The sequence below is a fragment of the Strix uralensis genome, chromosome 26 (assembly GCF_047716275.1).
Source record: "Strix uralensis isolate ZFMK-TIS-50842 chromosome 26, bStrUra1, whole genome shotgun sequence".
NCBI lineage: Eukaryota > Metazoa > Chordata > Aves > Strigiformes > Strigidae > Strix > Strix uralensis.
In genome coordinates this window covers 4,032,505-4,276,297 of record NC_133997.1, presented here as the reverse complement: position 1 = coordinate 4,276,297, position 243,793 = coordinate 4,032,505, and the positions used below count along the sequence as shown (strand labels likewise).

Genomic DNA, 243,793 nt, shown 5'->3' with positions numbered 1-243,793 from the left:
GATAGCTGTAATTAGCCTATTTTTCCCAATCTTCATTTAGCAGCTAACAAAATCAAATGGAAAATATTTTAATTTAAAAGGCCTTCTCAGCATAGGGTTACTAGAAGAGACTTAATTACTCATTGATAACTATGAGGTGGAGAAATCACTTCTTTTGTCCCAGTAGTAATAAAAAGCAAGGCTGTTAGCCGAAAAATAATACCCAGCTGGTTTAACCCTGGAATTTAAGTTTCAGTCCACGTAAAAAACGGGGAGCTCTCACCTTCACTTTAGTGAGGCTTAACTTGCAAACCAGCATCTAAACCTCCAGAGAAAGGTCTCTTTTCTCTTTTCTGGGCTCGGGGGAGGCTGAGCACCGTTGAGGAGAGAATGGGGTCCTGGTGTACCCCAGTTTTCCTGCCCAGCAGATCCCTCCATCTGCTCGGTGGTCAGAGGCTGCTTCAGGGACATCTGAGAGGGTTTCAACTCCAGGGCTTGGAGCTGAGCTGCTCTCTTCCAAGCAGCCTTATAAAGGAAAAAGGGAGAGAATTGGCAGGTTTTAAGAGGCAGGACTCTAGATGTGGGTTTAGCAGTAAACGGCCATGGAGAGGAGTAGGTTTTAATTCAGCTGCCCAGGGTCTAATTAAGTCCTTCTCCTGTTTGTATTTGAAATATTTGTGCCATCAGAGCCTCCTTAAAGCTCTGACAGTGCCTTGGTGCAAGCGGCAGGTGGGTGTGCTGATGACAGCGTGACAAGCCCTCTTGCTGCCTTGCGTGGGACCTCCGGCCTCTGAGCAAGGAAAAACTGCAGAAGTGCTCAGTTTCCTTAAGGTTAAATAAAATAACCCATTCCCTGATCCCTGCTGGTGTTGTGAGAACAGGGCACAACTCACATTCAACATATTAGGGTTTGGGGGCATTGCTTTTTTTTTAAAGAAACCCCTCCTGCTACCATCCCTGTGGATTAGGTTGCTCATTTACTGGGCTTGAAAACATTTTCCTGTTCGCAAGCTAAACAGATGAGACTCTAAGATTCCTCTCTTTCTTGTTCATTTAGGGGTGAAAAATTGCCAGCAAGAATTCAATTAGCATCATATCTGCTTAGCCTGGACTGCGCTGAGGGCCTTCCTATACCCATACTTTCAGTGCATCGTCTTCACAATAGCAGCATCTGCTTTATTATGAGTTGCCTAATTGATTCTGACATGCCCAGTTATTATATGTTAACAATGTCCTCTAGGGTGAATAGTTAGAGTGAAAGGGAGGGGCAATCACAAAGCTGTTTTTCTTCTGTTTCTTGGACCTCCTTTCAGAATTAAAAGCTGTGGCATTGCCTTATTCACAGAAAGGTCCCTAACTTCAGGACCTAACTTGCTTGGAAATGCTGGTGGTGAATTTTCCTCTGGAAGTTTGTTTTTGCTTTTTTTCCCCCCGTTAGAAAATGCATGTTCAACACTGTCAGGAAGAGTTCTAAATTGTGTGGAAGGATCTGATGCGTTATATGAAAATGAAAGTTGCCTTTATCGTTTTTCTTGATGGTGTATGAGACAATCTTGGCCAGGCTGGCAGCAAAAGGCAGTACCTTCCACTAGCTCAGCAGATGCAGCTGGAAAACCTGGACATCTTTTGAAGCCCACAAACCTCTTCTCAAAGAGCTCCATACAGAATTCAAAGCCATCACTGCTTTGGTGGGGATATGAGGTCAGCAGTAACATGTTGCTATTCTGTGGGAATTGTAAAAATATCCTCACTTTTCCTTCTGAGAAAATAGGAGGGTGTTGCTGCATGCTGAGGAATGAAACTTCTGTTTAGGTAGAGCATCTAAAAATCATGGTGATTATGGGAGCTGGAATCGGAGAGGAATTCAGCAGCCAGGCTGTCAGCCCTGTCCCTTTCCAGGTGGGAAGCACAGGGCACGTTCGGGGCAGGGAGATGACTACGGGGGCTCTTGAGCTGGCTGCCAGTCCTACTTAGTACAAAGCCATTTGCATGGCTGGACTATTGTTTGGGCAGTTTTATTATCCCAGTCTTTGCCAGTCTTATCACCTGGCTTGATTTAGACTCACACTCTCATTTCTGTCTTCATTTCGAACCGCTGCAGAGACACCCTTGTTCTTGGTGGCGTTTGTGGCTCTGAGAGTTCGTGTTGGGCTCGGCTGGGGGATACAGGTACATCCACATTGCCCGTTGCCGTTTCAGGCCACGTCTGTCCATGCTCTGTGTTATTTCACATTAGTGAAAAGCTCACTCTAGAGGCAGCACATGGTACCCTTCTTATTTCTGCTGCTGCAGAAGAGAAAGAAATCTTCCTGCACCTCATGACACCTCCTGGTAGCTACTTCTCCTGCATGATGCTGTAAGGGCCTCTACACTTTGTAAGCATCGCCCAGGAAAAACCACAGTGTCAGATTAGGAAAGGGCTCAACGTGATGCAATGGCAAAATGGTTCTTCGGGGAAACACAATGTGTGTTTCTAATGGAAGCTGGTTGTTCATGGAAGCCCTGTTCCTTACTGATTTATCTCCATATCTCCTATCATGGCAACAGCCTCGCTCCTCTCCCATGTCCTTCATGACCCTGCAATACCCCCTGGTCAGGGGAACCTGATGCCTTAGGAAAGCAGATTAAAACAGCAGAGCCCAGTGTGGATCCAGCCGGGTTCTGTCTCCTCTGTTTTCTTCCATGGCCCCGCAAAGCGGGGGACACAGGAAGCTTTATATGAGCCTTTGTCATTTGGCTAGGAGAAGTAACAGAGACTCCGGAGTCTCTCTAAATGCACTTAGATGTCTTTTGTAGATCTTTTGCTGTGGTTTTCAGGCAATACCTATTATTTTGTGTCAAATCTCCTGCAGTTAGTAGCCATTAAAAAGTGTTAAATCGTGAGGCTGATGTTGAAAAGTACAGAGCACCCATGATATATGTATGTGTGTTTCATATATACGGGACTGAGCACAGAGTCACCAAAGTATGCCACTCTAAATCCTGTTAGTTAGAGTCAGACCTCTCCATCCTTTGGAGAACCCAGACCGAAGAGGCTTGTGCAGGGTCACTTGCTCCAAAGTCTACGCCAGAAATGATAACGAAGCCCAAGGTTTGTGAAACTGCCTTGCTTGAGCACCTCCACCCTCCGTGTCCCCTGGGGATGTGACAACTGTCCACCCTCATGGCCCAAGACCCGGGTGGGACAATGACAGCAAGCTGGCACCGGCCTCTCCAGCCGGCTCAGTGGTAGGTGGGATCCATTACAGGCATGTTTTAATGGGTGCTAACTTTCCCCCGCAGCTTAAGGTGAAAAGAAAAAGCAATGGAAATGGGCTTCACTGCAGCCCTGCAAGATGCGTTAGAAGCAGCCGAGGTGGGTGAGTCTTGTGGGTTTTTCTCCCTTGAGCTGGAGCTGTGTTTGAGTCCCCTGCTCGTTACAGGCAGCGCCAAGTGATGCTGCATATTGACTGGGCCGTTCACCGAGCTGCCACGGGAAGTGTCTTGAATTTTGTCAGAGTAACTTATTAGGGAGCATTAATAAAACTTGTTACCCTAATTGAAACAAATGCTTAAATAAAAATCAAGGCTTCAGACATTAATGGATGTGCGTGTGGGAGAGGGAACAGCGCACAAGTAACCAGGCTTCCTGTCCTTTTAGGATTGGATAGCAATAACCTTACAACGATGACAGCTAAATTAGAGAAGATGGCTTTCCATAATTTCTCCAAACAATCACTTAATGGGAGCAGTATAATTCCACGAAATAGGTGAATGGAGTACTGATCCATTTTATGGAACCATCAATAAACTAAACCTTGCCTGCTTTTAAGATTAAGCTGAAAAAAAAAAAAAAAAAAAAAAGCCTACAGCCAGGGAACGGAGAAAGAAAGAGTATTTATCTTTACACATAAAATTTGTGTGCTAGTAAAGTGCAGGCAGTGACAGGAATTTCAATTATTTAATCAAAAAGAAAATGAAAGTGGCTTTAAGTGTTGTGATTTGAGCCAGTGAAATCTAATGTGGGCTCACATTGAATATGAGGAAAATGGGAAGAAAATTAAAGCTGCTCCTACTTAAATCATGTGGTTACAAATGGTAAATTAGTTTCTCGATGTTTTCATTTAAGTGTTTAAGTGGAAGGTTTTATTCTTAATGTAGTGTTGTGACACAGAATAAAAACCTTATCTGTCTCTATAGCTTTTTTTCTTCCCCCCTCTGTGCTGCTGCCTTAGAAGGCAAAAGGGGAAAAAGCTGCAGCAATATTAGACTGCTTTTGTTAAAATTGGGAGGCAATATGCTTTCACCACAAGCTCATTAAGGTAATAGATGAATAATGTCTATTAAAAATGCACTAGGCTAAATGAATTTAATGTGTGTTGGGAGGGAAATTGCATTTGCCAGAAGACACAAACTGGAAAATTCTCCTTTTTGTACTTATTTTGAGACTCAAGTACTATCTCAGTTGGACAGAAATGCACAGACAAGCAGACACACAGGCGTGCACACACATGTTTCTTATTTGGGACCCTGTTGGAAAGATGCATTATAATGCCTATAATGCATATAATATTCTAAAATACCCCCTTAGCTTTGAGGACGTTTTGTATGATATGTTGTTTCTCATAATTGTGCTGCTGTTTTCCTGCATTCAAGCTTATGGCTCTTGACCTGTTGGACTTCTAGGTTTAATTTTCCCTGTGTAATAACAAATGGCAAACTAATTTGCAAAGACGGCTGTAGGCTGTTGAATGCCAAGTCTTGATCCCCCTGAAGTCAAAAGAAAACAAAAGCAGATTTTGGCAGAGAACAAATACTTTCTTTGCATTGGTGAACCTGTTGCTTACATCGCATCGATTGTTTCTAACATTAGCTTTGAAGAGCAGATAACATATTTATGAACTAGGAAACCCCATAGCTCATTATTAAAAATACTAAAATACTAGCTGAGTGGAAGCTAAATCAAGACCAAAGAAACCAAATTTGTGCGTCCCGTAAGTAAGAAATCATAGCACGTTTCTAGGTCTGTGCAGTTTCCCATCATGTTTCTCCTGTTCTAAAAAAATACGACAAACTCCGCATGTAATGATGTTTCTTCAAATTGGGGAAGTCTTCAAAAACTTGTAACATATAAATCTTTTTATTATCCAGAATGTGTTTAGTCCATATGCAAAGTTCTCTAGCATGCATACAAGCTGCAAAACTGATCCCATAGCCCAGTTACGTTTGGCAGAAAGCTACCATCTGCCCTCGAAGCACCTACAGACTTTAATGGATAATTAAAGACAATCCTGTAGTGCTGTCCTACTGCCTGAATAAGCCCTGGCCATACATCCTATAGACTTTAAGGAATAATTAAAGATGATCCTATAGCACCACCCTATTGCCTGAATAGGCCCTGGCCGTGCATCCCCTGTTTGGGGGAGCGAGGGGCCAGTGACCACGAGCCTGAGTGGTTCCTCCAGCCTCGCAGCTCGGACTCCCACTGCCAGAATGAAGTTACTGCTTCCATTCAGCCACTTACCTGTGAAACACGTTGGGAAAGTGTGTGTTCGAGACTGTGGTTTGCCCAACTAATTTCATGGAAATTGGCTGCTCTGTTAAAACCTTACCAGGCTAAGAGGAAAGAAGAGAGTTAAAGAGGGATGTATGAGCCTCATTTTTTTTTTTAGCAGGAAATCATATTAAAATAAAATATCAGAAAGAGTGAGAAATAGCTGGATTGAATCAAATATATTAACTAAATAAATTGAGTTTATTTCCTGAAGCATGGAAAAGTCATGCAAATACTATCTTACTAATTTATTATGAGGCATCCACCCGCATCATTATTTGTTTCAGATGACCTACAGCATTTTAATATTTCCATTTAAAAATAATATTGACAAATGTGAGAAAGCGTTTTTAACGTTAGACAATATTATATTGCCATTTGAATACCTCATCCTTGGAAATGTAGAAAAAAACATTTCAAAATGTAATTCCCAGTTTTAAAGCATTATTTGAAGATGCATTTGTGAGATGCTGGCTCGATTCTATCTTTTTCCCCCAGACCTGTCATCCACTTGTGGAGTGCTTAAAATAAAGTGCACAGATACAGAGTAAGCTGAAACAGTCAAGAAGCAATATAATACAAAAATGTTTCCAGTAAAGCGTGTTACTCAGATCTTTCTAAAGTACATTTCTCCCTTTATTCTGAAGGCCACAGCACAGACAACTCTGACTAATGCAAGTAATGGAACCAATCTCTTCCTTTGATCATCAAAAAGGTTATCTTTTTTGTAAACTAGGTCCAACTAGTTTTGCAATCTGTTTGGAGCAAACATGAAAGAAAAAGGTTTAATTATCTTTCAATAAAGAATGATTCCTTTTCTTTTAACAAAATGATTGGCTAAGACAGCATCTGTTTGTGACCATCACTGTGCATATGACACACGTGGTGTGAGAGATGTAAGACGTGACACTTGTGTACATCTTCTAGCTCAGTTATCATATATAACTCAGAAGTTATATAACAATTTGTGTATTTAAACAAGGAGGAAAAAATAAGCCAGCACGTTGAGGCTTGCCCTGAGTGACTTATCAAATCTACTCTCCAGTAGAGCTTGACCTTTTAACTGACGGCTGAATCATATTTACAAAAGCTTAGTGTAGAGTTTGTAAATAATCACGGATTTTCAATGGAGCTAGTCAAAATATAAATATGGAAGAATGGAGAGGCATGCTAGAGATCTAGAGCTAAGAGAAAGCTGATCACCCTATTTATAAACACTTATTGCCTATGTATATGTTGTGATGTGTCAAACATAATTGGTAGAGTTGGAAAACTGATATACTTATTCCACAGGCTGCTTAGGTTGGATGTTTTTTCTGAGTTTGATACAGGAGTTACTGGATGAAACTCTGGCTTGTGTGATGCAGGAGGTCAGACTGCGTGGTCATAACAGCTTCCTCTGACCTTGGAGTGCATAATTTGTGTGCTTTTTATTTTTAAGGCTTCAAAGTGAGACACCTAAAGTTGGAAAGTAAGTGGAATTGAAAAGAAGCAAAGTATTTGCATCATTTAGATTTATATTCTCCGTTATTTTTTATATATTACTCCTGATTTATGGCAGCCTGAGATAAGGCTCAGGGATTATATATTCGAAGTATTCCTCTAAGTAGAAAAGGCATATGAGGAACCTGGTGCTACAGAAAGAATATGACAAATAATCAGAGGAAAAACACAAAGAGCAATAGGCAAACAATGGGAGTAAAATAAAGGTTGAATGGATAAGAAAGGGAAAAGGAGGATTATCCTACCCTGAAGGTTAAAAGCAAGGACGTACAAGGTTCATATGTCATGAAATTAGGGAAACAGGGGAGGTTCTAAGTCATTAGTGCAAAAAAAATGAATCAAAACATAGAGTTGTGTAGATTGTCACACAGCTGGAATGAAAGAAAATGAATAAGCATTTATGTGCTAAAGGCGACGGTAAAGCAGTGACTATGGCAGCAAGAATGGATTTTTTGAGAGCAAAGGATTAGCTGAGATCCCGAAGTACAGATGGTCTTGGGTGAAATAATCACCTTCGCCTCGAGGGAGTAAGCAATGCCCGTGGGTTGGTCACACGATGAGGAGGAATTGATATGTAACCAAGTGAGGAGAAGACTAATTGAAAGCAGGTCCCAGAGAAACTTCTAAGCCTCCCTCCCAATTTCTGACTCATTCCAAAAAAAAAAAAAAAAAGAAAAAGAGAGAAAGAAAGAAAGAAGGAATAATCTTACTGTGTTTTGAAGGAGTAAAGATAACTCTGCTGAAGTTGAATACAAATATTAGATAATTAAAAAGATCCTAGGTCTTAGTTAATTAGAGTCACTACTTTAGGGGAAGGGTTTAGACCAAACCTGTCAATCACAATATTTTCATCTTCCTTATGCCAATATCCTGCCTTCAGAAAATGTTCAGCATTATCAGATAATGATGGAAATTTTCAGTATGGAAACAAGTTTCTGGATTTAGGAATGAATTTCCTGACCCCGTGCCTAGACAGTTGGGCTTGTAAGCCATGTAAGGAAGCTATATTCTCACCTTTTACTCTCTGAAACAATTTTTGCCCATCATTGATGCCATAATCCTTCTTTCACAAAAATTCTTGCAGTTATTGGTAGTGCTACAAGCCTCAAAAGTACCTTCCTGTCTCAGTCACTTCTTAATGTGGCCCCCTTGCATCAGCAACACTTCCATCCTCCCCTGTGCTTTTTACCTAGAACCATAGACCTGAAATTACTGTGATGTTTGTGGGTAAATTCAGTGATTCTGTCAGAAAAATACAGACCCAGTTTTTAACCTGAGTGTTTTGAAGTAAAATTAACAGGCTGATTACTTCTTTGTTCCTCATTATGTTTTCATCTTGGCTACAAAAGCAGGAGCGTGCCAGTCCATGGGCTGCAGGATGCCATAGTTTCGAGGTGAAAAAATCCGAGGGGTGGCCATATGAGCCTTGGAAGACCTGGCTGGATCATCTCCTGGTGCTGCCCTCAACCCTGTTAGGAGGTAAAAACTCTTCTCTGACATTTTCTTACCCCTCCCACCCTCTCTCAGCCCTGTCGTTTGCACTCTCCGTCCTGAGACAACCTGCCAGGCCCTGCTCTTTTAGGCAGCACTTGACCTCAAAGCCCATCCATGGAGCCCTCCTCCGGCTTGCGCTGGTGTCAAGGCATACTAGAGGGTTGCCAACATTAAAATATTATCTGTGGCAATACTGAAATGCCAGTAAAAGCTGCAAGCGCAGACCTAACTTAGTACTGAAGGGGCTTCCCACCGCTGCCTTTATGTCATGTCAATTAAGCTGAATTTATAAAATCTCTCATCACGAACTCAGCAGCCCTGCTCTAGGGAGCCGGAATTTTCCCCGGTGAGTTTGCAGGGTGGTAGGAGGCCGGATTGGGCACCGGGTGAGACAGGTCTTGGAGACCTGCAGAGAAATGGTAGATGTAGGCAAAGGCAGATGGGCTGTCGAAGGGGAAAGCGGCTGCAGTGGAGGGTGGGAGTGTTTTTCCCTCTCGCCCGCAGCACCCAGTGAGCCTCCGGGCAGAGGCACCCCACTTCTTCGGGGTGGGGAGCGGTTTTGCCTGAAGCATCACGCATGGAACATTCTCCATTAAGCCATGCTTTGTGTTCAAAAGACCTCTCTCTATGTTACTTGTGTGGCTACTCAACCTGAGCTCTTCAGACCTCTTTCCTGCTGCCTGGCTCCCATTTTGATCATATCAAGGCTGTCTGTTTTTAATTTAACCCTTCCTTTTTGAGTGGATTTGTCTTGAAAGGCATGAAAAGGCTAGGCTCCCAAGCTACCTTACCTCTTCAAGAGCCACGGGAAGGTAAGTGCATGTATTTTTAAACCGCACCAAATTTGTCTCTAATGCAACACACTGCAGTAAAGCTACTAACATCAATGTAGCCGCACCGACCTTTTAAATGACCCCCTGGGTTTTAAGTCAAATAAATTTCTGTTTTCCTGGGCAAAATTTCCCCATAATACCTTCAGATGATCTTAAGTGTGCAAGTAATGACAACTGGTGTTTACATAAGCAAAGCACACGTGTATTATGTGTGTTATTAAATCATGAAAGGGGTTTGTGTGTCTCTACATACATGGGGGGTGGGGGGGATATGCGTCCATCGTTACCAGCAAAGTTTATAAAGTTCTTTTGAGCCTGTAGAAATAATTCTGTTGAAGAAATGACAAACAAACTCTACAGTAGTATGGCTACCTGGGTTCACAGGCCTCTGGAGGAGGTCTGAATCGTTTGGGGGTTGCAGGCTGAGATGTTACGCTGTCCCAGAAGGTGTTCAGGAAGAGCACAGTGACAAGGGGCAATTCTGGTCCCCCCCCATGGGAAGGGAAACTCACAGTGAGTAAAACCTGCTGCTTCTCCTTGCCTCACACTGACCCCCGTCCCTCTCATTTTCTCTCCTAGATGTGTCCCTCAGCCCAGCAAGATCTCAGCTTCTGCCCAGGTTTGGGGTCGTTTCTGCCAAATCTGTGGGATTTGGGATCCCCCAAGCTGTGGGACCACCTCAACAGGGGACCCTGCTTCACTGAGAGGAGACCACAGAGGGTCTCTTTGGAGGCCTGACTCACCCATGAGTTTGGCAGCAAAGGGAATCTTGTCTGTATGTAAAAATACATGGGAATATCCACCGGTGTGCATGTGTCTGGCCACCCAGAAAAAAGGGCTGATCCATGATCTGGGGGCTGGGCCGAGGGCAGGGCCGAGCATGCACCTGGGGCTGGGAGCGTTTGGGGGTACCGGGGTGAGATCCATACTGCTGGGTCCCATCACCGTGGGGACCTGCAGAAGAGGGCCAAAAGGGGAAGAATGGGTAAGAGGCTTGTAGGGCAAAGAGGCCACCCTGCCAACAACACCTGCCGACAGCAGAAAGCACCCGGCACCTCCTTCCTGTCACAAAAAGGCATGAAATGTTAAATTTTAAAAATCCCTGGGTGTGAGGACTGCAGCGTAGAGAACCCCCCTTCCTGGGGGTTACCTTATTTTCAGGGGACTTCTCCACAGACAGGGAGTTATCCCCTCTAATTCTTGCCCTTGAATTAGCACCTGGGAGAGGCTGCCGTGCCTCGAGTGCCGCTGCCCGGTTTGGGGCCGCGTTTTGCTGCTGCTGCTGCAAGGTGACACCAGAACAGTGGCCCTATCCCCCCCTCCCTGGCTGTACCCAAAATAAAGAGGGACTCTGAAAAGCAGCCCCTCTCGATGTGGCTGTCAGGCAGGCAAGCTCTTGCCCGAGTCCTGAACCTGTGACCCAATCTGGCTGAAGTAATGTGGCTTTAATCTTTCAGATCTGCTTTAAATATATATATATATATATATACACCCCCCCCAGTGATGAGTGAAGCCCCAGCCCTCCCGGAGAAGCAATCTCAGCTGATGAAATGGCCAGTCAAGCGGCTTACACGCCCCTGGCTGCGCTCCCTCCATTAACAAGTTGGGCATTAGACCCGTTTCATCACTGTTAATTCATTTACTTGCTCATTTGCTCCTCAGAGAAAGTTATTAATCTGTTGTATTTTTAAACCCCAGTCCAAAATCCCGGGCTGATGCCAAAACGGGCGTTTCAGGAGGGGACGCTGCAACGGATTTATTTTAATTTTTTTTTTTAAATTATTATTTATTTATTTATTTATTTCCTGGAGAAATAGAGGGAGTTTTGCCGGCAGTACCGGCAGAAGCAGCTCCGCGGTGGGAGGAGCGCAGCCTCCGCGGGGCAGCGCGGAGCTTTCCGCGGGGTCCAGCGAGCGTTTCCCCCAGCCCTGCCCCTCCAGAAGCGCTCCTGCCGCGGTGCACCCACATCCCTACCGTGCCCGCACGGATGTATATCTGTGTGTATATATATATATACAGACATATGTCTCTTAAGCGCGTGATGAGCGCAGCGGTGCCTGCCCGCGCGTGGGCACTGCGCGTGTAAAACGAGGCGTGTGCGTGGCTGCAACACGCACTGCCTGTATATATGGAGAAAAAACGCTCCTGTGGGTTTTTTCCCGGCGAGACGGGGAGCTCTCTGGTGTCCCCCCGCCGAGTTTTGGCCAAGGGGAACTGATGAAGCAGCCGCACCCGTATTTTAAAAGCTGCCACGCGTTATAACCGGTTATTCTTACAAGCCGGGTGCCTGCCCCTGCCCTCGCCCACCCGTGACTGTGGCGGGGAATAGGCGGCACGGCTGGAAAACTCGGCTGCTCCGAGTTCCAGATTCATTAAAACCGGACGATTGCCATTTCTATTCTTTTAAAGGTTTTTTTTTTCCTCGTCTATTTACCATTTACCAGCTCATCCATATGGAAGACATGGCTTACACTTCCCTGAGAACTGTACTTTTAGGACTAATTGATTCTGGTAATTAATTTGTTCTACCTGCTGGATCAGATGGAAATGCTGTCCGTGTGCCCAAGGATTAGCACTTGCCTTTCTAACATCTTTCTTAATTATCTAATAGCATGGGTTGTGCGAATTCTGGCTCTATTAGAACACTTTTACTATTAACGGTAGTGATTGGAATTGTGATGACAACTCGATTTCAACAAATTAGAGCTTAAAATCAGGAGATGAAGGAGAAGTGCCTTCTTTTAATTTCCCTGAGTTTAACATCAATAATTGGAGCAATTTTCTGAGATGCGAACCGAAATTATCTCGGCTATGATGTGGTATATCACCCTCATTTTAGCAAATTGACTCCGGGGAAATGAATGTTACAGATTAGGGGGGAAAAAAAAATAAACAGAGGGAAGACCAAAAAAAAAAAAAAAAAAGAAGTATTAACACAACACTGAGCAAACCCCCAACGGGCTAAAAACCTCAGCGGGAAGGCACAAGCTGCGTGCGGGGGACAAGTTAGGAGCGGAGCGTGGGACAGGTCGGGAAAACGCCACTAATTTTTTTTTTCCACCAAGTTTTTGCTTTTTTTTTAAAAAAAAAAAAAAAAAAGAAAAGGATAAAACACTCCTATTTGGGAAAACGCCCCAACCCCACTGCCAGGACCGGGGTTGAGGGCGACGGCGCTGCGCGGGGGAGGCTGTGCGGCTCCGCGCCCCCTCCGCGCCCCCTCCGCGCCCCCGCGGCGGTGGTTTGGGTGGCCCGGCGGGCCCGTCCCCCCCGCGCCCGCCCGATCGCTATTGGCTCGCCGGAGAACCCCCTTCCCACCGCGCCTCAAAGGCGCGCATCTCCCCGCGCAGCCCAAACCCACCCGCCTCGCATCCCCCCGGCTCTTTCAGTTTATTTCTGGCTGGGGGAATATATATATACACATTTAAAAAATTATTATTATTTATTTTTGCTCCGGATTTTTTTTTTTTTTTTTAAATCGCTATTTATTTATTCGCATTATTTTTATTTCTCATCTTCGGGCCCGGGAGGTGCAGCCGGCCACCCTCTCTCCTCCGGCTCCTCAGCCCCGCTCTCTCCCTTCCCCGCTGCCCGAGGCGGGGGGGCCACCACCGAAATGAACCTCAACTTCACCTCTGCCGTGCACCCCGTCTCCGCGCCCAGGCCCACCTCTTTCTTCATCGAGGACATCCTGCTGCACAAGCCCAAGCCCTTGCGGGAGGTGCCCCCCGAGCACTTCCCCGGCTCCTTGGCCTCCCGCGTCCCCCTCTTGGACTATGGGTACCCCCTGATGCCAACCCCGACCCTCCTGGCGCCCCACCCGCATCCCGCCCTGCACAAGCCGGAGCATCACCACCACCCCTATTTTCTCACCACCTCGGGTAAGTGCGGCCCCCTCCCAGGGGCGACCCGCGGAGTTTTGTGGCCAGGTGACATTGAGGTGGGGACTCGGGGGGGGGCACAAGAGACGGGACGTGCTCCAGCAGTGACAGACAAGTCCCTCTGGGGCGGCCGGGGTCAGCTTTCTGCATCCTTCACCGAAATCCTGGCTGCGTCCCCCCCGGAGCCCCCCTCGCACGGGGCAGCCGCGGCTTCGGGGAGCCCCCGCCGGCCGCAGCCCCCGGCTCGGCCGCAGCTTCGGGGACCCCCGGGCAGCGCCGGCTTCGTTGTCGGGGAAAGGAGCCCACCGCCCTGCAGCTTGTCGTTCACTCCATTGCCTTTATTTATTTTTTTAAAAAAATTACTTTTATTTTTGCACAGATAACATCTCTTTTTCCTCGCGTTGTCCCCCCAGGCGGTGACCGGGCTTCGCTTTCCCCCCTCCAGCAGCAGTGCTGGGATCCCCGCTCAGCCCTTCCCGGCTTCAGGAAGGAAACCCTCCTCCAAAGTTTCTCACCGGGCAGCCCAAATTGTGTCGCAGGGTGGCCGCGGAGGATCGCTCTCCCCTCAGCCCTTTCCAAGGCTCCTCTGCTTTTTTTTCGCGTTCATTTCGTTTTGGTTTAATTGCCGGGAGGGTGGAGGTTTCGCCGCCAGCCTCATCCCTCCCGCCGCAGCGGGAAGGCTGCGAGCACGGCCCGGGCTGCCTTCGCCTTTGCTGGGGGGGGGTTAACAGAGGAGAAGCGCTTTGCCAAGCCCCAGAGCAACCAGACCCCCCCAAACCCAAACCAATAAAACGCCCTCAAAAACGAAATAAACGAAAATAATAAAAAATAAACATAAAAGAGGCAAGGGGGAGAGCCCAGAGCCCTCCGGGGGGCCGCGGGGGGAGGAAGCCCCCGGGCAGCTCCGGTGCCGGCTCCCTGCCCCACCGCAGGTCTCGGCCGTGTGTCCCCCCCCAGGAGTGCCGGTGCCAGCCCTCTTCCAGCACCACGCTCCCGCCGAGCTGCCCGGGAAGCACTGCCGCCGCCGCAAAGCTCGCACCGTTTTCTCCGACTCGCAACTCTCCGGCCTGGAGAAGAGGTTTGAGATCCAGCGGTACCTCTCCACGCCCGAACGGGTGGAGCTGGCCACGGCCCTCAGCCTCTCCGAGACCCAGGTACCCTCCGGGAAGGGCTCCGACACCCATCCCCACCCCTCATCCCACACAGCATCCCCACCTTCGCTTTTTAATTTTTTTTTTCTTCTTTTATTTTTTTTTTTTTTTCCCTCTCTCCTCCTGCTTTCCCCAGGTGAAAACCTGGTTCCAGAACCGACGGATGAAACACAAAAAACAGCTGCGGAAAACCCAGGACGACCCCAAACACCCGGGCGGTGAGGAGAGCCGGGAGCAGAGCTCCCCCGAGCCCGAGTTACCCGAGGGGGCCGGCGCCGAGCCCCGCAAGGGCCCCCCCGGCCCCTTCCTGCTGCAGGACCCCGAGGACGAGGTGGACATCCTGGAGGAGGGGGACATCTGCCCCGGCCCCCACCGCCTCTAGGAGGGACAGGGGGCCGGCCCGGGCTCTCCTGCCTCTCTTGGGGGGGCTTTGCCCCAGCCCCGCTCCCCCAAATGGCCCCTACCTCCCCCGCCTTGAGTCATGCCGGAGCCCGGAGGGAAGGAGGTCACGTTTTTGGAAGGGGGTGTTGAGGCGGGGGGAGCCCCCTCCCCGGCGGGCGGGAGGGCCCGGGGCCCCGCGGTACCGTCGGCTTCTCCCCAGCATCACCCCAAACCTGAGCTTTGCCTGATGGGGGGAGAGAGAGAGGAAAAAAAAAAAAAATAAGGCAAGTTTCCTTTAAGTTTCCCCTTCCCTTCGAAATATCGGACTTTTCTCCGTTCCCCAAAATTTCTTCGATTTTAAAATAAATGTATACCCGTGCCAGCATGTTGTCGTTACTGAGAGCGGCAGACGGGGCGTGACCCCCCCAAAACCTCGCCCCGACCCCCCTAAAACCTCGCCAGCTGGGCTGGTGCTCGCCCTCTCCCTCCGTAGTGCGGTAGGTCGGGTTGGATCCCGGGTAGAGCTTCCAGGACACCCATATACTCAAAAATAATAATAAAAAATTATAGAAAAGCCCTCCAAAGAAACAGGTAAGACCAAAATCAGCGTTTATTTAAATCCGATATAGGGAGGGGAAGGGAAGGGGGGAGCATCACGAATAACTCGATGCTGCCAGGGCTGCTCGGAGCAAACACAATCCCGGCGAGCAAAAGGGATTTTCTACAGTTTGGAGAATCACCTGCACGGGCAGCTTGATTTCTTCACGGTTTCCAGGTGTGAATCACCTTCCGGATACTTTTCTTTTCCTCTCAAAGAGCCCCAGAGCTGGTCCCACGTTTGGCTCCTGTTCCCCCCGCGCCTGCATCTGCACCCCCGCCTCTCTGAGCTCCGTGTTGCAGAGCAGTCACCGCCCGCGCTCGCTTTGCGTTTATCTTCCTGCCAGGGAAATGGTTTTAATTTCCAGGTAAATGAAGATTTTAAAATTTTTAATTTTTTTTTTTTTTTTTTTTTCTCTCTGGGCTGGCAAATGAGCTGGGAGCGTGGTGGAGGCTCCGCATCTCCAGGGGAGAGCCGGAGCTTTGCTCCGTAAAAACCTGGAGGAGAGGCTGTGCTTGCTCAGATGTTGTCCGTGCAACCCTCGCTGCACCAGCAACCTGGTGGTATGTCAGTGTTTTGTTAGGTTATTGAATTTTTTTGTTGTTTTGTTTTCCTTTCTTTCTTTCTTTATTTATTTAACGGCAAGTTAATTTGGTTTACTGGCGTCATTAGCACTTTCAGGGCATTTTGGATTATGGGACATGTGGTTTTGTGAAGGAAAATGTGTCCCTGTTTAATATATAAAATATAGATGATTGAAATGTGTATGTCTGCTTCCTTTTGGTGGGTTTCCCTTTATGTTTTTTACACACAAAATAATAAAGATCACACAGAGAGGGGGGGAAATACCCAATACCCAACCATCTGTGCAGAAAATGGCTAGTTGTCTTTTGCATGGTGTTTATAAGTAGGTCCAGGGCAATCATTTTCATCAACAAGTTTTGCTAAAATGCCACCCAGCTCCCTAAAAATTGTAATTCAGGAGGTAAACCCAAGCGATTTCCTCCTAAAGCCTCGGTGTGACTGGAAGCACCGTGGAGAGCCAAGCGCAGGGGACAGCGGGTCCTTTCCCATCGCCACGTCGCTGGCTGGAAACGCTTCTCCTGCCTCCCTGGCTCTTCCCTGCCTACGGCTGGGGAGGTGTTGAGGGAAGGGACGTGATGGAAACCGGTCTGGAAGACCTTTTAATTCGATGCCGTCGTTTGTTTGCATCCGTACTCAGTCACCCACCAAGTATTTTGTTCGTTTTGCGCTGTGCTAATGATTGTCAGCCTCCCCCTGAGTGCACGTTTCAATAGGAACTATTAAAAGTGATATAAAAGAGAAGCTCTACCGTGATATTTATGTGATAATTTCTTTCTGGCCATGTCTACCGCTGCTGTTCCCAGGGCCGGGCACCGTGCACCGCAGCGTGCAGTGCGGTACGGACGCTCATCTCGGAGCCGGCCTGGCCAATCGCACTCTGCTGTGGGGGCCAGTGACTTCACACCAGTCACTTGCCTTTGGTAATAGGGTTGGACAGTGAAGTAGTTAGAGAAACACAAGAGAAATCCCTTTAGTTTAGTGAGAGAGAATGTTAGGAGCAAGTATAAAGATGTAATCATTAAAAAAAAATGCAACAGAATGAAAAGGGATATTAAAAATCCTGTTTCTTTACATTTCTGTGTGATTACTCGTGCAGAGAATTATTATTATTACTAAAGACAAAGGTATGTAAAAATACTCTGAGCTGGAAAGAACACAAAGCAAAAAGGCAGGAGAAAATAAAGTAGAAGATTAAGATGCACAAGTGACAGATGTTTTGGGGCACAGACATGCAAAAGCAACTTTTTCTTCCTCTGTGCGTTTACACGTCCCTTTTGCAGGGCATCCCGTGGGTGTCAGGAAAGTGGTGGCGTCAGGCAGCGGGCGCTGCCAGGCTCTGCCCTCCCAGCACAGGGTGAGGAGCGCCATCGGATGCTGTGTCATCAAGTACCACGTTCCCTGGGCACCAAACACCCCAAATGTTAGTGCTCGTCTCCGTCACAGCAGCGGGGGCATTTGCACACCCATGGGCTGGCGATATTTATAGTCTGGTGGAGGGAAGGATCCTGGGGTTTGTGTGCAGGCACTGGGAGCGTGTCCAGGAACAGGCTCTGCAGCACAGGACCTTTGCTGTGCCACAACCCAGGCAGCGCTGCCGATGACAGCGAGGGAGGTCAGGGCGGCTACAACCTGCCAGTATCCCCCCCTGCAGTCCCCTGGGCAGGGCCGTGTTCGTGGGGCCCCTTCAGCAGTGAGGTGCCACAGTTTTTCTGGGGCACAGGGGTGTGACAGAGCTTTTTCCCCTCTTCTGCCACCGGCATTATCGTGCTTAGGATGTGCCAGGTCTGTGAGGAAGGGTCAGAATATGGAGCAAATAACACTCAAGGCTCTGCTGCCTCTCCCCTGTCACTGTAAGGATTTTCTTCTTCACAAAGTATTTATGCTGATCGATGAAATAAAATCCACAAACACCCACCTATCTTCACCCCTCTGCAGTTCTAGGCACCTTGGCTAACATTTAAAATGACAATCACGTTTAAAACCGAAGCCATGGATCGCTAGCGACCTCAGTGACAAATACAGGCAGAATGTGACCCAGCCAACCCCAGGGAAGTCCCCACCCCAGCCCGGACACTGCAGAGCTGTGCACTGAGCCTTGCGACTAACAGGAGGCGGCTTTGGGAACTTATCCCAGAAAATTTGGTGCAAACAAGGGCAAAACCCCCAGAGATTGAGACGGAGAAAGCGAATAGTCGCTACCTGAGACATCCTCTCCCTCCCCAGCCAGCTCCCTCCAGGCTGGGAAGCAATGCCTGCTGGCTGGTGTCAAGAGGCTGTGGTTTCCAGACCATCTGGGCAAGGTTTTGGGAAGAGGTTAGCATGTGTTTGGAGAGTGGAGAGGGCCCCGGGAAGAAGGAAGGGCTGCAAAGGCATTTTGTTTGTTTATTTCAGAGATTTTTCTCTCAGAACAAATGAAGTGAGTTTTTATTCCTGGGTCTTAACTTATTCGGTGACTCATCCTTTGCTGCTCTCCTCAAGCAGCTCGAGGAGTAGGGGAGAGATTGTTTAGAGATGGCTCCTTTTTTTTAAAAAATGTTTATGTGTTTGGGAAATGCTGGGATGGAAATGGCTTGCGGGAAATAATTGCTGGAAATAGGAAATCTTGGTGGATTTCCTATTTTTCAAGAAATCCACTGAAGTATTGATTTTCATTAAAATTCTTCCATGACTTTTTTTTTAAAACTAAGCTGTTTCCTGTTAATTTATTTTAACACCTAGGTGGTTAATATTTGTTGTTTTCATTAAAGAAAATCAAAAAATGGTCTATAACATCCTTCCATGAACCTTTGCTTTCTGTTTTGATTTCAAGCATTTTCCTGTCGCCCTTAACATTTTTAACTTTTATGGGACTGGAAAGCTGTTCCAACCCAAGCTTTTCACTTCTATGGCCATAAAAGCTTTATCGCTTCTATGTAAAATTCTTTCTACAACTTCCTCTCAGTGTTTCTCTCTGCTGGCTGATGGACTTGGGGCAATTTTTCCCATTGGTTTTCTGAAGCAAAGTTTCTGCAGGCGTGGGCCGTGCTGGGGAGCAGAGGAGGGGTAGGTGAACGTAGAGAGGATGCTGACTACAGCAGCGTGAACTCCCGAGTGTTGGAGCCTCCTGAACTGGTGACTTTGTTCTTCCTCTCTGCTAGTCACAATAACAAAGAGCATCACCTGAATTAACTGTAAACTCCTGCTCGGATGGTCTTACTCAGCTTAAAAATTCTTCTCCTAAAGTAAAGTACTTTTCCTAAAGACTCAATATTTTCCGGTGTTGTGTATCTTGCTGGCTTTGCAGTGACTGCTGGAACAAACTCTTAAGTGCTCCGAAGACACACAGAAAACTACCCCTGTGGTATTACCTGCAGCTGCCCACTCTGCCCTCACGATTATGCAAAGCTCTTGCTGAGCTGCTGGATGCTTCTTTAGCATCTGCTCTATCCCGTTTTTGGCTCGGTATCACTCCTGTTCAAAGCAGGCTCTTTCTGTGAGGCAGGCTGCTTTAACTCACCCTTTGCCAGCTGTCACCAGTGGGGATTCACCGCCGTTACCTATCGCTGTGATTTTGTGCACCTAGAGCTCGGTCTCACACCACGCAGGCAGTCACCGGAGTTGGCCCTTTCTTCACATGCCTGCTTATTCTCACACAGAGAGCACTAAGGTTTGGGAAACATGAATAGTAATAATAATAAAAAGACATATTCTTTGTGCTATTTTCTGTAGAATTAATCCCTAATGAGAGGTGATAATTATCCAATGCTTGGCTTGTGGGCTGTTTGGACATTACAGCTTGTTCATGCCTATCTGAAGTACTCAATGCCTGCAGGAGTTAGACATCATCTAGTTTACAATCCTCATCTTTGACAGTTTGTCTTTAGATGATGGAACGCGGCTTTTTGGCTCTCTTATTTCACGTTTTTAACTGATAAAACAGGATGTTTTTGTCAGCTGGCAGCCTATCAGCCAGCTTCTGCGAGCCGCCGTCGGTTATCTTTGAACAGAACGTGATGGCGATGCTACTGCAGCAGCATTGCTCCTAACTGACCCCGGGTCTCCGACTGCTTCCTGAATCTAAAATATTAAGAAATGGTGGCACTAGAGAGGGCCCACCAAGTAAACGTTGAGAAGGTTTATTGGGAGGTGTAGGCAAACACGTCTCTGCCCCTGTGAAGGCAGCCTGTGCTCACGGTGAGCGACACTGCGCTCTGCGGTAGCCGTGGGACCATGGCAGGCAGGTTCTACTCCAGCTCAATCTCTCCCTGAATACTTAATGCAAAATTCAAGGCCTATTTCTTATTTAAATTCCTTGTCTTCCTAATCTGAAAGACATTAAGTTTTGGCCTTTGCTTTTAAGCAGATGGGTGCTCATCATTTACTTGTATGGTCCCTTTTTGTGCCACCATATCTGTTAGGAGCAGGAAAAATTTGCATTAGTATTGAGGTAGATCAAAAGATTTTCCTTCCACATATGCTGCAAATAATGTCTTTTTCTGGGAGGAAAAAAAAAAAAACCAAACAGTCCTTTCCAAATGGTTTGTGAGATGATAATGATGAGTGTTTTTAAAGAAGACCCTTCCCCGCCTCCCCCCAGATGCAGCACCATGTAAGTATAGATGGCTTCTAGCTTAGCATGGGTTTAGCGTTTAAATGTTTCCTAAAAGTTCATTGTTTTATTAAAAAAAACCCAAATGAAGCACAGCACCTACCCAGAAAGCTCACCCTAATTTATGGGAGCTCTAAAAGGTAGTAGGATGACAGACAGGGAGGAAGGTGATCAATTAAGACATTAAGCATTTTGCACCACATGGACGCATCTGCATGTCAGCCAAATAATAAGGCCATCAGCTCATTTTCAGGGGGCTGTTGCCTACTTCAACTCAATCCTCAGATCAAAGAGAAAATGTCTGCTTGCATTTTCTAATCAGAAAAGGGATGCTAATTTAGGTTCCTTAATGTGTGGTGGTAAGAGACTTCTTCAATTAACTGAATTCTATAGCTCAGAAAATAAAAAAGGGGGATACAAAGGGAGTCAGGCTGGAAAGGCAGAAGTTCTCATTAAATCAAAGGTCCAATATTCATTACCTCCAGCATCTGGGGCTAAACACTAAACATGGAGATCATCAAAGGGAGTTTAATGGGTTAAATTGAGAATATAATCTAATTAAAATATTAGATACGAGTAAATAGCTCTTTGATATTCATCTGAAGGTTTCATTAAAACAGGTACTTGAGGTTTGTATTAAGGGGGGATTATCACTTTTGAGCAGAAACAACAAGTTGAGGTTCTCTAATCAGAAATGCTTCAAAGTGTTACCGTTTGGTTTAAAAATAAAAGTAGAAAAGCAGCAACTGGCAGAGCATGGAAACGTTTACCCAGCCTAGCTTGATGGATCATACCACAGGCACACATTCTACCGAGGGGGCAAATGCAGTTCCCAAAGGCGAGGAGAAAGGAGGCCGAGGCAGAACACGGTCCTGTTCCAGAAGTTGCAGTGGACATTTGAAGATGATGTTCCACCAAGTTTCCTCTAAAGATTATGTACGTCATCAGCTTCCGCCTCGAGGTGGAACAGTCTAATTCAGCATGTGTGGTGGGAAGCAACTGCCTGCGTGGAGAGCTTCCTACCTCAGGTGGGGGGGTCAGGAAGGCTTTAAAGAAAGGAACAAGTCCTTTTTAACGTGATGGAGAGATGCAGTACAGTGGTCAGTTTTCCCCATGTTAGGTTGGGAGTCCCGATCCTGCGGGGTGTATTTCAGCAACGAACCCACTTCCAGGAGGACTGAGGCACCCTGAGGACTGTAGGATCTAGGTCAAACTCAGCCAAACTCCACAAAATGGAAGGTACGGGGCTTTTCCAGCAATCTATGTCATACCTCCAACGCCTTGACTTCACTGTACACCTACTGGAAAACTCTCTTTCCTGTGAGACATCCAGCCAAAGAAATGTTAGCTCAGAAATGTGTTAAGTCTTACCCATTTCTCTCTCTAACTTTAAGAAAAGGTGCATCTAGAAGAAGAGAAAGCCATTTCGAAGATACTCTCGCTTTTATTCCCCACCTTACCTTTCCATTGATAGCTTCCTTCAAGGAGACTCAAACCCTTTTTTTTTTGCCCAAAGACTAATTCTCTCTCTCCTCCCATACAAAAGGGGACCTAATAAATTTGATAAAGCAATAACACATAATCACAAGGTGGTGGTTGTTTTTTTCTTTTAACAAGCCTATTTTCTAGAAGATCTTAGTGTGTTTTCTTCAAAATTCCCTTGCTGTGTGTTCTAATCACATCTCAAATGTTGACTTAATTCATAATTTACTAAGCTAAAGAAACGGAACCATCATAACAAACCCATCTGTTTGTTGTTATTTTTTTAGATTTAATCTGTTAAAAGCTGTCCCCTCTCAAACATGTAGCTCTCAATTATCCTGTTACTCAATATTTTTTTCCAACTGCTTCTGGCTAATAACAGATTGTCTGCATGATCAGCCAGTACTTGTTTTGAATTTTTGCGTCCCAGATGAAGCTTCAAAATTGTGGTCTTGATGTGACAACTATTCACTAACAGATAACAGAGTAACGTTTGAATAATTAGTATTGTATCATTACCAACTGCTATGTTTGGTGCACATTTTTGTTCTCATTCTTACCAGTAATGGATTATTTTTGGCTTTATTTCTGGACAGTCTGCCAAAGTCTCCTCTGGACTTCCAAAAAGAGAAACAATGCTGGTATTAAGATCATCAAATGAAACTGATGTTTATTTTTAATGTTTTGTAGATATGCCCATGTTTGACATGTCTAAAAATGATCCAGCTGCAATAAGCCAACAGCTGATTAGTCTGAAAGATGCAGCTGCTAGATCAGTTGATTTCAAAGAAAAATAACAACCGGGGTGACCATATTTAAAATGCTACATATGCAACTGTTCACATTTTTGAAAATTAGGTATATTAGAACTGCTTCTAAAATTTAACAATGATTAAACTTAAGCCACTTTATATTTCAATGGAATGGTAAATCAGTATATAATAGTCATAGCTCATAATTAAATAGTTCACACATTTTTGCCTTGAAGACATCCCTATTAATTTCAAACTACTTAAAAGATATGAAGGCTTCTGAAAGCAGCTACAACTTGTTTCTCCTTCTCATGTCTATTTTGCAAAGTTTCCAAGGACGTAATTGGAGGTAAACTGTCTCCATTTAAAGTCTGTGGCAAAACTCTTTCCTCTTTCACCTCTTCATCTGATTGTCTTGCTGTGAAAGCCTTTGGTCTAGGAATCTTCTTAGCATATTCCAGCGCCTAAGAACATGAAAGTTGGGGTAACTGATTAAGAGAAAACCTGACCGATATTTCCAAGAAAATGTAGGTGTTTCTACGTTGAGTCAAATTAACAGTTGTCCTAATTCTTGATCTTGTTTCTGACAGTGTTCAATACTAGATGCTTCAGTGGTGACTGCACGAAACCTCTGCAGTGGGCAAAATAACCCACCTCAAGGAGATGTGCTTTCTGACACTTACCACCGGAGGTCACCTTAAATACTGAAGCAGTGTTTTTTCTTTAAAAAAGGAACATGAGTCTATTAAGTTTATAAACATTTGTTTTTTAGTCTCATTAAGCTCTTGTCATCAGTCCTATTTAATAGCAGGGAGTTCCACAGGTTAATATGACAAGGATGGAAACTGAGTGCTCCTACGACAAATTCTAAGGAATTGACGTATTGAAAGGCCTAAAATGTTAAAACAAGTTTTGAAATGAAGTCTAGGTAATTCTTTTAAATTCTCTGCAGCCTGTTTTAACATAATCCCTTGCCAAATTCCTTTTTGGTTAATTTTAAAGGTAACACAGTTCTGAACAAGAAAAGGTTTCTGAACAAATGAGGATGGTATTCACACATGCACGTTTCCTTTTATCACGCGCTTTTCCAAGTACGTATTTCTGTAGCAGTACGTAGGTAAACTCGCATGCGTGAATGTGAGGTGTAGGTAAAGACTACATTGTGACTGAGAGCACGCTGGTTTAACCTGGGACATTTTTTGGTGCCTGAGTTTCAGTCGCATGTATTTGGAAACACCTGTTATGCTTCAAGTGGAAGTTGCATTATCTCCCATTCTTCGCGAAAAGAGTGTCTGGGAAGTCTTCTGAAGGAATCCACAGCCCTTTTGACATCCAAAGAATGTAGTTTCATCTCTTTGTGGTTTATGTGAAGTTTGGAAATAAATGCAAGTAACTGAGGAATTCAACTGATATTAAACTCCAAAACTTTTTTTCCTGAAGTATGCAGTTCTCATTTATAACCTTGGAGAAATAGCTGTTAGCATGCTTTCAGCACCAGGCAGGCGAGCTCCTGCAGAACTGATTGGATAAAATATATGCTATTTCCAGAGCTTTATTACTTCCTGCAACAGGGAAAAGGTGCTCCCTTTGTTTGTTTATGTATGCCACTGTCATGTCGTGAGTTGTTGCTCATTTGGGCTATTTTTGAAGGCCGGTGAAGGCTAAAGTGATGTTGTATGGGCTTGAAAAATAAGACCAATTACTGTAGCTATGCAACTGAATTGAAAAGAGTTTGTGAGTGAGACTGACAGGCAGGTGGATAATAGACTAACAAGAGGATATCTGTGGTCCATTAGAAGAGTGCTCTCTGCAGTAGTGTGGCCTCTACCGCTGATGGGAAGCAGAGCATGTGCTGCCCTGGGTAACGTTCCTAGGGGGGCCTCACTCTCCTTTATCCCCACCCTTTTTCCCAGGAAAACATCGCTAGCTGTTTAAGCCAAGTTGAGTGCTGGTAGCTTGGATGGAGCACTGCTCCGTCTCCACTTGGTACACTCTCATGAAGAGCAAGGCAGCTGCATGGACTGAAAACTGCTGTTGGCAAAGAAATCAGCAACGACAGCCATAACAGAATAGATGCACAGATGAGCACTTGCCAGGATCCCATGAGAGTAGAAGTCCTTAGAGTTGTTAAAAGGAAAATCAAAATGGAGACACTGTTTTAGCCTACTGTGAGTTAAATGTAGGCTTTTCTTTTTCTTTGTGCAAAGTCCAGAATCATTCCCTGCATGTATCTTAAAGGGACTCTGTTCTTACCTTCTGTCTTGACACCGAAGATATGACCTGGGGTTTTGTAGGTAACCTCTGAACCGAAGCAATGTTTTTCATATTGTGTTCCTTAATTTGCTTTGCATATTCCTTTTGTTGCTTTAACTTCTCTTTCTGACAAAAGGAAAAAAGCATATGGTTAATTAAATGTCTCAGTGGATCCATCAATGAAACACTTTTTCCATCGGAGTCTCCATTTACACCTCTGTTGCTGTTTAACCTGGCTATGCTATTGATCATTCCTCAGCAGAACACAACAGGAAATCCTGATAAATGGCACAGCGTTTTTAGTCACCCTTCATTTTTAAGAGCTTTTTCTTGGACTGTATTGAGGATGGAGATCAACAGAATTGTGGCTTTATTCTGAATATTTCAATATATCTGTTCAGTTCTAAAATGGCTGTGCTAATTTCTGTCAGCTTTTGCAATGACTTTTAAAAGCTTTGTACTTACTTTTAAGGCCCTAAATGACCCGCTTCATTTATTTAACTGATATTCTCTGTCTTTATGTTTCTAGCAATTCATGATGCTCCAATTCAGCAGTATGCTCTACGTTGCCCCTGTTAGCAGCCAATGCAACGTTACCCCAGTGGCATTCCAGGTTCCAGATGTGTTATGATGGGGCTAAAAATGCACAGAGTCCTGGGCTCTGCACCGGTCTGCCCATTCCAATTTCAGATCTCTAATCTGTTTCATTTATGTCAAGGAGGAAGAAAATACAGCAGCTTCTCAATGACTCCAAAGGGATGATAATTTTGTAATTTTTTCCCTCCTGCTGTCCTACAGCGTTTCTATAAAGAATTCCATATGAAGCACCTGCTGTCAGATTAACTGGGTCTCAAAGCATGCAGGATGGGCTTTGCAGCACCTTCGATATACAGCTGTTACCAGACCCTCATTATCAGCAGAGAACAGGTCAAACAATATCAATTGTTCAGATACTTGTTCTGAACAATGAGTCTCCATTTCCAGAGGGGAATGTGCATCCAGCTATTTTCTTCTTGTGTTTACACAACTTCTTTTACTTCCACTTTGAAGGTTAGGCAAACCTTCTACACTGGCAACTCAGTCACATGAGTGTATAATTTACTGATGTGCAATTAGCCCTGTCGAATTCCACGAACTCTACTCCCTGTTTCTGGAATTACAACATTAGAGGGATAAAATTATCCACAATACAGTTGTCTGTCTTTCTATTTGAATCTCCCCTTAGGAACTCAAGCTAGACCTAGAGTCAGGGACATAAAGCATCAGACAAACATAAGTTGCTTCTCAGCAGTGATTTCTTTGCCATTCTCCTCTGCCTAAGTTCACTTTGCACAGCTGAAAAGCAGATCATATAACAGGGACCTCTTACCTTCTCTTTGATTGCTTCATAGTCAGGTCCAAGGCCTCCAAGCTTCACATTCAGATTTATATAGGCTTTGGAGCTACGTGGCTGAAAACCAAACAGCAGTGACAGATTTTCCTTTATATGATTTCACAGAGAACATAATTAAAGCAAGTCTTGTAGCGGACACTCAAGGTAAGAGCAGGATTCAACTTGCAGTGTCAGTCTTGCTTCTGGCATGTCTCATTTTAAAGATTGTGAGTGACCAAAAAGATTGAGTTTGCATAAATCAAATTGCACTGTATTTCCTTGGAATCTAGGTGGGTAATTGCCAATTGTCCAAATCACAAAGCAATACTTTCTGTCAAAAATGATCTTTTGTGAGCTTTATTTTTAAACAGCTTAAAGTGACCCATTTGACTGTTGTTAGAATGAAACTCTAAAGAAACTGTTATAAGAGAAGCAGATAAAAGTACCTGATTTTGGTGGTAAAAAAAAAATAGGCAAATGTTATTAGTAATAGTTATCCTTCTTTGTTCTCAAGACTGCAATGGAAAATTCTTCACAGACAGTTGAAAAATACATACCTTGCAGCACAGCAAAAGCTTTACAAGTGCATAGGGAAGGCAGAAGATGAATGATGGGGGATGCCATTTCAATACTTCATGACATTACTACAAAGACCCCAATACTTCCTGAACCTTTTTAATCTCTTTCAAGAACACTAGATTAATTTTTACAAGTGGACTACGTATTAAAAACTTGTCAGTGGAAACTCATTATGATCAGCTCTGCAGTAATTTCAATCACAGTGTAATGCAGAAACACCAAGAAATTTCTATATGCAAATAAAATGTGCATTTCTTCAAAGGGCATGTTCAAGTTAATTGCAGAGAAACTAATTCTAAGCACTGAATTTTCAATTTTATGTTTCTTTCTGTCAGTTATCCCCATTCTTTTGTGATATACTTACACCTAACTTTTAAGGTACTGTGAAGAGTTAATCATTTAGCTGTCTGCAACAAAATCAGGGATTTCTCACTTCATGTGATGAGTATGACTGCATTTGTTTATTAGGAAAAGCTGGGTTTTTCTGAGAGACATAAACCATCTTATTGTCTGTGGCACTCCTCACATATGAAGCGTGAGAGAGCTGCTGAAAATACAGGACAGAAACAACGGTTTGAACTCAGGGGAACAGAAAGGGAAGGAAATCTGTCCTTCAGTTACTATCATAATCCAGCTAACTCTTCTTAGAGGCATTCAAGCAGCAATACACAAACTGCCTCCCAGATCAAACACATGAGTAATTATTCCAGCTTAGTTTGTCTGCCCTGAGATTTGGAGCTAACTTCTTAAACATTTAATTTGTCATGGACACACAGAGATATGTCTATGCTGTTCCACTGCCTCTGTGTTAACTGGTTGCAGATTAAAACCGGACACACAGAAAAGACAAAAAGAAACAAGTTTTAATAAGGACCAAAATGGGATCATCAGGAGACTTGTAATAATGTTTATGCTATTAGCTTCACAAATCCTCTAAGTTTGTTGTTGTTCAGTTTTATTCCCTTGGAAACGAAGAGATTTGAGTTGGATAGCAAATGAGCATGACCAGGATAATGGTTTAGCTCAGATCTGAGGCCTGGCTACCTGCTGCTTTATACAAATAGCTTTATTCTAAATCATTTTATCGCTGGATAACTTAAAGGACAAACACTGCTCCGTGTGTTCTTAGAGCTAATCAAGACTGCCAGTGACATAGTGGTGAACCACCATGCTCTTTAGACTAAAATGATTTTAGTGTCTGTTTCCACCTTTGTTCCTTGGTTTTTAATGCTCTGGGCAAGTCAGTGTGTCAGTGTGCTCTCTGTAACAATGAAATATTTCTTAGTCCCCATTCCATTTTTTTTTTTTTTTTGGTGAAGATATCTGAATTACTAAGAAAAGAAATATTGAGCAGGTGGGAAATAGAAATGTAAACCCATCCAGTCTGCATCTATTTGCTTACCTTTTTTCTGACTTTAGGCTTTTTTTGCTTTCCCATTTGCATGAGATAGCTTTCTGAGTTGCTTCGGCTTATTTTCACTTGATTACCTTCACCACTCTCTGGATCTACCTCTGAAGCACTTTCTACCTGAGGCATTATAGGTGGGAGAAGGCTGAACAAGTCCCTGTCAGCGAAGTGAGCTTCTGTCAAACGAGTGATCTCTTGGTGATGTCGCTCCATCATTTGTGTAAATTGGAAGGTTGCACAAGGGGCTGTCGGTGAACTGTGAACAGAAGATTGAGAGGGCCTCAAAAAATAAAGAGGGGGAAAAACAAGACACTTTATTTGTATGTAGCAGATAGCTCAACAAGCAATCTGTACATGCAATGCTCCTTGCTCACAGAGTATACTGGGAACATGAAGATGGAAAGACGGGTATTTCTCAATAACTGACTTTGCACCCAAGTGTATGGAAATTGTTTAAAATAAATGGCAAAAATTATAGATGGGGAAACTTTCAGCCTGAGGCAAAGCTAGCTTAAGACAATGAAAACTGCCTTTGAACAGCTTTGGATCAGGCCTGCAGAATACTGAAAGAACTAACTTTCTATGTGAAAGAAAACCTTCATTTTTATCAAGGCAGGTGAAATTCTACATAACTAAGGATTTTCATGCTCTTCCCCATGCGTAGCAAGCCAGAACTGGCACTGGAATGACTCTGGGTACTCACCCTGCAAGGCAAGTTTTGATATAACTCTATGCAGCTAGCAGTAGACTTAGTTTCTTTGCTATCTATTTTTTTGCTAACAGACCAATGTCAGTGATTTCTTTTCTAAACCAAGCACTCCTCTCTGCCCTGTGTCCTGCAGAACATTATCCAAATGATAAGAAACAATTTAAGAATTTAAGCACACCAGGACTACTCTCTTGAGCTAAACTGACATACTCTAAATCTGGAATTTAAGATTTTTCACTTTCCAATTACAGCATCAGGTGTTGCCTATTTTGAGGAAAGACATGGCTTTCCTTCTAGGGAATATACAAATCCATTCTCAGTCCATTTAATCTTTGTCAGCGCTAAAATCCTCCATTTCATCCTCCTGTCTCTCTAGGGTTCTTTTGTTAGCAACACTTGCAATCACTACATAGCATATGCACTCAGAATAACTACTTAATGGTAGGTATTAAATCCATATATAGAGCAGAATGTTTTGGCGAAAGCTTTAGCACTGGGGAATCCTGACTCCTGGTGCCAAGATGATGATTTGTTAGCTCGACCTCTGCTGTAACGATTAATGTTCTGGCATACTGTGCCACTGGTGGAAAGCATAAACTGCTGCCAAACTGGGACCAGGCCAGTGTTTTCCCATTTAAACGGAATGAGCAGCCCTGTAAAATACCTCCTTCATTCTGAAATTCCATATATAAAGCACATCTCACAATGAACAGCAGCATGTAATCTTGGTTGTCCTTTACCAAAGCGCAGCTTTCAGTCTTAAGTGAACAGCAGGAAATTTAAACAGTCTGCCAAATTACCTCAAATACTTGTAATACAAAGAGAGTAACTAAGTTTGCCAAGAGGAATTCCAGTTGGCTTGAAGTTCTGGTTCTGAAGTCTTGGTTTTTCATCTGTGATGATAACCTGATCTTTTTTACCACATCAAAGACTATCCCACTGCATTGGTTTGAAAGGCCAACATAAAACAGATCTATAGACTTACGTGTATGGAGAAGGTCAGTGCAACTTTTTCTACTTGTAACATTTTCCATTTTATGGTAACCCCTTGATGTTCACAGGGATTTTAGGGGACAAGTAAAGCAACAGTAGTTAAGTTCTAGCTCAGAATCCTCGTGAACCATCAAACATGACCATGGATTAGTTGCGCTTTCACATTATTATCAACCAAATAATGTCTTAAATAGATTAGATTCTTTGAGCTCTCAGTTTCTTGGGATTTGGGATCTATTTTGGTTTTAAATCATTCAGTATATAAAGCACCATACGCATTAACTTTTGGTGATTATCTACTGATATATATCTAAGGATTTCTTGTCAGTAATTGGTACTTTAAAAGTAATGACATTACAGCTTTAAATATTCAAACTTCAATGCTTTTACGTATATATTTCAATTTCCACGTTCTATCAAAAAGGAACCTTGAGCTGCTGTGCTTTCAGGTACCATTTGTCTTCAGGCTCCATCTTCACAGTCTGGAATGGTAGGACACTCTGAACTGGTTCCTCATCAACAGTTTTAGGATCTGTAACCTAAAAATCAAGAATGTTTATGGCCACAGCCCAACCAGATGAAAGGATTTAGAAGTCCTGGGGAAAGAATGAGAAATAATTTGCCTCCTTTTAAAGCTAAAATGCTAACGTTAGGCATTATATAATAGATACCGAGAAAACAAACGGCAAAAAGAGAAAATGAAAAAGGAAGCACAAAAACCAATTAACAGTGCTGTGGTAGTAGGGAGTATTCCTTCTACTTTAAGAAGAAGAGAGGAATATAAAATTGCAGGAAGTATGCAGCACAGAAACCTACTTGTAACTCTCAAATGTCTACGCTTCTCCATTTATATGAGAGCCAGTGGATGTACCTAATAACAGGAAAACAACTAGACAATCATCATTGTCCAAGCAATCAGCCAGTGTACCAAGATACTGATGGATGACACACACCATCGCAAGGTCTTGAACAACAGAGTATGCAGAAAAACATGGCAAAACATAGTAAAGTTGGTAGAAAAGTACAAGGAGTAGCTGCAGAAATAAAACATCTAATACACATAGCCTGGCAACAATATCAAACAATTTGTGCAAAACAGCAAGCCCACAAACAAGAACAACATGTTCATGTGGCCACAGTCATGGTAGCGCTACGGCTGGAAATCAAATTTGAGCAATTTTTCGAGGGTGGCTGCAGGCACTACAGATTCTGAAGCCAAGCAATACCCTCGTAAACATAGCAATAATGAACATTTTTCTTGAAAGCATCAAACTTTTTTTCCCAATCTATAAAACTTCAGGAAAAACAAAGGGTTTTTTATTTCTTATTTATACTTGTGTTGTCCCAAACCATCTTGCAAAGTACTTTAGCAGGTGTGACCTCAGCTAAGCGTGCAGTTAGGCAGTCTCACCTCAAAGAAACTACAGCTAACTATGTGCTGGACTCGTGCTTGTGGTAGAAGTACCTATGCACCGCTGCGGAGTGACACTGGCTAACGCAGGAGAACTTGCACTGAGAAGATATTTGTGACCAAGAGAATTATTAATTGACAATCATAACGGTGAAATCAGCGTGAAGGAAGTGTTAAATCCTTCCAGGGAGCTGAGCCTCTCATCTTTGGGGGTGAGAGATTAGGACAACTAGGAAAAGGCAGGTAGGGTTTATTGCTGAGTTTTCAGGTGATCTCATTGCTCCAAATGGCAATGCAGATTCTATTAGCTGTGATGGAAAAAGTTGACAAATTAAAAGTTACCACACAGGTTTCCTGAACCGTGGATAGATACAGCTTTGCAGTCAGTAAGATGTTTTTGGTGGAACCAACTGCCTCACTGCATTGATAGTTTACTGGGCAGGTAAAGCATACTTCTACATTATCTCTTTGAAAGAGGAACAGGACACAACCTCTGCCAGCATTTTTTGTGAACTATTCTATTAATACCAATCAAATTGAGAAAATGATCAAATGAAATTGCATTTTGAGAATCATAAGCTGTGTAATGCCTATTCTGTTAAATTGAGGCCCATAATTGCTTCTCTACTGAAAAGATACAACAAAGACAGCAATCATGGCATGTCATTATCCCAGACTAGAAAACCGGCCTTTGCAGTGAGGACTTCAAAGGCTTGTGGTTCTCGAATTGCATTTGGCTGCTATTGTTGAAGCGCAGGCAATCTTGATTAGGTGTTTACACTGAGGTAAGGCGCAGTGCACAGAGAGTCTGAGTGCCTTGGTCTAGAGCCATTAAAAAATTGTACATTATGTTCCTTGCTTTGAAGTAAGGGGCTTGTAGGTAGGAAAGCAACTCATATTGAGTACAGCTGAGCTAGATTGGGCCACTACTTCTCTCTTTCTTTCTCTCTCTCTCTCTCAAAGTAACTCATCATCAGGTTCTTAAAGAATCAGGCAACACTGCAAAGAACTTGATGCTTTATAAAAAGCTGTATCAATTAGTAAATACACAGATCAACGCACATTTATGGTATGTTTTGGTACATACAGCCTGCTGTCTGTATGTGCGGAGGTAACAGCTGTAAATCTTGCAAGAATGAGGCTGCAAATATTTTACCTAATGTTATGTCAGTTGAAAAGAGCAGTGTGCAAAGTAGTCACTTCAATGTAAATACTGTTTCATTACCACAGTACCTGACAGCCAACAGTGATCATATCAATAGAACTAGCTTCAACATCCTGCAAAGCTCAGAACAACCCAGTTTAGGAAAAAACAGTATTCAGCACATGTTTGATCGCTCCAGCGGAAGACATGTGGCTTGTTTGATTCTTCTCATACTTTGTGTTTTTGCACTTTTGATACAGTTTTCCAGGTGAGGTGACCAACGTTGCCTCGTGGGCCAGCTCTGGTCAACAAGATGCTCCCGTCAGGCCTTCTTTCACCCCCTCCAACAAGACACAGCAACGGCTGTATCGCTTCAGGACAAGAGCGGCAAGTACTTCCTATGCCTATCGGCAGCAAATACAAAGGTAGCTGACAGTAGGTGGTGATGCTGTTGCAGCTGTATCAACTTGTCAAGGGAAGAAGCACATGCTGCCTGGCTCCTGCTATGTCACAGCTCTGCTGTCCCCATGGCTACTTCAGAAAGGCAATCTTAGAACACAGCCTGGATTTTAAGAGATTTTTTTTTTTCTATTACATAGGTTTGAATAGTGTCTACACACTGAAGTTCTGATCCCTGGCTCCAATACTCGCATATGAAACATTTTCAGAATTCCCCAAATAGTAAACATAATCATATCAACACAGCTTTAATTAGCGTCAATCTACACTAATTATTTTTACCATCAACCAGATTATAACTGAAAAAAACAAGTGCTCTTAATAGCTCTGCTAGCAAAAATCTTGTCCACCATTACACTCATTGTAACGTAGTCAGCAGATGCCCTCTAATGTTGTGTCAACTGTTCATTAGCTTGGAAAATGTGTCACGTGAAGCAGAAAGTCTCTGTAGTTTTGCAAGTTAGGAATTTTCTATGCTACAACTCGTGGGGTGATTCAATGACTCCCACCCTCCCATTATGCATAATAAGTAGCAAGTAAAACCAACAAACTCATGTATAATCGTTCATTAGGAACTGTAATTACATTTCCACTTAATCTTTAAGATAAGTTGTCTGACATTTTGCAGCCAATCATAACAAAGCTAGGCCCTTCAAGTACTGTACATGACTGGTATCTGCTGACTGATTTCAAATATAAGGTTTGGTCTGGCTGAGAAAGCAAGCAGGGGGAAAGGGTTGTCTGACCACCCAAATCTAACACATATTTCTTGAATACCCCTACATGTGTGGCCCTAAATGACAGGGCTAATGCAGGGCCCTTGAAAGCAGCGTGACCACAATGTGTTTTCTGGTTCTTAAACTCAATTGTAAATTCACTTTTTTGTTATGAACAACATGAGTGGAAAAACACAGCTTTTTAAGCCAAATGGTGACATCAGGGTTTCCTACTGCAGGTAAAAAACTGTGTTCTGCTATTAGAAGTAATTTGCATTTGCTGCATTGAGCAAAACTTGGAATATGCTACTAGCAGAGATAATCGTTACCAAATTCATGTTGGCCAAGCAGAGAAGAATCAGTCACTGGGGTGGTGAGTAACTGAGGACTTGTCAATTATTCCATAAATGGTGAACAAGATTCTCACTGGAAACCGTAAGTTATCACCTGCATGATAGATTGTAAATCTACTTACCTCCTCTGCAAACCTGATCATGCAGCTGTTCCATTTTAACACTAGACAGTCCTCAGTTTATACCAATTAGAAAACATGTAAAAGTTACCTACCTGCTCTTGAAGAACTCCCTCTTGCTTTTTACTGTGTAACTGAAGATAGGAATTTATCTTCTCTGACCGTAATCCTAAAGTACGTTTATTTTTTTCCACAAAGTTTTTTTTTGCTTTTTGTGGTCGATCTTGAATCTGAGGACAAAAAGCACTGCTGTGTGTACTGGGACTGTCTTTGAAATGACAGCCATCTGCAGATTCCTTCCCTTTGGTATGTAGCCTAAAAGGTTCATTGCTGACCACAGCATTTGGTTCATGAAGGTTTAGTAATTCTGTACCAAACTCTGAGCATGAGTCTCGTGACTTTGCCTCCTGTTGACTCTTTTCTTCGGGGGAGCCATTGGAATGGAGGTAAAATGAATCTTGCGAGAAGTCCACGCTGCTTCCTCCAGCCCCTTGACACGCTTTTTCTGCCTCAGAAAATTCTGCTACCTCTTTTGTGTTCTTCCAATTAGGATTGTATCTTAGGCTGAAATACTTGTCCACAGACTGTTCTTTCCTATTTAAAAAAGAAACACAAGATTATTTATGTATAAATTATATAAATCCTGTATTATTTCAGTGTGCAATTTGAGCCAACCAATATGGTCAACTGAAATATTTCGGTGCGTACAGTATGGCCATCTGTGGCACTGGGATCAGAACAGTTTTATCAAACATTTTTTTAGTAGAAAATTTAGGCAGGACCTCCTCTTCATTTTAAATTTTCATTATCACGGAATGATAAATTGGCCTAACATTAAGGTCACAGTAGAATACAACCCTTTTCCTAAATTTAGCATAGAATCATAAGTAGTAGTAGAATCAACTAAAAGATGAAAAGATATGTTGTACTGCTTCTGCTGTCTCCTTTAAAATGATGTAGCCTACAAAAGACAGTATGTGTTGCTCATTCTTCAAAGACTCTGCTGTTGTGAAATAAAAGTGTTATTCCTGGTAAAATCACTCTCTCAAATGTCAGTTTGAGACTGTCTAAGCAAGAACTGCCTACAGCTCTGTATTTTTATTCTCTCTTCTCATTCTTATGATACATCACGATGTTTCAATAAAAAAACTCTCCATAAAAGACTTAAAGTAACTTCTCATTAAAAAAAACAGGCTGTAACTGAGATAAGTGTAGAAAGACATAAATCAGAAAGGTTTGTGGGTCTGGCTTTTTTTTTTAAAAAAAACCCCAAATGTCCAAACTGTTGTTCTGAACTACATTTGTAGTTTATGATTTATGGTCTGATCCAACAGGAGGAAAACCAACTGCAGGGGCCAACTACATACAAATTGTCTTCCAGGAGACGTGTGGGCAGTGGCAGGAGTAAGGAGTGTGGGGAAAAAAAAGCTTCTAACACTGTTTTTTCTTAACAGGACCTGCAGTATAGTCCTGGTTTCTTGGGCACTGACAAATGGTGAGCCTTTCAGAGCGACATTTGTAGGCACTGAAACCTGATTGACTCTTCAGCCCCTATTAAAAGAAATGTACTGATCTGCTGGATTCTCCAAACTGTGGCATAGTTAATCATACTAACATTTCCGTAAATCATTTATTCATCCTTTCTAAATTAGTTACATGCCTCTGCCTATCTTTCGAGTGGCTCCTAATAATAAAATAATCTGTTTCTCTCATTGCAGGTAAGCATTGGTGCTGTGGTACCCTGTATACTAGAGATTAGATGATTTACACTGGTGAAAACATTATTATTCCTAGTTGTCATACACTGCAGGTAAACAGAAATAGGTGACCATACTTTGAAATGAGTACAGAAATATGTGATATAATTGCAGTGATTCAAATGACAGAGTATAATGCTAAAGAGTTCTATTGTGCTGAAATGTGTGCACAGCAGCTCAATTGTATTGTGCAGGCCAGGTCACCGCATGGGAACAAAATGAGTGTGAAGAGCTCCTTCATCTCTAATCATCTGCAGACAAAAAGTGCACCTTTTATTCCTCCCCCCAACTTGATATAAAGGTTAGATGGACTCTGTACTCATCAACAAAAGTGTTGTATGTAGACAACAGATGCAGCGTTTCCTCTTCAAATTCCGAGGTTAGTAATGGATGTAGAGAGGGGGTTTCATATGTATATGCTGTGATATTTGCTCCAGTTAATGGACTGTATTTGAGTACTTACTAGCCTAAGTTCAAACAAAATAAAATTAAATTTCCATTTAATGAAGAGCCTCACATTCAACATAGTATTCAGTCAAAAAAATTACTAAAAATTAGAGCATGTTTCTAGTACAATTAACATCATTTGCACTCACAATAAAATATTCAATAACTGGCCGTTTTGCCTGTTGAGGAGGTGAATAAAAGCATGCTATTAATCATTTAGCCTTCATTTGTTTGCCATTTTATTTTAAGTAGTCAATTAAATTGAAACTGCACATCATTATTACTTCAGGTTTAATTTAATCCCTTTAAACTTGAGAATTATTCCCAATTTATAGTGTTAAACCTTGTATGCATATGACAGCAAAATGAATTTTATTTTATGTACCAAGTCAATGCTTTCTAAAGCATGTTTAAAGGTGACAGTAACCCTGGAAAATTTAATTTTAGATTTATACAGCTATAAGGACAAAACTGCATTTATTCAACCCACCAATTTTTGCCCTTTAAGTTTTCTTACAGGAAGTGGCCTGGTTTGCTCAGCACAGATCTTTCGGTAAGGAAGGAGAAAAGGATGTGTTGGTACTGGTTCTTGTTTTCTCCCTGGTCCTTTTTCACAGCCCAGCTCCAGAAACCCTGTAGCCCACGATCTCAGAGCTGCTGCAGCATCGGAAGGTCTGACAGTTACACGGCAATGGTTGCCTGTTTGAGATGGTAGCCAGCACATACTCCTAAGTATTGTAGTGCCCAGTCCACAGCCTGTTACAGTCATTGGACTCCTTCTGCAGTTCTGGATCAAGTAGACAGGAATAAGAGGGGATCTACATTTAATAGGCCTTTACCAGAAGAAACTGTAGCTAAATGCTTCCCCGTTAGCTTACCCAGTGATGTTTCAGGGTAGGGGTTAGCACATATCTGCTCATCACTTCCTACCTTCTTGCCTGCCTGTTTCAGAGGCAACTAAATAGGCATGTAGCATCCACCTCTGTATGCAGTGTCCAGAGCCAGTATGTGGGGAGCTCATACACGTCTGCGAGGGATGTTTTCTTTTCCATCTCACCCCTCTACACCGGTGTTTCAGCCAACATAATAAACAGTTGAGGCCATGTTGGAGAAATGGGTATAATAATTATGATAATTATAAACAGCACATCGTTGTGTGTAACTCAGTCTGTAGGTGCTCTTAATAGCACTTTGGTAACATACACTGGTCTTGAAGATGTCATGGATATTCTAAGGAACGTAAGGTTTTAAAGTGTCAGAACTATTCTACTCATCTACTAAAATCCTACGCCTTACCTTCCGTTGCCATCATTCTTTAGTATTCCATTTGTGTATCGACTGGTGTCATACTCAGCTCCTTGTTCTTCTAAACTCATCTCCTCCAAGCTATCTTCTTCTAAGCTGTCATTCTCCAACTCTTCAGAATACAGTCCTACCAGCTCTTCACTTTCACGAATCCGCTGCTGGAGCTCTAACTGATACTGTCTCTCCTGAACAAGACTTTCAGTGTCAGACTCCTGGGAGTCGTGCAGACGTGAGGCAAAGCCCCCTTTGCTTACAGACGGCCTTTTCCAGTTCGCAGGGTGGAAATCTGATTGCACAAGTACGTTCTGAGGAACATGTGTTTTACTCATGTTGCAAGTGTGTGGAGAAGAAACTGAAATACACTTTGTATCTGAAGAATTCGTTCCGTGTTTTGCACTGATGGTATACACCAGCCCTGTATGTGGAAAACATGAGAGTAAATAAAGGTTGTTCACTCTATAATAATATTTGTTAAAATCTGGAATTGCGGGTAGTATCTTTGGCTTAGAATTTGACCTTCTATAGTTAAAACAATTCTTTATTCTCATCTGTTACCCTGATTTTCCTTTAGGGAGTTAATATCAAGGTCTCTATGCAGCAAATGCACTACTTATTGCTATGAAATCTACCTTAAACTATTAGTGGTAACAAAGCTAATCACATATGAACAGCTTATGAAAATGAAGCTAAGACAAAGCAATGACATTTTATCTGTTAACTTTTGAGGGGTAAAAGAAATTTTATATGTTCTTTTTATTCGACTTTATGCCATTTTGACATGTAAGCTATCAGCAAGAAAGTGTGACAGGAGAACACAGGGATAAGAACTGAACACTTCTTACATTAGGAAGAGAGTTTCTTTTCATTTGACTGCATTTTAATGTTCAGATGTCATTTGCACCACCAGATATTTATGAAGTGGCTGGAAGGAAAAGGCAGTGTTTTGTGAAGAAATGTAGTCTGTTATAGCGTAACTATCACAATTATTGAAGTAATTAGTTGCAGTGCATAGTGTGCCCAATCTGTTTAAAGGTACGTAGCGAGTTTCACTTTAGTACGTGGGCGCCTGTTAAGATACAGAAACCCAAAATATCATTTCCATTTTTTCAGGGTTAGCCCAGCTTGCCACACACGGGTTTACCCTCCAGGGAGGCCTTTTACACCCGGGCGGGCCCCTGGATCACCGCTTCCCCCCGCCGATCGCTGATGGGGGGCGGCGCACACCCCGCCGCCGGGAGAGGAAAGGCTGGCACCGGCCAGGGAGCTTTCGCTGGAAACTGCCTCTCCGTGAGCGGCCCCCGCTCAGCTCCGCAGCGGCTCCGCCGAGGGAGCCGAGGCCTTGCCGGTAACCGCCGCTCCAGGAGCCTGTCCCCGGCCTTCAGCCCCCCCGGGAACAGCCAGGCCAGGCGTGCCCAGAGGCCCCCAATCCCCTCACCCCAGACCCCCTCACCCCAAATCCCCTCGCCCTCACCCCAAATCCCCTCGCCCTCACCCCAAACCCCCTCGCCCTCACCCCAAACCCCCTCACTGGGCCGCCGCGCTGCCCCAAGGCCTCGGCCGCAGCCCCGCCCCCGCGTTGCCATGGCTGCGCGGCCGGACGCGGCACCTACCAAGAGCGATGGCGGCGGGGGGGGGAGGGCCTGTCCCCCCCCTGCGGGGAGCGTGGTAGCGCCCGGGCCAGGGGCCGCGGGGCGAAGCCACTTTCCGCTTAAAATTAAAATTATTCCTCGCAGCCACTTCACGGGCTTTCATTTAATTCGGTGTTCAGAAAGGGTCTTCAGCATTTTTCTTACTTCTAGTGAGAACTGATAACCTCTAATGAGAAAAAGAAAGACAGCTTTCCCTTGTAATGTACATTTCCTTTATTTTCGGAATTCAGTTTTATCTTTCTGCCACAGAAAAAGGTCCCCGGTGATGGCGGGATGCAAAGCCTTGGCGATCCTCCTAGCTTGCCTGCTGGCAGGCGAGTGACATTGTCCCTGGGTTTGGAGAGTCCCAACATCCCCTTCACCTCTGCCGACCCCTTGTTTGACTCCCATCTCCCCAGTGACACCCCTGGGACCTTCGGAGATGGGGGAGACTGTAGCACCCAAATGTTTTTGGTTTCAGAGCCCCTTGCTCTGATGTTATCGTTGTACGGGTGAGGCAGAAGTCCTAGCAAGGGGGGACAATTTTATTTATTTTTTAACACTTTGGACATTAGGATGCCTTCCTGATTGGTTAAATACAGCTGGATGTCCAGGTTTGGGGTCAGAATGAGATAATCCATGGTCCCAGTTTTTCCTGGGTTTCCTGCTCAGTCCCATCCTTACAGAGGAGGTGGCTGAAGCGTTACAGGAATATCTTCATATCCTGCGGTCCTCGGTGCTAACCGCCTGTTCCTTTGCCAGGACCCTAATTGCTGATAGGACCTGAGATGGGATTGATGAGCTCTATTTTTGGCAGTGATTAATTAAATCCTTTGAGGATTACAGGTAAATCACTGTGTTCATCGCTGATCGGTTTCTAGGAGCGTGGCTCCCATCTACCCGTCCCACCGTTTAAAGAAAAGCATTTCCAACTGGCTTTTGGATTGAGGGTGACTGTTTGTACTTCTGCTCCTGGAAAGCATATTGATATCTGAATGCTGTACTACAAGTACCAGGAAAGAGTGGTCTTACTGCACGTTGTACAGATTTGCCGTTGCTATACATCTGTTTCCTTTCCACATCCAAACAGTTTCTCACTCATTGCAATGTTTTTGTCTCTTGGATTCTTCTGTGTTGTTTCCACACATCCTTCTGTTACATACTGCACGTTGGGTTTCTGATTGACAACTGAAAGATAAACACACATTTATTACTGATTTTGTAAAGGAGGGGCTGTGTACCTGCTCGAAATAGGTGTTGAATTAGAGTGTTATAGAATAATAAAAGACAACATGCATTCCTAGAAGCTGTAAGGGCATCCATCACAGCAAAGACTGAGATGCATGATGGGATCTAATGCAGGTTACACAATATTCAAGGCACTAATTTGTACTAGAAGTGGTTTAAATATTTCATATTTCAAAATATTTGAAAAAGAAGTCAAATTTTGAAAATATTTTGACAGTAATTATGAGCCCCCTTCTCTTTTAATACCATTTAGGTGCCGCAATAAACTCATGCTGAAAGATGTTGGCAAAGTTCCCTCAGTCTTGCCGTGTGGGCTTATTCACCTGCCCAGAGCTGACTTTGTTTAGACAAAAGTCCAAGTGTGGAGCAAAAATACTGCAGCTGAGGGGGCTGACAGACCTGCCTCATCTGTAGTCCCTGGCTGAGAACAGGACTGGTGAAGCACTGATGTTTTGTTGGTGGTGAAATCAGATAAGAGCCATTCAGGACAATTTAACAATAGTAGTGTTCACGGTACGTACCACGCATATTGTTTTTAATAATGTTTCAGTAGGTTATATTTAGAAACTAGATAAACCCATTGTGATTATCCAGTCTAACCTATCAAATAAAAAGCAATGGTTTTAATTTTGTATCGCTTCTGCATCACTCTTGCTGAAGCTGTAATATCTGTGGTGAACCTCCGGGTATGAAAGGTTTGGGTTTAGAATATTCAGGTTTAAAACATGCAATTTGCAAATATCCCTGTATAGTAAGATCGACTGCAATCTGCTCTGGCTGTGGTCAGTAGCAATGCTCTAACAGGAATTAGTTTATGTTGCTTAAAGCTTTTTTTACCGTGTCCGTTCTTCTCATGGCCCAGACTGTCTTCATTAGATTTGGATTTATAACTCTCCAGTGTCTGCTCTGAAACATCATTTTCTGTGCAGAAAACAAATGTAATTAAAATGATGAGATCTTTCCATGACTGTTCCTCATCCTTTGCCTTGAGCATAAAAATCCTGAGAGACTAGTTACAAAATGGGGGTTTGGTCATCCTGACCATCTAAGAGAGATGCTCAAGGCAACAATTTTGTTGGCTTTTGTGGCACCTCCTGTCAGCTGAAGCGTGGCCCAAGGCCACCAGTTACAGGGATTCTTCAGCAGTTGTTTGCAACAAGTCACAGTCACTGTCTATGGGACATTTAATTGAGGCTGGAGGAGCTGTGTCTTGTCTCTGCTTAAGAGGGTCCTCAGCTCTCCAGCCCCTCTGAATAAAGCACCGTCAGCAGTTGCTTGGCCAGGGCCGTCACCCACCTCTTTTCCACACTCCATGAGCTTTTTTCAGCTTCCTCATAAAAAGCAGGACAATGACGAGCAGCATGAAGATCAGAGCAGCCACCAAGATTGGCAGCAAGAGATTATTTTCTTTCTTTCTGATGCCTTCAGATTTCCGATCTTGCTCTGTAAAAGAGGCAGGTGCATGTCTGTGTTGTTAAATAGCTTCCTCTAAATCTCTGGTAATTAAGACAAGAATGATATATCCTGGACCAGGCCAGATGAACATGGTGGGAGAGTGGAAGTCACCTCACTGGGCCTAATTTTAGGATGTGAGGTCAAATTTTTTCTTCTTGTATGAACAACAAAAACTGATTGAAATCAGTGGACTTGTGTTCCAGCACAACAAACAGTAAAATTTAGCTTTTTTCTAGATGATAAAAATGGTTGTGTTTCTGTGGTCTCTCCCCAAGATCACAAGCCAGCATTACCCTAGGGTACTGACAGAAGGTTTGGAGGTGGATACGTGGTCAGAAAGAACCAGCTTGGTGTAAGAAAGCTCGTTTCATGTTTGGAAGCTGTCATTACAGCGTTCGTACCGAAGGTGATGATGGAAATCACAGTTACATTTTCACTTGGTAGTGGGACTTCTGTCCTGGAAAGTTCCTCTTCTGTGACATTGCCACTGAATGCTGTTTCAGTCCCTGGAAGAATGGAAAGGAGAACAGTATTGCTCTGAAGGGCAAAGGGATGCTTAAGAAATGTGTATTTTCCCAGCAGCTTATAAGTGCAGGGCACCTGGTACTGCAGCAGAAAGGGACTTCTGGAGCCCTTGATTTAAAGTTCTGTGCTCACTTCCTTAACGCTGTAATTCGTTTTAATCTGAAGACCACCTAGGCTTTACGGACAGAAAATCCTCAGAGTTTCTTACACATTGTTGAACTCAACATTTCCCATTCAGAGCCAAATTAAAACAAAGCTGAGCTTTGGTTCTTTGCTCATTTTAGCCTTTCCCTGTCCATCCGTTTGCTTCTTTTCCTTGCAAAATCATGAATGAGCATGTATCCTTCTCCTTAAAGCAGATATTTTTTTGGCATTCATATCCCTGATTACTCTTTTACTGTCTTCATAGCTCACAGTGGTGCAATAACCCAGTGTGAGAACCCCCGTCCTTTGCCACTGCCACCCTGATGCCACTGATGATGTAAGGTCGTACCGTTGGGGACACGATAACTCGACGAACCAGCCAGTTCTCCCTCTCCTGCTGCAGCTGGCGTTGCTTCGGACCCTGAGCAAACAGAGAGGTGAGCTCTGACTTTTCTTACGCACACAGACAATATATCCTTGTATCATTAACTTTGATTTATAAAACTGAAATGATCATGCGTGCTGTGTCTACCAAAACTTTACATTCATAAGAGATTTTCTTCCTTAGCAAGTGCACATAGTGAAAGGCCTGTTAAAAGATTCAGGCTCCCTTTCCATGTATGTTTATCAATGTATGTATGAATTATTTATCGGGATGTAGCCATTCTGTGACATTTGTAATCACCAATGTAGCACTTTTAAACAAATATAAACAACAGAGTTCATGTATTTCTAAAACAGCCAATTGTTTCTGTCTTATAAGGAGCGGATGAGGGAACTGGGGTTGTTTAGTTTGGAGAAGAGGAGGCTGAGGGGAGACCTCATCGCCCTCTACAACTACCTGACAGGAGGGTGCAGAGAGCTGGGGATGAGCCTCTTTAACCAAGTAATGAGCGATAGGACAAGAGGGAATGGCCTCAAGTTGCGCCAGGGAAGGTTTAGACTAGGTATTAGGAAGCATTTCTTTCCAGAAGGGGTTGTTGGGCATTGGAATGGGCTGCCCAGGGAGGTGGTGGAGTCCCCATCCCTGGAGGTGTTTAAGAGTAGGGTCGACATAGCCCTTAGGGATATGGTGTAGTTTGGATCTGTCAGTGCTGGGTTAACGGTTGGACTAGATGATCTTCAAGGTCCTTTCCAACCGAGATGATTCTGTGATTCTGTGTTTTTCCACTGCAGGGCCTGTCACACTAAGCAGGTGCGTGCACCCACCTTGGTGAGTTTTGGCCAACTGATCTGGGCAGTGAAGCTCTTAATTCTGCTGGAAACAACTCCTCAGTTCAGTAACTGCAGCCTGCTGTGTGCAGATAACCGTTGTTGCACAGTGCCATCTAGTGCAACTGGCCAGAGAAATCCCAGCCTGGGCTCACACCGTGCTGCGCCAGCGGCTGCTGTTGCTAATGCTGATGTTCTTCTGCATCTTACGTGAGGGACTGCGTCTGCTTTCATGGCTGTAAAACTCCCCGCACAAGCAAGAAATGCTTTTTATGTAACATGCTTGTTTGTAACATGGAATGTAATGCTGTTCTCTGTAACATTTCTGTCCTGGTTTGGTAAATTCATGTAACTAAGACCAAACTTACAAGTAGATGTGACATCTGGTTGGAGGTTTTGCTGGGTTGGTGTTGACGCTGAGCTGGTAACTACTGTATCCTCTGGTACTGCGGAAGGAACAGCTGGTTGTTTGGATTCTAAAGGAACCCCCCCTGAACACAAGACAAAAATCAGAAAACACATTTTGCCATTGAACTGATCTTTGAAAAACAAACCTGCCCTGTATGCTCCGTGCTCCGGGCTGTTTGGCTGCTGATCAGTGGTTAGACTTACAGTCCTACCCTCGCACCTGCAGCTTACCTGTCCTCTGGATATATTTAACACTATGAAATGAGGAAAAACCAGAAAGTGAAACCCTTACCAGTATGCTGTGGGTAGCTTGGAGCGGAGGCCGTGTCGCTGTTCAGATCTGATGCTGCTGTGGTCACTGGGGAAAAAACCAAAGCGGTTCTGAAGGCTGTGCAAAATGTCCCTCAGTGCTGATGGCAACTGGTGATAGATGCTGTGTTTACCTGACCTGTGCATTAATTAAAAAGAGGCCAAGCAGTTAATGCCTACCTGCAGGTTGCTCGCTCTCAGAGACACGTGTATCCACCTCCAGCGCAGCTGGTGCAGGATTTGGTTTTGTCACTGAAAAAACCCAACAACAGTAGAACTTTCAGAGCGCTTTATAAGCATTTGCTGAATCAAGCAATCTAAGGAAGAATGAAGTAAGAATAATTAGATCCAGCCTAAAGATGGGTAAATAGGCGGAAGGCAAGCTCTATTCTGAGAATTATTAAACAAGTAGCTTCAGCGTTAATTTACAATATTTACACCCTGCTAGCGTTCCGGATGGATGTGTCTAATATGCAGAAGACGTGGGAAGCTCACAGCTTTTTGAGAATATAATTTCTAAGTTGTCTTTAAAGCTTTAGGACAAACATCACCTGAATTCTAGCAGCAGCACTGGAGAACTGACCTGCCTGGGCTGCTGTGGTTTAATGTTTAATGAATTTTAAGGTAGTTAAGAAGCAGGAAAAAGCCCAGAAATCTTAGTTTGGAGTTCTTCTGTTGCCCCAGGTAACCGTCTCATTTAAAGATAGATTTGGGCAGTAGACTAAGGGCTTCAGCTTTGCCTACGTATCTGCATAACTTTCACCGCTTCAGAGTGGTAAAATGAGATAGCCTCTGCTGAAAGAGCCTTCAGTACCTGTCCTAGGGAGGTCCTCAAACTGGAAAGATGCCATCAGCTTCTGTCCTCCTAGTGTTTGGTGGTGAATGATGCAGCTGGCTGTTGAACTGGGCCCATAGGCGAGGACTGTCAGCGTGCTGGTTGTGGTCCATTTCTTCCCATCAGCTTCTAACTTGTGCTTAGTGTCACCTATACACCCATTGGAAGAAAACATTTAAGTGCTTTCTAGTCAAGAGCAATTTAATGAAAAACCTTCCTGGCGCAATCTGCATTACCTCGCTGTGCTAAAGCAGCCCCTGATTACTGTGCACAAGTGGTTCATTGTGTAAATGGATTACCTGGGAGCCCAAAGGCAGCAAGGTCATGTTTTCTTCCTTGGCAGCTGTGTAAGTGCAGACCTCGCTGCCCCTCCTGAGCTCAACCCAAAGCCTCTGCTCGTTCATGACTGACTGGGGAAATTCCTGCTGCAGGGGCAGCAAAATGTCCAAACACCCACCAGCACTTTTGGTCCTTCCTGAACAGAATAAATTGCTTTGCTGTGTGGCACAGGCAAGCCTGGCCGGCAGTGGGGAGCCTCAGGGCAAGGACCTGCTGTTTCGCAGCACGACTGAGGTCTAGAAAAGTTCTGATTCTGCTATGTGATATCCAAGGGCATTGCATTTGTGTCTTAACAGCTGTGGATTTGTCACCCCAAACATAAAAAAGTTGTGCAGTATTTGTGCATATTGATAAATATGCAAAATAAATATTGATGTGCAATATTTATGTTTGCAATAAACCAACATTTGTGTAACTATGAAATCCTGTACAAGTCCTCCATCATCCCTACGATGCGGGTTTGACTCTCCCCCTTTTGCAGCTGAGGAAAGTTAAACACAAAGATTAATTGCCTTGCCATAATGAATTAAGAGTGAGCCATGTAACTTGTCTGATGTCCTCTAGGTAGTACTGACTTCTACTCATTTATACAATATGGAAAAATAAAGATGTATTTCATGTGACACAAGGAGACATGTTTGAATAGCTCTGGTGGAGAGGGAGGTTTTTTTCAAGTGTTTACCTTAAATACCCATAATAGCACAATAATTTCTACTGTCTGTTTATAATGTAGAGCTTCTCTGGAAACAAACTGATGCCTTCTCTTGATCTGTTACCCTTGGTAACACCTTTATTTCTTAAATTAAGGAAATTCCTTGTTTCAAAATTAGCCTTTACAGATAACTTGCTGTATCACATAGACCAGTATTTCTCAACCCTCTTTTCCATACCCAGCAGGGTCATGTAAGAGCTCAAAAGAATTTCAAAGTGGTTTTGCTAGGAAGGAAATAATCTTTGTCAGCAACAGCTCAGTAATTACAGCTGGTTTGCCCCTGCTGAGCCCTGGTGGAACTGAGGTGCTACCAGTAATTAAGATGTATTAGCTATTTTCTGATTAGTATAAATATTTGCTGTAAGTGATTAAAGCTGAGAATGGAAAGGGGGGAGTGGAGTGGTGCTTGAAGACAGTCACCTTCAAAAAAAAAAGAAAGGCACATGCAGAAAGTTTGAGAAACAGTGAATTAGGATAGTGAATTTTTTCCTTTTGAAGGCTCTAGTTCCCGTCTGCCACAAGCTGGCTACTTGGTGAAATCAGCACCTCTTTATGCAAATAGTCCTTCCTCTGAAAACCAGCTGAAACCCACTAATTGGGCCCAGCTCAGCCCCTGTGGTGCTTAACTGGTCCCAGGAGCCTGGGGGCTGGAGGGTCAGGTGGTCCCCACTAGTCTGGCTGGCTGGGGAAGTGCTATGAGGGCAACCGGGAGAGAAAGGTAAGTGTAGAGATTTGCTAAAATAAGTGGAGAAATGCATGGTGTATTGTGATATGTATTGTGGGAGGTGTTTAGTGTCTGAGTTGTGTGTTGTTACAAATCATATAATTTACCAGGCCAGAACGGAGGTTGTTTCAAGTTTAAGGAAAGCCCTGGATTTAGAACAACACTGGGAAAAATGTATATAAAAAACTCAGAGGTGACATATTGCTTCCCTGAGCTCTGAATCACTTCACAGCTGGTATCCCCCAAACCCTTCCAGTCACACAGAGCCCTGCTTTTCCCAAACGCCTGCAGGATTTTCGGATCTGCTTTTCCAAGACCCACACGCTGCTCCAGAGCACCTTTCCCCCTGCAATTGCAGAGAACTCTCTGCCCTGGCTTTCGTGTGCCTTGCTTAGCAGCTATGCTGCTTCCCCCGAGTGCAATTTCTTTAAGCGTAGGGCTTTATGCAGTTGCATTAATGCCTGTGTATCTGGCAGCCTGGATTTATTTTTTTTTTTTTAGTCTTGCTTTCTAGCTATATTCAGGCCAGCACACTTCTTTTAGTGCTCTTAGTTAAAAAAACCATTTTGGGGCTGAGTGGGGAGGAAGATTACAGGCTAAACTTTGAATATGTTGTTTGATGATGCGAACTACAATTAAGAGCTTGTTAATACGTGAAAAGAAATACATTTGCATCTGTGGGTATTTTCCTCACACTTTGCTACAGATGCGCGTTTCCTCTCGGCTGTGCTACAGCTAGTAAGGTAGTTAATATTAGACGTGGCCTTCAGAGCAGCTATTTATATAGCACACAGGTTAAGTTGAGCTGTGTGGTGGCTCCGTTCCTCCTCACGTGTGTCCACGAGATGGGTGCAGACCTCTTCTCTCTGGGGAAACTGTGGCAGGGTGGTGTGGGCTGTGTTTCCTGAGCTCTCTTCTTACTCCTGCTGGTGAGCTGCCTGGCTCAGAACAGATGGATGAGAGAGAAAGGCTGCTTTGGGGCAGGGGGGGGGGGGGTGTGAGCTGCTCAGCAAAGCTGAGGAACATCTGTTTACTGGTTATAATGTGGAAATAGTTATAATGGATTTGAGAACTGACTTTATACTGGGGCTTTGAAAACTGCGCCTCCAGAGTTTTGGTTTCATTTTATTTCAGCGGAATTTCACACCAGACTCTTAAGGGATTTTGGTGCCAAGTGTTTTTCTGCACTGAATGTGAGCAAAGCAGATGAGCTCTCTGCCTTGCGCAGACACTGGAATTTAGTGCTGACTTTTCTCCAGACCTGCACCACGGGGGCCAAGTTGTACTAAAGGAGTGGAGGATGAGTGGTAGTCCCAGCTGACGTGTTGCAGAAAGTGTTTCACCCTCTAGTGTTTTTAAACATGCCCAAGGCTGTTAAGAAATTGTTAGTAATCAATCCTCAGTCCTTTAACACTTACCAGGAAGCTCTATCCCGTTGTCCAACAGCCAGGTAATCTGGGGCTGTGGTTTACATCCTTGGGTATAGCAGGACAGTGTAATTCTTCTTTCTGTGTCTTGGGATACTTCCAGTACTGGATTAGAAGGAGCAGCTGCAGCAATAAGATTTAGAATCAGTTATAGTACATCCTTCTACTTGGTTTTATGAATGGCGGCAAACACAGCATTATCTGGGGGGACTGAGCTAAGATTATGCTGTGTTAAGCACCGTACAATTGCATGCAAAAATGCAGGTCTGGAGTTGAGGAGCTGGCTCTGCTGTTCTGCTCCTCTGGAACAAAGCAGGCGAAGGAACTTACCCAAAACCTTAAGAGCCGTCGTCTTGCTTTTGAAGGGGGTGCTGTAGTAGAAGCATTTATACATGCCTTCATCGTGCACTGTTACGTTAGACAGTTGGATGGATAATTCATCCTTTGAATAATGGATAAGTTTGTACCTCTGATCTCTTAGAGCTGTAAGGAAAATAAAACCCAGCATGCTATGTGTGTTGGTACATAAGAGTAAGACAGATAATCAAAGCAGTAATGAACGAGGATGGTTTTCTTTATTGGATTTTTTTTAATTCATCAACACTTGACATAAGGGAGCAGTTCTAGCACGAAGCATTCCTAGTGGGTGCTGCGCTAGTACAGAGGCAGCAGTAAACTGAGGAAGTGGGGGCAGGGTGTGTGTGTGTGTGCTGTCAGCAGGGAAGGATTACATGGGTTTTTTCTCACTTTTATTTTCAGGGGGTCTTATTCCTGTGTTCCCAGGTATTATAGCAATTTGGGTTCTTTAAGTGTCTAGGAGGATAAATATAAGCAAACCTTGGTGTGTGAGGACATGATATGTGGTCGGAAAAGTAGTATGAGTATAGAGCATAGATGCATGAACTGATGATCTTTCCCTTCCCCATTCCCCAAGCCTTTATTTGGCCTTGAAAAAAATCACTTCCCCTCTTTGGGTGTATTTTGTGATATATAAATGAAAGAGATGTGACCATAGTGTTATTAACTGGCTGTTTTGCTTCTCCTATCCTTGTCTAATTACCTTGATTTTAATGAGACCATCTCCTAGGATGTCTGTACTCTGCTGTATAGTTCCCTTTCTCTCTCTTGACTTTCTAGTCTCTGCTTCATTCCTCCCGCTGGATGACCCGTGGGAGTCCTCAGGGTCAGGCCAGCAAGTCACATGGACTCTTCCCACAACCGCAGCACAGAAAGTGTAACATTCTGCCCTTAAATTGAACTGAAACTGGGGATGTGTACCAGTCATTAGGGAGAAAAAGATCTCAAAAACTATATTTTTTTTTTTTTTTTGGATGAGGTCTTGTAACAATACAGAGTTGGGAGAAAATCACAGCAGCACTATAAATTATGGAAGTGATTAAATATTAAAGGATTTTGAAATCACCATGATGTAAGGCTTGCAGCTAACTTCTCATGTTTTTAGCTACAATGAGACTGGAGGGAACTGACTGACGAAGTGGTTTTTTGGAGAAGGAATATGACAGATTCACAGTGCTGATTCAGAATAAAAAATGAAAATGTCCGTATGCAGCGTCAAGTTTGGTTTCTCTCTAAATGAGGACTGTTTTCTTTTGTATTGCAAAAGGGAAATATTCAGTGTGTCTGACTTATCAAGGACCCAAATGCTTTGCAAGCTCTAGTCCTCGTGGATGTTATATCGTGTCTTACTGAAGGATAATCATGGGAAGTTGAAACTATGGGCTGAATCCTCAGGTGACTTAAGACAGATACTGTTTTCACTCGGGTTAGAGTCTGCTTCTGTAGATACCAGTGGATATGTTCTTTCCCTAACCTTATTAAATTGCTGTGTCCACTCAGCAAAACTTTAAGCATCAAAAGGGCTAGAGCCATTAAAAGATGGAGGTGTTTAAAACTGGATACGGGCAGATTAAACCGTCTCAGTCCAAAACTGTTTGCATAGAAAGGGAGTGTTTGTGGCTGTAGCCAGGGCCAGAGCAAAGAGAACTTGCATAAATGAAGGAATTCTTGCTACTCTCACCTACCTCTATGGTGTAAAATACTGAGAACATACATATATATGTTAAAAATAGAGATAACTGACGGAGAGGTGATTTCCTCCTAGGTCTTGTGGTTCTTGGGTGCAGGATCAGACTAAGACTGCCACAGGGGGGAGGAACCCCTGCCATAGCCTGCTGTGGTTTTTGGAAGCCTGGATGTCAAAGCAGCATGGGGTGGGTTGCAATAGCCCTTTTTCCCACATTGATTAACTGTCAGTGGTTCAGCACCGAGTCTTTTTGGATCCCGTTTGAATCTAATGGCTCATATTCATTATACCGAGAGTACTGAACTTGGGATCCTGGATTCCGCAGGAAACAGTTCCTGATACATACATGTTTGAGTCATTTAAAATTGCTAATGAACACTCATCCCACTTGCTCTTGTAATTGAGTAAATAGGAGCAACAGTTACTCATGACATTTTCCGTTTAGAAATATTTGCAGTACTTGTGGGATATATTGGTAGGCTGGTTTGATGCGGGTGGCAAGACCCAGTGTCTGGGATTCCCAGAACAACCGAAGAGGACCCTCAGCTCCTGGGCAGTTTCAATGGGATTTGGATAAATCCCAGTCATTATCATTAAAACCTAAAGGCTTTAACAAGCAGGGATGCTGACTAGGTACTCTACAAATAGGGAAGACCGAGACAGTCCTCATCTTGCAGAGCTGTCAAATTGGGACCAAGAGGAGAGAGGATAGAGAGACATGAGGTGTAGGGAGTGGAAGAGAACACAATAATTGTGACTTTGGCTTTGTCAGCACATATTAGAAATCACTGCTTGTTTTCTTGTTTTCTAAAAATTTCCTCTTGATGCACTACACTGAATTCCCTGATGAGCAGAAGAGTACCCAAGGCTTTCAGGCACATCCACTCCTATCTGTCTTGTACAGCAAGAGTGGGGTTTTTGTGCTAATCTCTTGGTGCTGGTGGTAACTACAGTTCATTGCTAAAAGCTCTGGGGCCAGACCACTCTTGTGGGGGTTTCCATTTCATCAGCTTCCTGCCAGAAAGGGGCTGGATGTAAAACCATCTCGAGTGGTTGGGTAGGAGGTGAGTCAGACTGGCCATGGGTGGGAGCAGGGAAAGGCCAGTTCTGAGTGACCCTCCAGCCCCACGTGGAAAGTGGGACACTCAGTTTTCACACTTACCCCGCTGGCTGTTGAGAAAAATGGCAAAACCCTGAGGGTTTAACCACTGCCGGGCAGAACTGTTGTCACCACTGAGGGTGCAGCGGAGTTTTAGGTCCTCTCCTTCCTTTAGAGTTACAGTTTCACTGCCAGCTTCTGAAAAATCCCCTGCCAGAGATGAGGGGGGAAAAAACAAGTATTAAAATGTGACATAAAGCGACAATGTTTCGCACAATGTGTCAACTTTCCTTTTTTCAAGGGTGTAAAGTTTTTTCTACATTAGACTTGCCAATATGATTGTACTGATAAAAATAAATCACAGTCTTTAGGTCATTGCAGTCCCCCTTGTACCAACATTTTGTGATCTTCACCTGCTAGCACAACCCGATTTAGTTATTAATCCTTATTCCACATGAGTCAGTGAAGAATTGCTAGCAGACCCATTTAATGCACGTTCTCCCTGTGTGTTAACACAAACATTAATTTTCATTATTCCACGTTACATTCTGAAGCTGTTGAACCTGATCTGCAAGCGTGTGCGACTGAGCAGTGAATGGTCAGCACCTCTGAAAAATGAGGCTTTTTTATTCAGAAATTGTAATGCTGCAACTGCTTTGAACTGGCTTTGAAACTTCTTTTGAAGATAGGATCCACAAACCTGGCCTGGCACAGGTTACTAAAATGAAATTTCATCCTCTTTCCTCCCCGTTCATTTTACAGACAGGCAGTAAAGTGTGTTTTTCTCTCCAGACATTCTAAGATATATAATACACTTTGTGAAAATATTTGATGACCTGGAATGAATTGTGTTCTCCAGAAAAAAGCATACCCTGGAGAAATTACTAAGAGCAGTGCCTGGGTCAGAGTTAAGTAAATAGGCAGTAAGAGGGTTTTATTTTTGATTCCTGTTTTGCGTGTTTTGATTTTATTTTCCAGGTAGCTCTCTGCTGCAAGTTCCTACTGCATACATGAACACTGCCGTTTCGGGAACAGAGTATTTCTGGGCTTCAGGAAAACTTTGAATTTTCTTAAAAACATTTAAAAATGTACCAGAAATGAAGCTATCGTAGGGCGCTCTTGCTGGACCTGATCTTTTACCACTAAAATCAGAGGAAGGGCTTGTCTCCCTGTAGTTTCCCATGGGGGTCTGCTTTCATGCCTCACCCTTGAGTTGAGCAAACCTGACATTTCCCACGCCAGAGGTGGCCTGGAAAAATGGTCAGTGATGTAGCCTGGGACTTCACAAATAGCAAACACACCACAGATCTTTTATCGTTCTTCACTAGCTAATCTTTGGAGGCTATAAGCTTGTAGAAGAGATTTCCTTGTAATAGCTCAATATTTTAATTTCCAAATTTGTGTGATGTATGCTGCTTTAACTGAGGAGAAACTGTGCAGTGTGGATCTACTGTCTGTCCTTACTGCCAGGAGACACCACAGGCCAGGTTCAACTGAATCGCTGTACGCCAGTGAAGCCTTATGGAATTTAGAGCGCCCGTAACTGCTTTACCATCACATATGGCACATCAGTGCCTTTGGCTTATATTTCCTCTTGATTCCACCTCCATTTCCTAGGGCTAGTGTCTCAGCTGGTTTCTCAGGGCTTGTGCCACATGGGGGTCATTTGCAGAGGAGCAGTAGAAAAGGAGAACCTCCTTGCATGGGTTTCACTTGTGAAGACCTGTGGCAGGAGGTGCATGTTCTTAAGGTAGAAGAGAGGGCTTTGTGGTTTTCCACGGGGCCCTTCTGCATTTTTTCATAGTGACAGTTTCCTGTCTAACAGCAGTATGGGGTCTATAAAGTCACACCTTTTGAGGTGAGAGCAGCAAGACTGAACAAGAAAAGGTGGGAGTGAAAGCAGCCCCCGGAACAGAGCATATATGTAATTTCCATGAGAGACCATAGCTTCATTCCGTCTGTAACTCAGAGGTCAAATTTCCTTCCTTGTATAGGAGGCAGTTTGATGTGGCTGTGGTCTTCAAGCCACTGTAGCCCACCACAGGACAGTCACTGGGGTGTGGGAGATGTTCCCATGCCAGCTCTAGAGGACAGTGGTTCTTGTACTGTGTGGATCCCTGGTGCCCCAGCTACCTGGGAAAATGAGCCTGGCATCAAGGACAGTGATACAGTCACCTTCTTGGCAAGAAAGGGCAACAATTTCTTGCTAGAAATTGCAGGATGCAACTGAGCAGAATGATTCATGCCTCTGGTTGCTATTATTTCGGCCCTCAGAAAGTGCACAGAGATCTTGTTGTGGTGATATGCACTCAGTGTATCATTTCAGAGTTATCTTTAAAAATGTAGCCTATAGAGACATCCTGTTTAATGAGTTATTTTTGACCTGTGGGCTGTTGACCCGCGAGTGCGAGTCTGAATTAATTCTGATGGCCAAGAGCAGCCGGTAGTTGTCAGCAGGTACAAATTCATCATGCAGGGGTCCGTGGCCATATCGGGGGAAGAGGGGTTGTACAATCAGGGTGGAAGCTGCTGATTTGGAGCAAGTCTAAAGGGCACTGCAGGTGCCAGTTCAGCTAGGATATAACTGGTAGCTCCTTAAGGCCTGGCTGCTGTTATTCAATGCTAATAAAATATGCTAAGCATATTACAGAATGTTTTGTCGCTATTTAGACACTGAGATTTCACGTGGCCTCTGTTAACGATACCTTGGTGCGTGAGAGTATTAGCAAAGTGTCAGCGATAGCACTGCTATGGTTTCAGGTCCAGCATTTAAGAAAGGAGAGGGACTATTGCTTCGGCCAGCACCAGGCTGTTCTTCCCGCAAAGGTCGGGAGTGAAGCCTGCAAGAATCCTGAGCTGTAGATAGCTGTCTTGCTGCTTTCACAGAATCATCTGTGTTGGAAGGGACCTTGAAGATCATCCAGTTCAACTGTTAACCCAGCACTGACAGATCCCAACTACACCAGATCCCTCAGTGCTATGTCAACAACCTCCAGGGATGGGGACTCCACCACCTCCCTGGGCAGCCCAACAGAATCACAGAATCATCTAGGTTGGAAAGGACCTTGAAGATCATCTAGTCCAACCGAACTTTCCTTATTTGACATGGTCAGATATGAATCTCTCGCACTGTCCTGTGTATGAAAGGCAGGAGAATAGCAAAGCAGGTATAAGCTACATCCTCTAGTAGGAGTAAGAAGATTGAGCGTTTAAAGCGCTTTTCATTTTCAAAGTGCTCTGCAAGTGCTTTCTAAATTGCTCTGACTTCTGATTTAACCTCTTTTTACACAATACATGAACAAAGGCATACACAGATATCCAAGCCATGGAAAGTAAGCAGTGATTCACTGTCCAAATTTAAGGGAGAATCTTTTGATTTCCCAGTGCTTTGCCATCTCAAGCATGCTGCTAGGAGGTGAATGGGTTTTATCAATAATGGGTTTGGGAATCAGCTGGAATTCGGCACCAGCGTGCTTTGGAAATTGGGTGACAATGCAGCATTGTCAAGAGGAAAACAATAGCAAAGCTGCCTTGCATGTGGTGTGCTGGAGCTCTGGAAATAGACTTCTCCAGGCTGGACTACTTGCAAAGAGGAGATCATGTAAGAAAACGCGTATCACTTACCTTGCATCAGGAACAGAGCCGCGACGTGTAGCACCCAGGTGAAAGTCATGTTGCGGCGCGGGCGCCGGCGGTCTCTGACTTCCTCCTTCTGCCGGGGCTGCTACGCAGCAGGTCCCTTTTCAGCACGGGGGCAGCAGATTTACCATGACTTCATCACCATTCTCTGCCTCCTTTCCTCTTCTCTGCTGTTCCACTCTCCTCTCCCCCGTCTCACGTTTCCTATGTGTTGGTGACTGCTGAGAAGTCGGTGACCTCACAGGTCTGTAAAATTGTGGTGGTGACCTTGGCTAAATGCCAGGTACCCACCAAGTCGCTCTATCACTTCCCCCCCTTTCCCTTTTTTTTCTCAATAGGGCAAAGAAGGGAAAGAAAATAAGATAGGAAAACAAAACAACCCTTGTGGGTAAAACAACAGCAGTTTTAATATAAGCAAAGCGAAGCAAAGGTCCGCGCGCGGAAGCAAAAAAAAAAGAAAACAGATTTATTCTCTACTTCCCATGAACAGGCGATGTCGGGCCTTCTCAGAAAGCAGGGCTCCCATACGCGGAGGGGTTGCCTCGGAGGACCAAGGGTGACCCCATCCCCTTCCTCCTTTCTCCCAGCTTTATACTGAGCAGACGTCATATGGTCTGGAATATCCCTTTGGTCAGTTTGGGTCAGCTGTCCTGGTTGTGTCCCCTCCCAAGATCTTGCCCACCCCGTCCCACTGTGGGGGGGGGAAATGTCAGAAAGAGCCTTGGTGCTGTGTAAGAACTACTCAGCAGTAGCCACAACACCAGTGTGCTGTCAACACCCTGCCAGCTCCCAGCATAAAACACAGCACCATGGGGGCTGCTACAGGGGAAAACCAATTCTGGCTCAGCCAGACCCGGTACAAAAATGAAACTGGTGGGCAACAGGACTGAGGGTGCTTCACCTTGCACCCCCTCCAGCTCTGTCTCACTCAGGGGGAGAGATGTACGCAGGGGGAAGAAGGTCAAGAGAAACGTGGGCCTGGGATAACCCTGCCGGGGACCCCCTGCAGTGATCCTACATGTGCACAGTGTGCAGGTTGTAATTCCCCGAGATGGGGAGGCACCAGGAAGGTGGAGACCACTGTAGTGCAGTAATTGGCAAAGGTTGCTTGAAAACCCAGCTGGGTGGTTTAAATCCCTGGAAACGAAAGTCTTGCATCACTCTGCATCTTGTACTGCCACGTGCACGGGAGGTTTGCCCTGCTCCGCTTGCAGGGATCCTGGCAAAACCAGTAACGAGAGGAAGGTAATTTGCTGTGTGTGGTCTGTGGCTCTCCGGGGAATGAAGAGCATTGGCGAGGGGGTTGTGACAGGTTCGCTGAGCACGGAAGCGTGGGGCAGAGGATGACTGCATCAAGGAGGTCCCAGAGGACCAGTGGCAGAATTTGGGTTTCCCGTGTCCCCTTGCAGGTCTGATTATTTCAGGACCAATCTGGGGCATAGCAAAACTTTTTGTGTCTCTGGGGTGCACAGCGTCCAGTAAGATCACAAGGTTTATCCAAGCCTGTTGTAGGCAGAGCCTCTTTTCATGATGTAGCCACGTGTACTGGTTTCCAAAATGCTTTGGCTGATTCTACTGGCACTTCTCTGCAACTGCCCAACACTTGGTGCAAATGATAACACACTCAGAATGAGCTGACTTTTTAATAAGATAAGAAATACAGTTTAAAAACTGTGTGTATTTGCAGGACATGGGTTTGAGTGAACTGGATAAAATGGTTAATTATAAATACCTTATGCAATTTTAATTGATTAGAACCTGTTTCCATTAAACTTTCAGGTGCATGTAAGTGCATCATTCTATCAGTGTATATTTGATTGATAAAAGCTATGGCTTTTATGTTAATCATAATATAATCAGTTTTACTGGAGCTGTAGGCCACAAAGTTTAGTGTAGATAGTTGGTTTGAAAGGGAAGAGCCTCACTGGCTGATAAAACTACTGCTGGATTGAAAAATCCAGACCAGGAAAGAAGATATGTGTTGTCAAGGCAAGCATTGCTTTGGTTTAAAGTTGTGCTTCCAGTTCCACACATCTAAACCTGACAGTAAAATAACTCTGGGGAAAAAAGCCATCACGCAGTAGAGGCACTGAAGCGACCTGCCTCCAACCCAGAGGAAAAACTCCATCCCTGGGCAGTAGATGGAAAACCAGACCCGAGATGGTTTTGTGCCATCTGCTGTCAAATAAATGAACTTCATCTTCAGAGGAGGGAAGGAATATGAAGCTCAAATCCCCCTTTCTCCTTAATGCTTCTGAGGCTTACAGCCCATCCAGGTGGGCATCCCGAAGCGGGATGTGGTGAGGGCAGCACTGCAACCCAAACTGAGAAACAGCCCTGACTCCCTTCTTGTTTCAAGGTCCCAGTACAGCTCTTCTCTAGATTTATGCCCTGTATAGGCATTTCTCCTACCTACATCTGGCTGGAGCCATGGAACATATTGCTCAGGTGCACCCCAGCAGCTCACGGGCCCCTCTGAAGGGGCACTTCATCGAGGGTCTGTGTCAGAATGCTCACTCCAGCAAAGTCCAACACACTTGAGAGGAAGATTTAAATAGGAAGGGCAAGGTGTGGGTGCGTGGCATCTTTATTAAATCATCTATGAGACGTTTTTGTCCAATTTCCAAGAAATCCATTTAATATTGTAAGCAAATTAAAATGCAGTGGTTGTTTTAACAGTTGTTAGCACTTGAAACTGAGATTAAAAACAACCAACCCCCCCACCCCCCCCAAAATAAAAAAATACAGATGTCACAGGTAATTACAGCTATTTTTGGCAATACAATTATTGGTTTTTTTAAACAGCAAACATTTTTCTCAAATAAATACAATCTGCTCACACTAAAAAACATAATAAACAGAATGATACAACAGGTTTAAAATGAAAAAAAAAAAAAGTATCCACTGATAACATCAAGTTTTAAGAGATGTCCACAGAGAGAAACTTCAGAAAATACATTTTAATGGCAAGTAATAAAGGAACTGGCTGTGTGTTTTCAGTTATGTAGCATGTATGGTTCATGAATATTCCCCAGGGAAAACGTTTTTGAGGAAGTGGTGAGAAGTAGCGATTTGGAGTGTATGCAACCAATCACGCTTACCGCTTAATTATTTTTTTTGTCGTTCATTCATTCACCTTTTTAAGCATGTCTGTTATCACCATCATTTCACGTGTATTTTTTTAAGTTCAAATAATTTCCTCTGTGCTTAGGCTCCTTTTTAAAAACAAACCAAAACAAACCACAAACCAAACCTATTAAGTCTCCCTTTCTAAACAATAGTTTTCATGGAATTTCAATACATTTTAAGTCGTGAAGCGTCGCAAACTAATTTCCAGCTCTGGGTTTAGGTGAAGGTTAGTTGACTACAGCCTAACTCAATTATCTAGAGTCCCTCTTTCTGCAATGAACATGACTATAATCAGACACTAAATCTTACCCTACTTCTGCATGCATTTCCTAAATCAGGACTGGAAGGGCTGAACCCCGCACAGATATGAGTCCTCCAAATTCCTCCTTCAGTCAGTGGTAGGTGGCGGGGAGCAGCTTCATCCCAAGCTTGAGGAAATCATGAGGAATCTTCCTCTTTGTTTCCCTGGGCTCTGGACCAGGCCTTTGTAAGGACCCACAGGACCCAGAGGGAGAGTTTACAACCCCTCACATCCAGTGCAGTACGCAGGAGCTGAGCAGAGGGGCTGAGTTTGTCACAGTGCTGTACACAACCCCCTCCCCATCCTCTGACTGTTTTTCCCCAGAGCTGCAGTACCTGTGTCCCTGAGATATTGCTGCTCTGGGGGGTCAGGGCTGCACATACAAAATCATACGCTGGGAAATGGCGTTCTAGCATCCCTTCTACTCTCTTTTGTAGAATTACCACTGGCATTGCCTTCATTGAAGATAATTCTTGTAAGTAACCACTTATTTGGTGATGTAAATGATCCCTTTCATAATAACGTTGACATTAGAAGCTAACACCAGAGGAGAGAAGGAGGCTCCTACCATCAGCTGACTTCTTTCTGAAACCGTTCAGACTGAGTGAAAAGGGAAATATTTTTTTTTCTGGAGTCACGGTCTGGATCCTCAGTTCGCATAAGCAAGCAGAGCTCTGTTGATCTGAGTACACAGTGTCCCTTTACTCGCAGAGAACCTGGCTCCGTGCTCAGCGCTTTGAAGGGTTTGGCTGTAGCTGCCACTGCACTAAATGTAAGGGAAACGCATGAAACTTTAGATCTGGTACCTGCATTAAACTAGCAAGGTATCCCCAGGCAGAGCGAGATATAAAGTCTAGCGATAAGGACAAACTCTTGATCAAACCTGAGCTTTTCCAAATACCCTGGTTTTGACCTTCTGGTGCTGAGTGTCATCCTGTCAGCTGCTGCTCTGCTAGAATTTGATTCTGCACTTTGATTCTTGTATTTTTCTAGCCCAGTCCTGAAGTTGCAGTTTATGAAAACACTGGACTAGCAATTTATTCTTGGCAGATTTCCAGCTGTATTCCTTAATTGGGAAGAGAGGGAAAAATCTAGGAACTGCTATTTGTCTCCTATCCCCTAATTAAACTGTTGGGATCTGATGCAGCTCACAGTGAAGGCCAGGAAAACACTTGCATGCACTTTAGGTAGATCAAGTCTAATGTTCTTCTGGGACAAAACACTGAGGTGATGTTAAATACACATTAATGAGCAGCAATGGAGGGAAAGTGAAGCAGCAATTGTTTTGTATTCTTAACATCTCAATTACAAATTTAAAAGGAACATTTTTTCTTTCCCCCCCCGCCAATAAGCCTTATCAACATGAGACTACTTAACACAAACCCCCTATGAGAAATCAGAATGCTAGAAAAAAGATAAGATTTTTCTTTCTGACAGAGATTCTTGACACCTGAAAAATCTGAGATAAGACTACAATTGTCAAAATACTTTCCCAGCCATCCAAAAATATATATATTTTTTAAGAAGCGAGTATTTTAACATCTACCTTCTCAATGAGGACACTCTTTTCTATATTACTTACTATATGCAAAGATCAGCTAGTACAATATTCAAACTGTGCATTCAGGTTTTGTTCCCTCTCTGTTTCATGCTTCTGTCTAAATAAACTCCTTGTCAAGTCACTGAACTGCAGCAGGACCTGAGCAGCCTCCACTGGTTTGTATAGGCAATATGTGTTGCCTCAAATTACACCTTGCTGGCCCGTAGCGTGAAGCAAAAAGTAGCCTGGAGAATTGCACGTGCATCACTAACCAAGTTAGTTTTGGTGTGATTGTCATCTATTTAGATTTAAACTCTTTGCAAATTTGCAGTGAGTAAGCGTGGAGGAAAACAAGCCTGAAATGCGCTTCAGAACGTCTGTACGCAGCCAAAAATAGTTTAAATTACAGTTAAAAACTAAAGTGACAGCAGTATAACTGCACGGGGGCAGTTTCTTCTGTCATCTCATAAGTTATCTCCCTGACTTTTCAGTATACATCCCTGGTATAATAATGCACTTACGAATGGCCTACTGTGTATTACATAGTCATAAATGTATAAATAACGGACTATTGTTATGGTTTGTGACAACGTATCTATTGCACAGGACAAGCTCTCTGCTGACTCAAAATATGTACAGAATCTGGTGTACTCTCCCTCACAAGCTCAGTAAAACCCAGACCCAAAGCTGAGCTAAACCCCCTTAAGATTCGTTATATCGCAACTGCTGAGTGTTTTGCCTCATTTAGGAAGAAGGGATTGCGGTTTATCTCTCCGTATTTGTTCTGACTGCTGAAGTGCAGCTCAGCCATATCCTACTGCAGGTGAGACCAGGCCTGCCGAAGGCTTAATAGGTTAAAAGAAACCAACACAAAACAAACTTTGGTCTTGTTATCAATAACAAGTCTTTGTCAAAGTTGTCCAGTATCAACTTCTGTGCGTAGTGAGGACACTAACGCTTTCTGCAGAGGAAAAGCTGGGCAGAAGAGGGGTACCTAGGATGCCAGAATTTCTTTCCTGGTACTTCTGAACTTGCCTTTGACGCTATTTATGGGAATACTCAGACTTAGGGCCCAAACCAAGAAAGAAGTCTGCTTAAATCCTTTTTAAGCACATTTTTAAGTACCTTCTGGAAGTGAGCCTACACTGACAAGACCCATACAAATGTCTGCAGGAGCTTTTAGACCCAAGGCTGATGACTTAAAGTAATATTAATCTGAAAGAAACCTGCTCTGAAGCCAGTTTATACTATAAACTACCCACTGTGGTGCATCTTGTACTCTCCTGTGAAGCAGCTGGTGCTGGCGTCTTTCAGGCTGTCGCACTAAGAGGTCGCTGCTTGTGATTTCAAAGATTGTAGCTACAGATGGAAAACCTTCTCTTCCCCTTCTCCCAAAATCATCCTAAGCCTTCCCCCACCAGATAAATATCATCGTAATAGGCCAAAGCATGCTGCTCCTACATTTAAGTGTACTGGTTTTTCAGCTCTGCTTTGTCTTTATGGCAGATGGCACTTAGGAATTAAGGAAAAGGAAGCAAAGCATGCAGCCGAGGCTAAATTTCAGTGTCTTTTTGATTTGATTACCTCCTGAAGAGAGCTGCTTACTGCAGAATCTCACCAAGGCTGACAGAAAAGCTCACAAGGGACAGAAAGCCACCACTGAGTAAATGACTGGCACAAAATCTCAGTATAAAAGGGAAACTCTTTTTCCAAGGTCTTCTGAAGGGAATTTAAACAACACAAATACTTTAGGCTGGGTCTGTGCACATGGGTGGTTTTCAATAACCTAAATAAAGGAAAAAAAACAAAACCAAAACCAAACCAAACCCCAACTTTCTAAATCTGTCAGGTTTGGTTGGAAAAGGCTTATTTCATCTCCACTTAAAAGAAACTGCTCCCAGTCTTTGTTCCCAAAGGTGCTGTCTTTTGATGTGCAAACTTCATCTGTAACTGATGTGAAACTCAGTTTTCTTCTGGCATGGATCAGCATCAATCAATCTTTGCATCCACGGTATGCCCAACACGACACCTAACCCAGTGCTCAAATAGAGGAGAGGAATAATCTGATGCTGCCTGCAGAGGCATTGCTGGACTCTCATTTCCAGCTGGTGGCGATAGGCTTTATGGAAGGTGCTGAGAATTTGGGGGTAGTGAGTGAGGGGGTTGTCAACACGTGGTCCTGAACAAGTCTGCTAATGCTTTGCAATGACAGTAGTGAAAAAAACCCCAGCATCCTGAATTGCTCAACTTTTACACAGTGCTAGTTGTTTCTAACGCGGTACAGAAGGCAGTGAAAGCTACTGGTGTTATCAGAGCTCTGTTCAAGGTGGGAAAATCTACCCGAGCTACTGACTAAACAGAGACTCCCTGCTGTGCAAGAGCTTCAATCTGTATCTTAATATTTTTCCCTCGGATCGCTCCCTTTTGTATTTGCCTAGTTGTATATAAGAATTTTTGCATGACTGTGGCTGTGAGAGATATGCTAGAACAGCTGTTTTGTGATCCACTGAACATATCATGACTATTTTTCCACTGCCAATAAACACAAGAAAGAAGAGACATTCTCCAACGCTTAGAAAGGCCATGGGTTTTCCTTGCTCGTGTAGCTTTGCTCATTCTTGTAGTAAGGTTTCTCTCCAGTTAAAGCCTCCAGTTGGTCCGTGTGTGAGAGGGAGGATGGGGGGGTCCGTAAGCTGCCAAACACCTGTATCTCCCAGTTCTTCGCATGAACAAAACCCCAGGTATGGAATCTGTGTGGAAAGAGATGGAAAGAAAGGCAATGAGCAGGGATTTTGCTGTGGAAGGAAGGAGCTCCCCTAAAAGGACTGGAATCCTGCTGCACTACTGCAGCATTTCACTCTCTTCTCTCTCTTTCCCTCTCCACAAAGTCCATTTTCAGAAGATGACTGTAGGGCCGGAGTGTGACAGCCAGACTTTGTGCAGCACTGTACAGGCAAAACACTGGGAGAGGTAGACAATACCCTTGGAATGTAGTTTAAATATGGGCCAGTTCAAACCAAAGATGTCCCGCTGGTTGACAAGGTCCCAAATCCTGAAAGCCAGCACAGCCATGGAGGAGAAATACGGATGCTGCTCTGGCTCAGGTGTCCTCAGATCAAGTATCAGCGATGAACATCCCAGAGAGTCTGCAGGGTTGGCAGGGGACAGTGCCATCTCCCTAGCCAGGGCGGGAGTGAAGCAATGAAGGCAAAGACCCCATTTATAATTATCAGCCCTTTTCCGTGACCATGCAAAGGTCTTTAGGGTGAAACGAGAAGGGGAAGTGCTGCAGGGCAGCAGTGCCCTGTTAACTGTGGTTAGGGTGTTTTCAGCACTGGAGGGCACTGTGGGAGTCTCTGTACAGCCCCGCTATCTACAAGCATAAAGCAGAGTCGCTGCAAGCCCATTTGTAGGTGGGCATCTGATCCCGTGCTATCTGTTACAGAAGTGACACGTTAAGATAAGCCTCTTAAACCAATCTGCTTTACTCTCCTGACTTCTGAAATGGATGAGGCTCAGTAACGGACAGGACGATCGGATGAGAGGAACAAAGTGTCCTCTGCCTGATTAAGCAGATTGCAGATTTCTTTTTGTAAAGCCAGCGAGCTTTACTCCTTGCTGGTAATTACCTTTCGGACCATCTGTACAAAGTCCTTGGAGTTCTGCGGCGAGAGCCCTTGGAGCTGGCAGGTACAAGCCTCCAGGGAGGACGCGTGTGCCACTATCAGGATGTTATTTCCTGGAATAAAGTGAGAAATGCAGGCTGAGGAGGGAGATGAAGCCAGCTTTAGGGACTGCTGCCCAAGATCAAGCAGACCATTTAAAATGTTCAAAACAGGTTCGGTTTATCGTATAACAACGCATGAAACGATGCGTATACAGGGGAAAAAGCACGGTTTAGTAACAGAGCATTTCTCAATTTTCAGGATAATGGTTAACTCAGAGCTACTTCGTTTTAAAAGGGCTTTCTGAAGAAAACAAGAATTCCAGTGAGATTTCAGCTGTCTTGTGAAGCAAATGCTTTTCTTCTACCCCAAAATTAATTCTGATTAAAACAAGCACTTTAATTTCAGTTGCTGGTTTTCGATTTAGATTCCCATTTCCAAGATCCTTTACAGCCAACGCCACACTGTGCTATTGAGGTTTGTGTGCAAACTATTAAAATGAAAGCTTAGAATGCAGATTCAGATCAATGAAATGAAATTAGCAAAATCACCAGAACTTAGAAACATCCTCTTCCTATACTGTGAATGAAAAATAAAAGCTAGAGATTTTTTTTTTTTTCTTCAGTATTGTGTTTGGAGAAATGTTCTACAGTCTTTATGGGCAATATGTTTCAAAACAGTAGCTCAGATAGGGGATGGAAGATGCCCCATCTGATGCTGGTTACAGACGGCAGAGTGCAAAGGCCTTATTTATTCCCTTGAGAAACAGATAGCTTGCACTGGGTAGAGATCCCTAAAATACTTCTGCTACTTAAGTTTATGGACCTTTCGCATAAGCTGAGAATATCTGAACTCAGTTCTGACGCATACAGGAGTTTCCAAAGTCTCTGGGAGAGGGGATGAGAGAATCAGGTATGGGGATTCATCTCCCTGAAGAGGGGAAAGACTGGTTACGAGTATTGGCATTCACATCCTGGAGAGCCTGTCTTGTTTTTCACACCCTCTGTAGCACTCACCTTTCCCTTTACATTCACTGATGATTTCTTTTGTTACTTGGTAGCTTCTACTTATGTATGTATCATAAGATTCGGAAACCACTAACTTGCTGACAGGAATATGAGGTCTGTGAGCAGAAAAACAAGTACGGTAAATTGTAAGAAGCAATAAAGTTATAAGTGCAAGTTATGATTCATCTGAAAGTATCTGTTTCTTTAACTCTTCTAATTCCCCAAATCCCCAGAAGTGCATCTCACGTCAGGACTGCTATGATGATTTTTAAACTTCATGACTGAGATGTTTACTGTTCTGGCATTAAGATATTTCAGTTAGCTGGGAAAATTGATCATTGCTTCCTCTAACGTGGACCGGTTAGTGGCGGCAGCATACGATGTGCTGATGATACTTGTGTTACTTTTGCAACGGCATGCAGCAATAACAACGCTACCTGGCATTTATTTAGGCACGTGTCCTCTGAGCAGCAGATTTCAGGGCTCACCCACCCGCATAAAGTCAGTGAGTGGCAGGAGAGCAAAATCTGTACCCAGCAGGAGCAGGTGAGCAGGCAGGGACGGCCAGACAAGGACGGTGTCGATGCCGCCGGCTCTGCTGGCAGCTCTGCGGTCACAGCAGCGGGACGAGCCACTGTCCAAGCAGTCTCTGCCACCTGAGGTCTGTGCTGAGCTACCACGGCTTCCAGCTTAGGGCTGGGCTGGCAACATCTGTGTCTGCCTGCAGAGACCGGGCAGGTACAGGGAGAAATGTGGAGGAGGCTGATGCTGGCTCTCCTCACTGCTCAGGCTTCGATGGTGAAAGGCAGAGGCAAACTGCTGCTCTGGCCATCTGTAAAGCTGCATTGCTGGGAAATGCCTGGAATTAGCTGGCTGGAGCAGGTTGATGTGCGCAGAGGAGCAAGGGATAGGAAGCAGAAGGCTGTATATTCATGCTGTGGTGCAAGGAAAAGTCGTAACTTTTCCCCCCATTCAGTGATCTGATATATCTACAGGAATTGCCCTTGTGAGAGGAGACAGAGCACCAGGAGGGCTGTCTCCCAGTCCCCCACCTAACCAGCTGAGCACACAAGAGCCGGCTCTTTTCTTGTGCTGAGAATATTCGTTATGGTCTTCTCAGAAGGCACATGTTTTCCAAAGCAGAGACTCTCCTGTGGTCCAGCTGCTCTGCCGAGTGTTAGCCATGTGATACCATTTCAGGGATAAACACGGTGTAAGGACTCCTATTTAGATATTCTAAGAGTGTTGGAATTTTAGCTGCAGACCAAAAGGATGCAACACAAGTCATTTATGGTATGATTAGGTATGAAAAAAATCAGTGATTTTTCTTTATGTTTTCCTTTTTTTTTTTTTTTCATGTTTCAACTGCTTATTCCACTTGAGGGTTCTAAAACACACGGGTGCACTGAGACACCAGGAAACACCAGTGTTTCTGCTGATACCATCAACCACAAAAGCCCAGCCACAAAATATTCATCACCAAGCCCATGTAGGTGGAACTCCTGTGTACATATACTATGTGTGTCTTATAAATGTTTTGTTTTTATCTGAGATTGCTCAGCCAGCGATCAGGCACACACTAAGATAGAAAGGGCTGGTCTCCGCAAGAAGTCATAGTGATACAGGTATTTCAGCAGTGAGGTGCAGTGGAGGACCGGAACTGTGTGAACTTTCTGGACTTTCCCTCTTTGTGGGAGCTCTTTGAGTCTGGCTTGTATAAATGAATCATAAATTTGAGAATAAGAAGCCTGAACAGACCATCTTGCCTATTCTTTGCCACATTGACTATTTCTGCTGGGTTTTATTTAGCCTTTCTTTCTGCAGCTTACAGTAAAAAGCATTTTGGGCTGAGGGCACCACGGCTGCGATGCTGCACTGGGGAGTCAGAAGAGGTTTGAGTTTCCCTCCAGACTCAGGCTGCAGGTCGCTCCCAGCAGCCCTGCGGTGTTTCTCGGCAATGATGCTGAGGTGCAGCCGTGTGGCTGGATACAAGGAAAGCAGCAGAGGCTGGCAGGGCATGAATTCAGGAGATGGAGCCTAACCAGGCACCAGGACTGATCCGCGCGGCCGCAGGGGTGGCTGGCAAAAATGCCGAGCTCTGTGAAGGTCAGCTCTGCACTTTTGGAGCGGGTCTGTCAGGGCCCTTGAAAGCAGAGAGAATTATCTTTGCGTTTCCCTTTTCTGCAGAGTGAGAGGAAAGATCAGTGGTGCTTATCCATTTGCCATTCAAATGTTTTTTAACCAGACGTTTACTCTATTTGCTTTCACCAGCTGTTTTTCGGTTGAATACCATGAAAACCTGAGTCAGAAACCTGCAATTTTTTCCACCAAAAACTTTTCAGATGTAATTGCTGAGAAGTGAGCAATGCTTAGGGTTTAGCTCTTTGATAGAAAACCTCTGAATTTTGATGTTCTAGGAGACCCTGAATTCCTGACAGATGTAAACATGTTCCCCAGGGTGATGCAAAATTTACAATTAAGATCCATCACCATGCTAATCATAACGGAGACAGACAAGCTTTTTCCTCTGGGGAAGGAAAAGGCTGGGCGTGAGTGAACCCAGGATCTGATTCAATTTATGAACGTGATGGTCAGGGAACTAAGCCAACAGAACTAGTTCTGTCAGCTGAGCCCAAACTCCTAAGTTTTAGGAAAAAGGGTTAAAACAAAAATACTTTGAGGGTTTCCTGGACACCTGAAAGATGCCCAGGACGGAAGGACTACTGGAAAGAGAACCTCCACGATCAGCAATACAGCTGGACCTGTCAGTGATCTGGGAAATTTGGTTTATAAGAAGCCATTCTCAGGCCTCAAGCCTGCTCCAAGTTTATTCTGGGAGCCTCAGCAGCTCTTCCAGTCATTGCCTAAATTTAAAAACTCAGCAGAGTGTTACTTTTCAAAAACAAAGCCCAAAAGCAATCCAAGACCCTCTCAGCCCCCTTTCTGCTACCTGTAGGTTGTATCAACGCTTAGAGTAGCTGCAGCTAAATCCACGGGGGGTATCCAGGCGGGTAGTGTGTTCCCAGAGACCCACTTGGTCCATTCAAACAAGCCCGGCTCTATTCGAATTTTCAGGTTGTTCTCTTGTTGCATACCTTGAGAAGGGAGAAAGGAGACCAGGTGTCAGTGAAAGTACCTGGGGAGAAAGGCAGCAAGACTTCGCAGCTTTAATTCTTCTGTTTGATTGTAATTTTTTTTTTTTTTCTCTCTAAATAGTCAGTTGATTAATAGTTGGTATGAAAGATGAAGTATTTAATATATGTACTTGGCATATGATATGCCAGGGAACGTAAACCTCTGGCTGGCAGCTACGTGCAATATATTGAACCTAGGCATGACTGCATTTTGGAGGTGTTTCTTGACTGTTTCCAATGCCAGGGCATCTCGTGCTCTATCACTATTTCCCTTCCCAGTTTCTGCAGTCAATTATTCTTACTGAGGGTAGCAAGTTTCTTGGTGGCAGCACTTGCTGTGGGAGCAGGCAGCAATGAGCAGCTGCAGGCACGTGAGCAGGCAGGGACGCAGGGCTGCCGAGCTGGATGTGTCCACCCATCCCGACTGCACATCTGGCTTCTGCAGGGGGGGAATAAACCTACCCCTGGCCAGCAGCTGGTGTCAGGGCCAGTGCCAGGGCTGCCGCTTGCCTAAGCGCTTGTCACACCACGCAATTAGGAAAGGGCTGCTTATGGGCTGCGTTGTGCTAACGGGGAGGATACTCCCATGGAAATAACCCTCACCCTGAATTACCATTTCCTTGGGTCTCCCATGCCAGGCTCCCTTTTATCTGGTTGGCAGCGTTTTCCCCAGAAAGCGAGGAGAATGCAGCCCTTCCTGCTCGTTGGGTTCTTACCTTTCAGAATATTGTGTGCTGTCTGTACACACCGTAGGGATGGGGAGCTGTAGATGTAGTCTACAATGGTGTTTGTTTCTAGCAAGGCTTCACCTGCAAGCAAATTTCAACACCCGTGAATAAAACCAGACAAATGGCGTTGTAACAGCAACAGCAGCGTGCAGGGTATCTGCCACCCAGCAAGGAGCTAAAGCAGCTTCCCAGCTGCACTGCTTCTGTTTTGGGAAATATGTGTACCCATCGTATTTTACTTCAGCGGTGTGTCGGGCACTGTGGTGTGCACAGCTGTGGAACTGGGATACATTTCCCTGTGTGTGTTGCTCCACGTGCATTTAGGTACTTAACCAGCATGCAAAGAAATTGCAGCGGCTTTTGCTCAGTTTCTGCTTCCCTTAGATTTAGCCAAAAAGCAAACAGTGTGCTGAGAAAAATTGTAGAGCACTTGAATTTAATTTAATTTCATTTATAAGCTGTAAATCAGAATGATTCAACCTAACTCAAACCCAACTTAATTCAATTGGCTCGATTCTTCGCTAGTATAAATTACCATTTCATTACACAGGTGGAAGATCACTGAAAATGAGATAAGAATCAACTCCACTATTAGGGTTATTAATATTCTTGCAATGCCAAAGGAAACCAAATGAGAACAGGAATCTGCTCAGCATTGCACAGACTTGTAGTAAGAAAGAGTTATATTTTTGTTGTATTTGAAGAGGGAGGACAAAGAAGTGGGAGCAAGAAGGGGTTATTAACTTGACTTCGTATGTTTAATGACGGCTGTAATCGTGTCAAACCCATCTATAAATCTCTGGGGAGAAGTGGGGTAATTTAGAAGGAGCGGCACATCTAACAGCCCTCCGTCACGGGGAAGCTGCTCGTTTGCTTTAGTCATCGGAGGAATTACGGCGCCGGCGATCGTCAAGGTCGCGTCTGCGGCGCTGCGGCGGGGAGCGGTTGCCTGCAGATGGCCGGCACGCTGCGGCCGCGCTGGCGGCTCCACGGCGTCGGGGTCACGTCTGCAGTTGTGTCCTCAGACCCGTTTAATGACACCACCAAAGTGTGCTGTGATTGCTCCCAGATTCGCCTTCTGTTACGGGCGTATTGCAAACCCCGATGCCATGTGGCCGGGAGTCTGAGCATCCTGCTGTTGCACAGTGATTTATTTTTGTTTAAAAAGCAAGTTTAATTTTAGCTGCCCTAGTTCGAATGTGACCAACACAAAGTACTCTAAAGGATTTGAATTTGGGAAAATGCGAAGTACTGCTTTCTGAAGCGCGTGTCTTTAAGGGGCTGGGCTCCCCTAATCACAATGCTTAATATGTGCTCTTTGACCACCAAATAATTTTCTGTCTATACACAAACCAACAGGCTCAGAAGTTGGGGGACAAGGATGGGGGAGTGGGAGAACACTGGAAATAATCTGGACTGTGTTTTTGCCACATAAACATAAAGCCAGCCAGGTTGATAGAAGTATATTGGTGTGGCAAACTGCAGGTCAAAATTTAAGATTGTCAAAGTCAAGGAAAAAGTGTATTTTGCATGGGGGGGTGACTGTCCCACTGCTGCGTTTCTCACCAACGCTGGTATTAACAGCGTCTTCCAGCGTGGCACATTCACAGGGCAGTAGCGAACGCTCTGCAGTCGCGCTGCTGATGGCTCTGATTTCATACCCCGTCCTAGATTTTTGTGCTTTGCCTTTTCTCCAGCTGCAGCAGCTGAAGGAGACAAGGTTTCCTTTGAAAGAGAGGCCTTGCTGGGCAAGGTGAAGGGACTTTGCAAAGGTCATTGAAACGTCTAAATCCCGTTAGTTCGGGACACCCGCTTCATTTTTTTCCTGCCTTGCACTTTCTTTCTCTGGCTGAGGTGTGTGGGAGGGAGATAGCAAAGCTTCCTGGGCAAGCTCTTGTCTGCTGAGGACAACTTACCAACAAGCTTTGCCTGCGTACAGCCCAGCACGGTGATTGGGGCGTCTTTTTCATAATCCCTGAAACCGCCACTTCTTTGAGGTAAGCTGTGAGGCATATTCAGGTTACTACGCATATACCTTCCTGTGAGGGAGAGGTTAGAAGCAGTTGCTGGAATTATTTGAGCAGAGAAAGGCAAAGAGCACCACGCCTGTCTCTACCCTCTTTCACCACAACGTCTGCACCTCGCAGGCATTGCCTAGGCCTGGCTGTTGAGCAGTTCTTCCCATGTAAAACTATCAGGAATCTGATAAAACGAAGTCAAGCAGCTGTATCAGTTCAAAATCAGCAGAGAACACTGCTAACTTCTTAAAAGTTATCTTTAGGACAGATTTCCCCAAAGGAACATAATTTCTACCCCCAGAACAAAAGAAACCTCAAATGTTACACTTTTACAGGAGGCTAAAATGTCAGAGTTCTTCAAAGGTAATTTAGAAAGAAGGTAGTTGTAAAGTCATCCTTTTTTCCAGTGATTTTGACTACAAGATATTGGCAATTTTTGAACAGAAAAAGGACTTTTTAGACAAATTTCTGAGCAGCTCTAATGCCAACAGAGCCTGAAGTTATAGTCTGTTAACTATAGTCTGAAACTCAAGCGTATTACTGGGTTGCAAACTCCAGCTTATGCCCCAAAAGGCACTCTGAACTGTACCTGGTAGTGGTGGTATTTTCATTTAGGACAGAGAGCCAACCGTGCAAAACATTTTCCTGATGGTAGATGTTTGCATTGGACCCTGACTGCTAACATCATGACTTCATTTCCAAAATGAAAATGTTCTTTGGCAATGTTACTTTAATGCAATCTTTCCTGCAATAGTTTCCCAAATATTAGTAAATGTAGTATTTACTCCCTGGCTCGTGTTTCTGCTTTGGACTGCAGCCCTGCCATGGCAGAGCTCTGCACTGAGGTGCTCTGCCACTCGTAACTGCTCAAAGCAAGACTTTGTGTTAGGAAATCACAGCTCCCATCTAAGCTTTGCCCCAGGCAGTTGCCACTCTCCTTCCTTCATCTAAACCTAAAGCCTGAGACACCCACAGGAGCTGACTCACCTTTGGCATCAAAGCACTGTGACAACCAGTATTTCCCAAAAACGACATCCATCCTTTCCCCATGTCTGCAGACAAACAGGCAGCGTTTCTGAGGCCCTGGCTGGCTGGTTATTCTCAGGGGCTGGAAGAAAAATTACAGGATGTCTGACCTTCATCAGAGTGCAAAGGTTTTTCTGAGATCCAGTTTACTAATGGGAGTCAGGACCCGGCGCCTCTTGCTTTACCTTTGTGCAAATGTGGGTACAGGAAAACTCTTCTGAAGTTGGTGAATTTATACTGGTACAACACAGCTAAAGTGAGCAGAGGATGGGGCCCTGCTGCCCCATGCTAAGAGCAAGTTTGGGGACCGCAGTGTCTTCCGTGCCTGCGGTTAATCGTGTCCTTCAAAAGCTTTAACCTGTAACTTCTGATGTAGGCAGTGAAAGGAGACCAGAGGATAAGTTGTTGGGGAAAACCCAGTTGCTGGAAACTTGCCACTAAAACCATGTGTGATTTACATGTGTGTGTGGGTCCCTACCTGCACGTTCTGGCAGATGATAGTGAGGGGCCCTGCATCCCCAGGTCCTTGGTCTTCCTGCTGTCTTCTTTCCAGAGCTCCGTCAGTGAAGGCTTGAAGGGACGGGGAAGACGTAGTATTCAGAATTGAGTAGGACCTGCCAAAAATAGGAAGATGTTGGCTTTGGGAATGCTTTGGGCTTCATGTGCTTAGGCTGCAGTAAGGACATTTCTGTAGTCCTCAGGAACTGATGATAATTACTGTTGTCATGTTATTACATTATTATTTGTATTTTAGTGCTGTGAGAGAGAACCTTGCTAGGTACACACATGAAGAGACAAATCCCATCTCAGCAGGCTTTCTGTTTCCTTAGAAACAGTTTCACAGAACAACAGTTCCCAAACTTTGGTCTGCGAGGCTCTGTCAGCCCTCAAATATTCCCATGGAAAATGCCAAGACCTTCCTCACAGCCACAGGGTGCTCACTAACATCATCTGGGGACCAGCTGCACATTACTTACCACGGTCTTGTGGATCAAGGTTTGGAAACTAATGGGTACAGGGAGTTTTCACTCACCTTTGTAGCAGAAGCTATGGCTTCAGTAGAAAGCTGTAGCACAACCCTGCCTCTCATGCGGGGCAGTTTTCAGGGTTCCTGTGCAGAGAGTAGCTTGTATCCTCTGGTAGGGGTGTGACACGCTCAGTCTGGGTTGTTTCTACATTTTTCAGTCCTGTCTATTCCGTTTTCCATCTATAGTGGGAATTAATTCTAACCAGTGCTTCTTGTTAAGTGTAGTCAACGGGATATAATAGATCCCTTTCTCTCTCAAGGGGCTTATCTAATGATGGTTCCTCTGAATAAAGCTCTCATGTCCGGACGTTCAAGGACTTTGACCAAGACCCTTGGGAGTAAACTCTGACAGGCAATTACAGAAGCTGCAGTGACCCTCTGCTGATTCATTTACATTGTATGGGTTACATTTGCTTAGTCATTAAAAAAACCCGTTGTCAGATAATGTATATGGTCATTTACTTTGACAGAAATAGTTGCCATTGCTTGCACTTTTCAGTGCCTTAAATATGTCAGAAGTTGCTTCCTGACAAACACCTAGTTAGGATAAAATCTCAGAGGGGTTTCATAGCTGTTAAATTACACCAAGTGCCTCTACCAACTGAACAAAAGTAGGTCATCTGCATTTTTGTAAAGAACTCATCTTCTGCAAGATCATATGATTTGCACCAGTTTAAAGAAGAAAAAAAAATACCACACTGTTGGTCCTGATGTTGGTCCCTTATCTGGTGGATTTAAGGTGCAAGGATGAGACTGAGGTACTGGCTTATTCAGTCAGGTGAAGATGCCAGGCAGAGAAGCACTGGCAGGCAAGGGGAGCGGGAGGTGGGATCCAGCCGTACTGGGGACAGCACTGCTGATCCCATCCCACAGCGTGAGGCAGCAGATAACCTCTCCAGCCTCCTGCTCTTACTCTGTCAGACCTGACCTTCTAGGTTCACAGATTCTTCTAACTGTATTTATTTTATTCAAGCTGAGTTCCCAACAAGGGCTGGGCTTGCTCTAGAAACCGTTCCTCTCGTTGCCCAAATGAGCATCAGAGGTCAGGGCAAGCAAATACCTCTGAGTTAGGCCCAGTATGACTCCGAGGTGCGAGAGGGGCGGTGGATCTTGAAGAGGAGTTAGATGAAGGCAGGAGAGCTTTGTGGATAAGCTGAGGGAAATACTACTGGGTGCTGTGGTGAGAAATCATGTCTAACCCTCCTCCTCAGAATACTGCAGGCAGAAGTACGCTCGGACCACATTTCCAGCTGGCAGGATAAGGCCAACTCTGATCCAAAAGCTGCCTGAGTGCGTTAGTGTGTGCCAAGCCCAGGGTGGCTAAGCCCTGAGGGAGCACGAATGGACATTTATCACTGTATTAAGTAGTTAGCTTGGAGTGCAGGTGCAGCTAGCATAGATACATCCTCACTGACCCAAAAACTTGAGTATCTCAATAGGAGAAGAATCGAAATTTCTTAGCTAGGACCCATCTCTATTGCTGTACAAAGTGGATCTTGAGCCTGAACTCTCTGTCTTCACTTCTGTGTTGCAGCTTCCAGACCCTCATCTTGTCTCAGCCCCTTCCTGCTTTGCCCATGTGACAGTCTTTTAAGGACGCTGGCCTGGAGAATACTAAGGATTTGTTTGGTTACTCCTCTTCCCCTTAACCCCAGGAGCTGCTGCACAATTTCTGAGACCATCTTTCTCTCTAAGCCCTTATTAAAAGGCCATGAATGCTTTCCTATCTATTTATAGATGCTAGGATTCGCTGCAAATGATGATGAAGCAAAGGCATACTACCTTGCTGTGTCTGGAGGACAGCCACCAGCCTGTCTTCAGCAGTATCTCCTTGATGTTGCTGGAAAACAGAAACCGCTGAAGCTATTTCAGCTTAGTCATCTTCTAAGCATAGGTCATTGTTTGGAAGCTTTTCCCAAAGCTTGTGGTTCCTCTGCTTGGCAAACACAGACTGAAGGCAGACAACAACATCTACTGTCTTCTGGATGATGCCTTGCCTTCACTGCTCTGTCAGTGATACTGCTGTGTCCCTGGAGGCAATGTCCTCCCAGTCAGGAAAGGCCCCTTGAAGAATGGAGGTGCTGCAGCAGAGGATGGAGAAAGGGTCTCTGCCATGGCACAACAGTGCTGGTCCTCAGCTCTGTGTAGGAAAAGACTCCTCTGCTGCATCACTCATCATTACCTAGAGGAGAGCGATCCCTGGGGAAAATGAACCAGCCATTGTTGTAGAACGGGAGGAAGACAGAGTGGAAAAAACCCAACTGAGGCCCAAATATAGCTTGAAAAATTAGGGCTGTTTTTCCTCCCCCTGGTACTTGTGCCAAGTCTGATTTCTCAGGCTTATTAAAGGGGCAAAGAATAGCTTTGGCATCTCACGAGGAGCTGAAATAGACTGTGGTGTAATATCTACAGCACTTCTATCCATTTTGGGGCAGAGGAGGTGACTATTTCTGGCTTTGCTGGTAATGGAAAGGCAGTGCAGGGAACCATCACAAGTTTAAGCTTTTGGGTAGCGCTGGGTCCACAGATACAAAGACAGCACACTTACTTCTGCCTTATGCCTTTACATGCATATGTGGAGAGCCCCATGGTCTCAAATGCTTGGGTTTTGTGGCTTCTATGGGGCAAGTAAATTCCTGTACCTTTGCTGGGCTTCCCACTTCCTCTGGGCTCTGTGTGCTGAGGGTGGAGAGTTTCTTCTGTTGACTTGGTAGCCCACTAATTTTCAGGCATGAAAGGCAACTTAGAAAACACCCTACAACCAGTTTGCTGAGGAGCTTTTAAGGTGGATATGCATATATATATATATATATGTATATGGCACACATATCTTTAATACTGCATCTGTAGTTTGGATTCACCCCAAGTAGTTTCAGCTGACCAGTAGCTTCTGCTGCTTCCAGGAGAGGACTTCCACCTTGATATCATACAGGGGGAGAAGTATTTTGGTTTTAACATACCTGTGGCCAGGTCCTCTCCTAGGCTCAATCAGAACAGATCTGACATCGATACAAACACAACCAGTTCCTCCCCTACGGCGAGTCCAGTGCTTGGTTCAGAGAGGTTATTTTTCACCCACATACCCTTACTGAGGAGATGGCAAGAATGGGTTAAACAGACTTAGGATCTGGGTTGAATTGTGTGGGATGCTGAAGCGATTTATCTTCAATTACTTTCCAGTCTTCAGCACTGATCAGAGATTGAATGTTTCTCCTCACTGTTACCAGCAGGTCCAGTCCTTGGCATGAGAAGAAATCATGCAGGGATGTGCCACAGCCAGCAAAGAAATATAGTTTATGTGTATGGAAAATCCCTGGGGTTTGCAGAATAGAAGTGATACCATTCCTATTTTTAGTAGACAGGGAAAGGATTCAGACCTGGAGTCTCTCAAGACACAACCTGGTTTCCTGGGCAGTATTTCTGCCTCGAAGGCAAAGCCTTTCCTCCCCTATTAAACAGATCACCAAGCTTGTCATCTTCATGTGGCAGCCTGCTGGTCTGCAGCCGAGGTACAGACCATTCTACAGGGCAGGGACGTCTTTCTGTCGTATGTTTGTACAGTGGAAGGTCTGTGTGCTGGGCAGAGCTCTCGAGGCACTGTTTGGATATTAGCCATAAAAACCATGTCCTGCAAAGGCCACAAGTTTCGGCACCTGCCTCACTTGGGCAGTGCAACAGGGAAACCTTTTTCGGGTGAAATGTGCAGGAACTAGCAATCTAATTTTGCTGTATTAAAATTTTCGATCAGACATCCCAGAATAGCATTTTGCCTGTCATATCTCTTGCGTGGTATAGCCAGGGTGCTGCAGCCCAGAGTGAGCTGTATTTTCGTGATGATCTCAATAATGCATGATTTTTCACTTGAAGAATGCAGTCTCTGGTGACTAGGAGGGAAAGCTCCATGACTCTTCTTTCTTTCTTTTTCATCCTCTGCAGGGATGAAACGGGACATGGCTGTGTACACAGAGGCAGCACAAGCCAGCCCCCGGGATCACGACATTGCTCACCACCAGCAACCTTGGTCCCAACACCCGGAGCTGGGTCCTGTCTCCTGCAGTCCCGGTGAGTACTGCCATGCTTACTTTCATGCCTACAAAATGAAGGTATCTGTGTGCTGTTCTCTTACCCCAAGGATCCTACTGTGAATACCATGGCCTAGACAGCAGCGGGGCTTAGGTTGTCCTTAGCTTGCTATTGTTTTGACCACATGACATTCTGTAACCTAATATTCCCTGCGGGAAGCCGTTGTGTAAAATGAGGCTGTTTCCGGGTATGTAATAATGTTTTTGATAAATGCTCCATATTGCATGCTCCAATTAATGATTTATAGTCTTTAGCAGTAATCGGGGAAGGGGCATTTCCTTCCTTTGCTTGTCTGGAGGCAGAGGTGCTGGAGTTACAAAACATTTGGCTTTCCTTTGAGTTGCTGCTGCAAGAGCAATTCTTTCCCATGCTGTTCCCTAGGCCTCAAAACTCTTCCAGGCGCTGTAAGAAAAAAAAGCAGAATCCACTAGAGCAGGCTGCTGCAGTGTATGTGGACCTGAGACCATTTTGGCTGGCAAATTTTAGGGGAAGAAAGGATGGTCTTGCAGCATTGCAGATTGGAGGGTCTGGATTAAGTCCTGTCTTCATACAAACACTCTGATTGACTTTGCTCAGGAGTCTTGGTTTTCATTTCTTTAAGCCCTGGTTAGTGGAGGTCTTTTCTTTCCTCGTAATGAAAGACGAGTTGGAGTTTTACAACGACAGACCCAGTATAGACAGGTTTGTTTGGCAAACATATGGACGGAAGCCCTTTATTAGTGGTGTTCATTTCTCAGAGGGCAGGCAAGAAAAAAAATGACAAGAGGAGCAAATGAGTGATCTATGCTTGTCCCTGCCTGACAGCCTTCTGGGTTGGGGAGGACTTGGGGCCAAACCAGGGCTGGTTTACAGAAGGGCAGTGGTCGGTGGCAGTCACATCTGGGAGCCAGCCTGCAAGCTGTGATTGCCCCGTGCCTGCTCGCCGTCTGTCGTTCACCACATTGCATGTGTTAAGCCTGAAAAGTCACAGGCAAAAGAAAAAGGCTGCTTGCCCTTTTTGCTCTTTTGGTTTCCTGCATTTTGCTCGATTTGAGGAGTTGTTGGATCAGTTTTTATTAAAGTGCTGAGTTAGTTCCCCTGGCTGTCCTGTGCTGACACGGGTTACAGAATGCCTTCCCTTTCTGCTCAGAGACCCTCTCCACAGGTCATGTTTGCCCACTGAAATCTGAAATACAAACTGTGCTTTGTTCTGTATCTCCATCCCTTCCCTTTGTAACTAACCTGCTCGCTGGTGTGACCGTAACCAAACTTCTTGTACCTGCACGGTCCTTGGCCGAGGAGCAGCAGGCAGGAACGTGCCTCTCCTTGATGTCTTGTGCTCTTACATACAAACTATTCCCTACGCTCCAGGCTTGTCAAAGGTGGTTTTGGTGCTTAGAGATGCAGGCAGCCTTGCAGGAGTGCCCAGAGCCACCCCTCAAGCACTACTTTTTTATTGCTGTTTAACTAATTCCTATCAAAATCAAGAGGCATAAGGCATAACCTTAATCAAAAGGGGAGGTCTGCATTCTCACTAAAGCCAATGGCAGGCAGGCAACTAATCGCTTCTGAAAATCTTGCTGAGAAATATTGCTGATCCCAAGTCCTTTTCCCCAGGGAATTATACACAGAAGATCCCGCTTCCCAAACTAATGCTCAAATGTAAACCTTCCTGATCCTAGTCCCACCACAGAGGTATCTACACAGCAGTGGCTCGACAGTGGCCATCTGCTCCGGCTCCGTTAACCAGCAGCACGGATCCTATGAGTAATAGTTGCTTTAACATCTTAGCTAAATAAATCACATCGTCCTCTAATCCCATGCACAGGGAGAGCATCTGCTCCTCCTTTGCTTATAAGACGAGGATTTGTGTGCCAGTACGTTTTCCCCAAGCAACCTGCTCAGCAGCCCTGGGAGATTCTTCACTTACCCAGGTGAAATCACAGCTGCTGAGCCCCCTTTTTACAGTGATGGAAACTGGACTGAGCAGCTTTACCTACCCATGAAACACCCAGGTCCCACATTCATCCGCCTTCGTGATGTAATTTTCAGGCAGTAGCCCAGAACAGCCAGTTGCAAGGGAAATGCCATAAATCCAGCCCTCACTTGTACTGGTTTGTTCCACTGGGGACATGAAAATAAAATCCCCTGGGACCAGCTCCAGTTCATCATCATTCTGGGGGGTGTAAGGATAGATCACTTGCAGAGTCTGGGGGAGAAACAGAAGCACAAATGAATGAAAGGATTGTTAATGGAAGGGAACCTTTAGCAGGGAGGGGCAGGAGCACTCCTATACTGGACCTTTAATCTTAGCAAGGTGTGACCAGCTCTCCTTGCAATGCATCACTTTGTGCTTTATCCAGGAAGGCTTTACCTTCAGGGAATCCCTGCCACCTCCCCCTCTTTGCTGTTGGAAAGCTTTTCCAGTTATTTACTCCTTCCCTCTTTGATTCCAGTCGTGTCTTTGATAACCAGGATGCAAGGGGGGGTGATTTTTTTTTTTTAGCGTGAGCAAAAACATGACCGTGTGCTTAAATCTAATCACCCTGTTAAAAATGGAACCGAATTCTTATTGAGATGTGGAATTTACACAGCTGTGGCAGTCCGTGACCATTTTTGGTTTACCCACTTGTGCTTGAGCTGAAAGAGCAGTTCTTGTTGCTGTTGCTTTTGAAGACAAGGGGGGCTAACAGGTTTGATTCTGTGCTCTCAAAACTGTTCATGTGAATGCACAGGAGAAAGCAGAGGTGGGGAGAAATACCGCGACGTGGCTGCATTGTTTTCTTTGTATTTCCTGACATGAAGAGGATTAAGTTAAAAGGTGGGGGAAGGATCAGTGAGTGTAATTCTGTAATCTTGCCTTCACTGGAGCATGAGGAATCCACACGTATTAAATGTCTATGAGTAACTTTCCTTAGAAATGGCTACAGCAGTTCCCTATTGAAAAGGACAACAAATGTGTTATTGTCCCTGGCCAAACCGAACTTCTCCAATGGCATCACGCAAAGAAAAACCATAATCTGCTGAGCAGCTCCGATCTCTTGATGGTGTCAGCCTGTTTGCTCGCTAATCCTCCTTAGGCTATTTGTGGTATCTTCAAAGGATACTAGTCACTGTCACCTGATACCACAAGGCCAAAACTTTCACACATGGCTGCCTGAAGTTAGACATGCAAAGATGTGTGCTGGTTTTCATCAGCAGCTCCCTCTGCAATAAGTGATAGTGTTGACTACTTGCAGCCTCTAAAGGACAAGACGACTCTTTGGGTAGGAAAGGAGGCTGTCAGGGATGGGAAGCATGGCCCGGGTGGGGTCAGAGCATCCTGTATGAGAGACTTCAGCTCTCCAGAAGATTTGGCACCTGTTTACTCTGTGGTGTATCATGTGCTGCACTAAAATAACTTTTTCCCACTCTGCCACAGGTTTTGTGTGTCTGATTCTGGACAATGCACTTTGGTGGGGTTAATCACCCCAACCCTAGGAGTCTAGTTAGCTGCCGAAGCCTGAGCAGGCACCTTCTGGAGGTTCCCTCCTCCAGAAGTTGATTCATCTTGTTCTGAGCTAGACATCTTAGGTAGGTCAGATGACTCACTTTCTGGAGGTGCCTGTTTCTCCACACTGAGCCTCGGTGCAAAGACTGGCTCAGACTTAGAGGTCTAAACTGGGGATATTTACAGGGAGGTGAGGTCAATCTCACGTGTGGTTTCTCTATGCCCAAGATCCCAATCTACAAAATGGAAGTGATATTCTTTTTTTGTATATTGTGTTGGAAAACAACATTATTAAGAAAACTATGTTAAGACACTTATATACTGCAGTTATAGAATCCATATGAGTAATTGAAGTATACAGGCCATGAGGGTAAATGTTTCTTAGATGATGAAACTAAATGCTGTGATTAATAATAATGTCAAGTTTGTACAGAAGAAAAGAATAGAGGTCAGGTTAAGATACTGGTCTGGTTCTTAAGAGATCGGACCAGCTTAGGTTGAGCTAACATGAGAGTCACTGTTAGAATTAATTAATCCAGCTGGACAGTGTTCCCACAAGAAGCAAGAAATGAGGTGGGTGAAACAGCAAGTCTAGGCAGTATAAGTAAAAAGCCAAAAAAAGGCAAGATGGTCTGTTGGCTAAGATGACTGGTGAGATGTGGGAGATCTATGTTCTGGGTATCCTTGTGGGACTTGAGGCAAATTCCTTAATGCCTGTACAGTCTGTGCTGCGTATCCATACAGCTCTCGGGACGGGACACGGGTGTCCTCATTCAGCCTGCAGCTTGTGAGCACTCGAGCTGTAAATGCAGCTAAAACAGCCTGCAACTCTGCTAGGTCTTTTTTTTTTGTTTGGTTTTTTTTTGACTGAAACAAGCTCCAAAAATTTACCTCGTGATTAACGAAGCGTATGTCTCGGGAGAATATCGCAGCGACCCAGTCGCAGCCCAGCTTGACGTCGATGTTCTGCGCTAACTTCTCCAGCGTGGGCAGGTGGCTGGTCTGGAAGTGATAGGCCAGCGTCACGTGGAGCTGCTTCTTGTGGGGCTCCACGTGAACATCTGCAATGAGAAGATGTCAGTTAACAACAAGAGACTGTCGAGATTAGCAGCTTTTTGAAGGTCTAAGAGTGTCTATCGCTTCTGAACAGGAGCTGGGAGCCAAACTTTTCAAGATAGCTCAAGTGGAACAAATTGTAGGCCAGTTTCTGAAAAGGCTTTGGAGAAGTCAAACGTGAGTTTCCTATATATGTTGCACCTTGGATCAAATTATTAGAGATTCGTGGTCTGATTCAGTCCTGAGTCACACCAGGGTGGCAAACAAGGCAACCAACTGCCAAAGCTCATTTGCATTCAGAGAACAACGGGTTTCTGAATGGTGTGATAACAATTATTGTAATTTTGAACCCAGTAGGCCTTCTGCCAAAAAAGACACTTTTCCAGGAAGGGCTGGACTTTCTTTCATTAGCAGATGAGGATCTCTCCAAATAAGCAAGTAAAAATCTTAATTTTTACTCTCCCTCCTTTGTTCTCTCTCCTACATCAGCAATTACAAATCCAGGGAATTTATAGGTTCATGTGAGTTGATTAAATCTTTTCCCTGCGCATTAGTTGGATTACCAGTTTGCCCCCTGAGAGTGAGGTATTCCAATATGTGGAAACAGACAATAATATGATAATGAATCAAAATGACTCTGCAGAAAAAGAATCTTTATTAGGAAAAGATTCCAGGAAGCAGAAAGGTGAAAGTATGTGAAATATTGGACTCTTCCACTAGACGTGGAAATCATAGGATACATTGTTTGCATGTAATTTATTCTTGCTTATTCAACCGAAAATTGCAATTAAATTTGACTGATTATTCAGTCAAAATTGCAGCTATTCAGAGACTTGGCTCTAAGTGCCAGCCAGGGGTAGCTCTGCAAGCTCATCCATCTTTTTTTTTTTGATCAGCAAGAAAAAATATGCTCTGTATCTCTGAAAAAGCCCCAGAGACGTTAATGTGATAACCTGACCAAGCTGTGGACTGCAATGCAGCAATTGGCTTCCCCTAAGAACGAACCAGTTAGGTCTGAATTGCAGCAGTTCCAGGGGCAGAAGCTTGCTGGGAGCCACTGACGCTTCCTTCTTCTGGGCTGGTGTTTTTGGAGCATGAACTGCCCCTTCTGACTGTGTCGGTTTGGAGGGTATGTCTATGCTGTGCAGGGGAACACTTGTACCATTCTCACACGGCTCCGGCAGTCCTTGGACCCACCTAAGGTTGCCGTGCCTGTCGCTGCCTTCCAAAATGTGCATTTGTAAAGATAACAGCCGTTTCCTCCCTGTTCTAAAGGGAAGAAAGATTCTAGGTCACTGTCAGGTGAAAGCAATGCATTTCAGAGGTGTTATGAACCTACGACACATCCGTATCTCTTCCTCTGAACCTGGGGCAGAGACGTGCAGCGGTGCTGCATGGTGTTATGGGGTGCCTGTCTAGCAAGGAAACACCCCAGGGACTCAGAAGTTGCCGTATCTTGATGCGCTTAAACTCCAGGATAAGCCTGTGATAAGGAAGGACTAAACCAGTTGTGCTGTGACTAGTCCAGGCTGAGCACTACAGCGACAGAGGGTGGGAGGATTAGTCAGGGAGCTATCACAGGGCTCCGATGCTGTTCTGACTTCCAAGTTTGGAGTTAACCAGAGGGCACCTGGAGAGCCCCTTCAGCAGCAGAAACTGTCAGAGCACGGGGTGCTGTGGTTATCTCCCAGCTCCTGATGGGTTCTCCCCTCCAGAAGCAGCAGAGGACCAGGCAATGGCATCAGATGTGTTGGTACTGAGATTTGAAAAGGTACACTTCTAGGTTGCCAGGGCACTTGGGATCTTCTCACTGAGTCCTGTTTGCATCTCAGAAATGCAGCGAAAAGCACAGCCTTTATATGGCTGAAGAAAGTTTTGTGGTGGTGGCTCGAGGTAGCGAGTGGAGCAGGAAATGCTCAGGCTTGCAGACAAAGCGTCTATCTAAAAGGTTAAGGAACCACCAAATGTCAACTTCCCTTTCAGGAGATAACACTTGAGACTAAGCGTGAGGTGATCTTTCAACTGAAAAAGCACTGAAACCCAAAGCACCCGCTGGGGTGTTCCTCTTGGGCTCTTAGCCTTCAGGTCACTTTTAAAAATCAGGTATTGGCTTCCTGAGCTTCATTTCTTCATGCCATCAAAACTTTGGTTTCTGAAGATGCCCAAGCCTTGACCAAGCCACAAGCTCTACGTAGCTGCCAGCATAGTCACTCACCTGCTTTAGAAGCAGCCTCTGCAGCGAAGTCTGCAGCAAACTTCTTGAGCACCTCAGCACTTTCTTCCTTGACAAAAAGCCCAATGAAGTTTGAGGACGTGTAGAGCTCCAAAGGCAGAGGGGCAGGGAATTTGCATTTCCACCGCATCACAGTGGCCTGCAGAGCTTCAGTGAGAGCATCGACCTTGCTGTCCTCACACTGCCAAAGGAAACGGGACAAGCGTTTCTCAGCTGGATAATCATTCCTTACGCCTCTGCTTAGCTCTCTAGTGCGCTCAGGAGAGAAAGGAAAGGCTTGGGTGGGTGGGCATGAATGGTCTACCCTTGCTACAATGCAGTGAGAAAAAGCACAGGGTCATAGAAAATGTTATGTTTAGAAATCATCTGCCCCTCCCTTGTCCTCAAAGCAGGATCAGCTATCCCCATGTAACCTTCCTAACCTCACCACCCCCCCACGTCTGTTAACGATCACCCGAGATTATGAGAATTTGGTCTGCTGCTGCTGAAAACAACTTGCTCAAAAACCAGTCACCTCCTCAACAACCCCCGAGCACAAACCCTTCTGCAGCGATTGAACAAAGTGTGTAATGTCTCCAGTTGGAGCCTGGTGAGGGCTGCTCACGAGTGCATGCATAAAGGCAACGGACAGAGGAGCTCTGGTTTACCATGAAGAACTGGCAAAGGGTGATATGTGGGAAAATGTTGTGAGCTTTGTTCTTCCCACAGATCTGCTTTGACTGCTGCCAGAACTCAGACAGCTTCTGAGCCAGGGGGCCGGTGGGGCGCAGGTAGAGGACGTACTCCCGAGGCAGGGTGTCATCGAGGAAGGGGTCACCCACGTGGGAGAACAGCCTGAGAGGGAGAAAGCACTGTTAGATTGACAGATAAAGACATCTATTTTTTCAGCAAAATCAGCTTTCCCTGCCCGCTCTCCCTTTATGGAAAAAATCAGCTCTGGCAGGTCAGGCGGAGAGGTGCACTATCTCACTTGCAGCCCATTACCACTACTAAGTAATACCGAAAATTGGGTTTTAGTTTCAGACTGAGGCTCTGAAGATCTAACCCAGGTCACTGTTTCTGCCTTTCTGACTTTTGGTGTACAAAACACAGGGAGGAGAGCACCAGAAATTGCTCAACCTCTTTGAAAAGGCATCTCTCAGTTTTCTGTTTAGGGTGGAGAGAGTAGTGGTTCCTTTCTCTCACCTTTTTTTTGCTATTACTCGAGATCACAGACTCTCTCAGACAAGGCTTGTTTCTGGACTTATTTACACCACTTAAATAATGGCTCAATAATGCTGCTAGTGCTTTTCAGATAAAACATTTTACATGTTTTATACGAAACGTAGTGTTTTTCAGTTTAAAAACTCCACATTCTAATGGCTAAAATCTTAGATGGTAAATTCACTTTTACTCTTTTTAACATTTATTACTTCATACCAACCAGTCGCATGCTGCTTGAACACTTCTTCCACCTGTCGATGCCAGTGCTTTTTGTCTGAAGAGAGAACAAAATAAAAAGAGTATTTCAGTGATGCTGGATTATATGGTTATAGTCATGTCTGCTGCTTGAACCTGGGCCCTTGCTGGGGAAGGGCTGTAACGGTGTGTTTAGAAACCTGCAGAATATGATTTTCAGACTGATTTCCTCAGCCCTGAGGCTTTCTTTAGGTCGTGCCGCCTGTCAAGTCGCTGTACGCAGTTCGAGGGGCAAAGCTGTGCGACATATTTAAAGTGTGAGATACGGACCTCTGGGTTTTCCCTGCTTGGCCCGGTGTATTTCTGGATAGTGAAGCACCGGCTGTTGGCATTTAATGACCTCTTATACTGGTCATCTGCTCAGCATGAAAATCAGAAGGGTTGGGTCTGGAAGTGCAGACATTGCAATGGCACTGAGGACAAGAAAAATTCATCTGCCACGAGGGGGCACAAACCAGAATTTTTTCCAGGTTACAATAACCTGCCAAGATTTGCTAGCTGCCTTCAGTCCTCGCTACATTGAAAGTGCTCTTCTGCTTATTTCCCTTCAGAATGCCTATAAATCCCTTTTGTCTCCAGCTAGGAAGACCCAAGTCTTCTGTTCAGCAAGTTTTCTGGTTGCAGAAGCAGCCAGCACAGTGCTGTATAACATGTAGACATGTAATAGTGTTTTCCAAATGCTTGACATCAGCACTGAAATGCAGCTGTGGATCAGCTCAGCTTTGTAACACTAGAGATTGCCAAAATGAGAAATTCAATCCAAATGGCATAAATATTTAGCAAAAATGATGAAAGGAGGAGGCAGAAAAGGATAGAAATGCTAGGGTCATGGGGCAGAAGTCAGGCCCTGGTGTCAGAAGGCAAATTCTCCATTAATAGGTGATTTTAGAGCTTTCTATTTAAGGGAAGAAGGGAAGTATTGCTTTCAAACAAGTACTACAGGTCTCGTAGGAAAGAGGCCAAAATGAAGGGGATGCTGGTTTAATCTAATTAACCAGCACACACTCGTGAAACACGGTGTGGGTGGAGGAAGGTCTGAAGAGCAAGAAGCCTTCACAGAAGGCAAGAGTGGGGTCTCCAGGCAGCTGTCTCCCGAAGCCAGGGAAGGGAGATGGGCAGTGCCAGAAAAGGATCCGCATCCTACAGAGCCACCACGCTGCACTGGTAGACAGAGGTGTGTTTCCCAGTGTTAGAGAACAGGGAATGCGTTCAGGCACCAGTGCAGCTCCCACCAAAGCTAAAGCCCCGCTGGCTGCTGTTCGCTGTGTGAAGCATGAGCAGGGGTACAGCCCAGGGGCTGACAAAGGTGACAGCTAGTTGTGTTCTCCTGTTGTTAATTTGGCCGAAGCAGCTGCCTCCCTTTTGCTCTGTGGGTTATGTGCCATGTCTCAGCTGATTGCTGTTAGCGACAGAAAATGTGACCGAGGACAGGAAAACTTCTAGTTCACGCCGGCCAGCCCCAAGCCATAACCTAATCTTACTAAATATGGTATGTTACAGCTTGATAATAGAGTGAAAGACTTGCTGATATCTTTAAGCTAGAGGGAATGTGTCTGACCAAAGGGACAGATCCATGTACTACGCACCCTGTGTTATCTGCTGTGAGAAGATGCTGCTGGTTGGTTATAGGAAGCGGGTCCAAGCGAGGGAAAGGGCTCATGACTCTGGGGTGCAACCCCTAGCTGTAGGATTAGGGCAGCTGGGACCCTCCAGCATTTCTTGTTTCTGCCCATAGAGCTGTGTAGGGTATTTACTGCACTTCTGTCGCTCTTTCTGTCTGCAGTGATGCCTTTCAAAAGCACTCTGATAACCATGCGGGAATATGCAATGTTACCCACCAGCTCGTAGACATGTGTTGTTGACTCAGCTGTGTTTCAGCTCTGCCCTTGGCTTCCCCACCCCTTAAATATACATATTTGTGTTAATTTTGAGAGTAAGAGGAAGGCAGAAAGATAATGCTGCAAAAAAGGGCTGTGTTGCAAATGTGTGATTATGAAAATACTTCCTCCTGAAGCATTTTGCTGCCCTTATCTGCCAGCATTCATCTGAGATCAGCAGAGTGCTGGTCCAAGCACCTGCCTTCTGGAAGGATGTATCTTGTGTGGTCAACATCGTAGTTTGGTCTGTTCTATCTTGCTGACCTTTCCCTAGTCTGGCTCAGATGCACTATGCAAAACGGCTACTGTTTTGCTTTGAAAAGTAGCTCAGATGAGCAAAGAGCTCTCCCCTTGCACAGGCTGGGAACCTTTCAGGGAGGCTGCTCCTTGAGCAGAGCGATGGCCGGCCGCGGATTTCCCCTACCCTGGTTTCATTGTCCCTTTCTGTTGTGTTGTCTTTGCTTAGTTCACCTCCCCTGTTGCCTGGGTTGTTTATGCTCTTGAAAACACGACTAAAATGTGACTCTCCTAACCATACATCTTGCCCCTGAAGTATGCCTGTCTGTGTTGCATCCGAGGCAGTGAATTAAAAACGCCCTCCCAGTCAAGCTCTGGCTTTGAAATGAGCAGTTTCTCCCGTTGCAAAGCGAGGGCAGGCAAGCTGGCTCTACTCATTATTTACTCTCTCCAGACCCCAGAGCAGATCTCCGGAGGAGTCATGCACAATCTAGCAGGACAGACGGTTCTGCCACCCACCCTTGTTGACTCGTTTGCTTAATGAATTGATGTTTCCTTGGAACAAATCGCACAATAGAGCTCTGCTGGAATTGACTGCAGCTCCTTCTCCGCTGCCTTTGTGCTCCTGGGACCCCAACGGGCATTAGAAAACATTAGGCTGGGCCCCACACGTTTGTTCATGTGTGATATCAAAAGGTGCCTATCTCTTCCAGGGGGACAATAAACTCCCTTCTCAATTTAATTTTCAGTGCGAGGAAATACTGCATAAAGCAAACAAAAGCCAAAGTATATTTTTATCATGGGACCTGAAGCTGCTTTTTTTTTAATTTAGTGCTGGGAATGGTGATGATGACTGATAGCCTCTGGTTAGTCACAAAACAGGGCATGCACTGCATCCCTCCCAACCACTCCTCTGCAGCCACCAGCCAGAACTTGGGGAAGTCCCATCCTCTGGGTGCTCCAGCTCCCAGGCCCTGTCAAGATCAACTTTTTAAAAGTTGAATACTCAAAACTAATCACAGCTATGTTTGGCCACTTTCAAAAGTGGCCTGATTTTCACAACTGCTGAGTGCAGTGGGAGCTGGAAGACATGTTCTGCTCCTGAGAAAATCAGGTCACTTAATTAGGTGACTAGCTATGATTTAGGTGCTCAGATTTACTCATGCTGGGTAGTAAGTGTTGGCTGTAGTATTGTAGCTAGTAGTAAGAAGTGGTTTTGTGACACAGATGCACCAGAAAAGAAAAAAAAAGTCGATAAACAATATATTTTTGAGAATCTAGCAAACCAGCATTACACAGTAACCATTTCTGGTCATGCAAAAATTGCAGCTGAAATTCAGATAGGAGGTGAAAAGCTTTGTGCAGCATTACCAGTCCCTCAAGCCATCCAATTCCTCTATCTCTTCACTTCTGCTGCCTCTGAGATGAAGTACAGGGAAATCATTTAACAGTGCACAGCAACACGTAATAGCAATTTTGAACAGACAGCAGGGGAGATGCTATGTCCAACTGCAGGTCTGGAAATGGAGGGTTTAGGGAAGGGGAAAGAAGATCTTAATAGCATTGTCTTCCAAAAGCACTGCAGCTATTTTAGCCACCGCAAAGAATCAGATGTTTTTGATTCTTCAACCTCAGAGGCCTCCCCGTGACAGTCTTCAATGTCAGGTCACAAGGAAAGTCTTTCTCTGCTCAATCACTGGTTAAACAGTATCAAAATATTGATAGGAAGTGTCCCAGCTAAACAGTTGACCCCTTAGCCTGAAACATTACAGCAGAACCGGTGTTGGTGCCCTGGCATACATATTAATGTGTAAATGGTGCCCATTTTAACCCCAGCCCACTTAATGGGAGAGCACACAGCTCTGCGTGCTACAGAACTTAACTCATTATTGTTGAAGGATTTTTGACTTCCTGCAATTTCAGGGTAGGGAAAAAAGGCAACAGGGGAATGTCAATTCAGCGAGGAAATATATATCAATAAACATAAAGTATAATGGCAAAATCCCATTTACTTCAGAGGAAATGACTGTAATGGGGAATGATGCATTAACCGTAAAGAGAACCTTCAGTCTCAGAAGCACCACACAGAAATCCTTTCTCCCTAAGTGCTCAGGTTTCTTAATCTAGTCCAGTTTAAAAAAGGAGGGTGTGTATGGCTGCCAGCGGCGCCGTAGCGCGTGGGGTAATAAACTACCACGCAGGAAAATTAATGCAAAGAGCACAAGAGCAAGGGACGGGGGTGAGCTGTTTTGAGATTGTTCTTTATCTGCACCTGCGCTGTTTTATCACTAAAATGGTATGCAAACCTCAGGGTGTTGTCGCCCACGGCCGAGAGGAGCCGTGCTGGGGCGGGGAAGACGAGCGTGGCCGTGCAGGGTCCCCAGCCTGTCGTGGCCCCGCTGGGCTGCGGCGGCTGAGATGTTCGAGCCCTCGGAGCTGGCCCTTTGGGCACGTAGAGTGGAGACCGCTGCAGGCAGCCTCCTCTGCTCCTCACACGTTCAAATACACAACGGCTGAGTCACGCAGCTGGTCTGGACCCTGGGGTCCAGAGAGCCTGTTTGCTCTCCAGAAGCAATATCTAATTCATAGAAAGTTGGCCCCTCTGGCTGCCACTTAGGAATGAATTTCCCCGTTTCCGTTGGCTCTCCCTTTGCTATAATAAGCAGAGATTCAAACCCTGCCGTCGGCAGAGCTGACCTCCCTCTGCTTGTAAGAGGGAGCTCTCTCTGCTGCGTGTTGCTTCTCACAGAGGCGGTAGAAAATGCTAGCAGCAGCCTCCACCTCAGATCCACCTACAAGTTGTCTGCCTACGGAGGCACCAAGGGATTTGTGAATGAGCAATGGAAGGATGGAGACAGCCTGTAAAAGAAAGGGAATGACTAAATCTTCCCTTTCATTATGTGCCTCAAGCCTAGACAAACTTCTTATCCGTGAACAAAACCCCTCGGAGAGATGAATTCATCATTTCAAGTAGCCCTGAATCTTTGGCCCATAAAATATTTAGCTTTGTAAATAAAGATTTTTTGGAAACTGCATTAAACATGATGGAAGTACTTGGCTCTCCTCATCACTAGGTTCAGTTCGAAGGACTGCCTGACACGATAAGAAAGGAATTATGGAACACAATTTATGCCAAATGAGTTTGAAAGATGAATGCTGTCAAATCTAACGTTTTTCTTAGGATTATAAAATAGGCATCTTTAGTTTTGCTTGTATGTGTGTTTAAAATACGTATTTATGTCAACATATATTCAAATAGGTATATGTATCTATTTAAAGCTTGCCTTTTTTCAGTCAGCATTGGTTTATGGTAAAAGAATAGAAAACAAAGTGCTGTCTGGCTCCAGGGAATGACAAAAAATAGGCCTTTTCTAGATGTGGCTGCAGCTGCTGTTTGGAGCGTGCCTGTCAGGCCAGGTACAGGTCAGAAGCCCAACAGTTAACTCCCCCCTTAGCTTACACGTCAACTTCAGTCCTGGTGCAGGAGGTCCTGAACTCAACCCCTGCTGCACAGCAATATGTACATGGAAGTAGTTCAAATTCTTTGCAAACAGTAAAATTCCCACCTTTGTGCCCATCAAATGACCTTTACAGATTCCTTAATTTTTGCAGTTTTCATCAGTTGTTTATACCATTAACAGTACAATAGGGGAAACGTTTCTATTTTAGGCTTTCAATAAACAATTGCATGCTGAAGAACAGTTTTGCCAGCAAAATTTCTGTCCATCTAATGACTTGATTATTTGATGTAGGGAAAGAAATGCAAATTCCAAATAACTGACTGCGTATCTCATGAATTGCTTAGTTGTTCTGCACACAAAAATGGCCACAGTGAGGTGGTCTTTCCAAATGGTTTTCGATGTGGGTTATTCAAATGTGTTCCTCTGAATTCTCAATATGCAGAATTCAGTTGGTCACCAAAAATCATATGATATCGTTTCTGTTCTTATTTGGGTGACCTTACTTCTATAAATAGGGACAGGACAGGAAGATATCACTAGGGATCAAGTTCCTGTTTAGGGTTGGGGGTTGGGTAGGTTCCTTTTCTGCAGTTTGATAAGAAGAAAAACCCAAAACCTGGGTGTTCTTGCAAGACAGAAATGACTCTAACATAAGCGCATGGCAGAAGAATTACTTTTTCTTCCCTTTGAGTTTTGGCTCAATCCTTCAAGCATTACCTTTCCTTATCCTCTGTTACGTTCTGCGTGTGATGGTGGCCATGAAGTCCTCTTCACGTTTAACTGAGTGACTCTAATTGCAGCCACATCCTCCATAAAATCTGAGTTCATTGCTATACACTGAGCTCCCCTTAGGAACACGCCGTTCGGTACAACATCCCCAATTTAGGTCAGCGAATGCTATAAGCAGATCACAGCTATGTAAAGACCCAGGTCTTGCCTGAAATACAGGAACTTTCCGAGGAGTACAGGGAACTGCCTGACTGCACAGTGGCTACAGAGACTGCAAGATTTCAAACTGTGCTATATCCTGTAGGTCACATAAATATTTATAGAAGGTGCCTGACAGCATGGTAGTTCTCTCCCTCCTCCTTCCCGAGGGGTGCCTGCTTATTCCCAGCTATTGAACACCAAGCTCTGGCAATAGGAAAGAGAGAGAAATGGGAAACGCCATCAGAAATAAGTTTGGGCAATGTGCTGCTATGTATTTCTAGTTTCCATAATTTAAAATGTTCATTTTTTTCAGACGACAGTCCAGCTGGCAAACTGCAGTCTGGCCACATGATGATGATGATTATTTTTAAGTGCAAAGAGTGAGGGCCTGGGTGTGTGTGTGTCTGTTTTATGTGTTTATTTTTTTAAGTTATGTAAGATTTTGAAGGCGGATTTTTTTTTTCCCCCTTTTTTAGCACATGTGCACTAAGTCATTCCCCTAATCCTCTGCTTAGCCGGCTTGTTAAAGCAAAAGAAGAGGAAAGTACAGACTCATAAAAAGTGTCCCGGATAAAGGCAGGAATGTAGCAGCCATTTAACATTTTTAAAGAGATACACAGTTTAAAAAGGAAACAGGATATTATTTTCTTTAGAACAATAACAGTACAGTTTTTTATGAGGCATGGGCTTAGGTGTCAAAGTCTTGAGCCTGCAGTTGCAGCCATTCCACCAGGTCTCTGTGTGATGGAGGAGGAACGAGGCGCAGGTATTTTGGTTGATTTACATTGCTCACACACCATCAAAACTCCTCTGTCCTTTTATTCTCCCCTCCAGCTTCAGGTGCAAAAACTTGTCATTAGTTTTGCTTACCATTGTGATATTGTTTTTAGTTTTTGTTTTGGATTACATTTGTCGTCTGGCTTCCTCATTCATTTCCTTAAGCCTTCTCCTTATGTGTGAATCTAGAAATGTACTGCTGCTCAAACAAAGAGCAGCAGTCTCTGAAAATAACAGGAGTCCTGAAGCTGGATATTTAGGAAGATGATGTCTAACAATTCCCTAATAGAACCATAAGAGTTGGCAGCACCTCAGATGGCTGATTCAGAAAGGTTCAAAGTTTTGATGCAGAGCAACCGCTAGAAGAGGGTGACAGGGTTAAGGAAGACAGGTAATAATCGCTGCTGTTAGAGGGTTGGCAGAATTCTGAATATTAGAAAAACAGTCCAATATAGATAATACAAATAAATTCAAATAAAAGGTGGTTATAACTGGAGCACATTCAGCAGAGGCTTGTCCCCTTCAAATGCCTAATTTTAATACAAGCCAGAATGCTGCAGAATGACCAAGATTTCATTATTCAAATAGCGCAGTGCAGGAGAGCGGGAGCTTTCATCCCAACACTATTAATACATTTTTAGCTAACCAGGAAGACAATGTCTTTGCAAGGAGCCAAGTTAGAGGTTTAAGTATGCTCAAATGTACCATCTGGAGTTTCAGTGATAGCCAGAAAGGGAAGCAGTTGTCATGCTGATTGGAAATAAATAAGTTCCCGTGCAGCGTTCAAGACAAACATGATGCTTTTTTCTTTCCAGTTGCTTTTCTTCCTATATAAAAATGAACTGGAATGGAACAGAGATTTGCCATATCTCTATTTTCTGTATCAAGGTCCTCTTATCACTAGGGCCTCTCTTCCCATCACCGGTGGGTTTTAGGCGGAGTGTGGACCTGCCACATGGCTTGCCAGAGCGGGAAGCCAACTCATGGCGCGTTGGTGCCCGGTGAGCGCAGCTCGACACGTGAACCACAGTTGTCTCGCTGCCACTCCATGAGCACCTGCCTCTCCATCTGCCACCTCGCCTCTCGCTCCGGGTGGCACAGCTCGACTTTGGTGACCGCCGTTTCACCGAGCGCCCGCAGTGCCCAGCACAGCTCCAGCTGTGGCACCACGACCTGCTGCCAAAAAAACTTAGCAATGGCCACAGCGATGGAGCACGTCCCAAATGCCTTAATTTGGAGAGGGCAAGATGGGAGGTGGAGAGACAGTGAGCAACCTGATGTCGCGCGGGTCATGGAAGAGGGGATGGGTTTGGTACAGATGCTCTGATGTGCCGTGCTCTGCCTGGCTTGGGGCTCCCTGGAGAGACATGCACTTGCTTTTCTGCCCCCAGTTCCTAAAGGCAGCCCCATTTTACTCCTTTGTATGTAGAATTTTTTAGTATCATGTAGATCTTTAGGAAGAAGAAGAAAAAAAAAAAGCCACAACTAGCACTTTAAAGTGCCGGTGTTAACATTTTCCAGCTTCTTGGGGTTTCAAAACAGGAAGTTTGGGGGCGGTGCAGTTGCACAATTTGCCAGAAAGCTGCTGTTCTGTGAAGTCGGTGACACTGGGCTCTACCCGGAACTTGAGCCCTGCAGGCCACCAAGGCCCTCATTTTCTGGGACTAATTCTCAGTGCGATGCAAGGAGGTGTTGATGTGCTGCTCCTATTAGTAGGAGCCTTGTGGTTTTAGCTCCTCTTGACTGCCAGTGGAGAGTTGACTTGTTCTCCAGAGACAGAGTAAACCCCAGAGCTAAGGGGAAGTCTTCCCGGCCCGACAGAGAGGAAGCGGGTAGAGATAACACAGACCAACGTCAACATGGTATAGCTAAAGACTGAAAACAAAGCATTGAGTTACTCTGTTTGGGTCTTGTGATGAAACTTGTGATGCAAACTTCCTTCTAGGTTAGAGTCCAGGTCTTTGCATCATGCGCATCCTCAGAGGGAGAGTTTGAATGTTTGTCTGAACTTGCTCTGACATGACAGCAATGAGATTTGGACTAACCATTCCCTTATCTGCAAACAACAAGCAGCCCCAAAGTCTTGTTCAAAGAGAGTGAAGCATCAAGTTGGGGCCTGCATAGCCAAATCCATTCACTGTTTCAATCCCTGTTCATCTAGTAGAGGGGAAGGAATATATGACAATTAAATCCCACTGTGGGCTCCACAGTAAAGCTTCATGGGCCCATCTGGAATTTAATATTGAAGTTGGTCAATGCATGAGATGGAATAACTTTCTACCAAGTGGAAAGACGATGGTTAGTATCAAAGCAATGATATTTTGTGGTTAGTCTGAATATCTGTTTGCCAGAGATGGAAGAGTTAAGACACCATGTCCTGAGCTGGACTCGGCAAGCTCAATTTGGTATTCTTTGCACTAGTCAGTTTTTGCATTATTTCCTGCATTTGGAAAAGCCTAGCTGTGTTCATTCTGAGACCTGATTTTCTTCTCAATTAGTTATTTTCTCTTCTTTGTGGGCAATGCTGTCTATCATGAGGAAACTTACACGTTTTATGTACTAATGGACTCACAACTTTGCTGAAAAGGCAAACCCCAGAGACAGAAAATGGGAAGTAGATGCCTAGCGAGAAGCTAACTACAATCTCACACCTAAAATAGACTCACGCAAAGCAACAAGAAGGAAGTCTAAGAAATTAAGGAAGGTGGAAGGAAGAAGGGTGGGGTGCTGAGATAGTTGGGTGAAAGGCAAAAAGAGATACTCAAAATAGACTCCTGCTCTAGACAGCTCTGTTCAGGAAATTTTTTAAGCCTTGCCATTTTCAATAATACAAATATTTCAAATAAGTATTCCTCGCTTACTGTTTCTTGCCATCTAGATAGGACCATGTTATGTCAATGTTCGTATGGGAGACCTGGGCAAGAACCTCAAAGTGCTGTAGGAAATGGGGGAAAGGAGGGTTAATGCAGCAGATGATGAGGCACACTTGCCACTGACTCAAGGCTAAAACACCCCCCCCCGAATAGTCTTGGGGTTGGGAGTGCCATGGTACTAGAAGCTCCATCTTGGGGTGAGAAATCGCACACAGGTCTCAGCCTCTTGCCTCAGAGATTTTGAACTGTGTGGTTAAACCAGTAAGCTAAAGCTAATGTCAAAGTTTCCATTAGGGGAAAAAAAAAAAAAAAAGTTAGTTCACGAGCTCTGGTCTGAATTTCAATTTGGGTAACTGTATTCGGATGTCTTCAGATCGCTTTGTAGGTTGTGGTGAGCTCTCTAAAGTAATCCTGCAGGCCAGAACATCAGGAAAACTGCAGTCAAATGAAGCTGTAACAAAAACTTTGGCGGAGATTTTTAAGTTAGCTCAGCTTTGGCTTGCTGCTTCTACTTCTTGTTGTCAGGGCAGGAAATTTAGACAAATGTAGATGCTTTTGAGAGTCCTGTACACTGAAATAAGGTGAGATACCCAAATCTGAATGAAGTATTGCTGCATTAATATCTGTCCTTTACCTGTCTCAAGTGGCAGAAGCCATAAAAATGCACAGTACAATTATTTTGCTATTATAACATTAATAACAATGAGAAGTCTTAAACTCTTGACCAGACTTTAAACTCTAATACCAGATTATATATTGAAAATGTCCTTGTAGTGTCCAGTTAAGTATTCCAGAATTTGTACATGAGGTCTAGCCAAGAGTCTCCAACGGGTTTAAATACTAACTATGGAAGGGTTAAAAAAAAGCCACATTAAAAATATATATGTTTGAAGTCTAAAAGGGAACAGGAAATGAAGAATTGTGATAAACTGAGAAACAATGAGATAAATAAGGATCTAAGAATGTAATGAGAAAACTTAACCACAGACTGGGAATATTTCCCTGCATACTTTCCTGATAATTTCTTATGGCCTGACAGTTCTAACTGTTCAGTCTTCATTCCTGTATCTGATCATATTCTTGCAGAATATGTAAGTGAATTATAAAAAAAGAAAACAGGAAGACCTTAATGAGACCTGGATTTAGTAATTATCCCTGTACCAAAGAGTACTTATGCATATATTTAACTTCAAGCATGTCCTTACAGACTTCAGCGAGGCACAAGAACACGCCAACTGCTCTCCTGCAAAGCATGTGCTGAAAGGTTATTGCGGATCAAGGCTTCGGGTCTATTCTTTCTTCTAACAGAGTTTCTAAGGATTTTAAAACAAGTGTTCGCCATGAGAAAAGTCACTTTTTTTCTGTTCGCTGAAAACCTGGGGATATGATGCTAGCACGTAACAGATGGATGTGTATTTGCTGGAGCAGGACTGTACTTAACACCCCCACCCCCTCACAGAAAAACCCCCGAGCAGCGAATCTGACCCAAGGTCTGTCACAACCTTCAGCACAGCACGGCACCCGCACAGCCCCGCTCTGTCCCCTTGCCATGGGATTCTCCTTGACCCAGTTCATAGCCTTCAATTAAGGGCTTCCAAATCTAGCGGGTGTCGTGATGCACTGGTTACGCTAGCGCTTAGTTCTCATGTTTTTGGAGGAGTAACTTCACCTTTCTGTGCTCCAAGATGTCTGTTTAACATTGTAAAATGCTCTCTGCAGTTGCAGCACTCTTCAGTGCCTGGGACAGTGGGGCTCAGAGACCTCAGTAGGGCACAACCACAGTATAGATCATGAAACATCAGCTCAGCGGGTCTCCCCCCTAATCATCTCAGTCTCTTCTGAGCCATCTAAGTAAACGCAAGCAGCATTAGGTCTTAAAACCTGCTCAGCACATGGTTTCATCTGACCGCAAGGGATGGGAATTCCCAAGGGCTAAGCTGAAACCTGCAAACTTTACAGCACTGACTCCTATTCCGTGTTTTGCACATCAAGAATCAATGTGAAGCAGGTCCCGCAGTCTAGTTATATCTCCTTCCTTCTCTTCTCAGCATTATCATTTAATTTCTGACACCCAAGAAGTCAGGTACTGGGAACAGTGGCCTAGGAGTAGGTGAGGAGATAGTCCTGCTCCTTCCGCCCGAACAAAGCTCGTTGTGTATGTGTACGAGGACTGAGATGTAACCTGACCTGTCCTCTGCCTCCTCTATTCATCTGCTTGGCCAATATGTCTACTGATGTTTTGTGATTGCTCGGGTACCTAAATGGTGGGAGATTCCCCTTTAGTTAAGAGTTTTGACCATAACGATCTCAGATGCGATGTGTTGTCTGAGTATGAAGTGTTTTTTCTCATGATTTTTCCTTTGCCAGCCACCAAAGACAGCTAGCACTTTGCCGTAGCACTTCACCAGAAGCATCTCCTGTGTGGAGGCACACCTCATGCCATTGCCAGGGTTGTGTAGGAGGCCAAGTCTTGGATGCTTGCCTTGAAGACCCTGTTATCCAGATTGATCTTTTCAGGCAGGTATTGTTAGACAGACAGACACACATACACACTAGCATCACCTCATTTCCACAGCGTAGCTCTCCCCCGCGCTGGAGTATAAGTACTGGTGTGGGGGTGTATTTCTAAAATTACTCACGATGCAAATCTTACAACTGATCCCCATCTTATCTATTTTGTGTGTGTGTATCTGATATTTCGAAAGCATGCGAAGTAGTGCGATTTTTTTTTTTCTTAAACGCAGAAGGAATGGTGGTAATATCGCAGCCTTTCTTTCCATCCTGCTGATGAGGCAGGCTGTCCTGTGCTGTATGTCACCGATCACTTCAGCTCTTGCTAGCCAGGCAGCTGTCACTAACAGCAGCATCAGCAAGTGTGGCACGTCAGTGGTGGTACCCAGGAAGAGCACCTTGCACCACTGGTACTGCCAAATAATAGCTGTGCTTGCAGCAAGACCCCCTCTCTCTGCCCTGTCAGAGTGGGCTCTTGGGAGAGGAAATAAGACAGAGCTATAAATTAAATGAATGACAGGTGCTTAGTGTACATAAGGATCAGTTATAAAATCCCCTTGGTTTTTAAAGAGTACTTTGTTATGCAGGCTCCTGTGATTATGGTAGAGCATCTATACTGACATGAGCTTCCTTCTTGGTAAATATTTAAGAGCTGCCTTGTTGAAAAGTAGGCAAGAAAGGAGAATACTAGATATCAGTTTAGAATAATTCTTTGCGGTAAATTTCAGAGGCTAATAGCAAGGCATGTATGATAAATCGTGTGTGTAAGTGTGCTGTGAGAGGTGGGAGATCCCTTCTGGAGTCCAGAATCCCATTATTCCAAGAGACAAACTCATTTCATTGGGTTTCACGGGAAAAGAAAGCCACAGCCCTGCTTTTATCCCTGCCCAACATTGCCTTCTGAACGCAAACGTGTTCAGGGTGTCACTGCCCATCTGAGCTGCTGCCCTACCAACTGCAGCCCAAGTCAGCTGCAGGCTTGCCATCACCAGGCTTAGAGAGCCTCAGATTAGGGCAAAAAGAGAAAATACAGAATTTTAAGTTGAAGGAGTTGAACAAATGGAACCCGCTTCTCAAAAACATTGAAAAGAAAGGCATTGTGAATTCTTGCATTTTCTTCTAGTTTTTAAAATTTGAGGGTGTCCTGGGAACACGTTTCAAGCTTTTCTCTGTAGTTAGGCCTTTCTTTAGGCTGGTTCTCAAAGGAGCTGAGGCTTATAGGACTGTGTTGCATCCATGTGTGTGTCTGCAAGTCTCTCCAACTTCCTACAATAACTTCTGAACCTACTAGTAGATTTAAACCCAGCGTGACAGAGGCGTAGAGCTATCAAGGATATTTCATGTCTTACAGCTTCTGTAAAAATAGATTCTTGGATAGCCATAAGTAACCCTAGGAGTGCACCAGCTGGAAAAGATTGTGAGGTGAGCTTACTTGTTAGTAGACATCAGAGGATCCTCACAGAAGCAAGCCCGAAGAAATGCTGCAGTCATAAGAAAAGCATCAACTATCAGAAAGACATGTGCACAAAACGAGGCTTTGTGAGTTCTGGCATTCCCGGGGCTGGTTGTTCAAAGACAGTGAAGGTTCAAAGGCAGCTACCGCATGCTCTACACATTTTTCTGCCGTAGATTCATCGGGGTAGGCAGAGCTTTTGTGCAGACAGTGAAAGCCCGAGTAAGATCAGGACTGTACAAGGGTTCAGATCTGAAAGTGCCTAAACTACACCAACACAAGCGCTTTTATACAGCCACAGTTGCAGATATATTGGGAACGTTTTGCAGAAATTACTATCCTGGGAAAGCCAAAAGAGCAGAATATGTGTTTCAACAAAACATATGTGTCTGGGGGATCCCACAGCTACAGGAGCTGAGGCTTCAAGAAAGTCAACAAATATTGGGGGATAAGGGCCTCCCAGCTGCAGATCTGCAGGCTCCTCTGCTCCCAGTGCTGGCGGCTGCTGGTTCACGTGCGTACGGGCATGTGAGATAACGTAACCTTTCCTCAGTCCTTCCCCGTTCTCTCAACAGACCTGCTTCTGCTAGCCTCCCGCTGCTCCTACCTCCCTCAACAATTTCACAAAACACCCTTGGGAAGCACAGATAAGGAGGTTCCATGAAATGTGAATTAGTGTGTGCATGCAGGGGTCTTCTATGTCCCCCTGTGTCCCTTTCACCTGTGGCAATACATGATGTCAGGCTGCAGCTGAAAACAGACCCTTCTTGGTGCATTCCTCTTTGCCCTTTTGCAGTTTAACATCTAATGCTTTATCTCTGCAAAGCACGCTGGCAGACACGTTTCTATATAGGGCGCAAATAAATGGCATGGGGTGAGGCTGAAGTGTGAGTATCAGGGCAAATCCTGCTGGTAGGAGACAGACCTCAGTACCATGATCTGCTGCTCAACGCTTACTCTTTCCTGCATTAAGGTTTTGGGATGTTTACTGATGCTAAGCCCAGTTCTGCATGGATTCCTCTGTGGACAGACTAAAGTGCATAGAAATTACTCCATCCTGCAAGACAGATAAACATGCAGTGTGCTAAACTGCATCGAGACCACAAGGCTTTTGGAAGAGCTCAGCATTAGCCTAATTTTGCTCCCAGTGGTATTGCATGAGGCAGAATTAGGCTAGAGCTGAGCTTCTGAAAGCTGTACCCTATCTTCCTCTTGCTGCAAGTTGTCTAAAAATAAGGAGTCCAATTAAATCAACAGCAGCACAAAGTATGAGGGAATGTATAATTAATTAAAAAAATCAAAGTCTGTCTTACAGCACTGATCAGCATTTAGCAATCCTGTCACCAGCTCTTACTTTTTTCATTCTTCCTTTTTAATCAGTGATTATTGTTGTATCTCCTTACATTACGATCACATATTCTGGTAGTATTTCAATGTGACTGCATTCCCTGGGAGCAGTAAACCTAGTTGCAAGAGGAAAATGAGAAACTCCGTTAAAAGAGGAAGGGAAAAATCTGTTACCAGCTCCAGCCTTGGTCCTAACACTGAACTGCAGCCTTGATATTGGTGAAGGATAAAAATTTGCTCACTGTGATAGCGAAGGCCTTCATTCGCAACCCAGCCCTGATGAGAAACTAAACCCCGAGAGATAAAAACCTGCATATCCAAAGTCATCTCCTGTAGGTTTGTGGGAAGGGGAGTACAGGGAGGTGTACTAGCTCAGAGCTATTGCTTTCCCTATTGCTATAGTTTTCTTTCTAGCACACCCCACCTCCCACCACCCCCCCTGCAAAAAAATGCGTTTTTTTGGTCTACCAAGAGAGGTAAGGTGGCCACCTGTGAGCACAGGGCTTTGTCACCTCTCAAACAAGTGTTTCACGCTTCTACTCTTGCAGTGCAGTGTGAAGGGAGCTGGAGAGGATGTGCTCTTCTCAGTTATCCTGGCAGGAATCCCCAGAAACTGTGCTGGATTCACAGTAAATCTGGAGTGAATCCATCTGGGTTGCTGGGAGCAGAATATGGCTTATATTTTGAGTGCCAGCTGTTAGTGGGAAACAGTAAGACAACATGGAAGTAGAATCCACATCATCCCGTTCTGGTGGTTCTTCACTGGTTTATGCTTAGATTTCTCCACCTTTCCTTTGTCCGGTTGAATTTCAGGTTGAATTTGTTTCTTTGTGGCAGTAAACGTGGACAGTTAAAAAGGCTCATGATATGGCAGTAGCCTAAGGATGGACTTTTGCCTCAAGGAAAGGTTGAGGGGGATTTGGTCTATTAAACCAACCCGGGTGACCTCAATTGCTCACTTTGTGGGTAGTTTCAGTGAAGTGAATGCATCTTGGTGGTGGTGGCATCCTTCCTTTTAAATAGCTCTTCATACTGTAGATACCTGCATCTAGACTTGTCTTTATAGTCAGTGGAGGCACTTGTAGGGCACGTTTCCTTTTGGAAGGGCCGGCATTTAAAATAGGTCAGATGACTCATGCTCTAGAAGTGCCTGTTTCTCCCCATTGCCTGGAAGAAGAGTCAGATGACTAGTCCAGACATGGGCATCACCTTCTGACGTGTAAGGTTATGTGAAAGTGCGACTGCCTTCTGTTTTTCTGTGCTTGTTCTCTGCCTCTTGGTGCACTCCATCCTCTTCTCCTGTATGTTTAGATCATAAATTCCCCTCGGCACTGTAAACTCCTGTAATGCGTGACGTCAGCGTGATGGTATCTTTAGATCTTTCAGCAGTACCATCATAAAAATAACGGTACAATACTTTCCAATTAGTACATACAGGCCAAAAAAAACCCAGTTGTGAGAGACAAACTATTCATAGTGTGGTCTCTCTGCTATCAAAAGAGCTGAGAGGGAAGATCTTTTACCTTAAACCATGCAAGCAGCATTATGTATGACTCACAGTTTCTCTATTCTCAACTAAACACCCCTTGTATAAGAAGCCTGATAGAAATTATTAATAAAAGATCACCCATCTCTAGGTTTCAGTGAAGCTTAGTAGGAAGTTATATCCCTGCTGTAGATTGGACTAAAAGATATTCTTGCAGATCTCTCTGAGATTTCAAAGTGACGGCTTGAGGACTTGTGTTTGTTTGCCCAGGGCTATATTATAGTGGTGTGTCTGTTAAACAGAAGGGATTCTTTTCAGTTTGAAATATAATTTCAGATTGTTTCTGCACTGTTGATTTGCAATGTCCTTTTTGGATATCCAGTCACGTATGAAGGAAGAGTTCAGTACTGCAAACCCAGCGGCCCTGCGTGCAAGACTTGTCTATTTTGTTTAGTGTCTTCCTGAAGGATCCCCCCCTCAGATTAAGTCCTTCAAATAGATTCAGGATTCCAGGATACAGCCCTGCTGCTGAGAGATTTAAAAATAAAGATCTCTACCAGTTTTTTATATGTAGGGAAGAGTCATTTTTACTCCTCTGCTGCCTTTGCTGACTGGGCACTCGTTTCCAGCTATAGGCTGCTGAGCTGAACTACACATTTGAAGTTATTTTTGAAATGCATTATTGCCCTGCAGTTGCATCTCTCCCTTTTTGATGCATAATTTAGATTTTAGTCTCTTATAAATTACACGCCTAAGGAACTGCTGATGCTTCTGGGAAAAAAACAACAATAATAAAACTGTACAAAGTATTCTTTGTGGAGACTGTTCTGGATATAAACACATTTATACTTCTCTGAGTTTTCCCTATTTTTGTCTCTGGGGTGTTTACATGAATACAGAACCTGTATTGTTTGGTAATTCACCAATACCAATGAGATCTCATGAATTCCTGCTGCACATCATCCACATCATGAAATCGTGGTTCTCTGTGGTACCCTGATGGATGGATGGATGGACAGACTATGGGTGGAAGAGAAATTAGAAGTAGCTTTTTTTCTAATGGAGGAGCTGCTTCATTGCAGAAAAGGAAGGCCAAGAAAAACTCACGGAGAAACATGACTATTAAAGTCTTGGGGGGGAGCTTGAGTAGCCAGATCGAGTGCTGGATTTGGTTCTCTTTTGCTGGTTATGTTGACAAATCTATTTTTTTCTGAGCACATTTTACACTGTGCCCAAAATAGAGGTAGCGAGGTCTCTAGCCACTGCTGCTATTCTTTAAGTTACCATAAATTTCTTCCAAAATCTGCTGGAGCCTGCAGAAGAAGATCCCAGTGGCTTACAAAAGCCTTTGAGACATCTATAGAAATTGCTCTGACTCTTTCAGGATGGGCAAAAGGATTGTTTTATGTGTATGCTTCAGTTCAGCATGGCTACACGGAGGGAGGGATCTGCTTCTCTGCCTTTGGTTTCAGCATCTGTAAGACGGAGGAGGGTTTTATAAGGTGTGGGCTGCGTGAGGCAGCATGAACTTTGATTATTTGGGGAAAAAATTTCAAATGTCAGTCACTGAGGTCAGGCATCTCAATAGGAACCTAAACAAAATTGTCTTGACTTTCAAATGTGCTGTTAAAATCTGTGGCTCTGAGGATCAGCAGGCACTCAGTATTTTTGTCATACCAGGTTGCTTTTGGGTTGTTTTGTTTTATATGGATGTTGCTGCTTAACTTAACAAACCCAAGCCTGAATGTCTTTGGCTTTAATATTTCTAATTAGAGGTGTAAGCATTTTGGAGAAGATCCCACAGTATATGAAATGCCACTGCTCCCTACTGAACTTGGCTTAAAATTAGTAATACCAAGTCCAAAGTTAATTAAAATCACAGAAAATAAACCTTCTGCTGAAAAACAACCAGAAGGACTGAAGATTTAGGATGGCTCTGCATTGTACCTGATAGCTAATTGTAACTGATTTCATCTGTGCGGCTCCTGAGGTTAAAAAAAATAAAAATTAAAAAGTTGCCTGAAAGTATCCGTCAAAGTAAAATGGAGATACAGTGGGGGATGGAAAAAAAAGTCTAAAATGGGATGTTTTTCTAAGTATTGGAGGCAATATCAGCAGGTTTTTAAGTATGTAATTGAAGTGACTCAAATGAAATTATGCACTTTAAAAAATCAGCAAAGTGTTGAGGGCATAATAACCTTTGAAGAATTCTAAAATCCCTTTCATATTCGTATTATTAGAGTTCCTCAATCCTGTAATTTTCCCTTTTTTTAAATTTTTTTTTTATTTAATGGCACAGCTCCTAATACCAAGTGATTATTTCAGAATCAATGAGTTTCATTAGAAAAAGCAAAGTCAATCCATACCCTTCCTGGCTGGGGAGAAAACCTTAAGAAAACAACTTACATGTATCCTAAAACGTTAGAGACCATGATGAAAAAAATTCCAAGTGTTAATGTTCTGGTTATTAAATCTCACTGTCTTTAAGACAGTCTCATTAAGCTTCTGTCCTTAGTCATAAGCCCTAAGTTTTGCAGTCCTCTCCTGGAGTAGGTGCAAGATGGAGAGAAAAAGTGGTCATAAACTCCAGTTCTTCCATCCCTCAAACTCTGTGGCACTTCCCCATGGGAATTAAAAATATATGTGAGTTTATGGTGAGGATGTGGCTAATTTTCTGTATCCCTCTGTCCCATTAATAGGGAGATCTGCAAGAGCATTTTTGGGGGCAGTCTGCTACCACTTAAAAATCTACTCACTATATTAAAGTCCCCATCATTTTCCTCCTCTCTTCTCTCAAATCAAGGTGGCTTGAACTAATTCAGGTATTATTCATACAGAAAAGGCAAAAAAGTCTGTACTTGCTGAAAAAACCTTCTCTGTGAGCATTTTAAAATCCACTGTTGATTTTTTTTGTTTTGTTTTTCTTGCAGTATTTGACATTTTGATCTTTGTGATAATTGGGGAGTGTTATATTAGATCAGATCAAAGGCCCATGCTGACCACTATTTTTTCCTGTTCCGTGCCCAGCAGTGAGTACTTAAAACCAGTATAAAAGCAGGCACACAGAAGTCATCTTCCTCTGCCCATACCTTTGCGCCTTCCCAGCATTCAGCAACTGGCAGTTTTAAGTATTTCTTGAGCCATAAAGTGTATCTGAACGACTGTGATAGATGATCTCTGAACCTATGTTCCCCCTTTACAACACCCTTCCTCTGTGACTTCCACGCTGTCGTTATCTGCTGTGTGAAAAAGTTCTTCTTGAGCTTATGTGAAGCCTTTTCCCTCCTGAACCAGCTGTAGGGCTCAGGCAGCCTCTTACGTTGCTTGTGGCCAAAGAAATGTGTAAGATGGTAACTGAGACCATCAGTATAACACGCTACAGAGCTACGGATCGAGCAGTGGAGGACCTTTATTAAGACCAGAACACATGATCCTGGGTAAAAGGCAAATAAGTGACAGCCTCACACCTTGTCCACTTCCATGAGGATTAAGCATTTTATGTAGCCTGAAAATCCACTTTTTTCCTGAGTGAGAACGACATGTTTGCAAACAGAACACGCATTTTTCGTCACTGTTGAAAAGAGCTGAGAATGTTCTGATTTCAAACTCGATTTATTTTTAGGGAGTGGGTTTTCTGATGAAAACAGAAAATTCTGATAAACTCTTCTACTGAACGTTTCAGCCTTTCCTTGCCTCTGTAATAGAAATTATGGTTTGGCAGCGGTTTCTGAAGGGTCACCTGGAGGCAGGTTGATCTTGTTATCCTTCAGACTCTCTCTGCTGGAAGAAAGGTAACACCACTGAATAAACTGCCTTCTGCCTTTGACCCAAAGATTGCAAACACCCTTCACAAAGGGGCTGGAATTTGCTTCAAAAGGAGTCAAACAATAACCTTTCAATGGATTCCATCACTTCCGTAATAAACAAAACATGATTCCCTTTCAAGCTTATCTGTGTGCCAAGTTCTGTGGTTACAGTACAATAGCTGTATTGTTCTTGTATGCTGCAGGCTAAAATGTATTTTGGTAACTGCTGCTCTTTATAACACAATTGTCTGATGACAGTTATTCTAGCAAACCATTAACTCCTTCATTCTGAGAGGACCTCTTTCCAGCAGGCTGGAAAAGCCTCAAGAAGTCGATTTCCCGCACTGAGCATTGAATAGATCAGAAAGTAACACAAACTTGGGACTCTTGGTGTTAGATAACATGTAAATTATGGTGACTCACAGTGGAAAATCGTAGATAAAAATTACACAAAGACTTATTTAACCATCATCTTATGATTTTTTCCCTGTGCATGAATGTGTGAGAGATACTCACACATACTTCAGAATAATGCTACCATTTGTCCATCCCCACGCCCCGCAGCTGTCTGGGAAGATGTGAGATACAGAATAAAAATGTACATGCATATTCATATTCACCTCACATTCCCCACTGAGGCATGAATGAACCCTGAAACACTTTTAATCACTGGTACATTTGTGACAAATATGCTAATTCCCACAGTTACACTCTCATGAAGAAGCTTGCTGGTTTTCGCTAGAGTGCCTGAGTTACTAATGGAATATTCCCATTTTACAGTTTGGAAAACAGACGTAGGAAAAAACCAAGAAGTTAGTGGGTGATCCTAAGACTGGAGATAGATTCAAGGTGGTGGTTTCCCAGGCTTCCCTCCTTGAACTAAAACTACAAGAACCATCCAAGCCTACAAAAGCTGCTTGGAAAGAAGGCCAGAATAGGCAGAATATCTGGCTCTTCATGGCAGGAAACACTGAGAACAAGTTTTTTGGTGTGGGTTTTTTTTTTGTTGTTTTGGTTTTTTTTTTCCCCAGTGTGTGCATGTGGTATCTTTGTAAGTCAAGCTCAAGTCACAGCCAAACTCTGAAAACAAACCAGAAAGAAGAGCCAAATATGTTAACATGAGTTGGAGACCAATTCCAGCAGTGACTGAGAGTTTAAGGAGAGGAGATAGTCCTTTCTCCTGCATCAGTAAAGCCCATGCTAACATCTTAAACTATGCTAAGGAAACATGCCAGTGGGGAGAGAGAAAACAGCTTGGCAAAAAGAACCAAAAAAAAAAGATTTTCATTTCTGAAGGACACAGGTTCATAAGTAAGTGCCAGAAACTGTGGCTGAATTTCTAGAGAAAGGCTGAAAAAGTGCATTATGTTGTAGAGAAGGAGTTTCCATATTACTCATCCTGCCCATCTCCCAGACAGCACAGAATTGTTCCCGGTAGTATCGTCTCATTTGCTTTCTTCATCTCAGCATTCAGAGGCTCGAGGAACGAGGCCAGCTGACCTTACAATTAGAAATGTTCTTCCTAATACTCCACCGTAATTTGTCTTTGCTCATTTTCATGCATTAGCCTTTATGAACTTCACAAGGCAACCTTAATTGCATTCCCTTCTGGCTGCTTAAGGAAGGACTTCTTTTGCACGGATTGAAAGCGGGGTTTGAAGCCACGGTCCTCAGAGCCAGAGCTCTGGCACTCACATCAAAGGAGCACGGCCACTAACCGTAACAGCACTGGGCTGTTGGTCCTACGTGCCAACCACTTCCCCAGTGCGTGATGCTCCAGTAAGGGCATGAGATTCGTATCCCTGTCACTCAGCCAACGTTCATTTATTCCTTCCATTAACTCCTTGCAGCTTTTCTCTGAATTCCCTTGCTTTGTTGATAGCTCTCTACTGTAGGGACTTCAGCAGAACAAAGTCTGATGATTTTTTTTCTTCCCGTGCGTTCTGGAGCACCTTGAGGTGGGATTTTTACAGGCAACCTGAAGTGTGAGTGTCCCAAATCAACTTTCGTTTTTAAAATCACTTTGCTTTGCAAAGATCTAAAGTGCTTAACTTCTTCAGCCTCCTCTGAAAACCCCACCCCTGAAAGACATCCTCAGTCAGAGCTCATCTATAATGTCCATGCTGTGCATGCTGAAATGTAGCTCAGTCTCGGGTCAGTAGCTTGCGGAGGGAAATAAATAGCATTACGCACACATGGGATGTTAAAAGGGTTGATGTTTCTGTCTTTCTAGGAAGCTCTACGGGTAGACAGGGTCCTGCATTCCTATTTGCCATGCAAAGTCCATCTCTGTGTAGGATGACGAAGCGGGCAGTTCTTCCTGTGCTACAGTCCCCATCTTCCCTCACAGAATCGCAGAATCGTCTAGGTTGGAAAAGACCTTGAAGATCATCCAGTCCAACCATTGACCTAACACTGACAGTTCCCAACTACATCAGATCCCTCAGCACTATGTCAACCCAACTCTTCAACCCCTCCAGGGATGGGGACTCCACCACCTCCCTGGGCAGCCCATTCCAACGCCCAACAACCCCTTCTGGAAAGAAATGCTTCCTAATATCTAGTCTTAACCTTCCCTGGCGCAACTTGAGGCCATTCCCTCTTGTCCTATCGCTTGTTACTTGGTTAAAGAGACCCAACTCACGTCTTCCCTGTCTGTATTCACACCATGTTACCTCTCCATTACATAGGTGGAGCTTTTTGTCGTAAAGGGCATCAATATATGTATGAACAGTGCTTGCTAGCTTGTGACCTTGATGTCAGAAGGAGGCTTTTTGGTTCTACCAGCATATGCATTATTAATGCAAAAATCATAACGACTAGTTGTGAGGAACCAGAATTCTCTTCCCTTGTAGTATAGTATGTGAAAGCCTGTAAGGATAGATCAAGTGGCTTCATTTGTATTTGCCGTGTCTAAGCTAGAGCTCCTTAAAAACACTGTCATTTTCAAAACTTCAATAGATTTTCTTATTAACTCAAGAAATTGTCTGCCCTTGAAATAGTGAGCGTTTTTTATACCCAGTCAACAGAGTCTGATTGTGGCCATGCTGTATGGGCACTAGCAGATAGTGGAGAAAGACAGAAACTGTATGCTAGGCTCATTTTAGGTTTGAGGGAAGCAACTCGTAAACAAATGCACATGAAGAGCCATGTACAGGAATGATATATTCAGCATTCAAGGGTGATGTGTCTGTTCTTGGTGCATGAGTATGTGCAGTTCCTTCTCAATCCGGATCTCAGTCAACTGCAACTGTATTTTTTGATCCTGTAGGAACTATTCTGAGAATTTTTTTTCAGAGAATCATTGCTTTTCCTCTTCTAGCATTGCTGTTTGCCTGATTCTCTCTGAAACTAAATCCTATTCATACTAAATTCAGTTGCAAAACTCAAATTTTTATTTGTTTAAAAGAAAAAGGCCCAATTGTCTGCTAAAAATTGTTCCTAACAATTTAAATTCCCAACAATTTTTATAAGAGGAAATAGAAGGGAAAGAAGTATGTCAAAATGGAGAAGTCAGCACTGAGGTTTGTGTGATTTGCTGTGTCTCCTGCAGCAGGAATGTTTGTACCTGGGTACTGCAGTGATAAGATGTGTGATAGATGGGGAGAGAATTTGGTATCGAAATTTGGGTTTGTTAAGGAACATTCACAGGGCTGTAATTCAGGCTTAGGAATGACTTTTGAGTTTTGGTTGTAGACAGATGAAGTTTCATGAAGAAAGCCACTAGAATCCCATGGAAATGATATGTTTTAATCCTTAAATAAAAAGTATAGAAACCAAGAGTCTGACAAGCCTTCTGCAATGTGAGTAGTCCTTCCTGACCTCTCATCATGTCACCAACGGGACAGTGCGAAGCTGCTTTTCTATTGTTGCAAACCGACATTTTCAAGATGCATAAATAGGCCTGAGAAAACTTAGAACAACCTCCCAGAAAGTTTGATCAAAGCCAGCTCAATTGTCTGTATCAGACAGAGGAGTTAAAAAGACAAAAAGACAAAAAAAAAAAAAAATGCTCGTGCGAAAGCAGGGAGAAATGTAAAGGCTAAAGGCTGCTCTAACCACTAAGTACCAACTTCATCGCCCACCCACCTCCCACACACAACTAGAAATAACTTTAAATAATTTATTTAAGTGTGTCTGTATTGCAGTTACATATTTAATGACTTAAAGGGACAGTGTTTCACTTAGGAGTAAATTTGAATTTTCCGTAATTTGAAGGTAAGCATTACTCCTGCACTCTGTTTTCTGAGAATTTCAGAATGCTTTACAGCGCTCAGAGGATTACACTCTATGCTGCCGTCTCAGGTAGCCATTACCCTTATTAACAGAGAGAAAACCATGGCACGAATGGGTTTAGTAGCTAAACTTAGAACACGGTAATTCAGTGAGAGAACAAGGAACAAGCTAATTCCCATGTCCCGCTCGCTGAACGTTAGAAGAAAAAAAAAAAAAAATCTCATCTTTCTTCTGCTCCTATTTGTTGCCTCAAGAATTGTCTTTTCATAGATAATAATACATGCAGGGACTTAAGGGCAAACTGTTAAGTAGGAATGTTAGTGGCAGAATGATGGGGACATCATTTATAAAGAAAGGAAAAAAGGAAGCATATACAGTAAAATTTCATGTTGGAATTATCTCAGCTCATTAGAGTTGAAAACATCTGACTGAGTCATGTTATGAATTTTATTACTAATGGTGAATAGTTCACATCTCTGGAATTGTCTAGCCTTTTCTGTAAAGTCCATCGCCTTGATAATGGTCATGGATTGGTCCAGCTACTTCCAGGAAATTCTGATTTTCATGTGTTGAGCACATCAGTACATTTATAGAAATTAATCTGTTTTTTAGCAACATAGAAATAATCCTGAATGTGGGTTTTTTAATGGGTTCTCAATCACTATGACCTTGCAAATGGGCAGAGGAGCCGATGAAAGCAAGTTCCGGCATGCTTGCTTTTTTACCACGTCATGCTGAGTGACTTGGAAAAGAGAAAAAGAACCAAACAACCCAACAAGCTTTGTTGGTCATTTTTGTGCTTACAGCTGGCTAGGGACAGTCCACCCCCAAGAAAAGGCAGAAGGCTTAAACTTATACTTCTGGCATCATTTTTCCCATCCCCCTGATAAAGCTCAGTGCCCTCGTGGCAGGATGCTGCATTCCAACGCCATGAGGCACCGCCAAGATATCACAGCACAGATAACGTCCCCGTGCAGTGCCACAGATGTGTCCTTCAGTCTCCAGCTATGGGTGGAGTTTGGCAACCCTCTGTGGAAATACCAAAAAGAATCACGGTCTAAATGAATGGCTATTTATAAATTCATGCAAAGTTCCTCAATCCTATGAAATCCCTCTCTCCTTTATCCAAACGCTGCCTCTCCTCACGCCAGTCCCTTTGTGTGCCCTCACAGAGACAGAAGTCTCTCTTCTTTCTGCCAGCAGTGAATCCATCTGATCTGTATATACCACCTGGCTCTTGCTCCCTTCTTCTGCCTTCATGCTTAGATTAAGACCATTATAGAACAGGCGCTGCCCTTGTCTGTAGGCTGGGATATATTGTGGGTGTCCCCATAGGAATATAATTCCCCTCGGCCTTTTGGTCTGGACCTGGAGTGTGACATTTGGGGAGTCTTGCCTTGGTGAGTACTTCCTTCTTGTAGTTGACTAGGAAATACTCCGAGAACCACTTCCTGTGCTATCGATGGGGTGAGATGAACGGTGCTGCTAGCTTTGCATTCATCTGTGCCCTGAAAGACTCAGCAGAGAGCAAACAGCATGTGGTACAACCATTTTCTTAACAGAGGGAAAATCATGATCTTTAAAGCACCGTTTTCCCCTGTATAAATACACTGTACAGAAAAGCTAATTATAGCCCCAAGGCTGACAATTATCAATGACAAACCCAAAACCCCAAACAAACCCAACAGTTTCTCGTTTTCAAGAAATTATAGACGTGCTCTTTTAATGGCACATCACCTGAACTGCGTGTCAGCTTTCTCTTCTGCTGATGCTTAGCTAGGACAAATCACTGCTTAGAAGGAAAGCAGAAAGCAAGGAGGCAGGCAAACCCTGGCAGCCGTCTGAATCTCAGGCATCTTGCTTTAATTTCCCTTTCTTGGTGGCAGATGGTAGCTTTGCAGGGGTGTTAAATCTGCTCATAACTAACAGGGTGTTGTTTCTTCGAATGCTCCATCTATTTCCACAGGAACAAACCATCAATTCTCAGCATAACATGGCACAACCCAATAGTCAAGAAATTATGAAGTGACTGGGGGAAAAAAAAAAAAAAAATCACACCACCTACATCCCCCAAACCCCTACCAAATAAACAGTAATAACCCAGAGTTGTTTACTATACTTTCTCCTATCCCATGTATTCTGTTAGCTTAAGAGCTGAACCCGGTCTGCAGTTCCCCAGAGCTTTCACAGCCAGGCTCCTCAGGCATGCTAAAATATGCGGGCTGAGAGAGATGCTTAAACTTCCTTCAGGCCCAGAGCTCCTGTTTGCTCAAAGGATAAGACACAATCCCTGCCCTGAAGTACTCACAGCTTCAAGAGAGAAGACAGAGAATGGAGTAAACAGTCTATCATCCTTGGGACCTCCTAGCATCAAAGAGGGAGCGGGTCAGATGTGTCGCATAGGTCTCGGCCCTTGTTTTACGAAGCTTTCCTCTCGCAAAGCAGTGTCATTTCTGCAGTAGCGCTATCATTTTGGTTATTCCCCTTCCACACAAACTAGCACAGCCCTTGGCTATATCTAGGAGTGTCTGGCTGCCTGACAAGCCACCAAGTAGGTAAATCCGTAAGGGCTCAAGTTGCTGCAAGGAACTGAAAGCAAAGCTTGAACAAGGAGCTTGCAGCACTCTTACGGACAGGCAGCAGCCGGGGTCTTGGGGGGGCAACTCCTGCCCCTGGAAAGCAGCTTTCACCCAGGACATCCCACTCCGCAGGCACAGGGTGGCCCCCCGACAGCCCTGTCAGGCAGCACTGCAAAACGCTCTGAGGCTTCTGCGTAAAAGACTATAGTGTCAGTGGAATCGTTCTTAATAATAGGTAGAGGGGCTTTATATAGCGAATACTGAGATTTATCACCTCTCAGCACAAACATTCAAGGAAGTGGACTGTGTTGTTGTAATCTAGTTTTGGCTGCAGGCTGTAACAGAAGCCAATGGTCTAATTTTCTCCCTTCAGTATTTCCCCAAATTGTAATCCTGTAGACTTTGGCAAGCCCCCACCCCGTCCAAGACGTGTGCAGGATGTGTGATTGTGGCGGGGGCGAGGTGGGGGTTATAAAAGTGCCCAATACTTGGGTCATTCACACGACTTTCAGCTTTGCTCTTAAATTAAAAAGTGACTGGTTTGTGTGAAGCTTTTTCCATTCCGTCAGCAGCTGAATCTCCTGTCAACTACAACTGCTGAACCTGCTAAGAGCAGAACCACCAGAGATCACAGCAAAGTAGCTTTCAAACGCTGCTGAGCTTTGAAGTGGCCCATGTTTAGATTTTATTCTGCCTTCCTAGGACTATAGGGAAAAGTTTCAGTTTTAATCCCAGCATCTGGTGTGCATTTGGTTGCAGAATAAAGGTTCATTCATACTACACATGCAGATTTCAGTCTTCAGTGTCAAAGTGCTTCTCCTCAAACTCATCTGGGTAGAGTCCTTATCCCAGTAACCCTGCAATTGTCCCTGAACCTTCTGGCCTCTCCTGTTTTGCCAAGCATCATCTTTTACTTGTGAACTCTACTCGGGGAAAATCCTCCTGCAATTGAAGGGACCTGTTCTGAAGAAAGAGAGGTAGAAGTGCAGCTCGCATGAAGTCACTGGTGGTCGTAGCATGATCTCATGGCCTTCGTTGTGCTCGCCAGCTGAGGGTCTGCACCCTGCCTGCTGCTGAGGGGACAAGCACAGCTTTTAGAGCAAGCTCTGTGATCAAGTGTCCAGGACAAATGAATAGACAAAAGAGACCAAATAGAAGTAAGGAGTTTTCCCACCCACATAGCAGATACAATGACACCTTCTTCTGCTACCAAAAGATAGCCCAGCTGTTTATTAGTCTTAGTCACTTTTAAAATGTAGAGGCTGTGACCTTCCCATTCAGGTCGAAGGAAATCGGATGGCAGGAATCCCAGTGATTTCACAATTTGGCTCTTGTTCAGACTGTAGACTACGTTAACGGCAGAACAAATTCTGAGGTCCTTCCAGTTTCTTGGTTGTGCGGACCCACGCTCACGTGGGGGTACTCGCTTCTGGATAAAACGGCACAGACCAGAGGGACAGACTTTGCTTCTAACTATTCCTGTATTGTTTCCCCCTCGTGTTCAATTAACTGTTATGACCCATCCTGTAATAAGCCCAGCTAAGAATCAAAGGAATTAGGCGCTGAGATTTGCTTATATCACATTTTTACATGATTCTGTAAACTGGTTTATAATTCTGTTCATTCCAGAGCTGGCTCAGAGAAGAAACACATGACTGATTTGCCTGATAATGGCTCGCTCCTGTTCTTGCTGACTAATTTCTGGGGTGTTCAACCTAGGCTGAGTTCAGAATACTTTAATACTGAAGTATTACACAGCCCTTGTTGCAGACTGGAGAATAGGGGAATACCAAGCAGCAGGCGGGAGACAGTTCTCACGTTGAAACTTTAAGTTCATTTTTTAACTTGAAAGGGAGAAGGGGGATTTCTCGCTTCTACTGAATGCTTTCTGCTTCCCATTAAGAGAGAATGCAGCTAAGTAATAGCCACCGATCTCTGTCTGGACTCTTGCAGTAACTTGCCTCCTCGGTTCTCTCCATTTCCTTCAAAAATCAACAAGATCAGACTCTTCTGAACTGCATTCGCTATGACTTGATTACAAGTCTCAACTGTGCTCCCATTGATTTCCATGTGGCTTTGCAGTATTGTCTTTGAAATCTCTCCATAATATGCTCGTAGCCTCAGTGTAGTACTTCCTGGAGTTACAGCAAGATGCCCAGCCCAGATGAACTATGGATTTATTAATACCCATTGAAGGCCAGGATTAAAGTGATATGACCCAATCCCTTCTGTGCTGTCAAATCTTACACTAAGATTAATAACTAACTTCTGTCAAATGCATTTAAAAGAACTAAGGCCATGCTTTTTCCCCAAGTCTATCAATTTAAAAAAATATACAAGCAGTACCCAAATGAGTGGCTGAGGAATAAAGGGCTTGGGTATCTTTGGGGAGAGTGGGAAGGCAGATATTTGTCTTTTTTCTACCAGTAAAATTCAGTCCTCTCTGCTGAAATCTTGCTTGCTAAACTCAAGTTTGGATGCTTCTAGGTGTCTTTAAGCCACCTAAAATAAAAGCTCAGGAGGCTTGGGCATCCTCTGGAGTACATTTAGATGGTTATTCAGACAACCTAAGATCTGAGCTTAAAAGAGTCAAGATCTTTTGTACTTAAAAACATAAGCAAACTCACTCAAGTACTTTTAAGATAATGCATTACTGAGTGGTGGAAATTAGTGGCACATAGTGTTGTGGAGGTTAAAGTATAAACGCATTGAGAAAAGGAAATCTAAGTTAGGATTGGCTTAATGGTGGCTTCCAAGCATTTTGGGCCAAACGCAAAGTTTGGCTCAGGAAATTTCCAAGTTGCTGACTGGCACAGAGTAAGAACAGAAGAACTGCTTAGTGGCATATTAAGTTAAATGAACCTTTCATCTGTGCGAGTCTTATATTTTTATGTGTGCACATGAGAGGAAGGGCAAGCCGCTGTTCTTTATAGCCTGGACAAATGATTTCTGACATCTCTTGTATCGTAGCAGGCCAGGACTGATGGCTGAGTTCAGTGTGATAACTGTGGTAGAGCCCCACTGGCAGCAGGGGATTTGGACTGCTCATTTATCACTGTGCAAACGTGATCAGAATTAAGCCCATTCATTTCCTGAAACCACTGGCTCACATCCTGTATGTGTTCAACCATGCGATGGGGTGCATCTCTTAGATGAAACCACAGAAAGCGAGGCCTTGCAAGACAATATATACACACCACTTTCCCCAAAGCACTGTTCATCTCAATAAGGGTCTGAGGGTGATTTGCTGAGTGTCCTGTTCTTTCTAAGCCCTGTCCTATATACTCTTTGACAACAGCCTGCTGTTAATCCAGGCCACAACTTGCAAAGCATGGGTGAAATTGTCATGTAATATGTTGTGCAAACGTTAGATTTTATTAATCAGGCATCAAGTTCCTACGAGCGTGGTCAGGAAGACATACCTCATCAGAACAAATATGTTGCAGGGCAGGTTTGTGTTTCTGGTGCCAGCCCTTGCACGTCATTTGCTTGTGGTCTGAATCACTTAACGCTGCAGACCCTCCGCAACACTTCGCTGCCTGGTTGGAATATGCCACGCAGCTTTTGTAACCGGTGCCTGTCATCAGGCTCCAGGTTCTTTTCCTGGCTTCTACTGCTAATTCAGAGAGTTTGGTTTGTATTGGAGAGAGAGAGAAGAAAAAAAAAAAAAAAAAAAGGGAAAACCACACATTGGCCACAAATTGCTGCCTAACTTCAACTGTACATACCCTGCATACTTCATTGTATATATTGTAGGAACATATGCTTGTGTATGCATATACAAATGTGTGCATATGCCTGTATATATATATAGTAAGTAGGTATATTGCTGGGTATTTTTACAGCTACTAGCTCGAAGTAATCTTGGGGATTTTCAGCATTATAGATATGTTGTATTTGCATAGATATGCAACTGCCTTAAGACGTTCTGAGTGAGCTAGCTAGCTGCAGAGCTGGAAGAAGCCCTTTCCTTCCCAGATTCAGAAATACACAGGAGACAAAGGGCCCGTGTGCTGTGTCATGACAAGTTCCCCAGGATGGCAGGAGAGGCAGAGCAGGGAGCAAACCCAGTGTTTGGGTGGAGGAAGAGGCTCCGCTATCTTCTAGATACTCTGTGGTTTTGTTATAGCTTGTCAAGATTATGGAAATGGGTAAAAGTCAGAAGTGCTCCAGGGGCTGCACTGGACTTGGCAAGAAACCAGAAGAAATATGACTTATAAAAAGTCATAGCAGTTCTAAAACTTGCATAGTTTAGGGGGGAGAATTATTGTTTCTCTCCTCTGAATGCGTCATAAAGGGGAGAGAGGAAGACACGAAAATCCTGTATTTCAACATTTCACCTAAGGTGGGCCAGCAAAATCACCTGTCACCAGAGCATATTTCTGTAACCAGCGCTGAAACCAGAAATAGCTACTGGTGGCAGATTTACAGCTCCAGATTTCTGACCTTTGTTTCCTGCCCAGAGCAAGGACAGTTGTGTGCTGCGCTCCCCACACCCTCCTGGGAGAGGGAAGAGATGGAAAGGAAGCCAGGGACTCTGTTTCTGGGACGCGTTCAGTGCTGCTTTGCTGTGAGCTATCGCATCACGGGAATAGGAGATTCTGCAAAAGCGGAGACCCTGAGAAGGGGAAAAACATGCACAACAGCCCTGGCAAAAGCTGCCGGTGGAGCATGCCTGGAAAGTGTTAGCACAACGGGGAGGAAAGGTTTGCCACATGTTGACACTAACGCTGGAGGAGTGCTGTGGGGAGGGATAGGGTCTGCAGCTGGACGGGAGGTCGCAATGGCTCCGGCCCTCTCCTCATCTGCTGCTCTTGTTTCCCCAAACGTCGCTCGCAGAGGCAAAGCTCTGCAAACACGTCAGCTGGCACTGAAAGCCCGGTGGGGCCAAAATGGCACAGAGCTGGATGCTGACGGTGATGCAGAAACCTCCTAAAAGTCAAACCTGCTCCTCCATGCTTCAGGGCCTTCTGAAAACTTTAACCAGCACCAGTGAAGTGCCCTCTGAAGCCTGGGGGGTGGGTTTCCCACTGCCATTTGCTTGCTGCAGCCAGTTTGAACACGTGCAAAGTGGGAAGATGACTCCTATTCTGACAGGCTGCCCGCTGTGCTTAGCTTGCACCGGGAGGGAGAGAGCAAAATATTTCTCTACATCAGTCCATCCCATTCACTGAAATCAATGGGATGTAAACATGTGTTTAGGCCTTTCTTGAATGGGAACCTAAATGTCCTTCTCTGCATGTCTTAATAGATCCCATTCAGCCATCAGCATAGAAGATTCATTGTCACCAATTATTGCAAACATTTACACGTTCTCTTCTCAGCCTGGTCTTCTGACCAGCTGAAGCCATGCCAATCTCGCTGGCCAGGCTAATCACATTTCCTGGCTGAAGCTGGTTTATAGATGACTTGGATATCATAGCACACAAGTGAGGGAGGAAAATCAATCTTTACAACCCGATTCAAAGGCTGCTGAATCCGAGGGAATGATTCCTCTTCAAGCCAGCATGCTCTGAATGAGGCTAGACAAAAGAAAGCTTTGATAGCGATTGATTTGTGAGGCAAAGGAGCTGTGTCTTTTGCTAGGTTTGAAAATGAGTTGTTTAAAAGTAAAGGCAAAAATCCATGCTGGCTTGGGAAAGGTGATTGTGGCTGTGCAGAGGTCGCAATGATGAGACGCAGGCAGGCTGCAGTCTCTAATGAAGAGAATTGAGAGGGGCTGTGCTGGATATACAGAAGTACTCTACTGTGAGAAATGAGACGGTGAGAACTGATAATGAGAATGAAGAACTTCCTTTGATTATTGCTTCTCATTTCCTATAATGCAATCTACATCTTTAAAGAAAGCTCTTCTGTTAGATGTTAGATCCCCTTGCCTCCTCCGTGTGGTTAGAAGATCTTAAGCACTAGTATTGAAAAAGAAAGGTTAACCTGAATAAGGTAGAATATAAGTCTCTCTTTCTTCCGATTTATACGCTGCATTAATGCAACGTAACACCACAGGTATGAGTGGAGCCATTTCAGATGTACAGCAAAACCTGGCAGGCAGGAAAGTGCAGAATGGTACATGGTAGCAGCCAAGAAGATGGTGCCGAGAGAATTGCTGAGAATGAACTGAACGCATCTTGGGTTGGTCCTGGATTTCACATGAGGACCAGGGCAGGACTGTACCTGCTGTTTCTTTTAAAAAAGATAGTTGGAAACTGATGGAAGATGGTGTGTGTCTAGGTGCCTAAATACTTTTGAAAATCTAGCCCCAAATCACCTTTGAAAATAGCTATTGAATCTGTAGATTATGTTAGACATGTCACACCGGGTTGTAGATGCAAATTGGACTGGTAGTTTGGCTTTGGACAAATTACACAGACTTGGTTTTTCAAAAGCAGGTGCTGATTTTGAATGCTTCCATTTCAGTTGCACAAGAATTTTCAAAGATGGTGAGTGTGATGCATCTGGTGTTGGATGTGTGAGCGCTCACACATGCCTGTTGTTACATGTTTAAAACCAAAAAATTGAAAGCCAGTTTCGAAACCAGAAGCTTAATCCTTCTGTACTTGCAGTTTCCATATCTGTGAAACGGGGATGGCGATAATGCTTATCACCCTGCTGATGGCAAAGAAAGCTGCTGGAAATTTCTCTGCCTTCCTTACATTGCAGGGGGTGGCAGAACCTTCACAGTTAGTGCGGGGCAATGTCTTGAAACCCTGTTGCTTTAGAAGTAGCAGATCAGGGACACAGGCAACAGCATGGGCAGTGGGTATGTCAATAATTAGAGCCAAATAATGGAATTGCACATTTCAGAACAAACAGGGTGCACATATACACCTAAGAGAAAAAGCCTTCTTGATTAACACCCAAGAGGAAATGAAATTAGAGACACTAATCCAGATAACCAAATCGAGCAGTTCTAATGTGGGATGGCAGTTAGCTAATGGTAACAACAACAGCAAAGTACTATCAGCAAAACTCCACCCTGCGCCACAATATTGAAAACCAAAATTGTTTCAAAGGCCACCAGCTAGCCGTGCATTTACGCACCTGAGTAATCTCAGTTAAAACCAATGGAACTATTCATGTGTTTGAACTTGAGCACCACGTTTGAATCCTTTGCCAGATTGGCAACTAAATTCATCCCGTTTTCCTCCTTGAACGCGGGGCCCGGCGGGGGAGCCTGTGGAAACCTGTGTGGCTCCTCGGAGCGCGCGGTTCAAAGGATGGCATTCCCACTGCCTGGCGTGCTGCTGCAAAGCTCAGCTTTGCCTTAAACTTCAAAAGCCGCAGGGCAGACCTTAAACTACTCTCTTCAGCAGTGGAAACAACTCTGCCCAAGACCTTGGAGGTGTAGATGGGATGCTGCTAGGATTCGCTGATTGTTTTCACACAGACCACCGAAAACAGTAACAAAAAAGCCGTCGTTTTCAGGAATTTTCATTCCTGTCTCTCCTTTGACGCATACCTTGAAGCAAAGGGACAATTATCTAGTCACAACATTCAATTCCATTTGCATAATCTCATCTGAATTGTTCAACTGCTTCAACTACTTTTGTGATTAGAAAGATACTCCACAAATAAACTGACTGCACGCTCCTGACACTCAAGACTAATGTGTTGCAAGTAAGGGAAAGATAAAGCAGCATGGTAAAAGGATTCCTTCCTTACCATTGCTTACACCCAACCTATGAAACCACAAAATTTCATGTCTATTACTGAAATGAAAGTCACATCAAAGGTTCTGTAAGACTTGGGGATATGCTGCAGCAAAATTGAAATAATATTTAGTAGGTGGAAAGTTGAGCTAGATGCCTGGAACAGTATCTAATTGCCACATAAGAGTATATTTTTGTGTCATTTATGGCCTGATGGCAAATTCAAATTACCGAGATTTAAACTCAGTACTGCAGGAGACTCTTGTTGTATCCTCAGGCAAATACCTTATAATGCTTTCATGCTTGTTGGGAGGTGTTTAATTTGCAGAGACAATAAGAATCAGTTAGCCAAGGTTTTCCAAAGTGGCTGCCGACTTCAGGCAATCCATTTTGGACCTCTGAAAAGGGCTTGGTTTCCAAACACAGCAAAGCACTCGGGGTTCATAGTTAACTTTCTTTTGGTGAATCGACTCTCATTTGCAAGGAAAAAAAAAAACCCAAAACCCAGCAATACAACTTTCTCCCACATGCTGCTAAGTAATGTTTTGGGGCTTTTTTTTTTTTTTTTTGGCTTTTGGTGATCCAGGGGGGAATCAGACCCTTTTTGTGGTCCATATATAACCCCTGTGCCCCATCACTATCATAGCTCATGCTTTTATTTTCCTAATCTTTAATGTATTTATCCTCCGAAACACCTGTGGGACAGGGAGTTACTCCACTCCTCCACCAACGGGCCCCTGAAGCCAAAAGAAAGCAGCCCCTTGCCCTGGAAGCTGGCTGTGGTGCAAGGAACCGAGGCAGATGTTTCTCCTCCTAAGCCAGCAGCCGGCTCTCGCTGCGTTGCTCACTTGAGCTTCCTGTTAGTTCTGACGAGGTTTTCCGCTGACCTTTACATGTCAGCAAGGATGATAAACAGACCCCAACGACTGTGTCCTCTCCGCTGTCCCCCACTCCCGTAGAAGTAAGAGAGGGTGCTCGGCTTGGGTTGCATACTCTGGCATCCACTGCCCTCATCCCTCCCCGTATCTGCCAAACCGCACTGGCTGTCAGGAAGGACTGAAACGACGTCTCTCCCATCCTTCTCCCCTAGAACAAGCTGGTGACAGCAAGTATGTAAAATTCTTAAGCTGTCATCCTCAAATTCTTGAGGTGACACCTCAGCAAGCTCTTAGTCCTATGGTTGAAAAGAGGCAGTGGCAGCAACCATGACGGGAGAGTTTTATCTCCGTTTGCCACGCAGAGGTGGAGCAGAGGTGGGGGGTGAAGGGAGGGAGCAAAGATCATTAAGACATGGCACTCCTGTTCCCATGCTAAGGGATCTATCGCTAAGCCCAAAGGATCCCAGTACCTACATCCAAATGTAGTTCTGCCAATGTGACCTCAGGCTCTTGCAGCCCGTTTCTGCATCATCCTAAAAGACCTATTCATTTTTTCCCACCTGTTGTCATGTTCTAGCTGGGTGGCCTTGGTTCTACCCTTTCAACATTCACTTTGCAGCAGATGGGCCTTTCTGAACACCAAGCACAAGCAAAGAAATCGGCAGCTGGTCACAGGAGTTTCTTAGGAGAACATGAAAAGCATCGCAGCAGGCTGCCCAGCACCCTTGCTTAGGCTGACTCACGCAAGAAGCCTGGCGAGACACGTTTCTCGGGCGCTCGAGTCGCTAAGACACAGCCCAGGCGAAAATCACACCAAAATCCAACAAAACCCCAATCACACCATGCACTTCTAACATGCCGTTCTGCCCCTTAGAATTCCCAAGGGCTTAAAGTCTGATCCTGATGAGGATCAGCACCTTTGGGGCAGGAAGCAGCAGAAATCGGAAAGATACATCGATCCCCAAAGTCAGGGTCTTCATAGAGAGTTAAATCCTCTCTCAGAGATGGCATCTGATGAGCTGCTTTGAGAAGCTGGATGATGAAATGGAGAATTCTTATGAAGGCTGACCTTCCCATTTGCAAGTAGAAAATTCCACCTTAGGGAGAAAAGATGAAATACCACAGGGGAGTGGGTCAGTGAGACATAAAATACGCCCATACAGCTGGTTTCAGGTTGGTGTGAGAGGTCCCAGTTGTGCAACTCACCCCACACAGGAGGCCTCTGGTACACATCAGGGCCAACTCTGAGAAGAGCGGGGGTTAAACAGCACAGATGATGGATGCTGGTGGAGCAGTGAACCTGTCATTGCTGTAAAACTGGACGGAAACAGCATCAGCTGTCCTCTGCCATCACAGCCCAAGCGCTCTGCCCGCTGCAGGGAACGTGCACGAGTCGGGTCTCTGTGGACCCACCCTGACTCCTGCTCTCCCCAGCCTGCTGACGTGTTTCAAACCCAAATAATCAGGGTACGTGGGGAGCCAGCTGCACCCGTGCTGCCCGGGAAAACACCAGTAGGTGCACCAGTGCTCCCCCAGCACACAGCGAGTAGCCACTATTTGTAAAAGACTTCCGCAGCCCCAACATATAAATGCTCTGTGAATAGGTGAGAAACACTATTTCTATTTTTCTTCTAGAGGCTTTGGTACTGATTCTTACCTACACACAGGCTCTTTGCATTACCCGAATGGTGTGAAAAACTATTTCTCTAACAGAAGCAATGAAAGTCAGGTTATTCCTGAGTAAGATCCTCACCTGGTGTGTATTAGTATCTCTCCAACAAAGTAAATGGTGCTGGGCTGATTTACACTATTGGAGGCTTTGCCCTTTAGAACATGAACACATTTATGACACAGCTACGCTATGGGAGGGGGTCGAAAAGACTGTAAAGGGAATATAAATGTGTCTTGAAAGGTACAGCTGTAAGTTACATTTATTCCAAGACTTGTTTACGTTGCCCATGGACTAGTGTGAACATGAACCAGATCCAATTCTTGTTTAGTTTGAGATTTTTTTGAGCGGTGCCTGGGAGAACTGACTACAACGTACCCATGGGTAATATATTGAGATTTGACACTTGCTAGGACTTGGCAGCTACTCTCAGGAAGAAATACTGATTGTGAAGAATAAATTCAATATAATAGTAGAACAAGGGAGCAGGACATCATTGACACCGTTTACAGCCTGCAATTCTGGAGTGCCCTTTGTCTCGAGTGGATGGCAAATGTTAATGAAGATGCCCTCTCTGGCACCAAGCGACTTGATGTATTGTCTCATTTTAAATTTTTCTGTCTGTAAAATGGGAATGATACTTATTTCAAAGTAGCTGTTCATAACAGTGCCGTTCTGGTGCAGCTGTGAATTTCACCCATCAATCTCACTCGCCGTAACTATGGGTAACGACTGGGAGTAAAAGATTTTGGAGGCAATGCTGGGATCACTGCCTGTCAGCAGGAGGTGGTACTGTCTGCTTCCTCATGTGGCCTCTCCCCGTCCTCCTCTCTCGAGGCGTTTGCTCTTTCTGGCTCCTGGAGCAGGGATGATGTTTGCCTGTTCTGTTTGCACAGCCCCCAGCACAACAGGATTGTGGCACATAAAAATCAGGATTCTACTCACTGGTGCCATACAAGGGAAAAACAATACTAGTGTTTCATGTCCGCACAAACTCAAGGCTTGAAATTTGCGTCATGAAACCGATTCAATCGCTCTCAACAAAATGAGGAACAGCTTAGAAGAAAAACAGTCCTACTTTATCTATTTCAGGTGTTTCCAACGCCATTTCACGCATCTCCCTTCACGCTCGGTAGAAATGTAGCAAACGTTTTAAGCTCAGCCACTCAAGAGAAGCACGTGCTCAAGGGCTTTGCTGAATCAGGCCATTAATGAGATTTGTGCCATGTAAGAACTTGCTCTATTTCATTGGGTAGAGGGGAAAGAAAACAGTCATTTTTACAAATCAGGAGATGAAAAATCTCTCTGAAACACACCCGCCTCTACACTGGCAATTATTTCCCAGTCACCAGCCACGAGTGATTAATTCTGCACTATCATGAACTGCAGAGCCTAGCTATTACTACACAGAAGGGAAAAGAGTGGCACTTGCCTTGTGTTTGATAAGAGCAGGGGGGTGATGGGTGTGAGCGAAATACAGTTAAAACCTCTTTTGATGTCAGGCTATGGAAGGCCAGGGTGTTTATCAGAGTTACCTATCCTTGGGTATGTCCCTGCATTTCTAGCACAGAAGACAGATATCCCAACGTTTACTCTGCTGCTGTTTGCTCAGCCACCTTTTGCTAGCATTTTCATGCTGATCTCCTGCTGACAGGGACTGGCCTGCAAGGTATTCACGCTGGCAGTGAGACTTCAGTCTCAAGGACTTGAATTTGGTGTCTGGGGAAAGCAGAGACATCAAACACATCTCCTGCCACTCCTCTCAGGTTCCAGTTTATAATTGCTTGCTTTCTGTTTAAATTTTACGCTGCTGCTTAGTGGGTGACAGAAACCACTCAGGTCCTGATGAGACCTGTCAGGATAGTGTCACATCTGCACATGCAACTCTGCTCTCCGTGCTGATCTTTATTCTTTTGGGAATCCATATAAAGAACAGGAAGGCTGAGGCTTCCCAGGGAATGGAGGAACAATGGCTCCTGCTCCCTAGGTGTGCGAGGTCGACATCTCTTAGCTGCCTACCGCGAGCTGTGGATATTCGGGAGTACCTTAAACAGCGCCTTTTGCTGCTGGGACTTGTCAAAGCTTTAGCAAAAACTATTGGGAGAGTGGATTTGAAAGGGCAGCACCTGTGCCTTATGAATATAGACAAGAGGTACAAGATGTCTAAAACACTGTTTATGTAGGTTGTCAGCTGCTTTGTTGCAGTGACTTTAGCAATTCCCTCAACCCACCCTATTATTTCTTGCTGTTGGTTTTTTCCCATCCGCTTTACACTGCTCTCTAGATTTGGTCTTTGTACACGACTGGGCAGCAGAGGATATGGTGGGGACAGAATAATGCCAAGCAAAGCCAAGACCTATTCTTTTCAGGTCTGTTTATATAGGGGGTGAGTAAGACACAGGCGCCGTGGTGCACCCCATTGTAATGCACAAAGCCTGCAGCGAGTCTTGGTGATGGAATCCAAAACGCTGTCAGCTGCTAAACTACAGCTCTTTTGATGACTCTGCTTGTTGAGGATAATTAGACTGGTGCAGTACTGACACACACACACACACGGATGTCTCTATTCTTTTTGCAGTTGCAGAGCACATGCTGTGAATCCACTACAAGCACCAGTTAAAACTTAGGGCAATGTTTTCAAGTGTGAGCAATGCTTGGGAGTCTAAGACTCACTTCAAAGTTGACTTAAAATGCAAGTCTCATCAGGAGCCATCAGAGTTAGCACTTGACATTTAAAAGCACCATTTTTTCTTTTTTTTTTTTCAAACTTTTGCTCATGATCTTTCAAAAAGCGGAATTCCCCCCTGACTCCTGTCAGTGTATTTATTCAGGAGGTCTCAAGGGCTGGCAGCACCCTTTGCTGTGCGAGAGACCACGCTCAAAGTGGCAGCAGTAATCCAGGGGTAAAACTCCAGAGGGCTTTATAAGGAAGTGCTGCAGAATTCTGCAGAAACAGGCCACCACCCTGCCACTGTCCCCAAGCCTCCAAGGGGGAAGAATAATCAGCATTTTATGCAAACAGGGCTCCATTCAAATAGTCCATGCTGGATATCTGAAATCATGTGTTTCTCTAGCGAGTCTTTGTCTTGAGAATCTCATTGGTAAATTTAAACTGGCTCCTGACAGTGGTGTCAGGTCTGTGAAGTGAGAGAGAAAAAGGGACAGAAAAGGAAAAGATAACACTGGTATCTGTATCACTTGAAACTGATACGTAGCTTAAAAGGGAATTGCATACTAAGGATCAAATTATTAACTGCTTGGGTTTTTGGCACAGAAGGCACAAAGTAATTCTTCAGGCTCCGTCAGTGACACGTGGGGTCTGGGTTGCACTTTCTTGAAGCTCCTCTCCTTCCTCGTGTAGAGGGTAGGATCAAGTTCGGGACCTTTCCTCCAAGACAAAAAAGTCATCAGAGAGACAGAAGCGCAAGTAAATGTTTTCTTGTCGCCCTGTCATTTTAATACCAAAGTGAACTAAGTACTCAAGGGCCAAGAAAATTTCTGACAACTCTTACAGTGTTGGCCAGAGTTAGACAGCCCTGAAAAACACATCTCAGAAATCCAGGGACTGCCGCCTTCTGGCTGACTTGGCCACCGAACCGGGAACTCGCTGCATATGGTGGTGCTACTTAGATATTTAAATATAAGATCCCAATGAAGCACGGTGTGTGAAGGCACTATAAAGGTGGGGGTTTGGTTTTTTTTTTTTTCCTTCCCTGAACACGTGCAAGCTTGCTTTCTGGGCAGCTAGCACTTACGCAGCAAGTATTGCAGCGACTCTCTGACCTTGGCTCTGCTGTGAGCAATCTTTGTATAGGGATGCTCTGTCCTTAAACCATTTTCTCAGTGTTTGTGGCAGAAGCATCTTCTTTGTCGCTATCAGACCTGCATATGTGATTGTTCCACTTCTCCCAACCATCAGAGAAGATTAATGACAGTTAGGAATACAGTATCCTGAATCACTGAGGTAATACGGAGTGCTCCTGCTGCCATTACCATTTTAGAGTGTGATCTTATCGTAGGAATGACTTCTTCAGCCTAAGAGAAGGTCTCTCACTGTTTGAAAATTTTATACAATGTCATGGAAATAGATGTTCTACTTAGACCAGATACCCGAGTCTTGTGATTAAGCTAATAGACTGAAACTCTACAGACTCAGGTGCAAGTGCCAGCCTAACTACAGATTTAATGTATATATCTAAGTTTCTCTGTGCCTCAGTTTCCAGACTATACGGTGGAAGTGAAGAGTCCTCTATGCTTTATCACTTTAGATCTTTAAAGTAAGGAGCTGTCTGATAGAGATCTCCCCCACACCAAACACAGTGGAGCCACTGGCACGTAACAGTTTGAATACTGCAGTAATCATCTCTCAGTCAGCAGAAATCTGCAATAAAGCCCATGAAAAAAAATCCATGTGCAGAGCAGCCCTGGGACTCGGTCCCAAATGTTTGCTCAAGCCTTTCTCCAGTGCACCTTCCTGGCAGCTGCTAACTCCAGCGCCGTATCCACGTTCCACTGCGCGCTGCAGACCTGTTGGATCCCTTCCAGCACAGATGTACAAAATCGTTCAGAGGCCTCGGTGCTGAACCTTGGAATTGCAATCCATGAACTAGACCAGTTAATTGCTCAAACTGTTGCTCAAGTTACAGTGCAGGATCTCATCCGTCAAACCCCAGCATGGGCAAAGAGCTGCATGCCTCACGACTCCTGACAAAAACTTAAACAGGCACACGGGAAAGGAGGGTCACAGTAGGGAAAGCAGGTCCTGCCCGAGGGATCTGCCAAAGGCTGCACCTCCAGCAAGGTCTTCCTCTTCCACTATTTGTAAACAGATCTCCAACACCTCCTATGAAGCTCCTACTTAACAATGTCCATCGGCCTGATGCCATACTGGAAATGGAAGTATTTTGGTTAGATGGTTTCTCTACTGCATGGTCCAGTGGCTCTATCCAAGCCCAACCCTCACTATTTTGAGTGATGAGCACAGACGGAGCATTAGAGGAAGCTTTTGCCTAAGCCCTTGTGGCTGCAACACCTGGATTTTCTATTCAATAGCTGAAGATTTCCTCCAGTGCTCTTAACAAACTTGGAAATCCACTTTCAATGTAGCCTTTGAAACTTTTGCTTTTAGAAACATTTCTATTCATCAACTTCTTCCCTTGAGATGGGGTTTCCCTCTGCACCCCAGGCCAACGCAAGCCACTGTGAATCATGAAAACCCTTCTAAAGCTTGGGCTCAAGTGGGACTTAGAGGATGCCTACGTTTGGGGCTAGTCCTTTGTAGTAGGATGAATTTCAGCTAAGAATATTTGCAGAAAACTAATACCCTGAAGGCAAGGCCGTGAAGGAACAGAAACCACTTCAAAATCGAAAGATTATCTGCAGCACTTTTTTTCCGTGCACTATTTTCCCAAATCCAGCTCAAACCCTAGAGGAATGAGAGACTTTGCAGCCTTTCTGTGCTGAAATACTGCTAGGTTGCTAAGTCTGTTACTAGGCAAAACATGTTTTAGCAGTCTCAAAAACATTTTCAAAACACAAGAGAAGATTTTACTGTTTGTAAACTGGATCTGAGCTGCTTTTCTTTGAGAATAATGAAACTCTTAATACTCCTAAATTCTCATAGTTACTGAGAAACAAAATCAAAATCAGACTGGCTTGGTTCTATTCAGGGCCAGGGGAAATGTGGTTCAGCTTTTTGAATTATCTCCTCTTCATGCCCATGAACACAGAGTTAAACCCAGGTGGTCTTTTGTGGGAGGGAGGAAGGAGGAAATGCGTAGCATAGGGGAAGCAGTGAGGTTGATTCATGGTAAACTGTACAATATTCCCATCTATCCCATTTTTATGAGGGGGAAGTGTTTGCAGTTATGTCTAGCGTCAGCAGATCCACCCAAGAGCACAGCATTACACACTGAACCAATGTTATGGACCTGTCTGTAGAAGATGGTCCCCCTTTTGCAGGCTGAGATGCTGGGAAGGAACATCACTTTAGTTTTGGAAAGCTTTGCCACCTATGTCAAGAAGAGTGCTCATCTCTTAACGCTTATCACTCAGAGCACGGCAACCAAAAAAGCATGATGCCTGTAATTTAAGTGTTCTGTTTATGGGCAGCAATTTACCCAGTTTGAGTAATGACAGGGGCCAGAAATTTATCTTCATTTTTCCAGGTCTGAATCTCTTTTGAAACAGTCCCTTGGGCCTGTAGCTTGAATTCAGAGTTGTATGCAGAAACTCAAGTAACATTTTAAATTTTATGTATTTATATATTCATGCACATATGCACACCCGGAATGAAAACAAAGAAAGCGGGATTTTTTTTTCTCAGACTAGAATTTTAACTTTCTGCTTTTGAGGATGTTTTGTAGGAGTTTAAATTCTGACATGGAACTTTTAAAACGGAATCACTGGACTCGCAGGTTCTGCAGCCACACGGATTTCTGCATCATGCAGGCTAGAGGATTTCAACTGCTTATCCCTATATTAGTTCCAATGATTTAATTTTGATCAAAGGCCTTCTTCCACCCTGAAAGAAACTGCAGCCCATCACTAAATTTTCCTGTTTACCATTTTACAGAGATACATGTTACGCATAGTTTTTTTTAATTGGTTGTACGTGCATAATAGTTTTAAGGGATCCCCTGTGGTTTCAGTGGCCTGTAAACTACTTTGTGCTTCTCCTTATATTAACTCTTAGGAAGATTATCAACACCTACATAGGGATTATCACACAATAATGAGACGTGCTGGCAGTCACCTGAGATCTGTGGGTGCAACCATTGACAGCAGATCCCCAACGAGATGAGGTACAATATTTTTGGGGCAAGAGGGAAATAATATTTGTGTGAAATCTCTTTCTAGAGGAAGACGTTCTTGTGTTTAGGGTCTTGAGACACTGGGGATCTGGCTAGACTTTTGTGTGACCCTGGCTAAAATGCTTGCACTCGGTGCCCAAATTGCAAAATGGCAATCGTAACATCACCTTTGCCTTCCTTCCTTGTTGAAATCAGAAACTACTTGGGATAGGGGCAGCCTCCTCCTGGGTGACTAGACAGTATGTAATATAATGGGCTAATTGCAAAATAAAAAAAGAATGTTTGTGTGCTGACGAAAAACCCCAAAACAGACCAGCTCTTCACAGGAACAGTCCAAAGCGATGACATACTACAGTGGCTTGAGCAATTGCCATCCACAGGTAAACGCATCCAAAGGTGGTGTGTACGTCCCTGTGTCACTATGTAATTCCGAGTAGCCCAGCTGAACTGAAGCCATTGCTGGGAAGGAGGAAAAAAGACAGACAGATGTCTGTCCAGGAGCACACAACAGAGCTGCTGCTCTACCTGTGCTGACAAGGACTTCAGTGGGGAAAACCTCTGGGGGTCGCAGTCTGTGCTGTGGGACACTGACCTCAGTGGGGCTCCGTTCATTTCAATTTATCGTAGTTCAGAAAGGAAGGATATGTCCTTCTTTGAGGGACCCTTTATCCCCAGTCCCCCATAAACCACATGCAGGCTGGACAAATAAAGGCTTATTAAATAAATGCCTTGATTTGAACAAAAGATCCACGGCAGTTTTGTATTTGATACCTGAAGCATAAACACCTATGACATCCTCTCTCGGTTTCAGCCTGGCTCAGAGCATTTTCTACCCTCAACTGAGCTAGTTAAGGGTAGTTATCTAAGTTAACTAACCATCCTGTAATACTTGGAAATCATATTTAGTCTTTCGCCTTTGGTTATTTGAGCATACATAGGATGAGTGGCTTGTCCAAAGTAACACAGAACCAGGCAAATAAAACGAACGTGAGAATCCTCAGCTCCTGTCAGCAGCGCAAGCCCAGGATCATCCTGGCCAGCAGAGCTCTTATTGCTGTTCTAAACGGTAAGCATGGAGAAGTATTACCAAATAATTAACAATTTCAGTTTTTAAAAGGCAAAAGCTGACCCGTCCATTGGTAGGGGTGTGAAGTTACTCGTGCTGAATTAGAAGCTGAAAGTTAGGCAACGTGAGTGCTCCCAGGATCTCAGCACCGTCTCAATACCACATCTGCAAACAGCCCTCTGGTGATCTCCACGTAGCTCCTGTGTCTCTTACCCTGGCTTCAGCGATCCTCTCTGTCCCCTGCCCCAATCGATCCCCCCTCTCCCTTCCGCAGCTTTAACACGAAGCCAGGAGGCCACTGATGCCAACAGCGACGGTGTTTTGTGACATGCCTGACAGACTAGTCTGACAACTTGGAGCTTTGTTGTGCATAAGCCATCCAAACAGATGGTCACCACTTTTAAGTATCAGCCTGGCTTGTATTTGTAGGCAGGATCTACAGGCACAGATCTGAAATCCCCCGTTCCGCTCCGCTCCCTGTCCCCTGTGATAACTGTGGCTTTGGGGTAGAAAACGGGTGGGAGAGTCTTGGGAGATGGTTCAAAAGGGCTGTGCCACAAGGCTACTTCTCAATACCGTCTTTGGGAGACAGGGTCTCTTCACCTCCTTGGCAACTCGGTAATCTCTTTCATCCACCCTTGCAGAGTAATATGCTGTGAGCTAAAAAGCAGCTTCTGGGAAGCAGTGACCTTTAGGGAATGTCCTTTTCCCGTGAGGTCCTATCTCACACATCCAACCCTGCGTGCCGTTCCAGAGCACACCCTCGGTGGCAGTACTTAGTTGTTTGGGTTTATTTCTGTTTTGCTTCTTATCTGAATTTCAATGATGAATTATCTGTAGTATTTCCAGCAGGCTGGAATAGGGGCACTAATCGCTACTTCAGATCAGGAAAGTGGTGCCCCTCGCAGCACACAGCTGAGTTGTCAAACAGGGTTATATAGCAGTGCCTTGAATTTAGTATCAAGACAGTTTTACCTGTCTGGCTGGTTATATCTGCAATAAGTACTCTTTGCAGTTGGGGATATTTTACCCCTTTCTCTGGCTTGCTCTCTGTGTTTAACCTTCCTTATCTTGTATGATGAATCTTTGGGTCCATTTTTGTCAAACGTCAGCATTTTCTTGGGCAAGAATATGAACCATAGACATAGTTTAACCTTCCCTATCTTGTATAATGAAGCTTTAGGTCCATTTTTGTCAAATGTTAGCATTTTCTTGGGCAAGAATATGAACCACATAGCTCCTCAGCTAATGGTTAGGTAAGACCAGGGCTGACTGTCAGCCTCGATGGCACTGTTGTACAGGTAGTAACTAGTTTCATTCATAGTATCAAGCTGTTTTTTCTCTAGCTACGCTGAAAGAGGCACATCTGTTTTTCCAAACGAGCAGAGCATGAAGTCACCAGTCTCCTGCTATCTCAATTTGCATTCATTGTATATAAACGCTGTATGTTGATTTCAATAGATAACTGTAGATCCCTGACAGACATAAGGAGCGTGCACAGGACAATGGAAAACTCACATTAGATTTTCTGTATGTGCTAGCGGGTCCATGGCAATCTCCTGAACCCACAGATGGCATATGTCCTTAAAACTGCATGTGCGTATCTCTGTATTTATGAGAAAACTGCACAAAGACAGGCTGCAAAACCACCAAGTTCTGACTGGTATTAAAAACAAAAGGAAAACTTATGCAGATCAAGGAATCACCCAAATCCCCACTGGTTTCATTTCCATCCTAAAGCGCACAGTCCCACTTCAGGAGTCACCATGTTTGAAACTGGGAGTCATTATTAAGTTATCATTAGGTTGCTGCCTAATTAATTTAAAGCATAAGCACATGCAGGGAGATTTCACCAGGGCATTGCTAAATTGGGCAAGAAAACCCTACCACTTTGGACGATGGAAATTTTCTTGTATTGCTCTGTTCCTTTTTGGTTGACTTGTACACGGATTAAAGAAAATCTCCCTCCCGGGTGACCGAGTTAGCCAAAGCATCGCGCCGCGGACTCCTTATATTCCAAGCATAGGGATGATGGGCTCTGATTTCACCTGGGGGGGGGGTGTGTGCAAAAAATTGCCTCTCTGGCGATCCCAAACTTTCGAGCGATGCTTGCCGGGCGCTGCAGGCGGGCTGCTGCGGGCACCCCGGGGGGCTCCTTCAGCACCCCGGTTCCCACGGGCGGTGTGGGGGGGGGGACACGCAGCGCGCCTGGGGATGGCACCTGCCGCCCCCCCAGCACCTCCCGCACCCCCCGGACCCGGGGCAGCGCTGCCTGCGGCGGCCGCGGGGGACTCGGGCCGTGCAGCCGCGCCGGGCCGCCTCCGGGAGCGCATCCCCCGGCCGCTGCCGGCAGCGCATCCTCCAGCTCCGGGAGCACAGCCCGGGGCCGTTACGGGAGCGCATCCCCCCGCCCCGGGAGCGCATCCCCCGGCCACCGGGGCTCCCTCCCGCCGGCTCCGCGCCGCCCGCCCGTGGCGATCTGGAGCAGCGAAGCAAAAAGGCGCCGATCGCTTCTCGCCGCCGTGAAAAGGAAAAGGAGGAGGGTGGGGGGGCGGCGGGGGTGTGTGTGTGTGTGTGGAGGAAAGAAGGGGCCGTGCGGCGACTTACGCCCGGGCTTTGGGGAAGCCCATTGACAGCAGGATCTCCAGCGACGAGCCATGTTTGATGGTCCCCGCGCGGTGCTGCCGGTTCCGCCGGGGGATGACTTTGCTGTAGAGCTCCTCTTTGGCAGCCATGGCGAGCGGTGCGGGCAGCCCGCGCTGGGCCATCACGCAGCCATCGCCGGCCACGCAGGGCCATGCACACCCGCAGCGCCCCGCCGGGGGCCGGGGCAGGGCCGCCCCCTCCTCCTCCTCCTCCTTCTCCTCCTCCTTCTCCTCCTCCGCTCGCCGCCGCCACACGTGTGCGCCCCACGCAGCCCACGCCGCCACCGGCGACTTCGCAAAGGCTGGTCGGGCGAGGAGAAACCGCCCTCCCCCGCTCTTAAAGCCGCCTCCGGGCGGGCGGGGGCAAAACCCGGCCGGTAGCCGGTCCCACGCTGTGTCCCGCGTCGCCGGGGCGGGGGGGGGGGGGTAGTCGGGATGCGCACCCGCGGGCGCTGCCCCACGGGGTGGGGGGGAGGCGCTGAGTGGGGGCGGTGATGCGCTGAGCAGGACCACTGGGAGAATTGCAGGCTTGGTTTTAAAAACAAAAGCACGTGCACAAAGAATTATTTTGGTGGTTTTTCTATTTTTTTTTTTTTTTTTAATGAGGAAAAGCTCAGCGCGATATTGAGGGAGCAGAGGGGGAGGCGGGGGCGCGCTGGGACTTCGGGGGCCCTCTCCGCCGCTTGATGCGCTTTGATGTGGCAGCACTAGTGGTTAAACGAGACGTAGTCACAGGCAAAAAGAGTTGCGCTCCCAAAATTTCCACCTCGATCTTGTGTTCCTGCATCCTTCTCAGCCCTCGCCAGGCCGGCCCTTGGAATCCAGGGCCTCGGAGGGTGTCCGTTCCAGGGCAGGGAAGGCCCTTCCCGGTCGCTGTGACACACAGCCCTGCTCCCCTCCCACGCAAAAGCTGCGTGTTCCTTGGGTGGGACAAGTAGTGCTGCTTTCTTCCTAGCTGTATTTCAGTTCAGACTTCAGTTTGGGGTGTAAAGCAAAGGGTTTCTATACAGCAAGAGGTATCCTCCTTCTCCTTTGTCTTTTTCCTGATGTCCCCCTCTTTCCTCCTTCACCCCACAGCCTCCCTTTGCTTTTAAAGACAAGCAGATACCACTAAGGATCTTCCCAGAGCAGGCCCAGCTCACAGGGCTGTGTAAACCAGCGTGAAATTACAACCCTGCAAATAAATAAAAACCAGTAAGAGGCGTTTTTTAAAAGTACAATAGTTTATGTCAGGGAAGGAAAGCGATGTTGGCAGTGACAAATCCATCACTACAGTTGTTATTATTAGCATTAGGGAAAACAAACAGCCCATTTCCATTTTGCTGTATCAATGAAGCCGGAGAAGGGAAGAAAAAAATCCCCTCCCAACTGTCTGCTCATTCCCCTCCCAACTGTCCGCGCGTTCTCCTCCCATGCCGGTGGATTTTCTGCTGCTTTATCCAAGGCGTGGTGAGAAGTGGCCCCGTGCCGCAGCCAGCTCTCCCGTGCCACGCTGGGGCTGTGTTCCCACAGGGACAACAGGCCGGCAAGTCATCCTCGCGCTGGCTGGGCTAACGAGCGCCATGAAAATTAAACCTCCAGAAGGACACCGCACAAAGCCCTTCTTGTTCCTTTCTTTAAGTCACTCTTAACTCCTTTGATGTTGCCGAGGCACTGATTCTTTCGTTTACCCCCACTATTAATTAGCAAGAACTTCATTAAAGTCAGTGGGTGAAACCAAGAAGGGTTTAGTCATGGATTTCAGCCCTGTTAGACATTTTGCAACCGTGAAATCAGACTCAGGCACCCAATCTAGTCCGTTTTAACGGAGGAGGAGAGTTAAGGATTATTAATAACAATATTTGCACTGAAACATGTGTTACCAGAGCCCCCAGAAGTGTTCGTCACCGATGAACTCACGCCCAGCCATGCTACGAGCGCCACAAAGATCCAGCTCGTTCTGGACCTGTGAAAGGGGAAGAGGAAAATCCCAAATTAACGCTGACCCCATGCTCCCACCTGCCAGGCAATTCCTCGGAGAATATGATCAATGTCCATGGGTTTGCAGCCAACAGAAATCTGTGAGGATTGTTGTGTTTTGACTTAACTCGATATGCTTTACTCATGCATGCTTTTGCTCCAGCTGTATTACTCAATCAGGAAATAACAATAAAAATGTAATTTGCTATGGAAGTAGCTTCCAGGGACTTTGCCCAGATGAGAATCTCTTTCCTCTAGCTGTGACAGATTCATGTGACCAATTTAAAAAAAAATCCACATTATAGGAGTCATAATATTGAAGTTTTGTTGGTTGGATGAATTGCTGCAACTAACTCCACTGGAAGCACCAAAGATGTTACAACAAACAAGATGGAACAGAAATAGGATGTTTACACATCTAGGCTAGCTGACTGTATAATTTGCAGTCCATCAGTGAAACTGGCTGCAGACTGCCTTGAAATGATTTTTCAAGCCTGCGAAGAGAACTGCCTCCTGTCCCTCCTGTAACTTTAGTGAGTGCCTCTGCGTTTGATCTGACTGTTCTTTTTTACATTAAAACCCTTTCGTTGGGAAGCGGTCCTTTTTTTTTTTTTTCTCCCCAACAATTAAATATGTGCCTTGAAATAATGCGTCCTCCCACCTTTTGTTGTGATTGAAAGCTGAAAATGAAAGCTGTCTTAGTGATCAAATAGGAAAAGGAACGGAAATAAAGGTAGGTAGCAAATTTTTTAAAAAGCGAACACCCAGAAAATTATGCTTCAGTCCCCCAAATTAACAATAATTCTAGTGAAAAACCTGAAATATATTAAAGCATTGTGCCTGTATGAAATCTGTGATAAGCAGTTTATTTTAAAATGCTGTCAGATTTTCACGTAACACCCTTCTCGCTTTTTTCACGTGGCCTTCTCTCTACTGGCCTGATCTTAGAAATTTATATGTGTGCTTATTACTGCTGATCATTTTCCTGCCCAGTGCAACAGCGTCCGGGTGCCCGAAACCAGGCAAGTGTGTGAGTTCCTACAGCAACGGGCTCATCCGTGTTCTCTGTGCTCTTCTACTGTTTTCCTCACTGAAACTCAAATATTATCCCTTTACCTACAGGAAAATGCATTCCTAGGAGATTATTTATATCACTTCCTTCAATGCAACACAGGATTAACTGGGGGGAAAGTGTTTAAAAATGCCGTACTGGACAGCGAGTGGGAGTGTGGCTATATACTTCAGCAGAAAGAGGTCAGGCTCCTAGGGAATTAGAGCCAAATTTAGCGTCTTCCCAGCCTGATGCTACCTCCTCGTGTTCACATGCAAAGGGTTTACTCTCTAACAATGGAAATATTCTGAAATAAACAGCATAACGGCAGGAAACAGAGCAGGGATTTTGCTTTCCTCCTTCCTAACTTTCCTCCCTTAAAAAAAGGGGTCAGATGCTTTCAGAAAGTCCTTGTTCAAGACTCTGCTTTTGAATTATTACCAATTGAATTGTGTTGTTGCCCAGCACCTCCTTTGTAGGAGCAGCAAGGGAAAGACTGTCCCTTCTCCCTCCTGTCCCCAGAGAAGAGAAAGAGAAAAGAAGTCTGCCATAAGGCAAACATTGAGTAAAAGCTGAACCACGAAGGACACAGCAAGATCACTGTTTCCTACACTTTGAGCCCATTCTTGCAATGATTTCCATGCTTTAGCCATTTTACATACACAGATATTCCACATGGCAACTTCAGGCCCATCGGCAGCTGGGGGGGAAGGAGGGCTACTTGCTTTGGCAAGTCCATCCTTTGATTATTTGCCTGCATGTTGAAGTGGTGTCAAAGCATCTTTGGGGCTGAGCATCTGAAAGTGCTAAATAATTAAAAACAAAATGGAGCTCACCCTCAGCACTTTTTCCTCTCTTTTTTTTTTGTCTCCCTAGTTTCCAAATGCCAAGGAATGGTGATTTATCACTGAGAAAAATGAACAGCTGCCTCACACTTGATTCAAAACAGCATGAAAATTATTAGTCAGAGTTTTTACAAAGCTAAGACCAGAGAAACTCAGCAAACTTCAGCCTATTTCCTATGTAGTTGGTAATTGCTCCGTGGGCAGTGTTTTGTGACTGCTTGGGCTTTGTGTTGTAACACCCATCTGAGCATGTTTGGAACAACTGCTGAGCCTTGGTGAAAGTGGAAGAACAGCATTCCTGAGAGCAGCTTAGTCTTAAAGCCTAAAACACCTTTGTCCAGATACTTTACCTGTTTGGGCTTCGATAATTGAGCTGGAATGAGCATTTATTTGTGGATCCATTCCGCAGGGATAGTTTCCTTCCTTTGCTAAGCATCCATCTGCCTAGGTACTTACATGAGCCTCCTCTTCTCTCATCACCACAATATTTGAGTCTCTCCAGAGTATTTAAAAATAGAAAGAGCAGCTGGTTTATAGGAGAGCAGGATTCTGTATTTTGTCCAGAAGGCTGTGAAAGGAGTTTCTCACCCTTCACCGTATCTACCTCACCTCAAACCTCTGCCATGAGATTTGGGCTCTGGGAGGATTCATTAGGGCTGCAGAGCACTCCCTAAGGACTAGGGATTTTTTTTCCATCTCCAGCTTTTATTGCCTTGAGGCTGTAACTGCAAACTCTGCTGCAGACGTGGAGGTGTGGGGGTGGATTTGGGCCCAGGGCTGGTCACAGCACTATTGGCTTCATGAGAGAGCAGCTGGGGCTTGGGCCTGGAGGATCCAAGCTGGCCACAGGCACAGGAGATTTTGCTTTTCTAGCTTGGATTTCCTTCAAATTTGGAGTGTATTTTCCTCATTACAAACAAAATCCACTTTAATTTCATCATAATACTTTCATTTGTGCATAGAGCTGTGGAGTTGAGCAGGACTGTCAGGTATGAGCCAGGAGGCAAAGTGTCCTTCAGATATTTTACTTTGAGAGCAGAGGGCAGGAGATGACATCTAGGGTAGCTTGCCTAACTTTCAAGCCTAGTTCTCAGTGAAGAAGAATAAAGTAACATATGTATTTTAAAATGCTTTGAGCTATTTTTGGTTAGAAGGCAACAGGGGATTCCATGTGAGGAACGACTCCTGGCTTTCTCGCTGGATGTGCCTAGGAGATGATTTACTGCCCAGCTCTTCTCCTCTGGAGCCTGGTTCTCTTGGTTCAGTGGCCCCGTGGAGTGAGGGTACTCAGGGTACATCAGAGCAGAATTTGCCTGCCGGTGGGGATGGCAGCTTCATTTGGCAGTCTTAGCAGAACGTCCTTTCACGGGTCATTCAAAACGGAACAAACCACAGACGTAGGAGTAGTGAGTAGCCAAGACTTTGCAAAGATGGAGCGTACCCTGTCCTAACCTGTGCAGCACTGCGTTCTGTCAGAGATTTGGCACGTAGTTGCATGCAGCAAATCTTCCTTTTTAATTTCCCCTTGCAGGCTGGCTCGCCGCAGCAGTGCAGCTGGCCGGGGGAAGTGCATGTACAGCGTGCTGTGAAAAACAGTCTCTGTGCAGTTAATGCAGGTGGGATTTTCAAAGGGAACTAAATCCACTGGTAAATTGGCATATCGGTATGAAATCCACTTAGGCTGGGCTTGAGAAGTGTGGTTAGCTGGTCCCTGCCACGGTCTGCTCTCTAATCCTGGGCTCTGTAAGCGGACGGACAGTTGAGCGAACAAAAGAATGATGGAGTCCCAACTTCTAGCCCATGTGCAATGAACATCTTGAGCATCGGCTCTCTTATCTATTGGATTTCATGTCTGTTTCTGCTACGCTTGTATGAATCCATTTTATTATGATGATTATTTGTTTGTTTGGGAATGAGCCAAGAAATAACAAGATACAATAGAAAGCTGCTGGGATTTCCCCAACTCCCACACACAGTAAAATACGCTGATCTGCAGGAGGCTGTACAAAGTCTGCAGCATTTCTTCAAAGGCCTTTCTTTTTGACTTTTGAATTTGTCGTAATTATTATTTTTTGTTGTTTAGCTGCATTCCTGTACTGTTAACGGGGCCCTTGTCAGATTACTTCAGGAAAAATGCCTTTGTTTGATATAATATTGAGAAGGAAGGGAAGGGGGTGTTCATAGTCACTTGAAATCTTCCTAATTCTTTTGTAGAATTGTGTGAAAAGATATGAAGATTGGTGATTCAGTTTAGACTCAAAGACAGGCAATAACAGACTAAAAGCAGTGGAGTGACACTAAGGATTGCTTTGGTTCCTTTTCTCATTTCTCTTTAGGTTTTTTTCCTTTTTAACTTTCCTCTCTTCGGATACAGCAACAGTCTTTGAATGGAGAAGAGAGTAAAAGTGCTTACAAGAAAAAGTGAAAATGATTAAACAAGTTTCACAAAGTTCATAGAAATAGAAATAATAAAACAGCAATAAAGTTGGAATGGTAGAGAAAAACAAAATTTGCAAAAAATGTTTCTGATGTACTCATTGAACATGCTTAGAAGCATGAGAGACTAATTTTTAATGCTTATGATAAGGATTTTATGTGGAAAACAGCACTTTAATAACACATATCTTTTTATTACAGAAGAGGATTGTTTTACATGTACGTGTATGTCCATTATAGACACATTTCTGTCGCTTGAGAGGAACGTACAGATGTAATTTCAATATGAATGAACATCACCCAACATCCTGCTTCAGCTGCAAGTGTTTGCAATTTATTTCGTATTTAAATCTTCATTATATGAATGGCTAAAAGATAGAGGCTGTTCTCCGTAAATTAAATTCCACTGTATGTGGCTCCATGTGTAACTCTTTGCAATCATTTACTAAAATGTTACATTCATACTTAGAGCATAAATTTACATGGTGCTTTGATTTCAGCTGCTACTGTCTTTATCTGACTGAACGATGCACCAAATTAAATACGCTCAGTCAAAACTCTAATCTCTACTAATAATACTTAGCATAAACCTTGGTCTTGTCATCTGCAAGAAGAGTAATTAAGATTTAGTGGTTAAGGCCACAGTCCTAAAAGTGTACACATATGTTTAGTTTTACTGCTCAGCACAGCCTCATTGTACTCCCAGCAATGAAATTAAGTCCATGCATCAGCGTCTGCTGGACCGGGGCCCGAGGTAAGACTTGATGCCTTACTCAACACATCACATAAAAATAAACGTGTTGCTTTGTCAGTGCTTTGTAGTTTTGTTTATCCAGCTCTGCTAGGATGAAGTAGCTTGCAGTCGTATTATCCTGCTTGTGTTTCTTGCTAGGATTTTGAGGGGTAAACAAAACAAGGCGAGCAAACAAGGAAAGAAAAGAGTTCCTGTTTGCAAATAATTCCCCATCTGTTTCTCGTTCAGTTTGACTCCGGGGAACATTTCCACACTGTATACATCTCATGTTAAAGAACACAACGTCTGGATGAACGCTTTGAGCTTCCTACTTCTGAACTGGATTCCTGTTTCACTCGGGTCTGTGTGGATGGCCCGTGGCCCTGCAGGAATCCTTGGTGTTACGCTGAGCTAAAAGCAACCCTGGAGTAATTACAACGAAGCTCCCAGCTGCTGCCTAATAGAGGAGATAGACCTGCTCCGACCCGGGAAAGAGTAGGAAATGGGGGTGTGATTGCAGATCAGGGGCTCGGGGCAGGGGAGAGCTTGGAGGCTGCAGAGGAACATGCACCAGAGCCACTGATGCTGTTGCTCTTGATCTTTCAGCTCCAGCAAACTAACCAGCAGTCGCCCCTTCATTTCTCTGCCCGAACTGAGGTGTTACTTCAGAGAAAACATGGTAATGAAGCATGAGAGATGCTCATCTCTGAGGAAGGGTCTTCGGAAAACTGCTAGAGTTCCTAGAATACAGTCCTTTGGGTTTTCTGGAAATGCAAAGGGATCTTGCATGAATTCTTTTTACAATTTAGGAAAAAGAAAAGATTTTGTTGGACAAAGGGTTTTTGAATCATTCTGTAGCATCATTAAGATGGAGAATAGTTGTGGTTGTGTTCAAAGTACAGTCTGAAAGCTCATTATCTCTATTAAATCTGGTAAGATTTCCCGTATCAACCTCTGAAATACTGAACACAAAGTCCTAAGTGGCTGGATTCAGATTCCTGCTCTAGGGTCTAATAACATTGTTCTTTTAGAGGCGTTCTGTCAAAGAGTAGAAGATGAAATAGTTGAATTTAGACAAGCAAAAATATGGAGCATTACAAATGTACCTTCGATAGAATATGCAGTCCAAGAGAGTTTAATCTCGGGTTTAAATGACAACATTTGCTTAAGTGGTTGGAGGCTGTGGCTGCAACGCCTCTTGTACTCGGCCTGAGCCTGCAGTGGACTTCACTAAAATGGCCACCTTGAAGCCATGTAAAGTAAATGAGATTTGTCATGGCTCCAGGCCTCAGTACAAGGGGATCGGGGAAAAGGCTCTACCATGAAATGACCCATCTTTTTTATGCCACCAGTGCCCCAGCGTGTGAGCACAAACCTTTAAGCAGAGACTGAAAGCCTGTTGCTCTTTCCCCGCAGCGGGCTGGATTTTGGTGCTGCACTTCCCTCTTGTGTTTGCTGATAATACTGTATTTCTTCTCTGCCTGCTTGCAAGACACTCACAAGTCCCCCCAAATTCTGGTGAATGCAGCTTTTCTTTCCCAGGAGTTGTTGGAATAATTGAATAATTCCCCCTGCCATTTTTTTTTTTTTTTTTTTTTCCTGAGGCGGGAGCCCTGTTTTTAGGCTGCTGAATATAGCATGAGATAATTCTGGCCCACTTGTATACCATATGGCTGAGGTCACAAGAAGAGGAGTTGCCCTGGGACAGTGACATTTTGACTTTTTTATGGAACAAAAGTCCATGTAAGGGAACACTGTTCCCTCCCAAGAGGGCAGGATCCTGCCTGTCTTTTTACATTCCAGTCCATGGAGTTTAAACCAGCCTGTAAAACAATGGCAAAATTGGGGTCTGGTCTCAGGGCTACTAAGTCTGAAGTATGATTGTATACCCTGACTTTGTTTAGGCAAGAGACAAAGCGATGAGGTTTTCTATCAGCAGCTGTGTTCCAGCACATTTTTCTGATTTTGGCTGTAAAGAAAAAATCATGTAGTAGTGAAAACCCAGAACTAGAGTGACTCCAGTAAATTATTTCTCACCAGGGTGAATAAGAAGGTTGGAGCTGCTTAATTACATGCGACTAATGGTGGCTTTTTTTTCCTGGCTTTGTTGTTCCTAAGCTATTTGCCGGAGGTTAAAGTCAGACCACCAATATTCCCACGGAGGTATTTCAAAGGGGGGAGCTACCATGGCATATATGGAAGTTCTGCTTTATTTCTGCAAGATTTTACTGCATTCTGCACAATATTTGGGTACTTTATTGACAAATCAAAAAACCCCAACAAATCCAAACATATAGTTTTATAGCAGATGGGGCACACAAGATCAGGCATCCTTATAGTATATACAGACAGATGCCTGTCTTTCTCCCTCAGCTCTGGATTTAACACCATAAGGAAGGCAGACATATGAGTTGGGATCAGCTTCCCTTACTTAACTGTGCCGAAAGGGACTTTTAACACTGAATATTGTATAGAAATATTTTCCAGTCATGTCTTCAAAAGACTGGGAGTTGCTCTGCTGAAATCTATCTGTCTCTGTGGTGAGATGCAGTTACCTGTTCGGCAAAAGTTCCCCTAGGGCATTTAAGTATGGACTTTCTTCCTGTTCTTCCCATACAAAGTAGGTTTTCTTGATGCTATTTAGCGTGTGCCGTGCTGCTCTCAGCTATTGATTTGCAGCAGGGCCGAAGAGGAAGTTTCCAGCAGGTCAGGTAAAGAGAGATGAGAGCACTTGATTTTAATGCAGGCCTCAAATGACTTGTTTCCATTTATCCTCCTCCTTGAAAGCCTGGCAATTATTTATTACAAAACAAGGAAGGGAAAAAAATGAATCGAGGTACAGTATCTGCAGGCCAAGTGTGTGAGTGAAGATGAGGTTTTCAGACATGACGTGAGACCTTTAATGGGACTGCATTAGTATATTTAGCTAGAACGGGCTCGTGAGCCACATGCTGCCTCTCAGAGTACTGTGAGGTGCTTTGGTAGTGGTGGAGAAAGGGTTGAGGCTTGTTAGCGATGAATTGCCATCCTTGGAGGTACACGAGAGCTTTCTGCCTAGAAATAAGAAACCCAAGCCAGTCTGAGCCACAGGCAAGGCAAACTAAATTAACTGGCTTCATTCATTCATACGTGCTCTGATTCAGCCTGGGAGTTAGCAGTCAGCCTGTTCGTTAGACCCACTGAGTCCGGACTGAAGATTTCTTATTCCTTGCCTTAAATTTATCCCTGTTAAAATATTAGCATACTTCTGACCAGGAGCAGCTGCATTTCGATAGACGTACAGGATTACAGTGAGTCGACTCGTTCCATTTCGGGTGCCGAATGAGGCTTTTCTGCGTGAATGGGTCGTTTTCAAGAAGTCTGTTGGAAGTGATAAGTCACTGCAGGAGGGGGGGGCAAAGGCACGAAGCAAGTGAAGGATGCGGAAAGTTAACTTTTGTGCCAGGTTTTGCACAGGTGTTCAGTCTAACAAGAAACAGGCAGCCAGGCACCCAGCAGAGACCAGAGCTGTGCTATAAAAAGAGCTACAGGGACACAGCAACTGTTTTGGTGAATCAAATCTTCCTGGCTTCAGAGAGTGGAAGTTCACAGTATATCAAAGTGAGATTTTGTTCTGTTTTGTTCGTGGAGCTTCACCAAGTTTTATTCCATTTCTTGTAGCATGGTCTCATTAAAGCATAAAGAAGAAAAGAAGCCTTTTAAGGTGGGACAATTTCATTAATCAGTTGGTAATTCTGGGTGTGGGTTGATGGCCTTTCCGTTGGAGAGGAGGCTGTGGTGATTAGAAAGCTTGTTTGTAGTATGTGGTTATAGCAAATACTGACATTATTTTGTTAAGCACAGAGTGGGGTCTAATGTCCACGCCAGTTAGGAGTTGCCAGGAGGAGAGATATGGGATGCATGTACCTGTAAAGCCTTGGCTTGTGGGTGCTAAGCAAGCTACTGGGCTGGGCTGGTGGGGTTTGAAATTACAGTGTAATTGGTAACGGGATTTCAGCCTCCAAAACCTACCTGATACCCGAACTTCATCCTCCTAGTGTTTTCCAGGAAGGTTTTAGGAAAGATCCTCCCAGTGTGTCAGCAACCTTGAGTTTCTTTCTGGATGGCCCATGGGAGATCAGTGGAAGCTTTTCCATAATTCTTCCTTATTTCTTAATGGGCTTTGGATCAGGATTCCTCACGCTGTGTTTGTGGCCTCACCAAGTCGATGCCTGGTTTGCTAACATTGCTCTGTGTAAATTCTTGCATCCTAGAAGCATAAAAACTGGAGGAGGTTGCTTGCTTTGGCAGCCTGTTAGTGCAGTACTAGTGAATGTATCTAATTCGTTCCTATTCGTACCTGGAATCGCTCTGACTAGAATATCACGCTCATCCTGTGAAAGGCAAATACTGGACATAGTTGTGGTGCTGAAGGGGGAGAAATGCAGCTCCCAGAGCAATTGCTTATGAAGCAGATGTCCTGGTGTCCCCCCCCCCCCCGCAGTGTCATCAGTTTGAAGATGGTATAATTCCCCGGGGGGTGGAGAGAGTTACTCCATACACAGCGCAGCTGAGCTCAGAGCCCAGCCTAAAACACTTCCTAACACCAACGCTGTCTAGACAAAAGGCTCTCGTATGACCAAAACAACAGGGCCTTAAAACGAAGGCAACAGTCCAAGCTTAGCAAATGGTTTGGCACATTAAGCTATGTAAAATGTTTGTGCGGGAGGGAAATTTTTGGCAGGGGAAGAGTTAAGGTCCTTTCATTTCCTTTCGCTACATCCAGCCTCCGTGGAGCTGAGGGTTTGTGTGGGGTTGATGGCACTTACACCACTGAGCTGTCAGCCGGGACAGCTCTGTGTCGTGGACATACACGTCTCCAAAGGATCACGTCCCTCCTTTGCAGGGGCGTAGTGGTGCTCGGGAGCCCCTGCACACCAGTCTCATCGGAGGATCCCTTTCCTAAGCGACAGCTTTGACATCGAGTCTAGGTTTGGCTGGGTTGTTTAATTCCTGGCTGTAGTAATTCAGGCAGGCCAGTGTATACGTGGGGAACACAGGAGCACAGCCAAGGCGCTGGGCTGCTCCAGCGTGGAGAAGTTTTCAAGTGAAATAAAGCAGCTGAGCACCCAGAGATCTTTCCGCCCTGGCCTTCTCCCTAACCATATGGGCCAGGTGAATCTGTAGTGAAAGGAACACCTGGAGAGCTTTATTTTTTTTAACAGAATATAGCTTTTTGCCCCATCTAGTGGGTACGCTATGTATTGAGCCTGGAGTTGTGTTTTAATTCCAGCATTCAATTTACCTAATGCAGCTCTCGGTCCCCAATTTTAGTTTTGCCTTCTGGCTGTTTGAACAATACTTGTGCATGTTAAATACACAGAGTTAGTTGTTACACAGAGAAATAGCTCAAGCATTAGTTGTTGAAAGGAATCGGCGAGTGAATAGGGCACATTTTTTGTAGAATGAGATTATAAATAAGAACAGTTTGGAAAACGTCAAGATTTTCTAGGTGAGGGCATGGGGTTAAAAAGGGTGGGTATTCAGAACTGGGAAAGAACAAAACAAAACTTAGGGAATATAAAATGTGTTAATCTGAAACCCAACACATTTCAGAGGAAGAGTTTTCAGGTGGATTTTTTTAATCCAGAATGATCAAACGACAAATACTTGGTGGCTCTGGCTCTAACCTCGCCAGGGTGGCGATACTCTGGCATGTACCACATTTGGACATGTTCTGCTTTTGAAGAAATAAGGTTTTGCTGTGCCTCAGAGCGACAGGAAAGGCAAGGTGGGGACAACAGGGACTTACTGTAGATGTGCAGAGTGTACTGTGGGTCTTTCCCTGCCCTCCTGCTTGCAGGGAAGAAAAGAATCGGGACCATGGAGCCGAGACCCCTGGTGTTTGGCGAAGAGAGTGACTGTTGACCGAGCAGGGTGCGTGCGAGCCTTTCCCTGTTGCTGACCTAAGTGCAGCTGATGTTCCCTTGGCCTTGGTAGAGGTCATGTGTGACATGACTGTCCTGTTTGCTTCCTGCAAGCACGTGGCCTGTCGAGGAGGAGCTCGTAAGTCCTGGTGAGGGACAGAAAGGGGAGAGGACAAGTTGGTTGTGTCCACGCAGAGGCAGCTCGGATGGGGTAGCTGGGCTGCAGCTTATGTAGCTTGGTTTTTGTATGAGTTCTCCCTCATGTGATGGGTTGGAGGGGTCTTTCCCCTTCCTCGTCCCTTTTCCAGAACAACTATTTCTCACGTGGAGAAGGTCCCTCCTCAAAAAAGCTAATACTAAGGGTTTATTCATATTGCAGTTTTAAATGGTGCAAGGGGACTCTTCAGTGTGCAATGAGGCTATTCATGAAAATAAATAAGAATAAAACAGTTTTCTGAATTGTTAAGCAAATTCGCTTGGATCCAGGGTAAAGTATTAAAACGCTGGCACAAAACTAACCTTGCTTTCTTGGGGACACCATAAGTGTCATTAATGTCTGAAATACCCTATCTGATTTCAACATTGGAATTTTGCAATACCATTATGGAACTGACACCTGAGACCTGAAGGCTGCTCCCCATCTTCCTCTGTGTCACCAACTCCCTCCAAACTTCTCTGTGACGCTCGTAATGGTCCTGTGCTCCAGAAAACCCCTGGCAGGGCCAGCATGTAGTGCTGCCAAGATGTGAATTGTACGGCAGCTCTGCCATCTGCCAGGAGGCAGAAATCATTTTCAGACCTCAGTAGAGAGAAGGATATTTCTTGCAAGAAATTTTGTTAACACGTTTAGCTCCTGGGCCAAAGAGGTCAGTTTGTACTGAAGGGCCATCTGGCCTGAGGATTGGAAGAGGGTTTTAGATGGAAGAAACTGCATAATCAGTGTGGTGCCAGGTCGTGACTGTCTTATGGGTGGCTGTGGGTTAGGAGTACAGCTTCACTTCGAAAAGGACCCCACTATCACTGGAAGGTCACATGAACTGCAAGGTCTTGAGACACTTCTGAAAACAGAACTGAAGCTCCTAGTTCAGTTGTGTGCTTTCCAAAGCTTCTCTGCTCAGCTAATGACTCAGTAACACTTGCAAATCAGGCATATTTCCTACCCAGCAGAGTGCATAGGGGCTGTAGTATTATGTACAGTGGCCGATTCTTTGTCTCTTGATTCCACCAAGTGGGAATATTTCCTACCTTATAGAGCTGGAGTCTTAATTTAATACATGTAAAATATTATTACAGTTCTTGGATAAAAAGGCAGAGTGGTAATGGAAAAATTATTATTTCATTTACTCTAATATGCTAAAACAGATAGTCTTCTTTCTGGCATACTGTCAGTCTGGTTAAGTACTGGACACAATGCACCGTAAGGGTAATAACAGTGTTTCAAGTGGGAAAGACCTAGAGGAATGAGGACTTACCATTATAAAGTGCAGTAACTCTGAATTTGTTCTGGTTATGTTAATCTTCCCTTGCTGCTTAAGTCATCTTTAGAAAGCAGTAATTTGCTGACAATGACCTGTGCTAAGTGAAGTATTTTTGGTTGTTGCCTACAGGAATAGAGAACCAAAATAACAATGTTCGGTCTTTAGAGGATGAGACGAATTTATACATAGAGCCTGGACACGTCCTGCCTTTCCCTTCTCAGATCCTGTGCTAAATTTTCAGTTGCCCAAAGGCTGATGATTGGGAAGGCATGCTGAACGTATAGTCAGAGTATTCCCATTCATTGCAAAAATGACATAAACTGTGCGCAGCATCCAGCCTTCTAGTCCATAGAGTGGAGAGCAAGATCAGGTAAGAGATGAGCAGCGCAGAGACAGCTGTTGTGCTTTACAAGGACCTGAGGAACAGCCTTGCAAAGCTGTTCTCCTGGATGTTGGAGCTTGGACTGCGCCCTGAGCTGCTCCAGCCTGGAGAAGGGGGGACGTGCACCTCCCACTGGGCTGTTAGTTGGCGATGGAGTAAAGAGGAGTGAGCCTGTTTCCATTTGACTGGGTATAGAGTTTATTGCTTGGTGAGAGGGACTCTGACTCTGTCAGATTCCTTATATGCTTATTTGTGACTGTGCCACGTGTTTTCCGTGCATCTCCTGGCACGTACAAAGTACTTCGTACTTTGGTTACCTACCTCGCAGGGGTCTGAGAGAAATGATTAATAAGTGATTGCAAAGTGCTTTGAGATCTCTGGGTGGAAGGAGCTATAGAAATGCAAACTATTATTATTTTCTAGGTTAGGGGAAGAAAGCAATTACTTGTAGACCAGTAATTTTCTATTTTATCCTTGCAAATGAATGTGAATAGAGGACAGCAGCAATTACACTGATGGGATGCAAAAAGGCTTTCCAGCTTCTCTTGGACTATCTGTTATTTTTATTTTATATTCACTTTGAATTTCCTTTGAGGTGTCAAGTTTAGTTTTAACCTGGTGTAACCTCTGCCTGAGAAAATCCCTGGAGTGCCTGCATCCGAGGCTGGAAAGACAAAGCATGGAAGAATCTCTGCACGTATCCTGTTCCTATAATCTTCCCTAGCACCATGGTCATACGGGATACTTGGACTAGATGGACTATTGATCTTACACGTAGAGTTTCCCCTCCATGTACACACCAACACACACATGCTTGCCTGCATTGAGTTTCTTGGGAGAACCAGACGCAGCATCTGATCCAGGCTGCCTTCAGATGAAACAGCCATAACTCTTTGGTGGGATCTGTTTTACGTGCAAACCTAACTTTTTGAGGAGGGGCAGAAAATTTTGTCCTGTCTTAAGATTGTTTAGTAGTAGCTGTTGGTCTCTGTGTGTGAGGATGTATTAATAAATTGTTCACATGTGGGTGGAATTGCAAACCATCATCTGTTGGAAAAGGTGATAAACATCTATGATTGGCTGGAATTCAAGAATGACAGGTTGCTTAAAAAAGCCTGAGGTTTTATCGCCTTCTTCCATCCAGATGTGAGAATAAACCATGATTTTTAGAAAACTTTCATAGGGAAATGTGACTCCTTGAACAGAGCAGCTCCTGGCCCAGTGGGCCAAGATCTCACCTGGGAAGTGAAAGGCTCCAGTCCAAGTCTGGGTCAGAAAACAGCTCTCAGCCTAAGCATGGCATTTGCCCCAAATAACAGACTCAATCACAAGGGTATTTGGCTGGATAGGGGTCAGTGTCTCTCTGAGACTATGATCCACCCTGTGGTTTGGTCCCAACAGAGAATATCTGACCCAACATCCTTCACAACCTTTTTTTTTTTTTTGTTCTGACAAACTAGTATTTCTCAATGAAAGTCGTAATAAAAAATTCAGACCAGCTGTGATAGCTACTGCCAACCACAAATTGCCTTGCTAGTTTTGATGATAGGGACACAGCTGCTAACAGGAAAAAAAAAAATCCACAAGGGAAGAGAGGCTTGACCGTTGATTTGCATTTAGCTGGAGTCTGGAACAGTTATTCTGGATCTGGACCAATTTTCATATGTTGGTGGACAATGGGATTCAGGTCACTAGAGATATCTGTTGGGATTTACTGAGTATTTGGTGTATGTTTTTTATGTGCTTAGACATCCTTGTGAATCAGGGCCATTGCTTCCAGCAGTTGCAGGGGGTGTGAAACCAGATAGCAAAGAAGGTTACAATAATAATAACAAAACCCTCTCCTGTTTTGTGGTCTGGTAAAACATACAAGACTCAAGGGATCTCCCTGGTCAAAGTTCAGTTCGTCACACTTACAGTCAACTCTACGACAGAGGTGTAGTTTAGAGAGCTCCATGGAATATCTGGTTCATTCCTCATCAGTCACAAAATATCCAGTGACAAAATGAAGAGCTGCTGTAAAGATGTGAAAAGTCACAATCATAAAACTCTGGACAAAAAAAAAAAAAAAAAAAGAAGGGAGGAAATCAATGCTATTGCTAATGTCCTGGGGTCTTTCCTACTGATAGTATACGCATTAAATAAATTTCCTGGATTATCTCAGGAGCATGGTCTGAGATGGAGACGCCATTAACACATTAGCATAGTACTGGAGCAGTATACCTCGTGTCTGTACAGGCAGCTCTATGGAAAGCCTGCAAACTTATCGAAAGCCTGCAAACAGTGGAAAAGAAATTAATTCTCTGCCTCAGAGCACAGCAGATGGGTCACCTCTGTTGTAGGTTATTTCTCATATTTGTGACCAGCATGAAGCAGACTTAGAAATGTCAGTGTGAGGTAACTGTAAAACTGTTGCATGCAACCACAAATTCTTTTGTCACAAATGTTACAGGTTTTCGGTCTGTCATCTGAGATTGGAGATCCATTGTAACAGGTTTTCTCGCAGCGTATAACAAGAGATATTGTCTGTTCTTAGGAAGTTGAATATAAATAGCTCAGAGTGGTAGGCACAGCAGAAGCAATAGCCTTCAGTTACTGGTAGATAGATGAGGAACACAGAGGTGGCTAAGGGTTGCCACTTGAAAGATATAACTGTAGATACCTTTAAAGCATGGTCCTGTGGGATTTATTCAAGGTCATGCAAGGAGTTTGTAGCAGAGCCAGGGCCTGCATCCAGATCTGCCGACTCTCAGTGTGATGCCTTAAGAATAAAGGCTATCTTTCATGTAAATTAAACCCCCCACAATTTTATAGAAGCTTCAGGGCCTCTGTCTAATCTATTCACACAGCATTCATCACCATGGCATCTAGGTGCCACTCTCCTCATCTCTTAACCTTGCCAGAGTCTATCATGAATATTCTGAGCATCTATATGGGTTTCCAAATGAGATGAACACACTCTTCCACTCTCTGCCTCGACTTTCACTTTACGCAGCCAGGCTGTATGTCTGATAAACAACCCCATCCATTATAACCTCAAACAAGAAAAAAAAAAAAAAGACCAAAAAAAAAAAAGACAAAACACCAAGAGGATGTCCAATTAGCAAATATCGCACTTGGCCATATTTTGGAGCATCTCTTCTCCCTTCCCCATTAGAACTTATGCACTATAACAACACGGCCTGTCACCGCTCAGCCTGCCAGCTGCATAATATCAAGGCATCAGGCTTTTTTAATTGAATGCATAATGAGTTGACTGGCAGGTTTAATTAACAAAACTCATCCTGTGTATGCACCTGGAGGTGAAAATAAGTTTAATCAAGAGGAGTTGGCAAGTGCCAACAGCTCTGTCATGTTTTTCTTCCCCCCCCCCCCCCCCCCTTATTTTGGTTTGTTTCAGCCAGGCTTTGTATTTGCAAAAATGGCTCTGGGTGCTGATTAATTATCTTTTGCCCAAGATCGAGGAGTTGTTGCAGCCTGCCTTGTAATGAGAACTACCGCTTCTGGAAAAGCTGCACTGAAAGGTTTAATAATCAGTCTGCCTTAGATAAACTACTTATGGCAAACATTCAAGGTGCCTGAACGCAGTTCTATCACAGTAACCCTTGAGGACCTCATCCATGTGAGAAAAATGTATTCTTAAAATGTGTTGGCTGACATATTAACACTAAGAGAAGGTGGATTCCTGGTGAAGACAGTGATGGGTAGCTTTCTCAGAAGTTACAAGATTAAGGCAGAAACCATAAGCAGTCTAGTTACTTAGGTTGAATTCTGTTTTGAAATGTCAGCTGTAACATCTTTGGTGGGACCTCTGTGTTGGTTAACAGTCATAGCTAGAAGGTAAAAAATGCCTTCCCTCCTCCTGAAGAAGCCAAGGCTGGAGGGTATATTCTCATGTGTAAGGTCAACCTGTGCTTTCATTCCCTCTGCCTACAAGATAGGACACTGATGCTGGTTCAGACATCCACTTTGGCCCTTCTGCATCCAAGCTAGAAGTGCAAAGCTGGGAGGGTGGAGATGGAGAGATGGACCCCAGAGGTGACTATGGGCGAATGGATCTCCCATGACTACCAAAAGGGGCCCATGGACAGCTGAGGCCTCTGGGTGTGCCTGCGATAGAGCTGCTGGAGTCCCTCGCTCCTCGCCCAGCATGTGGAAGGTATCTACCAAGTCAAGTTCTAGCAAAGGTTGTGGGCGTTCTACAGGGAGGTTAATGCATTCAAGCTGTCAAAATATTCTTCCTGCTATTCACCCAGTTAACATGCCCTCTCTTTCTTTTGCCTGAAAAGGCATTTGCTATGGTATTCTAATACATGGTCTGTGTTCAAGATGTTAGTGACAGCTGTTGTATGACTACAGGAAGGAAATTATGACTCCCTAATGATAACATGTCACGGCATGTCTCTTTGCTTTTCTTTTCCTTTAGATGTACATTTCTTCTGCCAATGTCTCCGTCGTTGCACACATGCAGTTAATTGTGTATCATTGACATGGTATACCATGTGATGAGAACAGGGCTTTAAAAAAGAATCTTCTGAATGCTTCTACCTTGTCTTTAAATAATGTGGGCTTGGCGGAGAAGATGCCCCATGTGGTAACCTGATCTTTTGTATTTTGGGATGCTTCATATCTGAACGTCAGCATTGCCATCCAGCTTTCCTTAGGGGTGATAGAGCTACAGTATGCTTAGTTAAGGATCAAGCTTTCAGAGTAATGAACGTGTGCACTCAGGTATGCTGTCAGCTTAATCTCTTACGTGACTTTTATGGCTTTGCCCTGGTAAATTCTGGAAGGGCTGATAGCTGTTGGAGAACAAGCCTGTTAAACACATGGAGGTGGCTGTCCAGATGGGCCACCACAAGCCCCTCTCTGCTGTGTTTTGGCTGTGATCTAACACCTCCAGCCTTTGCAGGGAATCTTGCCACAAAACTCTAATGAGAAGTGACCAAAAAAAGTCTTTTGCATCTGCTTTAAGGAACTTAGTGGAGTGACAAGTATGTCTAACCTAGTTTTTAATTCCCTTGATATGGGAAAGTTTCTGCACCCAGGCAGAAGGCCCAGAAGGGTTATGCATCATTTACAACCCAATGTTCAAAACGAGGGGCAGACTGGGGGCAGGTGGGAGGGAAAATGCAGGTTTATAATTCTCAGCTCAGCAGGAGCCACTGCTCTGCACAGGGGCAAAACCAACTGATTAACAGCTTCTGGCAAGGGCAGCAGTTCTTGTTTCCCTCTCGCTTCCCGCTGGCACGGCAGAGAGAGTGTCCTTTATAGCAAGTTACTGCTGTCAGCTGAGCGTGCCCTCTGTACAGTTTCCAATCCACAGCTGCAGGACCTTGTCAGGTTTTGGGGTCACCCAGAACAACCCAACAGGTATAATTTTACTCTGTGGGACACAGTGGTCCCTGCTCATTCTCTGTTGCATCTAGGAGGCAGCTTTTGTCTTTGAGTGGTACGTTGCAGCTGTTTAGTAGAAAAGTCTTCTCATGCCACACGGTTTTAAAGAGGATCCTGAAATATTTGAAACAAGGCAGGAACAGCAACATATCTGGAGATAGTATGCTCCGTGGATAGTCAAACTGTGGTTCCTGGGAACATGTGTGTGACTCCTGTGAGCGCGGGAGCTGGGCAGTACAGGGCTGGGTGCTGCTGAGCATCCCAGGGTGGATCCGACAGCGTGGCTGAGGCCAGCATCGCCTGCTTGTGCATGGCTCAGTTGTGTAGCCAGGCTTACCACAGTCCTGAATGGAGAAATTCCCTGTGGGAATCTGCTGTCATCTTCATCCTGCAAGGTGATCCCAGAGCACTCTTCATCTTGGGCTCTCAGAGTTGAGGCATGTGTCTTGGGACTGTAGTATGGGGATATTCGTCAGCTGCCGAGAGGCTCTCCCCACTCCCAACACACTCTGTGGTGGTGCCAGACAGAAAATAGAGCCCTTCAGGAACAAGCTGGCTTGCAAAACTATGACAGGTAATACCGTGAATGCAAGCCAGACAGATTTTGAGTAGGACTTAGATTTTGAAAGTCTTTACCATGGTGACCTTTTAAAACCACTTGAATTTGCTGTGGGATTCCTTGCTGCTTTGAGCTGTATGGCAGGTCAGCATGATTTCTCAGGTGGAAACTCATGGACAATCTGCATTTGTCTCCCAGAAGGGATTTTCATATCGCCTGTGGCAAAAGAGCATAAGCTTGCAGGAAGGGAAAACACACCATGGAAGTTGTTTCAACACCTGGTAGCTGTGACAGCCATAAAAACCCGAACAAGCTGCCTTCCCACTCTGTTGCTCAGAGGAGAGGTATCTATGGGAATGACTGCTGCCCCGAGCCCCCCTTCTGACACAGGCAAGATGCCATTTCTGTTTCAATTTAAGCAGCCATGAGATAGAAATCACTTTAACGTTGCCACTGAACTATGGGTGGAATTCATCTGTTTGTCGATGTCTTCACAAGGGCCCTGCACAGCCAAGCCTTATTTTGTAGAAATACATGTCTCTGTCCCCCGTCAGGGACTACTTTTATGTCCTAAAGGTAGGTTTTCTGTTGGGAGTGATGCCAGGAGTTGAGTAAAGGCAAGTTTTCCTTCATCCTCTCTCTGGTGATAGACACACGGAAGACAAACCAAGTAGAGGGATGTGCACAGAGGGAGTTTGTCAGCCTTTTTTTTTTTTTCCCCAGATAGTCTAAATAATCATTCGGCAGGGGGGAGAGGGGCAGAGCCTGCTGCTCGCTGCTCTGGGTCGTGGCTGAGGAGCAGCAGCCACAGGAGGTCAGTGTTGCACTGTGGATATGGATGCTAAAAGGCAGCATGGCCTTGGAGGAAAACTTGACCCAGAAGGGAGGGATAATTCGGCTTGGGCCACTTCTGGGTAGTTTGCCACCCTGGTTTGCTTCTGTGTCCAGCAAAATCCGGTGGGAGTGAGGAGTATGTTCCTGGAAGGAGAGGGGGTTTGACACGAGTCTGAAAGGAAAACTGCAAAAGGAGCGCGGTCCGGCTCTCGCCTGTGCGGAGGCAGGGGGCTGGGAGCTGACGCTAGATGGCTCAGGCCTCAATTGGTCCCAGGATCTGCAGATTTCACCTTCAAATCATTGCCTCGGTTTTGGCCCAAGGGTTTTTCTTGCAGCCTCAGCCAGCTGTTTGGTGGAGGTGAAGCGGTTTGGCAGACGCGGGCCAGCTGGAGCGGAGGGTGTCCAACATCCCAGCGGCCGCGGCTGCTGTGCAGGTGGCCTGCTTGTTGGCAGCTTCGCTCCAGTTATCAAGGCTGAAAAGCCCTCTATGCCTGATCTCAATTCCTCTGCCTGCAACTTATCCTTCCAGGGTGGTCCGGGGGCAGGTTGGTGCAGGAGGCACAAGGGGATGCTTGCTCGGCTACTGTCGGGGTCGGGTCTGGTTGCTGAAAGACGATTTGCATTCCAGGAGCGTCCAGCCACTGCCTTCCCCCAGGCCTCAGTGCTCTGAAACATGTTTTAAGGCCCATTCCGAGGGAGCTCTGGCAGCTATTTGATGTGGTCGCAGTGCTTTTAGAGAATGGCTGGGACAATGACAGAAGTGAAACTCAAATATTCTCCAGTAGGCTCTGTGGTTCCTTCATTAAAAGCAGACAGATAAACAAACAAATTACAGCCCATTATGAGCATGTCCTTCAGTTCCTCTTCAAACAGCTTTTCGCTGTTTTAAAAAGCTTTAAATAAGGACACAGCCTCCTGAGTCTTGGCCGTAAACTGTTGGTTTTAAGTCTTCCTTGTGCCTCTAGGTCCGTTGGCTTTGCTGTCTTCTAACTGTCTGATGTGAGCTTTTCATTCGTTTGGCTTTTCCTGGTGAGAGGCTTCAGAACAAGATTCCTTGTGTGCAGTCTTTGATGTTACACCACAAAGAATCTCCCCTTTTTCCTAATGCTCTGCTGAACCCCCATTAAAAAAAAAAAAAAAAAAAAAGTTTTATGTAACTAGGTTGAGAAGAAGTGGGGTGACCCATGCAAATAGTTTTTGTGTCACTTACAAAGGCTCAGATGCTATGGTGATGGGTTCAGCGAAAAGATCTGAACTCATTTAGACAGGGCTGAGCTGAGATGTCTTTGCATTGCGCTGGCTGAAAGGCAGAGGAGACACAGCTAGGGATGTGAAGGCGTCCCTGCCAAGCCAGGGTAACACAGTCCATCCTTTCAAGAACAGTGTGCAGATCGGAGCAGTTTGCTGTCTCTTCTCTGCGTACTCATGGGTATGCTCTGGTAACACTGATTTTAAGAATGCAAAGAACCTGCAGTCCCCAGTCCTGAAAACGTGAGGTGAAGTACACTGTGGAAATATAGCCAGAATTTTTCTTCCTTCAGAAGTAGACGAATGGCTGTTTTGCTTCGTTTGACAGTTAGTGGCTTCTGCTTTATTGCTTTGCTGACACCAGGCTCCTGGTATTAGGACTCTGTCCTTGTTCTCCATGTCTTATGTCTTCTAATGCCTTTGCATTTGGGCATCTCTGATTCTTCCCATCCACAGCATTCTTAAAGCGGAGGGAGAGGGAAAACGATTGTCTTCACCATAGATAAAAATAAAGCTCTTGATTTTTCTAGCCAGCGTCTCTGCAGTCTGGATTGCTGGCTGAAGGCATGGGGCTTTGGGGGTATTTTGTTGGGGCCCCTGCTTATAGTCTAAAAACAAAACAGGTGCCACTGGTGTCGCATGTGAATCTTCAGCCTCATGAAAAGGCTTTGTTATAAGTGTGTTTTTGGAGAGGAGAAACCTATGCACTGACCCTTTTCAGTATCATCTGATGCATGCACCATGATTAGAAAGAGTAGGGGAAGTTAAAAATAACCTGTGGAGGAGGCATTCTAATGAGCAATTATCATTCCTTTCCATTGACTTTTGCGGCAAGACTCTCCATGTGTTTAGTCTTCTCGAAAGAACATGCCAGATGTTAGAGCGAACGACTTGTTAAGTCCCTGAATGCTATTCTCACTGGCGTACTGAACCATTGTCGGGGGGTTTTTTTTGTAACTATTAAAATAATTGGGCCCTGAACATTCTGACCTGATAACGCAAAAGAATCTTGGCTGGCTTTCCTAGGGGTCACGTTTGTGAATAGAAAACTCAGGGAGTGTTTGCCAGAACAAAGAAATGTTTCTGCATGCAAAGATCTTCAATAACTTAATCTGAGGTGGAATCATCTGGCTTCAGAAATCGTGCCTCCTGGCAAAATCTGACTTTTGCATTTCAACATCCTGAACTTTAGTCTTCAAGGAAGCTTTTGTGCTTGTGGGGCTCTGCTGTTCTCCCAAAAGAGAGTTCTTTAGAAATGATTGACGACAAGGCCAATTCTACCTTTGCAAAATTTTAATATAGGGAAAGCAGCCGTCTCCTTACAAAGTGACTGAAGCCCTTTGCCGTCCCTGCTTGCGCGTAGGAATCTTAATTGGATTAAAATACAAATCTGTATATTGTGATTTTGTATGCTATGGATCCCGCCCTCTTGTTTTTAGCCACATTGGCCAAACTCAATGAAGTGCACGGTCAATGTTTTAGCTTTGCCTTTGGTGTCCCTCGGTTGGAGCTCATTAAGCATTCGGGGAATAATAATTCTGGGACTTGAACTTTGATCTGAGGAATCTGGGAAAGAAAGGGCCGGAAATTGCAGCAGCCTGATTAGCTACCCCAAGTTGATCAACTTTTCTGCCAGATGCAGGCAGAGCTCCCAGAGGCTGAAAGACAATAGCGCGAGCGAGGGAGAGCTGCCTTCACTGTGTTGTGTCTGCGCTCCGATCACATCCCATTACTGTTTCTAATGCAGATGGTAGTTTGAACCACTTCGCGCGCATCCGCAGCCAACCAAAATATCTACTTGGCAGAAAAATAATAATAATATTTTTTTTTTTTAACCCTAAGTATTTGTTTGCTAATTTTCACACATTTGGGAGTTGTGTGGTTTCATCTAGGACTGGAAATATCAAAATATCTTGAGAGAAGCTCAGCCAAAGCTCTGAGGGAAAGGGTATCTTGAATCTGACTCTGAAATTGTGGGAATTTCAGAGGGACAATATGAATTACAGTGCTGCAAGACCAGGATAGACTGTGTGCGCCAGTTTTACATGAGGAGCAGTACTTTAATTCTCAGGAGGAAATTTAGATTAGGGTATTAAACCTAAAATGCTTACATTCAGAATAAGGCAGAGTTTATCATATATTTTCATGTTCCCAAAATTATCGTGAGAATTTCAGCTCGAATTCAAATACATGTTGTGACAACCTAAATTCGATGACGAACCAGCTTTAGCACTCTGGTGCGTCTGACTAGAAATTTTCTGACACTGGCGACTGAAAAATCCCAGCTGTAATTGAGTGAAAAGTGAAATAAAGTTGTCTCTCACAAAGCAGAGTTTGAGACTTGGATACCTTTCTTCTCATAAAGTAGGTGGAAGATGTACCTGCCACCATTGGAATACCTTGAAAATACTGAAATATTGAACCTTCCATCTTTGGAAAGCTTTCTTTATTGTTGTCGCTTTTTCTTAAAACTTTTTACACTTTCAATTTCTGTCAAGAGACGCATCAAATGCCTACCTCAGTATCTAAGGGAAATAAATACCCACAAGCAACTGCTGCCTAGTGCCATGTTTCTGAATGCTTGGCCAGCTGGCAAAGGAGGAATGGGATGTGGAGCTTTTCCAGAAGAGCTTCTGAGGAAGAAAAATTTTTTTTTGGGTTCCTGCTAGAAATCAAACACTAAATATTGTAGTTGAAAACCCAAATGATTTAGGTTCCAGAAATAAGACATCATGGTGTCTTATGAATTGTAATTGCGGTGCTTCTTGGTCCCTCTTTAGATGGGAGACACTTTGCTCCCTCTCCCACGATGCTCCCCCGCCTCCCATCTCAGGCGTGGAGTGATGCAGTGGTCTATCAAATTGAAATGTACTCAGGATGTTTTTCAGGAGGAAAATCACTGTCACTGCAAGTAATGTTGTTTGAAAGAAAGTTTCCTTTTCAAATAAAAAATGTAATATAATTCTGGCAACCTCCCATCTGCCTTCCATTCCAGTTACTCCACGCTACGGTTGTGTGTAGTATCAGAAACTGTCTTTAATACGATTTTGGAAATTCTGTGACAAGTGACTGGGTCTCATTTTTCACGATGGGGAGGTGTCCCCTTGTCCATGAGCCAAACATTCTGTCAGATTTAAAGTTTTCTGTCCCTGTGTAAAGCTGAGTTTTAGTTTCAGGCAGGAGGCACAGTGACTGAGGAAGCTGACGCTTTTCCAACATGTTGTTCATATCCTGAAGTCTTTTAATTTCCCCTGGCTGCTGTTGCAATAGCACCATTTCACTGAATAAATTAATCAGAACATAAGATTTGTTGAATATGAAGACTCAAAAAACACGTTACACTTGTGACTTTGATAAAGCTGCTATAGTTGGTGGTTAGTCATTATTTTTCCCTCTATGGGTGAAACGGTTACAAGAACCTCCGCTATTGTTGCTAGAAAAAGTGGCTTCCTGTGATATAAAGTAATTTTTTTAAATAGGAAACATATGGCTGGTCCCTAACAACAAAGTAATATTCAGGTGCTGATGGCATATGCCTCCAGTCGTATTACAGGAAGCTATCTTGGAAATCTGGTGGCAGAGGCTTATACACTAATTTTCAGGAAGTGGGGTGGGGGGAAGGAATCTGAAACTGATATCAGAAATACATTTACATTTTTAATTTCACTGGAAGTTCTTTGCTATTTCTACTTTAAAAGTCTCTGATATTCATTCCCTGTTAGCTATAATAAACAAATAACTGTGTGAGGTCTGCGTTGCTCCATTTAATACTCATCTGAGGAAAAAACCCAGTCGTTTCATAATGAGAGCCCCTCTCAGGACTCAGTGTCTTGCATGATTTCACCTGTCTGTACCTAAGTTGGCCACCTCTGCAGAATGGAGGAGTTAAAAATTGCTTTATAATCATAAGGTTAGAGGGAATGCTTTGTAGTCCATCCCCACTCTCCAGTTCAGGATCACAAGGCCCAGATTGTCCCTTGGCAGATGTTCCCAATTAAAGTTTTGTGGGAGGCTCTACCGAATCGCTTGGTGGGCAAATTTGGTGTGCCTTGTACTGAGAATAAGAAACCTCTTGTTCCAAATCACCGTTATTCTCTTCCTTTTTGTGCCTAAAGTTGTGAGGTTGCTGTAGCGCTAGCTCTTGCTTTGCATTTGCCTGCCTCTCTCATAGCTTGCTGAAAGCTCAGAGGGCCATTGGTGGTTACCACGCGTGTGCTGAATTACACTGCTTTTGTTGTGGTTCTTGCATTAATAGAGCCAGGCTTCAGGGAAGGGACTTGGACTGTGCCATAGTTGGGGATTTTATATTTATCCTCCACTGCTGGCATTTTTGCCTACCTGCTTGTAATAATTAATATTTACCTTTGTTTCCTTAGCACTGAAACCTGAGCCAAACAACGAACTTTTTTTTTTTTCCTTCCCTGGGCTTTGGCCGAAAACTTTAGATGTGCTGTTCCATCAGAGCCCCAATATTCAGGTCCCTTCTCAGCTGGAGCTTGGGTTGAGCTCACAGCCCAAAGTAGTGTTGGTCAGCAGAACCTGATACAGAGCCGAAGGTTTGTGTACTTCTAGAGAGATGAGGCAAACAAACAAACCGGCCTTGCTGGTGGCATAACTCTCCTTGAGCTCAGTGGGAATTGCATGCCTTTGGTGTGGGGCAGTGTCAAGCCACTAAAATTCATTGTGGTTTTATCTTCATTCACAGAATCTTGCACTTGCGATTGTTCAGTCTACTGCAAAAACCCTTTTCCACCATCCCCTGTCCTTGCTTTCATTATTGTTCCGTTATCCAATTAGTGCACTTACACCTGCAGCGTTGTCTTCATCTACAAATGTGCCATTGCTTTAACCCTTTGGAGGGCCACAGCTGCAGAAATGTCAACATGTGAGAAATAGATATCTGGATTTGGAGTTACTTTTGTGTGAAGAAGGGACATTTGAATTTGTTTTATCCCTATACTTTGGGAGTCGACAACTAAGCAAGGTAGGGAGTGATTTTTGTTTGGCAGCGAGCTCTTCTTAGGGGGCAAATGGCACTACAAAATGTCTTAACTTTCAGCATCAGAAAACACATAAACAAGCGAGAGTCCCAAGGTTTTCTAGTGAAGACTGAATCATATAGGAATCTTCTTCAGAGTTGCAGCAAGTTGCAAAGAGACATAACAGCTCAGCAGGATTGATTAAGTGTCTACAACTATGTGTCTAAGATAGTGCTATAATAAAAGTGACAAATGAGGAAGAATAGTGTGTCTGCTAGAAACTTAGCATGACTGAATGAAAAAAAATGCACAGTGTAATTTATTGTCAATGAAGAACCATCAGCAGGAGAGAGTGAACCTAATTCATCCCAATTAATTAGGTATGGGACTTAAACCTTGGTCTTCCACAGCTCTAGCCACAGAGTCACTTGGTATCTCGGAGGACTTTGGACTCCGACTACAAAATCTTAAAATGAATTTTAATTGATTGGTTCAAACGTCTGCCAGAACAATAACCAAGAAAAGCTCTCTGAATGTACCTTGTGTGGGAACGTCACCATTATCAGCAGTTTCCAGAGGGCTCACCTGGGCATTTTTCTGCATGTTCAGAGCTATTTTAGCACTACAGTTTAAATAGCTTGTGCTGTTTAAAATAGCTACGCTTTTCCTTGCGGGAGGCAGGCGGCCAGTCTGCCATCCCCGCTGCGGCAGGCAGTGGGCATTTGCCACGGGGCTCTCATTGGCACTGGCAGTGGAAAAGATGGCCAAGGTAGTTTAACAACCGTCCTTCCTTCCCCAGCCCAATAAACAGAGCGTCCCGCTGCTAACAAACAAAACTGTAGTCATTCCCCAGGTAATTCTCCCTTCTCCCCAGCCTTCGGAAGCACTAAATCTGTGTGGGTATGGCAGGATGGGGAGGAGGCAAACAGCAGCACCTTTTGCATGCGTGGCCAGAAAACCCGTTCTCAGGCATAAAGCACAAAAGATGTTTTTATGAGGCTGCTGAGCGCTGAAGGGATCCCACCATGCAGCCACACACTGATAAAAGGATAATTTTATGTGATGTAATTCCCAACATGGTCTGTACTCCACTGAAGCTTCAGGCAAAATCAGTGTGGTCAGCTTGAGGTCGGAGTGGCTGGGGGAGAGCACAGAGGAGGAGGGCATCCCAGAACAGGAATGTTTTTACAAATAAAGGAACCAAAAAAGAAAAAAAAAAAAATCCACTAAAGCTCTTCCTCCCCTGACAGTTTGTCGGCAGTGCCTGGGTTATGCGTGCAATCTCCGCATGAGCCAGTCGCTTGTCCTACAAAAATGATTTGTTAGACAAGTATAGCCAGAGTTGAGAGCAGGGGGAGGTGGAAGGAGTCGGGGTGGAGGGGGAACCTTGGAATGGATTCAGGAATGACTGATGGGCTTGACTGAAAATTTTATCCGACTACTACCTTATGGAGGGGGGCAGAGAAGTGGAAGGGGGAGAAGTGAGAAAAGGCAAATGGAGAAAGGCTGGGCTGTCTGCTCTAGCAGCATGGTATTTTATTTTTCGCTGCTAAATGCAAAATTGATTTTTTTTTTTAGGTGCATAAAAAGAAAAAAAAAGGAGGCTCTACCTCTCTCTTATAATTCCCAGACAAAGGAAGCTGAAGCAGACACCCCAGACAATGGATAGGCCTTTCTCCCTTAAGCATTTGCCTTTCTCAGCAGTTAAGGTTAAAAAAAAAGAAAAGGGGAAAAAAAAAAAAAAAAAAAAAGAACCAGAAAAACCTCATTGAAGGAATGAATTAAAAAGATGACCCCGGAAAATGTGGCAGCCTTTTTATTTGATGAGGAATCAAGTTCATAGAGTGTGTCACCAGAGGTGCTGTGATTTGGTCTTTTATTTGTTTCCTGGCAATAAGAACATTCCTTTTTAGTCTGATATCATCCTCTCATCTTCTCCCTCCCTCTTTCCATCCTTCTCTTCCTCTTCTTGCATCCTTTTTCCTTCCTCCCTTTTTTTCTCTCTCACCCCCTCACCCTTTTTTCTCTTTGCTTGCCAGTTCAGGCATTCTCACATACATTACCCCTTCCTTTCATCTCCGGAATGACCTGAAATGACCTTTTGCCTGGCACTAGACGTGACTTAACTGATAATAGCAGATACTTGGGGGCCTCAAGCGGTGGCTTGTCTGAGCACGTAGAGGGAGGGGAAAGAAAAAAAAAAAAAAAAAAAATCTTTTTTTTTTTTTTTTCCATACGGAAAGCATGGGTTTCTCTTTGTAGCAGTATTTCCTGCAAGGTAGCAATTAATGACACTTTGTGCTGCTTATTGCCCGTTAGATAAAATCCTTCAAAAGCTTTCCTTATAGTGTCTATCCCAAAGCTGTTATACGAGCGAGGGAGGGGCTGCACGGGAGGGGAAGAGGAATCTGTCTGCAAGTGGTTAAAAACTCCACACCATAATTTTTATGCCACTGGCTACTAGTGCTCTGCATTGCGTCTTCTCTGCCTTTGTGCTCCTGTCTCAGCCAAATACTTGCTGGAACAGCACAAATATCCTTCTGTCTTAAATAATCGACACTTTTAGGTGACTAATCTGGGCAAAAGGTTATTATTTTGCTTCTTAATGTCCCTCGAAGCCATCCCGGTAAAGATAAGATTGCAGTCAGACCCACTGCGTTTCTGATTTTATTTTTTAATTTTAACTATTTATTTGGATACTCAGTGAGGCTGGGTGAGTTACCACAGCAACGACTCTGAGTGTTGAACATGAAAGGGCTCTTATTGTGCCATGTGGTGCCTCAGAGATACAGAGAAAGAAGGAGGCGGGGAGGAGAATTCCTCTTTAAAGAAACAATAGCGAGACATTATGTGAACTTTTGGGGCTTTATAATAAAGTTTGAGGGCAAAAAAAGGGGCTACAACAGTCTGCGGTGAAAAAATGTGCTGACTTACAGAATTTTGGGAAGAGAGGTGTATATGTTTATAGAAATATTAATTAATTAACTGTTAAATAAAAGCTTTATATATATATATACACATGTATTTAGTTCATTTCTCTGCCAGATCGTTTAGCTAGTCAGGCTGTCGGACTGCCCAAGCAGATCAGAGCTTCAGGGTCAGAACCCAAGATATGTTCTTTATTTAATTTTATTTTTTGAACTTTGTTCTGCCCTTTCTTTCAAGAGAAAGGAAAAGGGGTGGGTGTTAAAATGTCAAGAAAGGTACCATAGTGCAGTCTGTTTCCCATTGTCCAAAATAATGGGGCGACTGAAACTCCAGACAATGGGAAAACGTGGATAATAAGGTTACTAAAGGATACAGAGCAGAAATACGTGAATGGCTGCATGTGGAGGCAAGTTAGGTGCAGGGGAGCTGGTTAGTTCAGATTTTCCTCTGCCTTTAACAGATCCAGGCTGGGACTGGACATGGTGCCACTCGAGTGTTCCTGCGTTGGGCTCCCTGTGCTCCAGACTGGAGCTGGCCCCACACATGTTTGGCTTGACCCTACCAGACCTGTGCTGGTATGGGGCCAGCTCAAGGTGTCTCTGTTCTGTGGCACACTTGTGTGACCACCCCGTGTAAAACTGGGAGTGACTGTGTGCAAATGTATCCCTAAATATTTAGGTATTATTTTAAGTTCTTGGGCCAAGGAGTTTCTCTCAAAGAGCCCCTGTTCTGTTACGTACAGCTCTGCCTAGAAATGGCTGCTGCTCTGAAGAACTTACCATCACCACACCTTTTGTCATTAAAGTAACCCTTCCCAGATGTGCTGCATATGGAGTCATTTAATGACTTGTAGTCTTGCACGGAAGGGTCCTCGTAGCGGTAGCCCCAGTAAGCAGGGTGGCAGCCGCTTTGCTTGGGTTAATACACTCTGTTTTCTCTTCCCCAGCTGGTTTGAGTAGGCACTGCAGAACTTGTGAGCACTGGCACCTTGTCACCTGCTGTAACTGAGAGATAATGCATTTCCTTTTCAAAGAGCCATTTGTAAGTCAATTCAGATTTTTCTCCCTGGTATTCACTTCAGCTCCAGGCATTGTTGATATTTGGGGTGAGGGCAGAGTGGTAGGAAACTGTAATGGGGGAGCAGGGATGGACCTGCTCAAGATGACATCTCAGCAGCTTCCTCCGCTTTTCAGCTGACAAGGCTTTTTTTGCTTAGTGTGAATTGGCAGTGAAATGTTAATTATTGGTCCTGGACAAACCTCAAAACTCCACGTCAAACTTGTCCATATCTCCCATGCTTTGATATAATTTATCTGGAGTGATCATGCAGCTTGCCCTGCAATTCACGTGGTTTCCACGCTTCAGTCATTGCAACCGAAATGAGTTCTTGGAGTTCCCCTGAAATTTCAGAGAAATATCACCTTTTGACAAAGGTGACTTCACTGAAAGTTAGCATTACTCTAGCAATTCTAAATTAACCATGTATCATTTGTACGATGCTTCCCATTCCTCTTTGCCTTGTGATATGCAAATCTGAGTGTGTTGTCAGTAATGTTAACATCAGACATAAAGGTATAAAAATATGACTGAATTAATATTGTGGTAGAAACCATCTTTGTGAAGTCTGTGACTCTGGAGTGCTTACTCTCATAATCTCGTTACACATTTGCATGTGTATTGTGTATACATACTATGTTTGCTGTCCTGGAACATTTTTATAACAAGATTGCTTTTTCCTCACCACTGTAGTGCATGTAGTTTAGAAACTTTAAATTTTGAATAATATTGTATAACTACTTAGGATTACTTTCCCTCTCCAGTACAAGTTCAAGCTCTATTCTTAATTAATTACCTGGGTTTCCAGCTCTTCTTTTTAGAGGACCATCAACTAAATTGAGTGAAGTGGATTAAATTACTGTTGCAGGTGAAGGACAAGGCAAATCATGGTTTATTGCCTGAAAAGCATGACTGCCTGAAGTGATGATGATTGTGTATTCCTAAGGATGTTAAAGTGTCAGCTGTCTAAATGTCTCCGGTGGTGGTATCATAAAAGCTTTCTGGTTTCTTTCATATATAGGATGCCTGGAAGTTAGGCTGAGATCTGTCAGGATAATATTGGCATTAAACCTTCCTCTAATTCTCAAAATACACGTGAGTGTGAGATTAAGAAAAAAAGTTGGGTTAAATCTCTAATCTCTTTATCGACAGGAAAAAATGATGCAGTGAAAAAGTGAAGTGTATTTGCCTGGTCAGGTTAAGGAATAATGGCATATTATGGGTTAGCAGCCAATGGAGTTATGCCTGTAACTCAAGTGGCAGTGGCCTCTGCTGAGTGTTTCGGGTTCAAAGGCTTTTAATGGAGCAAGAAGGAGCCACAACAGAGGAACACCTGTGCCTGCGGTCTGCGGCAGCCGCCCCGCGCCAGAAAGGTCACAGCCTGTGCTTCCCTACTGCCCATTACCGACGTCCCGGCTCAGAAGCAGCGTTTGACTGACTGTTTCTGCTAGTTACACTTTGTTAACATACGTTGTCATCGGCTTTGACTTCCCTGCTCTTCTTGTGGTTAGCCTAAAGGCCACATCTACTCACCAAAGTCCCTGAGGCTCGTGTCTTCTGTTGGCACAGGTTCCTCTGAACACCTGAAGCCAGCCAAGAGGTAACATTAAACGGAAAGTGGATATGAGCCACGTGAATGTGACTGGTAGCCTTTGCTCCAAAAACTTCCAATCTGTTTTTAATTCTGTGTTTGCGGAGTATCTCTCACAGCAGGGTAACAGACGCTATGCAATAGCAATAACAGCAGCATAATATATGTCAGAAACGGTTATAAGCAACAAATTGACCTGCTAAACTCTTTACTACTTCATATAGAAATGCTGATGTATTTCGTGATGTACCAATCGTGTATGAACTCATCATACATGGAGCTTTATAAATGGAGCTGTTGTCTAGCTGTAGAACATAAAGGGAAAGGAGCACAGCGTCCCAGCAAACCGACGGGAGCCCAACACTCAGAAATGATTCTGTCTACCCAAGCCACGGCCTCTCTGGGGAGACCACAAAAAACCTGCTGCTCACATCTTTTCTGATACGGACAGGAACTCGCTTGATACTCTGAGACTTGGAAGCTTCTTTCATATCAGACACCAAGCAGTTGTTTCCTCTTTAATCAATTGCTTAACTTCTGCAAGTTAACAACACCAACAATAAGTGATTTAGATAAGCTTGGGTTATTAGGAAATCTTTTTAGAAACTGTAGTACATCAAGCATGTGGAAATGGCTGTTAAAAGCATTTGTATTACTTAGTAAATAGAGAAACATAAAAAGGAAATTATGTCCACAGTGAGTTGGATGGTAGTTGTGCATCTTGGGAGACACAAGCTGGAAACTGGAGCGTTACTTAAGAGTTTTGACCCCTGGAACTTGTGTCTCCTTCCAACTGGCAAGCCAAGAGTGCTAACCATATAACAGCGATGGGTTTCTCTTGCCGAGTTGTCCAGCAGTACTCTGCTTTCTGTAGAAAAAGGAGAGAGGAAGCTTCAGACCCTCTGCCCCTTCCCTTCTCACGTGTCCTGGCCTGACTGTGCGTGCTGCCGCATGTGACGCAGTGTGGAGTCTGTGAGCCCGCCTGCTGTTGGAAGTTGGGACTCCTGATTTATGGTCTCATCTCTTCCATTAATTTCAGCGCATAACCTTGGGCACATAAGCGCAATCTCTCATTCGTGGGAGTGGGAGTATTTGAGATATCTTGAAGTGAAGGCTCCCAGTTGTCCGTGTATTCCTCCACCCCAAGCCTGTGGTACGCATGAGCTCCCTGCCAACCCACTTCAGCTAACAGCAAAGTGTTGAAAGGTGCTGGTGGCTGACTTGGAAAGGCCCTGCTGCAAGCAGTGACATTTCAACACCTGATGCTCCACCAGCTCAGGTGAGGGGCAGGCAGCCAGCCTGAGCATCCCCAGGAACTGGAGCATTCAGTCTACACGTGCTTTAATTAACCAGCCGGAGATGGCAAGTGGTTAGGGAACACTTTCTTAATGGAGGCTCATGGAGCAGGCCGAGATCTGCAAATTGCAGGTACGACTCAGGAGCAAAACTTGTACCTGAGAGGTCTGCATCACTCTTCTGCATTAAGTATGTGAGCGCTGATCTTGTGAAACGGGGCATTCAGACTGAAGGTGGCTCCTTTAGGAGGCAATTATTTTCCCCTGGAAGTTTCAAACAGAAGGAAGATAAGCTGCTAATAAAGAAGGCAGGCGGAGATTTTTTTTTCCCCTGGAATTCTTTTTCTTTTTTTAGAAGTTATTTGCAATGAGAGCTTTTGGTTTGAGTTGACTCCGTGCTCTGCCTGCCTGCGGAAGGTGTTGCGCTCTGCAGAAGAGATTTTAAAGGTCACTAATCCAGCGGGAGGAAATGTGAGTTTTGAGCCGAGTGCTGTGACACTGCCCCAGTGAGGGGGAATGCAGGTGCCAGTCCCTCTTCCAAGCGCTTTGTCTTGGTTTTGTCCCATGGCTGTTTAATGCAAAGTAAAAAGAAGTATTGTTGAATTAAGCCTACTGCATTTTCAAATACATATATGCTATAAATAGCTATCTCTAGAGGCACTGCATTTAAAATGTACATCCACTCTTTATTGACAGTTATGAATTTCTACTGAAATTCGTAATAGAAATATGTTTTAAACCACACAGGTGTGTAATACTGTGTACTCTAAGTTCTTTCTTTCACATGGTTGCTGTATCTGAGGTACCCTAAGTGTTTTGATGGGTCTTTAGACAGGTAAACAAGAAAGTATACTACAGCATCTCCTTGTACAATGGCACAGGAATAGCAGAGCACCATCAATTGCTCTTGCTTTGTTACATTAAAACTGCATCTTAAGTAGCTGGGCTTTTCCTTCTGATGTATAGGTTATATTTGTAGCGAGTTTCATTAATGATTATAATTTAATTGCATAAATGTCTTGCATGCTGATAGAAGAATAGGTCCCCTACATAAGTATCTGAAGCATTCTGGAGTGGTTTTTTCTCTCCTGCTCCAAGTATTATGACTTGTTTCTCTGAATGTTGCTTTTACGTAATTATTTGTTTAAATGTCAAAAAAAGCTACAAATCCTGCAAACACTTACCACTAGGTGTAGCACTCAATACCAAGAGTTTTAGTCCTGCTGACTTTTTTACAATTATGTATTTATGGCAAAAGTACATTTTAAAGTGGTTTCCAAGTAAACACAAGACAATATTCTGCTTGCATGAAAGCTTTACAGAGATGTGTATGTATTTATTGCATTTACCTCCATAACAAATGAAAGGCTTTCACTTCCCCAGCAGTTACCGAGGTAGTTACTTCAAGGTCTGTAGTGATATGGAGATATGTGAATTCACCCAGACGTGTTAAAAACTATTAAATCACTAAAGGGGCTGATCAAAAGAAAAGGTATTATGTGCAGTGGTGTAGTGCACAGTTAAAGCAGCGATGATAGCCACATAAATAGACAACAGCATTTGCAGGACAGGGTACTTTTAAATTCATGGGACATAAGACAAACATACCATGACACTCGCTTTGACCCTGCAAACTACTTAAACAGGATAAGCTAAGACAAGTTACCCACAGCCAAAGAAAGGATGAGGGAGTTATTAAGAAGAAAGGAGAGTTCTTGGAATAAATCAGCTATCAGGCAGTGGCCTGAAAAGGGAGGGAATGTGTATTTGATGGGAAAAAAAAGAACCAGCAGATGTTTTCAGATGAAAGTTAAAAATCAATTGGTGCAAGCTAAAGCTGTTTGGGAATTTCTGGATAAAGAAATTTGTACAGTAAAGTGTCAATATATCCAAACCTGAAGTTTTCATAGTGTCAGTTTTAATGACATTTTCCGTGAGCGCTTTCAGATGGGCTGATAAAGAATCATGCTTCCTCTTTCTCAATCTTGTCAAATAAAATACTGTTACATTATACCAAGGTTCTTCAAATCAAGGTGGTCACACTTGAAATACTTCAGCTGGGACCACCTTGCTCATGGGGATGCTGGGTGGCTACTGCAGAGCTACAAGACTGAGGGACCCCCTAAATCACAGATGCTCCTTGGGGGAAGTCTGTTGACTTTCACATTGTTCCATGCCTTTGCAAAGTGCTTGGGGAACCCTTAGCAAAGCAATGACATCCCCAGAGGCAAGCTGTTATAATCTTAGATATGTGAAAACTTCAGCAACGTCTCATAAAAAGAATCAAACATTGATACGGTTCTGTTATTGTAAATCTCAAAAATGAAGTGAGAAAATTAAACTGTCACCTTTCTCCCCCTCTCTGCCACAAACTGTTATGAGTTAAACACAATGTTACATAAAGAAATGCGATATAAAGTCCAGAGGTAAAGCTTAGCAATTCTCTCAGTGCTGCAAAATTTGCTTCATAAACGACTTTCCACTCCTCTCACCCCACTCCAGTTCCAGAGCACTGTGCATGCTGGCAATGAAGATGTTTTTTGTTGGAGTGCCAAAGTTGAACTCACCAGCGACTTTAAGTGGAAAAAATGAAATGGATCCATTTGATTCATGGGGATGATGCGTATCCTGTGTAAAGCACTTGGAGCTGAAATTTAAGGCAGACTGTACTGGCTTTTAGTTGAGGGAGATGATTAAGGAAATGGATATTATTGTCTTGTTTTTTAGTGTCTTGGCTCAGTTGTTATGCATATAGACAGTTGTCATTTTTCTCTGAGATGTTTATGGACTTGCTTTTGCTGCTAGCTCCTGGAAAGCGCCTGAGAAGTGCTAAGTCTGGAGGTTTGCATGTGGGAACTGGTAGACTGAGGTTCTAATTCTGGCTAGCCACATAGTAGGGTGTTTAATTTATGTTGGAAGAGCCTATCAGAGGAATGTAGTAGTTGACTTTCAAAGAAATCTTCCATCTTTGCTAAGGTGGTATGATCAAGGAGACCAGAAAAGCAAACACCTGACCTTGTCTGGGTTTTGTAGGAGCTACAGCTAGATTTAGGGTCCAGCCTCATTCCTATGTCACTGTGGTGTCTGAAAAGCCCTTTTGACCTGTCCCTTACAATGCTCCTGGTGGTTATTATCTGCACTCAACTTTCTTACAGTCAGATGCTGATATTCACTGCACTATGTTCTGCTCAACTGAGATATCTTTACCAGACTGATGGCTTTGCTGGGATTAGGTACCAGCAAACTCATTAATCCTGTAGGGATTGATAGATGGTGAGTCCTTTTATGCTGGCAAAAACACATCCAACCCATTCAGTAAGATATAATGCCTTTTAGTTATACTTGATCAGAAGCAAAACTAAACCTTTTTGTCTTATATCAGAAATTGCTAACAAATCTTGATTTTTTTTTCTTTTTTTTTTTTTTAAAGTATCATATCTTATTGAAGCTTAGCTGTTTTCAGATTAGAGCCAGCACAAATGATTAGCTTGACTCCTTCAGAAGGATTGCACTTCACCAACATCACTCTACAAGTATTTATCATATGTACCTATGCACACAAAATTTAGCCTTGAGACCGCTCTCTCCTGTGAGAGGGGAAAAATTAAATTCTCTGAGTTCAATGCTGCTGTTCGTGCAGTTTGTCTTTTCTCTTCCCTCAATCAACTTTATTTTGCCTGGAATATAAAACCGTAGGTTGTCATAGGAAATGCTTGCTGTCATTTATTATCCTACAATAAGACTCTGAAAAATCATAGTTAATCTAATTCATGAAATTGAAAAGTATTATAGGTCAGGAGGAAGGAAACAAACAGCCCACATTCTTGAGAAATGCAAAAGAAAAGTCAGCAAGCGAATGTGAACCACAGCTCCTAATTCCTGTGAAATACGAGAGGCCGGACTGCTGACCAAGGTTGGCTCAGCAATTGCAACTAGAGCCGGTCACGTTGACCTTAGCAGAACTTACATCCCTTAGTAGCAGGCTGAGCCACATGTGTGGTGGGGTCATTTCTGGCAGGTAGCATTCTGCTCTGTTGGGGGACAATTCTCTGAAGGTGTCAGTACCCTCACCCTTAGCTTGAATCACTTGCTTGAAAATGTTTCTGCTGCACAAAGGCCCACAATCAGTTCATCTGGAGTTTCAAAAACAATGGCTGAGTGGTATGAGAGCCTGCTCGCTTTGCTTCATTTTTTTCTTTCTGATGTGTAATTGCGGTGCATATTTATGTAAAGTTGAGTTTGAATCCCCTGGAATTTTGAGGCTGTGGCTGGATCTTTTCTGCATTATTTGTAGCCTCTTGTCAGTGCTATCTCAGATTTGTCATAGCAATCTTTGTAATAATTACATCCAGTTCCTTCCGATTACTTTTAATCAGAGATGTGAAGTTTCTTGCCCAAAGTTGTGTGGAAGACTAGTGGGATAGTAGTACAGACTTGGAACTTGCTGTGCTTCACAACAACTGGTCTGTCCTAGCAAAGCAAGTACTTTGCATCATCTTCAAAGTTTAAACTTTCTTGCGGTTTAACTTTTAGTATGTCTAGATCACCTGCTGCATTCTGGAAAACATGCCAGGTACTCATTTAGTATTTCATCAAAAAATAAATGCAATAACTCCTTCTCTGGTTTAGTAGATCTTAAAGTTGGAAGAGATATATAACAGTTTGGTCAGTCTTTGTGTGCTATTGGTTTCTTCCCTCTGGGTCCAGCAACTTGGGTTTGACCAAAGTATGTCTTTACAAGGATATGTAGTCTTAATTTCTTAATATTTTACCAACAGTAACAGTTCCAAAGCAGGTTAGCATTTTGTCCAAATTTGAACAAATTTGTTGAATTTGTGCTTGTACCTCCATGGAGATTCCTTCTGTAACATGGATGTTAAACGTTATGGTGGCTACCCTGAGTGGAAAGATAGGGCCAAAATGCAGTGTTGTATCACCCTCCTTTGAGATGGACTGCTTTGCCTCTGGTACCAGCTCTGAAGCTTTGTCCTTTGCCATCCTTTACTCCGTTCTCTGGTACCTCTAGTCTGGTGACATGATCTCCTGGAGGCACCTCTCTTGGGGACATTTGTAGACGTGCCATTATCTACAACCAGGTTGAGTTCTTCCACCTGTGTGGGCTGCTCACTTGCCGGCCAAGTGTCTGTAGGAATAAGGTCTCCTAGGTTGCATTTTTCTCAGTGCAAGGTAGGAAAATAAGCTTTGCTGAAGTCGATGGGAAGCAAAGGAAAAACACATCTTTGGAAAGTGACATCTGCTTGTCCTGCCAACAGAGTCGCTGTGGTTTGCTCTCTGGGAGGTTTCCAGCGTGGCTGTGTTATGTGATACGTACTGGACACTAACCCCGCGGCTGCTTTGTTTACAGAGCCATGCCGATCTGCTGGCCTTTGCTGTTTTTTCCCTTGTAGCTGTTGCACAGTGCGACATCGCAGGCTCACTGCCTCGTAGAGCACCACTTCTCTGCAGAGCTCGGCGCAGAAGTTGGTGCTCACAGGTGCTGGCCAGCATCTCCTCCAGTCTCCTGATAGGAAGCCCCCACTGGAGCAGGTTTATCCTGAAGGACTGCAGCCTCTGGGAACCCCCACGAGCTTTTTAATCTGATTTTCTCCCCCTGTCCCTCTAAAGAGGGGGAGTAAGAGAGCAGCTGGGTGGGCATCCGGCAGCTTGCCAAGGTCAACCTGCCACAACAGGCTCTAAAAGTCACCCCTGAGTTATATCCCATCAGCCAGGCCACCCCTGGATGCCCATAGCCTCTGTTGGGGCTGTTAAATGAGAAGTGGAAAGGACTGGATGTTTCTCCAGACACTCACAGGCTGAACATGCTTTTCTGCAGTTCCAGCAGGAACCTGGGAGCCCAACTCCCGCTGAAAACCAATAGATTTGAGGCTTCTGAGTCACTTAAGTCCTTTTGAAAAGCTTCTCTATAGCCAAAAGCTAACATTACAGTTAAGAGGACCAGAAATGGAGCCCCACCCTTTACAGTCTTTCTTTAATTTGTCCTTTCCCACTAAGAACTGAAGGATGGATGCATCTGAACACCAAGAACAATGAAGATGAGAGCCAGCAGACAAGCATCCCTTGGGAAATCCTGCTCTTTGTCACTGTAGTGCTTCGAGTGGCCACGAGGAAGCATCGACAGGTAGGGCAGCGCTCGCCATATAGTAGTGCTGGCACATGCAGCAGTGCCTGCTGCTTGCATATGGTGGAAAAATCATGATGCGTCTCCAATTCCTCCGGGCAAAGAAGATGCTGTAAATAGCATGGCCAAGTTTCAAGCTCTCACAGTACAGTGGGAAGCAATCCAGGCTTTTCTGGTGTCAGGAAGGAGAGCAAAAACGCATTTTATGCATCCTTGGGGGAAAAGAGAAGCAAAGCTGTCCCAGCTGGAGTTGTTAGCTCTGGGAGGGGCAGCCATTTGGCTCTCATTAAAAGTGGCAACATCTGAAGTAACAATAGTTCCCTATTGGATCTTGGTGAACGTGCGTTGGTGGGCTCTGTCGTTCACCTAGGGAAGGACTGATGCCACGCCAAAGTCTGTTTCAGGTCTACGCCTTAGGGCACAGCTTACTGGTTAAACAGAAAATGTGGGCAGCGTCCCAAACCCCAAGTAGTTTCTCTGTCCAAAGCTTGTACCATTCCCTATAGGCTTTTCACTTATCCAGGCTTTCCCCGGTCCTTGTCCTGACTCATGGATGCCTGAAGGAGACTGTGTTCTCCTCTCTCTGTTGCTGACATCTGGGAGTCACCTAATAGCTTCTAGGCATAGGACATGTCTCTTTTTTTCCGTTCCTTTGCAACCCTGCCCAACTCTTTGCTCTTTCAAGGCCCTAATTGCAGAGCCTAAAGGGTGTTCAGGCACCTCTTTCCCACCAAAATTCAGTTTGGACTGTTACCTGGTATGTCATCCTGCAGTCCCAGCTGAATAGTTACAGGTCGGACTGATACCAGGTTCCCTCAAAGAAACCAGAAGTTCTGTGTCAGGACAGAATATATATAGCTGAACTCACCTTGAGGTACAGGCATTGTAGCCTTGGCATACAGTGGTCCATATAGTTTTCAAATAACTCACAGGAGAGAATAGTTTTGTGGGCTTGAATGCCCCGTGTGATTTTTCTTTCGAGAAGAAAACTGGAGGTAGAGTGTTTTCCATTTGGACAGAGGACTCGTCTGAAAGCTAGGCCAACGCTGTGCTAAATAAATCATCGTGCCAACCGCTTATGGGTAATTAGGCATGAAGGGAATCAGCAGTCTGCTCCCTCCGTTGTGACTCACAGACGGCATATTTGCAATGTGCCTTTAGCTTCCAGGGCTTCAGCGCTGTGGTACTCGCAAGGAAAATGGATCCTGAGCACGCAGCAGCCTTGAGGTACTCGGTAGCTCTCTCGCTAGTGTTACGGGGAGGAGATCTGTGGTGGCAGTGTGTGGCTACAGCTTGAATATCTGAAGCAGTTCATGCAGCAGTTCTCTCGTAAGTGCCAGGGAGGGCTGAAACACTTGTGCATTTTGTGGGCAGCTGTGGGGTTCACGTCTCACTGTGTCTCTAGCAAGTTACTATCCCAGAGTTGTGCCATGGTGATGAAGCACACACGCGTGCTCCTAAGGTGCTTCAGTGCTGTGTCCATTGCTTTGGCTCCGACTTCTGGTGGCAATTCAAGCTCCTGGCTACCACGTCAAAGTATGCACGTGCCTTGTTCATGCAGCTGGGCTGCAGAAATGGTCATGAACAACTGAGGGAGACAAGGATGTCTAAAATCACAACTGTTTGCTGAGTGAACATGTATTTAAGCCTTGGGTTCGTCAGTTCAGAGCTTTAGGGTAATGCTTTTTAGTCATGAATAAGATGCACGGGTTGCATCTTATCGATGTCTCGGGCTCAATGAACACCTAATAGGTTTAGTTCTTGGTACAGCCAAGAAAAGTGTCTCAGAGATGGTCCAGAGATAAAATTCCAATTTAGCTGCCTGTTAGGAAAAGCTGCCTGACCAAAGGAAAACTTTGGGTTATGAAGTAGAAACATACCAAAGGGAAAAGTCTTTTGGTTAGTGCATTTGGGTTTAATTAGCCAAAGATGGCTGCTTCTCCAAATCTGCAGGAAACCTTCTCTGGGGATTTCCAAAATCTCTTCAAGTTCAGTACGCTAGAAACACAGCACGGCTTGTTTTTGTCATGTGGTTTTGGGACTTTTCCTTTTATGTTCTTGACTGAAACCAGGAAGAGCAGGGATGTGTGTGACAATGAAACTATTTAAAAAAAAACCCCAACAAAACACTTGGTTGCACTTAGGAGCAAAGGACCCGCAGTGGTTCTGAAACATATCCATATGAGTACGGTCCCAATGTGCACTATTAAAATTTGCAATCTACATTGGGTATGTATTCTAAAGGTCTGGGTCATTTGGGATCCAGAGATTTAATCCCTGCCATGGTCTGTCCTGTTCAAATCAGGACCTGCAGCCTTGTGAAGTCTGGAGTTACTCAGACGCTGAGGTCGTGATTGAGTTCCAACCTATTTTAAAATGCAGCGTGATATTCATTATCTTGGCGGTCTTAGAGTGATAATGGCCCATCCAGTTGTAATTGTGATTAGTGCTCCTTACTCTGACGATATTACGGCTTTTGTTATTTCATTATAATTCTTACGACACTTTGTGTTTTTATGAAGGCTGTGACGGGGCAGTCGGGGCCAGCATAGACTTCCTTACAAAAAGGCTAAATTTCTAGTCCTATTGTGGAGGAGAATTGAGATGTGAGAGCTAAGTGTAACCTCAAGGAAAAATTGGAAAGCAACTGAAAAGCTCAAAATATAATGAAAAGCTTTAAAAATAACACATGCAATTTTGTAGAATTGCTTTTCTTCAGCAACTCCTGTGAATTTTGGTAGAAGGGGGATTTCTGCTGCACAGTGTTCGAACACTCAGATCCTGCAATATTGCAAATTGCAAATTGAAGTGCCAAAACCAGTCCGTCCTGTACAGGTCACTGAAGTAGACAGAGCTCTTGCCTGAAAGCATTTGTAATCTAAAACCCCAGCACTATTCCCATTGAAGGTAATGACAAAACTCCATGTGATTGCAAACGGAACAGGATTAGGCCCTAACTAAATAAAAGGCGCTTTTTTCCCCCCCCCTTTTTTTTTTCTTTTTTGTCACCAGATACTCCTTACCTATGACAACTTCAAATAACTTTTGTTCAGGAATCTAATGACCTAATTTTGTCTGAAAAACTTCTTTATGCAGCGTTCTTTCCTCACTTTAAAGCAGGTTTGGAAAGACAAGATTTGAAAGAGAATTCCCATCTGTTATTGAAGCATTTAATCATTCTTTAAAAGCCAGTGCAGTTTTATTTTCTCTGGGGAGTGAGTAGCATTAGCTGAAGCATAAAGCAAACTATACCAAGTGTAGAAAAAACTCACCCTGATGTCCTGTTTGACAAACTGACCTGCAGGTCACAACCTGAGTTTATTGATCTGTGGGGCCTTGTCTGGGTGTCGGGCATGTTTTCTGGACTTTGGTTTCAGCTGCATTCCTGACTTCTGAAAGAGTAGGGGGTGTGGATTTCTACTAGGAGTAACCACTGGGAAGGAAGTAATGTTCATTAAGTGTGCAGGCAGTGCAGGACTAAGCATGCTCAGTGAAAAAGCTTTTCTCCTTTGCCTGTCAAGCCCTGTGTTTGAACTCATTCCAGAATGCCGGATTTACTTTTCACGAAGAAACAGTACCTGGCTGGACTGCATTTTTCTTTCCCTCTTTAGTCACCGGAAGATTGGAAACAATATTCTTTTGATGCTCAGTGCACTCTCAGTAATGCAATGTGCCTGCATGCAAGTGTGAATCTTGCAGTGGAGAGGAAGACAAACTTTGCTACCTGTGAAATGAAGACTTCTTAGGTCAGTAAGAGGGGTGCAGAGAAACTAACTTTTCAAGCAGCTTTTGACTTTTAACTAATGCTTTTGTTTTCTGCTCTCCTGTATCCCTTCCCATCTTTAGCAGGGCAGAACTTTTAGAAAAGTTCAGCAGCTTTCTGATTGTTCAGCCTCTCTGATAAGGTAAACTTGTTTTAAGTGGAAACGTTATGAGATTTGTGGGAGCTGAGCTTAGTTTTTGAAAACTTGAGTTGCTGGTAGCATAGAGGTTTGTTTTCTTTACTTTTTCTTCTCTTTCTTCTTTTTAGTAGTTCCTGTAAATGCAATCCTTCGCTTCCAGTGTGTGTGTTTTAAAAGACTGTTCCCCCTTCTCTCCCCGCCCTCTCCCTTAGAGCTGAAAATGAGACTCATTCTTGAATAATAAACTCTGTATGTTATCAAGCAAATCTTGTGGCTTGTTCATGTGATCATTTCCAGCCTGAGCACAGACGTTTTGCCTTTTAATACATTCGCAGTTCTTTCTGGAAAATGAATTGCAAAACTGTTAGCAGAGAGGTGAGAGAAAGCAACTTTACTTGATAACATGTTCTAATGTAATAGCCTATTGCGCTTTTAAATTTTTAAGTTCTCTCTACTTTTTGGTTTTAAAGGCATATTTAGAACTCCTATCTCTTGAGGTTTTGAAATATTCCCAACCTTAGAAAGGGGAAGGAGAATAAATTTTTTTGAGACTTTGTGCTGCCTAATGGAGATTTTTCTGAACATAGGCCAAATGGTCAAAAAACAAAATGACCACTGATTAAGAAGTGAAATGGACTCAAATAATTAGAAACTGTCTGTAGTTAATGATTGTTTGAAGTAGGTCGGAAACATTTGGTAGTTTCTGGTGTTAAAATTTTGCCCTCCAATGTTCTTCAGAATGGTTATATTGCTTATCGTTTATTTTTGTAAGTGTGAAGAGTATATACAGCCTTCAATATTTGAATTATATGAATTTTAGAAACTTGAGATAATTCAGGAAATACATGTAATTGTAAAATCCTTGTGTTTAAAAGCTATGTATTTATTATTTTGTTATTTTAAACTGGAAGTTGCTTTCCCATGCAGAGGATCTCAGTAAGGAGAAAGGGTAGCAGGTTAGGCATGATGCATAGCTCCTAGTTACAGGATTAGAAATGCATAATACCGTCACAAACTACAATAGGTTCTGCTGCTGCTCACCACCCTCGGCTGAAAACTATGCAGAAAAAAACCTCAGCATCTCTTCTCTGCAAAGGGCGAGAGTAGAGCAGAAGTGGAAGTGACTGGGTTACACTGGGTCTCTCGGCTGATTCCCACCGGGGTTACCTGCTGCGTGTCCGTGGAGGGACGGGGAGCAGCTAGGCCAAGCAGAAGGAATCTGCAAATGACCAAAGCTGAAGCTCTCTGATCTTTCCTTCTGTTTATCCCCTGAGATCCAAGAAAGTTTTTGGTGAGAGAAGGCTGAGAAAATGTCTTTGCGTTTTTCCTCCTCTTTGCTTTAGCAACCTGCAGGGGATTATGGAGGCAGTCAGGGTTGTGCTGCAGATGGACATGGGTTCGGTGTGGCCACAGCCTGGTCTCTCCCCTCTTTGCCTGCAGTACCTCCATTTCCTCAGCTGTGGAATGAGGAGAGTGACCGGGAGGGTCTTTTGTAAGGTACTTTGCATATTTATAGAAGAAAAATGCCTTGTACTTTCAGAGAAGTGATAAGCCCAGGCTGCAAAACTGCACATCCTGATTTGAGTTTTGAACACTAATTTTTGGACCTCAGGTCCACAGATTTAGCTTAGATCCTTTTCGTGACAGTGGAAAGGCAAAATACTGTCCTTATCCAGACGCAAACAACATGGCCTCCCCCATGCTATTGTTCATTTTCAGGTATCCAAATCCAGCAGCTTTGTATGAATCGACTTCACGTGCAAAATATAATTAGGGACAGGAAATGTTTTTGGATTATTTCATTTCCCCTCCTGGGGTTGAGATTTTGCAATTTATAGGCTTGCAGAAGTTATAAGTGGAAAACAACTCTTAGGCCGTGGAGCCGAGATCTTAACAACCCTACCTGTGATGTATAATAGTGAAGTCCATTAAATGAGTATCAGCCAGATTTTGGCCAATAAGCCATTTAGCCTGTTGCCCACCTTTATTTTCAGCCTTCATCTTCCCAGGTATTCCCAAGGCAAGTCCACTGCTGTTCACTGACTGAATTTAAATCCTTCTTTATTTTTAAAACAAGGGAGGAGAATTTCATAGTTCCTGGAGAGGCCCACATATTTCTAAGCATTCGTTTACCTCCAGAGTGGAGAAATCTGTTGCAAATGTGTGTAGCATAGTTTTCTGTCTTTCATTTGTGTGCTGAATCCTGGCTTTTTGAACAATTTTAAGTGGGGAAAAACTTACACTGCATCTCTCCTCTCAGAGTTCCGTGTGTGATCTTGCTCTTTGAAATGGAGGCGTATCTTCTGAAACCAGCCATAATCAACAGACAGAGGTGAAATTTGAATAGAGAAGGCAGGAGGCGCAGGAATGGGATATATCGTATAGCCTTGAGCAGTAGGTTACCTTTGCTCTGAGTCTGTTCCTGTCCTGGGATGTGCAGAGCGGAACCACAATGGTCTTGGGTTTCTGGAGCAGTTAACTGTGGCAGCTTCCTTGTTTCAGTGCTTACACAGAGACATCCCACTAAGGCCTTTTTTGAAGATGGTGATTGCTCGAAGCATTTTGAGTATCAGGATGTCAAGACCGGTCTGAAACACCCTGGCTAAGTCACTCAGACAAGCAAGCCAGCTGGTATCTGGCACTGCAGTATAAAAACAGACCCCAAATGGGTGCATCTCTAATGGGTCATTCTTGACCTACAGATGCTAAATGTGATCTGTTCAGATAATGTACCCTTGTGATTATTGGAATGTTCTCCAAAACTGGGCAGGACTTTCCGTATCGCTAAGCACAGTGAAGTATAAAGCGAATAGGGGATGATTTATTTTAGAGAAAGCTGCACTAGATGACATTGCATCTCTTTTGAGGAAGCACAGAGTTTGCCCTGCATGTCAGAATGCGCAACTGTATTTTTTCATGTCTAGCATAGAAGTGCAAGGCAAAAGCTGCTAATGGTACATCAGGCAGTATTTTAGAGTATTGCAGGCAGTAATGTGGATTATCGCCCTGTGCTTTTGTCCTTGAGAAGAATCAAGGAGCAGCAGGGCAAGTCATTGTAGGCTGTTCTGTCTAATGTTTGCTTTGAGGCAGATGATCTTGGTCATTCTTGGGAAGATCTTGAACCTTTCTTTCCCCACTTTCCCTGTCCCCAAGAGCAGCACATGAAAGTAGCTGCAGGGAATGAGCCATGTAGGAGCTGGAAGCCTATGGTCTGGCTAAAACTATCTTTACAAGTTTGTAGTAAAACTGATTCCCTCACCTATAATTTCTGGTGGCGGCTGCATGACTGCAAAACACCTTTTCACCAGTGGAGTTTTCACAGCTCCACCACTCTGGAGGAACCATATCTGAACTTGTCCCCTCAGTCGCCTCTCGCTGAGGTCTGTTCCTCAGCCAGTCATAGCCACATGTAGACTGTCAGTGCCCAGGATTACTGGAGAGCCAGCTGGAGAGCCAGGGATCTGCTCTGCTGAAGAGCTTAAGTTGTGCCTCCTCCTCTCCGTTGACCAAAGTGAAGTAATCTCTTTCTTTTCTCTGTGCACTAGTGGGTTCAAGGAACCATCCAAAGATGCAAAGGCCTTCAGAGCAGAAGCAGCAAAACACGGATTATTTCTGAGGTACACTTTTCCTCGAGGTGTTGATTTTAATGTAATTTTTCCTAGAAGGCAGAGAGATGCTGCAGGTATTGCCACATCATTGCTGCATGTTTGAGACATAGGACACTGACTGTAAGCAAAAGACAATCCTTTAGTGCAGCGCTGGTATTAATGGTGAATTCCTCCATTTATTTTACAGGTAGCAGTGGAAATGAAAACAATTCTATTTACGATATTGTTCACAGACCCCACAAATGTAAGTACAAATATAGTTCAAAACTGCACTATGTTTTACCATAGGTGGAAGTGTGAGTCTGGTGATCAGAGAAGAATACACATGTTAATGTTGTGTGTGTTTTATAAAAAGCAAACAAACAAGGAGGCTAGGGGAAGGTTACATATTTGCCATTCTCTTGCTGGCTTTGCACAAAATCAGGGTTCATTTGAATTTAGATCCTGCTGTATTTGGGCCAAAGTTGTCTCTGGAGAAGTCTGGGAGGGACAGAAGAGGAGAAAAGCTTTTAGCTCTGTCTATTGAGAAACCTCCTGGGTAGCAATTTCAAAAACTCCTGCGGGACTGAGGAGTCTAAGTCCTATTTTTAGAAGTATTGTGGGAGCTTAAATCAGGCTTTAAAGCTTTTAGGAACCTGAAAATGCAGGTAGGAACCCCGTGGGATCTATGAAGTGTCTGAACAGGTTATGTGCCTCACTCTGAGAGTTAATACTTAACTCACCATAGGGGCGTTAGTAAAAACCACTAGAGTTCTGCATGAATCTTCATATATCCCATATCCTTATAAATCTTATATCACCTCATTTCAGAGGAACTGTGATTCATAAATACTGAAGCCTGAGTTTAAGGTTCTCAACGGATATAAGTGATTTTGAATATATTATCCATTGCTTTAAAATCACAAGTGAAAATAATGAATGCAACACATAGTATTAGTGTCTGTTGGTGCCTCCTGGCCTTGTTTCTGTGTTCACTGAAGTTCAGTGGATTTTTTTGTTTGAGGCTTCAGTTTCTGCCACTTGAGAGGTTAGAGAGTGCTGCAATATGTAAACTGAAGTTCAGTGCAGATTCTGGTCTCTGTGAGAGTTTGTGGGAGTTGCAACGTGGGCCAGAATTCAGCATCTGGATCTCCTTCCCGGGTGGAGATGCAAACAAACAGAATTTTCTGCATCGATATGCAGATTCTCCAAAGAAATGGGTGCCTTTCTGAATTGCCTCTGTGTTGCTGTTGGGGTTCAGGTGGTTGAAAAAATGAGCTTTGTGTTCACAAGGCAGCAGGGACTGGGGTTTCTCCAAAGTGCCTTTGTTTGGGTATATGTAAAGCTATCAATGCGTCATTCTTTCTGCTTCAGCTGTTAGAGACTCCCATCTTCTCTATTGATTTTACCCAGAATGCTTACTGCCCTTGAAGGTGTGACCTGTACCTCAGGCTAATTTATTTCTGTCATGGCTGCAGCATTTTTTAGAGGGCAGCGGGGGTAGGAGAGAGAACAATGAATTCAACATGGAATATAAATCCCAAGTCTGTAGCCTTCAGACATTCCAGTACATACCCCGCTCCATTCTCCCATTTGGCATTCTGCACGGTCTTGGATTAAAAGAAAAAAAAGGCAGGCATTTGTATAACTAATCAGGTGAGCCATTCTGGGGTAATCCCTTTGGTCACACATAGTGGCATGTATATTAAAATTTTGCTAGGCTTCTAAACCATTTACAATGATGTCCTAGTTTATAAGCCTGAATGAAAAGTCTCACCTTGATGGCCTAGAAGTGTCTCGGATCTGAGCGCTGTTGCTTTAATCTGTTGAAATTTGTGTTGTGGAATGTGGATGGAAAAAGACTTTGTTTTTGTGCTGAAAACTCATTTTGGACCGTAGTGGTAGGGGGTGTGATGGATTTTTATTTTATTTTAGTTTATTTTATTTTAGTTTAGTTTATTTTTTATTTTTATGTTTTATTTTATTTTATTATTTTTTTAAATGTTACTTTATTTTACATTGCATTGCATATTCTTCCCTGTTTGGTCTTTACAGACAGTAATGTGAAACTTAAGTGATGTGTAAGCACAGAAGTTTAAACTCTACAAATACTGAGCTTAAAGCACCTGGCCCCTTTCATTATTCTATTGAAATAAGTGGGTTTTGCTCTCATGACCTGCCTGCGTAGCTGAAGTCTTCCCCTCCTGCCCCATGCAGTTCATCAGTAGTGTAGGATTTCTCTAGGGCAAACTTGTTCCTTCCAGGTTCCCCCCCGGAAAGGCTGAGCGCTGTGTGCTGCAGTGGGTTGTGGAGAACTTTGTTGGAGAACCTTGTTGGACTGGTACCGTGTCCTCGGGATGCCTGCAAGCACTGGGATAGATTGTGTGGTGTTTTATGGACCCCCTCCTCCCACCTTGCTTAGGGTTTTGATCAATAGCCACTGATGCCTCTGAAATTGGAGGCACAAAGTAGCGAACCCTGGATTTCTGATATGATGATGATGATGATATCAAATGATTTCTGGGACTGACTGGTTGGACTCTGCAATTCAGACCAAAGTTTGGTGTTCAGGTTTGAGTTCATCGGGTTCTCCAGCAGAGGAGAAGCAGCTTTAAGGAGCTGTGTCAAAACATGAGCTTCACATAAAACAAAGTTACTGCCTTCCTTGGAAATTTAGGGCTCATGCTTCAGAACGGTTGACCCAGGAGTACCTGGCCCGGGGTTACTGCTGTGGGTCGGGGCAGTGAGGCCAGCTGGGAAGGTCAAGCTTCAGAGGAATGCAGAGTGCTCTGGAGTTGAAGTGTATGAGTTTTGCAGGTGATTTGCTGGGAGCCGCTGCCGCAGAAAGCACTAAATTAGCCCGGGATAACTGAATTTAGTGAAACTTCAACCGGTCTGGCCTGAATTCAAAGTTTATAGTTAAATCTTGTTGCTTGCCATGTGATTTGAGTTCCAAGTGGGTCCATGTCGCACAGCCATAAATGTTTGTTTTCCTTCCCCCAGACATTTTCTGCAATGAATCAGAAGCATTTCTGTAGCACCTACTGCTGTAGAGAGGAAAAGTGGAACAGGAGGTATCAATTCAGAGGAGAAATGTGAATAAAAAGAAGGTTTATGATTTGTGCAAGGAGCAAAGGGATGCTACGCCATAGGAAATGAAATGGTCCGTTGGGATAAAGTGTATCTTTTCGCACATCCACTTTCTGCATTGTGGCAAATGTACATATATGACCTCCGCCAACATATTGGTTATTACTCACAGAACAAAGCAGCCAGGGCTGGCCATTCAAGCATGTAGTCTCCTTGTATCTTGGCATCTTTGTGTTTATAGGTCTCACTCTTTTTACTTTGCCCCTAATAGCAATAAAGTAAAACAAGATCCGGTCTTTTCATAGCACTGCCACTCTCCTAAAACAGAGGGAGGGAGGAAAAGAAAGGCAGTTCCAGCACAGAAAAGACCCTGTGCTCCTGTAAATGATTTCTTGGGCCTCCAAGGAAAACCTAAAAGAGAGGGAGAAATACAAATGCTTAACTGAAACATGGTAGCAGCCACCCTTGTGATTTAGCACAGTGCCTTGGGGTCCGATTTATCTCGCACTAGTAACAGATTCAGAGACTAATTTTGGCTAGAACCCACCTCATGGGGTTTTTTTGTAGCAAATCACTGGAGAAGAGTGGCCCAAAATGTTATTTCCCCATTTTTTCCATGAGGGCTGTGTTTTTAATTGCGATGGGAAAATATTGGGTAGTTTACAGCTTGGAGGGAAACCTTAAGATTTCAGTGTTTCTTCCACTCTTGTGTCACCACCATCAAAATGCTTCTGTACTTCAGGTACAAATCAGTGTGTGCAGCTTGGTTACTGTTGTGTGCCTGTCTCGTCATGAAACTCATGTCTTAGCAGAGGTCTTCAGTTTTTACTGCAGAGGGGGTGTGGGATAGGATGAAGGTTTCTGGTGTGGGCAAGTTTGGCTTCTTCTGAGGCTCAGTTTCATCTTAGCATCACTTTGGCCTTTCATTTAATTTGTATTTTCTCCCTGCCATGTGGGATGGCACCCACTGGACAGGTTTGGAAATTCAAAAAGGAAATGGTAACAATTAGAATGCCTAATACCCTCAGTTGAGTTTAACCCCTCATTGTGTTAAGTGCTGTATGTACTGAGTAAGAGTCCATGACCCTGAAGACATGGCAGTCAGGAGGTGGCAAAAGTGAAATGTTATTATTGCCAGTTTGCAGATGAAGAATTGCCCAGGGTTCCTGATCCACACTGTTTTGTTGCCAGTGGAGTGAGGAAGGGAAAATCAGATCTTTGGTGGGAAGATAACTAGATTTTTTGGTGTGCTGTGAGCCTGTGATGGGCCACCACCATTCTGGAGTCTGTCACCAGGCAGTGTTGCAGCTCTGCTGCTGTGAGTTTTCTGTAGGAATGTGCTTGCTGTCTTCTCTGAGTCACTGGTGGTGGCAGTCCCTTCCTGAGGAGCTGCTCTGCACTAGGAATTCTCATCCTTTGGTTTTAGAAACCCCTCAGAGCCATCAGCACTGAAAACATGTCTGAATCCAGTTCACGTTTGCTTCATGTCTGCTTGCTCTTCTAGAAGACTTACTTTTTTCATCCTTTTCTGTCTGTCCTAGGAAGGTATTTGTGTACCCAATTTAACCCCAGAGGCAGCCTCATGTCAGCGATGGGAGAAATGAGTCCCAGGGCTAATGGCAGAAACAGAGAGTACTAGCACGTCAAAGAAATACTGCAGATAAGATGTATAAGGTGTAGTGGGAGATTTTAGGAGTGAAAAGCATTCCAGTAATGCAACTGGGTGGTTATTATGTAGTCTCTTATAAACCAAAAACATCAGTCAAATTTTCCAGCATGCAAACGAAGGAAAAATACCTAAAGCTGGGTCTGAGAGAGATGATTTGCAAAATAATTTTATATATGAGAAGGCCTCTCATATGCTCCCCAGATGTACAATCCCATATGTCTGTTCTGTTAGGCTGATTATGGAATACATGCATTTATAGCTAAGAGCAAAGGGAGAATTGATTTCTTTCTAGAGTGGTGTGGATATCACTGTGTTCAAGATGATTAAACATTAGAGCTGAAATACACATGCACAGATCCACCCTGGTGTTTTGGTGTGAGAGACTGTGGATGAAACTTTTGGGTGTAAGTAGTGTATACGTGAGAATGTGTGTTGCTTGTGATGCTGGACGGCTTAAGGTTTTCATTTGTTGTATCCAATGCTGCAGGTATGTGTGCAAGTAACTCGACTCACAGGAGTAGTCCAAAGAGGCTACTTACTGCTTACATGCAGGAGCTGTATGCATCTGAATCCCACTTGATCCTGGCCTAAGTGTAGTATGTCTTGTACATTCAGTAATTGCTCCAGAGAGCTCGCTGTTTAAACTGACTAGACAAAGGGGGCATTATTTCACGTTTAGATGTAAAGAACTGTGGGTTTGTCCACACTGGAATAATCAGAAGTTAATTCGTATTAAACTAAAGATACATACATAAAATGCATTAGTTAAACTGCACTGAACCCCTTTGGTGGTCACTCTTGTTCGTGGTGAAAGTGATTTCGTTTAAACTTGATTCACTTCCGAAGTAAATTTAGTGAAACCTAATTAAAGCCACTTTGATTGTTGAAGTAAAAACGCTATATGGGAATTTAAATGGTGGTCAACTAATTTACCTCAAAAATTAGTATGGTTTAATTTTTTTGAGTGCTCTGGTGTAGACGTTATATGCTTTGTCCAAAGTCCGCTTTTGATGTTATCATTCACTTCTTGTAGTCTTTGGATTTTTTGCCTTTAAGACTGAGCTCCAAGATAATGTGCTAATTTCAGCTTTCATAAAATAAAAAAGGCATGATTTGTTGCAGAGAACATCTTTGAGAATATTAACTCCAAAGGTGTCAATATCTGAAGTCAGGTAATTTTAGACTAATTTTAAAGGTGTACTTGCTTTTGAAAGTTCAGGTTTGTAAATGCTGAAGATTATTCAGTACCCTGGAGGGAGTGATGGATATTGAATTCCATAGTGTCATAACTGGAAATCTAATCTCTGTAAAATCGAGCACATGGCTTAGCACTGAATTATTCCATACGTAGAGGAAAAACAGCTTGGCTGAGCGATATCCATGGGTACGATGAAATTCAGTTAGGCGTGGGTTTGAACCTGTCCAAGTCCAGCTGAAGCTCCCAAACGTGAGCGCACACAGGCAACCGAGTCCAGAGGATTTGGAAGCTCAGGCTAAAAGTGAAAAAATGGAGCACTTTATGTGGCTTAATGTGAAGCAAACTCTGTCCCATGCAGTATACAGGCTTTGGGCTACAGAAAGCAGGTAGGTTGTGGCCATCCCATTAACACATACCTTGAGCTTTAGAGGCAGCACGGACCCCTTGAACCTGAGCTACCGGGCAGCAGGACAGACTGAAGGCACACAGGACATAGCGATGAGTGTTCTTGGCTGCAGTTTAATCGTAGAAATGTGTAAGTCTGTGTTATGGATACCTAAAGTTTTGCTATTACTACTGTATTTAGAAGTGCAGGTATTTGACAGACCTGTGATGGATGGAGATATAATAATTTTATATAGATTGGGACCAAGAAAAACAGAAGTCTGTTGGGTTTCATTTCCACTTGTGTCGCTGGCTTCCTCTGTAAGCTTGAGGGGCAAGTAATTTAAGAGCTCTGTGTGTCTCAGTTTCTTCACCTGTCAGTTGGGGGAATTACTTCACAGGGGGATTGGAAGTATCATTATAATGATACTTGCAATATGCTTTCATATGCTAGGTAGAAGAGTGGGAGCATTAACGTGTACAAGAGAAAAAGAAAAAAGTAGGTTAGCTTGTCTGAGCTTGTCATGCTTCTACTGTGTCAGCAAACTCAGGGAGACAAGAGAAAGGAGAGAAGGAGAGATCAAAAGAATACATTAAATTAAAAAGTAAACAGAGAAAGTTAAAGTGGCAAGTAAGGAGTTGCATAGGACCTATTCTGTGCTTAGGTGCGTTAACCTTGCATTTCCATCGTCTGCCAAGATCTTTGTCAACAACAACATGCCACCAAAAGTCAAGGGCAGTCCCCGTGTCTACCACGGGGTCCTGGGCTCCCGTCAGCTCAGGTGAGCTGGCTGGGCTGAGGTTGCTCTGCGTGTGAACACAGGCCTTTTGAGGAAAGTGGGGGATTTCTCCCTGGTGATAGAGAAAGCATCCTCTCCCTGGGCTGGTGTGGGACCTGGTGCAGCTCAGGTGCTTGGAGAGCTTCCCTTCCCTTTCAGCAGGACTATCTGTATTTGTTGTTTGTGGCACATGAGGATGTGATGTGCAACTGCTCCATGTTGCGGTGGTGATGGCAGCAGTAAGGTAGGGATTGTGACAACGGGTCTCCACCTTGTACCTTGTCACTGGCAGTCACGAGTGGCACGTCTGTAGGGAAACACTGTGTAGAAGTAGGATTTATACATCCTCCCAGCTCTTAGCAATGTGTACTTTAGGGACTCCCTAAAGCACAGGCTGCATCTGGTGTGATGTGTGAGGCTAATGTTGAACTTTATATATTCCTACTTCTATCACAGATTTGAGAGAGTTAATTTACCTTTCTGTGCTTGCAGTGATCCTTCTCTGAAAGCTGCTACAATCACACAAAGCAGCAGTATTGGGAAACCACTTTCAGAGTCTGCATTTTTTCCCTCCCTCTATTGCAATGGGAGCAAAAAGTCTCTACGCGGGATAGCTGTTTCCTCTGAGCTTTGTCAACACGTTCACACTAGGTCGGGCTTCTGCACAAATGTTTCCCTCAGCTTCAAAGTCCATGTGTGAAGAAGGCAGCTCTGTAATGTGGGACTGTTGTGCATCATGTTGCAGTAGCTCAAGAAGCGGTGCCGTCTCCTGTTGGAGGGCACATCGGGCAGATGGATTTGCTGCCTCCCCATTTGTGTTCCTACAACATGGATTCATTTTTGGAAGTGGTGAATGTGTGTTGCAGTCCTTCAGAGTTGCTGCTGTTCAGCATCATTTGACAAACAGGCCGCTGAAGTGCTCTCTCAGCTGTTTGGACACAAGGAAGAGACAAGATCTTTCCTTTTTTGTCCTTTTCTTACCCTGTTTGGTTTGAAGGCGCACTCTTTTGGGTAGTTAAGATGACCAGACGTAGTTTTGAACTGTGGTTATATTCTATTTCATCTGTTCTGTCTGATCACGAAATAGGCCAAGGAGTCTTCATATGCAGATCTATAATACGGCAAATTTTCCATATAAAGTAGACTGAGAAGAACAAAAAGCACATGGGGGAAAAATTCTTGACAGTCAATATATGAAGGGTTAGTTATATTTTTACAGAATTATAGGTCAAACACTAGGCTGCTGAAAGCAATCATACCAGCTGTAATCTTCTTTAACTGTATCCAGTCAGAAAAGATGAAAAATTGTTTTTCTGCCTTTGAAGAATGGAAATATCTTTTTCCATATCCACTTTGACCTGTTTTACTGTAACAGATTCTGGATCCACTCAGCTAAATCATCATAAGCACAGTTTGATGGAAACAAATTGTGCCATAAAGCTTATCCTAAAACTCTGCCTTTTGCACCTTCAGCAGCTGGGTAGTTTTTGAAGAAAAAGTGTTCAATTTGCATCCTAAGCCTCCTCAGGCTGCCTTATCGGTGGCAAAGCTGGACTAGTTGGAACCATGGGCTGTGTTATATAATCTTATTTTTACACATGGTCAGACTGTTTTACTGTGTGTCATCTGAAATGCACCCTTCCTTTTTGAAAACCACAAGTAACCACAAGCTTCCGCTAAAGTGCTGGAGAACAGTAAGTTTTCAAACGGACTGATGAGTAAATAAAGAAGTGGCAGGAATGAACAGAAACCTCTTGGAAAACAAAGGGGGAGATGGCATCTGTCAGAGACCTTGTAACATAAGCGCCTATTCCCCAGCCAGCTGAACTGAAAAACACCTCTGCTGAGATAACACAACCCAAATGCAGGAAAGGCAGCCCCTTTAGATGTGGAGGGCAGGACTTGAAGTGTAGATTCCTCAAAGACATTAGGAACAGAGCATGGGAAGTGCTGTTTGCTTTGCAATCTGCAAAATTTTGCAGTGTTGGGGAGAAGAGGAGGGCAGCAGAAACATCAAGCTGCCTTACAGCTAGTTGTTGTCACTGGCAAAGAAATGGGGTATGGAAAGGTAGACAGCTCTCTGTATTTATGTTTTAAAGCAAGTTGAGCCACTTGTTGGTGTAGTAGCAAGAATGTCTTGGACATATTTTAGCAGATTTTTATAGTGGTGGTGTTGAGGACATGGATAAGGTCTGTAGAGAGATACAGTGATGAAGTAATGAGATCTGCTTCATCTTTCAAAAGGGGGTTATTTTACCCAAGAAGGCTGTTTAGAAGGCATGGAGCTTCAGAGTCATCAAGTGCCTGAGGATGTTGCATACTATTGCTCTAGGTTAGAGCCACAGGACCTGATCAGGTTGACCATCATCACAGACACCAGTGACATAGGGAGATTAGCTTGTACAAATGCTGTCTTGCTGAAATAACTTTTCATCTTCTTGTCCAGTACGATTGTCTTTCTACTTCTTGAACAATAGCAGGGTAAATCATAGAATCACAGAATGGTTTGGGTTGGAAGGGACCTTAAAGATCATCCAGTTCCAACCCCCTGCCACAGGCAGGGACACCTTCCACTAGCCCAGGTTGCCCAAAGCCCCGTCCAACCTGGCCTTGAACCCTTCCAGGGAGGGGGCAGCCACAGCTTCTCTGGGCAACCTGGGCCAGTGTCTCCCCACCCTCACAGGGAAGAATTTCTTCCCAATATCTAATCTAAATCTCCCCTCTGTCAGTTTAAACCCGTCACCCCTCATCCTATCCCCACACCCCCTGATCAAGAGTCCCTCCCCCCTTTCCTGTAGCCCCTTTAAGTCCTGGGAGGCCGCTCTAAGGTCTCCCCGGAGCCTTCTCTTCTCCAGCTGAATGCCCCCAACTCTCTCAGCCTGTCCTCACAGGGGAGGTGCTCCAGCCCCCTGAGCATCCTTGTGGCCTCCTCTGGACCCGCTTGAGTGGGTCTGTGTCCTTCTTATGTTGGGGAGTCTCACTGCCAGACATTTGTCAGAAGTTATCTTAACCAGCTCTTTGTCAGAAGCTATGGAAACTGTGTTTGTGCTAAAATATTTCACTGAGGGCTGTTAGCAAGTATTAGAGCCAGCTTCAATAAAGAAGAAAATGATGTGCCACTGTTGTGCATTAGAAGCACTAAGAGACATATTAAAAATTTTGTCTGTCCAAGTAACTCGATAATTTCTGGTAAAAAAAATTACTTGCATACAGTTTTAATTGCTGCCTTCATGGTGAGACTAAAGAAAGGGAACCTGTAAGATTCTGATGTACTTGCAGAGTAGAGTAACCCAGAACTAACTTAGGGTTCCTCAGCTGGGTAAGCAAAATTCAGTGTTGCCATCTCAAGGGTTTCTAGCTGCTCTAACCATGAGGAAGGGGCAACGCATGGATGTGGAGTTGGAAAAGGTGTAGTGTGAGGCTACTTACTCTTGCTGCCCCAATTTTTCTGTCCATTCTGCATAGTAGACTTTTAATTCTGATACTCCTGTAGGTTGTTTCTTATGTAGTAATGTAATAATAGTAACAGCTCTGTTTCAGTGTAGTGTGGGTCTACTAACAACATTACTTAACTTGGGAGTGATGAAGAACCAACACAGCTGTGGTTGTCTTCAGAGGCTGGCTTGCTTGCTGCTAGCTGAGGTGCTGTTCCTGACTGTACTGTACAGACATGTGTGATGTTGTGTAACAGAACTCGTGTTAGTCCCCTTTACTTTTGTCCTAGTCATCATAAAGAACGGTTGTAGAAGGGGAACTTGAGAAGAAGGTTATCCTGAGAAAAGGGCTCTAGGGAGGTAAAGGTGACATATCACTTGGTACAAAACAGATGATTAATGGTGAGGTTTGTAACTCCTACTTTGAAATGTTAGCATTTAATGCAAATGTGAGCTGTATCAGAGAAGATAATAATTTGACTTTTAATTCAGAACTGCATATGGCAAGTCACTAGTATCGACTGTATAAAAGAAAATGGGACTTATTGAGACACCCTCTCAGCTTCTTTATTTCATGAATGCATTCATTATAGTGTGCTTAGTTGGTTGATTGTTAGTGATGCCATAAAATAGAGGCTATCTTTGGTGTTTACAGACTTGTCCAGACTTCGGCTGGGATAGAGCTAATTTTTCTTCACAGTAGCTAGAATAGCTACTAAGAATTCTGCTTGTTTTTGTGGTTCCCTGATTATGCTGTATATCTGTTTACCCTTCGTGCCATCTTGTGAAGATGTCAGACCATCGTCAGTTGAACAGCCTGGTTCTTGTTCCTCTTAAAAGACTTTTTTTCCCTTCTGTGCTTTTGTGCAAACCAAATAGCAGCCACTTTCCATTTTACTAGTGGTACCTAAACAGTAAGGAAGGCTGGCCAATAGCCAATTCATTTAAGTCTCTAGAATAATAGTTTGCTCTCTAATGAATAGTCTGGCTTTAAATCTCTCCATTCAATTGTGGTGACACTCCTGAAGTTGACAGGTACTTATAAGACACTGAGGAAAGGTCATTTGTTGGGTGTTAGTTTCATTGATTTGTCCAGAGAACCTTCTAGTTATTCCTCTCCACTCTTTGAAGACAAAAAAGACGAAAAAACAGGCAGAAAATTCATTAATTTTCTCATATTTGCTTCAGAGGTCACAAATAATCCATTCTAGGTAAGCAGTTTCCTCCTTTGCTGCTGCTAAGTCTGGGTCTGTCCAATCTGACATGTATTGGTGGCCCTTTACTTAGATTGGTAGTGCAGCAGCTGGATTTGGGGCTCTGTCAGGTCAGTTTTGCAAGCATATCCAGAAGGGGTAATTTTCCAGCCCTAAGATCTTGTAATGCCCGTAGCCCTGAGAGGAAGAAGAAAACAAGAAAGGATGGATTGTTTTTCTGTTGTACAGATGGGGAAAGATTTGATGATTTGCCCAGGCTCACACAGGGAGTCTGTGGCAGAGGCGGTAGCAGAACAAAATACCGTGAGGGCTAAGACGGTGTCATAACTGTAGGACTATCCTAATGCCTTCACTGTGGTTCTTTAATGTATCCTAGAGACATACTTTATATAGAAGTATGTTGCCTGATAACACTGTCTCCATGGATTTGCTTGTGAGTATGTGATTTTATATTTTTATATCTCTGCCAAATATAACGGAATTCAGCTTCACAGTTAGCAACATCTTATTCTAAGCAGGGAAACTGAGGCACAGAGCAAGGAGAGGACTTGCCCTGGATATCAAATGTATTGGTGCTAATCTTGGACTGGAATCTGGGTGCTGCTTGCGACTGGCTTGCAGTGAGCTGGAGTAGCACCGCTGTTACTAGATTTATTGCTTACTTCATCCTTCCCCTGTACCAATAAATCAAATGCTACCATTTTCTTCCTGAGGCTGGAACTAAATGAACTTAAAAATAATCTGAGGAAGATTTTAAGTAAGAAAAACTGGCTGTGCTTAATACACTGTTCCATTTACAAAAGAAAACCAAAGCAATAGCAAAGTTATTTTTACTGTAACTTTAATTTGCTTTAGACTGCAGTCACTCCCAGGAGTTACCAGTCATATATTTCAAGAACTGGCTTCCTGATGCCCAGGAGAATAAAGCCTGGAGTGACTTGGTCATCTCTTAAACCATGCTGGTAGGAAATGGCTCCTATCTGCTAGCAATGGACAAGAATGGGCTTAAATCACCCAGTTTTGGGCCCAATTCTGACTTTTTCTGTGTAAATTTTGACAGGACAAGGGGAGGAAGGAGATTAAAACTGAGTAAATCTGCGAAAGTGCATTTCCAGTGGCCATTTCTAACTAGCTGGCTTGTGTCCTTTGGGAAGAAGAAGGATGGAAAGGAGTGTGAAGTGGTTGGAGGAGAGGAACATGATCAGTGTTTGTGCAGCACCTCCCCGCATGCTCTGAGAGAAACCTGCTTGTGAATGTAGAGCTCCGTGGATCAGCCTTTGCAAGGGAGGGGCTGGTGGTACAGAAGAAGACATGGAAGTCAGCGTAGAAGAGGACAAAGGGTTTAGATATTGTAGGATGAACGCTAAGGCTGGGTTAAGAGGGAGTAGGAAGTTACCAGAATAAGGGTGTGTGTGGACCTGCAGGTGAGGCTGGGAAGGTTGAACCTGAGGAATAATGCAGGAGAAAGTCAGTGAAGCAAGGAGTGCTGTGGTCAGAGCAGACCATGAAATGAATGGGAACATTTCCCACTGTAGATAAGAGGAGAGCATGCCCGAGGTGAAGAGTTCTCAGCCCAGGGAAGTTATTAAGTGTCTGAATTCCTGGCGGCTGGCCTGAGGACATTGTTAAGAGAGGAATGAAGTCAAGCGTGGACCCCCACTATGACTTGGCTGAATGATATTTAATATTTAAGCCTTTTAAAGTGGAGAGACCTGCATAGGAGCACCTCTTAAAGAGGAAGGAACACAATCCCTATTGATGAACTGTGTGCATTCTCTATGATTTTTGTTCAAAATTATACTAGCAAATTAGCTTTGTCTGAAAACAAGCTTTGGAGAATTGATGCTTTGCAGTTGATTCACAAGTCCTAATTACTCCTTCTCTTTCCCATCTTTACCCAGTGTGTTTTTACTTTTTGCTTTGGTTTTGGCTTTGGTTTACTTTTTGGTTACAGCCGAGGATGGCAGAGTGCGTGGCTCTCACACGGTGCTGCATGAAGCTGATTAAAAGCAACATAATACCTGTTTTTTTTATGTAGCAGTTTTACTTCCTAGAGGACAAAGTGTTCTGTGCTATCCCTGTTTGACAGAGGGAAGTGAATGACTCAGGGAAAGGACTTGTCACCCAGCAAAATGATAGTGTAGACAAAACCGGAACCAAGCTCTCCTCTTTGATGGAGAGAAATTGGTCAGACTACAGCATTTTCTCCAGGGTACAGAATGGAAAGTCTATTTTAGAAATTGGTCATTTTACAAATCAGACCGTACCGGAAACTGAAGGTTATTTTGTAAGGAAACAAAGCCCTGGTCCAAAGATGACTGAAGTCACTGGAATTCTTTCCGTTGCTTTCCATGGGAGCAAATCTTTATTTAACAGTGGTTGGTAACAGGCAAGATAACACCCGATGAAGTTTCCCATCTCAGTCCGCAGGCTCTGCAATAAATACTGCTCTTCACTTAGAGCATGGTCAGCCGTTAGATTTCCGTACAGAAAATGGTCAATTGACTTCTCTTTGAAGGAGGAGGGAAGAAGAAATGGAGGTGAGGGGAAATTGCAGCAACAGGCAGCACAAAAGTGAAAGAAAAAGGAAGCAGAGCGTATTTACTTCTCACCTGCTATGAATTATCCTGCAGCACAATGGCAGCAGAATGCAGTGAGGAGGAGGAGGAGTGGTGGGACAGGCGGCGGTGCAGCCAGCGTGCTGGGAACAAAAGGCTTTTCTGTCTTGAAATGCCGGGCACCAAGGTGGAAGTGCTGTGCTCGCGCTGCAGCTCTGTGTTTCTGAGGGCTTTGGTTTCACCAGACAGACACATACTGTGGAAGGGTTCGGAAGGGCTGGCCCGCAAGTCTGGGAGATCTTTTGCTCCCTAATGACACTCAGGCTGTGTCCTATTGCTGGTCAGCGTTTTGCTTGCAGGCTAATGTTACAGTTGTACCAGAACTCGTTCCATATTGGCGTTTGATCCTGGGAGAACGGGAAAAATCTGGTCAATACGGTTCTCATTAGCCAAAAAAGCTGCAACATGCTGGAGTCATTAGTAGTCTGTTGATTGAGTTAACCGTGCAAGGCGGGCTGCAATTGATCATCTGCATTCTCATTAAATATGCCGCAGTCTAGGAGAGTTTGTTACGAAACTATTTGGAGGACATGAGGAATCTTGATTTCAGCGAAGAGCAGCAGTTTCAAAATATCTTTTAGCTTAAAGCTCAAACTATATAATTAATATCAGAGATGGGACTGAGGTGTAACATAAAAGTAATCTTTCACAAAAGTGTTACTATGCAGGGTCTTGTTTCAGCTCAACATGGGGAGAGAGATCGGGGCTGAAACTTGAATCCAAATCTAAACTTTCTTAGTGCTGCAATAGGCAAGGGAAGTGGTGAGGGTCTGTGGCTAGAGGATTTCCATTTGGAACTGTCTAGTAGGGATTTGAAGGAAGGAAGCATTGCTGTGCTTCATTTAAAGATAATGAGGTATAGTAAACCCTAACCAAAAGTCAAATTCACTTCACCTTTGCATTGCTCATAAGATAGTCAATAAGTTTAAAAGATAGATATAGAGAGAGGTGTTATAATTTCACTTTCAAGAAATGGGTGAACAGGAGTTGCTGAAGAGCGTTACCTTGAAAATATATCATGATCACTTTAAACCTTGTCTATGTCTTTCAGCTTTTGAAATGCTGAAGATCACATCTTGAGGGAATTTGTTAGAGCCTTTGAAGTATTTTTATGTTAGGCCCCTATGGCAGAAGATTGTACAGATCAAGAAAGTACCGAGTAGATTTATTCACAGAAAATGCATTTAAATTACCCAGCAATACGGGCACACATTCTTCATTTATAGCCTGGTGTCTGGTCTCTGAAATCCTCCCAAGAATTGAGGTCATAGAATTTGAAAATGAGCTTCTGTACACCATACTTCTGGCCTTTCAGATGTAATGTAGTCTGTACTGTGTGGTAAATTGGACAGAATTCAGAGAAGAGCAACAAAAACGATTAAGGGAGTAGAGGAACTGACTTACATGGAAAGATTAAAGGCGTTACAAATTTGTGGCTTGGTGAAGCAAAGACTACTGCAAGTCTTTGGAAGTTTCTGGAGACAGGAATGCAGCTTCAAAATCCCTGGTCTTGTCTAAACCTGTTTTTGTTTGTGTGTTTGTTTTAAAGCAAAATCTTTTTAGAGCAATATCCTCATCTGGTGTAACTTACCACAGTTCCAGTGAAAACAATGGAGCTAAGGGATCTGTGCCAAATTATACTGTCTAAAAATGTGACCCTTGCACTTTTTTTAAAAATGGCAATAGCAGGAGTGGAAGCATTAGTTTAGGGAGGCAACGGGTGTTTTAACTCCTGCAAGTTAAGTCCTGGTATATTCAGGATACAGAGTGGTTAAACGCAGAAGATGCTCAGACATCTTCCTTCTGTAGCACCTCTGCCTTTGCTGCTGCCTGTCCTGGGGCAAGAGTGCTAACAAGCAGAGCCGGTACCAGAAAGCTTAAATTTTGTTTAATGCTTCAGCTGAATATTGGCAAAAGGATGGACTGAAAGGACCCTTCTGTTACCTTTTTCTTCACCTGCTCTTGCAGAAATGCAGAGAGCTTTTAAGCCAGCAGAGAAAAGCCCAACATAGTCCCAGAAGATGGAGGGACATTGCCATGAGAAGTACTGAGAAGGTGGAATCCACTACTGAATGTATATGACATGCCTCCTTCTGTGCAACATTTGCACAGAGGAGCAGTCTATAAATACCCCAATTAGTGAGTGTAGCTAGTTGGAGCAGGGTATAGCAGCTCATGTTTTCAGCCTTAGAAACCCTTAGTTCCATCCTTGCTGAGTTGATCAAGATGGTGGCCGCTCTGCAGACACAAGGAACAAATTGTTCCTGATGGTCCACAGGGATTGACTTACAGTGAGACTGAGCAATTAAAAACGTGGGCTGGCTCTTAGGAAAATTAAGTGTGAAGCCCATTGTACTGCGAAAGAGTCTCAGAAGGGAAGTGATGGAGGCCCTGTTGCTTGCGATGTGGTACTTTTTGTAAGGATGGAGTGTTAATTGAAGCATTATGGCCAAATTTTAACCAAGAAGTTAATTTCTGGCTCCCTCGCGTGCTCCTTGTTCCAGCTGGGGAGGGAGTTACCCTGTCCCAGGGCTGAAGTGCGGTGTGGTTTGGCTGGCCATGGAGTTCAGAAGCTGCCACCTTTCACGTAAGTGATTGCTTTTATGAGATGGGTGAAGCTGCCAGAGAGCAGAGGAAGGAGATGGGAGTGTGGTAGTTTCTGGATGGGAGTCGCTACAGATACCAGTTTCCATTGTAATTCATGTGTGATCTTCACCGAGGGATGAAAACGGCCAAACCTCTAAAACGTACTTAGGTCTAATTTTCAGTCTTGCCAGTTGCACCAAAAACCCAAAAGTGCTAAAAGGGCCTGTGGAGACTGTGCTGTCCTGTTGCCTTCATCCTCGTTTCTCTGGGTCAGGAGTGGGGCACGGTGACCTGCCAGATACCTCATCATCCCTGTGATATCCAGCTCAATGGCTGAAAAAGAAGAAAACGTAGCCCTCCTGAAATAAGTGTTTGGAAAATGGGGATTTTGAGTGTGTGAATGAGATGAACAGTCAGACAGGAATACTGAATGTGGACCGAAGATGCCAGGGGAATTGTTTCCATAGAAACACAACCATGGAGGCTCACATGGCTCCCCCATCTCAGACTTACAAATTCATATGATTATCTTAATGGTCAACATAATGGATTGAAAAGAGGTAGGTGATTAGTAAAATTTGATCCGAGTTTGTTGCAGATGTAGGGAGCATTGTGCTGAAGTCTCTGTCTGATTGCAACTTAGAATGGCTCATATGCTGAGTGCGTATTGCTCTGATTTGCTGCAGTAAATCAGGATTAACTCCTGAGCAGTGAATGGTATCCTACTGGTGTCAAACAAAGGGAATCAGACCTAGTTTCTTTTAATTAACTTGAAGAAAAAAGGTCTACATTTGTTTCTTGATGCATTGTTCTTTCACCTTTGTCGTCCAGTCCTTTTGCGTGGCTGCAGACATAATCTTTTGCATGTAAATCAATACCATTCAGAAATGCCTCAGGAAATATTGTTCTGAAATGTACTCAATGGAAGCACATGCCTTTCTGTGCCAGAATTTATGAGGGGCCCTGGGAGTCTGTTTTCTTCATTTGTTCATGGAAATAGTTCTCCTCAGAAAATCCAGGATGTTTAGGACTAATTTATGTTGCTCCAGCCCCTTCAACGAAGGTAACACCTGAAAGTGCTGGTTTTGCATTGTATTGGTAGGCTTCTGAGTGTAATATGGATGACGCCGTGTTTAAATGAGTAAGCTTTAGTAACATTAACAGAGGGCATTTAACTTTCACTTTTATGAAATTAGGGTGTTCTGGGCTTTGATGGGTGGCATTTCTAGGGTCTGTGCGTGATCTGTCTTCTGGTGTGCATGGTGTTTCCAGTTGAGTTTTTTGTGTGGTAGTGTTGACCAGTCCTCACAGGCACAAGCAGAGTGGGTTGCTGTGATGCTTCAGGAGCAGCTGATAAGATGATACATCTGGTGTGCTGGGAACTGGGAAGGATGAGAACCGTCCTGCGGGTATACTGATTATTAGGGGTTCCTCACCGAATAACTGAAACGTATCCTGGTAGCTCCCACAAACCCCCAAATGCAACACCCATATAGGAGTCAAATTTCATGTGGGAGAAGAGGCTAAACCGTATAGTCTAGGTCTGAGCAACTCCAAATGAAACCGCGAGGTTTCAAACTGTAGTGCAGATGTGTGGCTTGGGCTCCTCTCTGTGAAAGCCTGCGGTGGCCTGGCCATCTCCTGTGATTCCGTAGTTTAAGCTGGACTCAGCTGAGTTGGTCTGACTTTTAAAGCAGCCAAAACTTCACAACCCACAAGCTTCGTCTTTAATGATAGTAATTTGTGCTCTTTTTAGAAGAGACTCTGTCTGTGTGGAGGGGGAGAGAAGAGCAGGAAGTGGAGACAGGACAATTTTGTACACAGTTTCCAGCAACTGATGTTTGCGAGGAACCGTCCCATTACTCAAGACAGTAATGTCTCTACAGCCAGAAAAATACGTGGTGTTATCTTTCTGGGTGCATGTGGGGGGAAAGCAAAATGAAGGCTAAAATTATAGGGAAAAACGGGTCCCATCTTTCCTCCTGGTTTCCCCAACCTCTCAGAATTGTCAAAAAGTTGCTGAAGACTCACAAAGCCTTAAAACTATGCCAGCTCCAGGCTGGTCTCTTGATCAGCATACATAATGCTCCTGCAGCTCCAAGAGGAAAACATCCGAGGTTTGGGAAGGGTCAGCCAGAAATGACATAGCTGCAAATATGAAAGGAAATCAAAGAACTGCAGGGTTCCGCCCAGGAGAGAGGAGAGGGCGAGAGGCAGCCGGGCCAGCCAGCGCCGAAACAAGATTAACAGGAAGAGACGCCCAGAGAGAAACATTTTTCCTCTCAGACTTTGTGTGTGTGAATTCAGCGCTAACCTTGACTCATGTTTTCAATTGCCTTGTTTTGAAATGCCCTCCCTTGAACGAATTAGTGAAACTGCTCTTCCAGTGCTCCTAAGTTGCATGTTTCTGTGGTGGATTGAGTAATGTTTGATATTTTTCTTAAGGACCTGATTGTAGGGTGGCAGAAGTGTGTCGGTAGCATTGAGGGGCTGTAATTTCAGTTGGAACCTCTGAATGATACTAAAGTTAAAATAACAACACCATTTATAAAGGAAAAGTGGAAGTGTTTCTGTATTTCCACACATGAAACCTATAAAGTGTTCTATGCACATTAATTCCTTGATGGTGTTCCTTTGTTTCTCCCATACTGTGAATTTCTTTTCCCTACTGTAGTCTTCTAGGACTCTCCTCTTACTTTGCTGAGAGCAGGGTAGCATTTACAAGAGCATGTAAATGACTTGGACTTCCAAGTCCTATTTAAAAAAAACCCCAGTGCTTAAGGGCCAGAATTCAAAAGGTATTCAGTTGATAATGACAAGGATAGGTTGAAAATGAGATAAAAGCAAATAACAAAGGAAAGACTTGGTGTCTAGTGTCTCTTGAAATAAACAGGAATTTAGTGTTTCAGCGTCGCAGAGGATTCAGTGAGGTTCCTAGCAGTATTTTTAGAACCTTAAATGCCTCTAAGCTGCTGGTGACTTGAAAACCTGTGTAAGCATTCCAGGCTTTTTCTATTTTCTCCCTTAAGCTTTAACGCAGAGGTAGTCAGCTTGGCTAACTCAACGTGTATATCAAAACATCCTACGTCAGGAGTGCCACTGCTGTGCTGTGGGCTGTGCTGGTTGTACAGGCACCCTGAGCTCCTGATAGCCCGCACTTGGCACAAGGATGCCCAGCAAAGCTGCCTCCCGTGCTGTCATTTGTTGGGGACACATTACGGGTCGAGGAGGGGAGAGCGTCCTGCCCTGCGCCATGTGTGGGTTGGGAGTAGTGGGGATCAGTAAGTAGCCACTCCTGATTTCCCAAAGCAAGGAGAGAAAAGGCGCAGCCTCTACCCAAACCCTACCTCTGAGCAAACATCCACTCTATCATGAACACTATCGGTAAGTAGAATGTTGTTAGTTTACCAAAGGTTTTTCTCCCCATCAATTAGTGAGGAGTGGAGCTTGCACCAACTTTGTCAAGCTTTTAATATGGGGAGACTTTTTGTTGCTGAACGGCCTCTGCATACGAAATGTAATTGGTTGCCAGCTCACACTTCCCTGACCCATTTCCAAAGCTATTTCATTTGATTGTGTTGGGTGATCTTTCTGAAATTATTTCTTGATTTTTATCTGAAATCCATTGATAATGGTTATTTAAGCTCTTTCTGTGCTATCTAGTTGTTTTAATTTCAGGGAGTACATTGAGGAGTTTAAGTATGTATTAGTTATCATATTGATGGATCAGCCAAGCAAGGAACATTTGGAAATTCACATATTCCTTTTCATTGACCTATGATATTTGAAAGATAAGCCTCTTGCATGCCATTAGCAGTTTGAACATCTATAAACATTTCTCAGTATGTTTAGATTTTGTTTTGGAATAGTTTGAGTATGTACATGTAGATTTTTCCTTTAATCCATCCAAGAATATTAATTGCCCATTTGGTTTTCTGTTTGCCATTTATTTAATACTTTTCCTTTAAAGTAGTATTAGTTTAGTTTGTGCTGAATCAAGCACACCGGTGAAAGCCAGTCAGATCTGAAAACTCACCTGAAAACTGTGAACTATTGTGGCCTGTGACTGACGCAGACATGATTTCGGTACTGGATCAAATCATGCACCTCTGCATCTCACTTCACCCAACTGCAAAAGGGTGAAAGCAGCATCCCCACCTCGTGAATGTGCTAAGATTTAAGTAGTATTGGTACAATATGATATTAAAATTGTACTGCTTGCATTTAATTAATGGCAGGGTTTGGTGCATTACAGAGGTGATTTTGTGTAGGTTCTCAAATGTGTGAATTATTATTCACAGCTCTGTGCTGCTAAACAGTTAAATTGCTTGTCAGAATTGGGCTCCGATGCATTTGAAAATCTTCAAAAGAATAGTGATCCCCTTCTGTTGCTGGCCCATGTTCACCTCAGACTTGAGCCAATCATCCCAGATTCATCTCCGGGATCGGGCAGTGGAGGCACAGAGCCTATCCTGGGAGTGCACCTGCCTTTTGAGTCCCATGCGTGGCTCTGCGGCTGGGTGACAAAGCCTTCGGGCTCCAGTTAGGCCAAGGGGGACCATCTGTTGTGGGTTGCTTTGACTCATTAGCATCCGTTACATCTGTGCCAGGTCTTACCCTGTTGAGTTGGGATGCACGATCAAACTTAAAGTATTTGTGGAGGACAGACACGGGTTGAAGGGTTGTGCTGTCGTGTGACAAGTGTTCAGCTAAAGAGCTTCAGCAAGGTTCACGTGCAAGTCCTGTAGTCTGTTACCATATGGTGAATCAGCACAGAAACCGTCTCAGTTTTGGTTTGTGCAGTTCCACTCAGCTAAAGCTGAGGATGTGAATTGACAGACTAGACATCTCTCTGCTACTTTGAGATATGACACATTATCTTGTCTATATACCTCATAAAAATAAAGCAAAGTCGGCAGGCCTAGTGCTCTACTTCTGCTAAGGCAACCCCATTGATGCCGACTGTGCCAGCTTTGGTGTGAAATAATACCCAGTGGAAGTACAAAGAGCATCAATACTTTGCTTGTGAGGCTACTTGGGATTGATACTCAAAGCAAACGAGGAAAAGGAAGAAGTAACTGTGATTAGAATCACCAAAGCTAGATGTGGAAAAACTTTAGTCACTTGATTTATCCCAGTTGAAGGGTGCCCAGGATGGAATGGGATTCCTAAACACTTTGTCTCATCTTGTTTCAGCAAGCAGGATAGCACTTCTTTCTACTGAAAATTGTCCCATGGATGTGTCTGCCTGTCAGTGCCATCTGATGCCCTTCTGGTTAAGGTCCATGCCGCTCCACTTGAGCTCCAGTTCAATGCTGTGTTAAGCTGTTCTCCACACTGGCAGTGTTAATAGTGTTGATTTCTGTAGCAAATGTGGTACATAATTGCAGGAGCCACTGATACGTCTGTAGGTGGAATGAATTGGGCTAAAGTCAATAAGCTCTGAAAACTGTTAGAAAGAATTTGACCCTCAGTACGCTCTGTAGGTTTATTGTGGCGTGGCGTTTGTTGCTTCAGGACAAATGCATCTGCCGGTCTACCTGTCTATCTGTGGGTTTTCCATAGATACATCAGCAGATGGTAGGGTAGTTCCTGCCTTTGCTTCTAAATTGCAGGTATATGCTCTACTGTTCCCAAAATTTGCTTTCTGTGATCAGATGTACTCTCAGTTGAGTGTCTGATGATCCTTTGACAGAGACTATGCTTTCAATATGTGTGATTTTGCTACTCTGTCACCCCAACTTCTCTCAGATGTAACTCTGCTAAAATCAGTTGAAACTGGTTAAAACTTGGTAACTTGATGATGCATGAAACGGCATGATCCAAGAGATCACTTCAATCTTTAACTTAGGTGATCCAGATGTGGAATCAATAGAACTACATTTATAGCCTCTCCAGGAGCATTGTGAGGCTTAATTCACTGAAGTGTGCAGCAAACCACTTTGTCATTCTTGGATAAAAAAATAAAATGCAAGAGCACAGAGCTGTAGTAGTGGTAAAGAATATCCTTCTCTTTAAAATTTCACAAGCATGTAAGGTCTCTCCTGCACTACCTTCTCTAGATTCTCAGTATCTGCACTAGGGAGTTAGATCTGGTCCTTAGGCAGAGAATTAATCTGGATTCTTCTTACAAAACACATCTCTCAAGTGAAACTTTTGCCTATATTTTTCCCAGAAGATTCTTCTCTTTCAGTCCAGAATTTTATCAGCAATTCTTATGCTAACAGGGGTCAGGAGATGAGATGTTTCTCACGTTACACTTGAAGCTTCTCATGAATAATGGCCTGTATCACCTCTATTGTCTGTCCAAAACATAAGCAACCAGACATAAGGCCAGAGGAGAAATTTAAAGAGTGCTGAATAAGCCAGCAGGACAGACCAAGAACTAAGATAGTCGGAGAGTGAAACAAATACAAGGTAGAGCAGATGGTTATTTGGGGAAATATCTGAGCAGATTAACTACTAGGCAGCTAGAGAATGAGTCAGTCCCTAGTTAAAAAGTACCCTGAAATCTTCTGAGTGAGATTAACAGAAGCACAGATGAAGATCACTGTAGCCAAAATAAATTAGAGGTCATTATTCCCTAGTGAATTTTGTTAAGTGTTAAGTAGAGCACATCAGGCTTTTCACAGAAATCTGAGGGGGGTTGCCATACTTAAGACTATCACTTGCTCATGTGTAAGGGCAATCTGTCCATTTTGAAGCAATTTTTCCCATCAGTATTGTCCTTCTCTTCTTTCTCAAATTAATTTTTTGCCTCTTCTGTTTTCATATATATATATGTGTGTGTGTGTATGGAAAAAAAATAGCTGCAGTTTGAGCAGGATGATAATCCTAAAATACATGGCACTGGAAATTGCCATCATGGAAATTTTAGTTCCCCCCTAGCCCTCCAATCTTTTTGTTTTTCTTCAGTAAGACTGCAGCTGCCATCTGATTTGTATTTATATATGCTCTTTATAGATATTAATGCAATAACAGATTAAACCTAAAGTAACTGTTACTACACAGAGAAGTCTCAGGGTCTGATCTTGCAAACACTAATGCCTGAATAACTTTAATCTTGTGCATTGTATATTTGAATTTAATGGGGACTCTTACATGCCAAAGTTTCTCACATATGCGAATGTTTGCTGCAACTTCAGACTTTCCCCATATGTTGATGTCAATTTGTTTTTGCAACCTCAATACGGTTTAGAAACCTAAGTCTCTGATCACGGTTTGTATATGTTTTTTCAGTTCTGCAGGCTTCATTATACCAGATTTTCAATTGAAAAAATGGGCCAAAGCCTCACTACTGTTAGTGAAACCACCTACTTATACCTGGCTAAACTTAGCTTACAAGGGGTTTTCGGCTTACAAGGGGTTTTTCAAGCATTTTCGTTGAGGTCTGAGCAAGCTCATAGGTAACACAAGTTACAGAGTGGAATCATTGTTTTTACAGTATCATCTTCTCACCACACATTCTGAAGGTGAATTCCTAAAAGGAACTGTATTGTAAAACTTGGAAAACCGTACGATAGCCCAGTAGCCAGTTTTAGTGCTTGTCAAAATAGCTGGAAGTGTCCAGGAAACAGACCCGTGGAGTTGTATCGACCTTCTCTAGTGTAGCTGGCCTCTGATCTCTGTGAAAGGGCTCAAGGTAAACTGAAGAGTTCAGACTCCCTGTCTTTGTTCTGTAGGGTCATCTTTTCTGTGTAGGGGCTTAGATGCCAAAAACTGTTTAGAGGATATTAGTTTTATCAGGTTTCCACTAGACTACAAAGTTTTGATAAATCCACTTCAGACCAAATGTGGTTGGCCTCAAAATACTTTGGGGGGAACCAAAAATCTGTTTCTCTTGAACACAGGTATTTAAACGCATGCTCATCCTCCAGTGAGCCAAAGCAGTATATAGTCCTTATATTCTGCCTCTGAAGGTGTGAATCATCCTCACAGTGCATGGTCAGCCTGTTGTATTCTGCTGCAGAAGGCTGTTGAGTCGAAATACCAGTGGTTAGTTTTGAGTTCGGTAATAATGATAATCTTGCAGGCTAATCTAAGGGTAGTAAAGTCTTCCATAAGGCAACTACTGTGACCATCAGGAAAGTTTTATTTCTCCAGGTTCAACAGTTTACATGTGACTAATGTACTCTTGGAGAAGAGGTCACTTCCCTTTAAAACATACAGCAGCTGACTTACGAGAACACTGATATGTCTGTGTTTGCAGTTAAGGCTCACTAACCATTGGCATAAATCTGATAAGCATGTGATAGTACCTCAAATTATCCCACTCCTCAGCTTTTGAGTGAATAAGACTTATTTCTTAGCCCACAGAAATGTAAATAGACGTTTTTCTTTCCTGTATCCTGGCATTATTTAAGATTAAGCTCCTTTTTGTAAGAGTTATCTCTGTACCTGTCAAGACCAAATATATATGTGTGTGTGTGTACATATACAAGTGTACTAGAGGTAGAAGAACAATAAGAAGGTGAGAACCAAGGTAACAGGAGAAAATGATTAGGCACTTGAAATTAAGATGAGATTTGCTTAAGTAGCATAAATAACATTGTCCATAACCTTTCTCACAAGTTTCTACACCTGAGATATTAGAGGAATGCATGAGACGTATCAGTTTGTCATGTGGGACAGTTGAGATAGCGGGTAGGGCTTTTGAAATGTGTTATTTTCAAATGACATAGGACATACAAGAGTTTTATCAGTTTTAGGCTGCTACATCCATGTAGGAAATTCCAATGTTAGTCCTACAAGGGCTCGACGCTTTGAAGAGGGTTAATCTTGTCTCATTTTAAATGTCTAAAAATTAGTAGTTTAGGGCTATGCTGGTCAGTCTCTCTCTAACCAGTGGAGAGGAGGAGGCATGTCCAGAGAATGAATGATGTTAGCTAGTTTAGGTCCCGTGTTAGGGAGAAGTGAATTGCCTGTTGGAAGTGTTGCTCTTGCTCTTTCCATTCATTGTAGAGACAGACCACGTGAATAGTTTCTGCAACTGTTTTTTTTTTTTACGTCAAAAGTTATGTGAGTATAGTGTCAGCCCTGAACATGTAATGCTGATATTTTAAAAGCTGTTTAGTTGTTGAAAGATGCAGATAAAGGCCCAGTGGGGTTTGTTTGTTTGTTTGTTTGTTTTTTGAATAGACCCCATTTACTGCATATTTCTGAAAATCTTTGTAGCATCTGTAAGCACTTACACAACTCTTGAAAGAAAGAAAAGAAAAAAAGCGCGCTTGTTCTTCTTTAAAAACAAGTTGGCACTACTGAATTATTGGTGTTAATTAAATGACTGAGAAAACACCCCTGATGAAGGAACAAGAGCTAATTGCTTCTGTCTGGGTGACGATGGACTATTGTCTGCTTCTATCTGAGCTGGGTGGGACTGATGAGCGTGTAGGGTGGTTCTTCTTGCTCTCTGCTATGGAGCAGCTTCCAAATTTCACTGGCTTGTGGAGCAGCTGGGAGTGCTGGTATGGTTTAGTCTTCCACCTTCTGTGCTATACCTCCAAGGTTATACCTCCAGGAGGCGCAGTGGAAAAATAAATCCATTGGAGAGCTGTTCTCACCAAGTCCCATGGCTTTGAGTAGAGATCCCAGCAGGGAGATCAAGAGAGGCCAATTAATAAACTCCTTTCTGTGCCTACTCCCTCCGTGTGTGTTCTTCTTCTGTTTCAGATGGGCCTGAGGACCAGAGCTTGTCCTCAGGACACCACGCGTACTAGAAGCTGCATTTTTGTATAAATTGGGAACAGAACTGGCCACCAGAGATTGAAAATCTGGCAGGCAGAGCTGATTAGACATGCTCAGAAGAGCTTGCAATTTCACTGCCGCGTACCCTTTGGGCTTGCAGTGAAAAACAAGGCTGAGCGCTGCCAATATTTGTATATGTGATTCTATTGTTTTATCTGAGGATGAGATCAGTTGGTGGAGAGCGCCCAGAACAAAACTAAAGTGCTCTTTTTTATTCCATGGCATCACGAGGAATGTGAAGCTGGGATCACCCCCCACCTCACCCCACCCTGATCTTTATGACTCCTAAACCAGTGCTCCTCAACTTTTTTTTCATTCCAGTGACAACACGCTGTCCTTTCAAAGGGACCCTGTGCCTCCCTGTCTCACTTAGGTGCCAAGGAAATGTAGAATTGTCCCGATATACATCCCTGCCTTTTGGAAATCCCCACCCTTACTTGAGAACTTAAACCATGTCTGACCTCTTCCAGCCTTGTAATCCCATGCGCATTCTCAGAATATGTTTGCACCTAGATGATCTTTAAAGGTCCCTTCCAACCCAAACCATACTTTGATTCTATGATCTCACTTACCTTCAGGTTTTCCTTTACTTTTCTTATCTATCTTTTAATAATATTGTGTTGTCAGATAATTATTTGTAAAAATGCAGGTACTGAAATATAACTACTTTTATTTTGGTGGAAAGGAGTGACTGCAGTGCTGCGGTTTAAATGGGGATTTGGAGAAAGCCAAGGATAGAATTCCTAGAAAAGGAGACACAGGGGAGTTTTTATATGTGGTGGCTGACTAGCAGCATCCTTGTTGAATTGATTGTTCTAATGCTGAAATTTAATTGTTGTATTAATCATGTGCTAGAGCACCAGGAGCATTGTGAAGGTGTCTTTTTAGTTACTATTTCTGTAGAAAGAAGGAAATGAAATAATGACTATTTAAATGTTGTGATCAGAAGGGATTGAACCCAGGACCTTGGTAGGTGAAGCTCTGTGTTCCCGTAGCCACATTTCCAGAAGTGCATCCCACCACGTGGGACAAGGTCTGACTCCCACGGCTTAGGTTCGGTCATGACTTTGAACAGTCCAGGCGGATTTTTTTGTGTGCCTGTCTGTACAGCAACAAGACAGGTAGCTGACTTTTTCTGTTGACAGGGGCTAACAGGCTCCACAGCTTTTGTGGACAGATGCATTACCGCATGGCCAGATGCTGCCGTTGCCCCAGCCACCGAACAAGACAAACAATTACAGAAGCCTTCTCTTTATCAAATTCATTTGCAGTGGTCGCTCCCAAAACTCCTGTGAGAGAGCTGAGGAAAGGAACCCTGAGAATACCTGCTGAAAACTTGTCCAAACCCATTTAAAAAAAAAAAGAAAATATCAGTGTGTGAGTCTGTCTGCAGCTACAGCAGAGGGAAGCAGATGTAAGCAAGCCTGCCTGTGCCTCCTGAAGCTCTGTTAGTTCCTGGAAGGCAGCCAGTGCTGAAATAATGGCTCGAGGCGGCACCCCTTTCTCCCCTCTCCCTGACCTACTAGCAGACAAGACATTTGTACGTTATTAAGCTGTGGAGCACATACTGTGCTTTGCAACTGGACGGTGCAGGGCTGTAAATCTCCAGTCACATATTCGCTGTGAGAATCTTGTATAATGTCAGAAATATCCCCCCCCCCCCCAACTCCTGCAACCTCCCTGAGCTTAAAGACACCTCCCTGTGTATAGATGCCGACATACACACAAAAACTAGTTGGGGTTGTTGTCGATGTGACGTGTCCTGTAAGTCAGGAGGGCTGATCCAAGGTACAACCACCAGGCTGACTTCTAACCTGAGTGGCTGGTTGTACCTTGGTGGTTCCTGAGGTGTATGTGTGCTGCAACTGCACTCTGAAACCTGCTCTTCTGAAACGGGGTGGGATCCTGAGACACCTATGGTCATGTGCATTTACATGCTCTGTAGGGAGGGGACAAGATGCAGTGACATGCAATATAAATAATTTGCATTTGGCTGCCTGGTCAAAGTTCCTTTCAGTTTTCTGAAGTTTTCTAGGTTTGTCATCCTAGATTTCTTTTTTCCTATTTCTTTAGCCTGCATTCCACTCTCATGTTTTATTTGTAAATGAATTGTCTTTGCTTCTACATGATTTATTTATTTATTGTTCTTTATCTGCCAGTGAGTAGGCATCTCTCACTGTGCTTTAATTGCAGTTATTTTGCAAGTCAGCTCATGGACATTGCCCCATTTCACTCACTGCCGTGGTGTTTTCAGTTTCCCTCCTAGGCCTGCAAGCTTACAGACTGTGTCTGACTCCACGTGTGGCATGGATGGGGACGTTCAGATGCAGCATTAACAGGGCTTTTTTTTGAGTTGCTGCTGAAATTTGGAATTGCTAAAATTTAATCATGAAAGATGCTAAGCGGCAAAGCCAGAAATGATCCTTTAAAGGAACTCTTTGGTATTTGAAAGGATTGGTGAAGTGAACCTTAAAAACCTCCCTTGTTTTCTGTTGTTCCATTTCTTGTTTTCTCTCATAAAGATTTCTTTTCCCTTTCTGAAGACTTCCAAAATACACAACCTCGCTGAAAGTCTGTCGCTCCCAAAAGAAGGTCTTTTTGTAGGTTTTGACCTGGGTCCATCTCCTATCACAGCTGCAGCTTCTTTCCTTTGAGGTGAAGCCAAAGCTGCTGAAATAAGTGTCAGCACTGGAGATTGAAGGCTTCATCTGATCCAGAGGAAGGGGTTAACGTTGGCAGGGGCAGTTCACGTCCAGTTTCCTGTCCAATGTAACACCACGGGATCTTTCTGTAGGCAAGACGTGTCTCTCGTCACCTGCGACCCACCCTTGCCTCCTGGGAGGTCCTCCAAATCACTCTTTCCTTCTAAGCAAGGTGGTAAAGCCTTCTGGTTTGAGCTGTTATTTCCTCACGTGACCCAGAAAGGAGAGACTCAATAGCTTTTTAGGAAATGCACGGCTGCGTAATATGCAAAGAGAGGGTATTTTGTAAGTCAGTCAGGCTTTTTAAGGCCAAAAAGCTACCTTTTAAGAGAAAAGGCAATTCCAAATTAAATCCTGTTAAGAAACGCAATGTTCTGGTTAATTGCAGTTTTCTCTTTCCTGTAGCGTTTGGCTTCTCCAAACAATACCCACAACGTTTGCAGTAAGGGAATTGAAATGTGCTTGGCAGCTCCATTCTGCACAGCCTCGATAATTTTTGTCATCGATCCAAAATCTTATGCCCGTTTACTGACGTGAGGTCACTCTAATTTCATCCCATGGTTGCTGGTAGACTTTTTTGTCCCAGCTGCCCTCACCCCCTGCCCAGCTTTCTCCCCCACCTCGTTTTGTTGGAGGTTAATCACTGCGTGAGGTAACTCCATCCTTGGCATGTTCTGTGATCTGGAAATTTTGTCGCTAATTACTGCCTTCACACCGGAGAACGAGTCTGCAGAGTCCTGCCCTGTAAGTGATGGCTCTCCTCCATGGCTCAAATTGCGTAGAGGACATTTCTGGCTAACAGGAGTCTGGTGGGGGTTGACCAGTCTGAGCCTGCAAGAAGAATGGACTCCTCTTTATTAATCTAGAGTGTCTACCTAGAAAACACTTAGTGCTCCACGTGCTTAGCAGCAGAAGAGAAAATACCTGTCTGGAAGGGAGACTGTCCTGTTTTTAAACAAAAAAGCCTATGTGATTTTTGCTTTGAGCACTGCGGTCTTGGGGTGAGACAGGAATTAGAATCGAGGCTTGTACAGAGTGGCTTAAACATCCCCAAAAATCTTGCTAGGAGGATGAAATTTTCTTTTCCCTTTCTGGTCACGTTTTAGCACTGGAGTTACTCAGCGAATTAATAGGTATAGAAATGCAAAGCTCTTTTCTTATTACACGCCATCGATCTGATTGCAGTGTCATTAATTGAAAGACTCGGGAAATGTGATGGATGGTTCAGTTCAGGATTCCACATTCGTTTTGGCATAGCCCTGCAGGAGAAAAGCTGCATGAAGCTGATTGAAGGGCTCTTTTTGTCTGACATGAATTATTCTTTCATTGTCAAACCTTGTAACAGCATTCAGACATAGGGAGATTTACAATGTGAAATCCTAAATGGGGTCTATTCTTAAAATAAAATTAGAAAAAAAAGAGAGCTTTATCTTGCAACGTTGAAAATAGCTACGTTTAAAAAAACCCACAACTATTTCTACAAATTAAATCTCTTCTGCAAAACCCAAGGGGCTGATGTTTCTCACTTAATTTTAAATTATTCCAATGGTAAGGCCTTAAATGAAAAAAACAATTGCTTTAATCACATAACTGTTGTCAACATTTTTATTACATTCAAATATATTTGTTTCTGTGAGAGGGTTTGTTTGTTCTTTCCACTGCTGTCATTTACCTAGCAGACTGATTTGTCCGTTAATCTGTGAATCCTACTTGTCCTGTAAAATAAGATGTTTTCTTTTTCTTTGGGGAAAACCTAGGTGGATGTTGTTTAAATGCTTGTTTTTAGGGAAATCGTTCTGCATTTTAGAAAACATAAAAATGTATCAGTGTTTTATGCTGACAAGATTTCATCTTTTTCCAGCTTGTGTCTGAAGGCAGATCTTATCGAATAGCTTTGTGGTTTTCATTTTTTGCTGTTGATCCTGGGCAGTTCTGTTGTTAAATTCGTGTTGCTCGTTTGTCTGTTTAAAAATTTGTGCCACGCTCTGAGAATTGTCTGCAACGGTATGAAATGTAACAATGAAAGAGTAGCAGAAAGGTGCAGGTCAGCTTTGCTTTACACATGATATCATTTACAAAGTTGATGAAGAGTTTAAAATGCAAAGTAGCCACCCAACTTGTAGTCTCATTTAAGACTAAAATACTGAAATAACATTATACGAGATCGGAATCAATGTCATGCCTATTACAAATGCTGGAGCTGGTAGAATAGCTAGATTACACAGAGTAGACAGATTAGATGAAGAAGAGCATTCTATTACATTACATCTGATTAGTGATGTCTATTCATCTGTTGGTGGTTTTTTTTTTTTGTTAAAGAGAGCTGACTTATTTTATCGGAATGTGATATGTTTGAAGGAGCGACAGTAGCAGGACTCAGACTAGGAGCTAGAAGAACTGGACATAAAATACAGTAGTAAAAATATCCAGCTCTGGTTTAACTGCCCTCCTCCCTGAGCTCCCTTACCATCTGACGGACCTGCATGCCCAAGTGGTGTTAGCAGATAGATAGCCACGGGAATGATTACAGTCTTTACTATTCTATTTAACTACTTTTCAACCCCAGATAAGTATCGAGCGCTTAGTTTCTGTTTGAACTCCTAAACAAATGCCCCTTTTCACCTGAGATGTACATTTGCAGGCAACAGACTGCCCCGATAAAAGAGATGAGTAATTCACGTTAAAGTGGGAAACAGCCTTTTCAGACACTAAGAAATAAAACGCATTGATGGGAAATGTTGTTCTCATCCCCCCGCCCCTCCCCCTGCCTATTCTGCATGTAATACCCTCGCGTACGTGTATTTTAAGGTCTCATTGTTCGGCGAAGGGCGAGATTATTTTGTAGTTTTTGGTATGCTTTTGTCAGCTATAGAACCTCTGGCAAAGGGACCGCGAGCGTGGTTGTTTCTGGTGGAGTTGCAAAGCCGGCCACCACTCCCGGTGTTGTGCTAGTCCTCTATGCCGTGTCTTTCTTTCAGAGAGCAAAGAGCCTACGATAAACTCTGCGCTTGGCATATTGGAAATCTTCTGTCTCCATAGCGCCTGCAATTCCCAACAGCTAAGTTTTGAAATGAAACTGCATGGCGGGTCAGCACAACACCCATTTAGCACCGTTTCTTTTCAAGCCCGTTGCTGCTTTCTTTTACGCTGTACAGTCAGCTCTGGGATGCTCGCACTCAGGGCTTCTCTGGGCAAAGACATTGTTTTACTGCAGCTTTTCTTTAATCTTGCTTTATTGTGAGCACCTTCTATGTCGTTAGCAGTGGCCAGCTGTAATCTTCTAGCCACTAGCCTGTTCTTAAAAGGTGAGGGAGCTGGGGAGTTATTTCTTTAAGGAGGTATTTCTGTTGTTTTAAATTTAAGATTTTTATTTTTTTTTCCTTTATGCCATCTTAAGCTAAATAAACTTGACAGTTCCTTGGAGCCCAGAACTGGGAAGAATGTTTTTTCCTTTGGTGTCACTAATTAGCCTCCCATGGAAGCTGATATAAGTAGAAAGAGAGCTAATGATAGAGGGTTATGCAGCATGCATCCTTGCAGGACTCTGTGAGCATATTGTACATGAGGAAAAAATGCTTACTTCTCAGCAACAAACTCTTTCTGTCAAACTGCTTAATTTTCGGAGTTCCCTGCACTTCGAAACGTGGGGTGTAATTTCTGCAAATTAAATTGCGGTTTGGAGCCGTGGTCGCTCTTATCAAATCTGTGTAAATAACATTGTCCACAGACTGTGTTGTCACCTTTGAAATGCTCTCTGCTCATGGATAGCAACCTAGCTCTGTCTTTTCTTGTGGTGGAGTCAGGGTGGTGCTGGATTTTGGAGCTTTTTCATTATGTTGTTTTTGATTTTGTTCAGGGCATTTTTTTTTTTTTTTTTTAAGTCCGTTTTGACTCTGACAGTTTTTAAAGGTAAGGCTCATTTTTTGAGGTTAAGAAGAAGGAGAGAGTAAAAGGTACCGTATCTTTCTTCTTAATTGTTTGGCTTAAGTCTAAAACATCTGAAAAAACACCCTTAAAATGATCTTAAAAGTAACCGTTGCTTAATTAAAAAAAAATAGTAACAGATTTAGCTTACCCTCTTTATGGACTTAACTTCAGGAAATTAGACATCCACTCTGTCTCCTCTGGAATTATCAGTTTCTTATCTAATATATATGAAATGACCAAATACATCTACATCATATGCATCTTTAACTCAGGAACAATTGATCAAAAAATGGAAGTGCTGCTACAGATCAGAGAATCTTTTAGTTTAAAGCCTTTAAGTCACCATTTATTTCCATCTAGTTAAGCTTAATTTCCTTTTATTGTGTTGTTCAAATGAAAATATACAATGCCATGTCTAATTGTGTTACTATTCACATTAATAACCTGTAACTTTACATAACAATGAGCAAGAAGCATCGAAAAGGCAGAAACAGATGCAATTATTTGTTGCTAGCTAAGTTACTGTACGTGACCCAGGTGCTGTAGTACTATTTGCATGTGTTTCTCACCTTTGTTCACCCAGACACATGGGGATCTCAAGCTATTGCTGACTAATTGATAGTTGTAGTAACTGCTATAGGCTCCTTAGATTAGAAATGCATGCAGACGTGTGTCTTGATTCAAACATTAAGGAACACACACTCTCACTTACTTACATGGGCAGAAAGTCTTCATACTATTAGAGGTGTGTGATGGAGATAGCAGGACATAAAACAGAAGAGAGAGAGACACAGAGAGAGAGAGAGAGACAGAGACAGAGAGATGGCATGCAGCATATATACCCCTACAAATAGTTCTAAAATGCGTTTGCAAATGCAGAAGTCTTCAGAACCATCCAACAGTTCAGCACACCCTTTTTATCTCTTCTCTGCGGGACGTCTCCATCCAGATTACTCGAAAAAAGCGGAAAAGGTGAGAGCTCTGCCATCTTAGCTCTGAATTCATCTGATTTCCTTTTTTTTTTTTATCCCCCCTCTCCCTTGTATTCCTCATGCCATTGTCCATTCTTATGATGGCAGCCGCCCTTGCTCTTGAATGCAAGTGTCACAGCGGGAGCAAAAAGGGTTCAGGGCTGCATTGTCAAAGCCATGGTTGCCTATTGTTTCTTAGCCTTTCACTGCTCTGCTTTTCCGAGCCTCTTTCCCTATCAGTGGCCCCTGTCAAGGGGAGGAGTAGGGAGAAAATTGCAAGAGTTAGTCGTCCTTTTTATTGCACACTGTTATGATAAACAGCCCAGCAATACATCCCACAAAATTAGGAATTATAACGACGGGACGGGGGAAAAAATTCTTTGTAGGTTTGCGTTTGTCGCTGCCCTTATGTCAAAAGCTTGGTTTCTTAGGAAAGACTTTTGTATTGGTGTTTTGCCCAGCAAAAAATAGAGGCAGCTGCAAAGTGAACAGTGAGCTATTTAGCCACAAGGTAAAAATTTCCTGTTGCTATTTGGATACTGATGCTTTTCAATTTTAAGGGTGGGGGGGGAGGAAGCATGACTGAAAGCATTTCTCTAGCTGTCCATTCATTCATCCATCCATCTATATTTTATGTTTTAAAGAAATTGAAAATGATTTTTAAAAAGGCCAGGGAGACTGTTTGCAACTTGGTTTTATTTGAAAATATCTCAGTGTAGAATGAGGTTTGTGTTTCAGATGATTGAATCTTGTACTGGGAAATGAAGGGGGAATGACTGTCCTGCTCGTGCCAGAAAGTGCTGGTTTGTCAGGTCATCTGAAAGTAAAATCTTGTCACAATTTCTTCCTTTCACGGGGGGAAAAATATATATACAGGACTTTACTTGACATTTAAGTATGTGTTTGATTGTCTTGTGTGAACAGGCCAGCTTTTCTGGTGTTCAAAACTTTAGGGAGGTTACAAAGTCATGGCCTCAAAAGTTTTTTGTTTTACTGCGTTTGATATTAAATTGTTTAGAAAAAGAAATGTTTTCTAAAATATGGCTTCCAGGAAGAGTACAAACATATTTACATATTCAAGTTGTAAATAATCTAGTAATTTCACTTTCAGTATTTTTTTTTTTTTTGGTCTTAAAAATCTAACAAAGTAAAAGAGAAGCAAATGCAATTTGGTTTATGCTTTTAACTGTTTTTGTAAATATGAGCATCTTTTCAACTCTTAAGTTTATACTTACTCTCCTAACTGTACAGTATATTTAGCAGTTTGGGGATTTCGTTTTTAAAAGTCTATTATTACATTATTTTGACTGAGCTATTATATTATCAGAAATTATAAAAAGAAGACACTACAGACCGTTCAAATACGTGCTTCTTGAGTCTGAATATCTAAGTCATTGCAAATGTCTAGTGCTATTTTATCATGTCTAATAATAACAGGCAGAGTGCTTTCACAGATGTAAATATGGTTTAAGTCTTAAAGAAGCTTGCAGAGAAATACTCCTTAAACTGCTGAATAGTTAGGCTCCTGTTTTGCTTATGTTTAAGGATATCTAGTTGTCTGAGTCTCCCAAATGATAAATGTTTGTTGTGAATTTACTTTGAAAGAAACGGGAAAAGATATTTCACCTGAATTCACTTTTAACTCTCAGAACACTGAAATATAAGTGATGTGATGAACAAATTCTCTTAGTCTGTCCCACAGACAACTTGCTTTGCCTTTTATTCTCCGTATTAGTCTTTTTTACACATATATATTGTCTTGCATTGCCAAGTTCTAGGTCAAGTATGTGTCTGTTTGGAATATCTTTAGAATTGAAACTTTTTGAAGAAATGATGAAAGAACTCTGGCCTTGTTTTAAATCAAACTCTGAATGCAGCCGAGGCCACCCTGGGAGCACAATGTTTAATTTCCATTCGACATCTGCCTTATATTTACCATTGCAGACCAGTGTCTGTGTAGAAGGAGCCCTTATCATTGATAAAAGTTTGGTATCTCTTTTGTCAGAGGTTGTCATTTCTGTTCTCTCAATCTGGACTGTCATTTTGTAAAATCTTTTGTCATTGGAGCTGAATGGAAAACCTGGAATGTGTGAGAGATTAAAGAAATGGGGAAGAGGATTCAAATGTGTAGAGCAATTCTGGTCGCTTGACTCTGAGACAGATGGTGCCTAATCCTGATTTTCCTTACTCCAGTGTAAATACCGAGCTGTCCCACTGAAAACACCGCTGAATACTGATGCGGCATCAGAATCAGGCCTGGCTCATTTCTTTGCTTTTTGAGACTGTGGGCTTATCTTGCAGTGCTTTCTGCGTGCAAAGCTCTCATTTTACACTTCTGATGATAGATGCCCACTGAGGGACTTCATGCTGATTGTACACACACTGGTGTAAATCCCGAGTTTTAATTGTTACTCCAGACTCATGCTGGTGATACCAGCCTGACCTTCATGAATCTAGGAATAAATATTTGAATAACTTGATGAGCTTTCTTTAGGTCGGTGTGGGTAGGGAAATACTATCCTCTTCAAAGAGCTGGGATGGAATTTTGCGTGTCTGAACATTCCACAGTGTCAGTGGGAATGTGGTGGTGGTGGCTAAGATGTTAGGTCTACCTGGAAGGAAAAAGAAGTTTATTCAGAGCAAAGGCAGAAAAATCTGGCCCCATGGATGTATTTTGCTGCAAAAAGGGTGATTCAGGGGGAGAGCTGTTACAGCCTTGGGATTAAAAGAGAACTGTTTCAGGTAGAGAAGGGAAAACTCTGCTCTGTATTTAATTTTTTAAATGAATTTTATCTCCTTATTTATCAAGACAGCTTGTGTTCATGTTGCTTTTAATAGTAGAAAACAAAAAGGCTTTTTTTCCCCCCTCAGTTCCATTCTGTAACCTGAGGTTGAACTGCTGTGTGTACAGTGTCAGCCCAAGACCCAGGCACCTCTTTTAACTTTTCCCTGTGGGATTTCAGTGAAGCACAACCCTTATAGTCCTGCTCTACATAGGAATAATTTGATCTTTCTTCCCACCCCCCCCCACCCCCCCCCCCCCCCAGGAGTAACTTGTTAACTTCAGTGGGAATTGCTCATAAATGAGAAAGAGAAAGGGTCATCAGGATTCTTCTGAAGGTAAGAGTCAGGGCCAGAAGTCTCCATGAAAGACCTACCCAAGACACAAGAAGAGGATCTCACCTACTGCCTCTTCTCCACAGACTTCATTCCACGTTGAGGTTCAGGCAAGTATTTTCCCCTGGTTGGAGCTTCACTGGTGAGTCCTTGGAAGTGCTTGCTTCTCACATGTGTACATTTTGTCAGTAAAGTTTGGCAATGAATCAGAGGGCAGTTTCTTGTACCCCAGTGTGGTCCTTCACACTCTGCCACTGGCCTGTGTGACATTACACTCTTGTGAATACGGTGGGTTTATATAGTCCAAAATGCAAGAAGAGCTACCCCTAGTGAGTCATGTCAGGAAAAGGTGAACCATTGGATTATTAACCTTTTACTGATTCCAAATCCGTATCCAGTTACCACCTGAGATGTCCATAGGTAGAGCAATATCACTTTAAATCACTGATTAGGTAACCCACTGCATTTACTGGACTTTGGAGTTTTACAAGCCTCCAGAACCAAGCCATTGCAATGAATTTTGTGTGTCCAGGTAGGCTTTGCATGTCATGGGCAGCATCTTCCGCAGGGATTGCCACTGATTTCCATATGCTTGTTTATAGAATGAGGTATTATTCAATAGGAGCAAAGCGATTTCAGCTTGACAGGTAGAAAATAGGATGGTTACAGCCCTGTTAAAAGTGGAAGCATCTGAAATAAGGCATGGAAAAACACATTATCTTCCACTGGGAAAAGCCTGCTTGGAGGGACTCATTTAGCCATGGGAGTCTGGGAGAGAAGTGTGGAGTGGAAGACTAGCCAGGCAATTATTCTACTAATGGGTAAGATTATGTTGGTTTTCAGTAAATCAGTGCAAATCTGTGGTTAACTATGTCTGTTGAAAAGATTCTGAATACAGAGGGAGTAAGGGGACAGTGCCTTATCTGATGAAAACTGCCACAGTGTTCAACATCAATTGGAGATCTGCTTCAACTCCAGGGTGTGAGGCAGATTGAAGTTCTTGTGTAAAACTGTCAAGGACTCTGTCCTGCTTGGTCTGGTCTTCCCTGAGGTTGAGACAGTTTAGTGCTAGCAGATTTCACTCTTCCTTATTCAAAACATGTGACATAGTTTAACAAAAACAGAACTTTGAAGGCCATTAGTATGTTAGCACAACACAAAACATCCATGTGACAGTATTGGCAAGAAAGAGAGAAGAATTTTTTAATAATTGTTGCTTTCTTTCTAGCTCAGGGCAATTGCTGTATTTTGATGTTGTTTCAGAAGTGCCTCATATGCTCAAGTATCAGTCTTACTTCAGATTTCAGAACATCATTTCAGCTTTGCAGGACATCACTTTGCCACAAGGTGATTTCAGTAGGAAAATTATCTGTGGTATAAATTCAGTTTTATTTATACTCTTGAGATCTACTCAACTGCTTTCTCCAACCTGTGTGTGGAATTCCCACTTCTATTTATGTGAATACATTTTTCTGAACCAGGGTAGTCAGTGTGGAAATGTGCATGTGCTGAAAATCATGGGCATTATTTTGTTTCTTTACATTGACTTTGCCTGTGGTGAAGGACTTCACCTGAGTGTGAGTTTTAGGTTTAAAAAGGGCAATACACAGATTGTGTTTCCACTTGCGACTTGTTCCTTTGGTTTTTCAGCGTTTTTTGTCCATGGTTTGAGAAGGGACTGAAGTCTAACAGAAGGCACTTGTCACCTTGTAGGTCCTGGTCTATTTTTTCAGTTGCTACAGAATGTGCAGTCATTTCTGTAAAGTTCAGAGGCCTGTTCAAGCTATCAAAGCAAAAATCAAGCTCTGCACTGTTAATAGTTTTCTCGTCCTTCACAGGTTTTCAATGTCTTGTCCAGTTTCATCCTGTATTACTTGGCAAAATGATAAGGGAATGAGATTAAGTGACTACATAATATGCTGTGTAGAGGGAAGGTGTAATCAGCTGAGAGGACACTGAATGCAGGTGTGATCTGGCCCCAAGTGCCTGAGGAATGTGCCAACATTAGGTTTAAATGCTGAGAGAGCAATAAACCAGTTGCAAGTTATGTTCTTCCTACAGAATTTACCTCAGACTTTGTTTCTGGTTCTATCTCCCTCCATTCTGCTGATGATACCTACCTTGATATCCATCCCTCGTTCATATTCCTGCCTGGGTGTAGAAAATCCTTCTATTCTTTGCCAAGTCATCAGCTTCTCAACATGCAAATCCTTCCTAAAACCTCACTTCTTCGGTACTGACCACATGAAATGATTTATTCTTCTAATGTATCCACATATTTGTCAAGGCTGTGGATAGATTAGCTGGACAGTGGGCACATACCTAAATGAACTGTGTGATGGTTTCACTGTAACCATGGTTGTTTTCCCCTCATTTATTTAACTTTCTGATTTTGCTTGTTTTGTTGTGAAATAAGCTGCTTGAGTTAGGACATCATGCCAAGTGATTTCATTTATTCTTGTCATACATTTTGAATTCTGTATAAATAAGTGTTAAAAAAATTCATTCAGGTACAAGCTGCAGCTCAGAAAAATGCCCAGTTGGCATTAAGATTCAGCAACACGCAGTGGGCAATGGAGATCAAACAGTGGTGGTGATTACCAGCGGAGGATTATGTCTTGCTGAAAGCAACAGGGTGGACGAGGGACTGGATAAACCCCTGAATAACTTGGTTTGATCTCAGAGCTGATCCTGCGTTGAGCCTGAGGTCGGACTAGAGACCTCCTGAGGTCCTTTGCAACCTGAATTATCTTTTGATTTGGTGGATGTAGGTGGCCTGATGCTGGGAAATCACAACCATCCAAACCTGTTAACTCTGGCCAGTGGAAGGAGCAGGTTTCTGAAATGTGACCTGTTAAAGAAGCAGACGGCTTTACCTGCGAGCATTGAACTTAGATGTAGTGTCACCTTTTCTACTGGCAGCTCGTTGCTGCTGTGCGTGATGTTAAGCAAATCCATTAGAAGCAGCCGCACCTCTGCTATGAGACAGGGATTCAGAGTAATATGCACCAACTGTCAGGTCTGGGCAGAGGGTGACTCTCCAGCAGCACCCGCCGAGGCGAGGCTGGGCTGTTGCGGAGGCTTTGCTGTTCATTGGGCTCCAGGTTGATGGACATGGTAGGTGGGTGACCAGCCGATGCTGACACGGGCTCTGTTGTGGGAGGCTGGCTGGGGTAGGGGTGGGCAGATAGCAGAGGTTGAGTCCAAGCCAAGAAGGGGTCAGAACCTTGGGTGGAGTAATGTATCTGATTAATTTCATTTCTTTTTTCTCTTTGGACCGTATTCTCATATCTGAAGGTCCTGAAATCTGCCTTGCATGCAAATGTCACACTGCCCCTATCTGCTTATTTGATAAATATGCATTTTTCTATGTGCATATTTTATCTTTTATTAGGATTTTTTTTTTCTTTTTAGTTACTGCGGGTGTTCCCTCTTTGAATTACCAGGCAACACAGTACTATCTGGTAGAACAAATAATCTACCAAACATTAAACGTCTCAAAGAATCTCTGTTACAGATCCTATAGGACAAGGTTTGTGGCTCCTCCAGGAAGAAACTTGCCCAGTCTTTCTCTTACGTGATCTATTTGGGCCATACCTACTAAATTCCCAATAGCTGGAGCTGCAGAAGGTGTCTTCTGCCCACACTTTTATGGCTGGTGGAACTACTGCTTTTTTTCCACTCAACACAGTGGCACACATGACAAGCCTGTGATGGGGAAGAAGAAGGGGTCTCACAGCAGGGCTGCATCTATCAGGTCGATGTAAAGACAGGCTTTAGGAAATAGGTCTAGATCATGGAATATTTCTTCATTGTAATAACCACCCTTATAATACGGTTATAGCCTTTTTTTTTTTTTTTTCCTTTTTACACCTCAAGAAACTGTGTGAAAGTAGAAATGATTTGCCAGTTGTTAGCAGTTCAGTATCAGCCTGTGATGATAACTAAGACCTTAATTTGAAGTAAAATCTGATCAGGAGTTTTTCAGTAATACATTCTTCTATTGAACACTATAATAGGTTAATGAGTTAAATCCTGGCAGGGACTATTTTTTTTACTATCTTCTTGCAAAGAAAGGGAGAAAGTTTAGTTTTGATAACCTTTTAAAAAAATGTTGGGGAAAAAGCGCATATTTACATGTCATTTCACGTGTTTTAAGACGGTTACATAGCATTGTGTACTTTCCAGGATGGACTTAACTATTGTAGGTAAAGTGGGTAAAATTCTATAACAGGAAAATTTGAATGGGGAGAGAGAGAATTAAAGAAATGCCAGTTCAAAGGCAGTAATTAATTGAGTGTATAGTTTAATTCAGTAGTTACTAAAATCAAGTTGTGAGTGTTCAGCAATTAAATACTATAGAAAGGTAACTCATCGTGTAGCATATATCCTCTTTCTTGGGTGCTGATGAATGGGTGTGCTTTAATGTTTATGCTCCATATTTCAACCTGATAGTTTCAGTCATTAAGACAATATTTTGCTTCCGAGGACACAGATCCCTGTTTTGGAAGCCTCCATCCAGAAGGTGATAGAGAAATCTAAACCTTGGTAAATGATCTTTTGGGCCATCTGCTTCTTACTTGTTTAGAAAGCTGCATTCAGAAGAGTAGATCAGACAAGGGACTCGGTGACAAACCTTCATTGTTCTGAGGTTTAAAATAAACTTGTTGCGGCTAAAGATGACAGTGTTAGTTTCCCAGAATGCGTGTTGTCATTTCGGTGCAGTATGCTTTATCAACCAAGCTGTGATTAATTGCAGCAGGGCTGCTTACAATTGGAAACAGACCTCAAATGCTAATCTTTCCCTTAATGTTCAGATCATATGGGGGCTGGCTATGCACATAATTAGTCTGTAATCCCGCAGATACTTCTGCACACGTGTGGCTGTGCTCATGTGAAGGGTCCGGTTGAAGTCATTGGAACTACATGTGAGTCAAGTTCTGGGAACACGTGTTTGTGTAACCCACTGGTATGTGTCTGATGTGTGTCCCGTTTTACTGGCAGCTTAATAAGTGCTGCTGACCTGTGTCTTGCCCTTTCACGCACTTAAGCAGGCACACAGAAATACTAGTTTGTCTGGCCTGTTGATCAGCCAGCCTCCCCAGGGACCAGATTTTCTGCCTCGTGAACTGGATCTGGCCCCTGAACTCACCAGCTGGCTATTCCACTCCGTGGGTATCTGTAACACGTAGAGAGCAAACTGCAGGCGGGTTAGTTCAGATGCTCAAAGCAGGACCAGCCTGGCTGATGCAGAGGCTAATTATGCCAGGTTAATGTGGCATTCTATTTTTCAGGTCCCGAGCTGATCTCTCTCCCTGGAGCAGCGCTGAGATATATAGGCATCACAGGTCTTTGGGAGTTAGCTCAGGTATGTGACACGCGGCTGCTAATGGAGACTTGCTTGAAGTCCCCCAACTCTAGGTCAAGCTGGCATTACTTGTGTGCTCTGGCTATCGCTGTAGTCATCATAATTAGTGGAAGCTCAACAGGGATGCCCCGGGCCAGTCTCTCCTGTTCAAAGAAAGGCATAGTCTGTTGGTCAGTGTGTATCGTGCATTCCTTCAGTGCTCAGATCTCAGAGGAACTGGGTCTGTCTTGGCGCTTAGACTTTGACCCTGCAGCTCAGGCAGTAGAGAATTGTTGGTTTAACTTTGGAAGTCCTGGGTGCAGTCCCAGGATAGCTGGACAAGGTAGCTAGCAAGCTAAAAAGCCCTAGGCTGCACATTTGTAGATAAAAAGCTTATGAACTATTAATATAGTTTCTGTGACATTACAGGCTGACTATAAGAAGAGAAGAGGTGACTTTAGATGTCTTCATTAACTAATCCACCGTAAAGATGGGCATTGATTATGATGCTAACTGGTTTTATTGCAAGAGAAATAGAAACAGTAAACCTAATTCTCATCTCTCACTGCTTTGTCTCTCGTTGTAACATCATTTCAATTCAGTGGGATTCTCCACTACAGGCTATTAAACAAGGATATTAGAGGAATGTATGATATTATGGAAAGTGGATCACAGTGACACACAACCCCCCCAAAGGTTGTAGGGAGTTGGAAAATAAAGAACCAAAGAGACAGGATAGTTGTACAAAGTGGCATTTGCCTAAATAGGTTTAAAATCTCTGCTCTTTACACAAGCAGGACTTTTATAAATGCATTCTTCATTGTGCTGTTACTGAATCCTTCAGTTAAATTCAGTTAAAATGCAGCATTTTGCTCTTCAGTTTACATGGCTATGCTTGCCACATGAACTGTTGAACAAAACACAAGATGCTCAAGTTACGAAAGCACTGTAAGTTATGAATCTGTTCTTGATGTCTCCTGGATGGATTTCAGTGAAGTCCAAAGCTTGGTGTGTTTGTGGGGAACTGATTTTGGCTTTAGTAAAAGATTGACTGACACTGGCAAGAAGTGCAAACCAAAAGTAAAGAATGGGAAATTGATGTCAAGATCTCTGTAAGGTACGGTTTAAGCTGTGAAGTTTCAATAGGATCGCATGGTTTGTGGCAAAAAATCAGCAGCATTACACCGTAAGAGTGTTGGGCTGGATCCTCACCCAGGATGGCATGGTTGAAATCGTGGCTGAACACAGCTGGCAGTCTGGTGTATGGGGCCATTGAGGGGAAGGACTCTGCTTCCCGTACGTGTCACTGCTGCCAATAGGACTGTTCTGAATAAAATAACATGAGATTTGACATCTTTTACATCAGTCAAATCTTGGTCAAATCCAGACAATCTTTGCTAAAAAAATTATTTCCCTCTTAAGAGTCTTAAGTGAGAAAGGTTTAACTCAGTGGAAGCTGATTCAACAGCCAGCAAGCTGGTAGGAGTCTTTCAGGGAACTCCAATGAATTTTGGATTGAACTCTTCCTAATATGTGGATTATCCTGTATCTACTTATTTACGGTGGGTTTTCACACCTCTAAACAAGAATCTGCCGGCTGAAATCAGCCACCAAATGGTACAGTAGACGAAAGTGACTCCCTGTGATAATCTCATTATTTTAAAACGCACTGGACTCTTTGGAATACTTCTCAGTAAACTGATACTGCGTTTTGCGTCGCTGTTATTCAGTGAGCCTATTTCAGCTACGCCAGGAAAGTCATCGTCCGGTCAACAGCATTCATTTCCTATTGAGTTTTCCTAGAGAGTTGAGCCTCATTTCGGTTTAGTCCTCAAGACCATTCACAGGAAGAGATACAGGAATACCTCAGCCTGTTCCCCGAGTTAGTCTGGTCCAGACAGATGGTGGTTAATTCACTTAGCACTTAACTGAAATTATGAAGGACTTTCTTATTATTTTATTTAGTTTACAGAATGATCTCAGTGCAGATAATCCTCTGAGCTCAGGGATGGTGCTGATTTGAGCAAAAGCCCTTGAGTACCACAAATGTCCCTCCTTCCCCTTTACAGTCTCTTCTAATGCCCTTCTGGTCCCCCTTGGCTCAGTAGCTTCCATATTCTTCAGAATTAAGAATTAGCCTCGTTGATTTATTTCCCTATTTCAGTGGCACTGGAGACAGATTAGAGCAGCCTGTTTTAAAAGTCGGAGAAGGAGAAGGAACCCAAAAGCAGAATTTGCTCTTCAGCAACTTGCGTATCTCTTCTGTTTTTCTGATAAGCAGGTTAGCTATAACCATAACAGAAGATATGGATACAACATAATATTTATAATATAATTTATGTTCTCATTATAGTCCTTGTTAAAAAAATTACAATTTTGGAAAAAAAAAAAGGGCCCTAACTAATCAATAATTATGTTATTTTGCAGTCATTTGATAGTTTTAAATAGGATAGAAAGGTGCTCTTTATTCCTCGTCCATGATGCCAGTTTTGGTCCAGGACCTTTGCTCTTGTTGCCAAGGCTTGGAATTGAAGCAGCTGAGATCTGGGTGTGGCAGCACTGCAGTGGCTTTTCTCTATGACCATAGGTGAATCCCTGCAAGCAGCAATTGGAAAAAGAGATTTAGGAACCTACTCTGTTCTTAAAAATAACATATGCTTCAGCTCAGAAGATGGTGTTAATTTCAGGCAATTAATTCTCATTGCTTTCAAAGTTTCTTGCTCTTCGTTGATACTGAGTTTAGTAAATTACCACCCAGTCGTGCTTGTGGTAATTACCACCCTTCTACATGTGTAGTAACAGAAATAATAAGCCCCGGATATTTATGAAATGGGTCATAGGGACTGTGTGATAATTTTGCAGGTCATACTCATTGCCTGTGCTGTATTTTGTTCAGGCAGAGATGAAAGGCTAAAGCCTTTGCTGTCACCAGATTCTGCATCTCTGCTCAGTCCTCCCACCCTGTTGCATGTTGTACCTGTGCTCCTCATAGGTGTACAACCTTCTTGGGCTTTCCCTTGTTTGCTGTTGTAGCTGCTACTTCCACATATTCAACATGCTGCAGAGAGTTACTTTTTTGTTCTACATGACCTGACGTCATGGAGACACCAGCTTGGACTTGAAAATGGCATTGCTATTTCAGTGGAGAAATCTGTCTGAATTGCTAAATCCCATCTCCTTTCAGTGCTTTTTAATCTGGCTTGGAGCTCCTCCTAATCAGCTATTCTCCATCTACAGAGTACTGGGCTGGCAGTAGGCTGAAATTTAGCTTGGCCTCAGGTGCCTAATGTAGGCTTAAAACCCTCATGGACTCTGGCTTGAAATGGCACGACAAACTGCTGTTGGACCCAGTGACCACTGCAGAGCACCCCAGAGGATCACTTTGACTTCATTCCAAGAACAAAAACATCGGTGGAGATTTTAAGGACAAAAGGTCACCAGAATTCCCCTGCACAAAGAGTCTGGGAGAAGGGAGAGACCCCACATGCCACTGGCACAGCTCATTTCCCATTTTGCTGGTCAGGTCTCAGGTACCTTCAGCTGCAGAAGGTGGAAGGAGCTGAGAAGAACGGAAGTCCTGAAATAATATTTTCTCTGCTTAAAAGGCAGAGAGAGAGAGAGAGAGAGAGGTTATTCATTCTGATACGCATCCAAGTTGTCTCTATTTGCACATATTAAGTGGCTGCATTTGCTATGGTTGTTATTTTAGGTTGGTAGTGTCTTTATATATACAATGGTAATTTGTATATAAATGGAAGGCATAACAGTATCTGTGGGAATGAGCAGATCCTGGTTCCTGCCGAGTGATAGCAGTCTAACCATTTGTAGCCCTGACTCCTGCCACATGAAGTGCTCTTACCAGCACTCTTGTGCGTCTCACTCTTATTATATAGTGTATTAGTGATGGTGGAATTGGGCCCACAATATTATGTCACAAAATAGAAAACACACGACCCTACACCAGCTGTAATAGCATAATAGGATAAATGCGAGGGAGAAACAGCAGGATATAATAGGTACTCAGCTGCTTCAGAGATGGGGCCTCTATATTTACCTAGATAGGAGAAAAGCTGGAAAACTAGGGCAACATGAGAACAGAGTGACAGTGTAAGTGCTCCAGGAGGTGGTTGTGGATGAATTGAAAATGCAGCAATATGGGATGTTATATAATAAATAATAACAATAATATCTGCGCTTAGTCCTGTTCATCCTGAAATACTTCACCCAGCTGCTTTACTGAGCTCAAAGTAGCGTTGGGGCCTCTTTGGTATTAGGTTTCCTAACTCCTTCTCTTCTCCTGCTCTATAAAAGCCTCTATGCGGTGTTTTGTGTTTTATTATGTCTGGAGTGTAGAGAAGCATTCATCTGCCTTCCTGTACCTGAAAGTCCTGAATTTCAGTTGCTCGTGGGGTAGAGGGATGTGTATGAATGACCAAGGCCAGCCATGCTTTGTGCTAGTTGGGGGTGGAACTGATGGGGAAATGGGAAATCAAATGGGGGAAATCTCAATGTTTCCTGCCTCGTCCTCTTGACAGCAGTGTTCTGTCATATGCTTGCTGTCTCCCACAGGAGGTCTTTTGCTGCAGGTTGCAGAAATCTGTTTTTCTGTATTTGGTTGCTGTGGTGGTAGCAGGCCTCTGTGTTGAACTGCGTGCTCTTTCAGGTCAAGACATGACTTTCTGGCACTCGTTAACATATTAAAGAGGCTACTCTTTGATGTATACTCATCTTTGCTCATGGCTTATCTAAGTTACCAATTTTACTTTTAACTTATTTGCTGACTTAGGTTAAGATCCTCCTGCTTAAGTGATGAATCGTTTTTACTTGCATAAAAATTTGCATTTTCTTCCACAGAGGCACTTAGGAACAGGTTAAATGAACCATTTAGATGATTGAGAGAGAGATGCCAGGGGAAGTGGTAATAGGTGCTGTGATGCTCTTTTGTTACTCTTTGATTCAGATTACTTCTATTCAGTTACTTTCTTAGATGTGGATTGCTGAGTAGTGCCTCCCTCTGCATTGCCTCCCTTTCCTCTGTTTCTTGACTTGAATTGGTTAGAATTAATTCATGTATTTTGGATTGTGGTTTTCCCTACAGGGCTGTGCCATCTAACAATAAAATTTACATTATAGTTTCAGGAATTGCCGAGGTGGACTGAACTGTTGAATGTGTATGGAAAGATGCACATAGCAGTCTTTAGTAATAAAAGACGGGGTCTTAAAAAGTAGAAAACGAAACTTTAAAATAATGTATTCTTTGCATTCTCAACTGGAGCAAGTGGGTTTAGAAGGAAAATCTAATTTAAAAAAAATCCCAAAGTACGAAACATAATAAATTTTAGAATTTTTAGAACATTTCCAAGGGGCATGTAATCTTTCCACGGCTTTGTGAGATTTATTAACGGAAAATAAATGTTCAATTTTTTCAATATACAGTGATGGAATCATTGTGCTGAATTACAGGTGGTCAGACAAGTTACTAAGTGGGGAGCTGAGCTTGCTTCCCTGAGGGATATAATCTGAGTTTGAATCTAAAGCAAGGAGGGGATATTTGTTCTTAGTGCTATCCTTGAGGACAATAGTTAGGATATCACCTGTCGATTCAGAATGAGAGGTTGAAGTAAGTGAGCCATTTTGCGTAGTGATGATGCAAAATCATCCGTATGCCAAGTCTGCTGTGGAGGAAGAGAAGGACCTGTTGAAATATTAGCTAATACGAGTTTGATACTTTCTTGAGTTGTAGTTAACTTTGAATAAATGATTTGTTAATAATTGGGTTAAACCATGTAATAATTCTTCTCACGTAAATGTAAGTTCCTGCCGGGTCTATATTACTGTAATATCAGGGTGTGTCCTATTTTGCTAATGTATTTTCCTCAAAGCATGCCAAAGGCAGAGTGCTGGTGCCCTGTCTTACAAATGGGAAACTGAGGCACAGAGGGGCAAAGTGACCTGACCCAAAGTTAAACCGAACACGATGGCATTGTAGGGACTCGGATGAGAGGACCCTTCCAAATCTTAGGCTCAGACCTTCCTGGTGGCGCCGTCGTTTCTGCTTGCAACATCTGTATTGTTGGCTGGTTACTGGTGGATGGTTTGGGTAGGCATGTGCTTCTTGTATGCGTATGTGTGAGTATACACATGCAAATGCACAGACAGCATTTAGAAGCTGGAATATACTTTAATGGTGAGGGGGTGGCTTGGAAGTGGGGTTTGTTATTAAACAGCCTCTTTGCGTGGGCAATATGTATGTGTTTCTAAAAATCCAGTGTCTCCTTGCTCTCCTCCCATTTTAAGTCTCTAAAAAAAGATGGATAACAAACATCCATATTCAAACCTGCCTTATGCATGTATCAAGCTTGAAAAGACATTTTACTGCAGCTGTGGGAACCTCAGACTGCCAATGCCGACGTGTCACATGATGGGCTTCAATCAGATTTCAGTCTGCAGTGTGCGGGGCGCAGAGCCCGTTTTAACTGCATTTGCACTGATTTGCTTCATCTAGAAGACACTGAGTTATTTAGCATTATTGATTCCTCTTGACTTATTGGGTGCATTAGTTGCCGTTGACCCTGGCATCTTGCTGGAACAGACTGGCGTGTCATGTGATACCGTCTGGCTTTGTCCTTGTTCTGAGTCAATTCCTGTTTTACTCAGCAGATGTCTTTTGTTCCTGACAAAGATTGCTCATCCGATTGTTCGGGGGTTACCGGGTGTGCCCCGTCCCGCCTGGGGTCCCAGCTCCCAGCCCTTCCTGGGCCAGGCTTAACCCCCTGCCCCCAGTCTGTACTGCGGCTGCAGTGAGCACCAGGAGCCTGGTTTGCTTTTGCTTTTTTCTCCTCCCCAGCGGTCTGGCTGGATTATTTCTGAAGCTGCCTTCTTTCTTCTGTGAAAGTAAGCCAGTGAAAATAGATTTCATGTCTTTCGTAGGGTTTTCCGGGGAGCACCTGGGTCCCACCTTGACTAAATCAGCATAAATCCCTCCTTGGTTTTGATTGGCAATCTGGCCCACAATGTCTAAAGAGATTTTTGTCATTTGCTGCATAGGAATGCATTGCATCAACCTGCTAGAAGGGATGGGGAAAACCTTACGGACTATGACAGGGATCTGTGTGGCAGTCTACAGGTTTTGGGTGCCAGAAGCACTTCTCTTCTTATGCTGGCATCTGCTAAATTAGGCATTCTTGCTCTTCAAGTCAAAAAAAGTAAATCACTGTAAACTGAAGTGAGAGCCCTCTCTGTCAATATGACTGCAGTTCTTCGGGTGCCTTTAGGGCATTGGAGTACCTTGTGGGTACGCTGCTATCGTGAGCGTTTTGGGATGTTTGAAAAAGCAGGGATCTGGCTGCTGCACAGTGTCCTGGCATGTCTTGAGTTGGGAAAATGGGCGTAGGGTCAGGTGATGGGCAGCAGAGAGGGAGGGAGAACTCATTTCAGCCAACCCGCTACCTAAAGAATGGGTCATGAGGCTGCAACCTGGGGCAGGAAAAGCTGATAAATTCTTCATTGTCTACTAATGGCTTTAGAGTTCAAGGTTTTTCCTTGAATTCTAAGATTTCTCTTCAGCTCTAATGGTATATTTTAAGACTTTCTCTGCTTGTGGGGTATGTGAAGTCTAGACCGGTTCAGGGATTGGGTTCTCCCCCACTTCAGGTAGTACTGGTAAAGTTTCTGCTCAATTTCTTCTGTGTGCTGGATTACCTTTTCTTGCCAAAAAATGAAGAAGAAATATCAGTAGGTCTGATTTCTGCACCAGCTTACTGCAGCCAGGCTCTGTTTGTCAGCACTGTATTACTTCATTGCAACTTTATGTGTGGAACCCGAATCAGGTCCATAAAAGCTTCTCAGAGACCCATTATTTTCCATTATTAGTCCTTTTTGTTCCATTATTACTTTGTATCAAGAACTAAATATTTTTAATTTTCTCTTTTTATTTAGTGTGGTTTAACTTAAAACCGCACTTTTCCTACTAAAACCACAATAAATTACTATGTTATCACCTTACCCCACTGACTGCAGCTTTGTTCACATGGCACAGGGATTCTTGGAAAGGAGGGTTTTTCTTCCTTACTATTTTTCTGTCACCGGTGGGAATTGGAGCAGGAAAGGGCAAAATTAAATTAATAAAAAAAATCTGTTACACTGATTCTGGTGGTAAACTCACGTTTTGGTCAGTATTGTATGTGATCCCCCTCTTCTGGTAGTCTGTGGAATTGGCCACGGCAGAAAGTGTTGCAGACTAGCACAGACAATAGGATTTTGGCAAATCTGATCGCAGGGGTATCGTTTTCATTATCCTGGTGAAAGACCTTTTTGGAATTATATAGCAGAATGTCATTTCGCTGTGTATCGGCTTCACCCCGGCGTAACTCGTTTGCTGGTGTGAATTTGCACGCCGCGTAAGGGAGCTGGGTTGGATCTGTGTGCAGCCCGATGCAGCTCAGCTATATTTGGTGTGGCTCTATTTTTAGTGCGTCTTGCAGGACTGACAATGGGGGAGACTGGTTGTCCCCTGTCTGGCACCTGGCGTCGTCGTTTGTGCCTACGAGAAGTCAAGGTGTGAAATACTGCCGTTCCGATTTGGTAGTGCTTTAAATTTTATTTGTCTCGATAAAAATGATGTGTAGAAGGCAGTTTAGAGCCAATCCTAGAGCATCCTCAGGAGGGGTTGTGCGAGGCATGAGTAGACAAAGGGTAAAAAAATTCACATCAGGTGCCTGATCCGTCGGCCATGGATGGTCTTGCTAGCTAAGAATAAATCCATCACAATATGAGGGGGTGAGAAAATAAAATGGGAGATCAGCTTTGAAACTTCTGGGCTGGGAGTGTTGCAGTGTTTTTCTGGGTGTAAGTGCCGAGATTTTGTTTGTCTCAAAGCAGAGGTAGGGGTAAGCAGTCAACTTTATACCCATATCCAAGCTTCATCTTCCGGAAACTGAATCTAATCATAGAGGTCATTGAGCTACAAACATGTTCCTGACTAATTGTCTAACATCTGCCATCTTGCTCCATCGTATTCTTCTTCCTTTTTGCAGCAGTAATCACATTGGAGTTTATAACCTCTACCCAGACACTTTAAAGGAGGCAGGAAAATATTCTGGGGAAGGTATTGAATTGCAAACTGGGTTTAAATTGAAAAAGAGAACTAAAAGCAAAGAGAGATCACATAATGCCCCCCCCCAGCTTAAGGAAGTAGCATTCCCTTACTGTTACCCATCCTTTCCAGGCAGAGTGGAGAGTGACGAGATGAACAGTCTTCTCTCTTCTTTTGTCCCTCCTGGGCTCAATTTACTGTAATTCCTGGTTGCACATGGCAAAAGAGGTTGAGTGTGGATGTTGAACCCACTCTTGCATATGAAAGGAGCCAGAGAATCTTCCGGGAGCCCAGCTTCTCCCGGAATAGAAAAATATCTTCTATTTCCTAGGGCCCTAGAAATCCTGACCCTGAAATGGAGCCCTATCATAGAAGAAGGTTTCGTCTGGCTTTCTGTGTGTGCTCCTGTCACACATGCAAGTGTCAGACAGAAGTTAGTTTCACAGTTGTGTCAACTGGGGGAGACATATTTTCCTTTCCAGAGTGGGAGATGATTTTGGAGAGATGCAAATGCCAAAGCATCCAGAATGTTGCAGGGTAACTTTGTCCCACACGTCCAAGAAAAGGGTCCTCTTGGCTTTGGGTAGGAGGAATTGGCTATGGGCTACAGATTGGTAAATGATTCGGACTCAGAGTGCCTCGGTTTTGTTGTTGGTGATGTCATTAGTCAGTTTTAAGTCACCTCACCTCGCCGTTTCTCCGTCTCCCTTTCCTCTTGCTGGGTCTTGCAATCTAAATATTGAAATTTGTGTATTATAATGGGGCCTCCATGCCAAATAGTGCCTCTGGGAAATGCCGTAATGCCAGTAACATTCATGTGACCCTTAGTGTTGAACCTGCTGGTCTTAAATCAGGTGCCCTCTTACCTTCAGGGGAAGCACTGTGGAAAGGGATGAGTCAAAACCGGCGAGGGGACTGCAGGAGATGTCTGACTGAAACCCTGGGCTCTGCCATAATGGATCCATCTCCCTTTCTGCTAGAAAGTTTCCGAAGAGTAATAAATTCACTCTAGGTCTGCACTGAATGCAAAATTGATCAGACTGCAGGAGCCACAGGGAATCAATTTTGCGTGTGTGTGTGCCGGCGCGTGCGCCGTCGGCAGCGCAGTCTGTGTGTGCACTGCATATACATTTGCTCCCTTTCTGTGCTTCCTCCTGCATTGGCCTGCAGATGCCACAGAAAATTGATTTTTTATGAAATAAAAAGGTGAACCGTGGCATTAGGCAATTCTGAGCCATCTGTCTTGTCAGGACTCTTGTTGGAGGGAAGGCACACAGGATGGTTATTTAGAATTATTCATTAATAAAGAGCCAAAATGCAGCCAGAGATGTATCCTTCTGTGTGAGAGAGAAATCTTTTGTTTTTCCTACAAAACCCATCAGTAAGCACAGGTTCTCTTTCCCTTAAAGAAAAGCTGGCACTCGCAGCACATCCAGTTGCATGCGTGCTTTCTTTCCTTGCCACCAAAGAGCCTGATCCTGCCAAGGTGCTGAATCATTCCTGAAAAAGCCAAGCACCTGCAACAATCCCCTGCACACAGGGTGACTTGCAGCTTCCTAGAGCTACTGAGATGCAATCACATAATGTCTTTTAAACTTACCCAGTACAGTCATCTGCTGAAACAAAGCAACAGATGCCGAGTTGTGACCCAGCACTTTTGTTCACCCAAAGAAGCTGGAAATCAGTTGGCTTTCCTTAGCTCGGGAGGTAGGAGAGGATAGGAGGGCATCCAAAAATATGGGGGCAGAGCTAAGGTGGTTTTGGTAACCTCCACAGGATTTGTATGTTTTTCAGCACCGGTATCTCATTGAGCATAGATTTTTTTTTTTTTTTTCTTTTGTCTTTTTCATTTTAAACTGACTCAGTTATTGTTTTTTGCTTTTCTTCTCTTTTTATATTTTTCTGCAATCTACAGACAGGTTCTCAGCTGCTGCCATGGTAGAGAGCATTTCAGAATCATACCATGTGTATAAACTGCTCTAAAGTTAAAAGAAAAAGAGATTACAATATACTCCTTTATTTCACTAACGTTCACTATACCTCGAAGAAATCACAAAGTTTTCGGAAGAGATTCGACTTCCAGCCTGTAAACTGTGCTGTTTGGCTGTCCAAGGGGCAAGCTGCATCTTCCTTTTATTATTTCAATATTGTATCATGCTGAAGAGCTGCTGTTTTGAGATCATGTCAGAGATTACAAAGCCCCAGAACCCTCTTCTGTCCCCGAAGAATCAATCAACCTAAACTAATACTTTAATGACTCCTTTTCCTACCAAGGAAACAAATTCAGGCACACACACACGCATGAACAAAAAAAAAAAAAATTTTTTTTTTTTTTTAAAAGAAGCTAGGGGCTGAGGAGGACCTCGTCTGGTCAATGAAAGAAAGAGACGGATGTCTGGTGCCATGGCAATGGAACAGGGATTACTTTGCACTGGAAAATAGGTTCCTTTTTTTTTTTTTTTTTTTTTTTTTTTTTTTTTAATTCCAGTGTTTTTTCTCAGGCAGCTAAGAGTTGTCACTGAGTCTGAGAGGCCCATTTAGAGGAAAACGAGCCTCTGAGTAGAATTGAATGCTTGCTTTCACCGGCTGCTGCTTGAACAGTCTGCTTTGCTTTTCGGGCAAGTCAGGATGCAAACACCCATATTTGTTTAGAGCACTTTCACAATCACAGTGTGTGTGCATATGTGTGGATACATATCTATATAAAATAAGAGTAACTGGATACAGACTTGGGCTAGTAGGAACATACATCGGTAACAAAACTGTGCAAACATTTGATTGTAAAAAATATCTAACATGGCCAGATAATTGTGTGTGATTCTGTGAGAGTTTACCACCTTGCTGCCGGGAATATTGTGTCTGATTTGGGGAGTATTTAGCATTTTATTGCCATTAGGCTAGATTTTGACTGGGATTAATTAATTCCATTTAATGCAGGTCAAGACATTTTCTGATAAAAGGTATTTTTTTTGTGAAAAATGCTCGTTTATGGAGAGTTTTCATGAGAAGCAGTTTGATTCTGTGCTGCTTCCTCCCTACCCCCAATTCTAAATGTTTTTTTGGAAACAAGTTACAAAGGTTCAAACTGAAGAAAAATATTTTTGGTCAGGACAACGTTGTTTTGAAAATTCATCTTATTACTGTAAACGTTTTACAAAGCAATTGGCCAATGGAAACATACCAAAGCCATGCTATTTGCAAGAGATTTTTTTTTCTAACTGCATTTTGAATTTCTGAACTTTTTAGAGATTTTGGCTTTTTTTGCAACCTCTTGGGCTGAAGGAAAGACTTGCTTGCAAATGTGTACCAGTCAAGAGATGTTCTCTGATCTGACCTGTTTCGTAGTGAATCCACCCACCAGCCTCCAGACGAGGAGGTACTGTGTAGACTATTTATGGCAGGTAAAACAAAATAAAAGACCTTGATGTGACTTTTCTGGGCTGGCTGAGGGATTCCCAGGTGGTACCAGCTCAACGCTCTGTGGTACCTGACGTCCCCGTAGTGGCTCTTGCCTCTCTCCTCTGCTGGATGAGGAGGACTCAGAGGATGAGTCCCATCACACATGGCAGATACAACCCAGAAGTTAATTCCGCTCTAATGTGTGGCCCTGATTTTTCAGTGCTCTAGGCCTTCCCTAGCCATGGACTTTAAAGGAATTGGGTTATTTTCTGCCATTTTCAGGACTAGGCGGTGTATTAACTTCGCAGTCTTGACTGTCAGGTCATTTAGACACACGTTTCACTGGCATGAACGATGGCACAAGTTGCAAAATATTTACTTCCTGCTGATGTTCTGAGATGTTGGTTTTTACCATAGTAAAATTGCCTTAACGTATGAGCCAAAACACGGTTTTAAGCTATGTTAATCTTATCCTATACATGCCGTGCTTGTTGCATAGCCAGGCCACATTAAAGCCTTTGAAATCCTGCTGTAATGTTTTGTGCTCTCCGTCCTTTCTGGGCTGAGTAGATGTTCTAAGCTGTGTTGTTGTAAATGGTATGTGTATCTCGTCTCTCCTGTCTGGAATGAAAAATAGCTCCTCTCTTTGATCTTCCCTCATTTGCTAAAAAGTAACCAAAAATAATCCCTTTTTTTAAATGTTGGGGGTAGGTGGTGAAATGTGCCAGGATTAAAAAAATGTGACCCTCCTTTTCAGTGACTACTAACTGTGAAACATAAAATCTCTGTCCAGGTAAAAAATTTGAGTTGTCATAGCAACAGCAGGATGGCTATTTATTTTTGGATTTCCATTTTCACTGATTTATTTAACACATTGACAATCCATTTATAATGAAGAGGAATTCAAGAGGGTTTTTGTTTCTGGCTAGGTTTATACTAAACCAATGTTGGGTTACTTTTCTTCATAGAAAATAAGCAAAGATAAAAGAGGTAAATAAAAAAGAAACCTTGTGGCTTTCAGGGGCTTTTCTTGTAGACAAATACAGGTGCTGAGTGGTGCACAGGAGAGTGAAAACATGACTTAGTTGTTTATTTTATGTCTTTTAGAAGAACCTTAGTGTTATAAAATGGAACAAAGATTTAAGTCTAGTGCATCTGTGAGGCACGAGAGCCGTAGATGCTCTCCTCCACCTGCCTTTGGTTGCATGCACACACTTGCTGCCAGGAAGAGGTCATCGGAGCCATTGCAAGGGGTTCCTACTGCTCCATGTCCTCACAGAAGTCAGGGAGTGCCCCAAGGCCATGAGCAAAAGTCGTTTTCCTCATTTTGGTTGCGACCTCTGAAGCTGTGCTCAGGGCGGTTCCGTGCTCTCTCAGGCTCGGATTTCCCTGCTCTCCCCAGTGTTGATGTGCAAATGGGCACCTGGGCTGGGGCTTGGAAGGAGCCACAGAGCAGCCTGGAGTTTGGGGAGCCCAAACACGCTCCATGCTTCAGCATGGGTTGGGTCCCAAAATGGTAGATGGCCTTGTCTCATTTTGGGGTGTTTATGTTAAAATGAGCTGTGCTCTATTTTCAGGAGTGTTGACTGTTTGCAAGTCCAGGTTGGGCCAGTAGCCCTTTGGGTAGGAAATGTGTCTGACAGGTTTTGTGTCCCATGACTGAAGCCATCCCTGGATACAGTCAGCTTTGGATCTTAAGCAAACAGGCACCCACAAAATTAGTGGTACCTGGGAATTTTCGTAGCTTACAGCAGTATTAGTCAAAGCACTTTGACAACAGTGAAATGGAACAAAAAGCCCAAGAAATTCCTATCACCTCTCCATTTGTATGTATCTTCTTTCCTGGAAATTTCATTTCAGTGCATACCTGTGAATGCCACCAAATTTAGCTGCCACACAAGCCAAATCCAGACTGAATGTTTGGTGACTTCTGAAAGCATCAGAAAATTGGGAAGTTTGAGGCAGATTTTGCAGAAGCGAGTAGTGAAATCAGAGTGGAATAACACAGCAAAAGCAAACCCAGCAGATTTCTGCCTGCAGAACGTGTCTGAGAATACATAGATGAAGGAAATTTCTGCATGGGTTTTCTCACAGCCTGTCTTTCTGCAATTGCTCTGCAGATTGGTTCCTCTCTGGGATTTGTTTCCTGTGATGGATTTGGGTGACTAAGATTGATGGCTTTAAAAGAACTGGTATTGATGACACATTTGTAAGGCTCAATAAAAATTGTGAGCCTGGCAGATACTGGGGGAATCTTCAATCATTTTCTTATATTATTGCTATTTGCGGCGTGAATCTGGACTGTTTTCCAAGACAAGTGCGACAGGAGGCCAGCAGCTGACCAGAGTAAGTGTTGCACTTTCAGTCCAGACCTGTTAATTTGTGAAGCATGGGCTTGTTTTTGGAGCAGTCACTTCAGGAAAAGGTGAGGTTTGACCTGTGTGTTAGCGAAAATCAAGCGTTATTTCTGGATGGGACCTTGGGCATGTAGAGAGGAAAGTACTGTCCATCAGTCACTGGTGCTTCCCCCATTTATCCTGGTGGAGGATTCAGCTTGCAAATTGTCTTTGGGGCTGAGAGTGGGGGAAGGGTGGGAAAACCCAAGAAATCAACTTCCAGACATAAATACAATATGGACAAGTCATAAACATTATTAAAGCAAGTCTATCCCTGCAGGGCAGGTTTTTCTTCATAATGCTTTCCTGATTACGCTTCCGCAAAGCTGGGGAAGTGAATAGTGGGCTGATTATCCATGGACCATGATCTACATCAGTGTAAAACTGTTTCCATTGTATGTGAGAAGAGAACTTTGCATATTTACTGGAAGGGAATAGCCATCCTGCTTCTTATTCCGTCTTCAGATTCACAGTGGGCCTGATCCAAAACACAGCTATGTCAATGGGATTCTTTGTTTGGGCTCTTCTTATGTCCCACATTACCATTGCAAAACCTGCCCTGTTTATCATCTTAAATATACATGCCATAAATGGACCTAGTATTGACACGGTACGTGATCAAACCCCAGACTGATTCGTCAAGCACTTTGGAAAATAGGTAGATCAGTGGATGGGCAACTAGGAACTATTTCAGCAAAGGCTGAATATAAGGGGAAAAAAAAAAAAAACAAACAAAAAATGACTGACTCTGTGACATATTAACAGAATTGTCTTTAATTGTTTTTTCTTAAAAAACCAAAACCCTTGAGAGAAATCCAAGTCCTTTTACATAATGCTTTCCTGGAGCCAGGCTCCAGTTGTCTAGCTCATCTTAAGTACCGCTGACTTTGTTAAAGATTTCATATACAGTGTGGCACGGCTTGCTGTGAGAGTCCAAATGTGATCTTTGGTCAATAGTCAGAAAGAATCAGACTTTGTGTAAAGATTTGTGTTGACAAGTATATCACATAAAAGGCCACTTATGCTCGATACAGTCAGAGTAGCAAAGACCTTTTAAACGTGTGCACAAGGTGCATTAGTTTCATTATTCAGTTATGACAGAGTTTTTCCCAACTCTTAATTAACATTCATTTACGAAGTATTAAACCATTTTTTTCTGTTAAACATAAAGATCAGTGCTAGGAGCTATACATTCTGAAAGATAATTGCACCATGTAATTCTGGTGCTTCAAGAATTTATACTGAAGTATTGATGGATATGTTCCAACATACATTTTTTTTTTCCCCACAAGCATATTTCATAATCTTTTCAATCTCTCCCTCCTGGAAACTTTAGTATAAAGTACAAATCCTCTCATGTAATAGAAGTTTAATCTGGATACTGCTAATCAAACAAAAGCATTTCAGTCTGATTTCTATTTTCAGAAATAAAAGTTCTTAACATAAAGTATTGTAAATATGAATTTCTGAGGAATATGCAATAGCAGAAGGGCATGACTAAGGATTCTTGAAAAGTTAAGGGCTCCACTTTAATATTAGAAATATGAAGTATCTTTCCTGATTTTCATTAGCATAACTAAGAATAAAAAACTTCCATTTTCAAATAGAAATTTAATGCTAAGTGACACTTTGCATAATCTCATTAGGAGAGTCACTCTGTGTAGTGTTACTGGCTGTGCTGTGGTTCTAGCATTGACTGAAGACTTGTATAATGAAACAGAAATGCAGTGAGGTTATACAGAACAAGGAAGGAGTGTCTCGGAGAAGGAAGCCTCGCTCTTAAATAGTGCTTGCAGCAACAGTTAGTTCAAGTGGTTTGTATGTTTGTCGTGAAAATAAAATTTTAATAAAGCAAATAATAGTCATGAATAAGTAGTCAGGATAAAGCATTTAGTTGTGAATTTATACAAACTGCAGAAAACTCTTGGGTTTGCTATAGGAGGAAACTGTTGGAAGACTCCAGAGTGCTGAGAGCTCTGCCTCAGGCTGTTGGATTAATTGATGCAGAAGGGTTGAGGGGTTTACGTTTAACACTGCTATTGGTTCCTAGCGTGTGAACAAAAGGTAAACCTCAGAGAAAGACCAGTGAAATGTAAACATTCCTTGAATTGGCTACAGTGTCCTGTTTAGATATGTACTTACAATGCAGTTTCTGTTTCTGATGCTCTGGGCGTGCTATTCCGCTATCCCCTCAGCATGTCATGCCGTGATGTTTTTCCTCTTATCTGCGGAGGTGTCTTTCCTACCTTTGTCTGACAGCATTCTCTCTCTTTCGGCGCATCTTTCCTGCACTATATCTCTTCTTTCCACATCCTGTCCCATCTGCTAAAGAATTAAGTAGGGCTTGTAGAGGCAGCAACTCTGAACCCTGCTAGTTCGCCCCAGCTCTGTCCTGGAAAGTCCCCTCCACTGACAATGAGACATAGATCAGCCTTTCTTCCCATTCAGTCCTTGGCTTCTTTGGTAAGCCCACTAAGATGGATGCTCACTGTGATAATGGTGCTGACATTTACTCACCAGGAATTGGAGTGAGACCATCATTTCGTGTCATATAGGTCTCCAGTAACAATCAAAAGCTAATGAGTGCCAGGCCATTAGAGGCCTGGCGTGCGCTCCAGCTAGTGTCCCAAACTCGGTGTCCTTAGCCCATTATCCATTGTATCTGCTAGGTATTGCTACAGTTTGCCCCGTCAGCAAAGATGTTGCACAACCAGCTAGTGACCACCCAGGGCTATTCTGTTTAGGCTGGATGCCATCTTTTCTGGGCAAGTATACAGATCATGTCTTGAACTGTGCCAGACACACTGTTTGTGGTTCGTTTTCTGCTTATGAGCCTGGCTGAACAAAAAAGGCTATCTATATATATATATATATGTACCAGCAGTGTTCACGTTACATACAATCTGACACCCGGTAGATGGTCCTCGGGGATTATAATGAGGCACCTACTGCTATACAGCATGTTTTGGCAACCGTGAGGGCTGGCGAATCCCATGCCAGTCTTTCTTTTGCAAGTCTTTGAGTTTCTTTTTGGCACACACATGCAATGAAGCACAAGATGCAAATACTGCCAAAGCTTCTTGTAGAATAGATGACATTTATATTGTTATGCAGTTTGCTGATCTAAACATACCATTGCCTTGCCTTGATAGCCCAGGGCAAGTGCTAATCAGCTTGTTTCGTGGGCACCATGCCATCTGAAAGGGTGAACACAAATAGAGACAGTATGTGCATCATCTAGGAGCATTGCAAGAACACGATTCCCAGCTGAGAGTATCGAAATATGTCTGTCTCCTGAGCTTGCATGTTGGCATGTAAAAGATAAGTGACAGCGTTAAATATAATGTATTTGGAATAAATCAAGGTTATATTCCTTAGCTGCTTCAAGCTAGTTTTCATTATATAGGTCACATTGTCAACTGATGTAAATTGGCATAGCTGCGCTGAAAGCAGTTTTGATCTGCTGAGCATCTGGCCCCGTGTGACTGTTCTCCATGAGAAGCTTTCCTTCTCATTTTGCCCTCTAAGGGCACCATCAAAGGCTGTTTAGTCTAAAAGGTAACATGTAAGATGAGGGGTTTGGGTTCCTATACGATCTTCACAGCTCTGTCACTAACACTTGAGCTGGGCAGTTTGTCTTCTTGGTATCTGTGTGCCTTGCTTCACCCAGTGTGTGTAACAGTACTTTTATTTAATTAGTCCCTTAGTACTAAGGGCTTTAATCAAGGTCTGCTGGAATGGCAGGCGTGGTGGAATAGTTCACATGACCAGGGTTGCGATGGAGGGATGGATACAACCCTTTGACAAAGGTGTACATGGAAGGCAAGGAGAGAGGGTTGTGGTTTGTGCAGAGGAGTGGCAGTGGGTGTTGGGAGCTTGTGGGTCAGGGTCAGAGGGGGAAAACCCACAAAAAGGGTGTCGTGGTGGACATCTCCTATGAACCACCTGATTGAGAGGAGGAGCTGAATGAAGCCTTCTTAAAACAACTGAGGAAAAAAAAAAAAAAATCTTCTGCCATAGCTGCAACAAGGGAAATTCTGACTGGATATAAGGGGGGGAAACCCAAACCTGGGGGAGTGGTGCAGCACTGGAGCAGGTGCCCAGCGAGGCTGTGGGATCTTCGTTC

At 43.7% G+C, this 243,793-nt stretch overlaps 4 protein-coding genes across 6 annotated transcripts; 1 reads left to right on the top strand and 3 right to left on the bottom strand.

Annotated features, from left to right (window-relative positions):
* The first annotated feature begins 12,955 nt into the window (after positions 1–12,955).
* BSX (brain specific homeobox) lies at positions 12,956–14,936 on the top strand. The gene is made up of 3 exons (XM_074850996.1): positions 12,956–13,220; positions 14,178–14,374; positions 14,508–14,936. The coding sequence occupies exons 1-3, from the start codon at positions 12,956–12,958 to the stop codon at positions 14,751–14,753; spliced, it is 708 nt and encodes a 235-aa protein (XP_074707097.1). The 3' UTR covers positions 14,754–14,936.
* A 7,713-nt stretch (positions 14,937–22,649) lies between these two features.
* Positions 22,650–39,352, bottom strand: JHY (junctional cadherin complex regulator). The gene is made up of 9 exons (XM_074894901.1): positions 39,296–39,352; positions 38,625–38,704; positions 37,774–38,197; positions 34,369–34,867; positions 30,525–30,610; positions 28,364–28,649; positions 26,380–26,460; positions 25,011–25,136; positions 22,650–23,221 (listed from the first exon to the last, which is right to left on the bottom strand). Exons 3-9 carry the CDS (start codon positions 38,109–38,111, stop codon positions 23,018–23,020), a joined length of 1,620 nt encoding a protein of 539 aa, XP_074751002.1. The 5' UTR covers positions 38,112–38,197; positions 38,625–38,704; positions 39,296–39,352; the 3' UTR covers positions 22,650–23,017.
* A 307-nt stretch (positions 39,353–39,659) lies between these two features.
* CRTAM (cytotoxic and regulatory T cell molecule) lies at positions 39,660–55,580 on the bottom strand. The gene is made up of 13 exons (XM_074894967.1): positions 55,516–55,580; positions 51,955–52,101; positions 49,079–49,231; positions 48,740–48,871; positions 45,526–45,696; positions 44,892–44,963; positions 44,695–44,760; positions 44,363–44,485; positions 43,132–43,203; positions 42,515–42,619; positions 41,955–42,101; positions 41,496–41,579; positions 39,660–40,598 (listed from the first exon to the last, which is right to left on the bottom strand). Exons 1-13 carry the CDS (start codon positions 55,562–55,564, stop codon positions 40,468–40,470), a joined length of 1,452 nt encoding a protein of 483 aa, XP_074751068.1. The 5' UTR covers positions 55,565–55,580; the 3' UTR covers positions 39,660–40,467.
* Positions 55,581–58,282: 2,702 nt separating this feature from the next.
* Positions 58,283–134,011, bottom strand: UBASH3B (ubiquitin associated and SH3 domain containing B). Of its 3 annotated transcripts, none has more exons than XM_074851210.1 (14): positions 133,656–134,011; positions 85,366–85,423; positions 84,594–84,780; positions 83,929–84,127; positions 81,549–81,718; positions 79,168–79,376; positions 72,557–72,692; positions 72,040–72,160; positions 70,951–71,073; positions 69,023–69,115; positions 68,123–68,267; positions 65,182–65,288; positions 64,130–64,239; positions 58,283–63,250 (listed from the first exon to the last, which is right to left on the bottom strand). In XM_074851210.1, exons 1-14 carry the CDS (start codon positions 133,705–133,707, stop codon positions 63,113–63,115), a joined length of 1,848 nt encoding a protein of 615 aa, XP_074707311.1. In that variant the 5' UTR covers positions 133,708–134,011; the 3' UTR covers positions 58,283–63,112. The 3 variants fall into 3 exon arrangements, with proteins under 3 accessions (XP_074707311.1, XP_074707310.1, XP_074707309.1); XM_074851209.1 differs by having other exon boundaries at positions 85,370–85,423; XM_074851208.1 differs by lacking the exon at positions 133,656–134,011 and adding an exon at positions 121,472–121,807.
* Positions 134,012–243,793: the final 109,782 nt, after the last annotated feature.

Bases quoted from the DNA above. Each gene is read 5' to 3' on its own strand.
- UBASH3B (XM_074851208.1), bottom strand. From the start codon at position 121,700: ATGGGAGAGACGTCGTTTCAGTCCTTCCTGACAGCCAGTGCGGTTTGG. The intron at 71,074-72,039 runs GTGAGTCAGCTC...TCTCCCTCACAG, and splicing joins ACAGTGCTTTGATGCCAAAG to GAAGGTATATGCGTAGTAAC. The intron at 65,289-68,122 runs GTAGCAGAAAGG...TTCTGCTCACAG, and splicing joins AGCGTTGATACAACCTACAG to ACCTCATATTCCTGTCAGCA.
- CRTAM (XM_074894967.1), bottom strand. From the start codon at position 55,564: ATGACTTTCACCTGGGTGCTACACGTCGCGGCTCTGTTCCTGATGCAA. The intron at 44,761-44,891 runs GTAGGCATTAAC...TTTTTTCCCCAG, and splicing joins TGAGAGCGAGCAACCTGCAG to TGACCACAGCAGCATCAGAT. The intron at 42,620-43,131 runs GTACGACCTTAC...CCATTCTTCCAG, and splicing joins GAGTTATCGTGTCCCCAACG to GGACTGAAACAGCATTCAGT.
- JHY (XM_074894901.1), bottom strand. From the start codon at position 38,111: ATGAGTAAAACACATGTTCCTCAGAACGTACTTGTGCAATCAGATTTC. The intron at 34,868-37,773 runs GTAAGGCGTAGG...TTTTTTAAATAG, and splicing joins AAGAATGATGGCAACGGAAG to GAAAGAACAGTCTGTGGACA. The intron at 25,137-26,379 runs GTAAGAGGTCCC...TCCTTTTGTCAG, and splicing joins ATGAAGCAATCAAAGAGAAG to AAAGAGAAGTTAAAGCAACA.
- BSX (XM_074850996.1), top strand. From the start codon at position 12,956: ATGAACCTCAACTTCACCTCTGCCGTGCACCCCGTCTCCGCGCCCAGG. The intron at 13,221-14,177 runs GTAAGTGCGGCC...GTCCCCCCCCAG, and splicing joins CTATTTTCTCACCACCTCGG to GAGTGCCGGTGCCAGCCCTC. The intron at 14,375-14,507 runs GTACCCTCCGGG...TGCTTTCCCCAG, and splicing joins TCAGCCTCTCCGAGACCCAG to GTGAAAACCTGGTTCCAGAA.